The 288,358-nt window shown below is 42.4% G+C and overlaps 8 protein-coding genes, 3 long non-coding RNA genes and 1 pseudogene across 82 annotated transcripts in view; 8 read left to right on the plus strand and 4 right to left on the minus strand.

Annotated features, from left to right (window-relative positions):
- The window catches only part of Gipc2 (GIPC PDZ domain containing family, member 2), a 79,317-nt gene extending 58,740 nt beyond the window's left edge, over positions 1-20,577 (minus strand). The window contains exon 1 of the mRNA NM_001037210.1: positions 20,320-20,577. Coding sequence (NP_001032287.1) covers positions 20,320-20,559 — 240 coding nt within the window. The 5' untranslated portion in view covers positions 20,560-20,577. The remainder of the gene's footprint in view (positions 1-20,319) is intronic.
- Positions 20,578-39,639: 19,062 nt separating this feature from the next.
- On the minus strand, positions 39,640-69,417 carry Dnajb4 (DnaJ heat shock protein family (Hsp40) member B4). 2 transcript variants are annotated; one of them, NM_001013076.2, is given in 6 exon segments: positions 39,640-40,933; positions 42,155-42,723; positions 49,769-50,010; positions 50,758-50,817; positions 62,404-62,523; positions 69,145-69,417. In NM_001013076.2, coding segments are annotated over 3 exon segments (1,014 nt in total). In that variant the 5' UTR covers positions 49,980-50,010; positions 50,758-50,817; positions 62,404-62,523; positions 69,145-69,417; the 3' UTR covers positions 39,640-40,699.
- A 344-nt stretch (positions 69,418-69,761) lies between these two features.
- Positions 69,762-96,834, plus strand: Fubp1 (far upstream element binding protein 1). Of its 39 annotated transcripts, none has more exons than XR_015668580.1 (23): positions 69,762-69,982; positions 73,644-73,734; positions 74,484-74,546; positions 75,288-75,326; positions 76,472-76,511; positions 76,910-76,962; positions 77,055-77,126; positions 77,297-77,354; positions 78,957-79,119; positions 79,208-79,306; positions 79,418-79,519; positions 79,743-79,845; positions 79,949-80,049; positions 80,536-80,677; positions 81,381-81,541; positions 84,200-84,351; positions 84,632-84,711; positions 87,337-87,474; positions 89,110-89,184; positions 91,818-91,963; positions 94,473-94,519; positions 95,379-95,515; positions 96,616-96,834. XR_015668580.1 is itself a non-coding variant. In XM_087633023.1 (22 exons), the coding sequence occupies exons 1-22, from the start codon at positions 69,875-69,877 to the stop codon at positions 95,437-95,439; spliced, it is 2,094 nt and encodes a 697-aa protein (XP_087489149.1). In that variant the 5' UTR covers positions 69,762-69,874; the 3' UTR covers positions 95,440-96,834. The 39 variants fall into 39 exon arrangements, 31 of the variants coding, with proteins under 31 accessions (XP_087489149.1, XP_087489162.1, XP_087489155.1 ...); XR_015668582.1 differs by having other exon boundaries at positions 87,337-87,465; XR_015668581.1 differs by having other exon boundaries at positions 76,913-76,962.
- Positions 96,835-97,025: 191 nt separating this feature from the next.
- Nexn (nexilin (F actin binding protein)) lies at positions 97,026-128,523 on the minus strand. Of its 14 annotated transcripts, none has more exons than XM_087616140.1 (14): positions 128,468-128,523; positions 118,427-118,499; positions 116,915-117,106; positions 116,211-116,286; positions 115,821-115,969; positions 112,285-112,326; positions 110,838-111,026; positions 110,591-110,761; positions 108,655-108,843; positions 105,222-105,419; positions 104,013-104,234; positions 99,663-99,848; positions 97,732-98,089; positions 97,026-97,648 (listed from the first exon to the last, which is right to left on the minus strand). In XM_087616140.1, exons 2-14 carry the CDS (start codon positions 118,451-118,453, stop codon positions 97,635-97,637), a joined length of 2,013 nt encoding a protein of 670 aa, XP_087472266.1. In that variant the 5' UTR covers positions 118,454-118,499; positions 128,468-128,523; the 3' UTR covers positions 97,026-97,634. The 14 variants fall into 14 exon arrangements, with proteins under 14 accessions (XP_087472266.1, XP_087472270.1, XP_087472271.1 ...); XM_087616144.1 differs by having other exon boundaries at positions 128,099-128,523; XM_087616145.1 differs by lacking the exon at positions 128,468-128,523 and adding an exon at positions 127,620-127,766.
- On the plus strand, positions 106,083-106,620 carry Tmem256-ps2 (transmembrane protein 256, pseudogene 2; annotated as a pseudogene).
- On the plus strand, positions 112,555-117,083 carry LOC147996621 (uncharacterized). Its single transcript, XR_015677212.1, has 2 exons — positions 112,555-113,488; positions 116,559-117,083. It is a non-coding gene; the product is annotated as an uncharacterized LOC147996621 (long non-coding RNA).
- A 5,938-nt stretch (positions 128,524-134,461) lies between the features above and the next one.
- Positions 134,462-189,148, minus strand: Miga1 (mitoguardin 1; the record flags this gene model as incomplete). 6 transcript variants are annotated; one of them, NM_001433180.1, is given in 16 exon segments in its annotated part: positions 134,462-137,824; positions 139,279-139,395; positions 144,115-144,168; positions 145,442-145,576; positions 147,739-147,837; positions 149,279-149,365; positions 150,454-150,526; positions 150,803-150,921; positions 157,818-157,918; positions 178,201-178,324; positions 179,262-179,395; positions 180,993-181,119; positions 182,983-183,119; positions 184,865-185,042; positions 186,849-187,170; positions 189,061-189,148. In NM_001433180.1, coding segments are annotated over 15 exon segments (1,803 nt in total). In that variant the 5' UTR covers positions 186,948-187,170; positions 189,061-189,148.
- Positions 169,936-170,844, plus strand: LOC120100974 (uncharacterized). Its single transcript, XR_015677236.1, has 2 exons — positions 169,936-170,102; positions 170,506-170,844. It is a non-coding gene; the product is annotated as an uncharacterized LOC120100974 (long non-coding RNA).
- Positions 179,445-191,945, plus strand: LOC147996623 (uncharacterized). The gene is made up of 4 exons (XR_015677238.1): positions 179,445-179,588; positions 180,086-180,255; positions 190,423-190,558; positions 190,692-191,945. It is a non-coding gene; the product is annotated as an uncharacterized LOC147996623 (long non-coding RNA).
- Positions 191,946-193,274: 1,329 nt separating this feature from the next.
- On the plus strand, positions 193,275-238,546 carry Usp33 (ubiquitin specific peptidase 33). 4 transcript variants are annotated; one of them, XR_015664983.1, is made up of 25 exons: positions 193,275-193,434; positions 203,034-203,143; positions 204,540-204,676; positions 204,850-204,903; positions 205,351-205,410; positions 206,960-207,112; positions 208,565-208,667; positions 210,277-210,346; positions 212,731-212,844; positions 213,282-213,360; positions 214,639-215,056; positions 216,664-216,804; positions 220,140-220,252; positions 221,484-221,653; positions 221,752-221,846; positions 222,921-222,954; positions 225,652-225,697; positions 226,297-226,477; positions 227,395-227,521; positions 228,722-228,891; positions 229,615-229,696; positions 230,965-231,073; positions 231,942-235,190; positions 236,868-236,936; positions 237,446-238,546. XR_015664983.1 is itself a non-coding variant. In XM_087625182.1 (25 exons), the coding sequence occupies exons 3-25, from the start codon at positions 204,596-204,598 to the stop codon at positions 237,601-237,603; spliced, it is 2,706 nt and encodes a 901-aa protein (XP_087481308.1). In that variant the 5' UTR covers positions 193,275-193,434; positions 203,034-203,143; positions 204,540-204,595; the 3' UTR covers positions 237,604-238,546.
- A 1,876-nt stretch (positions 238,547-240,422) lies between these two features.
- The window catches only part of Zzz3 (zinc finger, ZZ-type containing 3), a 65,808-nt gene continuing 17,872 nt past the window's right edge, over positions 240,423-288,358 (plus strand). For 3 of the 12 annotated variants that reach the window (XR_015664980.1, XM_087625140.1, XM_087625143.1), the window contains exons 1-4: positions 240,423-240,566; positions 261,950-262,079; positions 264,484-264,636; positions 268,998-270,550. Coding sequence is in view for 11 of the 12 variants with exons in the window: in XM_087625140.1 (XP_087481266.1) it covers positions 269,028-270,550 (1,523 nt within the window). In the remaining variant the exon portion in view is untranslated. 12 annotated transcript variants of the gene reach the window in all.
- LOC147996624 (uncharacterized) lies at positions 240,783-244,577 on the plus strand. Its single transcript, XM_087643001.1, has 3 exons — positions 240,783-241,613; positions 242,767-242,860; positions 244,285-244,577. The coding sequence occupies exons 1-3, from the start codon at positions 241,014-241,016 to the stop codon at positions 244,542-244,544; spliced, it is 954 nt and encodes a 317-aa protein (XP_087499127.1). The 5' UTR covers positions 240,783-241,013; the 3' UTR covers positions 244,545-244,577.

Below are 288,358 nucleotides of genomic sequence, written 5' to 3' on the forward strand. Positions count from 1 at the left end.
GACAGGGACAAGAAGGGGAGATGGGGGAGTGGGGGGTGGGAGGGTTGAAGGATGGAGGGGAATCCTACTCCAGTGTAAAGGTATAACAAACTTTTTCATCTCCTATCTCCTTCTTTTCTGCCCCCAGGCAATCAGGTTATCATTAGGTTAACTATATCCCAGGTTACCCTTGGTCTCACAACTTCTTCTGCTCTCCGCTTTATTCGGGTGTGTGATAGAATTGTACAGTCTCCTATTTCTGCTCCATTTCTTCTTGAAAGGACCGATGGGCGTGGCCCTGTGTGAGTGTAGACAGAGGATCCTGGTGGGATGGCTCAGTGGGAAAAGCCCCTGCACCATGAGTCTGCAGACCTGAGTCTGGTCCCCAGAACCCTGGTGAAAAGCTAGATTTGATGGTGGGCGCCTGAAACCCGGTGCTCCAATACCAGAACAGGAGCCTCAGCCAGGACCAGAGAGCTTGCGGTAGCCACTGTGACAGAAAAAGCAGGAGAGACCTTCCTCACAAAAATGGGAGGACAGAGCATCTCCTGAACAATGCGCTCTGGCATCCACATGCCATGGCACTCAAGTGTCTGAAGACTGACAGACAGACAGACAGACAGACAGACAGACAGACAGACACACACACACACACACACACACACACACACACTAGCAACTTTTAATTAAAAATAAAGAAAGATCTTAAGACACTGGATCTGGGGAGAGACTGTACTTGAATTCTTCTTCTGGGTCTGCCCCTGACAACCGTCTCTAGACTCCCCAGTCTGGGCTTCTAGGGCCATAATATGAACATAATTACCCAGATTCTAGGAGTCTTAATCGGTATTGGGAGTGGTGAAAATTAGCTCTGACTGCTGAACGTGGATGCATGTTCAGCAGAACGATTAGTAGATTAGCAGACTTATGAGCTAAGAATAACCCCATCCTGGTATTTTTTTTTTTCCGGAGCTGGGGACCGAACCCAGGGCCTTGTGGTTGCTAGGCAAGCACTCTACCACTGAGCTAAATCCCCAACCCCCATCCTGGTATTTTCTACGCTTGGCAATAATACACAGAGGAATGCCTTCCCAAAGTCCACCTTCTCCCCTCCCCCAATCCGACCTCAATGTCTGTGCTTTTCTCTCTTTTTTTTTTTTTTTCTTTTTCTTTTTTCTTTTTTTTTGGAGCTGGGGACCGAACCCAGGGCCTTAGGGTTGCTAGGCAAGCGCTCTACCACTAAGCTAAATCCCCAACCCCCTAAAGATTTATTTTTATGTGTGTGGTTGTTTTGTTTTGTTTTGGTTTGGTTTTTTTTTTTTTTTTTTTTTTTTGGTTCTTTTTTTCGGAGCTGGTGAGCTGGGGACCGAACCCAGGGCCTTGCGCTTCCTAGGCAAGCACTCTACCACTGAGCTAAATCCCCAACCCCTGTGCTTTTCTTTTGCACCATGCTGACTCACAGCCTGTCAAGAACCTTGCAAACCTGGGCAGAACTGCAGTAACCTGTGACACTTTGAGACATTGCTACCACATGCTTTACTCTGAGTATTATAAACCTGTAGGAGCCAGGCCTGTGGCTCAGTGCTTGCCTGGGTTTCTGTTTCATCATCTAGAGAAGAACCAAAGCATTCCCTAAGATTGATCTGAAAGCCTAAACCGAGCAGAGATGTTCTCCTGTATGCCCTGTGTGAAGCATCGCCTGCAGTAGCCAAGAGTCAAGCAACCGTACTAGGGCAGGAGTGGGTGGTACCAACCTCTAAGGAAATAGCTGAGATCTGGGAGAGCTCTTGGTTACAATAATCACATGACACTGGCATTAGCAGGTTTGGAAGGGCTCAGAGATACCATGTGAACTGCCTGGCTTGGTGAAGAATTGGGAAACTTCCAAATAATTTTCAAGTGGCTTGTCAGATATTCATACTGACAAAGTGGGAAATAAAATTACTTAAGCCTACGCTCTAACTGTGTTACAAGCAAAGTAAGTATTCTTTGTTCTGAATTCTCCTATGCTGCAGTGACCATGCAAATCAAAGGCCCATTTGTTTTATACAAAAGCAAGAATCCTTCGTCTGAGACAGCGACATCACTAACCAGAGCACTGCCTGTGTTATTTGACCTTTAGCATGCATTCAGTCAGCTCCTGTGTTACTGTGTTGCAATAAATAATTTCAAGAGTTTACAAACGTTACTTGGTCGTTCTGTATTTTAAATTTCCATAGGAGGCTGGAGTAGTGGCTTAGAAGAGTACTGGCTGCTCTTCCAGAGCCTGGGTTCAATTCTCTGCACCCACATCTGTAACTCCAGTTCCAGGGCACTCAAGGCATTCTTCTGGCCTCTTTCAGTACCAGACACACACACAGTGCAAGGCATACATGCAGGCAAAACATAAACAAAACACAAAAAATAAAACAAGTTAGAAATGTCTTGGGCCAGCAAGATGGTTGAGCACATAAAAGCACTCACCATACAAGCCTGATGACCTGAGCTTCACTCCTGAAATCCACAAAATCAACTCATGAAAGTTGTCCTCTGACCTTCATATTTGTATACACACGTACATGCACATACATGCACACACATATATACATACACACAACATGCACATACACACAACCTCACATGCATGTGCATACTCACACACATGACACATGCACTCGTGCACACATACACACACATGCTTATACACACATGTACACACACATGCATACACACATATGCATACACACATGTACACACACATGTACACGCACGTGTTACAGTCCAGTAGTTAGGTTAAACATTTACAAAGTTTAAATATCACATATGAAGACAAAGTAAGCTGAGCGTGGTGTCCACACCTATAATCTCAGCGTTTGGGTGACCCACACTGAATCACCACAAGTTTAACTCAGCCTGGGGCACATATTAAGTTCCAGGGTGAGACCCTGTCCAAAAAAAAAAAGTGAGAAAAGAATGATATAGAATGTCATGGTTTATTCATGGTTTATGTATGCTCGGCATAGGGGTGACAGTGTTAGGAGGTGTGGCCCTGTTGGAGTAGGTGTGTCACTGTGAGCATGGGCTTTAAGACCCTCATCCTAGCTGCCTAGAAGTCAGTATTCTGCTAGTAGCCTTCAGATGAAGATGTAGAACTCTCAGCTCTTCCAGCACCATGCCTGCCTGGATGCTGCCATGTTCCCACTTTGATAATAATGGACTGAACCTCTGAATCTGTAAGCCAGTCCCAGTTGAATGTTGTCCTTGTAAGAGTTGCCGTGGTCATGGTGTCTGTTCACAGCAGTAAAACCCTAACTAAGACAGAGGATATATGAACATTCAGTGAGATATTATTCTATTTTTATTATGGTTAAATCCTTTTTTTTTTACTATCTGTAGGTACAAACACCTGATTGTTTCATGTGCCTTCTATTTTTCCCAAGTATCTGTATACTAAAAACTATATTTATCTCTAGTATTATGGTTAATTAATATATTATGTTTGAAATTGTGTGTGTAGATAGATGAGATTTAAAATATTATTATAGAGAGTTAAATATGTGTCACACATTTAGAAATTAGACAAATTTGAGTATAAAGTTAAGAATTATCTGTGGAGGCTGGCATAGTGGGACACACCTTTAATCCCAGCACTTCAGAGGCAGAGGCAAAGGCAGGTGGACATTTGTTCGTACAAGGCCAGCCTGGTTATAGGACAGCCAGAACTGCATATGTAATTCTGTGTAGACTCTGTGTTTAAAAAAAAATCGTTCTGCAGAGCAGTGAAGGAAGATGTGCAAGAGGAGGATGGTGATTCTGAGACCAGTTTGGGCTACGTAGAGATTCTAGGCAAGCCTCACTATAGAACAAGACCTTGTGTTGGTTGGGCAGAAAGAGGAGAGGAAACAACTTGGGATTTGGACAGACACTTGGGATCCCTGCACTTGAGTATTTCACCCATACTGTGAGCTCCAGCCGCCTCCACTGTCAATCAAGGTAATTTCTAGAGGTTCTGAAGGAATCCTTGCTTTAGATAAGATAGCTCATGTTAAAGGTACACTAAGAGGAATTCAGCAGTATTGTGCTCTTCCTCTTTTCTTGTGTCTACTTCCCTTCTCCCATCCGTGACAGGAATGGAGAACATCCTAACAGAAACCAGAAGGTGAGCTTGGGAGGCTGAATCAGAATTGACCCTGGGTCACCAAGGAAATGGTACTAACACCAAATACCCAGGCACCACTACATAAAAGTGACACTTGGATGTGTGAATCATTGCAACAAAGATGGGGAATCACCTTCTCCTTACCTCTGACACTGTGTATCCCTCCAAGGCCACCTTTACAACTATAACTTAGGAACTTGTGACTTTTACCAACTGACAAGTGGATCCTGAGTGTCAGTCACCAAATAAAAACAGTTGGACCTGTCTCTCCATGAGACTTTATCTCCAGGGAGATTTTTAGACACATAACAAAGATGCTTTCTCAATGCTTGTGTTCTTAACCCACTCAGCCACTGACAGAGGTCGGATACATTTCTGAAACATAAACAGCCTGTCGCTAGCAAACACTAAAGTCCCCTCCTGTTTTTCAGACATCCGGAAACCCTGCAGAACCTCTCTAGCATCAGCAAAGCCCCAGCTTTGACTTCCAGCTTTAACACTCCAAACACTCAGCCCACTACACAAGAGCTGCAGTTCCTAAGGTGGTGGCCAAGGTTTGTTTGCTACTCAGAGAAGCCACCTCTCCTCTCTAGCTCAGCAAACATCTAGCCCAGAGCTATTTGTTAATTAGTTACTTCTCTCTGAATAATATGTTTCAAGGAACACCCTTGGCTCACTCAGGGATTTATCCTCAGGAGACAGGAAAAACAACCAAAGAAACCCTTCCAGGAGACACACAGACTTTTAGGAATCATTCAATTTTGGCTCCTTCGTGATGACACAGTATCACTTCTCCTAGCACCTGGAAGACACCATGGGACACAGCTACGTTCACGATGCCTTCCCTTCCCAGGCCTCTGTCTCCTTCTCCTGCCACTACCAACCATATAAAAAAGGTATTCTGAATGCTTCTAACCAGGTTTATTTTTAAAGTACAGGGAAAGTGATAACCACGAAGTTATGTTACATAATCTTTACCAAGCATGTGTGAAGCCCTGATACCTGACACTAAGGTTCAACCCTTAACAGCACCTAATTAGTCTCTTGAAACTAATTATTATTTCTGGTTTTGGCGGCCATATAATCCCCCAAATTTAGGAAGGCAGGACAGGAGGTTCAGAAATTGAAAGTCAAAAGCCAACTAGAGGGGTAAAAAGTATCTGTCACCAAACTGATGACTGAAGTTAGGCTCCTGGGTCCACCTGGTGGAAGGAAAGCATCAACTCCCGCACACTATCATCCAACCCCACACCCACACCTTAGCTGTGCACTCCACATACAAATAAATAAAGGGAATATAAAAAATTTAAGGAGTTGAATGGCTTTCTTGTTTACAGATGGAGTTCGGTACCATTCAGGACATTGCCTCAATTTTAAAAGAGGTTGAGGGGGTATACAGAAGAGGTAAAATTATAAATATAAGGCTGGAGAGATGGCTCAGCAGTTAGGAGCACTTGCTGCTCTTGCAGAGGACATAGGTTCAATTCCCAGCACTCATATGACAACTCACAACCATCTGTCACTCCAGTTCCAAGAGATCCAATGTCCTCTTCCAGCTGTCTCAGCACCTGCATACATGTGACACACTTACTCTTAGCACCTGCATACATGTGACACACTTACTCTTAGCACCTGCATACATGTGTCACACTTACTCTTAGCACCTGCATACATGTGACACACATACTCACTCGTAAATAATTTTTAAACACTATAAAGATCTGTGTGAGATACATTACCATAAAAATCAAGACATGGTTACTCTTGTGGTAACTGAAGGTTTTTCCGGAAATGGTCTATTTCCTTATGCTCCTGGCTTCAAGGCTTTTAGTTGCTCCATTATACACAACATTTGCCTCATGTGTGTTCCTCTGCTTACGTTTGTCCAACAATAAAACTCTTTTAGTGAAGGATGACAGGAAGAAATGTTGGCAAATGTTTGATAGCTGCTGGCACTGGGCATGGGAATAAATTCTATTACCCTCTTGCTTTTGTATATAGTTTCCATAATAAAAGAACTTGGCTTTATAAAACTTTCACTGGGACTGAAAAGATAGCTCAGCGGTTAAGAGCACTGACTACTCTTCCAGAGGTCCTGGGTTCAATTCCCAGCAACCACAGGGTGGCTCACAAACCATCTGTAATGGGAATCTGATGCCCTCTTCTGGTGTGTCTGAAGACAGCTAGAGTGTACTCACATACATTAAATAAATAAATAAATAATAAGCAAACAAATGAATAAATAAACTTTAACTGTAGCCTAGTGCTGGTCCCTGCCCAGAGTAGCTTTCGAAATCGCAGAGGAGAGAGAACAGATCAACAGTCAGACAAGAGTTACTGCCACACAGGGGAGAGGCATGCTATTCAGTCCCAAGGTAGAGGGTAGATTTTGGGATGCTCTGCGTCCTCCAGCTAAAGAGCAGGTTAACAGGAAACACCAGAGGGGGAACTTCCAGACAGAAGAGAAGACAATGCCCAGAGGCCCTAGAGAACAGCTCACATCACGTTTCTGGTGGTCATGAGGTAACAGCATGGCTGATCTTTCCCTAATTCACATTGTCTCAGAATGCTCAGCACGGTCCGTTCCTGTACCTGCAGGACTCCTCAGTCTTCACCTCCCTACCCCACTTGACACTGCAGACAGCACAGAGCTGAATCAAGGAGCCAGAGGCGCGAGAGGGTCCTGACCTACCAATTCTGGACCCTGACACCCAGAGGCTCTAGCTGAGAAACATAATGTAGGGCCCAGAAAACTATACAGTCCTAAAAAAAATGGGGTGTGTGTGTATGTGTGCATGTGTGTCTGTATGTATGTGTGTGTATGTGTGTGTATGTGTGCATGTGTGTATATGTGTGTATGTGTGTATGTGTGTCTGTATGTATGTGTGTGTATGTGTGTATGTGTGTGTATGTGTGCATGTGTGTATATGTGTGTATGTGTGCATGTGTGTATATGTGTGTATGTGTGTATGTGTGCATGTGTGTATATGTGTGTATGTGTGTATGTGTGTGTGTGTATGTGTGTGTGTGCATGCGTGCGTGCGTGCGTGCGTGTGTCTGTGTGTGTGGCTGTGTGTGTATATGTGTGTGTATGTGTGTGTATGTATGTGTGTGTATGTGAGTGTATGTGTGTGTACATGTGTCTGTGTGTGTGCATGTGTGTGTATGTGTGTGTATGTGTGCATGTGAGTGTATGTGTATGTTCGTGTGCGTGTGCGTGTGCGTGTGCGTGTGTGTGTGTGTGTGTGTGTACACAGATATGAGCATGTACCATAGCAGGAACACGGAATGGAGAGGACAACTTGAAGCAGGCAATTCTGTCCTTCCAGTATGTGAGCCCTGGGTATGGAACTCAGGGTTCCATGCTTGGCCACGAGTGCCCTGACCCAAGGAGTCTCCTCACCAGCCCTCCCTTTTATGTCTCAAAAGGAGTCATTTTTCTTGATGTTTTTACTTGAAATGTTCAGGAGGGGTAAGTGTGTGTGTGTGTGTGTGTGTGTGTTGTATGTGTGTGTATGTGTGTGAAAATGTTCATAGGGGAATACTAAGCATACAAAGTGACTGTTAACACACTCATAAGTGGGCAGGCCAGCGAGCACAGACCCAGAGAACACCAGCAAACCCAACCTTGTTTATACAGCAAGCAGAGCAAATGCATGGCTGATTCAGTTCTGCCTTCAGATCAAGTCAGCCATTTCTGCACCTCCTAAGATCTGACTCACTCTCCGGGCCTGGAGAGTAAAGCTGCCTCTCCTCCCTCAACACCACACACACACTCTATAGTACAGCCCCTCCCCCCACACATACCCTATAGCCCTACACACACCCTAAAGCCCCTCCTCCCAAATACATGAAAGTCCCTCCACATGCACACACACCCTACAGTACAGCTGCCCTCCATACCCCTCCCTCACATACCCAAAAGCCCCTCCCCCACACTAAAGCCCCCCACCCTATAGCCCCTCCCACCAGTACACCAAAGCCCCTCCCCACACACCCTACAGGAGACGTCTACCCCACTACTGTCTATACGCTCAGCTTCATCCTGCTGTATCCGTTATGAACATTTATTTAACAAAGGTTTATGGAGCACCTGACCATCTGGTGACTTAAACAAGATTTTTAGCAGCCCAGCTCTCAGGGAGAGAGAGGGAGATGTCACTGAGTTAACTCAGGGTGCTGATGCTATGAGGTACAGTATGTGCTTGTCACTGTTGGGACGGGGAGGCCCACAGGGAAAGTTTCTTGGTGGAATTGCACTTTTAAGACTGGAATGTGAGTTTAAAAAAAATAGTTGAAACAAAAAAACATTAAAAAGGCACAGTGGTGCCGGCTCTCTCGTCCAGCTGAGCAACATGCCCAAAGAAAATAAGGCCAAGGGGAAGAACGTGACCCTGACCCTTGCCATCATGAAGAAACAGGAAGCCAAAAGGTGGTCAGTTCTTTGTTTGAGAAAAGACCCAAGAACTTCCGCATTGGACAGGACACCCAGCCTGCTGCAGTGGCAAAGAGCCATCTTCTGTAAGTGGCTCAAAGGACCCCTGGCCATTGACCAGTTCCCCCAGGCCCTAGACAGGCAGACAGCGACTCCCTACCTCCAGCTGCTTAAGCTTGCCCACAAGTGCAGGCCAGAGACAAAGCAGGAGAAGCAAAGGCTACTGGCCTGGCTGAGAAGAAAGCTGCAAAGGGGGTGTCCCAACTAAGAGACACCTGTGCCCCTAGCAGGGGTCAATACAGCCACCACCTTGGTGGAGAACAAGAAGGCTCAGCTGGAGGTGATTGCCCATGATGTAGACCCCATTGAGCCGGTGGTTTTCCTGCCTGCCCTGTGTCGAAAGATGGGGGTGCCCTACTGCATCATCAAGGGAAAGGCCAGGCTGGGGCACCTGGTCCACAGGAAGACATGCACCACTGTTGCCTTCACACAGGTCAACTCTGGAAGACAAGGGAGCTCTGGCTAAGCTCGTGGAAGCTGCTAGGACCAATTATAATGACAGATCCTCCACCACTGGGGAGGCAACGTCCTGGGTCCTAAGTCTGTGGCTCCCATTGCCAAGCTGGAACAGACAAAGGCTAAAGAACTCGCCACTAAACTGGGTTAAATGTACGATAAGTGTTCCGTACATAAATATCATTTAAAGATTTTATGCCACATTTCCCGCGCCGCAGCGAGCGGCAGGGATTCGGCGCTGGAAAAAAAAAAAAGATTTTAAAAAGACACAGTGGGGGGGTTGGGGACTTAGCTCAGTGGTAGAGCGCTTGCCTAGCAAGAGCAAGGCCCTGGGTTCTGTCCCCAGCTCTGAAAAAAAGAAAAGAAAAGAAAAAAAAAGACACAGTGGGTGCTGGGGATTTAGCTCAGTGGTAGAGTGCTTGCCTAGCAAGCTCAAGGCCCTGGGTTCGGTCCCCCGCTCCGGAAAAAAAGAGGGAAAAAAAAAAAAAGACACAGTGGAATGAAGTGTTTTAAAAGTATAAAACGTGGGGCTGGCGATGTGATTCAGCTGCTGAAGTGAGCACAAAACCCTGGGTTGGCACCACATAAGCTGGCCGTGGTGACACATGTGTAACCATAGTCCTTAGGAGACAGCCAGCCCTGGATACAGGGGACCCTAATCTGAAGTGTAAAGAGAAGATTCTCAAAAGATGTGATGAGCGTAGCAGCCACAGAGGAAGACTCGGGAGAGAGCAGGAAGATGAGAAACCTCTTGGCTGGTGGGGGATGTTTAGAAGTAACTAGGAAAGACTGAGAATATCATAGAACTGGAATACAATAGAACAGGAGACAGGTGGAGAGAGGGAGCTTCTGTCGCACGCACACATCAATAACCCAGCACTGACAGTCATCAGTGAAGCTGTCACCAGGATTTATACCCCAAAATTCAGTCCTCTAGTGAGAACACTGTTGAGACAGCATTCCCAGGGGAGCTTTGAGGTCTTGATGAGGTGCTAAAAAGATGGAGGTCTGGAGAGACAGCTCGGACAGTGAAGCCCTTGCCACGCGAGCATGAAGAACTGATTTCATTCCCTCATTTTGGGGACGGTGTCCTGGAGAGATGGCTCAGTGGTCCAGAACACTTGCTGCTCCTGAAGAGGACTCTGGTTACTGATGCCATTGGATGGCTGTGTCTCATGGGTAGAGCGTACACAAGGTCCTGAGTTCAATTCCCACTCCCCCACTCCCATCCTTGTGGGGTGGGAGTTCCCTGCAGGTTTGTGAATCCCAGGTCCCCCAGGCTTCCTGGAGTTCTCATGTATAAGCCAGGTTGACAGTAGTTCCACCCGTCATTATCTGGGTCGCTAGGAAATGGTAAAGACTGAAGAACACTTTCTGTTCTCCAGAACTGCCACAGAATCGCACAGTACTGATTGCCACAGGAGCTTGGCACTGGCACCAAGGAGTCAGGAGGGGAAAAGGCTTCTGAGAAACCTCACGAGGCAGCTGCCCATATGCTGTAACTCACCAGGAAGTGGCTTTGCTTGCAAGTAGCTACAAATGTCACCGTTTATAAGATGGGTATGCTAATTAGCCTGGCGGCAGTAATCACTTACATTTATATGTAATTGTAATATATACTGGTTTGTACCTTAAACACATACGGTTTTTTATGTTAAAGGAAGCTGTGCAACATGAAAGCTTGAATTTGAATCCCTATTTGGGCTTCTCTATGTCACTGGGGAGCAGAGCAGGCAGATCCTGGGAACTGGGTAGCCAGTTGGCCTAGCCAAAAAGGCAAGCTTCCAGTTCAGTGAGACACCATGTCTCAACACAAGAGGCAGAAAGCAGTAAAAGAAAACACCCAACATCTCCCTCCACCCCTGCACATGCACCGAAAGGTATGTGTGCACCCATAAGCTTATGTGCTTGTCTCACACACACACACATACACACACACACACACACACACACACACACACGAGAACACACATACTCATGCAAGCATGCATGCACGCACAAAACTGAATTAGATTGAAAATAAAGAGAAAACGTTAAAGATATGATGTTCCCCATTTTCCTTACTGAGAGCAGTCACTCCCCCTCCACACAATATAAAAAGTTAATATCTGCATTAAGCTAAAGATTTAATGCCGATGATGCAGAATTATAAATACTAAATTTGTGAGGACTCTTATTCAACCAATGCATTATTAATAATAAATATAAACCCATGTGGCTGGGGATATAGTTCAGTTGGTACAGTGCTTGTCCAGCACTCACAAAACCCTGGGTTCAGTCCCCAGGCCCCAGCATAACAGAAACTGGGTGTGGTGGGGCCCACGTGTAACCCCAGTCCTCACGAGACTGAGGAAAGAGGATTTCCTTAGCTTAGGCTGCATTAGCACCTGACTCAAAAGACACGTGAAGCAAAACAAAGTTCCCAAGGGTGTCCCAGGTCAGGCCCTTGGAGTTGTACCAGTAAACAGACAAGACACAAGTTGTATCCCTGGGGAGTTTTGCTCTATCAGGGACGCAGAACAGAAAGTAGAGTCCTATAGTCAGGACAGTAGAATGCAGTGGAGGAAAAGTAAGCATGGCAGTGATTAGGGGTGCTATACATTCCCAGGGCATGATCAGGGCAGCCTCGCCAAGAGGCCATTCGCCGGGGGAACAGCATGTTGTCAGAAGAAGACTGTCCAAGCCGACAGTCAGGGGCACTCAGGAAATAGCCACACAGCCAGACTGACTGGGGTAGAAAGAACAACGATCACAGGGCCTGGAGTGTTTTCTTCCACATGAGATGAGAAGCCATGGAGGGTTTGGAGCACAGAATAAAGAGACAGCAGCTCTGACAGAGTTGCGATATAAAGGAGAGAGTGGTGAGCTTAAGACATGGGACCAAGGGGTGGGGTATGGCTCAGTGAATAAAAGTCACCCAGACCTGGTGACCTGGTGACCTGGTGACCCGAGCCCTATCTCTGAAAGCCACGTAATCAGTCAGATGAGAGTTGAGACAGGGCAGTCAGCTGGACAACACCCATGGGCCTGTAGTACACAGTGCAGTGGTGGAAACCAGACAGATCCTTCTTCAACAAAGTGGGAGGTGGGAACAGGCTTCAGAGATGGGAAGCAAACGCCCTGAAAAGAACACTCGTTGTTTTCCCTTCGTAATATTATTATAATAATTAAATAATTAATAATAATTAAATATTTTGAAATTAAGAGCTTCAATTTTGTTTGTTTTTGTTTTTGTTTTCCGGGACAGGGTTTCTCTGTGGGCCCTATCTCTCCTGGAACTCACTCTGCAGACCAGGCTGTCCTCAAACTCAGAGGTCCACCTGCCTCTGCCTCCCGAGTGCTGGGATTTAAAGGCCTGTACCACTGCCTGGTACTGAGAGTCTGAAATTTTAAAATCACATGTTTAAATGTATTCTTTTTGCTACACATGATGACACACACATGATCCTAGCTACCCAAAAGGCCAGATTGTCTGAAGCCAAGAGTTAGAGGCAAGTCTGTGCAGCAGAGAGACCTCCGTCTCAGACGTTTGTGTGATACATTGAGAGGGAAGGAACTACCAAAGGTTCGCCCACTCATTTGATGAGCTGTTTGGTACCTAACTATACAAACTGATAAAGGTTGCATATCTCTAACCCAAAATGTTCCCAAATCTGACACTCTTTGAGCATCAACACGGCAGGCAGGCAGAATCTGGGCAGGCGCTCAAAGCGGTATATAAAGATCACATTCTGGCTGTGTATAAAGTGGATACAAAACATAAAATTAATTTTGCTTTGTGCATACAGTATATTAAAACAGAAATTAATTTTCTGTTTAGACTTAGGTCCCATCCCAGGACTTTTCACTGTGTGTTTGCAAATATTCCAAAGGATTTCTTAGATGTCTGAGACACCGAGGTCACAAGCACTTCTGGTGAGGGAAATCACTGGCCAGTCTAACCAAGACCCAGGAATGACTTCTGTTTTCTAAAGAAACAGAGGCTGAGTTTCTGGTGTCTGGTTATACCAGCTTCTAGCCACAGTTAAGTGTACGGCTTGCTCCTGCAGTCGCTCCTCGAAGTAAGGGTTTATAAACAGATCAAGCCGTCAGCTCCATGCTGAACAGTTAAGGTAGTTAAATATTCAAAACGCCTCCTCACCAAAACATATAACGATGCTCAAGAACTCACGAGCTACAGGCACAATGACTCAACTCTTTTATATAATCTGAATGTTTTTAAAAATAGTTTAAGGGTGAGTGAGTGGTTAAGGAGCTTTTATAAGGGGGAAGACCTGAGTTCAAAGACCAACACACATGTAAAACCCGGAGTCTGGCTCCGTACGCCTGTGAGCCCAATGTTGTGGGACAAAGACAGGCAGAGTCCAAGAGTCCACTGGCCAGTCGGCCTAGCTGCAATGAGAGGGTCAGATTAAGTGAGAGGCTCTGTCTCAAAGCAGTAAGGCAGAGAGAAGAGGAAGGCACACCACATTCTGCTCTGGCCTCTGTATTTAGGTATCATGTGCATATACACACACACTCATGTGTATGAATCAAACACATACACCATACACACATACATATCACACACACATACACACACACGCACCATCCCCACACAAATACCACACATACATAATGAAAAACATTGCTATTTAGCTTTCTAAAGAGATGTCTTTCATTTATGTGATGAGTTAGTCAAACTCTCCTCCCCACCCTCTCTCCTGAATTGCTCAGTTAGTTATTCGTGGGAGCATACAATAGAGGCTTTTTGCATAATCCATATGTTTCTATGATCACAATAGTCTGCACCCAGCCAACATCAGTAGCAAATGTGAAACAATTCACAGGCTTCGTTCACTTCCCCCTCCAGGGACCATGAAACCCACAGCAGTCATTCATTTCCCAGCAGCATCGCCTGTTTTTAATATGTACTTGTTGTGCATTGTGGTGGGTTTTATAGAGATATTTTCATCCAAACATATCATGTACTTTGACCATATTCATTCCTCATATAGTCCCCACCCTGTAAGGTCCCTTCCTGTTTCTCTTGTTTCTACTTTCCTTCTTTTTTAATATTTATTTATTTTATGTATGTGAGTACACTGTAGCCGTCTTCAGACACACCAGAAGAGGGCATCAGATCCCATTACAGATGGTTGTGAGGAACCATGTGGTTGCTGGGAATTGAACTCAGGACCTCTGGAAGAGCAGTCGGTGCTCTTAACCACTGAGTCATCTCTCCAATCCCTTGTTTCTACTTTCATCGCACACACACACACACATACACACACACACACACACACACACACGTATGTATGTATGTGTATGCGTATGTGTATATGTATATGTATGTTATTATTACATATGTACACACGTCCTTTACAATCTAGGATATATGATATATATGAGGAAATGTGGTCTGGCTTCTTCCACATAATATGATTAACTACAGTTGCATCCACTTTCCTTCAAACAACATAATTACATTCTTCTTTACAGTTGACTACAGCTCCATTGAGTGTGTCTGTGCATATATACATACATGTACACATACACATACACATACATACATATACATACAAATACATACATATACATACATATATACATATGTGTACACATGTACATATACATAGGTGTGTATATATACATATATATGTGCATATATAAAATGTTCTCTATCCTTCCATCAGTTGACAGACTCCTAAGCTGATCCCACAACTCAGCTTTGAACAGCGGAACAAGCGTGGCCCTGTAGGTCCCTCCACACCATGCAAATTGAAAGTCCTTTGCCCAGAAGCTGTCCAGTTTGACTCTATGGCTTTTTTTTTTTTTTTTTTTGGTTGTGGAACATTTATACTAACTTCGCAGTAGCTGCACTAACTTACATCCCCCTCAGCAGTACACGGGGTTCCTGTCCCCCCTCTGCCCCTGCCCAGCATGGCTGATGTTTGGTTGTCTATTATCGTAGTTGCTGTTTCTGCCTGTGCGTTTGATAAGGAAAGTTCAGGAATGCCAAGTAGCACATGTGTAGGTCAGAGGATAATTTGGGGAAGTCCATTCTCTCCTTCTCCCTTGATACGGTTCCAGGTCGCTAGGTTTGTAAGCCAAGGGCTTTACCACTGAGCCGTACAACCAGCCCTGCCTTTGGTTTTATTTAACGAGAGTGATTCTGAGTTTGGTAAATGGATCTCACTGTATTTTTGACTTGTATTTTTCTAATGACTAACACAACACCTTCTGGGGACAAAAGCAATACATATCTTTGTGTTTGGATTGAAAAGCTTTTGGCTACAAAGTTTTTCTTGGTGCGAGTTATTAATCCCAGCACTCAGGAAGCAGAGGCAAGAGGGTCTCTGAGTTCAAGGCCAGCCTAGTCTACATAGTGGGTTCCAGACCAGCCAGGGCTACATAACAAATGCCTGTCTTGAAAGAACAGTTTTTCTAAATTTGTATCTAGAATTTGCATGCAATTACTAAGAACCTTCTAGCTTCTGTGCAAACAATTAGAACCAGAAAACCCAAACCAAGTTTTGACTCCAACGAACCAACGGGAAAGTTAAGCCTGAAAAAGCCACTTAACTTCTCCGAGGCACACTTGGACCAGCTCTAAAATGCAACAGTGAGACAGACTGACCACACCCTACCCTGCGTGCCTAGAGGAGCAAGAGACACACAGTCACTGGAAGTTTGCCTGCACCTGCCTCACCTGACCTCAGACTCCTTCCTCTTGAGAGTAAAGCTCTTGGTATGTCTGTCCCAGCAGCCACTTCTCTAGAGTCAGAGGGCTTCTGAGTTCCCTGTCTGTGCCATTCTCTTTAGGGAGGAAAATTTTTTCTCTTTTTATTTTATACACTAACCTCTCAAAAAACAAGTGTGCATCACCATCACCAGAGAACAGGGGAGGGAACAGAATGCCCAGGGTGTGCTTTCTATGCTCTGTCTCTGTCTCTGTCTCTGTCTCTGTCTCTGTCTCTGTCTCTCTATCCCTCCTCTTCTCTTCTCCTCTCTCTCTCTCTCTCTCTCTCTCTCTCTCTCTCTCTCTCTCTCTCCCCGTCCCTCTCTCTCTCTCTCTCTCTCTCTCTCTCTCTCTCTCTCTCTCTCCCCCCCCCCCGTCCCTCCCTCTCTCCCTCCCTCTCTCTCTCCTCTCTCCCACCCCACCCTGACAGGCTCTTGCCATGTATATAGCTCAAGCTGGGTTCAGATTTGCTCTTAGCCTAGCCTGGCCTCAAAGTCGTGATCCTAGTGCCTCAGGTTCAGAGTGCAAGGGTAACAGGTATGGACCACCATCGTTAGCTTCCTAAGACATCTGAAGGCTTGGTTTTGTTTGTCCTTTCCTTAGTACCCTGTGGGGAGTGCACACAATGGGAGTGGTGGTTACAGAAGAACTGTGTGATGTGTCTTTGATTTCATTAAGCAACTTCAGCCTCAGGGTCCGCTCCTAAGAGGTTTACTCTCTGCAGTGGTGAGTACTGTGTTATCTGATGATTTCATACATGTGTATGCTGTAATCTGGTCAAACTCTCCTCCCATGCCCTTTTACTCTCCTCTAGCCCCTGCCAAGCCATGCCTCTGTAGGTACTGGATAGAACGAGGCCTGTCATTGGATGAGAAGGAAGGATGGGTGGGAGAAACGTTTTAGAAAGAAGAAAAGGAGCGGGAGTGAGGAAGAGGAGCTGGGAGAATATGGTGGCAGATGTTAAGTTCTTCTCCGCATAGATACAGGTTGTTATGGCTATTTTTAAGGGATGGGTGTGTGTATAGATGGGCAAATTATATCTTAGTAATTGGATCAGAGGTTATTGTGTGCTGGGTTCTTTCATGTGGTGACTTAATTGAGTCCACGGTAAGAGATAGACAGTCTCTGTATGAAACTGGCATGGCAGCGACCTGCCTTGGGAACTAGATGGGTCGAGAGATTGCTGCTGGGCTCAGAGAGCAGCCATCGGCAGTGTGAGATGGGATGGAGCTTAGCGGGTGAGACGCTTTGCTGACTGAGATGAAAATATCCCGCAGATGCCGAGTGGCCCAACGTCCAGTGCCGGTGCTAGCTCAGGATAAAAGAAACCATTTTTTTTTTTTTTTACCTGCAACACACCTCTTGCCAACGACTCTCCCTCACATTTCCATATTGGTTTTTTTGTGTTTACCTAGGGCTGCCTTCATGATCTTGGGTGTGGAGCTAATCTACTGGACTGTGGCACCTCCCCAGTGCCTACACCACTGAAGACATGGCGCTCTCTCTCTCTCTCTCTCTCTCTCTCTCTCTCTCTCTCTCTCTCTCTCTCTCAGCAGCCCTCGACAGTCAGTAACTTCCCTGGGAGGAGCAGGTGACCAGTACTTTGACCTGCGCATACAAGTGTAGTGGTCAGAGAAGAACTTCCAAGAGTCTCTTCTCCTTCCATCAAGTAGGCTCTGAGGCTAGAACTCACGTGGTCAGCTTTGGCAGCAAGCGCCTTTAACCACTGAGCCATCTCGCCCACTCTTAACGTTTCATAATCCATCCGGAAAACAGAGGTTGATCATCCACACAAGCATACCATCGCTACAAAAACTATCGTATGGACTTTTACACATCAAAACACCTTATGCTCATTAATATCTCAGAATTTTATCTGGTAAGCCAATGTGCTGGAAACCAAAAACACTCAACAGAGCTACCAAGCTATTATTAAAGAACTGGAAAAACGAGTTAGCAATGTAGCTTTGAGGAATTTGGAGTCAGGGGAAAAAGGGGCTTACACGGAGGCTCTGCCATTTACCACGTGTCCTAAATGTGAATTTAATTCTCTGCACTGCTTCTTAAGTAGCTTCCCCTTCCTCTCTCTTCCTATGGGAAGAGAGGTAGGCGTATCCTATTCTGTCAAATCTTTCTCTTATTTGTCACCTTGTCTGTCACTCAATTAGGTATCACTTTCAAACATGGCTGCTTCTTTCTACAAACTAACTTTACCTTCATTGTTTGGGATTGAAGGAGTGTACTCAGGGCCTGACTGTATTCCAGCCAGAGGGATTAAAAGTGTATGCTAAGGCTGAGCCCCACCACAGCTAGAAATAGGTTTTTTTTTTTCAGTTAAAACACAGTCTTGGGGTTCACAGTGTGATCAAATATCCTGCAACAATGTATGATTTTGAATCTGAACCTCAAAGCCCTGGTTCCGTCTGTGCGAAGCAAGAACACAGTAACACTTCTTAGGGGCTAAGTATATTGGATAAAATCATGTATCTTTAGCTCAGAATCCTTTATGCACACACAATAAGGAAAGCTGTCCATGAAAAAGACTAAGTCTGGAGTCAGTCCCCGGTTACAGAAGAGAGTTTAAAGCTCCCCAGTATTACACGAAGGCTCTTGCTAGCTTGGAAACCAGAGAATTTGAGTATAAACAGCAGCCTTGCTTTTCTTCCACCAAGCTACCTGACCTTGGTCAAGGTCCAGCCTTTTGCAGGTCAGCCATTTGTTTCCCTGGCCCATATCCGTGGTATTAATTACAGTTTTCAGAGTCCTGACCGTATCCAGTGTAACCTGTTGGGTTTACATACAGACGCCTCCAGTCTGAAGGACAGCCTTGTTGGGAGATAACCTTTATCTCTGCCCGATAGGTGGCTGATGCTGACAGAAGTCAACCTTAGCCAAGGCTACCCAGCTACTGCATGTTGGTGGCTCCACAGTCAACCACATCTGGTTAGCCTGCCACCTACCTCACCTGGAGACGGTGAAAGTCGAGTGTTACTCTAAAAGTTCCTCTTCAATTGAACACTCCTATACAAACACCGTGTTACGGCAATCCTACACTAAAAATAAATGATCCACAAAAAGACTTGTGATTTGTCCTTAGAGCCTGGGAACCCTGAAAGAACAAAGGCTAGCACTTTTAAAACTCCTTTCTTGGGGTTGGAAAGATGGGTCAATGGTTAGGAGTGCTGACCGATCTTCCAGACAGCTCTGGTGTGATTCCCAGCACCCACATGGCTGCTAACCACCCTCTGTAATCCCACTTCTAGGGGATGAGTCTGTACAGACACGTGTAAACAAAACACTCACCCACATAAGACAATGTTTTTAACCCTCAAAAAATTAATAAAAAACAGATGTACGTAGGCCCGCTCTGAGAAGAAGTTGCTATCTACAGTTCTGAAAGCCCACGGCAAAAGCCTGAGCTCCAAAAGAGACGGTGCGTATATCCATGCATTTGTGTGCACACACGCACATTTCGTGTGCCCTGGCAATAGCACGCACACTCACACAAAAATGAACAAAACGTTTTCATGTGTGCAACTGCTTGTAGAGGCCAGGGGGACACTGAGTAGGAATGCCAGAGTCCTGAACATTGCTTCTTAGACTCCGTGTTTGTTTGTTTGCTTGTTTGAGACAACTTCTCTCACAATCCTGAAACATACAGAGTAGACTAGGCTGGTTCAAGCCTGTCCCTAGGCTGGGGTTACCACCGTGTGTTTTTTCTGATGAGTTCAGGGATTTGAACTCCGGAGTCTTCGGCTTTTACTGCAGCTCTAAAACATTTACTTCACACCGGTGTAAGCGCCGAGGGCCCACAAAAATCCTCACAGACTAATGCGTCTAAGATAGGACCTATGGCAACTCCAGTTTCAGGCATCATATTATCAATCTACTTACATTTCTTGGTCTCTTTTCAAAGATACCTTGGGAAAATGTAGCTGAGCTCTTCCGTGAAAGCTGCGTTTGCTAGTCAGATAGTTTGCTATGATTTTCTGAGTTCCTTCCCTTGGAATAACAACCCATGTTTTAAATTTCTTATATATTATCACCAAAGCAGTTCTTCCTGGAGCCATCCAGGGGTGAGCAAAGTAGGCTTCAGGTTGCACCCACCAGGAAGTCCTTCCCCTTTACACTTTCCCCCTTCTCTTTAACTCTGGTTAGACTCCCAATGCAGCTCTCTGACAGAAAGCCTAAGAGTAAAGTCCAAGTCCTGTGGAAGGCATTCATTCGTCGCAACAGATCTGAGTCCCGGAAGGTGCTGGCGCACATCCTATCCTGAACGACCAGACCTGAGCACGTCTACAGCAGACTCCCTAACAAAAGAAAGCCTAGTCGCCTTGACCCCAATGACCCACAAGCCGGATCTGAGCGGATAGTTTCATCCGGTCCCGGGACTGGCCTTTCCACCACCACACACTCTTCCCTCCGATGCTCTGGGGACCGACTCCACCCAGCACCAGCAGGCTACTTGAGGCTCGGGAAGTGCTGCGCCGCAGGCTTGGGTGGCGAACAGACTGTGCCCCCTGCGCTTACCTCGGACGGCGCGATCTCAAACACCCCTGCGATCTTGGCGTAGAGCTCGCTGATGCTGGAGAAGTCCTCCACTCGGCCCGTGGCGCTGCCGTGCGCCAGCTGTGCGTGGAACACCAGCCTCCGTGCCGGAGCTGGGGGTCCGGGGACACCCTGGCTGCCACCGGACCTCTCGCCCTCCACCAGCCTCGCGGTCTCCTTGGACTTGGCAGCCTTCTTCTTCCCACGCAGCCCAAGCGGCATCTTGCAGATCCGAGGGTGTGGACCACCAGGCTCTCCCTGGCCTCGGACAGCGGACTTTGCGCTCGGGGGCCTGGCTCCGCGCAGGTGACAGTGGCTGCTTGGCCAATGGCAGCAGCGCTTCCGCCTAGCGGCGCGGGTTTCAGGTCCCCTCCCTGTGAAGGACAGGGCACCTGAGCCGGGCTGCTACCTGCTCAGGCAGAAGGAAAGCTGTGCACAATGGGTCAGCTCCCTTCTAGACTCAAGCTTACCGGGTCAACCCAAGCCTCCTCTGAGTGAAAGGAATTGATTTCCATGAAGGGACCGGGATGCTAACAAAGGTCTCTCACGTCAGCCTTGCTTTCCCTTTCACAATCTGGGCGCTCAACTGGGTGTGGTGGTTGAGGCCAGTGATTCCAGCACTGTTAAGGCTGGGACAGGATGCTTGCAAGGATTAGAAGACTCGCCTGGCCTACAGAGTGAGCCCACTTCACACACACCCACGATGAAAGGCCCTCAACTATAATATCTGCAGGGAAATGAAAAGATGGAAAGAGGACATTACTATGTTAAACAGAGTAGGCCGGGCTCAAAAAGAAGACTGTTGCCTGTTTTTCTTCTCATGTGTAGATTACATGTGTCGGGGAACATGCAAAAAAAAGAAAGGGAACTGTGGGAGGTTACAGAATCCATAAGACAGGAAAGTAGACAGGGGAAGGTGGTCCAGGGAGAACAGTGGGGGAGGAGACACAGAAACAGACGACAGTGACCTGTACGTGTGAAAATGCCATAACCAAACTCATAACTTTGTGTGCTAACCTAAAAACCATTGTAGTAGAGGCAGCATTCAGCCACATTTGGGTAACCCCAGCCAGAGACTTTGTCCATAGGAACCTATGTAGAAGCCATCCTTCCTCGAACTTGCCCTCTCTGCAATGAGCTCTCTCCCTCTGCAAGTGTCAAGTCAAGTACCTCAGCCATTCTCGCAGTACCTCTCTGTGACAGGCTCCTTTTGGGAGGCCCACTTTCTCCCCTAGGTTTTCAACACTCCTCAGTCCATTGTTTCACATCCTAAGAGAAACTCTGTCCTGTTCTTCAAAGAGCTGAAGACATTCACTGAGATGTGTGTGCCCTCTGTTCCCCATGCCGCATCAGAAACTCTAGCCACCTCACTTCTATAAGCTCTGAAGCAATCTTTCATCTGAAACCATCTAATTTCTCCACTCTAGGCTCTCTTTAAGAAAAGGTGGCGGGGGTAGTGTGTGTGTGTGTGTGTGTGTGTGTGTGTGTGTGTGTATGCATGCATGTGTGTATATGTATGTACATTACATGAGTATATATGTACATTCATGTAGTGTGTATATATGTGTGTATGTACATGTAGTATATATGTGCATGCATGTGTGTATATATGCATGTGTGTATATGTAGTATATATGTGCATGCATGTGTGTATATATGCATGTGTGTATATGTATGTGCATGTGTATGTAGTATATATACATGTATATGTGCATATGTGTATGTGTGTATGTGTGTGCACTCTCGAGTGCTGTATCTGGGTAGTGCGTATGTGGAGCTCAGAGAACAACCTTGGTCTAAGTCCTCCCTGTCACCCTGCTTGAGACAAGGTGTCATGGATGCTGCTGTGCTCGCCAGGGCATTTGGCCCAAGTGTTTCTGGGATTTCTCCTGTCTCCACCTCCCATTGCAGGGTAGACATGCTGTGATTGCAGACATGTGTGCTACTGTATCAGGTTTATAAGAGGTCAGCACCCACACTTGAGTGACCAGTCTTTACCCACAGAGCTATCTCCCTAGCCGAAGGCTGTCTACTTTTAAGTTACCTATTGATTTCTCCCTCAGTCCCTGGGGCCGCTGATGGACAGCACCATATCATTCCCAAGTCTCTCACCCTCGCTGTTTCCCGGGGGTCTGCATTTTTTACAAAGAAGCATTTGCTGTTAGCTTACATGTGAGAGGACTGCGCTCCACGTTCTGGGTACAGTCAGCCATGTGTCAATCACCTAATGCAATTAACTCTTTTCGGTCCATCACCTGGAGCTTTAAGTGGTCTGTGCTGGTCTTTTCAACTCTCTTACCTCTTGACCCTGCCCCACCTCCACTTCCTTGAGGTGCTGCTTTTCAGGTCTCTCCAGACTTATTCAGCCCTCCCCACCCCATCCCAGTGTTCTCCGAGAGACTGCACTAACCCTCCATTTCACAGATACTGTTAGCCAAAGTACGTGACCTGCAGTTCAGTCCCATGGGAAGGAAATGGATACTCTCAGATTGCCACACTGACCTCATTCTTCCTGGTGAATACGTCCTCTCTCTATTCTCAACTAAAGCAAATAGACCCAACATGACGGCGGTCCAAGTCAAGACATCCTTGAGTCATCAAAGGAAGTTTTTCATCACCCTTCACCTCTCCTGTAAAGCCAGTCCTGGGAAGTTCATGTTTCTCCAGGTACAGTTAGTAGATGTTCTGAGGGATGGGGTGAGGAGAGAGGAGTCTGTGATTTCCTTAGGATAATCTGAATTTTTTGCAGTTTCCTTAGGATAATTTGAATTTTTTGTGGTTGTTGTATGGTTTTTGTCACTTTAAAAAGTAACATGGGTACTGAAGAGCTAGCTGTTGGTAGTGCTTGCTGTATAATCATGAAGACCCATGTTCTAGTCCCAGCGGCCATGTAAAAGCAGGGGCAGAGAGGCAGAAGTTTGTAATACCGGTCCAAGGGAAGCAGAGAGTAGATGATTTCTGGGTTTGTTGTCACTCAGCTGAGACAAATTGGTAAGCTTCTGGTTCAGTGAGACACCCTGATTCAAAAAAGAAATAACGTGGAAAGACCCCCACCACACACACACACACACACACTATTTTGTGAACATATTGAACATTCTTTTTTAAAAACTTATTTATTTATGTATTTATTTTTTTAAGTGTAGGAGTCATGCCAGAAGATCCCGTCATAGAAGGTCATGAGCCACCATGTGGTTGCTGGGAATTGAACTCAGGACCTCTGGAAGAGCAACCATTGCTCTTAACCACTGAGCCATCTCTCCAGCCCATATTGAACATTCTTGTTCATCGGAATGACTGAACCCAAAATTCTGCCACGTGACCTCAGAGTTTGAATTTGCCTTTGTGACTCTGACTTATAGAGCACCAAATAGTATTACTTGGTCATGGTCTAAAGAGAAAAGAGCAAAGCCAGTCATACCATCTGTAAGCCTAGCACTAGGAAGGCTGAGGCACGATAAAGCTCAAGTCTGAGGCTAAACCAGGTGGGAAAAACAATGTCTCAAAAAATAAAAAGTAACAAACGTAGAAAAGTATAAATTAGTGGTGCAGTCTGGCGCAGTCCTTTCCTGTGAAAGTAGAGAACTGGTCTCTGAATTGTATGAAGACTGCAGAGAAGTCTGACTAAAAGCCGGATAAGACATCACAGGGATGTGGCAGGTTCGTCGTGGGGACTTGGGAACACGGGGTGTAAACCTTAGAAAATCTTTAAGGAGAAAACTGTGGGTATTTCATCCCCTTTGTTCCTCTAACTTACAATCCTCCTGCCTCAGCCTCTGCAGTGTTAGAGTTGCAGAGTTGGTAAAGTGCCTGCCACCATACACAAAATGGGCACACACACACACACACACACACACACACACACACACACACACACGGACACACGCACATTTTTAATTAGGTAGCTACAGCTGTGTGAGTTTGTTTCCAGCACACTGTTCTGCCCCATTAGCCTAGACACCAGTTTTGTGCCTGTCCCATGCTGTTTTGGTCACTGTGGCTCTGCAGTATAATTTGAGATTGTGTATTGTGTTAACCCCAACATTGCTCTTTCCTCTAAGGATTGCTTTGGGCACTCAGGGACTTTTCTGTTTCTATACAAATTATAGGGCCCTTTCTAATATTATAAAAACTTTTACTGACATTTTGGTGAGGATTGCATCGCTTCTAGACATTGTCTTCAGTCATACCGCCATTCTCACAGTATCAATGCTGCCAACCCGAGAGCAAGGGAGGTCTTTCTGTCTTTTAGTATCTCCATCAGTTTCTGCCTTCATTGTCTAATGTTTTCATTTCAGAAGTCTTTCCCTTCCTTGGTTTGGTTTGCCCTCACCCCCTTGTTCGAGGAGGGGTGTTGGTCTTGAAGCTATTGTAAATAGAAGCTTTTCCCTGACTTCTTTTTTCTGCAACTTCATCACGGCCAATAAGAAGGCTGCTGGGTTTTGCGGGTTGGTATCCTATCCTGCTACTTTGCTGAAAGTATTCACCAGGTCTGAGAGTTTTCTGGTGGAGTCTTTGGGTTTCTATATGTAAGTTTATAACTGACGCGGGTTGTAGGGTTATTGGGTCCCGCATCCGCTCTGCCATGGGGCTTGGCTGCTCAGGGAGGAAGGACATGGGAAGTTTGACCACGCTTACCGCTTACCGCACACTACTGCAAGGCAGGCGGGTGTTGGGCCATAGGGCAGCCCCAGGACATCGCTCCTCAGGTGGGGAAGCGCAGTCTGAGGCACAGGACAGGCAGAGCTGGCTTGGGAGTCCCGAGGCATGCAAGGAGGCCTGGGACGTCTGGTTCTCAGTCTCTTGGGCATTCAGGTGCCGCTGGGATGCTGGGGAAGAGCTGAGAACAGAATGGGGACCCACAGGCTGGATCTAGCCTGGGCTGAAGGGGAAAGAGGGGGAGAACTCCGGCAGGGGTGGGAGTTTTAGAGGGGGTGAGTGGTCCTTGGCTTGACCGCAGGGAGCTGCAAGCATGGTGATGGAGGTGGCTGGGAGCGCAGGGAGGCTTTCTTCCAGAGATTAGATGGCAGTTCTGTAGGCAAAGGGCTTCTCTGTGGCTCCCATAGCAGATCGCGATGAAGAGAGACAGTGGTTTTAAGGTGTTTTCGCAGAAAGTGGATGAGTAAAACCTGTGGTCATATCCTTTACCAGTAGAGGGGCTTGGGGCATTGCCCTTATGTGACGGATGGCCACAGATCTATGGAGGGCTGCAGCCAGTGACCAGCCTGGCTTCCTGGGAGTCAAGCGAGATGCCTACTGTCCCTTTCAGGGTCCCCGGAGTTTCAGACTTCCTCAACTGGGAACCAGGGTGTCTTTCACGGTCCCACAGCTATACCCTAACTTTTCCCATTGAATTGTTGGCTCTAACTACATAGTCCTCAATGGGAGGGAGCACTTCACATTTCTTCTTGGTGTCCTGTTTAATTTTTTATTGTATTGTTTGTGTAATAAATATTATTATCATTGAACAAGCCAGATTCCTCCTTGGTGGGGTCAAAGATGAACTAATAAAACACAATACAACAGAAAGTATCTAGCTACGTTTGTGGCTCAATAAGAGAGTTAACCTAAAATGTATGACTCAGCACGATTAAAAGGAGGATTTGAGGATTTAGGTTTTCATTTTGCATCTAGGATTAGAGTGCAGCCTGATTGCACTGTCTTTGTTTCTTCCATTCACTGGCAGCTGGCATTTCTAACAATATTCCAGTATCAATCGCAGGCCAAGTATAAGTGAGTTAAAAATTCTCAAATCAATATAATCTTTTTTCTGCCAAAAGATTTATTATCTTGTTGATAAGACAACATACACACCATTAAATGACTCATAAGATAAATTGACTAACCTATTTTTCTCAGAAAATATAGCCTCTGATTACATTAGTTTTGAATAAACACACAGGGTCCACCCCACCCCACATCCCCACCGTGGATGGATCCAGTAAGCAAACACTTAGGAGGAAATAAACACGGGGTTTGTTAAAGCCAACGCAGTTGTCCTTGGCATAAAGAGAGCGTGCTTTACAGTTGCATGGCAACCACGAGCCACCAAAGATGAGGGGAAAGGAAGAAATAACCCTGTTAAAATTCACATAAAATTTGCCAGGAATGATTGGAAATAGAGAATTGACACGTGGAGAAAAAGGGACAGAGAGGGACTGTGAAGTCCGCAGATCAATAAGAGTGAGCGGGTGCCTAGGAGTCTACTGGGCAATGGCTCTGTGTCTGGCTCAGGGCTCACCAGCTCACACGCATGCGTCGTCTCTGCCGTAACTTGGAGGAAGTGCCGCGTGGTGGAGTTCCAATTACTCCGCCTCTCCGAGGTTATGGTAAATAAAACATTACAGAGGAAAGAACAAATCTGAACGCTAAACAACTCTTTAAAAACGTTTGTTCATGGGGTTGGGGATTTAGCTCAGCGGTAGAGCGCTTGCCTAGCAAGCGCAAGGCCCTGGGTTCGGTCCCCAGCTCTGAAAAAGAGAAAAAACAAAAAAACAAAAACAAAAACAAAACAAAACAAAAAAAAGTTTGTTCTTGTGTGTGTGCACGTGTGTAGTGTGTATGTGTGTGGTGTGTGTGATGTGTATGTGTGTGGTGTGTATGGCGTGTGTGTATGTGTGTATGGTGTGTGTGTGTGTGTGTGTGTGTGTGTGTGCAGGTATCAGGGCATGCCTAGGGAAGTAAGAGGAAAACTTTCAAAGGCTGACTCTCTCCTTATGGAGTCAGAGGGTACAATTCTGGTCACTGTGTTTTTTTGTGTTTTGGTTTTTTTTTAGCACTGAGCCATCTCCCCAGCCCAAAGGGTAAGCTACTTTCATACAATGTGTGCTACCATAACAGACATAGGAAAAGACAGACGTGTTTGGGGGACATATATTCCAGCCATTCAGGATCAGACACAAAACTGAAAATAGAAACACTAACAAGTTGGTACACAAGCCTTCAGAGCCTCAGAGTCAGGCAAACAGTTTCCTTTATACAAGCCCCAAATAATAGACCAGGTTAAAAAAATAAAAAAGCATTTTCATCGAAGGGCTAAGGGGGTGGCTCAGAGAGTAAATTGCAGCGGGTAAGAGGTCACTGTGCAAACAGACTAGCACTGGAGAAGCCAGGAAACGTTAAACAAGAAAGGTTTATCTCTTCTCAGGAAGGAGGTGTTTACCTGTCCCCCCCGAATGCTGCCAAAGGATGCAGTTTGCACCTGGTGATCCTTTGCTATCTGTAGAGCTGGGTTTCACCCATATCCTCCAGAATTTGTTTTCTGCCTATTCCAGACTCTTTCCCCATAAATCTTGAGTATTGCTTCTAGGCCATAAAATCCACCCTTGTGAGAGATGCCACTTGTACTTTTCGACAGCCTAACATCTAAGTTCTCATCCAACAGCAGGCCAATCCTGACTTCCTCAGTCATTCTCCCTAGGCCCTAAATCTTGGGCGCTATCTCTGAATCAACAGTGCCTATTTTTGTGAAAGACGCCAGATGTATTTTTTAAAGAATTTCAATGTAACACGCATGTTTAAAACTTTGTTATACTCGTGGGACTAGTTAGTTGTTCTCAGAAAACCTTTTCCCCCAAATTGCACTGTGATTGTATATGGCTAAAATAAAACAACTGTTGTCAGGCTCTAGACGTTTGAAGGAGCACCAATAAACTCAGTCAAGTTTCATTCTTACCTCACCTGATCATTTCCCTGCTGGCCACAAAGCCCGCAGAGCCTCCCACAGCAGAGCACTGAGTGCACATGAAGACTTGAATTTGTGTGCCTAGTTCTCACACGCAATTGGATGAGGTAGCACATGGTATGATTCCAGCATCTCACAAGTAGGGAGGGGATGGCAGGAGAATCCAGGAAGCTCACAATGCAAACAGAAATCCTGTCTCGAGAAATGTGGAAGGTATGTCCAGCATCAGATGATGCCCTTTGACCTACGTGCGTGCGTGCACACACACAGAGGCTCACACACACACACACACACACACACACACACACACACATACACAGAGGCTCACACACATGCACATACAGGGAGACAAAAGTATTTTCAATGCTAAGAGCTAACTCTGAACATAACTTTTGCAGTCATTTTTAATTGTTTTGAGACAGTCTCACTATCTCAGGCTGGCCTCAGAGGGACTAGAGGACCAAGAATGACTTTGAAATTCTGATACTACTTGGTGCGTGATGAGGTGACGATCAACCCCTGGCTTTTTTTTTTTTTTTCCGGAGCTGGGGACCGAACTCAGGGCCTTGTGCTTGCTAGGCAAGCGCTCTACCACTGAGCTAAATCCCCAACCCCAACCCCTGGCTTCTTGAATGCCAGGCAAGCACTAAGCACGCATTTGACCCACCGAGCTACAATGCCGGCCCTGTGACAGTGGCTGTGAGGACAAGAGACAGCTAGGACGGAGAAGAGAATTGGAACATATTTAAAGAGAGATGAGCACACTGTGATAGAGTAGAGTTTTAGCCATTATATCGTAATTTTTACAGCAGGGAATCTGCGGGCAGTTACGGGCAGTGCAAACCTGTAACCCCAGCACTTGAGAAGCAAAGGCAGGAGGACTGCCATAAGCTGGAGGCCTCCCTGATTTACACAGCAAGTTCCAGGCCAGGCAGAATTACATAGTGAAGCCCTCCCTGTCTCTTAAAATTAGCAACACCCCAACATTTTCTAAACGAAATGTGACCAGCACACTCCCCCTTCACTAGACAAGGAGCAGAGACGGCCAGCGACTGGGAGGTGTTGGGAATGAGGTAGGGGGAGTTGTTTTTTTCTTCAATTGTTCTATTTTGAACCAAAAGTCAGTATAAATGGAAAAGTTCTCAAGCGTGGCTGAATGTCTCTCCCTTTACTTTCTGTTGGCGTTTTGTTTTCTTGTTGTTGGTTTCAGGGTCTTTACAGGTGGCCCACGTTGGCCTTGAACTTGATTCTCTGGCCTCCTCCTCCTCCCAAATGCAGGGGTTACAGGAGTACACCATCACCCCGACTCTTCCATAGTCGCACTGAAAGATCTGTACTAGGAACTATCATCCAAAATTACTTCTGCCATATTCGGTAATTGATTTTGTAACAGTGAACTTACTCAATAAGCTCTCTCTCTCTCTCTCTCTCTCTCTCTCTCTCTCTCTCTCTCTCTCTCTCTCTCTCTTGGTTTTTCAAGACAGGGTTTCTCTGTGTAGCCCTGGCTGTCCCGGAACTCACGCTGTAGCCCTGGCTGTCCCGGAACTCACGGGGATCTGCCTGGCTCTGCTTCCCAAATGCTGTATTCAAGGGCTCGAGTGCCACCACCCCGGCATCTCAGTCCACGTTTAAAATTAGACTGGGACGTGAAAATGAATCCTTGCAGCATCAGCGATTGGGTTTTGCTGTGATTTTGTCAGTGTCTGGGGCAAGCAGAGTAAGAACAGCGCTACCTTCCACGGGGTAGAGACAACTCAAAGTGGATTCCCAAGAGAAACCTCGCTTGCTGTTCCAAAGCTGGGAAGCAGAACAGATTGAAATAGTGAGTTTCTGGTTTTAATTGGTTCATTTTGTTTTTTTATGTGAGCGCTCACCTACACGTATGTCTTCGTACCACATGCCTGCCTGGTGTCTGTGGAGGCCAGAATAGGTTCTTACATGCATTAACAACCATCAGAACGAGAGTCACGCATACTTGTGAGCCATTTTATGTGGGTGCTGGGCACAAAGGACACCTCAGCCCTGTAAGAGCAGCAAATGCTCTTAAGTGCTGAGCTCTCTCTGCAGCCACCCAGCCCCTCTCTAAAACGGATTTTTAGAAGAAGAAAAAAAAATAATGAGGGATAAGAGAATGGCGTCTGCTTCCACCACCCCCTCACCCCCACCAACAACCCCACACCCCCATATCCCCTCACCCCACCTCCACCCAGTACACACGAGCAGAGCTGCTTGTTCTCAGCACTCTCCACAGTTGTTCTGAGGAAATCTCACTAAGGTACCAGAGAGGAGCAGGGTTCAGGCAAGCACAGTGGCACATGCCTGCAAGACTAGCTCTTAGAGTATCTCAGCCAGCCTAAAACACATAGGGAGACCCTGCCTCAAAACAGTCAAAGTAAGGGGGTAGAGAGTTGGCTCAGCCACTAAGAGTGCTTGCTGCTCTCCCAGATGATGGGATCCAGCACCACATTGAACAGCTCACAACCCTACTGTAACTCCAGCTCCTGGGGATCCAACATCCTCTGGCCCTTGCCACCTATGCACAGAGAGAGAGAGAGAGAGAGAGAGAGAGAGAGAGAGAGAGAGAGAGAGAGAGAGAGAGAGAGAGAGACTTTAAAAAAAATAAACCAAAACACCGGACAAATTCAGAAACTTGCCATGAACCATACATGATCTTGTAAGTTCTCCTCTCTGAGCTAATAGCTTCTGAGAGATGTTATACGAGAATTTGTAGATCTTATGACAGAGCCCTGAACACATGGAAAATGACTAAGAAATATCAGTGCTAGGCAAGGTGGCACACACCTGTAATCCCAGCACTTGAGAGGTGAAGACAGGAGGGTCGGGAGTTCGAAGCAAGCCTGGGCAGGCTACATGAGATCCCGTCTCAAGAACCAACATGAAAATACTAACATCGTTGCATAGGAACAGGCACACAGAAGCAGATGAACAGTGCTCTCCAGGACGGTATAATATTCCTGAAACAGACAGGGGTCCTGTTCACCCTGCATGTTTTACGGCACAATTCGTCGCACTTGGGCTTTTTGTCCATCTGAGTCAGGGTCTTAAGTAGCCTGGGCTAGCCTTCAATTCATTCCGTAGCCAAGGCTTACTCTGACCTCCCTGCCTCCACCTCTCAAAGTCCTGGGATTATAGGCGTGAGCCACTAGACTATACTCTGAAAATGGGTTATCTGAGCGTCCATATTTAAGTTTCTCTCCTGGCTGTGAGTAATAATAGTATTCCATTCCGAGGACTTTGGGTTAAGAAACCTTGGCTTTCAATTCTGGCCAGGCGTTAGTTGGCCATTCCCTCTGTCTCTGCGGGACACATTTTGGGTTGAAGGTTTTGTGGTTGACCTTATCCCTCCCCTGGGAGTCCTGCCTGGCTACAGGAAGTGGCCACTTCAGGATCTAGAACTGGAAGAGTCTCAGCTGGCGTTGTCCCCACAGCACTTCCTCCCCCACCTCACCACACCCCACAACCCCACTCCAGTCCCAGGTCTCTGCCAAGTCCTAAAGATGCAGCCCTCACCAATGATTTCTGTTCCCTCTCTCCCCTGTTCTTCCTGATCCCCCTCCCCCACAATGATCCATTTCTCTTCCCATCCCCTCTCCCACCCAATTTCCCCTCTCCATCCACCTCGTAGATCTATTTTATTTCCCCTTCTGAGTGAGAGTCAAGCATCCTCCCTTGGACCCTCCTTATTGGTTCTGTGGATTGCAGTGTGGGTATCCTGTACTTTTTGGTTAACATCCCTTATCAGTGAGCACACACCACACATGTCCTTTTGGGTCTGGGTTACCTCACTCAGGATGATATTTTCTAGTTCCATCCATTTGCTGGAAAATTCATGACGCCCTTGTTTCTAATAGCTGAGCCGTACTCCATTGTGTGCATGAACCACATTTTCTTTATCCATTCTTCAAGGTTGCTTCCAGTTTCTTCAAGGGGCTTCAAGGTTGCTTCCAGTTTCTGGCTATTGTGAATAAAGCTGCTATGAACATAGTTGAGCAAATGTCCTTGTGGGATGGTGGAGCATCTTTTGGGTATACGTCCAGGAGTGGTACACCAATCTCTGACACTATTAATGATATCCTATTAGGCCTGCAGACAGGAACCTACCACAACTGTCCTCTGAGAAGCCCCACCCAGCAAACCATGGAAACAGATAAAGAGACCCACAGCCAAGCATTAGATGGAGCTCCAGGGGTCTTGTGAAAGAGTTGGCAGAATGACTGAGGGACCCAAAGAGGACAGGGACTCCACAGAAAGATAAGTCAACTAACCTGGACCCTTGGGGGCACCGGCTGGATCTAGGCACTTCCCCACCCCCTTCACATATGGTCTTCATGCGGGTTCCCCAATAAATGGAGTGGGGCTGCCCCTGAATCTGTTGCCTGCCTGTGGGTCCGTTCCCTTAGCCTCAGTAGGAGAGAGTTTGACTAGCTGTGCAGAGACTTAATATGTTGAAGCGGAGGAAGACTAAGGGAGGCTCCCCCTTCTTAGAGGAGAAGGGGAGAGGAGAATGGGGGAGGATCTGTGTGAGGGGGACTGGGGGGAGCAGGGCTTGATATTGGGATGTAAAGCAAATAAATAAAATTAAATTTATAAAATTAATAAAAAAGAAACATTGGTTTAGGTGATAAACATTAGTTATATGAAAAATGTTACAAAAAAACACTTAGAATCCAAAAATTTTAAATTATATTAGGCAACTTCAGTAATTTAATACACTAAATACCACACTCTTAACGGTTAGCTGAATGCAGTTCTGAAGCACATTTACCTAAAATAAGCATTTCAGGTTATAAATTTGCCCGGAAAGTAATAGGTCTAACTTCATGATATAGTTTATATTTCCTAAATTCGTAATAATATTCTCCCAAATTGTTTTCAAAACATTCTTTTGCATGTTTCAAAAACATTTTGCATTATCTTCTTCCTTGGATATCTTTCTTAAATGTATCAACAAATTGTTTCATAAAACATTTACTAAACTATTCAGCATAAATTTAACCCAGCAATCATTAAGAAATTATTCTGTATAAGAACTAATGGGAGGGGGTGTGAGATGACTCCGCCCAGTAGTTCATCTGAGAAGTCAGGACAGGAACTAAACAGGGCAGGTACATGGAGGCAGGAGCTGACGCCGAGGCCACGGAAAAAAGCTCCTTACTGGCTTGCTCATCATGACGCCCTCAGTCTGCTTTCCTGTGGAACCCAGACTACCAGCCCAGGGGTGGCACCACCACAACGTACTGGGCCCTCTCTCATCAACCAGAAAATGCCTTACAGGCTTACCAACAGCCTGGTGTTATGGAGGCATTTTTCTCAATTGAGGCTCCCATCTCTCAAAGGACTCTAGTCTGTATCAAGTTAATGGAAGAGTAGCCAGCATTCATTCATTCTCTCTCCTCTCTCTCTCTCTCTCTCTCTCTCTCTCTCTCTCTCTCTCTCTCTCCCTCTCTCTCTCTTTCTCTCTCTCTCCCTCTCCCTCCCCTCCCCCTCCTGCTTCCGATCTCCCCTCCCCCTCCCTTTCCCCCTCCTAACCTCCCCTCCCTCTCCCCTCCCCCCCCACACACACACAGAGAGAGAGAGAGAGAGAGAGAGAGAGAGAGAGAGAGAGAGAGAGAGCTGAGATAGCAGGCATACACCATCAAGCCCAGCTCCATATTTTTACACTTTTCTGAGAACCGTTATCAGACATTTTCTTCACTGTTGCCTTAGAGACAGATGCATTTAGCCCATCTATTTAGATGCCAGAAGTACACTGTACTGAAATAGCATTGATAAAGAGGGCGCTTGCCTAATGATCTCTGAATTCAAACACATAAATACTAAACAAAACACTAAGATTTGGAGGAATGCTTACCACTGAATGTGTGCCTGCAGCTAGGCCTGACAACCTGAGTTTGATCCCCAGAACCCACATGGTGGAAAGAGAGAAGACTTCTGCACATCACCATGGCACACGCATGTACACACACACACACACATACACACACACACACACACACGCATGTCCACACACACACACAGATAAATACATGTAAAGGAAACCACGAAGGTAGCAGCTTCAAGAGACATAGCTTTTCCCCTCGCTTATGCTCACTTATAAGGACCATAAAATTAAGAATATTTGTCTGATTGTTTCCCAAGCACCGAAATTAAAGGCATGGTACTGCATGTTATGTTGTTATATTTTTATGTTGTGCAACAACTTTTCCAGGGAGCATGCGACCCACATCTACTTATCTGATAGATCCCACAACACACCAAAGCCCGACTTGGTGAACCAGTGACGTTTATTGGAGTTCCTTGCAGGAATATGGGTGAGGAGCAGCAGTGACTCACGTGCAGCTGCATCAACAAAGCCCAGGCAGCGGCTCACAAATCTGGGAACCTGGAACGTGCCCAACCAGCAGGCAGCTCAGCAGGTGGGAGAGGGTCTTTTCCAGGTTCCTCAATCGACTAAACCTCCTCCAGGCAGCCTGGCTGGTTTCTGCTTCTTCCAGGCGCCTGGTCTGATTCTAGAGTCCCTTGCAGCTTGGCTTTGCTCGCTATGAGAAAAACTCACGGTTTTTATTACTTTCTTTGGCAGGGAGGGACCTAGAGAATCTGATCCATCTCAGGCACTTGCTGGGGATACTTTGAGTTCTTTACTTCCTGTTTCAGGAGAAATATCACAAATATCACTCAATCGAAAATAATTTTCATGGGCTAAAACTCAGATACTGTGGGCATTGGATGTAGTTCATTCACACCATTTGCTCAGGATGGGAAAGACCCTGAGTTTTAATTCACAACACAGGGGGAAAAAAAGGTATCGGATAATTGCATATTGCCATTTGTATAGACAAGAAATTGTGTGTCCGCAACTCAACATTTAAACTAATACCCAAGTGTCATGAAGGCAATTAGACGTCAGCATGAAACTGCATTCTTACTACCAACCCCCTCAGAATGCCATGCTACACGCATATGTCTGTGTGCATGTGCGCACGTGTGTGATTTCTATGATGGTTTGAAAGAGAATGACTCCTACACACTCATATGTTTGGCTACTTGGTCCCCGGTTGCTAGAACTGTTTAGGGTGGATTAGGAGGTGTGGCCTTGTTGTTGGAGGTGTGGCCTTGTTGTTGGAGGTGTGGCCTTTTTGGAGGAGGTGTGGCCTTGTTGGAGGAGGTGTGGCCTTGTTGGAGGAGGTGTGGCCTTGTTGGAGGAGGTGTGTCACTGGGGTCAGGCTTTGAGGTTTCAAAGGAACAGCCATTCCCAGTTAGATCTCTGCCTCAAGCTTGTGGTTCAAGATGTGAACTTTCAGCTACTGCTCCAGTGCCATCCTCACCTGCCCCATTGCCAGGTTCCATCGCGATGGCCACGGACTCTGAGACTGTTAGCCCCAGATAATGCTCTTCTTTCTGCAAGTTACCTTCATCGTGGTATCTCGTCACAGTCATAGAAAAGTACCTAGGGCAGACGGGCACATTCTGCAATCTAAGGTACTGCTTCGACTCACCCCTGCAGAGCGTGTTACTGCACTGAAGACTGTAGGCAATTACAGCACAACAGTAAATGTGTCGCTAAATCTAGACAGGCCATACACCTGTTCTCCCAGCATATAGGAGGCTGAGGCAGAGGCTGGAGGATAAGTTCACAGCTAGCCCAGGCTACAGAGTAAGACCCTGTCTCAGAAAAGTAAATTCTAAAAAAATCGATGTCGGGGTTGGGGATTTAGCTCAGTGGTAGAGCGCAAGGCCCTGGGTTAGGTCCCCAGCTCCGAAAAAAAGAAAAGAAAAAATAATTGATGTCCAGCACTGTAGACCTAGTGGAAACTCAAGGCTGGGAAAGGCACAGGCCTAAGGAGAGAAGTTGCTACTTGTTTAGCTAAATTATTATGTTGTCAAACTGCCTTGTGAACATGTGACCCATAGTCGAATGCCTTTTTCGGAAAGGCCCCTCTTCACAGTGAACGCCACTGTGTAGTTGCCCAGGAAAGCTGACAACTGGAAAGTCAGTCCTAAATAGGACAATTATAGCATCCCTTTAAGGCTCGGTGAACATCACAGCAGGTGAAAGAACCTAAGAAGCCAGACAGGGAAAAGGGCACGGCACAGCCATTGCAGTCATGAACTCACAGCTACAGTGATTCATGCTGAGCCTGCCCAAGATTGGCCCGGTCCACAGTCAATCATGGACAGAGGTGGGGCTCCCAGCTGCTGAACCTTTGGCTGCGAACAGATTCTGGGAGATCCCGGAAGTCATTGTCTTTGGTTGTGTGCACACTGGGGTCTAACAGCTCCAAATCCATGCTCACACAAACAGCCCTGGTCAAATCGAATGGTTCACAAATGAAACATGCCATGTGGGAAAAGAGTCTGTCGTGGGGAGGAACCTTGACAGTAATAGGAGATAGGAGAAGATAGGGGTCAGACTAATCAGGAAGCATGATATACATGATATTGTCAAGGGACAAATTTAACTTTTAGAAAAAATTAGAAGGGTTTCAAGAAAGGTGAAAGGGTATTAGAAACACAGGCAAAGTAACCTTCTAGTTTTGTTCCCTGAACAATTGTACAAACCTTCATTATTAAGTATAAATAATAATCTGTTAGTATCCGATGGTTAGTTTTGTGTTGATATGTGCTTACCTGCACACATGTATATACACGTGCGCACGCGCGCGCGCGCGCACACACACACACACACACACACAGTTTGTGAAGATAGACAGCCATACTACATTATATATTATCAAGTGAAAACCATGTTGGCCTTGACTCTGTGAGACTGAGGAGACAGTTCCTGAAATGTGAGAAGAGTAGTCGAATCGAGGCCATTGACTGAGTCCATCTCTTGTACTAATTTCATGTCATCCATCATAAATACTCCAAGGACAGTTTCCTGAGAATAAACAAGAGGCTTGTCCAACTCCTCGCTTCCAAGGTGCACCAGTAACAGCCAGAGAGACGAACTAATGTGGATGTCAAAGCCCAAATGCTTTCAAGGCCACGGGTTACTGACGACCATGTGCAGGAGAGGGGAGGTGCGATGGAAGAGTGCATCTTGCTTGGAACCATCCTTAGAGAACTATTCCCGGAACACTGAGCCACAAAACACATGCGCTGGCAGGTTCTGAGCTCCTTGGATATGTGTTCTCTTTAACATAAGCAGCACATACTGTCCTTTTGTGGGAAAGGCAAACATCTTTAATAAGTGGCTCTCCTGGATTCATTATGCTGCAAATTTATTTGACCTATGCAAGGACTAGTAAGTTAAAGTTTGAAAAGATTTTTTTTTAAAAAACGGTCTTGCAAATCTTTTGCCTGCATGTGTGTAGGTGCACCACATGCATGCCTGGTGCCCACAAAGACCGCAGAGGTGTCCTCAGAACTGGGATTACAGATGGTTGTAAGCCACTGAGTGAGCGCTGGGAAATGAACCCAGGTCCACTGGTAAGAGAGCCAAGTGCTCTTCACCTCTGAGCCCTCTCCCTAGTCCCTAAAGGGACATCTTAAAAATCAAAAGTACTCTCATAATTTAAATCTGAAAAATTTTAATACTTCACTATCAACTCAATATTTAAAAAACAATGGGCATTTATTACACTCCAAAGCACGTTTCCTCTAGATTTATATACTTTTGTACATTCATTCTACTACTGTCACTGAACCATATCCTCAGCCCTAATAGTAGTGTGAACTTATTTTAGTTACAATAATATATTAACTGAAAGATTATTCGTGTTTATAAAGCCTTTATTTTGGATCAGAGAAAACGTTTATTCAGTAAGATTGTAATAGTAATTGCTGGTTTAAGGCAGGCGTGGTGTGAATGGTGACGCACTGTTTCCGCAGTTCGGTCTGGCCTCATCATCCGGAACTTCATCCCTTCGTGTGGTGATACAGCAATCATGAGGCAGGAAGAAAAACTCCCATAAGTTTAACATTAACCTGAGTCACATGGAGCAACAGACTGGCCAGGGCTACACAGTAAGACCCTACCTCAAAACAAGCAGACACACACACACACACACACCGCTCCCTACCCCTGCAAAAAAAACCCAAATAACCCAAAAGTTGAATACTGTGGGTTCCGAAAATGAACTGCAACAGCTACTCCAGGACTTTTTTAGCTCTTCATATTTGTGAGAGAATTCCCATGATGTCCAAGGAGATCACGGTGTGATTACCTCACCTCTCTGGCATTTTTAAATGTTCTATTTGCAACTCATGTATGTAGTTTTCCCCAACAATTCCACTCTCAAGTATGTACCTCAGAGAAAGCAGTCGGTCTGCCCACACAGGAATGTGTTTACAAGTGCTCCTAGCACCGTTACTCATCCAAGCCCCTGAGTAGCTATAACCCAGATGCCCACAGCACCAATGGAGAGGTGAACCAAGTGGCATTCTGCCCAAGTACATGATCTGCCACAACAAGGGATGAAGTTCCTGATCCTGAGGCCAGACTGGACCTTGAACCCAATGCTAGGTTAATGACATCAAATTAGGGAGCCACACGCTGACTGACTCCATGATATGAGAGACTGAGAGAGAACTCCATCATGAGAAGCGGGTCAGTGTTTGAGCGGCTGAAGGGGGAGAAGGGAGCACCACAGAGGCTCTTCATGGGACTGGGACAGAGGTGGCGACTGCGCAGGACCAAGAATACACTAAATCCAAAACTGTACACTACAAAGAGGAGAGAGCTGGGCACCACGCCGTGATCAGAGGCTCTTAGTGTCAGGCAACTCTGCTCCACTCAACACCACAAAGGGGGAGGGAGTTAGTGTGGATTTTATCTTATAGAATCCTTCCCGTCAAAACCACAAGGTATATGGTTACCACAACCTACACTGAATTTCTAAATCACTTGACATTCTATTAAAAAGCTTATAGGGCTCTTCCTGTAAGCAGCCAGAGGTGACCTGTGAAGATGGTTTGCTACTCCCTTGACCCAGAAAACCCCACAAAATCATGCAAATCAAGAGGCTCAAACCTTCGTGTTCACTTTAAGAACACCTGGGAAACTGCCCAGGCCATCAAGGGTATGCATACCCATCTGAAGGATGTCACTTTAAAGAAGCAGTGTGTGCCATTCCTGAGGTATAATGGTGGAGTCGGTAGGTGCGCCCAGGCCAAACAGTGGGCTGGACACAGTGGACAGTGCTGAATTTTTGCTGCACATGCTTAAAAATGCAGAGAGTAATGCTGAACTTAAGGGTTTGGATGTAGATTCTCTGGTCATTGAACACATCCAGGTGAACACAGCTCCTAAGATACGCAGATGAACCTACAGAGCTCATGGCGGGATTAACCCATACATGAGCTCCCCCTCCCACACCGAGATGATGCTCATTGAGAAGGAACAGATTGTTCCAAAGCCAGAAGAGGAGGTTGCACAGAAGAAAACGATATCCCAGAAGAAACTGAAGAAACAAAAACTCATGGCACGGGAATAATTCAGCATAAATAAATGTGGATAAAGTAAAAAAAAAAAAGCTTATAAGGCCCAGTATACCATATATATTTATGTATAGATATACATCAGTCTGAAAACTGTTTTATAGAAAAAGTTTTTATAACATCACTTTTGATAGACATAAAACAGAAGACAGTAATTTTTTAAATGTAAATATATTTAAAAAATTAAAACACCTAAGAAATGCAATCTATATACATGAAAAGGTAAGATATTTATACGGTAACAGCTAGTACAACATCGCCCACAAGCAGCGGTGCTGTCCATTGTGTTCAGATTTTGGTTTAATGTCGTAATGGTAGATCAGTGTCTTCAGGGAAATTATGTAAGGTATACAGCATGAGGGGCTCACAGAAGACTGCAAATGGGAAATTAATGCCAAGGAACAGTATTTTCTCTAAAAACAAATATTAGTAAACAAATATCTTAAACTAATGAACCACAAAATGAGCTTATTAAGTTCAAGATATATAGTCAACTTGCATAAAATTACATGTGGCCATTTCAAAACAATGTTTCTAAAATACCAGTAACTCTGACTATTGGGATGTCCACAGGAGACAAAATGTCATTCATTCTCTTCTTATGAGGAGGTCTGGTTTAGGAACATTACAACCATGTTCTTAGAAAATGCTACAGCATCCTTGAGAGGTCACAATAGTAAAGCATCAATGCATTCTGGTGCCAGCCCAACACAGCGGTTCTGGATGTGACCCAGACTGCATTTCTGATGACTTTGGCTTTTATTCTCCTCCACATATGTCACATACAGTTAAGGATTTTAATTTCTATTAAGACAGCCTATCACACTGATCATTTAAAGATACACACACACACACACACACACAGAGAAAGAGAGAGAGAGAGAGAGAGAGAGAGAGAGAGAGAGAGAGAGAGTGTACTTGGATGATCTAGTACTTTACTAGAAGTGTATCTATAGACCACAAAACCAACTTTTACTTATAAATGAAATACTGAAAATTTCTGATTTGGGAGAAATGAAATATAATACAGTGAATGACCTTCATCTCTACTGTAAAAATCCACTTTTGCCTATTTGAACCGTCTCTATTCATGCAATTTAATGAGCCCTCAGAAGAGTCTACACATCTTTATACAGAATTCACATCAGTCAAACTGCCAGTACTTTTATATTTTCAGTGTCTTATCAAAATATGGATAGCAAGGTTCTTCTCATTCTATGAGGCAGGGAGATGTTTCCTAAGGATCTCTTTGGATGCTGCAGAAATGACGTCTGGGAAGGACACATCAAATTCTATCAGTAGGTCGCCACGTTGGTCTGGGTTTTTTGGAAATGGCAGCCCATAGCCAATAATTCTCCTCCTCATCCCAGGCTTCACGATGTCAGTGACTGACATAGGTATGTTTCTTCCATCCATTGTTGGCACATTAATTGAGCAGCCACACAATGCCTAAAGTGGACCAAATAAAATGAAGTTATTAATAAACTTTCAAACTAAAAAATATAAGATTGTGCTAGGTAATAAAGGGTAATAACACGAAGGTAAAATTTTAACTTCAAAAGGATTACGATAGTTATTAAACCTTTTCTATTCTAAAAAATCTGTTCAAGAGGAGCATAATCCGAGATGTTACCAGAGACAGCCAAGAGAGGACAGAGGGAAAAAGGAGAAGTGAAGGGCATCTTCCACACTGGCCTAGGATGGGAATAGTCAGGGTGCAGAAAACTGAACAGGAGGAGCGGGAGGACTTTAGAACTGAACTGAACAAAGCAGGAGCAAAACCTATTCCAGAAGACCTTGGGCTATCTACTGGCTGCCATACAGTCCCAGCTGAACCACACAGGAACCATGAGCCAAGACTTCACGCTCAGAAATGCACAAGGAACTCAGAAATACAGAGATCAGCAGGAAGAGCAGGGCAAAGCAGAGCACGAAGGTGGACAGAGGTCGCTGTCACAGAAATGGCACAGATCATCTGCTTCGCCTGGGACTACAAAGTGCCTACACTAAACAAGGACCGCTCTGTAGCAGCACTGGGACAAAGGGAAAGCCAGGAGCCATCACACAGTGTGGCTGACACAAGAGGAAATAAACAAAGCAATGACAGCAAACTCAGGAATGGCAAATGTGTCTGGGGTAAGAGCCAGACTCTACCTTCACACAGTTTGGACTCTGTGGGAGGAGTATACTGAGACGGTTAAGAATGCACACAGGGGCATGACCCCTTTGAGAAGTGGTGCAGAGAGCTCAGGGACTTTACCAAGGGGTGGTAGTGTGCACCATGTCTAAGTCCATGCTTGCTATGGTTTAATGCCTGTTATATAAATTGGACTCCAAACCACTCACTTCAGAACCAATGTACTAGTGGACTTCAGTGGGGGATTGGCAATGCAGATCTCAGACCACAACCTAAAACTAGAGTTAACCCAACACTGGCCATGAAGTATCTACTCAAGCTTACACTGAAAAACTGGCATTTAAATGGTTAAGATCAGTAACTAAACCTCGAGCCTCTGATGGCATCCTTGAGAGTAATAGCAGCTCTTCCTAGGGAGTCATTATGAGGAAGAAGATGCAGAGCAGGACAGAAGGCAGCTCCTGCCCACAGCCCCCTAAGGTACTCAGCAGTGCTCATCTCTGGCCTTAGAGTCACAGATCTTACCGACTTACCTCCCGTAAACTAATTTTAGCAGTATAAACTATATTCGATCCATCTCTCTTAAATTTGGGATGTTCTTTGTCTTTAATAATAAAAACAATGTCTGCTGGGATGCTATTTGGTGTTTCATCACCTTCCCTTGGGAAAGTAATTTTGGTGCCTTCTTTCCACCCTTTCTTTATTTCAATGGTGAGAATTTTATCCTCAGATCTGTAACTCCTTCCATCAGGGTTTAATCTCTTTCGAGAAATCTTCATCCGTTTGGTGCAGCCACTGTATATTTCTTCAAGCGAGACTTTGAGTTCATGAATAATGGGAGGGTCTTGCTTGAGACGGGAGGGCCCCACGGAATTCCTGTCTCTTGGATATCCATTCATGCTAAAGCCAAAGGCACTGAAGGGGTCGCCATCTATCTCCATCTCTTCAGAGTCTCGGCCTCCACCCATCCGTCTCCCGAAGAAAATTTCAAAGGGGTTGGCACCTCCAAAGAAGGCTGCAAAGGTCGCATGCGGATCTCCGTGGAACGTGTACCTGAAGGTGCCTCCTTGTCCGTCAGTGCCGCCAGCTCCACCCTTCAGGCCTGGTGAAGAGACACGCGTGATTAGGAAAACAGTTACAACTCTAGACTGCTGACCACTCGAGACTGTGTTGCTAACAAACTGACTTATCACTCATGGTCTGACGCCTCACTAGAATTAAACAGAACAGCTTCTGAAGATCCATCCTAAGATAACGTTTTAGCCTTTAAATCATTCCTCCAAATTCTTGTTTTAATAATTTCTTCTTGAATCTTGTTTCACAATAAATATGAAAAATAAAAGGAAATTGAAACTCTCTTACCTCAAAAACCCCTGTCCTAGCACACTTAAGTATTATAAATTTAAGACTTTTAAAGATGTCGGTTGTAAAGGCTTTAGTAATCACCAACAACAGAAATGGAAATCCTAAGAACCACTGTAACAAGTGCAACAACAATTAATACAGCTCACTGTAGTGCCTTTATTGCATTCCTCTGCTGTTATTATAAAGATTTTTAATTTAATTCTGTGGAAGCATGTGTGCACACATGTGGGTGCCTGGGAGGCTCAGTAGCACCACTCCTCTGGAGTTAGTTACAGACGGTGGGAAGCCAAATGATGTGGGAGCTGCGAAGTGAGCTCGAGTGCTCGGAGAGAGCAGCAAGTGCACAGCCATCGCTCCAGCTCCTAGGCCTTTTACTGTTTAATGACTGAAATAGAATCTTCTTATAGCAGCAAGGAAAATATAATAAAAGGGACAGTTTGAAAATGCTTTTTCAAAGACTGACTTATTTATTGTATTTGAGCATTCTGTCATTGACACACCAGAAGGGGACATCGGATCCCATTACAGATGGTTATGAGCCACCATGTGGTTGCTGGGAACTAAACTTGGGACTTCTGAAGAGCAGCCAGTGCTCTTAACCACTGAGCCATCTCTCCAACCCGAAAAATGTTTTTGTAGACACTAGATTATTATCATCTTAGATAGCAAGACTTTTTTTCTTTTTTTTAATTGGATATTTTCTTTAGTTACAATTCAAATGTTATCCCCTTTCCCAATTTCACCTCTGGAGTCCCCCTATCTCATTCCCCCACCCCCTGCCTCTATGAGAATGATCCCCCAGCCACCCACCCACTTCCCCATCTCCCCGCCTGGCATCCCCTACACAGGGGCATTGAGCCTTCACAGGGCCAAGGGCCTCTCCTCTCATTGATGCCCGATAAGGCCATCCTCAATGGCAAGACTTTTTATGTCTTCATTATCACATCTTGGCACAAACACACTTGAAAACAGGACTGGAATAAAAAAAAATCAGGGTTTTTTTTTTTTAAAAAAACAAACAAACAAACAAAAAAAACCATGTAACGTGGACTAGTTATTTCTGACAACCTGCTTCATACAGCAGTTCTATGGCCTTTTACCCAGAGGTTCAGCAAAGTAACATGCGGCTGACAGATTATATATATTTAAAATAGCATTTTCTATCACATACCAAAAAAAAATTCAACTAAAGCCCATAAAACAATATACTGATGTTTTAAGAGGCCAATTATGGCAAAGATTTCTGTAATTCTATTGAAGCTTCTGGAGGAGCCTAGAAGGATCCTTAACCAAAAAAGTGAGGAGGAAAATTAAGATTTTAGAACTCTGGATAACTCGACTTTAAACGAGATTCTTATATCCCAATGTTCCTATTGCTCATAAATATGAGGTTGAAAATGACAGGTACTCCAGTCTATTGACTGAAGAAAACCTGCTAATTCTTAAAGCTGTCTTGAACTGAAACTAAAATAAGTGTTTTGAGAATCAGCCTAAAGACAAAGCAAACAAAATAACACACACTCGGGCTGCGATCACTGCAATGCCAAGGAGGCAAAATCATCATCTCTTACTGATGTAGTCGGCTTCTACTATTACAGGGTATAATATGTGTGTGTGTGTGTGTGTGTGTGTGTGTGTGTGTGTGTGTGTGTGTGTGGTGTGTGTGTGTGTGTGAGAGAGAGAGAGAGAGAGAGAGAGAGAGAGAGAGAGAGAGGAGCATGTGCACGCTATGTCATCCAACAGTCTCAACCAACATCTGAATTCTTACCATTTATCCATGAATAGAAATCTAAAGGACCAAGAGAGACCTAATCAGAGTCCTCCCTCATCAGAGGACTGCGCATGCACACACAGGCATGCACACTCACGTTGCACACGTGGAATGACAGCTCTGAGGATAAACAAGGTTCCTATGCAGCTCATCCAGTCTTCCTTTTATAACTTTGTCAGAATGACTGTAACTCCAAGTGTGAAAACCTAGTGACAGACTTTCTTACATGAGAGATTAAGTACAGACCTCAAAGTCATGACAAGGTAACTACGAGTACTTAAATCATTCCAGGAATTGTATCCCTCTTCCCACAGGTTTCATAAAATATAACAGTTTATCAGTTAATTAACTTGGGTAAGTGAGCTTGTCTATTCTTAGTTCTCTAAATGCTTTGGACACATAACAGAAAAGAAAGAATAACATTTCAGTATTACATCATAGGTTTGGCTTTTCCCTAAAACGTCTTCCCTTGCTCCCAAAAATGGTAATTCAGTCAGTATTATAGTCTGTGAGAAAATTTACACGCAGCCTGAAGTGACTTACTCATCAGAGCTAACAAAAAATGTGGCCTTGAGTTTCCCAGACACAAAATGGTCAACTGTGGAGCCAGACAAAGAAGGAAGCTACTGTAAACCTGAGGACGTCCTACCAAATGCTGCTGTGACAGGACATGAGCTGCTCGGTCTCCTGCACCCCTCACCCTTGAACGCTATCAAGCACGCCATCAGCCAGAGAGTTAGCTTCATCCTGTACACTGCAACTCCCAACAAAAACTGCAACATCCAGTGCATTCTCTCTGCTCTCAGCAGTGTTTTCTAGACACTGCCTAGTCAGGGAGTGGACTCTAGATTCCACATCTGCCTTGTCTTTAAATCAACTAGCCAATTTAATATGCAAAAGCAAATAGATCTTTGGGATACTACCCATAGCAATGACGTCTCTTAGTTAATCTGACAAAAGAAAAGATATGAAAAGGAGAAACTTTGGAGAAGAACTGGAATTGCAAAGGAAAAAGCCAAGGCCTTACCACCAACTCCTACTGAAGGAGGCCTAGGGTTGAACAGGTTTTGATTTGCAGCAAGACTTCAGAGTTATAGAACAAGGACTTTAAACTCACAAGTAACTTCTGTATCTTTAGGACCCAGAAAATAAAAAGGTGCAGCTGACTAAATGTACGAAAGAGAGCAGTGAACTACATGAAGGCTGGTACACTAAATATTTAGGCTGGAGCACATCAAACACTGTCAGCACCCAGGAAAGATTTCTGAGTAAGAAATAATTGAGGGAAATTTTTAATTTTTATATTTGAAAACTGTATTTACTTATGGTCAGTTAGTTGGGTCTGTCGATGGCATGTGTGCCATGATATGCATATGGAGGCCAGAGGACAACCTTCAGGACTAAGGTCCCTCTTTCCAACACCCATTGAGCCATCTCTCTGGCTCAATAGAGAAAAGTAATTTAATTGTTTAATACAAACTTCTGTTCACATCCACTTAAACCAAGCCTAAAAGTTTAGGGCAGAGAATAATTCAAAGTGCAATTACAGATTTTTGTAGTACCATGATTATTTTCAAATCTTTCAGCTATGGGGTAAACTGATTTGTTATTTAATATGTAGATTACATCACAGTTAATTTGTATACAGCTCAGCTGTAATAACTGTACCGCCAGCACCATCCATCTGTGAGATATTTCCGTCACTCTCAGGAGGTCTCTATTTCCTGTTTATTCCTGTATTCCTACCTCCAGCCATAGGCAAGGGAGTTCCACCATCCCTATAAAGTTGTCTTTTCCAGATATTTCACAAATTGAATTATATTACATATTGTCTTTTATATATAGAGTCTTCATTCAGCATATTTTTCCAGATTCACCTAATTGTGACATATTTCATTAAACGAGTCCTTCTATTGTTAAAAAGCACCCCGTTGGAGTATACACTCCTTGTTGACCATATGCTAAACATGTGACTTCTGGGTTGTTTGGACTCAGGGACCTTCGTGGTCCTACTGTGAACAATCCAGTATATGTCTGTGTATGATCAAACGTTTTGTCTTGTTTGTGTTTCCTTTTTATAGATTCCCAGGAATAAAACTACTAGATAATACAGTAACTTTAAAACATAGTTATCTTATTCACTTCTTAAGCATTTTAAATTTCATATATTAAAAGAATTTCACAACGTGAAATCATTTCATATTAATGGTTCTCTTTTTTTTCAGTTCATTTAACAAATATTTATTTGACATGTACAGATAGATACTGTATTTGTTTACATATGTTTCCCTCTTATTCACATGCATATAATACATATAAATTATACTGAATTAATAAATGCTCCTCTGTATATACCTGTATGTATATCTCTCCTTCCTGTTGTCTTTCGTTCAGCTCAGGATCTACATGTGAGGTTAGATATACAGTAGCATTGTCCCATAAAGTTCAATATAAACCTCATGTATAAAGAAAGTTATCTAACTACTTCAATAAGTAAATGCATAAGTTAAAAAAAAAAGGGAGGGTCACGATTTCTCTGTGTTGCCTTGGCTGTCCTGGAACTCTCTCTGTAGATCAGGCTATCCTCAACCTGAGAGAGATTCACCTTCCTCTGTCTCCCATGTGCTGAGATTAAAGCCACAGGCCACCACTGCCAGGCTAATAAGTAAAAATTGAAAAATATTATCCTTTACTTGGAGAAGCATGATAGAAATACACTAAATTGTTAAATATTTATGAGTTGGACCTGGTGGTACATACCTCTAATCTCAGCCCTTGGGAGTCAGAGAGAGCAAGTTTGAATTAATGGTTCTCTTAATTCCTAAATATGGACAGAATTTTGTTACTATTGGAGAGGCCTAAAGACCCAGGAATTTAAGCACAGACAATGAGAAAGAGAAAGGGAAAAGCTTCCACATATTCTCACACAGAGCACTGACAGGCGAGGGGGGGTGGGGGCGCTGAGGACTGAGAGCAGGGGTTTCCGCGTGCTTAGCCAGTGCTGTGACCTGAGTCTCAGGCCTCCTAACCCTAAAGAGCTTAACAGTCACCATGTGCTATTCTACCAAAGAGTAAAAACCAGACAGACAAACAAACAGACAGACAACCAGAAAAGCGCAACAGTCTTCACTCTCCTGCATTTTCAGGTAGCTAATAACTATCAACACTTTAAGGAACCAATCCTGTGTCATGCTTCTTTTATTGCTTAAAGCACTTCTCTGGACTAAGAACACCAAGAATAAAAAAAGACTCAGGATATACTGATAATTGTGATTTAGTTTTTGAAAATTTAAGTCACTGGTAATTTGAGGAGTGGGTGGAATCACTCAAGAAAAGCACCGCCAAGAGAAAAACTTAAAGAGTTAAGCGTGCCATCTGGTATACTTGAAAGCCTGAAGTCAGACACGCTTAATGAGCCTGAGTCCTGTGGCTTAACACAACAGAGGTGCACTTGAACAGTCCGTAAGATGGTGCCAAGTAACCTGCCTTCACACAAGTGGCTTTGTGGGAACTCACACACCACTCCGCCTTCTCAAGAGTGGCCAGAGTACTGGCAAGGTCTCAAGAGCCTGCTCGCCTCTGAGAGGTCACATCATGCATGGCATTCTCAACAGTGTGACCATGGGGAACACAGAACACAGAGACCCATGTCTTGCTTTTTGTAATTACTCACTTTGTAAGAACTTGACACTGTCGATTCACACTACAACCATGGGCAGCAGCATGAACGTTAATGCTTGGGACTGACCCAAAACTAGAGCAGGAGGAAAAGCGCCTACCATTGCACCGTGTAGTCAGGTTAGTTTGTTTAATGCAAAATGAGTAGTCCCAGCGTGGCCCTGTTTGAAGGACTTGTAATTAGGGAAATCTGATGTTTAAATGCTATAAACAAAGAGAAAACAACGTTTCCATAGCCAACACAACTTTAAGACACTAGGGAAGAGTAATGCAAAGGACTTCAGTCCCTGTTTCAACATTTGAAAACCCCAGAACTCGCGAACAGCAGCATGGTTGCTGCTGCGGCTGACTGACAACTTCAAAGTCTTACTTTATGGCCACATTTATGGAGACACTGGACAAACCTGGGTTCAGATTGGGAATGGTAAAAGGAGACTCTCAAAGGCTACTGAGCTCACTGAGTTCTGATCTCAGAAGGCAAGAAAAAAAAACAAAGACTGAGGGGAAAGGGGGGCTTTCTTGCTTCCTCTTCACCCAGATAGTAAAGTTTCCAAAAGAAATAGTTAACTAAAACAAAATCAGTCATTGTTCCTGCTAGGTGGCCATTTTAGGTTAGAGAGAGAGAGGGAGGGAGGGAAGGAGGGAGAGAGAGAGAGAGAGAGAGAGAGAGAGAGAGAGAGAGAGAGAGAGAGAGAGATCTTGTTCTCCTGGCACAATATTAACTGTTTACAATTAAGCTAAAAACTTGTTCTGGTATTTATGACATCAGGGAAATTCTTTCCTCTCTAGGCAGATTGCCAAAAACAACTAGAAGCTAAATGCCTGTGCCTTCCGCTTCTACGACACAGCACTCCGTCTTGTTCGGTTTCAACAGCGTCACTCTAAAGGGGCAAAAAACTTCTTGCTTTTCTAAATAAAATAAAAATGTCCCAGAATTTGAATTGCCAATCTTAAGATTTTAAATGACTTAAGATTCTATTAATACTGGCAGGAAAATCATTAAAAACAAAATAGGTTGCATAAGACTTTAAAACAATTCATTCACAGGCATGGGAATTCAAGGTTTCTTTTAAAATATAAAATGCTAAAACCATAAGTCTAACAGTAGAATATGAATAATACAATAATCTAAGAAAAAACCCACAAAGACAAATAAGACATTTCATTCATAGCTCATTCGAATAATCAAAGATTAGACCTTATTTTAACTGTTATTTTTCTTTGTATTTTAGTATGTCTGACGATCTACTTGAATGGTAACCAGAAGGCTGAGGTAAAGAAGAAAGAAAGGTAAGACTCGGAGAGAGCCAAAGGAACAGAATATGAAGCTTACCTTCTTCGCCAAACTGATCATATATTTCTCTCTTTTTAGGATCACTCAGTACTTCGTAAGCTTCTGCGACCTCTTTAAATTTTTCCTCTGCTTGAGGAGACTTGTTCTTGTCTGGATGAAATTTGAGGGCTTGTTTTCGGTAAGCCTTCTTAATATCTTCATCTGTAGCTCCTTTTTCAATTCCCAAAATGTGATAATAGTCTTTCCCCATTTCGAATGCCTTGAAATGAACTTAGATTTCCCTTTGTAAAAGAAAACAGCGTCCCCGGCTTAGCAACACAATGATTCTGAGGAAATAAAGCAAGCTGGGTATCTTACAAGTTAAGCGAATCAGCACTGGGCTCAGCTGTCCGAGGCAGCAGGCAGCGTCTCTATTTAATTCCTTCCCCAGCAGCTCACTTACAGATAAATATACACCAGCCAGCCTCAGCTAGACCCTCCCACTGCAACGACGTGTCTCTGTACTTTCTAGAACGCACTGCTGCAGGACGTCACTCTCCCAGCGGCCTCTAGCAGTGCTGAGCTCTGTCTCCTCCTCCATGTTTAACTGTCGCCTTCCCTTCCTTCTGGCTGTGCTCTTTTACTTCCTATGGACTCAGCACACCAGCACAGAAGGCATAACTACATATACATTTACTCCATTAAGGGCAGAAAGGGAACAGAAATAATTATAGCCATTAGGCATCCCATGTTAAACAGATTACCCAGAAGAAAAGCCCTGAACTTACTGCAGGCATTCTCAGTTCAAGTTAGCTAGCTGTAAAGTGTGCCTGACTGAATATGATGTATTTACATTTAAAAGTGTTAAATAATTTAGCTCATTTTCAAAATTCCTGGGGTCTATCAATCTGAAAAATGAGGGAGTCACTATATATAACGTCACATGGTAAAAAGGCTGTTATAACATTGAAAAGCAGTATTTTAACATAAACAGGTGACTTAAGAATGTTTTAAGTAGGATTTTTTGATAATATTTAATAATCCATTACCTAAAAGCTCACTGCGTGCGACAATGACATGGAAGAGCCCATCCTGAGGGTGTCTTCACACTGCAGGGAAAGTAGGGGAGACAGGGTCAGCCTTCAGCATGCTCACTTCAGTGTAAACATCACCCTGGACCAACCTAAGGTCTGGGAATACTATTAAAGAGAGAGAGCTGGGTAACAACTACTTTTAAAACACATTTCCCCTAATTATAAGTGTTTACTTACTGATAAAGACTTTCTTTAAACCATGGGGGAATTCTCCCTATCCTCTAGGATTCCCTTATACTATTAGTATCTTCCCTTTTAGTCCCTTAAAAACATTTGTTGCTATTTGTTGTAATTTTTAAATTAACAGTTTAAATCACTTTTGCATTTATATGCTACTTAGTGCTTTCTTTCTTATAAAATGTATCTTGAATAAATGAGAAATATTTTGAATGTAAAGAACTCATCTTTTATCTCTTATGTGGGTTTTCAATCTGTACTGGCTGGTTTTGTGTGTCAACTTGACACAAACTGGAGTTATCAGAGAAAAAGGAGCCTCAGTTGAGGAAATGCTTTCATGAAAACCACCCATTGTCGGTGGTGCTGTCCCTTGGCTGGTGGTCCCGGGTTCTATAAGAAAGCAAGCTGAGCAAGCCAGGGGAAGCAAGCCAGTAAGTAACATCCCTCCATGGCCTTTCCTTTGCATCAGCTCCTGCTTCCTGACTTGTTTGAGTTGCAGTCCTGACTTTCTTTGGTGATGAACAGCAATGTAGAAGTGTAAGCTGAATAAACCCTTTCCTCCCCAACTTGCTTCTTGGTCATGATGCTTGTGCAAGAATAGAAACCCTAAGATGAAATCTTATTTCAAAAATGTTCCCACTTCTAGGTGAGAATTGAAACTGAAGGTCTTGGACACAATTACTAGTCAAGTCCTCCACTACTTAAGTCCAGCCACCATTTTTGATATGATATTGCAAGAATGGATTACTAAGACTATGTCCAAAGAAATGTACTCCGTTCATATTGTATTTAAAAGTCTTCGGTGTCTGGAAACTTGGGGGTTGGGGGAGGGGGCAGTGCTACTAAAAGGTAAAGGCCATAGCCATACAAGCTAAGAATATATACTGAAAGTTTCATGGCCCCAAGGGATGGACCGCCCCTCTGCCTGCCAGCACTTGATGACAAGGCACTTCTGAAGGCTCCTCTCAAACTCCCGCCCATAACTGGTAATCTCTCTCACTTTGCCTTCTACAGTCACACAGCTTTTGAGCTAGCTTCATGTTCTTTAGACTATCAATAAATATCAGTATCAAAACATTTTTTTCAAATTCAATGTTCCAAAGAACATGGGAGAAGTTAACATCCAAAGTCATCATGAGACTGCTAGTTTGAAAGTGCATCCGCCATCACACTCACTCACAAATATCTACCTGCTGATACAGGTGTGTGAGTGTAGACAGGAGAGAGACTATGAAGAGAAGAGAAACTACCATTAGCAAATTCAATTGTATTTGAAATTATATTTTGCTATTAAGTGGCAAAATGCCATGAAGCTATAATTCTCCTCTTTTTATCACAAGTATCTAGCCTGCCGTAGCGTGCAGTTGCTCAGGATCTAGCCTGCTGTACCAGGCAGTCGCTTAGGATCTAGCCTGCTGTACCAGGCAGTCGCTCAGGATCTAGCCTGCCATAGCGTGCAGTCGCTCAGGTTCTAGCCTGCCGTAGCGTGCAGTCAGTCGCTCAGGATCTAGCCTGCTGTACCAGGCAGTCGCTCAGGATCTAGCCTGCTGTACCATGCAGTTGCTCAGGACTCAAAAGAGCATGAATTTATTTTTTCATGTATATCAAAAACCTTAAATATGATTATTTTAATCAGTGTTAACAGCAACAAAGTTTTCGTGCATCACAGTATGTTGACCTGAAATGCTACTTTATTTTAATGACACATGGGCCGGAGGTAATTCAAAATTTGAAAGTCACTTACTTTGTTCTTAGCACGTTAATCAAACTTCCTTACTTGGGAATTATGCTTTAATAACTATACAAAAATGATTTGTACAGAAGATAGCACTTAAACTCCACATCTAGAAGTAGAACACATCCATCGTTCAACTGACTCCATCTTTTTCTAATTTGGTTTTCACTTCTACATAACAAAAAAATTTAAGCTGTTGTGATGGTTCACACCAAAATCCCAGCACTCAAGGACCGAGGAAGATGAAGATCAGTGTAAGCCACATAGTGAGCTCAGGGCCAGACTGAGCTAGGTCAGAAAACCCTGTCCTTCATATACTGTGAGGAGCACAGAGACATGGGCTGACTTCGAGAACTACTCAGAAAAAAAACCTGTTTCAAAATTAGGTCACTAAAAAGGCTGAAACAATGGCAAGTTTTAGGCCAGCCTAGGCTACAGAGAGAGACCCTGTCTCCATTAATTATTAAGATGATTTCAAAAATACTTGAGAACAAATTAATATTTTACTGATATACTTATTAAAAAACTTTTCTACCAATATTTAATTTTTTAAGCAGGTCATGTTCAACCTCAGAGTTCCTTTCCTTTCTTTAAGAATTGTTTGTTTCATGTATATAAGTACACTGTAGCTGTCTTCAGACACACCAGAAGAGGGCAGCAGACCCATTACAGATGGTTGTGAGCCACCATGTGGTTGCTGGGACTTGAACTCAGGACCTCTGGAAGAGCAGTCAGTGCTCTTAACCTCTGAGCCATCTCTCCAGCCCCATGCTCTTGGTTTCTAATAACAGCTCTGCCACTTACACAGGTAAAACTGCTCTGAGTTAAACATAAAAGATTATTTAATCTAGGTGTGGTGGTATAAACATTTAATTCCAGCAGAGGCAGTCGAATCTCTATGAATTGGAGACCAGCCTGTTCTACACAGTGAATTCCAGTACATCCAGGGCTATGTGGATAGATCCTGTCTTCATGGCTCCCTCACAAAACAAACAAACAAACAAACAAACAAAAAACAAAACAAAAAAAAACAAAAAAAACCACTGAAATGTATGACATATACATAAAAGTTTTTACACTATTTTAAGCCTTACAAACTATTTTGCTATCAGTGACAGTCTGCTGATAAAAGTCTCCATTTACTCTGGATTTCAGTTTGCAAAAAAACACTTATCAAAACAAATAAGTAACTGTCAGACTGACCTCAAAGGACTCAGACATCCCTCCCCGTGTTATCATGCCATAAGCCAAGGTTCCTTCAGACTTTCATGTCTGAATACTGACTTTTCTTACACTAATAAGCTCTTCTAAGCCTTCCTAATAATTGCAATTATATAATAGCTGTTTGGAAAATGTTTTCATATGCTCTGATATGTATGCATATGTGTGCACACATTTGGTATTTGAGCAAAAGAAGTTTTCATAAAGCTTCTCTATAATTATGATCTAACAGTGAGCTATGATACTCTTTTGCAAGTTTTTTGTTTTATTTTTATTTTGAAACAAAGTCTTCACTCTATAATGCAAGTGGGCTCTCTGAACTCATAATTCACTGCTTCAGCCTCCTAAATGTTAGAATTACAGGCCAGTGCCAAGAGACCCAGCAGCTGTGGTAACATTGTTTAAATAAACATCATTCCAGTATTAGCATAAAAAGTAAATAGCGTTGGTCTGTGTCTGTTCTCCTACTTTCCCTATTTTGGGTGTATCTAGATTATTCTAATAAATCAGACTGGTCATCTATTACTGGCCGATCTTACTCGTCCGTATTACGTTTTCCTTCAAAGCGCATAAGCACTAAGAGCACTGTGAGTTTGGGGCTCAGACTGCAAACGTCTATCCCTATGGAAAGGCTTCAGACCTTCCTAACAGCTAAAATACCAATAACTCCTACCATGGCTTTAATTGCAGCTTTATTTTAAAGGGAAAAAATAAATTTTAAAGAGATTTTAAAATCAGTCAGCTTACACCAGCTTTAAGTATAGCATCAGGAGATCTGATATACTCTTCTAGCCTCTTCAGGAATGGGCATACATGTGCCCCCTCCCCCCACCCACACACACAAATAAATAAAACAAAAATTCTTTAAAGCGACTTTAAAGATGACCTGTGGGTACAAGCACTTGCTGCCAAGCCTGAAAACTTGCTTCAATCCCCAGGACCCACATTATAGAACTGAATCCTGTAAGCTGTTCTCTAACTCACAGAGGCACACACATACCCACATATGCACACAAAAACAAACTTTTTTTTTTTTTTAAAGAAATGTGGTATTCAAGCCAGAGGAGTCAAGGACACCTACAAAAGAACTATAGAGTCTGGGCCATGGAGGCTCACAGACTGAACCACCAACCAAAGAGCATGATGGGGCTGGACCCAGGTCCCCTACACATTTGAAGCAGATGTGCAGCTTGGTCTTCATGTGGGTCCCCTAACAATCAAAATGGGGGCCTGTCTCAGCCTCTGCTGCCCACCACTGGATCGTCCTCCCCCTAGCTGGACTGCCGGGAGGTCGGGCCTCAGTGGGAGAGGATGTGCTTAGTCCTGCTGTGACTTGATGTCCCAGGATAGGGCAGTACCCAAGGGGGAGGGAGTCGGTGATGGGAGGAGGGGTTTGTAAGAATGGGCCTGGGAGTGGAGGAAGGAGGGGCTGCCATAGGGATGCAAAGTGAATAAATTAGTGCTCCAAGTAGCTTGTGTAGCATACAAGAAGCTCTTCTCTTTGCTGAGAGAGAGGAAGCTAACCTCTTAAATTGTTTGGTCATTCAAATATTAAAGGACAATTTTAAAGCCTGTGAAATTTATTTTTAGTTTTCTTAGCAAAGTAAAGTGATAGAAAGTTTTATTAATGTTAATATTTTTAACTGTCTAAAAAATTTTTTTCTAAAACAAACCCAAAAAGGCAGACAGGAGATAGGAAGTTCCCAGACATAATTCTCCGGGGTTGGTAGAAGTTACTGTCTAGCTCGTCTAAGTGCTTTATCACCACAGGTCTGTAATTCCTAAAGCTTTCAATTTTTGATAATGGTATTGCTCAATTTTATAACATTTGCCCTAAAGTATAACAATATATTCACTTAAACTGATTGACTTAATTATCTTCAAAAAAGATACAAGGTAGAATTAAAAAATTTAAAGAACAAAAGTCTTTTTAAAATAAGGTAAAAATAAAATTGCTTTAAGCAGCTGGTTAAATACTAAAGTAGTCAGGTGTGGTGGCTCACACCTTTAATCCAAGCTCTGCGTCCAAGGCCAGCATCATCTGTACAGCAAGTTTTAGGACAGCCAGCACTATGTAGTTACAAACAAAATTTACTAGAATTATTGCAAAATACTCATCAGAAATATTTTGTGCTTCAAAACTTTCTTGAATGGGAATAAATTCATTTTTATTTTGGGAGAGCATAGAACTAATTTATTCATACTATTTAAATGTTTCCAAGTAACAATTAGGCCTTCTTTATTACTCTTTTATAGGAAGTCACCAAAAGTCTACTAGGAACTCCAAAATAAAAAGGGGCTGGGGAGAATCTTAGTGGGTAAAGAGTTGTGAAGATCCCCTGCCACCACAGAAAAGGCAAGTGGCTCCTGTGCACAGTAAGCCCCGTGCTGAGGAACGTGGGAGGGGCTTCAGAGATAGCAGATTCTGGGCTATTGATTGCTGGCTCGCTAGTCTGGCTGAAACAGCTAGCTCCTAGCCTAGAGGCACTGTCTCAAAAAAAATGAGGTTGAGTGTGATAGAGGAAGACATTCAACACTTAACTTCTGGCATACACACACAGACACACACACACAGACACACAGACACAGACACACACACACACACACACACACACACACACACACACACACACACACACACTTATTCTCAAGACCAACCTATGTGGCCAAAAGAGACTGGGATTTCTAGACTACTTTAAATGATGCCATTCACTGATATGTGCTTATAACACTATGTTAGAAAAAAGTCACTGGGACATGTAATCAGCATACAAATTACCAACAAGATGCTTTCCATGCTTTTGGGGGCTAACCCTTGGAAATCAGTGTGTACCCACACTCACACAGCAACTCTCCCACCACCCTCATGTGACTGCTGTGACAGACAGTGCAGGGCTGGTGAGTCCCAATAATCAGTTTTCAGACTCCTAGCCTATGAACTTAAATCTCTCTCTCTTACACACATCATCTCACATACATACTTGGGAAAGTCTCTCAGGAGACTATAAAGAATCCATTTTCAGTCATAAAAAGCATTTCATATCATTTGTTTAAAAAAAATAACAGGATCAAAGGTAGTGGCAATGGTTGTATTTACACATGCGCAAAGCTTGGGGATTTTAGCTCAGTGGATGAGCACTTGTTTAGCACAAACAATGTCCTGGGTTCAGTCAGTCTGGGGCAAGGTAGAGTTGGGGGTGGGGAGAGACAAAATTACAAGCAAGACAAAATAAAATAAAACAAGAAAACCAAAAAGAAACCAATATAACTGCACATGCTCAGACAAGAAACACACACATGATGTTCAAAGTAAATTAGCACTAAGAAACAAGTAAGTGTGGTTTTAACTTTCTTCAATTCTAGAGTTTTTTCTCCTCATAAGCAGGCAGAAAAAAAAATTAATAGGATGGAGTACACCTTTAATCTCAGCATTCTGGAGGCAGAGGCAGGTGAATCTTTGTGAGTTCAAGGCCAGCCTGGGATACATAGGGAAACCCTGGCTTAAAAAACTAGGTGGTGACAGGGGAGGTGGGGAGGGGGTACTGTAGCTTCTAAGACAAGTAGTATACAGGACAAGAAGAAACATTTCTCACATAAGGAGAGGCAGGCAGAGGGTGTGGGCTACCTACCGATGGGAGCATGAGGCTGTTGGCCAACGCTGTGACCAACTGACTACCCAGCAGGATGTTTAGCTCGCTAACTATTTACAGCTATAAAATGATTGCATTATATCAGTACCAAATTTCACTACAAATCACATTACATCCATGCAGACATAATCAAATTGGTGCTACTAAGGAGACTTAACCACTTGTTGCAGCTACCACACATATTATGATATTTATTAAAGTGAGCAAGCCTATAAACCGATAAACCAACTGGTATAAACTGGATGATCGACTGCATAATTCCAAATACAATGAGCTCAAACTACTGTTTTTGCCTACAGAGGGCACAGATTTTTAAAAATTAAGATACCAAAAGTAATTGAAATAGTAATGATTTCAATGTTTTTAAAATATAGTCTTTATTGGGCCAACAAGATGACTCAGTAGATAAAAGTGACTGCTACCAAGCCTGATGACCTGAGTTCAATTCCTGGCACTCACATGATGGAGGGAAAAAAGTACCCTCACAAAACTGTTCTGACCTCCAACATCATGCACGCACAATGCACATAATAAAAAAGTAAATATGAAGTCTTTTTGTTTACTGGACTAAGTCAGAATATCAACACAACACTTAGGATATCCTACTGGATTAGATCATTGCCTTGTGAAGGATAAAGAGACTAGAAGGCACACGGCCACTGGCTCGCAAGGTTTCCACTGCAAATACATACGGGACTTACTGTCTATCATTCCTCTCACCAGATAGTAGCAGAAAGTTCAATCCAGGGCTGATGGCCGATAATGCCTACAACATGTACTGACTGGACATTAATGGAAAATGTTTGCTGACTTCCACAATGTACAAGATTTCCTCATAAAAGAACTTTTAAAAAGCACTAAACAAAAAAAACCCCACCACTTTCTGCAAAATTCCTTTAAAATATACTTTATATTATGTGATGGTTTGCATATGCTCAGCCCAGGGAGTAGCACTATTAACAGGTGTGCCCTTGCTGGAGGAAGTGTGTCACTGTGGGAGTGGATTTAGAGACTCGTCTCCTAGCTGCCTGGGGATGCCCAGTCTGTTCCTGGCTTCCTTTAGATGAAGATAATAGAACTCTCAGCTCCTCCTGCACCATGCCTGCCTGGGTGCTGCCATGCTCCCACCATGATGGTAATGGACTGAACCTCTGAATCTGTAAGTCAGCCCTAATTAAACATTGTCATTTATAAGAGTTGCCTTGGTCATGGTTTCTGTTCACGGCAGTAATATCCTAACTAAGACAGAAGTTGGTACCAAGAGTGGGGTATTGCTCTGACAGGCCTGACCATGCTTTTGTCTGGAAGAATGTGGATTTGGGGATTTTGGATTTGGAAAGCAGTGGAATGCTTTAAGTGGGGCTTAATGGGCCATCCTAGTAGGAAAATGGAAGACTTTGTTGCTGGGAGTAATTTGAACTGTGCTGACCTGTCCCAAGAGGTTTCAGAGGAGAAGAATTTCAGAACGTGGTGTAAAGACTGTTTTTGTGGTATTTTGGTGAAGAATGTGGCTGCTTTTTCCCTTGTCTGAAGAGTCCACCTGAGGCTAAGATATTTTTATTAATTATATTGAAAAACGAAGTCTCAAAAAAGCCCAAGACTTCTTTCTCTGGTTAAATCTCATGAAGAGCATTTTGAACAAGCACTGCAAGATGAGAAAGAAAAAATATAAAATATATGGTTCGAGTATTAATAGGGCACCAGGAAGTGAAACAAATCCTATGTTCTAGGAGAAAACAGATTATGGGAGTGGAACTTTGGGGCAAGATCCTACCCAGCTAAATTTAGATCCAGGTATGGTGGCACAAACCTTTAATCCCAGGAGATAAAGCCAAGCAGATCTCTGAGTTCAAGGTCAGTCTATAGAGCAAGATTCAGGACAGCCAAGCTTAGGTAGTGAAGGAGTTGGAAAAGAAGAAGCTATTGATAATGTAATAGAACAAGGGGCCATATTCCAGCTCCTGCAAGCAGCAGAACTCAGCAGCTTCGGCCATGTGGCTCTGGCTCTATATTAAAGAGGAGAAGCAGAGGACTGGGACAATTGATGCTGGTTAGCTGGAGCTAAGAAATTGGCAGTGATTAAGAAGAGACCAGCATCACTGAGGTGAAATCTTCTGGGAAGTGTTTTCTGAGGGCAGAAAGAAGCTGTGTCCCAGAGATAGCCAAGGTTGTGCCTCCTGCAGCAGCTGTACTTGGTAATGTGTAAGAATCACCCAGGTGGTACTGGTTTTGAAGGCACGAAGGCATCATGAAGAGCAGCTGAGGCTTGGCACTGTGAGAGGCCATGGAAGGCCACTGGTGAAAAGTACAGCATCAATTGCAGTTGATGGGTCAGGACTGAAGGGGTCATGCAAAAGAGTTGAGTCTTGACGCCATGAAGAGAGCCTATGAGAAACTATTAGTGAAGTCTAGTTGCAGCAGGAAGACCCCAGTGCATTGGGGTACCATGGTTGATTACCAAGAATAGCAGTGGCAGTGGGGTGGATCAACCTGAGCTTAGAGTGCTACAGAGGGCAGAGCTGGAGAAATGATGCCAGTCCTTTGGAGGAGCCCAGAAGATCATGTGTGGATCCCAGACACTGAAACAAGAAGTTGTAATGCTGAAGTTGCCTTGGAGACCCCAAGATGTTTAAGATGCTATTGCTGTGAGATCTGCTGAGGAAAGCTGCTAACAGGGAGTGGAACCAGCCCAGGAGAAAGAAGTTTGTTGCAGTCAACAAAGATGAAAAAGGAGGTGGAGATCTGAAAACTGCTTTGACGTAAGACATGAAGATGCAGAGTTTGGAGTTTGCCTAGCTGATTGCCTGTCTTAATTTGGGGATGACAGTTATGTGACTGGATGGATCTCAGAAGAAGCCTTGGACTTTTAACATTGTTGATATTGCTATAGACTATAAGGACTTTGGAAGTTGGACTGAATGTATTTCTTATTATGCTATGTTTAGTTATGGCCCCCCATAGACTCATGTGCTTGAACAAGGCTATGAGAGCCAGGGAATAGAATGTGGTTTACATATGCTCAGCCCAGGGAGTGGCACTATTCACAGGTTTGGCCTCATTAGAGGAAGGGTGTCACTGTAGGGGTGAACTTGGGAGACCCTCCTGGCTGCCTGAGGATGCCCAGTGTGTTCCTGGCTTCCTTCAGATGAAGATGTAGAACTCTCAGCTCCTCCTGCACCATGCCTGCCTGGATGCTGCCATGCTCCCTGGCCTTGACGATAATGGACTGAACCTCTGAACCTATAAGCCAGTCCCAATTAAACATTGTCATTTATAAGAGTTGCCTTGGTCATGGTTTCTGTTCACAGTAGTAAAACCCTAAGACACATCATAAATCCTCATAAAGTAAAAGTCAACATCTTTTCTCTTGACTAATGGTAAAAATAAAATTCGTAGACTCTCAACGTGGCCATGCCTACTGAGGCATATATACTATATACAGGAATACTACTGTTCCTGAGAGGTAGTGTATGTGGTATAAATGGCTAAGACAGACTACTTCATAATCATACTTCTTTGGTCAGCTTGATCATTTATATCTAACTCATCAAGTCTGACCATAAATGACTGGCAAACTGACTGTGGCAGATGCTGAGTTAGGAATCATTATTCCTAAGGGAAAGACAGGTCCCTGCTAGCCTCTGGTCATATTTTCATCAACCACCCCAACACATAACTTCTTTTTTATATGTATTCCTACTGATTCGTATTTTATATTATTAATTTATTGACATTGACTCATACCCAAAAGCACTATAACTCATACCTGAATGAACTTACCTAACACATATTTTCTCTATTAGGTATATCATAGCTTCTTATACTTAGAAATATAAGTACTTCAGCATTGTGCTTGGTGAAACCGTTTAATGGTGAAACTGATTTTTTTTAAAAAATCAACAAAAATGCAAAAACAGTAACATGAACAGCATGCTAAGTAATCCTAAAAGGACTGACTTATAGTGAATCGCTAAAACAGAAAGACAAAAACCTGGGGCTGTAGAAATGGCTCAAGTGTTGTGCAAGTCTGAGAACCTGAGCCCAAATACTCAGCACTCACACAAAAGTGGCTGAAAGACCCCCTCCCAGAAAGGGAATTGTACAAGCCCAAGGCCCTCAACTATAGAAGTAAAAAGTAAGTTTTTAGATACACAGACTCAGAACTAAAATAAGCCTGGGAAAGTTCAGATGTGTCCAAGCTTTGTGGGACAAGCTGACCCATCATTTAGACGAAACAGACCATAAAAGAAAACAAAATACAGAAACCAGTCTAAATTATTGGTATTGCTTTATGGGCCACCTAACAAGAGATAAGCCCCTAGCCCCTGACATTTCGGACGCCCCAACCTGCACGTATTCTCTTGCTGTGTGGCAACCTCATTTGAATAGCCAATTAGGTGTAACCATACATCCGCGCCTCACTTGAATCCACCAACCATGCCTCTGCTTCTGTAAGCCTGCTTCTGCTCCCCAATACCCTATAAAAACCCATCCCTGGTTCTGCTAGGCGCGCCAGTCCTCTTGAGCTGACTGGAACGCCCGCAGGTACCTGTGTACCCCAAAATAAACCCTCTTGCAGATTGCAGCCTGTGGTCTCGGACTGGTCATCGGGCTTGAGGATCTCCCTCCTGAGAGGAAGATTCTCTCTGAGGGTCTTCCAGTGGCCAGGCTGTGTGCATCCACAATGGTAGGGCTACCAGAGCAGACACAGGCAGATCCTGCATGCTCACTGGCCAGGTAGTGAAGCTTCAAGCTCCAGGTTCAGTAGGAGGCCCTATCTCAAAATGAACAAGAAAAAGAAAAGAAGAGCATTTTCACCTCTGGCATGTGTGTGCAGACTCAGAAATGAATACTTTTTTTAAAGGATGCAAAGTCCTACTCCTTCAACTTGAAGCTGGTGTGCATCTTCAAATGACCCCAAATCAGCTTGAAAATTATCTGAAGATAAAAAAATAAAATTTGTGAAGTAGGCACATTCATAAATACAGAATTGGCAAGAAATGAGGACTAACTGTATTATGGTGTGCCACTAAAGAACCATGCTGACAAAAAGAAGGAAAAAGAGGCTTCAGAAACAGCATTATTGGAAAGAGCTGCACCAAGTGCTATGTACAGATATGCACAACATGCTCTGGCACACTTGTCACGTATAAAGCAAGTTATCTTTCACTCCAGAAACTCTACACAGCTTAATCTCTGCTTTGAGCCCCGGCCTCTGAGAGTTGTGCTGCTGTGGACCCTGGCTAAGGTTAGGCTCCTCTTACTCCACACTTGTCACTAGATATCAACTCTCACCCTACATAAATGTATGCATTTCCCACTACATTGTGATCAGTCTCCCAATGCGGTCTTCCTCCCTTTCTCGTCCTTCCTTTCCCCCTCCTGCCTTCCCTACCTAAACAAGACGTTTGCATAGCCCACTAATAAACATTTGCTGAATGAATGAACAGAAATGGTTAACTACAGTACTTAAATAAGACGTGGATGCTATGGAGACAGGGGGAATTTTAAACAGATTCTGCACAATTTCCCAACCAGCTAGATGTGCACACTAGGAAGAGCATCAGATGTTGGTTTCTGGGCTGAACGAAGGTGTGCACAACTGTTACTAATCAAGAGAACTTAAGAATTAGACGTTTGAAGGGAAAGTCGAGTTTATTACATGTATGCTGTGGTTCTGTTAATGAACGTCTACTGACAACAACACAAACAGCCCTAGGACTTCATACTCTGTAGAGAATGAGAGTAAACGAAGAGCTAGAGCTTTAGCATGCAGAGCTGGGGCTAGCACTAGACAGTGCACTCAGTGTTATCTGTCCTAAGCATGGAGACGACCACCATGAGCATTCTTGAATTCTCTAAGTACTGTAACGCAGGCTAGGAGTTAATGCTTGCTAGATGAAAGACCTCTCTGCTCACTAGGCTTTTCCTGCCACAGTCTTCCCACCCATTTTCTAATGAACTGCAGACCTGGACTACTAGACTACTGAAAATAACTGGATGAAAGGAAATGCAGGATGGACAGGGTAGCTCATGAGTTCAAGGGTATCTTTGCAAGGGTGGTATTTTTATTGTTTACTAGGCATGCCCAGACTCCAGCATCCAGCTTTTTTATGGGATTGAAAAATACTGTAAAAAACAAAAATTCTGCTAAATACAAAACTGTTATCTCAAGTGAGTCTTAAATCTCATATCCACCGATCTTTAAGGATTTCTCTGGTAAAGATCTCCAGCTTTCAAATGATCTTTTTCCAGGCAGAAATGTTATGAAGGAAAAGTAGAGGTCCTGATTACAAATACAAGACGGTTTGAGTTCTACACATTGAATATGTGAAACCACAGGTACCTAAATCGTAAGACATGAACCTCTGGAAAAATAGGCCTTTTTTAAAATTACAGTTTTATGACCATTTCAAAATCCTTTCAAACTACTTAACTGTTCATTTTAGGACTCAAATTTATAGCATTTTAAAAGATATTTTCTTATAAAGTTTAGGTAAGCAAAGATTTATTTATATTCTGCCTCCTTAGCAATACAGCTAGGACTCATTTTTAAGAACCAATGCTTGAATACTAGAAGTTGAATAAATATGTTAAACACCAAGCAAATGTGATCAAAATACATGTGTGAAAATGTCAAAGATAGAGGTTTTATTAATATTTTAAACATATTAGAAATGTGACTTTATAATTGTACTATGATTGTATTAAAATATTTTTGCAAGAAATACAGTTCTACCTTGAATTACAGACAATAGTTCTGGTAGACTATAAATTTTTGTTATCGGGATACAGCTCAATGATAAGACTACTTGCTTGTATAGGAGGCCCTGGTTTTGATTTATAACATGGCTGGGGGGAAATGCACTTTGGCACTTTTTTATTTAAGCAAATTAAAGTGAATCATGAATTAAGTAGCTTCACCTCAAAAATGGTTTGGTGAGGGGCTGGGGATTTAGCTCAGTGGTAGAGCGCTTACCTAGGAAGCGCAAGGCCCTGGGTTCGGTCCCCAGCTCCGAAAAAAAGAACCAAAAAAAAAAAAAAATGGTTTGGTGAGTCAGAGTTAATGGGGCAAGGAAAACGGCTTTCATAGAATGGATTCCTCTGAGTTCAGGCTAGCCTGGTCTACATATTGAATTCTAGGAAAAGCCAGGGCTACCACAGAAAGACCCTATCTCAAACACGGAGGAAAAAAAAAACCAAATTACCTTCTCTGCATGTATGCTGGGCTACCTCCAGTCTCAGAGACTACTTAAAATGCTGTTCTCTATCCTGTTCCAAAGCTCTATTTATGTTAACTTTTTTATTAAAAATGTAATGACGTGCACATGTGTATAAATGCACATAAGCAGAGGCCAGAAGACCTCAGGTACTGTGCTGTAGCTGCCTTACTCTCTTGAGACAGGCACTCAATCTACAGCTAGACTGAGTAGCCAGCAAGCCCTAGTGAGCTTGTCTCTGCCACCCACCAGACACAACATTAGGGGCCTAAGTGACTATGCCCAACTCTCCATCTGGATTCTGGGAATTTGAAGCTAAATCCCCAGACCAATGCATCAAGAGCCCTTACCTGATGAGCCATCTGTAATGATCCTGAGTTTTACCAAGACTATTTGAACATTTGATTTATGGTGTACTACAACCCATAGAATATCATTCCTGATCATGAGAATACCAGACGAATTAACATATTTTAGGGATACTAACTCCCATTTGCACAGCACTATGTGATTCCTGAAGAGTTCAGAAATGCCTCTTCTGAGAATGGCAAGGCAGGTATGAACACCATGTAGATGAGAAATCTGAGACACGGATAGCTCAAGATCAAAAACAAACAAACAAACAAAAAAACCAAAAAAAAAAAAACAAAACCCTAAAATGTAGTTTGGGTTTTTCAACATTTATTTACTAGATAACTAGACTGTCAACACAGTGTTAGGAACTGATAATGATGGGACAAAGTCATTGCTCTCCAGTTCTCACTCTAATTTAAGGGAACTAAGAAAATAAACACGAGACACAGATAAATGCTACTGAGCATGGTAATAAGTTAGTGGTTGCCAATGGCACAATGAGTCATCACAGTGGTCTTCATAGCAGCTAAGGTGAGGCCTGAATGAGGCAGTCAAATCATGCATCCCAAGGGCTTCCAAGTAGAGGAAAGAGCAAGAATACAGAAGTAGGGAAACCTTGGATAGCAAAGTGGACACAAATTGCTGTAGTGGAGGAAGAGAAAGAAACCTGATTACATGAAGCTTTTCTAGGGAAAAGGATATAAAGTGTAATTGGAAATGTACAGGTGAACCTGTTCCAAAGAAATCATGAAAAGATAAGACTGTAATACAGTCAGAAAGAAGATATACTTGAGCTATAAAAAGGTAGGTAAGGGTATGGTCCTTGGATGATATTTGTGATGGCTATTCCTGGTTGTCAACTTGACTATATCTGGAATGAACTACAGTCCAGAATTGGAGGGTTCACCTGTGATCCAGATCTTGAGGCTGGAAGACAAGTTTCTGACCTAGATCTTGGCATGGAGATCTTGAGGCATAGTGGCTATGAAAAGCTTAGGCCCAGGCAAGGTAGTACAAACCTTTAATCCCAGGAGACTAAGGCAAGGAGATCTCGGAGTTCAAAGTCAACCTGGGACAAAACAAGTCCCAGATCCAGTTGTGTTGGTACACATCTTTAATTTGGGTCACACCTTCTGCTGGAGACCTATATAAGGACATTGGAAGAAGGAAGATCCACTCTTCCTCACCTGCTTGCTTTTCTTGCCAGCTCATCTGTTGGAATCCACTTCTGCAGTAGACCAGCTGAAACTAGCCTCATGGGACTGGGTAGATTCTTGGACTTCCATTCACAGCTGCCCATTGTTGGGGAGTTAGATTGCAGACTAGTAAGTCGTCACAACAAATTCCCTTAGTATATTCTGTAAGTTCTGTGACTCTAAAGAGCCCTAATACAATATCCCTCTACATTGAGTATGTTACTTTCGAATCCTTATATATAGTTCTATACAAACTTCCTTAATCTTTTTTCAGACAGGGTTTCTGTGATGGTTTGCATATGCTTGACCCAGGGAGTGGCCCTATTAGAAGGTGTGGCCTCGTTGGAGGAAGTGTGTCACTGTGGGGATGGGCTTGGAGACCCTCCTCCTAGCTGCCTGAGGATGTCAGTCTGTTCCTGGTTTCCTTCTGGAGAAGATGTAGAACTCAGCTCCTCCTGCACCATGCCTGCCTGGATGCTGCTGTGCTTCTGCCCTGATAATGGACTGAACCTCTGAACCTGTAAGCCAGCCCCAATTAATGTTGTCCTTTATAATATAAACTTACATTGATCACGGTGTCTGTTCACAGCAATAAAACCCTAAGTTTTTTTCTTTTTTCAAGATTTATTATATATAAGTACACTGTAGTTGTCTTCAGACACACCAGAAGAGAGATTGAATCCCATTACAGATGCTTGTGAGCCACCATGTTGTTGCTGGGATCTGAACTCAGGACTTCTGCAAGAGCAGTCAGTACTCTCAACCGCTGAGCCATCTCTCCAGCCCCAGACAGGTTTCTGTGTAGCCCTGGCTGTCCTGGAACTCCGTCTGTAGAAGGACCTCAGAGATCCACCCACCTCTGCATCCCAAGTACAGGGATTAAAGGGCACAAACCACCATCACCTGACCAACTTTTTTAACTTTTGAAAGATTATTTTATTTTACATGTTCTAGTGTTTTGTTTGTATGTGTATGTAACTTGTGGGTGGTAGGAACTAAACCCTGGTCCTCTGGAAGAGCACCAGTGCTCTTAGCTGCTGAGCCATCTCACCATCTATCTCTACAAATTCTTTTTTTTTTTTTTTTTAAGTGAAGCATAAACAAAGAGGAGCAAAACTAAGGTGCTCCCTTTTGGTCTGGGACTACAGTGATGGTAACTTGGGCCAGGGCTGGAAGCAACAGGGTTAAAAATATTGGATCTTCCAGGGACTAAGCCACTACCCAAAGACTATACATGGACTGACCCTGGGCTCCAACTGCATAGCTAGCAATAAATAGCCTAGTAAGGGCACCAGTGGAAGGGGAAGCCCTTGGTCCTGCCAAGGCTGGACCCCCAGTGAACAGATTCTTGTGGGGAGGGCGGTAATGGGGGGAGGATGGGAGGGGAACACCCATATAGAATGGGATGGGGAGGGGTTAGGGGTATGTTGGCATGGAAACTGGGAAAGGGAATAACATTTGAAAAGTAACTAAGAAATACCCAATTTAATAAAGATGGGGGGAAAAATTGGATCTTAGAACATACATTGGCAACAGAGTCATAAGGTCTTCCTGATGGCCAAAGAAAAGGCAGGTTCAGGGATCAAGGAAGAGCTCAAGGTGTGAGCTCAATGCCTGAAGATATTTTCAGTTATCACAACTGGTGGTGCTTAGGAGAGATGGGATTGGCACTGAGGGCACGTAGCAACCAAAGATGCTGCAAAGTATTGCACCACACAAAGCATACAGCCAAGAATCATCTAGTCCAAGACTTCAATAGCATTGAGGATGAAAAACCTTGGTCTATGCAGATTCCAATGTACTCCATTCTAGAATACCCACCTTTCCAGGAGTATATACAGTTTTGTAAAAAAGTAGAAAGGAAGATCCTTTCAATATTTAGAAAAAAAAAACTAAATGATGATAATATGGTTAGAGGAGTAAATAAAACTGTAAATTATTTCAACCAGAACATCTAATTAGTATACAAATCTAAATAATGAAATAAAAACATCAACTACTGATGAGTACATGCTCTTTGCTGGGCAAACTTTCTCAAAATACGGCTGAAGTGTTCTCATTAGCTAGTTTTCCTATGTATTGCTGATTAAATCTGTAGCTCAATACCTTTACTGCTCTTCTAAATCCACGAACATTCTTAGATACCTGTGAACTGGTTAAAAAGGACAAGCAGAGCCATAAAATGGCTAAGACAGAGCTGGTTTTAAGAAAATCATGCTGTTTGTATCTGCAAGCACCTGACTTGGTAACCGATAGTGGGTCTCGAACAAGTGGACACATTAGCTATCAGAAAGCCAGAGGCAAATATTTCTCATTCTAAGATTGGTGATTAAAAAAAAAAATACTTCTTAGACTAATTCAGAGAGGGGGGAAATGTCATACGTTAGACAGTCCATTTTACTTTTCTTTCTTTCTTAGCTAAACTAGGGGCAGGGGTCATTGTAGCGTACCTAAGTATAAACAGAATACCCAAGAACCCTCATTCACCATAGTAATTCCTAACATTAGGCTAGCGTGGCTAAGACACGCTCACGAATAATCTGTAGAAATGTGGCTACTGGCATATGCAAATATTAGAAACTGCCTCCAAAACCATCTAGTCCAGAAATCAGAGTTCAGAACATCACAATTATCTGATTACCCGCAGGGGCGTAGGGGGTGGGGTGGACAAAACGAAGTCAAGCCAGTTTGTGTCAAGAACACGACATGTTGACTCGAAGGGGCACTCGGTAGGATTGGCCAAAGGCACACAACGCTAGGTGTCTAAAGACTGAATTTGCAACACTCACGTTTTTAAAGGACAAAGGGAGGTCATATTTTCACCATCCGCTCGCCCACATTATTTTACATATAGATTCGGTAGGTAATCAGCTCGAGAACTAAGGGCCCGGTGGTCTGAGTTCATCCCCGCTTGTGACGGGCCGGGCTGGAGGTCACAGGCGGCGGCAGCTTAGCGCCCCGCAGCATGCTGGGCTCCCGCCGGGCGGCAGACGGTTCCGCAGCCTCGCCGCGGACGCCCCGCGAGGCCCTCGGGCTCTGCGGCCTCGCGCTCGCGGGACACTGTTGCGTGACGTCCACGCCCGACGACGTCAAGCCCCTCCCTACGGAAACAGGGAAGGACACTAGCTCCCTACTCCGCGGCGGCCTTTAGTGTTCTACAACCGCGGGTGGCAAACGTCTCTGAGTGAGGCGGCAGGCTCACCCGCAGGTGAGGGAACAATAGCCCGCAAGCGCGCTGAGAGGAGGCGCCCAGTTATACCCTACTCTCGTAGGATCCTAGTCAAGTCTCGCGATGTTTTTCGCTGGGCGTCCCTTCTCAGCACCCGCTCCCCGCGGCCAACCACGCGTCGGCTCTGAAACATCGCGGGATTTCCGTCTCCTAGTCTCCGCCCCTTTACGGCACGATGGTCGTGCAAGAATGTGATACAGCCTCGACGGCCGCCATCTTATTTCTTTCTTAGCAGTTAGCCGAGAGGGGAACCTCCGCGAGGAAACAGCGGCGTCTTCTATAGCGTGGGTATGGCCGACTACTCAACAGTACCTCCGCCGTCTTCTGGCTCAGCTGGCGGCGGCGGCGGCGGAGGAGTTAATGATGCTTTCAAAGATGCCCTGCAGAGAGCGCGGCAGGTGAGCATGGACCGCGCGGCGGCTTCCATAGAGCCACTGGCGGGGTAGGTCTGGCCCTGCTCGCCCTCCGGACTGCGGCCTGAGGAGATGGCGTTTTCTCACGGGGGTCCCAGCTGCTCTTGGTCGAGCTGGTTGTGGTGGTCTGAAGCCCCCCCCCCCACGCGCTCTCCCCAAGCGTGGCCACAGGGCCTCCCTCACTTCCGCACGGCGGCCTCTCCACGGAGTGCACTTAGCCCCGTTTCCCTCGGGTCAGTTTCCGTTTGACACGGGAGCGTGGAAGGTTCTGGGAGCTTGGGTCACGACTGGGGCATAGCAGGGTTGTCCCGTTAGCGGTTTTCATCGCTTCCCGCCCCGCCGAGCTCTACACCCTCGCTGTAATTAGACTAACGTTCACCTTCCCGTTTACGAGGGAGACTTTTCCCGAGCGTCCTTCCTCGGGGCGGGATTTGTGCGACATTCCACCAATCCTTTCCACTACCCTCTCAAAATGGCCTCAGGCCCATTCTTACCAAGCTTTCAGTTTGAATCTGCCTCTCCCAAATCGGAAACCTACAACCTCTTTGTGTTACGTAGGGACGCACTGTTGCCCCGAAGGCACCGTTTTCCCACCTGAAAAGGGTTGGGGAAATAAAAGTGCTTGTGTTTTAACTCCCCCCCCCCCCGAATCTTTAGGGTAGCCCCTTGACTTCTTTGTAGCTTAAAAATGTGTGTATATAATGTTGTCCTGCCGGGCGTGGTGGTGCTCAACTTTAGTCCCAGCACTCGAGAGCCTGGGAGATCTCTTGAGTTTGAGACCAGTCGGGAAGACCAAGAGAGAGACCTGTCTCAAAAAAGTACGTCTCCGGATTTGTTTGTAAGCTAAAATAAACCTTGATGGCACTCTTGTAGTAGTTAGACATTTTGTACTAGTGTTGAACTAACAGGTTTTTAAAGCCAGTTTTGACTATAATACAAACTTATTTCCTAGGCCCCCGGTCAGGACCGAATCAAAGTTTATCAAATCTACCCTGATATAGCAAGCACACTTAACCATCTAGTGCATAGATTTTTATTTATCTCAGAAGAGGAATTCAGTGAGCAACACGTGTATATAAAAATCAGAGGACAACTTGTGAGAGTTGGTTCTCCTACCATGGAGGACCCTTTGGCCGGATGTAAATGGACAGACTCAGGGACAAGTGTGTCTACCTGGGCATCTGAGGAAAGTTTGTTTACCTAGAGCCCACGCAGGCCTGAGCTATAAGGCTTACTGCTGAATTGTCTCTGGTGCTTATTAGTAGGTGTGCTCCACCCGATCAGTCGTGAAAGATCTTTAAGTGTAATTTGTATTCTTGTGAGGTAAAAGAAATAATAGTGAACAGGTAGGCAATGCCTTGATTAGTAAAACAAAACACGACAATTATATATAGATATTTGTACCATGAGGTAGGCACTGTACAGAATGCTGGAAAAGGAGGCCTCACTGAATGGTGGGTGACGTTCATGGTAGTGGAATGAGGAGTGAGTGTCAGCCAGCATACAAGAAGCTGCTGCTTGCTGCACAAACCTGAACAATGACAACTCTAAGAGCCAAGTCAACCAAGCCTAGATAGCGGAGGAGGAGGGAAAGGGTGGGATGTGAGAAAACTTGAGATAGATTCCGTTGTTAGCAAGCGTTGACTGTGATCATACAAGTGTTTGTTGTAGATAATAGTGTTTGTTAGACCTCTGGACATTCTGGGTAAGATTCCGTCAGGACCTTGCCCTGTATAAGGCACACCATGTATATTAAATTGAATAAGCTTATGCTTTATGTGTAAAGGGACTAAGGTTTCACTATTTAGTTCTGACTGTCCTGGAACTCCCTGCAGACTAAGCCTGCTTCTGCCTTTATGATTAAGGCTGTGTGCCATTCATGCCCAGCTGAGATTTTGTTTTTAAGCCCTTTTGCCTTGCCCTCCTGAGTGCTGGAATTACAGGCCTGCCTGCACTGGTCCAGGCACACCTTTCTTTTTTAATTATTTATTTACATTCCTGCCCCCAGTTCCTCACCCCATTCCCTCTCCTCACTCCCCCATCCCCCTTCCCTGGGGCCTCAAGTCTCTCAAGGATTAGTTGGATCTTCTCCCACTGAGGCCAGACAAGACAATCTTTTGCTGTATATATGTTGGGGCTTGGACAGCTGGAGTATACTGCCGGACACACTATAAGTTAAGTACAACTGTGTCTGTGAGGATGAATAAACACATTGTTAAACTTTCCAAAAGAAAATTTTGGGGGGCTGGAGAGATGGCTCAATGGTTAAGAGCGCTGACTGTGCCTCCAGAGGTCCTGAGTTCAATTCCCAGCAACCACATGGTGGCTCACAACCATCTGTAATGGGATCTGATGCCCTCTTCTGGTGTGTCTGAAGACAGTGACAGTGTACTCATATATAATAAATAAATAAATCTTTAAAAAAAAAAAAGAAAGAAAGAAAATTTTGAATGTTGCTATGGACCCTGCCTAGGAAGTCCTAGAAGTAGATTTGCACCCCTACCCTTAAACTACTAAGGAAAGTGTGGGCTGAAGTGTAAAAAAATGTACATTTTTGGGTCATTATCTTCTGAAAATTATCTTTAACTCCAAAATTAGTAAGGATGGGTCAATGGAGAAGGTGGTAAATGCTGGTTTGGTTTGATTTTGTTTGAAGAAAGAAAGCACAGAAATACAGTAGAGCAAAAATCAAGTGGAGGGGCTGGAGAGATGGCTCAGCGGTTAAGAGCACTGACTGCTCTTCCAGAGGTCCTGAGTTCAATTCCCAGCAACCACATGGTGGCTCACATCCATCTATAATCAGGTCTGGTGCCCTCTTCTGGCCTGCAGGTGCATACATGCAGGCAGAAAGCTGTATGTTGTATACATAATAAATAAATAAATGTTTTAAAAAAAATCAAGTGGAAAACTTGAATTATTTCTGTGGATTAAAATCAAAGACACAGGGTTGGAGATTTAGCTCAGTGGTAGAGTGCTTGCCTAGAGCTTTCGGTCCCCAGCTCCGGGGGAAAAAAAAAGAAAGAAAAATCAAAGACATTATCCAAACTTAATGTGTGTTTAATAGAAATATTGGATTCATAATTCTTGCATATGAGAAATTAGTATTAACCTAACCTAGGCTGCAGAATAAGACTTTGTTTCCATCTACCCCACCCCCAGTGAGGGTGGAGTTGAAAGTTTTGCTTGCTCTTTTGAATGAACCAAGTACCAACTTTTTCTTTTGGATACTTGTAGATCTCTTGCATGAATAGAGTATGAAGAGTATACTTTCTTCATAGGGCTATTCCTTGGTTTTTAAGTAAATCTCTGGTACTTAACACTTCCCTTGTAATATCAGTACCTCGTAGTCCCAGACAGTGCTCTTAACTCCCTAAGATAGCGTTAGTTTATAAATGCTACAATCTGAAATCAAAGGGTGGAAAGGATTTTGTGTCCAGGTGTGTGTTTTTAATGGGGATGTATCATAAGTTTAGTCCTAGAGCATTACTGTTTGTTAGCTCCCCTGAAATAGTAATGATAGTTTATTCTTAATAAGTGAATCTAATGTTTTTTAAAAGAATATATATCTTTTGTTGTAGGAAATTTAGTGTTGAATAGTACATAAAGTATTAGTATCCTGATAAGTATTCTGATTTTTTTTTTTAAGATTGCAGCAAAAATTGGGGGTGATGCTGGTACATCATTGAATTCAAATGACTATGGTTATGGGGGACAAAAGAGACCCTTAGAAGATGGAGGTAAGTTATAGCCAGCAAGAATAATTATCTTCCACAGTATTCATTTGATAAGATTTTCAGTATTGTTTACTGAGATGATCTATCAAAATCCTACTATCTATTGATCTCAGAAGGATAGGGTTTTGAAAAAGACAGACCTAGAAAAGGTGGGTATAAGTTGAGTATCAGAAAGTATTATCGTAATAGAAAACAGTTCTTTTTTTGTCCTGTTTTTAGGATTATGCTTTGAGTTTGCACAGACTGTTAATGCTAGAAACAAAATAAAATTATAAGTTATTTGGGAACATTTTACTAGGTTTTCTCATTTATTGGATGAGTCTTGATATTTCCTTTCATTAATTTACTTTGAAATTCCCTTTAAAGTTTAAGGTCTGTTTGTTGCAGGCATCCCGTTTTTATATTGTTTAGTGCTTTGTTGTGTGTTTCATTTCTAACTTTAAGCATGGATTAAAAATAGTGGATTCATAGTGCTTTCTCTTTTAAAAAAAACTTTGACACTTCTGTACTTAGAAGTGTGTACTTTTTTGTTTTAGTTCTGATCTATGTATAAATTTTGATAGTCTTTGCCCTTTCATAAAAGATTCTGACAGCATATAGAACTGTATTTGTGGCCCTTTCTGGTAATACTTGGTTTCCTTTTGTTTAAGTATGTTTATATTTGCAAGTGAGGTTTTTAAAATGCAAGAAAAAAATGAGCTAATGATGCTTCAGATGTTGTGTGTAATGTACTCTTTTTATTTTATGTGTAGATGGCTCTTGGACAAATCCGAGCAGTACCACACACTGGGAGGGAATGCCCTCTCCTTTTAAAGGCAGGAATTTTTATTTATTACCTGTGTTTAGTATGTAAATGTGAAATAAACCAGTGGATTCTTAAATGGACACCATGGTCTCTCTTGGTTTATGTGTCTGAATTTTTGCTGTACAAAAGCCTTGAAGTTGGGAGAATAAAAAGTGTTTTGAGCTATAGGCTGTCTATTCTCTAATGTTGTATGCATTTTGTTTATCTGAGAAAGGCAATCATGTGGTTGCTTTGAAGTTTTGGTTTTTGTAGTGAAATGCTTCTTTTGAGAATAATAGAACAGTTTAGATTGAAATTGTCTTGTAATGTGAGCTTTCTTTTTTGGTATAGCTTTATGCACTGTCAGATACACTCACCTTTTGATATGTCTGATTTTTATGTAGTTCTCCCTAATTGTCAGTTCCTACAGTGGAAGAAGCATCATTAACCATTAGCATAAGGTATTCGCCAGCATTGGAGCTAAGTAGTGTGTGCTGTATTATTCTAAACTATCCAAAGTGTCTGTGCGTTGTTTAAACACAAGAGAATGAAAGAATTTAAGTTTTGTGGGTTGGTTTTTTTGTTTGTTTAGATTTTTGAGTTTAGGGGTTTTTATTTTTTTTAGATGTTAAGTCTAGGTTGAATTCTGGCAGTTTTGATTCAAGTGGTAAATCATTATATCAGCTGTTTTAATAAACATTGCTATTCTTGCTTGGTGGGGGGAGAGCTTTGTTTTTAATTGACAAAAAGTAAAAGACACTTAATTTTGCAGATCAACCAGATGCTAAGAAAGTACCTCCCCAAAATGATTGTAAGTACTTCAAGCTGAGGTTTTGCTGTTTCTTTTCAAATTATATCTCATCTGAGCCTTCTCTCCAGACTGTTGTTTCTACTTCTGTAGATGTGTTGTTCTGTTTGGGTTTGGGGAATTTGCTTTTGAGCCAAGGTCTCAACTATGTAACTCTGACTGGCCTTGACGTCACAGAGATCTTCTACCTGTGTAAAGTATTTTTTATTCTTCGCCTGATGTGATTTCTGAGACTTACTGCCTCAAACCTTCTGGTCCTTCCTCAGCTCTGGCTGGCTACATCAGCTCACCGTTCTGGCTCAAGCTCCTCTCCAATCAGATTCAGTCTACCTTCTCTCTCAACCTCCGACTGAATTGCTCAAACTAACCTTGTTTTCTGGTTCATTCTGGTTTTTTATGATCTGTGTCTAGTTTATTCCCTCTCTGCAATCTGAATCTACCTCTACAACTGTCCCAATAAGACCCCCCCCCTCGCCCCCCAGGGCTGTTCTCAAGTCCTTCCCTCTAGTCTCCTGAGAGTTGAACATAATCTAATTCTGTTGACTCTTTCTGATTGATCACTTTGGCATTCAATTAAACACTTTCAAACATGAGTGCTTCTACAGATTTACTTCATCGTCATTGGGATTAAAGGTGTGTGCTAAGGGCTAAGCCACACCACAGCTATAAACCATTTTTTCCCCCAGTAAATAACACGATCTTGGGGTTCACGGTGTGATCAAAATATTTTACAACAGATTGCTTGTTTCCTCCCATGCTGGGACTAAGGATGTGTGTGCTTTGGCATATCCAACAGGGTTGGTATTAATGTCTAGCTGGAATTTCCTTACAGATGTATGTATAGCCTTTTCTTTTTAAAATAATGATTCTCTTATGATCATTAAGGGGCCGTGTATGCATAAAATTGATCGATGAACTGAATATAAGTTAACTACTCTACTCTTAATTTGTGCATCCCTTTCCTGACTTTCTTGCTGCTATTGGTGATTCAAATATGAGTAGTCCTGGGTTTTTTTGTTTTTGTTTTGTTTGTTTGTTTGCTTTTTTAACCAATGTATACATCAAGGAAAGAGTTTAGAGTATATGGTATGTTTGTCTTAAATAAGTAAACATGAGCATAAGAGTTTTTTGTTTAAATTTTTTTACAGCTTTTGGAGCACAGTTACCTCCAATGCATCAGCAACAAAGGTATAGTCAAAGCTTTTAAAACTACTTTGCTATGTATATATAACCAACCAAGTTAGTTTATAGTGAAAATGTTTGCAGACAGTTTTGTATGTGTGCTTTACTTCTATCCTATTGGGAAAATGGTATAGAAACATCATTTTCTTTTAAATGAGAACTTGGTAATTTAGGGAAATAGGTTGAAATTGACACATTTTAGAAGGTAAAATAAATGTTAAAGTGGCATTCACTCTGGGGCCTTTGCTCAGTTCACTGTCTTGCTTGCTCACACATGCTGCCTCATTTAAGAAGCTAAGTTTGGGCTAATGGGGAGACATTAAGATTGGATTTATTTGATTAATTTTTATGTATATACTCATTATGTTTCTATGAAGAAATTGTTAGTTTCTGATTTTTCTTAGCAGATCTGTAATGACAGAAGAATACAAAGTTCCAGATGGAATGGTTGGATTTAGTAAGTAACATTAATTTTTGAGTTTTTAAGACAAGCCATACTTTAAAATTTAGAGTAAATAATAACTTCTCTCCTTTCTCTCCCTTAACTAGTAATTGGCAGAGGAGGTGAACAGATCTCACGCATACAGCAGGAATCTGGATGCAAAATACAGATAGCTCCTGGTAACATTTTTTTTTTTTAATGGGAATTTCTTGTTATTTTGTCAGGCCCTTGCTGGGATGTTTTGGGGGTGGGGGCTAGGAAATTTGAGTGTTTAAGTTTCAAAAGATCTGGTATTTTTAATCTTTTTGGGTTTTTTGTTTTCACCTAAACTTTTTTTATTTAATTGTAGATAGTGGTGGCCTTCCAGAAAGGTCTTGTATGCTAACGGGAACGCCTGAATCTGTTCAGTAAGTTTGAAAATGTTAAGTCTACTTACAATAATAAGTAAAGATTGTAAACTTTGTTTCCCTAACATCTGTGCCATTGTCTTTTGCTTGTTGCCTTGACATTTTCACTTTAAAAGTTAATACATTGTGCTTTTCTTAAATAGGGTTGTTCATTTGACAGGGAAAATTGTTAAAATCAGGGACTAAGGAGATAACTCAGGCATTCAGGTGCTTGCCTTTCAAAATTTAATCCAAAAACTAAAAAATCTGGCATGGTAATATGAGTTTGTAATCTTATCATGGCTCAGGAGTTGGAAACGGGTAGATTTTGGGGACTTGGTAGCCAGACAGCTCATGCTATCTAATGGGTTCAAAGTACCTATCACACACAAAAATGGCAGTGGTGGTTGTAATTTGGCTTACATACCTACCATGAATGTGGGCACAGACTCAGAAATTTATTAAAATCTGAATTGCCTTGCACACAAATTATGTCAGTGACATCACCTAAAACTTATAACCTATATAGACAGGAAGTTTTTCATATTCCTGTTTTTCTCTTCCATTCAACTCTTAAGGTAGTTGGATAAAACTACCCAATTTTACTACTAACTGTCTTATTCCCATTCCCATCCCCCATCCTCTCCAGACAGTTTCATTGTGTATCCATGGCTGGCTGTCGTGGGACTGGCTGTTGTAGGCCAGGGTCTGTCTCTGTCTCCCAAAGACATGCACCACCATTGCCCACCACCACTCACTGTCTTAAGTTACTTCTATTGCTGTGGCAAAACACCATGACCGAGGAAGGCTACTTAGAGAAAGTATTTTATTGGGCTCAAGGTTTCAAGTCACTAAAACCACCTTAAGCTTATCTACTGAAAACTTAGAAACTAAGAGATGATTGTATCATCCTACACTGAAATGTAACACCTTCCCTTCTATTCTTTTGTCTAGTATTCAGATGTTTTACGTTCATTTGCTGAAGACCATTCCTAACTAAACTGACCTTTTATTTTATGCCTAATATTTAGGAGTAATTTCTTAAGAGCATATAGACAGGTTTGGACATTTCATATCATAAAAGTATAAACCTTGTGTTCTAATTTTTAACATGGTGCTTTAAAAGGTTTGTACTTCCTACATCTGCTTGCATTTTTTTTTTTTTTTTTTTGGTTCTTTTTTTCGGAGCTGGGGATCGAACCCAGGGCCTTGCGCTTCCTAGGTAAGCGCTCTACCACTGAGCTAAATCCCCAGCCCCCTGCTTGCATTTTTTAACCTAAATGCCCATCAAGCTTTGCTTCTAACAGTTGCGTCGACAGTTCTTTCCAAGGGCACCAGCTGGTACTGCACTAGCCAGTTAGTATTGGACAATGGTAGATGGAGTATTTTTAAATTACTGTATTTATTTGGTTTATAAGTACTTGATAAATACTGCCCCTTTTACATTCCTTTGGTTTGGCTTCTTGTTGCCTCTGACAGTGAAATGCGTCCAAATTTGACTGTCTACTGACCCATTTAGAATATACTTGACACATGACTAGGATAAAACTGCTTTGTTATATTTTGGGGTAAGGTTGGTTGGTTATGCTACATGTTTTTATTTCAAGATTAATTTGTTAACAGATCAGCAAAAAGATTATTGGACCAGATCGTTGAAAAGGGAAGACCAGCCCCTGGCTTTCATCATGGTGATGGACCTGGCAATGCAGTTCAGGAAATCATGATTCCAGCCAGCAAAGCAGGACTAGTTATCGGAAAGGGAGGAGAGACTATCAAACAACTTCAGGTATTACTATATTGTAAAGAGTAGTAAGTGTTTTGAAGCCACTTTTTTTTTTTTAAACTAACTTGTATTATTTTTGTTACTTTAATAGGAAAGGGCTGGTGTTAAAATGGTTATGATTCAAGATGGGCCTCAAAACACTGGTGCTGATAAACCTCTTAGGATTACGGGTGACCCATACAAAGTTCAGGTAAGCTTCACTCACTTTGTCATTTACGTATAAAGGCTGAGGGGGTGGACAAAGTAAGCATTAAAATGTTTTGACAAATACCTTTCTGAATTGGATAACTTTCTATTATAGCAAGCCAAGGAAATGGTATTAGAATTAATTCGCGATCAAGGTGGTTTCAGAGAAGTGCGGAATGAGTATGGCTCCAGAATAGGAGGAAATGAAGGGATAGATGTAAGTAAGGAGTCTGGAGTGGGTGTGTCCTAATCCATGAGTGCAGTGGAGTTCTTCCTGTTTGAGTTAAATGGTCTTGTCTTAACATCATGTCCCTTTTCTTGATTTCTTCCTTGGAGTCTTCTTATCTTGTTTTTATGATCATTTAATATGTTTACTTTTATGACTATATGGAGATGATTTTTTGAGAAATGTCTTATAAAATATACTTTTACTTCCTAAGGTCCCAATTCCAAGATTTGCTGTTGGCATTGTAATAGGAAGAAATGGAGAAATGATTAAAAAAATACAAAATGATGCTGGTGTTCGAATTCAGTTTAAGCCAGGTAAGCTTAAGGTATATTTAATGTCTAAGGATTGATAGCTTTTCATTTGACACTCATAATTGGTTTGTCACAATTTATTGGGGTATTTTGTTATTTGTTTTAGATGATGGAACAACACCTGATAGAATAGCACAGATAACAGGACCTCCAGACAGATGTCAGCATGCTGCAGAAATTATCACAGACCTTCTACGAAGTGTTCAGGTTTGATGGGAAATTAATATTTTCAGTTTGCTTTCACTGGAAGTTTTTATCATACCTGAATAACAAATGCCCCTCCATGTTATCTTAGAATCTGTTGACAGTGTTAAAATAAGTAAACATTTTAAGCTAGAATGGCATAAATGTTCAGCCTTATTCACCTCAGTGCATCTGAAATTACATTACTATGGGTGTATGTACCTTGGCATTTGTGCCTGTGGAAACCAAAGGAAAACTTTCTGAAGTTGGTTCTCTATTATATGGGTCCTAGAAATCAAACCCAGGTTGTCATGCTTGTATGGGAAGTCCTTTCACTATTGAGCCATCTGTCTAGTCTCCCAATATATTTTAAAAGTAGAAGTTGTTACTTAGTTGAATTTTTTTTTGACAAGTAATGTTTGAAGTCATCTCTTAATAAAAATATGAGAGTTGGGGGAAATAAGCCAAATGGTTTTATTACAGAGTTTCTTCTGTTTCCTCCTTTCTCAGGCTGGCAATCCTGGTGGACCTGGACCTGGTGGTCGAGGACGAGGTCGAGGTCAAGGAAACTGGAATATGGGACCTCCTGGTGGACTTCAGGAATTTAATTTCATTGTGCCAACTGGGAAAACTGGATTGATAATTGGAAAAGGCAACGTATTTTAAACTTTTTGTTTTGACATTGGTTTTTTTTTTGTTTTTTTTGTTTTTTGTTTTTTGTTTTCAGGACACTTGTAAACAATACCATTTTTATTTCTTTTTGAATGCATTACAGGGGGCCTTACGCAACACCTAAAACAAGGATAATCTTTAGAGGACGTTAAAAGTGGGATTGTGTCTTGGCTGCTAGTAGGGAAAGGGAACCAAGAGTTTATCAGTTACAAGACTTGATCCTAATTCAAATGGGTTTGGCTAGCAGTTTTGTTTTGTTTTGTATTTAACTTTTTTGTTACTTACAAAAGCTGTTTATTTAGACATTTTCCTGTTCTTACCCATATTAGGCGTGTACATATTTTAGTAGACTCAGTGTGCTTTGCGTGAGTCTAGATGGAAGAACAGAATAAACAGAAAGTCTTAACGTTACTGTCCAACGGAGTGCTGCAAAACTACGTAGTGGGCAAAGTAAATAGGTGCATTTTTTTTTTTAACTAGTATTTCTGCCAGGCATGGTGACAGACACCTTTAATCCCAGCACTCAGGAGGCAGAGGCAGGCAGATCTCTGAGTTTGAGGTCAGCATGGTCTGCAGAGTGAGTTATAGGACAGCCAGGGCTGCACAGAAACCCTTGTCTGGGGTGGGAAAGGTATTTCTTGCTTTCTGTGAACTTTAAAGAACTTAGTGTCTTGTGGTTTTAGGAGGAGAAACAATAAAAAGCATAAGCCAGCAGTCCGGTGCAAGAATAGAACTTCAGAGAAACCCTCCACCTAATGCAGATCCCAATATGAAGTTATTTACAATTCGGGGCACTCCACAGCAAATAGACTATGCTCGACAACTCATAGAAGAGAAGATTGGGGTAAGTTAAGTTTAGACTTCTCATTTATAACATAGTTCCTAGTAACTTTAAATAGTACTAAATCAAATATACCATGGGAAAATACATAATTTCTAATACAAAATTGCAGGTTTTGTAGTATAGCCTGTATGCATATAGCAACATAGGAAAGATATCCAAAAAAAAGTACCATGATTAATTAAGTACCCACTTACAAGTCTGTGAAGAACCACCTTACATTTAAGTGTCTATAAATAAGACAATATTTGTTAGTTACAGGAATTCAGTATTCTGTCATGTCCACACTACCTATCCCTTAACAGTCAAAATAGTTAAGATGTAGATCTCCTCTTTTACTGAAGTAATTTATAATTTCTGGCTTTTGGACTGACTGTCAGCCATCAAAGGTTTGAAATTAGACTTAGTTAAATGGTTCTTACCGTTGGAGCTCCCTGGCCTCCTAACCCAATTAATGAGCTCCGTGTTCACATAGATGATAGAGGACCAGTTGCTGAGGACACTGCTGTAGCGCATGCAGCAGCACCACATTAAAAGTCACATGGAGACAACATCACTAAATAGATACGAATCTTACGTAGAAATAAAGGGCAAGTGAGTCGAGCCCAGTGTCTGTTTTAACAGAGATGATCTGCTCTGCAGTAGTGGTATAGGTCTTTAATCTTAGCACTTGAGAGGCAGATTCAGGTGGACAGCCATGGCTACACAGAGAAACCCTGTCTCAGGAATGGAAAAAGTCAAACATCAAGGATGTTTCATGTGATTTTGGTATGTATTCAATTTTGGAACTCTCTTCTGGTGGTGTAACATACAGAGTTGACTTGGTTTTTTATTTTTGTTTTCTTGAAGAAAACAGGGTTTATCTGTGTAGCTCTGGCTGGCTTCTATCTATTGGATTAAAGGTGTTTCCACCTCTGTTCAACATCAGTTTGGTTTTAGGATGAGGCATATTAACATAATGTTTCACTGGGCTTTTTCGTTCCAATGGGAAATTAATAAAAACCTGTGGATAAGGGTTGGGGATTTAGCTCAGTGGTAGAGCGCTTGCCTAGGAAGTGCAAGGCCCTGGGTTCGGTCCCCAGCTCTGAAAAAAAAAAAAAAACCTGTGGATAAGCAGCACAAGTCAGATTTGAGTAGTTTAAATATGACAAAAAGGACGCAAGACGGGTTGGACATAGTTAGGAATGAGAGATGGATATTTTAAAATGTTAGGAAATTCTCAAGGAATAAAATTACTTTAAAATTACTGATAACAATCAGACATTCTTTAGTATGATTCTCCTTTGATACTGTAAGCAAGCACAGAAGTTTAAGAAATAACATAAGGGGCTGGAGAGATGGCTCAGCAGTTAAGAGCACCCGACTGCTCTTCCAGAGGTCCTGAGTTCAAGTCCCAGCAACCGCATGGTGGCTCAACAACCATCTGTAAAGAGATCCAATGTCCTCTTCTGGTGTATCTGAAGATAGCTACAGTGTACTTATATATAATAAATGAATAAATCTTTTTTAAAAAAAAGAAAAATAACATGAATTTGGTAGTGTGCACAATTGTAAATGTCCACAAACTGAAGATGTTTTCTAAGTTAAATAATGCCAAAAGTTGTTATCAAAGCAGAAAGATGAGAGTAAACAAAGTACTTTGAGGAGCTGTAGAGATGTTACATTAGTTAAGACCACTTCCGCTCTTGTGGAGGACTCAAATTGAATTCCCCAAAAGATTGTAACTCCAGCCCCAGGGGATCTGGTGCTCTCTTCTCTCCTTGGGCCCCCGCATGCACATGTAAACTTAAGTGTTCAGGGTGTAGCTAGCATGTGTAGAGTAGTTGGCTAGCATATATGCTGAATTTAGGACCTAGTACTGAGAAAGAATGAAATGATTTTTTAAAAATTGTAAGCATTTTGTTTTAAATGTTAATGTTAGTTATTAACTGTAAAACATGTTTTAGGGCATTTATATCTAATGGTTCCTGAAGTTTTTGCAGGGTGGTTTGTTAAAAGGAAATGGTGCCAGGTATAGTAGAACATGCTTTTAATTTCATCACTTGGGAGTCAGAGACAGTTTAAGCCCAGCATAGTCTATATGGTGAGTTCAAGGCCAGCAAAAGCTACAGAGTGAGACCCTGTCTCCAAATAAGGAGAAAGATTAGTAAAAGTATTGATACCAGTATATAAAATGCCATAATGTGATATCAGCTTTTAAGGGAAAATTCCATGCTATTTAGAACATTATGATAGATGACATTTATCTAAATGGGATTTACAAGACATTACAGTTGAGATTGAGAATACCGCGTGTTAAGTGAAGTGTCCCTTGATGTGCATTTGCAGAATATATTATCAGTGATTGACAGAAGGAAGTAAAAGAACTAGGCAGTCCTGTGTTTAAAAAAAAACATAAAAACAAACACAGGGACTAAAAGTTGAAGAGAATTTGCTAGTGCTGAGGATGTCACTGTACTTTATACGTCAGAGTATGACATTTTATTTTTGCATCATAAAGAAGGTAAAGTTAGTTTGTTCCTCAAGAGTAGAAACAGAAAAGAGTAATTGGACTTTGCATTGCTCAGCCATTACACTCCGAGTGCATTTTGTATGATGTGTGTGTCTTTTGTCACCGTTTGCTTTGTTCTTTCCTTTTTTTTTTCTTTTCTTTTTTTACAGGGCCCAGTAAATCCTTTAGGGCCACCAGTACCCCATGGACCTCATGGGGTTCCAGGTCCTCATGGGCCTCCTGGACCTCCAGGGCCTGGAACTCCAATGGGGCCATACAACCCTGCACCTTATAATCCAGGACCTCCTGGCCCAGCTCCTCAGTAAGTACTACATTTGGGTGGTTCTGGGCTTTTCCTAAAGACCCTAGGTTTGGGGGCTGGAGAGATGGTTCAGCATAGGGACCTGGGTTCACTTCCCAGCACCACATGGTGGTTTGCATCGTTCTTAACGGGTTCTATGATGTCTTGATGCCAACACTAGGCATACGTAGCTGCGTGTATATATATGCAATACATGCAGAGGTAAAAATCTATACATAAAATAAGTAAAACTGGCATTTTTTTAAAAGGGTATTTGTGGTTTTGTTTCCCCATCCCACAGTGGTCCTCCAGCCCCATATGCTCCCCAGGGATGGGGAAATGCATATCCACATTGGCAGCAGCAGGCTCCTCCTGACCCAGGTAAAAGATAGTCTACTGTTAATGTGTTAGCTTCATCGTATACTACTTGTCACAGCCCTCAATTATCTATTTTGTGCACTTTTAGGTACTTCCCCTAAGATAACACAGATGTTTAGTATGTTGTGACTTTATTCATAATAGTCCATATTTATTTATTTGTAAAATAAAATGTGTCTAACGCTGCTATGCTCTCAAATACTAGGATGATAAGTATAAATTATTTTCTTTCTTATAGTATGTATTTTCTGCAGCATGGTGTTCTCATTATATCCAATATGGGAATTTACTCTACCATGATCAAGAGTCAACTTGGAAATAGGACTTTTGTTTTCAGTTTCTGTAGTTTAAGATTTGTTGGAAAGTTTCAAAGAACATGTTCTGAGTTACAGATTGATGCCTACATAGTGTGTTTTTGAAAATGCAAAGCAGTTGATTTAAATGTAATTGCTTTGTTGACTTGTTAGATGTCTTCATATTTTAATGTATGTTAAATTCTTAGGACCTTGCTCAGTCACCAAATAACCACAACTTCTACTCACTTACGACACAACTTGAGCCGGGACACAACTTGAGCCGGGCGGCAGTGGTGAACGCCTTTAGTCCCAGCACAAGGAGGCAGAAGCAGGCAGATACCTGAATTCAAGGACAGCCTGGTCTACAGAGCATGTTCAAGGATAGCCAGGGGCACAGAGAAAAAACCTGTCTCAAAGGGGAAAAAAAAGCACCTTAAGAAAGCAAAAGAAAAGAACTAACTTGAACTGTGGTGGCTTCGAATGTAAAAAATGAGTGTGTGTCCGTTAGCAGGAGTGTATGTGCATCCCAGGAGACGCAGGAATGCACTTGTAAGGGTGTAGAAAAAACATCAGGTTTATACGGGTTTCAAAGGTGAATATTTTCCTTTTAACAAGTATTTAGAAGTGGCATGATTAAATGGAGTAAAATGGACAGTTTTAGATGGGCGATCAGGTTTCATGGGACTGTGCAATGAGTGGGGGTTGATGTTAGCGCTGTGGTGTCTGGTCAGTGATGGTGGCTTTCATCATTGCCTTGACAGTTGAGGAACACATAAGCTAGCTGGAAAACTGAGCTCAGGTTTGTCCAAGGTACTGACTCAGGAGCATATGTTGCTTAAATTTGACTTAGAAGTATACAGTATTTTATTGTTTGCATTTTTTAAAAAATGCTGTTATGAGGTTGATATTTAAAAGTTATCAAGAATTTAGTCTTCAGAATTAGTTGGATCAGTTATAATTCTCATAACTAGTTAATTGTGCTTTTATGAGTTTTTACCTTTCTGAGGCTTTTTTTTTAAATCTTAAATGAATAATATGTGAATTAGTTATAATTGATTATTATAATCCCATGTTAAAAATAATTCTAGTTATAAGTCAAAAACAACTTTTTTTTTTTTTTGAGTTAAGGTGCACTTAGAGCAAAAGATGCTAATTATGGTGACTTGTGAATAGGGCAGCAGCAGCAGCAGCGGGAACTTGATGTTAGGAGATGCATGCTAAAGGAGAGAGATGGGGTTGATAGAAAGGATAAACCATAGACAGAGCTGGGGATGAGCCTCAGAACCTGGGTTTTGTCCCTCCCAACTGTGTAAAAAGCACATGCCTTTTAACTAAACAGGACCCTTAAAGTTTTGTGATCAGCTCTTGTAACCAGATCAGTGAGCTCTGGGTTCGGGGAGAAATCCTAGCTCAAAAAATTAGAAAGGGTGCCAGAGAGATAGCTTAGTACTGCCCTTGCAGAGGATGGACATTGAGTTCCAGTCACTCACATCAGACAGCTCGAAACTGCCTACAACTCTTTTCCAAGAGGACCAACAGCTTCTGGTCTCTTTAGTAACTCCCATATATGTAGATACACATAGGTACACATACATACTTAACTAAAGATGGAATATTAAATTATAGCCAAGGAGAAAATGATTTGGGAGAACATCCAGAATCAATCTCTGACCTCCATGCATTTGTACACACATGAGCAAACATGGTCCTACATGATGAATAAGCTAGGGGGCCCATATCATGAAAGACATTTACAACAGGCCCCGCTGGGAGTACACACGTGTAAACCCCCCCTCCCCCCAGCACTAGAAAAGTAAACCAGCCTATGTTATATGGGGCATGGTCTCAAAATATGTTCAGGAGATGTCAAATAATAAACTATGCTTGAACTGTACTGACAGTTATAGATAAGTGAACTACAGCAGTGACTTAAAGATTGTGACTGGTGAAATATGAAGTGCATGTCTCTAACCTGTTTCTTCTTGTACAAGTTAGTCCACACTGTCTTCTATACAGAACTGTTGCACTTGGCATCTAAATTTGTTTGGGGGGAGAAAAGCAGAGACACAGGATTGGGCTGAGACAAACCAGTGGATTGGAAGCCAAAGACCATCCATTTATATCCCAGTTCCACCAATCACTAGTAAATTACTTGATACCCAAGGCTGAAGTTTCTGAAGTAAAGTCAAGTGATGTCATACTAAAAAACATTTGAGAGTTTCCATTTGCTGTTGGTAACTTGAGCCTGTTTGTCAGGGATCACCAAAAAGGTAAGGATTGATTTCTGGAGTTTACATACTAACCTTGAAACACTTGTCTTTTTAAATCCTAGCTAAGGCAGGAACGGATCCAAACTCGGCAGCTTGGGCTGCCTATTATGCCCACTATTACCAGCAGCAGGCACAGCCCCCGCCTGCAGCTCCTGCTGGAGCACCAACCACAACCCAGACTAATGGACAAGGTAACTACGGTAATAAAGATTTTATTTTCTATTTTAAAGCTAGAGCTTGCGTTTGGATTGATGGATGAAGTCATAATAAAACTTTCAGTCCCAGGAATTGTTGGGCCTTGTGCAGCACGGTATTAGATTGGATCCTCAGGCCTAAGGTTTTGAAGATTCATTTGTGACTTTGAGTAAGCAAACTGAGTCACTTTGAAATAGAGACAAACTTTAATAATAGTTGGAAGAATAATGCACTAAATAGTGAGACTGTTAACTGGTTTGTGCCCCATTTACTCCAGTACCCTGATATATGTCTGTTACAATTAGTTCTAAAAAGAACTACCAGAAAATGTACTTGGAGACATGAGGTCATACTACCCTTGTTATGTACCTGTATACTCATTCCAAAATAAATTACCATCGTGGACTTTAAAGTCACTGCTCAACATTGATATACCACTGTTACACACAGCCCGTGCTTAGATTCACCAACTGACCCAGTGGTTTCATTAGGTCTTTTAAGTCTCATCCAGCTAGAGCAGTTGGATCTTCTCTATGTCTCTAATAAGAGTGTAACTAAGTACCTTGGAATGACTAACAGCCTGGTATGTACTGTAAAGAATTACCTGGTGTTTTTTGGTACATCTTACTGGAATAATGTCACTGTCATATTCATTGAACTTTTGCCTCAGCCTTAGTATAATAAACCTTGCCTTAGTAAACTATTAAATAACTGTTAACTTTTAGCTATATTCGTTGTAGCTGTTAGCTGTTAGCTATATTCATTGTGTATTCATTGCTGTTGTAGCTGTTAGCTGTTAGCTATATTCATTGTGTATTCGTTGCTGTTTTACTCCAAGGAATAGATTGCCCTTTTTTTTTAACTACTTTCATTATATTGTCCTAGATTTTGGGTGGTTGGGATTATCTTCAAGGTGGCTCTGGTGCCTTCTGACATTCTTCAGGTACTTCCTTAAGTACCTAACACAGTAAGATACTTTGTCTTCTGAGCTCCAATCAATAATTCATCCCTTTTCCCCCCCAGGATAGAATTTAGAAACCAGTCTAAACATACTCATTCCTCTTTAAAAGTCATGATTATAATCCTATCAGAATTAGACAGTATGTTTGGGGCTAGTAGTCATTTGTACTTTTTCATGCAGAAGACCCAGATTTGATTACTAGCACCCCAAGGTAGCTCAACACTGAAACTGATTCCAGGGGATCACCTTTGAAAGCACCAGTCACCTATGGTGCACAGATATACATATAGACAGAACGCTCATATGCAAAATTAAACAATCCGTATCTTTAACATGCAGGACCATACATGCCTATGAAAAATCACATGATTGCACACTGCTTTTTAATTAACATTTATTTCTGTTCTAGTGCTTCAAAGCTATTCATGATTTTTCTTAAAAAAAAAAAACTTTCTTGTACTTAAAAATGGACAGAAACCTCATGTTCTGTATTTCTTTCATGTACATTTATTTACTGTCCCCAGTTTCTATGTCCACCTCTTCTGTACTCACTATTATGTATTCTCAGCACTTGCACAGCTCCGGGTAGATAGTGCTGATTACACTGGTGTAGAAGCAAAAGTGCAAAATAGCCTTCAGATACTTAAATCTTGTTTTGCCTGTTTTGTTTTTTAAAAAGGAGATCAGCAGAATCCAGCTCCAGCTGGACAAGTTGATTATACAAAGGCTTGGGAAGAGTACTACAAGAAAATGGGTATGCTGCAAATTTTAAGTATCCTCTTTTTATTTGATTAATTAAGCTGAAATAAGTACACATTACAAAGTTAGCTTTTTGGTAATAAAACATTTGCTTGGTTTTTTTTAAAAATGCTTTAGATAACTCATCAATCTTTTTATAATGTTGAAATTAAGAATATTAAACAAGCTGGGCATGGTGATACATGACTTTAATCCCAGTGCTTGGGAGGTAAAGGCAGGAAGATCTCTGAGTTTGAGGCCTGCCTGGTCTACAAAGCAAGTTCCAGGACAGTTGGGACTGTTAGACAGAGAAGCCCTGTCTTGAGAAAAATAATAATAAACAGGAAGGATGCCATTCTAAAACTTGCTGGGAAGTTAAGCATATTTAGGACACTCGAAGCAATTGTTACAGGTGTGCTTATAGGACAAAGAAATGCAATTGCCAGCAAGTACATAATTAAAACCTGAAGTTTTCTTACTAGGAATTAATATATGGCTGTATTACTGTGCTTTTGTGTAGTCATCTAAATGGGATGAGATTAGTGTTAGACCAGCCAAGTAGTTTATCACTGATTTTACTGCAGAATAAGCAGGAAATTAACCAATGTCAGGAAGTGCATTGCTTTAATACTAAACATTTATTTGTGTGTGCATTGGAAAGGGAATATGAGTGACCTTCCTGTAAAAAGATTTAACAACTATTGAGCATAATTGTTAACATAACCAAAATGGTTGTGTATGGATTTCTTGCTGGTGATACAGCTTTCTACAAAACTGCTTTCAGACTAAAGAGGTTTTTATTTGAACAACTGTTTGGGGAAGTGATGTGATGACATGCTCCTGAGATGAACAGGTGGCCTAATAACTTTTCTTAACCTCACTAATCTCAGGCAGGTTATGGCACTAGAAACTTGAAACCTTAAAACAGTATTGTGTGAAATTACATAATGATTAGGTAATTTCTCAACTAGGATATTTTTGAGAATATATGGGAATGTACTGATCATTCCGTTATAGTCGGTGGCCACAATATAAACCATGCTGAAATAACGCTACTTGTTTATAAGAAATTGAGCATGTTGCGGCAAAAGTGCATTATCTCCATTGTTTATTTTTGCTGTGTGATGCACCAGATCTATTTGTTTTGAGTACAAACCTGGTAACAGAATTAGGTAATTAGGACAGTGTTGGCCTCTGTGCTCCATTATGTCCTATTGTTTGTTTACCTGACTTTAGCTGTTTTCATTCTGTGTTCTTAAGAGTGTGTTGGCCAGATCCTTCCGTACTTAACACAGTCAGGTCTGGAGTTTATGTTATCCGTCATTATACAGACCACACACACACACACACACGGCACAAAAGTCACTGTTCTAGGTATTTAATCATTGAGTATTTTTAATTGTATGGTAGTTATGAAAATTCTTTTTTCCCTGTAAAACATTTAACTACAGTATTTTCTAAAAGTATGTCCTTAGTCTTTTTAGAGACCTTAGGTTCAGTCTAGGACCTAAAAAGGTAGACAGGTAAGAAGTTTTAAGGACCTGGATTCAAATCCTAATTACTCAGCAGTGAGACTGCTCCATTGAGTAAAAACACTTGTGCAAAGATTATTGGCCCTGGTAATTGAGGAAGGCATGTACTTTGCAGATTTCTAACTCTACACACATACATGGCCTGTGTAACTGAGCACACATATCCCATACATAGCAATACAGTGCTAAGGACGAGTATGGTGGACTCTGAAGGCAACTAGTATTTACCTTAGAGCCCAGAGGAAGTAAAAGTTTTAGAAATTTTAAAACATTAAAAAAGTTAGAAAACTCTATATTGTTGACAAACTTGGCCAATGTGTTCAGCCAAATGCTTTTTGTTTATATTTTATGCCCTTATAAAGCAAGTTGCAGAGCAGTTTGTTTTAAATATATTGAATAATACCTCAGTTCTTAGCTATTGTAGTGTTCCTGTCAAGAAACTGTCATTTGCACTTAACTTGCTTGTTTACAAAATCTGTTCAATATTCCTAGAATTCAGTTTTTATTTTCTCATTTGATAACTCAAAATGATCACTCTGTCCAGAATGAAACAAAGCAAAATTACTCACAAAAGCTGAGTTTTACATCTTTCCTTTATCTTTATTTCAGATGCCAGGTTATTTTTAGTCAAGCTATACTGTGATACGAACACAGTGTGTCTTTTGTGTCCTGGGGTGGGTGAGTGTGTGTGTGTGTCTGTAGTTTAATACTAGTCGTATAACATGACGCAAATGGAGAAAAGAATAGTGGGCTAGGTGTAGTGGCACAATCAGGCGTTCAGTCCTAGCACTCAGGGGGCTGAAGCAGGTAAATCTCCAAGGATGAGGCCATCCCTGAATAGTCAGACCCTTTCTCAGTTACCAAAAAAGACAAGACAAAAAACATTTCTTGTCAAAGATTATGTCTGAATGTTCCCCTTTGTTTAAAGGTATGTATGTGAGTTTGAATCATTTTGTATTAAAGTTTAGGGGGGCGGTAGGTCATATGGGCGGCACAAAATTATTAAAAAGGTTGAAAGGAGTATTACAAGAAGCAAAATAGTGTCTTTACTAGAGAGGGGGATAACTATGAGATTTGTAATTATAGTTGCAGCAATGAGTCCTCTGTTTTCCTGAAGGTCAAGCAGTTCCTGCTCCTGCTGGGGCCCCACCAGGTGGTCAGCCAGATTACAGTGCAGCCTGGGCTGAATACTATAGACAGCAAGCAGCATACTATGCCCAGACCAGTCCCCAGGGAATGCCGCAGCATCCGCCAGCACCTCAGGTATAATACATTTGCTAATGTGTTTTTGGTTTTATTTTTTGTTGTTTTTTTTTTCCAATCCAGCCATGTTTTCTGCATGTTTGTCTATTTGGGAATGTTTTACTTTTTACTTGGTAAAGTATAACTACATGAGAATAGTGTGTTGTGTTCGGGGATTCAGTTTTTCTAATAATGCTTTCTGGCATCTGAGTGCTATTTTTTTATAATGCCTTTGATTTTAAAAATAAATTTTCTTCCCCCCAGGGATTTGCAAATCATGCAAGAAGCCACCATCATTTATATTAACCAGTTTTTCTTTCTTAAAGGATTCACTCCTGAATTAGCTCCATTTAAAGGATTTTCTTTAACTTTTTGTGTATCTCTTATGTATCTCTTCTGCACAGGGCCAATAATAAGAAGTGGACAATACAGTATTTGCTTCATTGTGTGGGGGAAAAAACCTTTGTTAAATATATGGATGCAGACGACTTGATGAAGATCTTAATTTTGTTTTTGGTTTAAAGTAGTGTTTTTTTCCCCCCTCTTTTTTTTATTTTGAAAATGTACAAAATATCTATCACTACTGATAGGAGGTTAATATTTCTGTGTAGAAATGAAAATTGGTTTGTTTCAGTCTTTAGTGTAGATGTACACATTCCAGCAAATGTATTTGCAACTATTATGTGGTCGATGCTTTGTGATATAAATGTACTTTTTCAATGTATACTTTCACTTTTCAATGCCTGTTTTGTGCTTTACAATAAATGATATGAAACCTCCTGTGTCGGTAAGTTGGATATGTGGGTAACGGATGCATAGCTACTTAGCAGTGATGAATTAAGATCCATGTACACAATATAAGCTTTTCCCCATGAATTACCGAGTTTTTAAACACTGGCATGTTTTTCCCCGTTGGAGTATAGTGGTAGATTGGAGGTTCTTTTCTGTTGTATTTGGCTATTTCAGCACAAGTAATCTTGATATCTTCATTTTTTTCCTTCTATTTGATTAAAAAGCTGCATGTGTATACGATGATCTTTAGTATCGTCCATTGCATTAACAGTGAAATTTCCTTTTATACATGAGCACTGTTTCAGACCTGTACTGCTGCTACAACAGCTAACCTTCCTGTTCTTCACTTACTGCCAAGACTGTTTCAGCATAACTAATTTTGAACAGTTTTCAGACAGTGATTTGAGGAGTTTATAAGAAACATTGTTTTTCCATGTAAAGCAACTCTTTCAATGTATATATCTATATAATAGTGTGTTTCTTTTTAAATTCAGGATAGAAAAGTAATAGAATGCGAAAGTATAGCTACATTGCACCTGCCATTGAAACATTTGGGGTATGAAAATGTTCAAGCTTTTTTTTTCTTTTTGCAGTATAGATAAGCTTTGTCTTGTAATTGCACAAGTCCAGTCATTGAATCAAATTAATTTTTTATGTACTTGAATCATTTTATTAATCTTTAACATTCATGCTGAAGTTGATATTTTGTTGAAAACCATTGTTTTACTCTGCATATTTGTTGGCTCTTTGCATATTAATATATTAGACTACATGCAAATACAGTCTGTCTTGCCATTGTCTGTTGAAGTGCAGGTTTGATCCAGCCAGTATAGAACTAGCTCTGTAGGGGTGAGGAGGACTGTGCTGTGTATCATCCTTGATTGTGTTCCTTCAAGGAGCATTGCACTGTAAGTACATCAGAATGACAAATTGATGAACTGCAACAGTATCTTTTTGTCGATGTTCCACATAATGCAATTGCTATATTTTGTGTGACTATTATGTTGGAATACAGTGCTGATACCATGGAAAACCATAACTGCTTCTTAACATAGAATAATACATAGTTCTGTATTTTTTTTTTAAGTGAGCTTAATGGGTAAGTATTTTTGATATGCTTTAGCTAATAGCTAAAGAAAAATGATCATTAACAAAGTTGAATAGTATTATCAGTGCTCCTAAAATGCTGTTTTTCAGTGTAAAATATGCATATCTTTTATAGTGATATGAAAAACTTGAAATGTTTAAGACAGAGTGGTTTTCAGTTTGCAAAATTTAAGCAATGTAGGACTTAACACCTTTTCCTAAATGTTCTATCATCTGTGGGGAGCACCATTCATATGAGGACAAAAATGTTGAGGTTATAGGGCAGAAAACAAACAGTACAGCTCATTGTGGATGTTTTGAAATGTTTTTGATTGTTTTATGTACCTCAGTGACTTCCCTTACCCTTATTTAGATCCGGATACATAGTTCCAGTATGAAGCTTAATAGTAATAGTTAAGGAGTTATCTGTTAAGATCTTAAGTGTAGGGTATTGACGTGAACAATTTCAGTATTTTGCATGATGTTGTTGCATAGATGACTAGGAAAGTGTTGTGGTGCATTTAGTAATTAAACTGAAGGAAATAGTTGGATTCAGTATCATAATTCACAAATTGGAGGCTGTTGATTTTGATTCGTTTAAAATTTAAAATCTTTATTAATTGCAAACAGTGCAATTATTTATACTTCACAGTGCCTTCCCAGACCTTCCACCTTAGGTTCTGCTGCAAAAAGCAACAGGTAAGCACAACCTAAGGACATATATAAATATATCAGTACATTAATGTTGTCCCTGTGAGGTTTTTGTGGTTGTGTACTCAAAAGCAATCTGCTGCTGCTTCCCCAAATGTACTTTGTCATCTATGGTACCATATTCTAGCGCACAGTCTGTAGGTCGTTCAAGCAACTGTTTACAGTTTTGGGTAATGTTTTTTTTTTCCATTAAAATAAAATCAGTAGATTGCTGCAATAACTGAAAAATCCAAATCTTTTTGTACACCCCAACCCCCAGTTATAGAAATGTTACAGTAAGAACTATTAAATAGTTGACACTTAGGAAATCATTTTGTCAGAAATTTCAACAGCCTTCACAGCCTGTCTGTATGAATAACAGGAAATTTTCTTTGCCCTCCAAATCTTTGACCTTTTCATCGTTTTTTTTCCCCCTGTATTATTACTGCTTTAAACTATAGTAATTCAGTAAGAACATTTTGATTAGTTTCATAGACAGTTCTATTTTCATGACTTGTATTTGCCGACAAGGAAGAATAAAGAATACTGGCAGTAAGTTTTGAAAAAAGGCATGTGCATCAGTGAAATGTTAATTGTGTAGCAAATAACCTTTCATAATCTGCATAGCCAATAGTTTCTGATTTATAATATTTTAATAACTGACGCTGCATTTATTTGTTGCCAGTTTAGAGTGTTTGTGTTTAGGAATGCTGTTGAACTAGTGCATAATTGAGTTAAATGACTATCTTAAAGCAGCACCTATCCGTTGTCTCTTCATTTTCTAAATGTGCTGATCCTATTAAAACTCCTGCTTATCTTGACAACAAAGAAAAATATTCAAAAATGCTGCCTTCATTTCCACACACAGTGCTGAAGATGCTGCAAGCACCAAAGCTAGCATAAGATCAGGCCCTGAGGTAGTTCCCTAAGAGGAAGGAAGGAGCCTTGAGTGTATGCCATTGGTGAGCCGATGAGCATGGACCGTAGAAGGGCTCAATGTAGAAGGTAAAACTGGCAAATCATAATCGAGAAATATGAACTGTATTCCCATACATAATATGGTATAGGGTGTAATGTTCCTGCTCTTGATCACTTTGCATTTTAAAGTGCTATTCACTTAAATGTTCCATGAACTGTTTAAGTTTATAGTTATTGCACCACAGTGTATGCGTGTGCGTGCGTGCGTGCGTGCGTGAGAGAGAGAGAGAGAGAGAGAGAGAGAGAGAGAGAGAGAGAGAGAGAGAGGGGTCAGGTCAGTATGTTGCAAGCAGATCTTTAGAGCCTATCAAGTTTTGGTTAGTTGTAGTTTCTGTTTGCAAATCTGGGATGAATGGTTGTAGATACTAGAGACTGTTTGTATCTTGTAAGAACTTTTAATTCATTACCATAAACCACTGGTACTGTAAGCATTTTAAATAGCACCAGTCTTAACCTTTATATGGAAAGCAGAAAAGGTGAGCCAATTGCTACGAATGGGGCAGATTTTAAAATTGGTAGAAAATTGAATGGTTTAGATTGAAAGTAAACTCAATTAAAAGTTTACAGATTATTTTAAATGCCATACATGTTAGTGTAGTGATATCTAGAATTCTTTGATGTATGTCTCAGAAATGCATATATTAGAGAATCATTTTAATATTAAAACTGGTGACTTGAGATTATTGTAAAATGTTTTCTTAAATATCTTGGTACTTAATGGCTTTAGATAGGAGTTAGCAAGTGCTCTCGGGGAAGTTTTTGTTCACTTGAATACTTTCCCATTACAAGTTCTTCCTGAAAATAGTTACATGTCTAGTGTACTGATGTAGAATTAACTCACTAAAGATAATCTCGTTTTAGTTCTGCAAATTTTGCTTGGCTTTAAAATGCATTTTTATAATACTTAGAAATAATTTTGGCTGAAAATAACTCGTTTAATCAGTCAACTTACTACAAATTTGAGGGATTTTTTTATTTAAACTGGTGCTTTAAAGAAGCAAATTGATCCCTGGGTTTTATTTTCTTCAGTGATAACCCTAAAGAAACTCTTTAATGTGTTTGCGAGTATATATATTTTCTTATGCATGCTCGATGCATTTTCGTCCTGAGAAAAGTGTTCTCTACAGAAACTACCCGTGTGTTAACAGAAGATTGGCTTAAATGGCTACTGTGATGGGAACAGTGTCTTAGGGAGATGCAGCTTGGACTTGAGGTAAATTGAATACTTTACAAACTGGCTTAGAGTTTTTGCTTTCATGACATTGTATGTAAAGGGTACATGACTGTTGTAATTTTGTATTCTTTATGGTTTCTTTAATTAAATAAATGTACAGTGATTACTATTATGAGTGCTTTTGTCTTTTTGTGTCTTTGATATATATTCTGAGTAAAAATTTTCCTGCTTTGTTCCTGTCATTAAAAATTTATTGTGAGAAAAGTAATTTTTTTATTTTGCCTTTTTAATTATAAGTGCATTAAACGTTTAAAAGAGCAGATAATTACACCAATTGCACAGTTTTTAAAATAAAAGAAAGACTTTTTAATGCACAGGTAACTTTATTATGGTTTCACAACACGTTTTCCAGAAAATTAAATATAAAACCACCCAATATTAGAACATAATAGGCTTTTATTTACAGACATGTGTTGTTATAGGAACCAGGGTAACAGGGTCTCAACTATGTAATTCTGGCTGCCCTGTAGACCTTGCTGCCTCCTGTGTGCTGGGATTAAGGCCTGCAACACAACACTTGACATTTACAAACTTATTTTTAAAGCTAGAAATTTAAATCAAAATCGCATTTTTCAAATCTACTAATCATTCCACTTTAATTGTCAATCAGTGGCTAGTTATAAAATCTATTCATGCAAACTATGCTATAAATAGGGAAAATATAAAGCTTTTGTTTTAGGTTATGGCAGAATGTGTACATTTATTTCCCTTTTCTGTCAGCTGCATTTTGACTTTGCACAGCATGGTAATAAAACTGATAGGCATTGGAAATGGTGTTCTTTAGATGAGCTATTTGGAAGATGTGGGAAAAGATTAAGTCAACAGAGTGGCGCCTCTGGTCTCCTTTTTGGCCCCTCCTCAGAGATGTATCAAGAGAGTTGGAGAGAGTGAGATCCAAGTAAAGAAGGAAGCCTAGTAGTCATCCACTAAAAAAAGAAGAAGAAGAATGATAATTTTTTCCTATTTATTTCATAATAAAACAAAGGATCAAAAGCCATTTAGTTCTTACTTTCAATGGTAAGAATACAGGTACTCGCTGCTGAGCCTTTACTGTTGACTGCTTTACACATATATTCTCCTCCATCTTCGGGGAAAGTTTCTGGTAAATACAGGCAGTAAGTTTCTCCTCTTTCGATGTACTGATAGTCTTCTCCATCCTGCAGTAGTTCTCCTTCAAACCACCACGTAACTTCTGGCTTGGGTTCTCCTGTCACTTTCACAGTGAATCTCACTGGCTCACTGTCTACAACTGAGGTATTTCTTAGTGGCTTTTTGAACCATGGGGCTCCTGATCTGGTTTGCTCTTCGTCTTCAGTAGTGGAGCCGTTAACAATGCTACCTTCTTCTTCCTCATCATCTTCTCTTTTCTGTATTAAAATAAGTGTATTATCAAGATGGCATTTATTTTAGTAATATAATTTTAAAGGTTAAATAAAAAGGAAGCTTGGGATATAACGAGTGTTGGCTGGCATGCATGATGCCCCAGGTTTCATTGACATAGAAAGGAGTTGGTTTACTACCTAAACCATTCCAGTGGCTTGAAAGCTGTTGTGGGGTGCTGTCTGTTTTATTTTATTTATTTTTTTTTTTTGGTTGTTTTTGGGGGTTTTTTGTTGGTTGGTTGGTTGGTTGGTTGTTTTTTGTTTCTCTCAAGGGGTGACCATACTCAGATGAAGTCAGGGCAGACTCCCACTTGGGGCTTACTCTGGTGATAGGGAGACTGCCTTTGCCAGTGCCTGGCTAGCCATAGCATAGGTTTATAAACTCCATGTCACAGATGACATCTGAGTGGCAGGCAAAATTCCATTAGGAATTCTTAGCCTAAGGGTGGGAGACTTAGTTCTTAGCCAGTGGAGAGGGGTCAAGGAGTCTAACACGGGTAGTCCCAGTTCAGCCACTGAATCCCCCCTGCTGTAAATAGAAACTATAAAAGTTAACTGCTTCCTATAAGCAGGTATTAATAAAAAGATTGGTTTAATTATGTTGAAAGTTCCCAAGTGTGCTGGGAACCCCTGCAGTACAAGGACAGGCTAACTAGCAGAAAAAGCAACAGCCTCCAAGGAGGAAAGATGGAAGGACTGAAGATCAAGTCTTAGAGGATCCACAAGAATTTTGGATTAAAAAACCTGGTTTCACAAATTACAAAAGCCTGCGTCATATGCTCTACTGTGTTTACTTGTTATGATTGCTATCAAGATTGGTGTGGTTGGTTTTGTAATTACTTTATTCATCTGGGAGAGAGATCAAGCTAAAAGTTTTCCTTGTTACTGGCTAAAGAACATACTAATTTGGGAGAAAGGCTTTGTGTTTTTAGAAAAGGGGATATAGACTCTGGACACCTTCCAGATACGATCAGATATATGGATCAGATATGACAGGGAGACCCTTCATGTGGCACAAATACTAAAGTTGACTCATAAAAAAGACTCACATGTTCAAACAGTTTTCATCTTGACTAGTCTGTACACCCTACACAGACTTAACACAATCCATACAGATACTTTGATGGTATTTAAATTCTGTTTTTGAGATTTGTATATTGTAGAATATGAAGCTTTGGTGAGATTTTGTCTTCAGACACGCTAAACTGACCTGCTTGTCATGGGTTTTCAGACGAATCAGTCAAAACAGACATCAGAGGCTATCAACAATCATTGGCATGGCCTTCTTAAAGCCTAACCAACCCCCCCACTTTCCCTACCCACCCCCTTCAAAGATACCTCAATGTCCATATTCACCAGGAAGAAGTTATAGTCCCCATTCCCTGGGTTGGGGGTCTGCAGGTGGTTATTCTAGGCTGCCTTTCTAGGGAATTTAGAAATGGTCAGAATTGAACAGAGAAGAAATAGCTAAAATGGATTGTATAATCTCACTTGGTAGAAATCACATTTCTTAATTGCTCACAGATGTGTCTAGAACACCAAATCCATTTATACGTACTTTCTGAAGTGCTGCATCGATTTCTTTCTGTTCAAACTGCATCCGCAGTAACTTCTGTTCTTCAATTCTCCTTTGCTCTTCTTCTTGTCTTGCCTTAGCCATTTGTTCAAATCTGGCTTTCATGTTCACTTTGTGAGTAAAGGGAGACTCACTCTTCTTTGCAGGTTTTACATCAACATCATCATCCTTTAAAAGGAATGGGTAAGAGTTGTGTGCCAAGAACTTGATGTTAGTGATTCAATAATTTATAGACATAATATTGAACATACTTGGTTTGCTTTGTATGATACTGTAACTATTGAGGTTTTTGGAGAAATGGATTAATCGTTTTGAAACAATTTATAATATTTTAGTCACACCTTAAAGGCCAGCATCTCATTGGAATCCTTGCCTGTTGTGCCTAAGGCAGTGCTTTGCTTAATTAATGCTAATATTAAGGCTCTTTTACATTTTTGCACATAAATACGTTCACAGAATATTGTACATAGTGACAACTTTAAACTCTTCCTGCTACCACATAAGGAGTGGATTATCCTTGTTGCTTCTGGAAATTTTAGAAATGTATGGATTATGTCAGATGCAAGGTAGAAACACAAGGAGATGGAGAGGCGTCTGGAATATGGGAAACTGTTGATGAAGGTGAGTCATGTATTTAAGGGTGATTTTTGGAAGCCAAGAAAATAAAAAGGCAGGATCACCTCTCAAAAGATACCTAGGAGAAGGCCAATTGAGTGATAAATTACCAATCTTTGGTACAGTGGTATAGACAGATTAAAAATGGTGTCAAAAAGTTAACTGGGCTGGAGAGATCAATCAGTGGTTAAGAGCAACTGGCTATTCCAGAGGTCCTGAGTTCAATTTCCAGCAACCACTACATGGTGGCTTACAACCATCTATAATGGAATCTGATGCCCTCTTCTGTCCTGTTAAGTAACAAAAACAGAAAAATTGACAAAACCAAAAAAAAAAAAAAAAAGTCATATTTAAAGTTTTCATGGAGGACTATTGTGCCTGTAATAGTGCGTATAGCCAGTGTCCGTGGAAACCAGAAAAAGGGTATGTCCTCTGGAACTAGAACTGCTCTGTGGATACCTGGCAGAGAACCTTAGTCCTCTACAAGAAAGCCAATTCATTTAGTATATGTGGGGTCTAGGGCTGAAAAACCAGGGCCTCCTGAATGCTAGGCATATATTGCCAACTAAGCTGTATTCTCTTGATCTCTAGAAAATCTTATTTATGTTTCCATAGTACTGTGGGGAACTTGGGGGGGGGGGTGTCTCTGTATGTAAAGTACACCAAGTAAATGGAAGTTGGAAACAAACTAGTACCTTTATAAGAAAATCTTGACTCATGAGCACATACGTGCTTTTATCACTTTGATGGTTTCTTGGTTTCCCAAATAACATTTTAGTTATATTTTCCTAAAACCCAGAGCATGAGGTAATAATTACATACATACCTGATGGGTGCTTACTTACTTACTGTCAAGTGATCACTAGTTGCCTATAATGCTGTGGTTTGTTCTGGAGCTGGAGATGTAGCTCAGCTGCTAGAGTGCCTGCCTAGTGTATACAGGACCCTAGGCATGATTCTAGCACCCCAGAAATGGAAGTGAGAGCCCCAGTCAAAGCCAAAAGCCAGCCTGTGCTGTGAGACCCAGTGGGTTAATGGTGGTTTGCTTTCATTACCAATAATCTTTCCAAATATGTGAGAGGATAGTTAAGCCAGTATAACTAATGTTAAAACTGAATAGTAATAGGACATATAATCTTCCTTCTAGAATTTAGCATAAACTTTGTACAAATTCATTACTTTGCATAGCTTCCTCTCAAAACCACAGTCTCAAAAAGAGAAGAAAAACGTTTCAGTAAGCAAAGCCTAACTGAAAGGAATGTCAACTGTTAAAACATTGATATTATCTTTTCTAGAACCTTTAGAAAACTAAGCTGATGTTATAAGGAAGTAAAACTTAAATGGAATGAGTGTCATAGAGAACTGATAATATTGGTACTAGGATATTAGAGCAACACAGTGACTCTTGAGACAGTAAATCATTCAAAAATTAAATTAGGCTGAGAGGGAAGCTCCATTGGTAGAATGAGAGTATAGCATGCATTAGATGCATTAGTCCTCAAATGTGACTCTTAGCATCACGCCTGCATGTGGTGGGCTAAGGCTTTCCGGGATGGGAAGGTGGTAGTTGATGCCAGCCTGGGATACAGAAGACTCAAGGTCAAACACTATGTCCCTGGTGGTGGTTAACCAAGTAGGTGAGAACAAAAATGCTGTGACAGTGAACATTGGATTTCTTAATCAGAGGTTACATGGGTGAATTAGACCTTAAAGTCTAGAATTTTAATTTTGAAGATACTTGATTCCCAACCCCCATTCCAAAACAAGATCTCACTATGTTACCCTGTCTGTCCTGGAACTCACTCTGTACAGCAGGCTTGCATTCAGACCATAAATCTGCCTCCTAAGTACCTGGATAAAGGAGTTCACCACCGTTTCCATATGAAGGTTTATTGGTATTTCTCAAAGGGGACGGACGATACGATTAGATTCTAAGGTTGAAGGGAAAGTTCATCCTTGGAGGTTAACAGTTTACCTACAGTTTTTTAAAGTTCTTAATGACATTTAATCCATGCTGGATAGATGAGATTTATATAGTTGACATCCTAATCTTACAACTATGCCAGAAGTAATACAGCAAACATACCAGTTTCATTATAGATTTTACAGTGACTGTGTACAAAAGAGCAACTGTATATTTGTTGGACTGTTTGCTTGATAGATGGAGGTTTTAAAACAGGCTCTCCTAGAGCCCAGACTGTCCTTGAACTCATCCTGCCATTCCCAGGTGCTGAGATTATAGCAATAAGTCATACCCAGCTTGAACGTTATGTTAACCTTGTACAACATAACCAGTCAAAACTCCCCTCATCACTAGACTGTTATTTTCCTGCTGCCAGCTGTTACTCATCAGACTTACAATGAGGTAAGTACATACTTTCATCTCACTAAGCTAGGAACTAGTGTCAGACTTCGTTTGCCTTGAACAACAGTTCACAGTACTTTACCAGACCTGGTTGCCCTAATGATGGTATAGTAATAGTAAGGTCCTGAGCAACCATCTAGAGGAAAAGTTACTTGGTTACATTAGGTCTTACACGGTGTTGGTGCCTGCACTCAGTTGGAGGCAGTTGGAGGCCAGTCTGCTCTACAGACAGTTCCAGAACAGCAGGAGCTGCACAGAGGAAACCCTGTTTTAAAAAGCCAAAATACAAAGGTATTGCCAAGCAGAGTGGTATGTGCCTATAAATCCAGTGCTCAGGAGGTGGAAGGAGGAGAATCAAGATTTCAGGGTTAATCTGTTATTTTGCCCTTGGCCCTGCCTTTATGCCTGTCTTCTACTTCATCTTGATTCAAGAGTTCTTTAGTAACTATTTCTCTGCCTTAAAATGTTTAGTATAACACCATTATGGCAGTTATGGTGTCTGTAGGGTAAAGTCCTTTCAACATTTAGCCACAATGTACTTTGACAATTTCACAACCCATTATTCAGTGAGTCATGCCATTATAGTCCTTGGAGTCTGTTTTCTAATCCCTCAAAATAGTAGTTTTTGTTAGTTCCTGTTGTCGCTTAGTCTGGAATGTTTGTCCTCCCGCAAAATTTTTTTAATGTGAGAATGCTTTACAAATGAGAAGGACCCTAAAAGTTGAATAATATTTCAGCAGGACAGTAGATAAGACGTTCACTGCAGAAGCCATTTCAAAAGCAAAGGCCTGGTTAAAGCCTGGAGTCTGGCATGGTGTGGAGAGGACACATGGCTTAGGGCGGAGGGAGCAAAGCATCCAAAGTCTACAATGCTAAGGTTGGGCCATTTGTGGCTTGGATTACAAGTCACCGTGGAAGGATTTTCTGCAAACAGCCTGGTAGACTAAAAGAGGTGATCCAGAGCTGTGCCTGTTACTTTGTGCTGAAATGCCGTAATCCTACAAACCTCCAGGTACACTATGTCCAGTATGACTTCATGGCAGTAGGCGAAACGTACAGCATAATTGGAGGTTGTCATTCATAGCCCTAGCTCACTCGTTTTCTTAGAACAACTTGCCTGACCAACTGTCACCCTGATTTAACTTATTTCTACCTTTTATTTACTGCCATTCCATTTTTTCCTCTCCTGTACCCTATCCATTACCCCATTCCCATCCTGTTTGACTCTGTGAGAGCTATATGAGCTTAATAGACTTTTGCTATTCAGTTTCCAGATTATTGGCATATATATCAAAATGAACTGTAAATACTAGAACAAGATCAATGTTATAATAAACACAACAGTAATATACCTCATGGAAGTTTTCTGCTTCTCGCTCTTTAATTTCAAGGTCAATTGCTCTCCTTTTTGCTCTCTCTTCTTCTATCTTTTTCTGTACTTCTTTTTCAGACAACTGTCCAATTTTTTCAAACTTGCTTTTTAGATTTTTGGCTTGAATTGAACCACTCCTTTTTAATTTAATTAATTCTTCATATTCTCTACTCAACCCAAAGCTTTCATTTTCTTCTTCTTCCTTCAAAAGAATAAGATTTCCATATGTTGAATATCAGCAGATTACAATGAATGCCCCTTCTTATCTCTGTGTGTGGGGAAGTAGAACCAAGCAGATGCCTGGAACTCATAGGACAAGTGGAGTCATATGTATATACTGTTTTAAGAGTTTTATTTCTGGGACTAGAAAGATGGCTTAGTGTTAAGAGCACTGGCTAATCTTTCAGAGAATTTGAGTTCAGTGCCCAGCATTCATATCAAGGCTTACCAACTTTAACTCTAGTTCCAGGGATCTGACATTCTCCTTTGACTTCCACTCCCACTGCTTGCTCATGGTGCCAGGCATATACACAGGCAGAAGATGAATACACAGAAAATAAGTCTAAATTTAAAAACATTACTTAAGAACTTCCAACCTTGCACATAAAGAAAGCCTTGTACAGCTTCTCTTTGGCATATTTAATTGCTACTATCAATACTATTGTGCTACCCACAATTAGATACAGTATTGGTTACTTAATTTTTTTTTAGATTTTCTATTTTTACACGTATAAATTCTTTGGCTGCATGATGTGTGTATGCCACATGCATGCCCTGTGCAGGTTAGAATAGGGCATCAGATCCCCTGGAACAGGAATTCATGGATAGTTGGGAGCCACGGGTGCTGGGAATTGAGTCTCCGTTCTTTGGAAGAACAGATCTACTCTCCTTTTGACATGTTAGGACACAGTTACTTACAAGGCTCACACAGGAGAAACAATTTAGTTATAGAAAATAAATCATGTAAAGGATCTTAATGTTTTAAATGCGTTTTCAGTATCACATCGGGCCACGTTCCTTGCCACACTCTACCAAGTCAGACATGGTAGCCTATACTAACTATACGTGTCATAAAAGTATGTCAGATATCCATATGTGATTAACAGTATGATTAACAGTACATAAAGGTCACACTAAAGCAATATAAGGAAGATACTCAGATCGCTAAGTGAATATTCTTACATTTTACCTTTCCCATTTCTTGTCTCAGTTGTTCAAATTCCTGTTTCTCCATTTCTAGTTTTTGCCTCCGTTCTTCCTCTGTTCGTCGTCTTTCTTCTTCCATTTTTTGTCTTAATAATTGTTCAAAATTAATTTCCAGTTTTCCAGGCGTTAGAGATTCTTGAGAGACTGCTTTATAAATCTCTGGGGAATCATCATCTAATACCTATTTAAAATAAATATTTACCTTTTTTCCCCAGAATTGTACATACTAAAAAGGTATTTCTTACAGAAACAGATTTATTGAATAAAAGTTTCATGCTAATCTAAAACTTCAGAGATCATAAACTTTCACAAATCAATGAATAAGGGAACATTATCAAAAATGTAAGGCTGTGTGGTATGAAGGATGGTAACCAGTACAATTCTCTATTGAAATGAGCAAAATATGCTCTACTGTTACACAATGAGCCACTGGAATTAGAAACTGATGTTCTTTAATGTTTAAAATATTTGGGGGGGGGGCGGAGGGATGGCTCAGCGGTTAAGAGCACTGACTGCTCTTCCGGAGGTCCTGAGTTCAAATCCCAGCAGCCACATGGTGGTTCACAACCATCTGTAATGAGATCTGATACCCTCCTTCTGGTGTGTCTGAGGACAGCTATACTGTACTCATAAATAATAAGTAATAAATATTTTTAAAAGGGTTTAAATATATATATACATACATATATATATATATATATTTGTTGGATTGAAGTGAATCTCCAATTCTGTTCACTAAAATAAAACATTTCAGTTAAATCATAGTCTTAATGAGTTACATGTGTACCATCTTAAGCTTTTATCGGAAAAAAAAAAGTACCTTAATGCCATAATTTTATGGTGCAGTTTTGCTGCCAAGATGTTTTAAAGACATAATAGTTCGTATATTCTTAAAATTACCAGTCCACCACCCACAGCTATGGCTGGGGTAGGCGCTGCTTTCCGCTGCCTAGGTGCCTTGTCCGGAGCTGGGGCCTTGAGTTTGGCCACCTACAGGACACACGGCGCACAGTTTCCGGATGCCTACGGGAAGGAGCTCTTTGACAAGGCCAACAAACACCACTTTTTGCACAGCCTGGCCCTGTTAGGGGTACCCTATTTGCAGAAAACCTGTCTGGGCAGGGTTGCTGCTAGCTTCTGGAACTACCTTATTCTGCACCAGCTTTTACTACCAGGCTCTGAGTGGAGACACTAGCATCTAGACTCTGGGGCCTGTTGGAGGGAGGCTGCTAATCTTGGGCTGGCTTGCCTTGACTTTTTAAGGTCTCTTGTTTAAGTGCCCAGTCCTGGCTTTTCTGGGTAACTGGGTGCAGAGGGAAAGGGGAATGTTGAAGCAGAAAAGAAATTAAAAGAAAAAGGCTTACATAAAAAAAAATTAAAAACCAGTCCAGTTATAAATACAACTAATCCAGTAACCTTATAAAACAGCTTAGAATTAATACCCTTGGTTTACACATGAGAAACTGGAGAAACTGACAGAAAAGTAACTTTTCAAGGTAGCAAAGCCAGAAGTCAAGCTTTAGAATATTTCCAATAAGATTATAAATAATGCTATACATGTGGGAAAGTGTCAAGAGTGAAATCTATTACTTTATATGGTACAAGAGATTAGAAATGTGAATAATTAACACTGCTTTTTGTAATTTTGTAAATTTATATGAATAATTAATTTGATTGTGACCATGGGCAAGCTCCTTACCTCTCTTGAGCCTCCCTTTGACAATTTTATTATTCTCACAGGATTAAATGAAGTTTGGAAACACTAAGTGCATTGTCTAATATTGAGGTAGGCTCCCAACTGTAGGGTTTAAACTTTAAAAAATGTTTATCTGTCTTATTGTGGGTGGGGTGGGGCAGGTTGGTGTCAGAAGAAATTTTTCAGGAGTCAGTTTGTTCTTCCTACCAGGTTGGTTTCCAGGAGTGAGCTTAGGCCATCAGGCTCAGTGGTGGTATCTTTAGCTAGCTGAGCCATCTTCCCAGTCTCCAATAACAGCTTTATTATTTGACTACCTCCTGAATACAAGCAATCTCAGAATTGCTTGGAAGCTGTTGTCTGATCCATTTTACCACGAAAAACAATTTAGTTCTGTTTTTCTGTGTCCTGGAGATAGATACTTCTGTTCAGATCTGACCTGTGGCCTGCAGACATGGACAGGGAGTGAGAGGATCTCTCCTGGGCTCACTGGCAAGACAGCAAGCAAGTTAGGACTTGGTCCCAGGCAAGGATTAGCAACAGACTACAGTAGTGAAGATGGGAGAATAAGTCAGGGGGAATCAAATAAATGGGAGTTTATAACCAGTTAGGCATGAATGAAAAGTTGAAGGAATATGTTTCAGGCTTCTGAGTTTCTGATTTGCGTGTATGGACGAGTGATTAAACCAAGTCCTTGGCAGAATACCCAGGACAGGCAGGAACAAATACTAGGCTATTTTATCAGAAGGCAATTAAAATGCAAAAAAAGGGATACAGTTTGCATATGTTAAATTACTTAAAATTGACTGTTCAAATACCTATTTTACAAACATTAACATGGTATGGAAAGTTTTAACTTTTTGACAAACTAGGTATCAATATGTAAGAGAATGATGGATATTTTGAAGTTAGATAATTATGAATAAATGACTTTGATGATCTAATATAGAGTGGGATTAAAATGGCAAGAATGAAGGCGAAAAGGACAGGAGAAGAGAATGGAATGATGGAGGGAAATGTTAGGGGAAATCCCATTTTGTTCTTGACACTCAGAGCTGGCCTAAAAGAAAGAAAATGTATCTTTCTAGAGAAGGATGATAACTTCCAACCTTTTATGCCAGGCATGGCATTGGTAATCAAATCTCTTTCAATACCAACTGAAGCAAATGCTGAAAGGACCTGATATTTGGCATTCATACTCTTTGCTACAGATTCCAGAGATGACAGGATGGCCGTCCTCCTCAGAGTCTAGTCATTTGATTCACATGTTTGAAAGACCGAATCTTCGGGCTAGGTTTGATAGCTTATTAAGTCTTTGTCTTGAAAGCATGAGGACCTGAGTTCAGTCCCCAAAGCCCAAGGAAAACTAGGTACACACCTGTAATCTCAGTACAGTGGAGGCAGAGACGGGAAGATTTCTCAGACTGCTAGCCAGTCCTGTCACAAAAAAGGACAGCATTCCTGAGAATGACACCCAAGATGTTGTCTGGCTTTTCATAGCTTGGGCAAGCGCACACACTGTACACTGCTGACTGCAGACTCCTGTTAGCCTCTGTCTTACCATGCTTCTCCTGGCTTACTGCTGACTGCAGACTCCTGTTATCCTCTGTCTTACCATGCTTCTCCTGGCTTACTGCTGACTGCAGACTCCTGTTATCCTCTGTCTTACCATGCTTCTCCTGGCTTACTGCTGACTGCAGACTCCTGTTAGCCTCTGTCTTACCATGCTTCTCCTGGCTTCAGCAAATGCCTTCTTCTCCTCCTCCATCCTCCTTCGCGCCTCCTCCTCGGCCTTTCGTTTTTCCTCTTCTCTCCTTTGCCTTTCTATTTCCTCAAAACTGAGTCGGAGTTTTCCTGGGCGGTACTCTTTAAAAACCGTTTCTGTGTCTTGGCTTTCATCCTCCTCGTTTACCTAATAAAGAAACTACTTATTACTAATCATTGAGATTCTTTGGCCCAGGAATGGATTACCAGTAGAAAGGCATGTGGTTAGCAACTGGACAGAATAGTATTTCAAAGCTCCCAGAATACTTACTCCAATTCCTTTTTACTTTTAATTTTTATCTTTGGTTTTTGAGGCAGAGTCTCTCTAAAATAATAGCCCTGGCTGTCTTGAAACTCACTGTGTAGACCTGGCTGGCCTTGAACTCAGAGATCTGACTGACTCTGCCTCCCATGCCTGGCCAAATCCTCTTTTTTAATATCCTATATATAAAATGACCATATGTAGAGAAGTTACAAATAAAAATGTACTCAAGATTAAATAAAATTTCTCAGTCTAGCTTTTAAACAAGTCAAATTTTAAAGGGCTCATGCTGACTGTTTATTCTCATAAACTAAATGGTTTGTACTTAGAGCTCAGGTGTACACACACAGTCTGGAGAGGGCGAGACGATGGTGATCTGTAAGCATTTTCCTGCCAGGTGTGGTAGTGTGCACCTGCAGAGGTAAGAGGAGCTGTGTAATTCAAGGCCAGTCTAGTTTACATAGGAAGTTCCAGCCCAGCCAAATCTATAGCAACACCTTGACTCAACTTTAAAAAAAAAATGTTTCTTCATTATGAACTAGGGTGATTTTCCTTATACTAATCAGATAAAAGCCTGCCTGCCATCTGATATTTATATAAAATTCATTTCGCAGTTTATTTGCTCACCTAAGTATGAATTGAAACCTTTTGCTAACATCTTACTGGGCTGCTTGCCCATTATAATAAAACGTGCAGGTGTTACTTAAAAGCGAATAACATTTCATTTGTTTCTGAGACAGTCTTCCCATACAGACCAGGCTGGCCTAGAACTCAGAGACCTGCCTGCCTCTACCTCTCAAATGCTGAGATTAAAGGCATGCACCACCATACCCAGCCAGAAGTAATAACATTTTAAATAATGTCTGGAGAATTCAAAATGTTAAGCTGCAATCTTCATAACATTATTAATGAAAGCTAATCAAGAAGGTCATGGTAACTTTGAAAATTATAGCTGTTCATTTTTAAATTTTCAAAATGAGACTGACATCTGTGCTTTTTTTTCTTTTTATAATAATAGGGATTAGTGGGGATTAAGCCTCGGGCCTTGTGGATGCTAGACAAGTGCTCTATCACGGAGTATAAGGGTATTGCCCAGGTTGGCCTTTTCCTCTGAGTCTGTAGTACAGGCTAGCCTTGAGTGTGTGTTCTTCCCTCCTCAGCCCCCTAAGGAGCTGAAACTGTAGACCTGTGCTCCTCAAGTGAAATTCATAATTTGACTTGAAAATGTCCCACAACATATCATTAAATATACTGTTTAACTTACACAAAAAGAAAAAACATGCATTGAGGAATATTTTTATATTAACATAGTATATAATAGTAAAGTAAAAAATTCAAAGCATATTGGACAACATGCCCCAAAGTTAAAACTCAAAAAAAAAAAATACAAGCGAATTGTAAATATATTGTATATAAATATATACAGTTTCAAAACATGCCTTCCGGGGCTTGAATGGTATCAGTGGTAGTGCACTTGTTTAGTATGTACTAGGTCCGATCCATAGTACTATGAAAATAAAACAATGAAATGAGGTTCCCCATTTAGAGAGCCCTCCTCCTCCATGGATCTGCAGGACGCCATGCAGAACTGGCTGCCTCTCCCATAAGGCAAGGGTAGCATGTATACACTTGCCATGTTCCGCCTTGCTTCCTCAAAGGCACGCCTCTCTTCTTCTAAGCGCCGTCTTGCTTCCTCTTCTGCTTGCTTCTTGCGGTTTTCTTGTCTTTGTCGTTCCAGTTCTTCAAAAGTTGATTTCAATTTTCCAGGAAAACGTGATTCTTTTTTGGCCTCTGTTTCATCATCCTATGAAAACAAACTTGTTATCCAAAGGGCAATTGTTGTTAAACTAACTTTTGATTTGTTCTTGTAAAAAAGTTACCATGACCAATGAAAGGCATTTTGCTTCTTTGAGAGCTCTGCACTCTTCTTCATGTCTTGTCTTTTCTTCTTCCTGACTAACCCTTCCATTCCTGTGTTCTCTGTCCAGGTCCTCAGGATCCTTCCTGTTTGCAGCTGCTCTGTATGATTTGGCAGGGACCACTGTTATAAGGAGTGAGTCATCTCCTTCCTATGTACAAGATACACAGTTAGCATCCATACCCTTAAGAAAATGTAGGTGGTAGGGTCCTTCCCCTCCGTAAGTGGTGGATTAGCATTGCTGTCAAGGCTATAAAGGACACAAAAAGAGCTTAATTTTTAAACTAGTTACTATTAAACGTGTTTCTCTAAACTCACTGTGCATTAATCAGTTTTACTGAGACCCATTGGTGGCAGCTTCAAGAAGCACTGCGTGATTTGAAAGATAGACTAGATAGACCTGCTAAGTAACAAGACTGTAGAACCATTGCCTGGCTTTAGACAGTCTACAGTAATTTCACAGTAGGGTGTGCATGTAAGCATACTTCAAACCAATTTGATGGTGGATAGCTTCATCTTAAACATACAACAAAGTTTTCTCCATCCAAGTTTTTCAGTACTTAATAAAGTTGTATTTAATGGGAAACCCACTGACTCTTCACCCAAGTGCCGCACTGACACGTTCACAACGTAAAGCTGTAACGCACTGAGCCTGCTGACGTCTAAAACAAGTCCTTGGGTTGCTTTGTTGAGACAGGGTTTCCCTGTATGGTTCTGACTCTCCTGGAACTCGCTCTCTGTAGACCAGGCTGGCCTTAAAGTCACAGAGATCCACCTGCCTCTGCGTCCTGAATGCTAGAATTAAAACCCTGCACTACTACACATGGTTAAAATGCATTCTCAAAATCAATTTTAATTGGTTTTACTACAAATTTATCATTATTTCTAACTTTTTTCAAAAATAAAAATTATAAAGCATAATACATGTCCTTAAATAAAAATGTTTCCAACTTTTGTACCATAATTTTAGGCACACCATCAAATTGGTTGGCTGGATTTTTAACTTGGCTAGTTATCTGAACTGTTCTTATGGTTATTGGCTATTCCTTCATGGTAATACGCCGTCCTCTCTACACTAGTATGTGAAAACCAGAATGTGAGCTCTTAGGGACTGTGAGGAAAGAGGATAATATATGGAATGTCAGCTTTAGAGGTTAGTTCAGAAACGTGTGTCCCTAAAAGACCCGAGGATGCTGACTTCATGCCCCAGCTGGGCAGGCAGAAGCATACTTTTCTTTAAATACACTGCAGTGTTTGTAAGAGTCAAAGTATACTCTTGCCTTTACAAAACATGTTTGACTTTTGTTATTGCCATACTTAAAGAGTGGTGAGGTGAAAATCTCTGCATGTCTGTCTTTGTGAACCAGGTAATTTTCAGTGAATGTTTCATTAAAGGAAACGTCTGTTACCTCTGATGCGGACTCGGTTCCCGTATTGTTTATGTCCTCAATCTATTGAATGAGAATTTCATATCGTTAAATTACATTGAATTTTTGCATCTAAACAGTAATTTATTCATGGCTTCCGGTAAAATTTCATCTTTTGACTGTGAGCTTACAAAGGAATGATTAACTTAGTAGCAATTTAAACTGAGAGCTCCAAAAACCCCTCAGATAGTAGACAAAGATTCATCACAAGCAATGAAACGGTGGCGACCCTAGTTCTTTTTTTTTTTTTTAAATCTATTATTTCTCTGTGTACCCCTGGCTATCCTAGAACTCTCCTTGTAGACCAGGCTGGCGCCTAACTTACAGAGCTATGCCTGCCTCTACCTCCTGAATGCTGGGATTAAAGACACGTGCGACCACGCCCAGCCCGTGACCCTATGTTTTAATCACAGCTATCTGGCAAGGGTGTAACTGATAAAATAATACAGTATGGTGGAAATATAACAGGTGGACTTTACAAGGAAGGACATAGTGTATTTGTAATATCTTCATACTGAATCAGGAAAAGGCCGTCATGTAAAGCACAGTTCTTTGAAGCTGAAGCAACACTGAGTTAGCTGGGTGAGCAGGCGACACACGAGCAAACTGGAGAGAAGGAGTTGACTCTAACAGTGCAGTGTCAGCTCTCGGGAGAAGGAGACACAAGCAACATGCAAGTATCATGACTTCTGTGAGTCTGACATCAGCCTCGCCTGTGTCACATTCCAGGCCAACCAGGACTGCACAGTGACAGCATGTCTCAAAACAAGAACAGCAGAATTCAAAGTACCTTATATTTTAATAATGAATACTTTAAAGTTTAATACTTTAAAGTTTATAAAGTTTATACTATAAAGTTTAATTTCTGGGGGCTAGAGAGATGGCTCAGTGGTTAAGAGCACTGACTGCATTTCCAAAGGTCCTGAGTTCAATTCCCAGCAACCACATGGTGGCTCACAACCATCTGTAATGGAATCTCATACCCTCTTCTGGTGTGTCTGAAGACAGTGACAGTGTATTCACATTAATTTTTGAGGATGTTTTAATACAAAATACTGGTTATACTGACTTGCTAGATAAATGGTAAAGGTTTTTTCAATGCTGTATTTCACTAAGTCAATTTTTAATGGCTCTATAATAAAATAATTACAAAATAAACTGTTTTAGGGATTGGGGATTTAGCTCAGTGGTAGAGCGCTTGCCTAGCAAGCGCAAGGCCCTGGGTTCGGTCCCCAGCTCCGAAAAAAAGAAAAAAGAAAAAAAAAACTGTTTTATAATGAACAATCAAATTAATTCAATAAAAAGATCCAGGAACTCTGAGAAGCCAGACAGTGAGAATACAGAAAAGAGAAAGAGTTATTTAATCCTAGGTTTCTATCTCCTACAGCTTTTCCAGGCCCTGGTCAGTGGATAGAACACCATGGGCCTTTTATTTTTTGCTGCTTACGTTTCTGTTGCTGTTGCTTTATTTCACTTTTGTTCATTTTAAACCACCAGAAGGCCACAAAGGATACAGTCCTGTATTTTTTTCAACAAACATGAAAAGTGATTAATTTCTTTCAAGGGAGCTATGCTACCAGTATAGTGAAGAACAGACATTCAGATTCAGTTGTTGACTTTCACAAGTTAACATTTAAGAACTGTTTCTCAACTTTCTTTTGCTTTATATAAAGCAGATTTGTTTCTTCCTCAGATTTCTTCCACTGTCTTTTCTTAAAATTCCATCTCCCAGCAATACTATGTCTGTGTCTAAATGGATGAACTTAATTTTGTCCATCAGGTATCTTAAGTTAATCAGATAATTCACCCATAGGGTTTTCCCACAAAATTGATTTTTTATTCTAATTTTTAAAACACAACATATATTCCTTTTTAAGTCTTTGTAAGACCCTGCAGTCTTAGGAGTAGCAGTTACCTTGGTGATCACTTTAACCGTTCTGGACTCAGGAATACCTTACATACTGGTTTGTACTAGTAAACTGTATTTTTGTTTTGTTTTGTTTTTTGTTTTTTTGTTTTTTTGTTTTTTTGTTTTTCTGGAGCTGGGGACCGAACCCAGGGCCTTGCGCTTACTAGGCAAGTACTCTACCACTGAGCCAAATCCCCAACCCCGGTAAACTGTAAACAAACATTACACTACAGTGCATTAAATCATATTAAATTTGAGTGCAAATGTACTTTATTTTAGAATCAGACTTTCCATATTTATAAGAAGAGGTTACTATTACTACGTTGTTGTGGTATCCTTAATTAATTTAGTAGGGCTAAAACATCGTTAGCTAGGGTTCTCCGGCACCTACAGACAGCAAGTGTTTGGTGTAAAGACCTTGACTTTTTTTCACGATCATAGTTTTTTTAATTTCTCTTTGAGCATCCAGTCTTTATTATAGGCAGGCTCGCTGACAGGTTTTCCTTTTGCTTTGTTTTGAGAAGCCACTGTCTAGCATTCCATTCTTGGATTTCAAGTCTAGAAAATGAGTACCTTGAAAGTATAGAAGACTGAAAGATACGTTACGTGTATACACAGTATACTGTGTTAGATGCCACATTTTATATACTTCAGTGCTGTTTATAACTTTAATATAACTAATCTTAACTCATATCTGCATACTTAAATTCTAAAGTAATTATATATAGCATAATTAAAATTCAATATTTCTCACTTTATAATTTTCACTCATTTTATAAACTTTCACTACAAAATGAATGTTCATCTTTAATCACTAGAGTCTGGAGGCAACACTGAGGTACATACAGATAGGGATACAAAACAGAGTATAGGAAACTCTCGTTCTGCTTAAGAGTGAGTCCAGTCATGTCATCATTTACCAGTCAACAAGTAGCCACTTGGGCCCCAGCAGAAGTCATTTGCAGGACTGACATTAGTGAAGGTTTGGGGCGTGCAAGAATGGGATGTGCTTTATTTGCATGATCACTTTTCTCTTTAGGAAAGAGCAGAAGATTAACAGGGCCCAGCACACCGACTTAAGAGAGCGGTCTCTGAGCCTCTGCTCTCGCAGAGGACCTGGCTTTGGTTCCTAGCACATGCGTGATGACTCAGAACTGTCTATAGCTCCAAGTCCAAGATTCACTGCTTCCTGACCTCTGTGGACACCGCACGCACATGGTGCACATGCACACAGGATAGCACTTTTAAACATTGCCATTAAAAAGGCATAACTGTGCTTTGTAATTATGAATAGTTTATGTGTGAAAATGTCATAAATCTTTATAAAATTCTCCAAGTACCAAGAAAAGTTGGGCATATAGTCAGGTTAAGCATGCAGAAACAATTAGTGAGATTCTACAGGATGAAAGTTGCATCGTCACTCCTAAGACAGGCCCGGCTGCTCACACCACTATGCATCCAGCATGGATATTTTCCTTTAAGATAATAATTTTAGGCTTTCCACTATTAATAGGTTTATCAAGTATTTCAATTCAGCAATGTCCTGATTAGTTCTCATTTTTTCCTGTTAGTTACAGAAACAAACCCCAATGTAGCATTTAGCACCTACCTGCTCAGCTCTTTTTGCTAATTCACGCTGCATTTTCCTCTTTTCTAACAGATCCTGCTCAATTCTGCGTTTTCTCTCCTCTTCTGTTCTCTTCCTTTGTTCTTCCTGTCTGTGTTTCTCCATTTCATCAAATTTGCCTTTAACTGTCCCTAAACACACACAAAACAACACACACAATACACACACAAAAACAAAACACACTTAGCTCAGTGGTAGAGCGCTTACCTAGGAAGCGCAAAGCCCTGGGTTCGGTCCCCAGCTCAAAAAAAAAAAAACAAAAAAAAAAACAAAAAAAAAAAAAACAAAACAAAACACACAAACCTTGGCAACTTTGCCATGTTCCTTTCCCTCACAGTCCCATTTACATTCAGCCCACAAGGGTCGCCTTACCTGTGAGCTTTGGGACATAAGCCTTTTCTACTTTAGACGGCTCTTCTTCCTCATCAGAAGCGAGCATGTCTTTAATCTAGGTGGTTAAAGAAATGCAAACACATGTCAAAATTAGACTCGATTATATTAGAATAGCCCCTCTGCCCCACACTGCCGAAGAACCCTCTAGGGTATCCAAGGGATTCCAGAAACCACAGACAATTCTCAGCTCTGTGCATGCTGTTTTCTCTTGTATGAAAATTATATTCACACAAGAAAAACATATATTAGGCACAGTAAGAAACTAAAAACGTAATTATAAAAGGATGATTATAAAATGCACTGTATGGGGTTGGGGATTTAGCTCAGTGGTAGAGCGCTTGCCTAGGAAGCGCAAGGCCCTGGGTTCGGTCCCCAGCTCCGGAAAAAAAAAAAAAAAAAGAACTAAAATGCACTGTAATGGAATGAATTTAAAGCTGTTTACTTGCAGGCTGGATGTTTTGGACCATGGCTGACTGTAGGCACTGTAAGCAGTGAAAGAACTGCAGAGAGGGATGGATGAGCCCAGGACCTAAGTCAGCTCACAGACAGACAGACAGACAGACAGACAGACAGACAGACAGACATAGAAAGCATTGCTAACCACGCTACATATGAAATGTTAGTGAGAATAGTACACTAAAGTGAAGAACATGAGATTTTTCACAAGAATAAAATAAAATGACCTCCTGCTTTCTCCTGTTCCATTCTCTTTCTCTAATATATTGTTCTTTTCTTCTTTGCTTTTCGTCTCTAGATCGCCTTTGATTTCTTTCTTCCCTGGCCCTCTGCATGGCTTCAAATTTATCCTTTACATCTCCCTTGCCGAGTTTTGGCACATAGGATTTGGGGACAGGTTTAGATGAAGAAAGCAGAATCTTTGTTAGAAGAAAATAAAGAGAAGAAAGTTTAAAAAGAAGAAATTAGACAAAGATAACAACAAGATACATTATAATATCAAAACAGATAGAAATGAATTTCAAACCTTTATTTGGATCATCGCAGCCTGATTAGATGTTCTCTAAAACTTGTTAAGTTGAACTTACAGAAAATATGAGAGCAGAAATTTTATTAAGTCAAAGATTTTCAGAAGTGAAACCCCAACCAGTTGGTAGCCTTTTACTGAGGGTGAAGGCCAGTAAAATATAAAAATATTGAACTCTAATTTAATTAAAGAATTTTTATTTCTCCATCCTATTATTAAGGATTCAAATTAACATCACTCCCTTACTAATTAAAAAGGTCAATCTTAGTACAGTATATGAATTTGGAAACAAAGCAAAGATTGGGCTTTTGAGGTAAAGTGTGTACAGATGGCACTGTTGCCGTTATGCTATACAGTACAGGCAAAGCTGATGGCCAGTTTAACCCCACAAGACGTGATTCGTGCCTCCTAGCACATTGCCCATGTGTAACTCCACAAACCCCATGAAAATGTGCAGGGAAGCTACAACATCTGCGTGGACTCGGCTCTAAAAGGGAAACCCTGAAGGAAGGAAATCTGATAGGAGACTAGAGAAACAGTTTTCCTATTCTAAAACTAAGGATGTAGATTCTTCTCATCGTTTTCAGAAGTTTGTTTCCGAAAGAAGCTTTTATAAATAAAATCGAGTGTCAGAATGCCAAACTCTCTCCTCATAATCTGCCACAGATCATGTGGCAGACCTGGCCCCTCATGGCTGTTTTGTCACTTTTGAGTGTCAGCATCTGGGAGCTCTCAATTCTCAGCAACTACAGCCAAGAAACTGAAAGGGAAAAAATTTAAAGGATGTTTACTGCAGTCCTCTAAAGATGCTGAGAGTCCTCCTCCTAAGACTGAACTGTCACTGCCAAAGGTCCAAGCCTCATCAAGACAACACTGAGGGTCGTTTCTAAGACCACTCTACTTAACTCAGTATGCTTGTTTCCCAGAACCCAGATAAAGTAGTGACCCAAAACAGTGCACAACGGAACCTTCTCTCTTTGTACATCCTGAGATTAGCAATTACAAACTGTGACCTTCCCCACAATCCTTCAGTCAACCATGTATTATTGTTCAGCTCCTCCTCCCTTTCTTTCTCCCTCCTTTCCAAGTCTTCCCTGCCTCTCCCAACCCCACCTACACACATGCGCGTGCGAACACACACGCACACACACACACGCACGCACGCACATGCACACGCACATGCACACACACACACATGTTGAGATTTACTTACCTCTGCCTTCTGTGACACGTCATTCATGTTTGCTATGTGTGGTTTCAGACTGAAGCCTTGTATATTCTTGTACCTGCAAATGATAATGATGATGACGACGACAACGATGACGATGATGATGATAATGCTAGGTGTGGTAGCACACACCACCTTTAATTCTAGCACTTGGGAGGCAGAGACAGGTAGATCCCGTTGAATTTAATGCCAGCCTGCTCTATATGGAAAGCTCCAAGTCAGCCACATAGTGAAACCTTGTCTCAAACAAAAACAAATGACAATATTGTATATGAATTTTAATGACCTTCCCTTTGATATATTTTATCAATATAAAACTATTAAATATACAATTTGTATACTGATATAGAAATACATAATATATATTTTAAATTTTAATATATTTATGTAGAAATATATACATTTTATATTTCATTTCAAAAGTTCACATAAGTAGTTGTGATAATCTTCAGCTCCTTTAAGACTCATGATATAGAAAGTAAAAGGTGCATGGTTTAAAAAGCCCAGGAAAGTGTGTAGTCCTGAGAGCATGAGGAACCCTCGAAGGCGCTGACAAGCATGTACTGTGCACTTAGGGGACTATTCTCCTCCACTGCTGTAAGCACTAGATGGCTTGAGATAGTTTGGCCACACCTCCTTTAAATCCTCCCTTTTTGTTTCTTGTAATCTGACTCTTCGATATGAGCACACTTGGATCATAATAGAGGCTTTTAAAATGTCCCTTTCAGGCCAGTGGTAGTTATGGAGTGATGGTATGCATCTTTGATCTCCCTTAATAATACAGCCCATGGTGTGTAAATCTATTCACCTAGTGAAAAACATTTTTATTACATTTCTTTTGGCAATTTTAAGTAACACTGATGTTAAACATCCACATGCAAGCCTTTAAATAGCGAAACTTTTCAAATCCCTCAGAATAAATACCAAGTCATGATTGCTGGATCACATTGTAAGAATGTGTTTAGCAGCTGGGTGGAGGTGAACACCTTTAATCCTAGCATTTGGGAGGCAGAAACAGGCAGATTTCTGAGTTTGAGGCCAGCCTAATCTACAGAGTGAGTCCCAGGACAGCTAGGGCTACACAGAGAAACCATGTCTCAAAAAATAAAAATTCAGCAAGAGCCAGAAGAATGTGTTTAGCATAGTCAAAGAACAAACTGACTCTCAAAGCGGTGCAAGTTGTTGCATCCCCACTAGCAATGGAGGAGAATTTGGGTTATTCTGCTCTTGCCCCTCACTTGATGCCCCCGTTCTGGGTTATGGAACTCAAGGGACCCACCTGCTTCTCTCCCCAGTGCTGGGATTGCAGATGTCTGTGCGCTCAACTTCTATGTGGGCTAGGGATCTAAGCTCAAGCCTTCACATGTGCAGCAAAGGCTTCACTGCTTCAGTCATCTCTAGAGCCCTCTGTTTCCATTCTCACTATAACCTACCTGGGCAGGACTCTTAAGTCAGTCTCTTGGAGACCTCAAATTCCAAATATCATGCGTCAATCGTGGACATTTTGGTACAATATTGACATGTCAGCAGTGAGGTAATTGTGCAGTCTTTGACTCATCTTACTACTCATCTTCCACTGAGCTTCTGCATATTACCAGCCAACTACTAAGTCCACAGGCACGGACTTGCTGTTTTCTACTAAAGGGGAGCTTTTTCCAACCCAACCATGCTTACAGCTCACATGCTTTCCAGCTCACAGCATTCATACCGCCTATGACACTGACAGTCTCCATTCAACAGTTCACTTTCCGTGCTTACCGGAAACACAGCATCCAAGTACAGCCTATGACACTGACAGTCTCCGTTCCAACAGTTCACTTTCCTCCAGAATCTTGGCAACTATTATCAAATTATCAACTTTTTTTCAATAGGTGCCAAGGTTCAATGAAAACAGTGTTGCTGTCACTGCTATAGGGCAAATCTTCTAATATAGTTTCTATGAAATGTTTAATGAATTACCAGAATAATAACTTTAAATATACATCTTGGTAAGGGTAGAGTTAAAATTCTACAGTAATGATAAGCAACGTTTCTTTTCATCTGAGTCTCTAGAGTCAAGAGTCTGTTCTACTCTCCTTGAAGTTCTAATGCAGCCCCTTCTCTCTGTCCTTTTTTCCTCAGGTCTGTCCCTCAGGATAGTGGCAGCACACTGTCCCATGGGAAAGAGACCTAACACCAGAAAGCCATCTTCTGACCGTCTCACACACGCTAGAGCACACCCACTCCCACTAGGAATGACTTTTAAAAATAAGATAAAATAGATAAACATGGACCCCAGAGAGCTGGCTCAGTCCTTAAACACACTGTCTGTGGCTGCAGAGGACCTGACTTTCCCTCCCAGCACCCACGTGGCTGATCTCGAACCACCTGTTACCTCTAGTTTCAGAGGCCCCAACACCTTTTCCTAATTCCTGCCAACACCAAGCATGCATGTGGTACACTGACATACATGTATAGGCAAAATGCCCATCCACATGAAACAAATAAACCTTTTAAAATGAAATTATGTGTAAATTCAGAGATGTTTGCTGAGCATCTTTCTATGGTCTGTTAGGGTATTTCCATGGTCCCATCATACGGTGACAAACAGGGTAAGCTCTCAGAGAACTGAAAGTCTCAGTAAGATACAGTAGAACTGTAAAAACATAAGGCTCTCACCAAACGAATTTATTCATTTATCTGTGTATGAGTGTGGGCGTCTGTGCCACAGGACACAGGTGGCGGTTAAAGAACAACTTTCAGCAGTCACCACTTTCCTTCTACCACGTGGGGCTCAGGGATGGGGCTCAGGCACTGGGTCTGGCAGCGAATGCCTTTATGTGAGGAGTCATCTCTCTAGCCAGAGCTGCCGTCCTCAGAGCAGAAAGAGCACTAATAGTATAAGGATGTCAACAATGGAGCTTCGCACAAAGGGGGAGCTTTGAACACTTGGGGCAGGAGTCAGTACAGGCCAGCTTTTGAAGATATTGATATATTTATTTATATAAAATTGAACCATCACCCTCATCTGAAAACAACTGTTTCCCAAAATAAAATATGGAGAGCGGTGATGTTTTATAGGATTGAAAATCTCTTTTATATCTTGCCTAACCAGAAGTAGTTTGCTTCTACTCGCAAACTACTATGACATGTTATCAATTGAAATCTATAGAGAAAACATGACCTCACACAGCATAACTGCATAACTGCACAAGGGCGGTAGATGTCCTTAGTCTTACAGGACACGCTCTGAGACCACCTTTTTAGACTCACTGAACTTACAGAAAAAGAGCGTTCTATCAAGTTGATTCCCATTCTAGAAAGTAAAAATTTAGGTTGAGATCTCACTATATTTAGAATGCTAAATGAACATTTGTTTAAACTCATTTTTATACCAAGTAACTGAATAGCGAAGGATTTTTATATCTAGGAGCATACAAGTTTTTCTGACTAGTGTTAAAGTGACTTTTGCTGTCTGAACAGGCAGATGCAGTATCTTTAGCTGCCATGCGGGGGCAGCAGCAGCACAACAACGCCATCCTGTGTGCTTCTAAATGTAAGCCCAGGCAAACAAACCCCTTGAGCTGCTCTGGACAAATGGCTCAGCTGCTCCTCCAGAGGGCCCAGGTTCAGTTCCCTGCAGGCGTGTGGCAGGTCACAGGCGTGTCTATAACTCCTGTTCCTAGATGTTATAGAACATGCTTGTCTGGCCTTTGCTGGCATTTCCGCTCACACACATACATTCATACACACAAACAAAATAAATCTTCAAACAAGGACTGGTCAGAACACTAGGCGTAACAAACACTTCAGATATCTCTTTTTTTTTTTTTTTTTTTTTTTTCTTTTTGGTTCTTTTTTTTCGGAGCTGGGGACCGAACCCAGGGCCTTGCACTTCCTAGGCAAGCGCTCTAACCACTGAGCTAAATCCCCAACCCCCACTTCAGATATCTCATTCTGCGTGTGTAATATCTGTGTCTCTGAATTCAATGGCACGTGTGCCAGAGGACAGCGTCGCGGGCAGCCCTCCCCTTCTCTGTTGAGATGGCTTTTCTGGTTGGCTGCTGCAGGTGCGACCTGGCTCATGAGCTTCAGGCATGGGCTTGTCTCGTCTGCTTCCTATCTCCCTTGGGAATGTTGGGAGCAATGATAGAAAGATCCCATAGCTTTATTTGGGCTCTGGAGATTTGAACGCAGGTCTTCATGCTTGCATGGCAAGTGTTTCACTAGCTGAACCATCTTCCCAGCTCCCAGCTCATGGTTTCCTAGGCCGTGTGACCTCAGGGCTTCACATGTATGAAGTCAGCCACCCAGCTTCCCTCTTCCCCTCCCTGGACTCACGCGCTGTCAGACCTGTGGCTAATCTCTCCTTCTCCCCTATTTTCCTTCACGCTGTAGATATGCAACTCAAGCATTTCAGCAGCAAATAACTCGCAGAACAAATTCAAAGTCACAGCTGTCCTTCAAATATGGTGATAACAGTGTTAAATAATTTCAGAGAGCACAACTGTCCAGAGAGCGGCAGCTCGAGCTTCCCTTCGCTGAATTTGAGCAAATTCTTTGTCTTAAGCCCCAGCCTCCCGGCCTCCCTTCTGTGCACAGATCAGGGATTCTGGGGTTTTACTATGTAACCCAGGGCTGGCCTCTGACTTATCTCCCCACCCCCCAACCCCACCCTACTTTTTATTTTTTAAGCCTCACTGGCCCTGGCTTGCCTAGAATTCTCTCTGTAGATCAGGCCTGGCCTGGTTTGTAATTTACAGGCCTGCTTCATCTTCCCAGGTTGACATCCCAAGTGTCTACTGCCATGAATGGCTTTGTTAGAACTTTTAAATGAAAAATTTTAAGTATGTAAATAAATGTTAAAATAAAAAGCATTACATGTTAAAACCTAGGTCTTCGAAAGAAACAAAGAATTTGTTTTGAACTAAATAAAGTTTAAGACAAATGTTTATCACCTTTCACTTATATAAAAACACGCTCAGCTAAACATAGCACAAAGCTTGTAGCACTCGGGATGCTGAGGCAGAAGACTTGCTGTGAGCTCCAGGCTACACACAACAAGACCCTGGATTAAACTAAAGGAAAAGGAGAAAAAACTTGCATATAACCTCCAAATTAATTCATGATAATTGCTGATGGTACAGGCCTCGATCAGCACTCAGAAGCCTGAGGCAGGAACCAGGGGTTCGAGGCCACTTGGGACTATACAGCTAAGGCTGTATTTTGGTAAAAGAAAAAGTAAAACAAAACTACTATAAAACCTGTCAGATACCTCACCACAGCTCAAAGGCAGGGGGCTGGATCTTACCTCTCTGGTGTCCTTTTGTTGCTGCAATAAAACATAAAAAACAATGTGGGCAGGGAACGCCTGAGAACCACTGCTGGCTGCTTACCTCTGGCCCGCACTTGCTCGTAGCTGGCTCCTTCTACAGCCCAGGGCCACCTGGGGCCTCCCAGGCCAATCAATTAAGACAATCTCGAACAGACAGCCACAGACCAACCTGATAAAGAGCCATCCGAAACCCTTCCCAGGTGGTTCCAGGCCATTGAGTTTACAGCTAAAGAAAACTGGGGCATATTGTGAAACGGGGCATTTGTTGATGTCCAAACCCTACGAACTTAAGTTGCAGCCTGCTTTGCTATTCCATAATAACTGTTCTAACACCATTCCTTTACATGACTGTAAGTCTTTCCAAAGAATATTTATCACCCTGGAGCCTTGGTAAGTAGACCTGCTGTGCTCGTCAATGCTGTTAGGGTCTCACACAGGAGCCAGGACACAGGGCAAGTTCATGGCTGACCTGGGGGGTGGGGCAGAGGCAGAGGAAACAGGACATCAGCCTAAATGAAAAATGGGGGGGGCTGGAGAGATGGCTCAGCGGTTAAGAGCACCCGACTGCTCTTCCAGAGGTCATGAGTTCAATTCCCAGCAACCACATGGTGGCTCACAACCATCTGTAAAGAGATACGATGCCCTCTTCTGATGTCTGAAGACAGCTACAGTGTACTCATATATAATAAATAAATAAATCTTAAAAAAAAAGAAAAAAGACAACATTTAAAAAAAAAAAAAGAAAAATGGGGACGATTTTGACAGCACCTTATGAAAACTACTCCCCTGACACTGATACTGAAGTAAAGTGGGAGGGCTATACTCCACACACCATCACAAAGGAAAGCCAGGACTTGGGGAAATTTGGGAGCTGTGGGAACCGTGGGAGAGGTCTGGACTCCCTCGCCTATCTAAAATGGAAGACAGTCTTCACTGAGGACCACAATTGGGATGGGGCAACCTGGAATTTTAGCTAACAAGCCAGCAGGGGTATAGGGAGGGAGGATAAGAACTAACTCCTTTGTGGCTATTCTAGTTTCATTCTTTGCTGTGCTGAAACAGCCTGACTAGAAGCACCTTGGGAAGGAAGGGTTCTTTGCACTTACCCACCCAGGTCATCTGGCTTTCTTACAAAGCCCAGGACCATCAGCCTAGGGCTGGTGCTGCCTACAATGGGCTGGGCTCTCCTCTCCTGCAGCAGTAAAGTAATTACCATAGACATTGCCACAGGCCAACCTAATCTAGGCTTTCCCTTCAGATGGCTCTAGACTATGTCAAGTTCACAAAACTGAGAATGGGCAAGCTCTAGAGACCACAAGAAACACTCCTAAAAATAAATGGGACAAGGATGAGAGATTCTAGAAGTGCTTTCTTAAAAAAAAAAACAACAAAAAAACCAAAAAACAAAAAACAAAAACAAAAAACAGAGGGAGAGCCAAAGATAGGACTTGCCAAACCAGCTATCAGCCCCAAGGACATTGACCATCTGTAGCCACCCCCTCCCCTTCCTTCACCCCCCTGAGTGAGATGAGCCACCCTACCTGCCTGCCGAGCTGCTAGAGAGCACGTACTCCTTGCTGATGTAATTTCGTGCGGAAAGTAACTGTGCACCATTTGAAATGACCATGTGTAACCTCGAGAATGCCCCTAACCTCCCCTATATAAGCCCCCGAGTTTGGAAGCTCGGGGTCGATTCCTCTGTCTCCTGTGTGGGATACGTATCGACCCGGGATTCCGCTAATAGGGATCTCGTTAATAAAAGCTACCTCCTGCTGTTACATCAAAAAACAAAACAAAACAAAACAAAACAAAAACAAAACCCATGCTTTCTAAGTTTTCAGTTAAAATCATTCCATTTCCATTTTAGTTATCTTCCTTCTCTGGGCAACAAACTGACACATGTAAATCTACTAATGGTAACTTCTGCTTCTCACTCCATATCACTACTTAAGAGGGATTTTTGGTTGTTTGTTTTGTTTTTGAGGCAATATCTATTATGTCTCTCTGGCTATCCTGGCATTACTATGTAGACCAGGCTGGCCTTGAACTCACAGAGATCCTGCTTTAGCCTGAGTGCTGGGATCAAAGGCATGCACCACTACACCCAGCTTCCCCCATTGTTTTCAACTGTGTGTGTGTATGTCTGTGAATTTTATAATACAAATTATGATGGATAATGAACATTTCTCAGTTTAAAGCCACCCATTCTAGAGTGTAGAAAGCACACTTTCATAGGCAACAACCAGATAAACCCATGGATGTACAAGCACTGATTTCCATACCTACAATAACACCATTACCAAAATGCATACTGGAGGGGCTAAGGCGAGGCTTCAGCAGTCACTGATTTTGTAGAGGATCAGTTCCAGGGCTTCTGACTCCCTCTCCTGGCCTGTGTGTACACTGTAGGCACACAGTGCACACACATACATGGAATCAAACCGTATACACACACACACACACACACACACACACACACACGCACCACTACGGTAAAATAAGCCACACTACACAGTGAATATTTAAATTAAAAAGTAACAATTTCAAATGTAATTAATTTTAAAAACAGAAGAAAGACCAGGACAGGAAGAACACAAGTGATGTGGACCAGATTGGTTAAATAAGAACAGAAACATGCAATGGTCAGTGGGTGACTGGTCATTTTCCTCTGAGTGAGGAAGGAAGCCATCATGAAAAGACAGCTGAGAGACTTCTGTCAGCGCGTTTTTATCCCACGTGCCCATGGCTTGACAGTCCCTGGCTCCATTCCTTAGGCTCATATAACTACACGTATAACTCTCAGTTGAGAGAGTTTTGAAATACTTTATTCTTTTGAGGTTTTCAAGATAATAGAGCTTTCTCCCCTCAAATGGAGCCTGTCAGTTCAGGCATTTGTGTTCTAAGCAAACTAAATCTATTATGTCTGTATTATGTACACTGGCTATCCTGGAACTAGCTATGTAGAGCAGGCTGGCCTCGAACTCTCTCTGCATGTAGTGAATCTCTACAATGTACACACACAGTCGCTATGCTTTTCACAAATGACACCCCAATCTAGAGCTTCAAGTGAGGTTTCAGGGCGAAGCACTCTTCCAAACCCAGATAATACATTCCTTAGCTGATGCTAAATATAGTCTTCTCACGATGACATACATTCTGACAATGATCAGCTTACATGTCAAAGTTTCTAAAATAGCACAGATTCCATTTTAAGGTAAGCAGGAAAGATTGCTCCTTTGTATCTCTGGAAATCTATTAAAACTGATTTGCATCAAAAGCTGCAAGAAGGAAAACTAGATTTAAAACCTTTTTGTCGCGGTTTTTGCATTGTGCTCTCCAAGTCAAGTGTTGCAGGTAAAACACAAAACTCTACACGGTTCTCTTTAAATGGTTCCTCAGAAGCAGCAGGCGAAAGACAGAATACTGAGCTGGGTCTGAGGGTGCCGGCCTGCAATTCGACTGCTCTGGAGGCAAGGACAGAAGGTTCACAGTCCTTCCTGTCTGTACTATGGAGTGAGTTCAAGGCTAGCCTGGAAAACCTAGCAAAATGAATATGAAACAACCCAGTGGCAAGAGAGCTTGCCTAGCAGGCACCAACTACACAAAATGCGATGTTTATACTACAACCGGCCCCACACACAAAAAAGAGGCGCTCCTTCCGTTAACTGTGCACTTTCCCATACAAACACACCTGAACTCAAAACAAAACAAAAAAACAGAGACATGCATTTTCTTACAGCAGCAGTTCAGCATATAAATGAATAATATTGGGTGAAATTTTATGTAATTTTGCAATATCGTGTGACCAAGATGCTCTAAAAACTTGTTTTGTTTTGTTTTTTCCCCACAATACCCGGAACACACTTCTGCTGAGACTCGTGCTACGGGGGCCGCTGCTCCTTAACAAAATCTGGCCGATGAATGACGCTCTGGTCTGTTTGGTCAGAAAGTGATTTCCTCGTAGGGCTTCTTTTCTCTGCCTGTCTGTCTTCTTCCAAGGGCAGTCACTTTGCGAGGGCATACCGTATGCTATTTTTACCACGTTATCTACGCTCAACTCCTTGTCCACACTGTGGCCTTAAAAATAAATGCTTATCTCAAGCCACTGAATAATCACCTAATCTCTCAATTTGCTCGTTCTTCATTCAGACACACACACACACACACACACACACACACACACACACACACAAACACACACACAGAGAGAGAGAAAGAGAGAGAGACGCGTGTATGTATGTATATGTGTATATAAACATGCATATGTTGCATTTGAACATCTCACAATTTATTTACTCCGACACCTAGAGCTAGCTGCTCAACCTCCAAGCATATTCCCTTACCGTTGGAGAGCAGTTTGGAGACCGAGCTTGGCAGGCTAATAAATCCCTTATTTTCCACCTTCCACGGGGACCCATCCGCAATTTCTTTAAAATCCCAGCCACTGCCGGCGGAGCCCGCAGTGGGGCACATGTTGGATGCCACGGTGAACTCGCCCGCTCGGACCCTAGGGGTCCCGGCGGAGAGTGTACACTCATACGGCGACCTGGAAACACTCTCCCCCAAATTCAGCGCCCAGATGCCGGTGGAACAGAAGCGCCGGGCCTGGCGAGGGACCCCCGCCACCCCCGCAGCTCAGGCCGGTCCCGCCGAGCGCAGGCTACCCCGCGGGCCCGAAGCCCCGCCGCGTCCGCCCAGCCCAGCCCTCCTACCCGCCTGCCGCCGCCGGGGCGCCGCTCCTCCCGCTCCGCGCTGCGTGTCCGGCTCTGCGCGCTGCCCCCGCCGCTCCCGCCGCCCGAGCCCGCTGGCCGCCGCGCGCCAGCAGCAAGTTTCCATAAAAGTCCTGGTGCGCAGCGGCTCCCGCATTCCAGACGGGCCCAGCGCCCGCTGCAGCTGTTCCCGGCCCAGGCCAGCCCCGCCCCCACCGCCGCGCTGCTCGGGAGGGTGGAGAGTCACCCGGAGAGAAGAGGGGCGCTGGCTGCCACCCGGGCTGCCTCCTGGCAACCTGCCGGGCCGTCCCTCAGTTTCTCTACCTGCCCTAGTAGCCCATAAAACTTGTGGCTAGCTTCCCCCTTTCCGTGGAAGGAATGGGGCAGTGTGAAAACGCTGTCTGTCTGTCTGTCTGTCTGTCTGTCTGTCTGTCTGTCTGTCTGTCGCTCCTCTTTAACCGCTCCTCTTTAACCTCGAGGAGAGATAACTGAAAAAGACGCTTAAGGAAGCGAGACGAGGTTCTGTACTGAACTGTTCACCTCTCCTTAGCGGAAGGCAATACAACCCCGCTCTCCCACACCATCTAAAAAAGCACCCCGTGAGTGTTAGGCACAAGCCGGCCATGAAAACTACACGTGAGTGTGAAAGGCCGAACTGAGGAGCATGTAGCTCTATGAGTAGCATGTTTGTGTCATAAAACAAGGCCCCACGGTCACCTCCCAGTACCACACAACAAAACCAACATTAGGGAAACAAGTTAGTCAGGGCAGGGCCCATCCCAGCACCTAGGAGGCAAAGGCAAGAGCAGAGCTAGCCTTCGCCATGGAGACTTTGAGGACAGCCTGGCTTCAATAGGACCTCTTTCGGAAATCCCTAAGGGTTTGCCATCCGGTCCTTCACCATCCATCACCAGGAGGGGAAACTCAACAGGAGGCCAGATTGTCCCTTTCACCCTTCAATACCATCACCTGTTCCGTTCACGGGAATGTCTACAGCCTCATACAATCGCCCTGTAAGACCCCTTCCCTATGTTGCCCTCCTTCAGCCTCTCCTGGAAGCTCCTCCAAGCAGTCTCCGTGTCTACTGCCATGCTCTTGGTGTCTTTCCCTCGATGGGCACTTAACTTATAATTGTATCCTTGTTATGATTTTTTTAAAAACTGACGGAAAACCCACGAGAGCTAAATTAATCCCTTCTGAGGGCAGCTCCTCACTAGGCCCGCTTTTTTTTTTTTTTTTTTTTTTTTTTTAGATTTTTGAGTACACTGTAGCACACCAGAAAAGGGCATCAGATCCCATTACAGATGGTTGTGAGCCACCATGTGGTTGCTGAGATTTAAACTCAGGACCTCTGGAAAAGCAATTCGTGCTCTTAACCACTGAGCCATCTCCCCAGCCCTTTATTCTGATTTTTAAAGGATGAGATTTTGTATTTCTATCCAATAGCCTCATCAGATTATTAAAAGCTGTCCATTCTCTCCATAAACACCGAGAGTATCCTGCTGCCACGGGTAGTGTGTGTCAGCAGAGCACGTTAGAACATTCTCAAAACCCTTTGGGGTCACATAAGACCATCAGAAAACACGGACATTTACATTATGATTCATAACAGTAGTAAAATCACAGTTATGAGATTGCAACAAAAACAGTCTTATATTGCAACATGAGGAACCGTATTAAAGGGTCACAGCATTAGGAAGGTTGAGAGGTGGGAGGAGTCTCAGTGAGGGACTGTGTAGCCTCAGTTCACCTGTTCCTTCCTTAGGTTACTGCAGGTGTCAGAAACTCCGTGAGGGGGGCTGTATTCTGTTCTGGCTCCGAGTCCCGGGCTGTGGAAGAGCTGTGAGTAAACACTCGTGCATTCACTCGCTCTGCCTCTTCCTTAAAGACAGGGTCTCGCTATGGCGCTTAGCTGGCCTGGAACTGGCTATGTAGCCCAGGCTGGCCTTTGTCAAGATTAAAGCTGAGTCACCACACCTGGACCCCTACCTTTCTCTGCTTTTGACGTGAATGTGACTGTGACTAACCCCAAATGACAGACTGTGACCTGGAACTGAGTTCAGTAAAGCCCTTGTCCCTTCCACTGTGGGAGTCCTCCAGTGGTGACAACACGGAGCTTGGACAGGCTGCCGGTCCCCAGCAGTAGTCCATCTTCCATTCAACTCGACCAGCTGCAGACATCCGGCAGCGGTGATACACTCCTGCTCTCAAGGAACACAGACTCAGCGGAAGGAGGACGGAAGCACACAAGGGAATTACGACCGCACTTCGTGATGCCCAGCACGGAAAGTCTCCTGTGAGAGTCCTGTGAGGAATGTGAGGCAGCGTATTTATTGGTGCTTCTCTTACGTCAACAAATCACCCGAGGCTTCATAGCTATTGGTGGTTTACTTAGTTCATAATTCTAGGGATCGGCTTGGTTCCGATGTGGACATTGGGTCAGGTGGCACACGCTGGCACAGAATTGCCAGGAGGGGCCCATAATGACCACTGTAGCTCTTCTTTGTTTTGCACACGTGATGTGCATGCATACACGTGTTGATACGTGTGCTGATGCACGTGTGTTCCGGTGCATGTGTGTGTGTGTGTGTGTGTGTGTGTGTGTGTGTGTGTGTGTGTGTTTGCACATGGAGGTTAGAAAACTCTTCAGGTGTTGTTTGCTTAGGAGACCATCCTACCTCCTTGAGTCTCCGACTGACCTGGAGCTCACCAATCATGTTAGACTGGCTGGGCAGCCGGCTGCAGGGATGTCCTGTTTCCGCCTCCCCAAGTGAGTACCGCCATGCATTACACTGTACCTGTAGGCAATTCGGACTGATCTTGGGTCCTCACGACTGCAAGGCAACGGCTTTTCTGACTAGAACTCTCTAGCAGCCCTTCCCTGAAAGACCTTAAGGGTTCTACTGCGGTTTGTCACCACAGAGGACCCAGGGCCCACACAGTTTACATGAATGAAGAGAGCCACATCTCCACCACAGGAGCAGAGAGCATGTCAAGAATCTAAGATGGGAACATCGGGGAAGGAACTGGTGCACAGAAGGATCCTATCTGACAAGTGCTAGGAAAAAAGGAAGCTTATCTGGGTGCCACGTTCGACATGACTGGTGAAATACTGGCAGCCAAGGTGGGCAGGGGCTGACAGACAGACAGAAGCTTCTATGGGCACTGTTTGGATGTTGATTTCCCTCGATGAAGGCAAATCCCGTAAAACACTTAACTGTCTTTACAATTAAGTACATTTGCTCATGAGTACAATTGTAAAATGCCAGGTACAAACATGAAGCCAGCAAAGTCTCCAGTCATTGCTCTTTGTATTTCTAGGCGGTTTTCACCTTTAAAAGTAGGGGTTGCTAGGACTGGAGAGATGGCTCAGCGGGTAAGAGCACTGACTGCTCTTCCAGAGGTCCTGAGTTCAATTCCCAGCAACCACATGGTGGCTCACAACCATCTGTAATGGGATTTGATGCCCTCTTCTGGTGTGTCTGGAAAGCAACAGTGTGCTGTTAACCCTGAAGACATACATAGAAGTAACATATGGACTCAACATTTTTAGGAACAAACACATATATGCTGCAGTAACAATTGATGAACTAAGCGGCCATAAATCTGAAGGACTGGGGAAGGGCACAGGGACAGGTGTTTGTTGGAGAGAATGTTACAATTAAAATATGATTTCAAAAACATCATCAAACAAACACTAAGGGATACTGGGTATGGAGTTAGGGACTCGGCAGGGTGCACACTGGCGTAGCTCAGCATGTGTGAGACCTGCCCTTAACTTTGCTTTAAACTTCTGGAGCTCCAGATGAGGACTGGAAGGAAGTGCGGCTTGAGCAGCAAACGTTCCTGGGAAGAGCGTGGACCATTGCTCAACTCGTAGCCTTCAAACCATAACAAGACGGACCAGAGAGTGCACATTTACTCACTGAAAATCTAAGTTCTCCCACACCATGTCATGGTTGGTGTCCACCTGATCAGCACAGCATGGAGAAGCAGTAGCACTCCAAATCTAGGCATTGCCGAGGCTGGGAAGATGCTCTGTGGCTAAAGAACTCTCCCACCGGCCTGACCACCTGCCTTCCAGTCCCCGGAACCTGGAAAGGCAGACTCTTTAGGGTCCGGTATCCCAGGTGCACTCCCACTGGACGATAAGGATTTCTGGAAGCTATGGGCCAGCTAGCCTGTAAGACGTCCCAAGCAAGGTGAAAGCTGAAGACTAGCACACTACGTTGTCCTCTGACCATGGGGCTCATGAGCAGGTGTACACCCCACCCCAAACACTGCCTTCTGCACCGACACTGCCCCTCAGCTTGCTTTCCTTCTAGTACACTAGGTAAGGAGTCACTTGGATGTTCTAAACATAGGAAGCTGCCCAGGCTGTAAGGAACTACAGGCTCCTGCTATAGCCAGCAATGGACAAGAGGCCTGGCGACAACAGGAGTGCGTGAGCAGATCTTAGAAGCAAATCCCCTTACCATTTCACGCTGCTGTCACAGACGCTTGATACAGGGTGACAGTATTTTAAAGATTTACCTGTATCATAATTCTGAAAGCTGGGATGGCACGGGCATGCAGGTAAGGATCCCTGCTGCATCACAGGTTGGTTTGCAGAACAGGGATCTGCGTGTGCTCCCTTAGAACACCCTGCCTTGGGGGACCATGCCAGCAGGCAGTACTAAACCGTCTAGAAGGCAGAGCCACAAAACCTAATTGCTTTCCATGAGGCCCCACCATCTGAAGGTTCCATCGATAACCTCAGGGTACCACAGGAGAAAAGTTTCCAGCACATGGACCTTGGGGGCTCAGCAGCAAAAATGGGGACGTGCACTTCCCTGGTGCTACACAAGGCAAAGTGGCTCTCAGAGTCCAGGTACTGTGGTGTTATCTCAAATGGCAAGCTCCAAGCTCTGAAGCCTCCTATATATAAATGCGCTGGGAGAGCTGACGGACGGTCAGGATCTGAGCAATGTCTGACGCGGCAGTGGCTTTGCCATGGCTTTTAAGTAAAGGATAAAAAGTGCCACTAGGAAGGTGTGCTCGTCCTTGACCAAGCGATGAGTTTCCTGTAGGCTTTGCCTGTTTTCATGTACCGAAAGCCAAATAACCTAAGACTCAGTCTGCAGAGTAGATCAAAGATAGCAGAGCAGAGGCCAAATGGGAAAAAATACAGAAAGTATAAAAAAAAATGACGTCGGAGGGAGGCTGTGTCAGAGCCACAGGGAGGATGGCACAGAGGCAAGTGTTTATGAAGCGTGGGATTAGAGCATCCGGGAGTGAACATCAGAGACAACGGCAGACAAAAGTGCTCACAGGCTGCAGCCAAGCATGGAGCCCAAAGTGTGATGACAGACATTAGCTGTGGAGGGGCTTCTTAAACACGACAGAATTCCGAGATGTGCACACCTTTATTCCAGCACTCAGGAGGCAGAGAGCTGGAACTCTGAGTTGGAGGCCAGCCTGGTCCATAGTGTGTCAGGACAGCCAGAGCTACACAGAGAAACCCTGTGCTGAATTAAAAAAAAAAAGTGTGTGATATTTAAAGGGGAGAACCATAGGGGACACAGAGATGTCAGAGTAAGCCAGATCATAGCATTTGGATCTGAATGCTAACACAGGGCTTCACTGCTCTTCCCCTGCATCCCTGACAACAGTCACCTCCTGTCTGTGACCTTATCATAGGTCGGTACTTACACTTAACAAGTTCAAAAGTCAAAGGACTGGTACTCTGTGCCCGTAATCCTGGCAGTCGGGAAGTAGAGGCAGGAGAATCCAGGGTTGGATCACTTTCTTATACATACACGTGCACACATGCACACACCAAAAAAACCCAAAGTGAATTTAAGAAACAGGAGCGGGCGAGCAGCTCAGTGCTAGCGCCCTTGCGTAGCGGGCACTGGGCACTAAGTCCCGGGTTGGAGGTCACTGATGATGTGGGAAGCGGGCATGCTATCACTTCATCAATCACCGAAATACTTCAATCAAACAAGAAGACTGAAACTTTATTCATCACAATGCTATCTTTATTCCACGGTAGCACAGATATTTGGTAGTATTCTACACTTGATTTCAGCCTTCCTAGGGGTGTTTGCTTTCTCTCTGCCTCCGTCTGCTGTGGCCTCACGTGGGAAACAGGCCTTCCGAGGCACCTGTGTCGCACATTATGGAAAGCGTCACTGATGCAGCCAGCACAGCACTAGGACACCAGCACTGGTTTACTTGGCGGGAACAGAACACATGCTCACTCCAGTGCATGTGAGGGACAGTGCTGTTGTCTGCCGCTGTGGTGATTTACTTTTCCACAGATTAATGAGTTCCGTCCTTACAGTGAAGTAACAGATATGCTGAGGCCAGTCAAGGAGACCGTGACACGACACAGTCATTAAGGACAAACTAGTTCACAGTTCCATTATCACACTTCTTTTACATACATGTTTCTTAACTTAAAATTCACAGATTTTAATCCAGCCTAATTCTCATAGTTTAAAATTACAGCCCAATTCATTATGTTAACTATTAATAAATGTTCATATTAAAAATAAAAACCAGCGTTATAAACACAGCCCCCAGTCTGGTCACAGCAGGCTGTGTGTGGAGTAGTTCACCATTTTTAGCCCTCCCTCTGGCCGTCCTCATTCCTAGGCTAGCTGCTGGGAAGTGAGTAGGAAAGGCTACATCTTACAGCAGAGAAACATTTGTAAATACTTTGAATAGTCAGTTAACTCTCAAATCAATAGAATCATGGTGACAACAATTCAGGAGACAGATAAAGCTCTTTGGAGCTGACCTTCACAGAACAGAAAATTTGGCATATTGGAAAAAAAGACAATTTTGTTTTGCCATTCCATGAACATATTGTTGACTTTTGGGAAGAAACAATTCCCTTTTTAATTGAACAAGAACATAAGAGAAACAAACAAATAAAGGGAAATAATCAACTGAATTTGTCTCTGTTCTTCCAGAAAAGAGGAGCCAGCTACGTTCTCAGGATCAACCCTACGCCCTCGAACATCTTGCACATGCGCCTGTCTTCAGTGACACCGTGAGCCCACTAGGCTGCCCTTCCTTTTCTCCCTAACAGGGCCGAGCCTCATTTGAGTTTTATCTGTTAAAGCATTGCTTCTGTGTCTACTTTTAAGGCAAATAACTTGTCTCTCCTAAGTATTTTCAACAATCAGAGCCAGAGATGTTCTTTTTAAAAAGACATTTTCCTTTAAAAAGTTAAGCTTTCCTGACTCCCCCCCCCCCCAATCAAAGATTTTTCTTCTACATTTATTGCTCCCAAATTTTATTTGGTCATTCTTAATCTCTCTCGTCAAAGGCCACAAACTATCTTGTTACTATTCTAGTTAATTAGCACTGAGCCTGACAAACCAACCCTTCCTTGAAGATGGACAGCTTGTTTACTAACTGAAATGTAAAGACAGAGATCGGACACCTTTTGGAAGGTCACCCCCAAGGTCACCTCATGTTGCTGCAGCACTGTTTCAGTGCAATTCTTCCACACTATCTCAGGGAGGATCCCCCAAAGACAGTTCACTTACATCTCTGTTTACAAAACCACAGGACACACACTTAGATCTCCAATGAGTAAATGAATATAATCCACAACTGTCTTGCTTATGTGGTAACAGGAAGGCACGCACATGTGTGTCACATTCGGTGACATCTCATAGGTGAAAACAGCTGATGTGAAAGTAGGAAGGGAAGTGGGGCACAGTGCACTTTGTCCTCAGGCAGAGCTGGGCCTGAGGGGAAATGAAGGGTGAAGGGGAGAAGGCAAGGCCCTGTGCACCGAGGGCACAGGCGTACGGCCTAAGAGCCTGACACACTAATGGCACGGGTCTCAATCCGACTCTTGTATTAATTTACATAACTGTGATGTACGTACACAGCTAAAATCTTAAAAAATTAAACTTTTTACCTTTTATTTTCTCATCATTAACCTTAATCTAGGCACTTTAATCTAAAAATGAATTATTTAAAAACTCATTTCACATCCTTCTGTATAATTCACTCTTAAAATCAATGCAGCCCACTTTAGGATAACAAGTCAGTGAATCTAATCCACTAGTGAAAACATGGCACATGACCTTAAAGCCAAAGTAATGAGACCTTGAAAATATATAATACACTTTGGAGGTTACTTATAACAGCCTGTTGTTCATATATTTATCATAAGGACATAAAATACACCCCCATAGCATTTAAAATATTTGTTCAACATCTAAGAGAAAAATCCCTTTAAAACATAAGCTCAAAGTATGAGTACTTTTAAAATTTATGCATAACACGACCAACTTCTAATGTGATACTCACTGCGTGAGGCATTAACAGCTTGTTTTGTGAAAGGAAAGAGGAAATTATCTTATTCTATAAAGTTTAATACTTTAAGCCAGCCTCACAGTTACATTTAAAAGAGGATACATTTTTAATTATTTTTCTTGGTAAATAAATTATATTTTCAAATTTAATATTCATTTGAGGGGAAATGAGATAAAAGTACCTCAGTGTGTTATGACTTACAGGGCAACAGTAAGTACTCTGGAACCCACCAGTTTCCTCCCCAAGGCGTGCTCATTACACTCTTCCTCTCAGTGCACCAGTCCTTTGTGATAACTTCTTGGTTCAAATACATTAGCAAATATACAAGCTATAGGTACACAGCACAGTTAAATACCTCTATTGTCTAAATTCTATTAAACATAGAAGTAACTAAGGTTAGGAATACATTTCAGGCAAAGGTAAGTATGTTGACACCAGAAGTCAGAGATTACACAAACACAATCGCCTTGGGCCAGTGTTTTCAAGGAGCAAAGCATCAAGACACGTTTTGAGGACGGTACTGGACATTACAGATTGTGTGAAGACAATGAACTCCTATAGCATTGGCTTTAACTCAAGCAACAGTCACAACTTATGCAGCACTTCACAACTTAAATTACCTAAAGATTATTAAAAAGTCGCTCTGGATACTTTCCATGGGTTCAATGCAAACTTTCTGCTAAGTGCAGGACAGTCGCCCGTTCGTGGAGACTTTCTTCCTCCCTGAGTCCATGTCATCGGTCCTGTAGATTCCGAGGCACCGCTGCAGTCGGTGATTACCCTGAAGCACTGGCGGCATTCTCAAAGCTCTCCCGGTACTTACTGTACTCTGGCTTCTAACAGCGCAGTGGGCACGGCATGGGAGTGTCCACTGGTACAAGTAGTGGCCTGCCTCAGGGCATCTGCACCAAGACAGGTGACCAGCAGTTCCGTGCGGCGGATGAGTAAGTGTGTGAGGTCCTCCGCCAGCGTGTCTATGCTCGAATAGCGCACCTTCTCAAAGTCAAAGATGTCTTTGAGAAAGAAAAGAACTTGATTCTGGAAAAGGAACACACAAGACATTGTCATTTACTAGGCTACAATTTATTAAAGCTGTGAACTGGTAATACTGGGTATCAGACATCTTAGTTCTGAGGCTGGTTTCACATCTCATGGGCAAAGGACTTTGAGCAAGTGGTTTAACCCTTGGATTGTTGTAAAATCTGTGCAGAGACTGCTCGCCCTGTGTGCGTGCCTGTGTTCTTTGAGCATTGGTTTCTGTGCAGCCCTGCTATCCTGGAATTTGTTCTTTAGACCAGGCTAGCCTTAAACCCACAGAGTCTGTTTGCCTCTACCTCCCGAGTGCTGGGATTAAAGGCGTGCGGCACCATGCTTGGCTCAGTCGTCGAGGAGAAGTACCGAAAGCGTGACCTAACTGTGAGCTGTTTACTGCCTTTCTTCTCAGGTCTCCTGAGTACGTCCATGAAGAACACACAGAAAAACGAGCAACCTTCAGGAATCGTATTACTCTTACTAAATGTATACTTTTCTGTTAAAAAAAAGACATGAATGGAAATGATAGTTTCAGGTCACAGTGAGTGGCAGGTCTGGAGGAGTGTCACTTCAGTGACTCAACACACTGAAGCAGACATCTACAGCAAGTAAACCTCAGCGACAACGACGCCATGATGGAAGAGAAAGAGAACCAGCAACAACAAATTCAGAGTCGGTATGTTAGCAAGTGCTAGCAAGGCCACCACAGAGTCCCTGGAGCTGGCACTGGCTAGTGGGTGAGGAAGGTGGGAGTTGGAGAGCTCAGGACAGGCTGGCCACCAGCTCTACTCCACGGAAGCACACAATTTACAACTGGAAGGTTAAAGAGACCAGCAACAGATTAATGAGTTCTAAATGACAGTAAAATGAAAAGTCCTAAATCATTTATAAAAACATTGTGTTAATAAAGCAAACAGACTTAAAAACTTCACAGTCCAGCAGGCGCCCATCCAAGCATTCAGATGTGTACTCCTCTGGACTGTTGGTCTCCTGAGATTCATTCCCCCAGTACTGCAAACACAGGTTTTCCTTGCTACTTTGCCAGACAGAACATTCTGCAGTGAGCTCTAACAAACACTTTGGCAAGCAAACTTCAGACATGAGGACACGACTTTAAATTCTCGTGTGAATCCTTACAGCTTGGATTTCAACACTCATATCACCTTGTACAGAGCTTAGTTCTGTATCACAATGCCACACAGGTCATTTCTGTAGTGGCTCTCCCATGCCACTGTGATACGGTGACACCCAAGACCCTAACAGAAAGACTGGACACAGACCTGGGGAGTCCACTCTAACTGCAGGGCACTGGTTCTCTAAGGCACTGGTCTGTTATATTCACACTGGGATTACTGTCAACTTTAAATATAGAATTATGTGACGTTTATAACTTTATATGCTATACAAAAGTGAACATCTTTATTTTATTCTTTAAAACAACGATCCATGGCTGAACATACCTTAAAGAAGCAACATAAGTCATAGAGAGAATTTCTAGGACCCAAGAAGCCCCAGGCTAAGACAGGGCTTATATGCTCACAAATGGCGTAAAAATGGGCGAAGAATCCATCTGAGATCTGCTGGGAAACAAAAGGCAGTCAGTTTATTTGTATCTCCTTAAATTTACTTTCTCTAGTAAGGAACACAAACTGCTAGCTATTATGAGGTCAGAAGCCTCTGGCAGGCCAAGGCCCCATCATGACACAGCCTACTGGGAACATTAACAAACTTGAGAGTCAGAGGGCTTTATATAGCTTCCATACTCCAGCCAGCAGTTTCAGATGAGAAGCAAATTTACCTCATAAAATACGAGTTATGCCTTCCTTATCCAAGAGCTCCAGCCAGAAAAATTCAGATTTTTTTAAAACTCTGGAATACCTCTTCCAACAAGGGCAATGTGCTCCAACAAGCCACATCTCCTAATCCTTCCCAAACAGTTCATCAGCTGGGGACTGAGCATGCAAATATATGAGCCTACAGGTGCCATCCTCAGTCAAACCACCACAGAACAGCTTGGGTTTTGCACTTAATTTCTACTTCCTAAAAGCAATTCACATGTTGTACCAAGTTCTAACAACGATACAGTATTCTGTGTGCGTTTCAGGGACATTTTGTTAGTTTTCATGATTTCATAGTTTCACTTATCTGTAGTGACCCAAGACCCCTCTCAGATGGGTTTTGAAGGCTTATGCACTAAGTGACTAGACACTAAGACTTGAGATGGAACGCAGAGGCCGTCTGCTCACCTACCACACGCAGCACCCTGGGCTTGACACCCGGCCCGCTATGCACCAGGCATGGGGGATGGTTTTAGCACATGGGCAGGAGAAGCAGCAGGATTAGGGTTGCAAGGTCATTTCTGGTAACACAGAAGTCCCAGGCCAGCCTGTGATAGGAGAGCCTGCCTATAAACAAACTCGGAAACACATAAATAAAGCATTGACTTATTCTTACTAGAATTCCAGCCGCTAGTTAAGAAAGTGTTATTAAACTTCGTCATGTGACTGACTCTTCTTATGAAATACTGGCACATATATTTGTATTTGGAGAAAATCTCTAAGGTAACTGAGTTTCTAGTTTAGTAGATTATAGATTTTGAAGCTGCATTCTTAGGAGTCTCTGAATTGCCTCAGTAACTACTGTAGTATTTGTTTCCCTTTTGATCTCTAATTTTTATTCATTTGGGTCTTACCTTTCTTTTGGTTAATTAGTCTAAAGGTTTGATAGTTAAAAGACAACTTCTGAGTTGGTTTTATTTCTATTTTATTTTGATCATCTTTCCCCATCTAGTGATATTGGGCATTGTCTGCCCTATTTTTCAGAAGCCTTTAGATACATCATTAAGTAATTACTAAGATTATGCGCTCTCTCTCTCTCTCTCTCTCTCTCTCTCTCTCTCTCAGTGCTACTTAGATTTCTGATATATTGTATTTTCATTTTTATTCAATTCTAGGAACTTAAGATTTTCCTTCTCAGTCTGGAGAGATGGCTCAGCAGTTAAGAGCACTGGTTGGTTTTGCAGGGGGGTCTGAGTCCAATTCTTAGCACCCAAATGGCAGTTCATGACCATCTCTAACTCCAGTTTCAGAGACCTGATGCCTCTTCTGTGGGCACCAAGCACACACTAGTGCCCAGACACATACAGAGGCAAAACACTCAAATAATATAAAGACCTTTTTAGTTAAAAAATATTTTCCTTCTCAATTATCTTCCTTGACCTATTTGCTATTCAACAGCTCAATGTTCAGTTTCCATGAATTTGTGTACTGTCTATTGATCTTGGCATTCAGTTTTGTTCCACTGTAGTCAGACAAAACATAGAATGTTACTTCAATTTTCCTACATTTGTTGATACTTGCTTTGTGTCCTACTATGTTGTCCACTTTGGAGAAAGTTCCAAGGGCTATTGAGAAAGTGTCTTCTTTAATGTCTAGGTGTCTGTTATGACCATTTGGATGATGTAATTTCACCCCAGTGTACTCTGTTTAGCTTTTGTCTGGACAACCTGTCTACTGGTGAGACTGGTGAATCTAAGTCATTCACCATCATAGTGTTGAGGCAAATCTATGGTTTTCATATCAAAAAGTATTTATTTTTAATGATTTATTTTAAACAAATGTGTATGTGTATATCTCTGCGCAGATACATATATGTGATCTCAGAGGCCAGAGGGCTTCTGATCACCTACAATTGGTTACAGATGGTTGTGAGCTCTCTGACTTGGTACTATGAACTGAACCTGGGTTCTCTGGAGGAACGGTTGTACCCTTAGCTGCTGAGCCATCTCTTCAGTCCAAACAGTTCCTTACAAGTGTAGTGCCTCCTGGAAGACTCTTTTTAGTGTGATGTGTCCTTATCTGATAGCTATGGTTTAAAGTCAATTTTATCAGACATTAGAATAGATACTTTGTCTCTTAGACAATACCTTAGGATAAAAGGATATAAATAGAACTAAGATGATAAGGCATATTTTTTTGGAAGCAGCAAAAAAACGGGGGCGGGGGAACTATGTTTTCTAATCGAACTTGTTAGTCTGTGTCTCTTTATTGGGTAATTACAACTATTAATATTATGAGTTACTGCTTAACAGTATATATTACTTCCTGTCCCTGTCCTTTTGGGTTTTTGTGATGTTTTCTTAATGTTCTTTTGCTTGATTAGTTGTTCTGAAAATGTTTATCTTCTTAAGTAGGTTCATTCCTAAGACCAGTATCCTCCATAGAGCTGGCTTGGTGTCATAAATTCCTCTAGTCTGTTTGTGCCATATATATTTTTTCTTTTTCCTTTGAGTGTGACTGATAGTTTTTGAGCACAGTAGCCTTGGATGTCATCTGTAGTCTTTCAGAATTTATAGAACATCCATTCAAGCCATTGTGGCTTCTTAAATCTCCACTAGAGAAGTGGATGTAGCTTTTACTCTGGTGGGCCTGCCTTTAGATGTGACTTGGCCTCTTCTTTCTTGTAGCTCAGCATCACTCTTTGCCTGCACACTTAGTGTTGTGACTATTCCTCGACACAGGCAGTGCCTTTTTTGGTCCCATCCACTTGATGTTCACTGCGTGCCTCTTATGTCTTGATAGGCATCTCTTGGTTAAATTCGGAAAACTTTCTCCTATGATTTTGTTGAACATATTTTCTGTGACTTTAACCTGGGTTTCTTTTCTTTCTTCCATGTTTCAAAAGTTTAGTCTTTTATAGTATCTCAGAATTCTTCTCTTCTTTAATGTTCTGGTTGGCTCTCTGTCAACCTGACACAAGCTGGAGTCCTTTGGGAAGAGGACTGCCTCCATCGGATGGCTTGTAGGTAAATCTGAGGGGCTTTCTCTTGATTAATGACGGCTGTGAGAAGGCCCAGGCCACTGTGGGTGGGGCATCTTTGGGCAGGTGGTCCTGGATGATATAAGCAAGCAAGCTGAGAAAGCCATGAACAATAAGCCAGTGAACGACAGTCCACCGTCTGCCTCAGTCCCTTCTTCTAAGTCCCTGCCTTGAATTTCCTTGATGGTACACTGTAATGTGTAAGCTAGAGAAACCCTTCCTCCTGTAAGTTGATTTTGGTCTTTATTTTGGTCCAGTTCCTCTATCTTGCCTTGACATTCTCCTCCTTGATCCTGATATATTCCAGTGGCAAAGCTGGGGGATTTTTTGTTTTGTTTTGTTTTGCTCATGGGTCAAGAGTTTGTCATGCAAGACTTGACAACCTGACTGTAGATCTTTAGAACCACACAAAAGTCAACACATGGACAAGTATCTGTGATGCCAGCATATTCCTATGGGGAGATGGGAGGAAGGGACAGGAAAATTTTTAGCTAGCCTGACTTACGTAGCAAGAAAAAGACCCTGTCTCAAACAAGACGCAAAGGTGTGGAAGGATACTCAAATGTTGTCTTCTAATGTTGCCTACGGTGGTGTCCCCAACCACTACATGAAGAAGCACACATGCACTCAGTCATCTACACACTCATTTCTTCATACGCACAAACGCATACCTACTCCTAGGGAGAGAAAGAGCAAAGACAGAAAGACGCAGAGAGGGAAAGACAAATATAGTATGGTTTCTGGAATAATTTTAAACCAGAATTATTGAAATAGAATTCCTAGAGTTCTCTCTAACAGCACCTATGGAAGGTGCTGGAAGAACTACGCTGCAGAAACACCTAGGGTTGGCCTTACAGGCTCAGTGTCTCAAATGTTAGACCAACAAATATGGGTATGGAAAACAACTCAGGTCAGATAACATAAGTCAGTAGATGCACAGTATGCTATGCTAACCACTTCCCATTGCACATACTGTGCTGGCTGTTTAAAGCTTTTTGTAGCTGGAATTGAACTGACCACTGAGTTACATTTGAGACCTTAGCACTTTATACTAAATCTTTAAAAACTGTATAAAGTAAACACTGTCATCACCTTTCTCAAAGGTGAAAACATTAAGGCATGGGAAGGTTGAGCAACTCCCAAGGTGACACTGTTAGTAAGCGGCATTCCCCTGGTGCATTCTCATGTCTGAGCCCACACCTGGGAAGCCATGTCCATCATAGAATAGAAGCCCCGTGGGTTTCCCAGGGCCCTTCCTGCCCGAGCAGGCAGTCACTCTGGCCTGTGAGGACGCAGTGCTGGAAAGCAAGGCTGCCACCCTCCACACACACAGCCTTCTTAGACTCTGTAGACTTTGGGTCACAGTTTTCTCTATGTGGACTGAACCAGCCTTTTTCCTTATAAATTACCCAGTCTTAGCTGGTTTTAAAGCCACAGAGAATGAACTGAGGAGGAGTCTGGGGCATAATGAGTCTAACCTTCATCTGTTGCCTTTTCTGTTTCAGCACTGACCAACAACTTGAAGCCACAGCCTAAATATAGACAGAGGAAAAAAGCAAGGTTTAAATTCATCAGCATTATCAATATTTCTACTTAAAAACAGTTATTATAATTCATAGTTTCTTGGTTTAAAAATCCCAATAGCAACAATAAGGACAATCCCCAGGTTTGTGTTATTGACAAACATCAGGGGAGAATCTGCATTTAATGAAATTAAAATTTATATACAAAAGCTGGGCAGTGGTGGGACACCCATTTTAATCCCAACTCTTGGAAGGTAGACCTCTGAGTTCAAGGCCAGCCTGGCTTACAAACCGAGTTCCAGGATAGCCAAGGCTATACAGAGAAACCCTGTCTTGAAAAACCAAACCAACCAACCAACCAACCAACCAACCAATCAACCAACCAACCAACCAACCAACCAACCAACCAACCAAACAGCCCATAAGAGAAAGGGGCTGAACTCTTGTGAACCAAGGCACACAAGCAATTATAACACAATTCTCAAGGCTCATAAACTCTCTAACTGTACACAGAACTCACACCCATGATCTGGTACATAAGAGGCTGAAGCAGCAGATCCCCAGAGTGCTAGCCAGCTTGGGCTGCAGAGTGAGACCTTGTCTCACAAATGAACAAAAGCAGAGGTCCTAAGTTCTACTCCTATAGAAATGCACTGAAAAGAATTTGTTGATATATACACACAAATAAATGTTCTCTATCGGATAATGAAGATAGATTATCGTCTTTCCTTCAAGGACAGTGTTGCTGGAATATCTGAAGGTAAAAACCTAAGTTTTATTCAAGAACCGAGAAACTGTAACCATGAGAAGGCAAAAGAAATGCCTTAGTGGACCCTAGAGAGGCCTCTATTCTGGCTGACCAACTTTACCAAGTCAGCCATGCTGAAATGAAGACAATGCATTTTCTGTGGGTATAGCACATAGTGAGGGAAGTTGTAACAGAACTGTCAAACTGCCAAGGGGACGTTAAAGCATTTCCAGCATTCAGACTTTACCATGAAACACGCTACCCCATGCCAGCTGCTGCTACCCAGGCTTCCGAAGGAGAAGTTCATCAGACGTGTTACATACTTACTGCACACGTGACCCCAATGACGAAGGATGAGCTTCGTCTCTCTATGTGGTTCTGACTGGCCTTGAACTCAGAGTTCTGTTTCTGCTTCCTGGATGCTAGGATTCAGGGAATGTGGCACCATTGCTGACCTCTGTAATCTTTAGTCAGTGTCCATCTCTGTTCATTTCCCATCAAACTTGAGTAGCAAACAACGTGAACACCACTCACGGTTTCTTTGAAGGAGGCACTGAGCCAGTGGTTGGTCACTACACTCTGTATGGATGTTGGCGGGTTTTCTAAATCTTCAAAGGAGTCCATCAATATAAAATCCAGAACCACGTCATAGAAATTTAGGTTTTTCACCTGTAGTAAATTGCAAGATAGCAATGAGTCCTACAGAGTTCTGGGTAAAGTGTGCTTTGCAATGCCGGGCTTGCGAGCTGTTCAGAGTGTGTCTCTCTACAGCTCGGAGGAGGGGCACCAGACTGCAGCTCTAGCACGTTTGCTCCTCCTCACTATTCTTTCATTTGGGCTCACTCACAGGTCTGCCTGTCTGAGCCATGAGAGCATCTATCTTACTCGGTCACTAACACACTACGCTGTACTTTGTGCTGTACCAGATACTCAGGTACCCACGGTAAGCAACTCAGAAATCTGGAGTCTACTGGGGAAAACAGCAGGGAGATAATCCCACAGATAAATACAATACAGCTCATAGAGATAGCTTTCCTTAGGGAGTGAATCTTCCCAGTTACTGGGAATTCCTGTCAGAGACTTAGGGTCAGAAGAAACACAATGGTGTTGAGTGGAAAGACCCTGGAAGTGTGCTATGGCAAAGCAGGGAAAAATCAGTCGGGAAACAAGGATGAGATCCTGTCAGGACTTACGTCCATGTGAGGACTTTTACTCTAGTCTCATAGGAGGGTGGGGATGCTGACGAGGAGGTCATCACAGGACATATTTAAAGATGGTTCTGGTGAGTCAGGGATTGTGGGATGTAACTGTAATGTCAGCACCTGCCGGGGGAGGCAGAAGCAATGTGGACCAGCACCAGCTCCATAGAGTCCATCACTGGGTTACAAAGAGACTCTATCCCAAAACAAGATAATTTAGCAGACTTGTAGGTGAACAGGGCAGAGGAGAGTAATATAAGGGAGAAATGCAGTGGGCAGTGAGTCACAGACTGCAGAGATGGAGGAGATTAGGAGTGCAGTGGGCAGTGAGTCAGACTGCAGAGATGGAGGAGATTAGGAGTGCAGTGAGCAGTGAGTCACAGACTGCAGAGATGGAGGAGATTAGGAGTGCAGTGGGCAGTGAGTCACAGACTGCAGAGATGGAGGAGATTAGGAGTGCAGTGGGCAGTGAGTCACGGACTGCAGAGATGGAGGAGATTAGGAGTGCAGTGAGCAGTGAGTCAGACTGCAGAGATGGAGGAGATTAGGAGTGCAGTGGGCAGTGAGTCACAGACTGTAGAGATGGAGGAAATTAGGAGTGCAGTGGGCAGTGAGTCAGACTGCAGAGATGGAGGAGATTAGGAGTGAAGTGGGCAGTGAGTCAGACTGCAGAGATGGAGGAGATTAGGAGTGCAGTGGGCAGTGAGTCACAGACTGCAGAGATGGAGGAGATTAGGAGTGCAGTGAGCAGTGAGTCAGACTGCAGAGATGGAGGAGATTAGGCAAAAGGCAACAGAGATGTAGGCCAAGATAAAGACAACAGGAATAGAGAAAAGCTGAGAAAACTAAAATAGGCCGGGGTTCAGATTTACCCACTTTAGAGGTGATTATGGAAGAGTTCTGTGTCTGGACCTACCCTGTCCCCTGCTCCAACGTCCCCAGCTCCTTGGAGCTGCATTCTGTGGTGTCGACTACAGCGAGCTGCTCTGAGCTCAGCATGGACGCCACTGCAGGATTCCTATCATGCTTTAGTGGATGCTGGTGAGGAGCCAAGCACTGTGTGCTGGAAATAATGTCTTTGCACTGCTGCTGCTCCTAGATGCCAGCGTAACCAGAACTAAGAAGTGGGTACAGGGTCCTGTCTGTGTCAGGTTCTACTGCCCTGTAGATGCTATAACTGGACTCACATGTAGAACTGCAGTCAAGTTCTAATCTCATGCCTCCTGCAGGTAAGGCCGTCTCTGCTCTTCCTGGTACGTTTACTTCTCCAGTCATGGAGTCTACTTCCCTGGGGCTCTGTTCCCTGTCCCTATTCATCTCACACCACTCCTGCACCACTCCTGCACCACGCTGTAACTGCCTTGTAACAAGGCCTACCTTATAGGAATGAAGACAAAAGGCTTTGAGAAAGCCATTTCCTCATAACCAATCAATGTATAAAGAAGACAGTTTCCACTGTTTATGAATGTCAGAAAAAAGACAGTATCCAGCTGGATACCACAGGACCCTAACACTAAGCACAAGGCTGGGTACGACGGTCCCCACCACACAGGGATGGATTTTCTGTGAGTTAACAGAGTGACTAAGAGCCATATGCGCAGAAAGCAGGAGTAAGGATTACAATGTGTTTACCCCTCTGGCAGCAAGTTCCATCTCGGTACTATCCCAGTGATCAGTCTGCTCTAAAAAATAGATCATTTCATCAAAAACATCTTGAAATTTCTTTGGATTCTGCAAAGAAAACATAGTGTAGTCCAAATATAACTTTATAACAAGACTTAAGCCTATGAAATAAGTTATTTTTCAAGAAAGTTGAATCTTAATTATTCTAGAAAATATTTTCAAGCATGACAAGTCGTTTCCTTTTTTAGGCATCTCTAGCCCCCACCTGGCCTCAAGTGACCACAATAGTGGAGGTGACCTCAAGTTCCTGCCCTCCTTACAAGTATGGGTTACACATGTGGTTCTATGGCGCAGAGGTTTAACTGGGGCCTTTTTCCACCACAGGGTAGGCAAGTGGTCTAACTCTCAGCCCTTCATTACCAGCTGTGTCCTAGTTCACAGAAGCCAGGAACGGGGACGCCAGTAAAGCATCAGCAAACTGCTGCCCAGACAGACTGTAAGAGGAAACAGGGCTGCAGCAGAAGCCTGGCTGGGGTCCTTTTGTTGCAGATGGGCTCCTCCTGCTGCACTGGTCTTCAATGGGAAAGCCAAGAAAGCAACCCAGGATTTATCCTGTGAACTCCAAGGACATAGTGTCACCTGAGAGTCACTTAGTACTGTATGCTTAGGTGACTTCTCCCTTACCATTTATCTGCTCAGAAGAGTCTTCTGAAATAGGGTAGAATACAGTTTCTCTGTGCAGAGAGGGACTTGAGAGTAAATGAACTAGAGCTGAATACCTGGTGGGCAAAAGGCTAAGGGCAGGCCTGCTCCTCTGGACAAGCCTGCATGAAGTGAAGTGGTTCCTTACAGTCTGAAGGGGTTCTCATCAAAGGCTCCGCCTCACTCGGCCCACCGAAGATGAGCGCCAGACAGTAGTCTGTGCTCCAGGTTCCTCGGGGCTCATCCCTCCACCTTCTTCCTGAATAGGCTTGAGGAGGTATTACCCACACCTGGCTGAAGCAGCGGATCTACCACAGGTCTCACCAGACATCACCAGAGGCCACGGGCAGTTCTAAGTCATCACAAACAACCCAGCCATGAGCTTTGTACACAGAAGTCAGAGCTCTTTGCGCTAGCCAGGGTCGTGCACATCTGGGGTTCCAACATCCATGAGGCAGAGGTAAAAGAATCAACACACATTCGAGTCTAGCCTGATCTACAAAGTGAATTCCAGACCAACTAGAGGAGCATCCAGGCTCTGTCTCAGTAACAGTGACATCAACAGGGTTGGGTGGACCTTTCTGATTACTTACAAAGGCTTCATGCACTATTAAAACTCAACACACATTTTACTCTAAAACTTGCTAGACTCTTTCTTCATCTGGCAGGACTCGTGGCACAAGCCTCTGTGTGAGGTGACAGAAGAACTGTTGGCCCTGGGGTCCGGCTCAGGTTGTCAGGTCTGGTGCCAAGGCCTTTGCCTGCTCAACTCTCCCACCAGCCCCTGTATTTAATCTTCAGTTAGAGAAACTAGTAAGAACAAAACTCGCTTAGAGAATGTATTTACCTTCCGGGCTTTCACAATTAAAGCAGACAAAATTTTCCTTCCACTTTCAGCAAGGAACGACCTGTTGTCTGCTTCTGCAAGGATTAGCTGAAAGACACCATAGCAGGGTGAAAATGAGTGATGTCCCATGACACATGGGGAACTGAGTGGTCAGGGTACTAATGTGATGCTAAGTCACTACTGCTCTGAAGACAGAGGAAGTCTAAACTCACAGAAATGGAGACTTAAGCCCACTGATCAAAGATTCAGGGTGGGTAAATTTGAACTTAATTCTGTTTCAGACAATCAAATATCTGCGGTGAAGAGCCGGAGAACGACTTAGTGATTAAGAGCACGAACTGTACTTGCAGAGGACCGAGTTTGGTTCCCAGCACCCATGTTGATGGCTCACAACCCAGCTCCATAGGATCTCATGATATCCTCTTCTGGGCTCGTGGACACGTGAACTCACGTGTGTATACATACATACACACACACATACACACATACATACATACACACATACATACACATATACACACACACATACATACACACATATACACACACATACATACACACACATACATACATACACATACTTATACACATACATACATACACATATACACATACACACATACATACATACATATATACACATACATACATACATACATACATACACACACTAATAAACATAGATCTTGAAAAAAACATTAAAAATCTAAGGTCAATCTTATGTAGCTTTCAAACATAAGAAAGTAATTATTTTCTATTTTCGTTATTATTTTGCTTTTTTTTTTGCGACAGGGTTCCACCGAGTACCTCTGGCTGGCCTGGGGCTCACAGAGCAGGCTGAACTGAAGGCGTGTGCCAGCGCTTCTGGCTTTACCATTAGCAGCCTTATTCCATTTTAGGGAATCAGTACTCTTCACCACTGACTCAAATCTAAATCCTAATGATGGAGACTAATTTTAACAGCTCTGTCCACACCCTTGCAGCATCACAATGTTCGTTTAGACAGAGTGTGGTAGGCCGGGAAAGGTGTGGGAGGACAGCATTAGAAGGAGAGCAAGCTCAGTTGACTGCCTCTGTGCCTTCAGCATGCAGAGTAATGAGAAGCCCTGTGCACAAGCAGGGCCTACACCAGAAAGGCTATGCGTGCAGGACATCCCTCAGTGAGTAAGAAATACCTGAAAAGCTTGCCGAATACAGTGAAGCTTGGCGAGAAAATCACTGTCTCCCAGGCACTCCAGCATTTCGGTTCTATATCATAAAGAGCAGAGAGCAAGTGTTAGGCCTCATCCAAGAGCAAACCTTCCACACACCTGGCCTTAAGCAGGCCCTTGATGGGAAGCACACGTCCTCTGCATACTGGGAAACACTGCAGGAATTTACTTGGACCAAAATGTTCTTTCCCATGTTCACAGCATGATTTACTAACTGCCACACAAAAGAGCAACAGTATCTTACTACATTATTATAAAATAATACATTAGCCACTACAATAAACACTAGTGGTAAGCTAAGCTGCAGCGATACCTCAGTACTCTGGAGTGAATTTTCCCTTCTTCCACCAGATGCATAGCTTCTTCGTAAAAAGGGCAGCGACAAAAAGACTCCAGGCTGAGGGCTTGCTGTGCTTCTCTGTGCTCTGCAAGCTAAGAATACACAAAGTGAATTATACTGAGGTAAGAAGAACTATAAAAACCTAGGATTCAGTATTATCAAAATATGCTCCATGTGACTAACCCACAGAAATCACTGACATTTTATGTAACAAAAGCCTAAATCACTTCACTTCAACATTCACTTGTTAAAGGTTAAGAGCAGCTTGAGTAAACATGGGCACGGCCCTGTCTCAGTGAAGAACACAAACAAACAAACAAACGAGCAAACGAGCCAGGTGCTAGGCTGGAGAGTGAGCGGGCTGGCGGCAGATGTTCAGTCTCCAGCGGGGAATCAGGTAGTTCTAGCCTCCTGGGCACTCACACTCATATGTGCTTTCCTACTCAGAGATGATGCACATGATTAAAAATAACATCTTTTGCAAAACATTCAGTTGTTAAAAAGAGTAAAGTTAGTTGGGCACAGTGGCACACGCCTTTAGTCCCGGCAAGGAGGCTGACCTTGCCACTTTAGCAAGTTCTGGGACAGCTATGTAGTGAGACTTTGTCTCAAAGAATCCGAAGGAATCCCAAAGGGTAAAAGCCAGTAAGCTCAGTTCATTTCAAAGCCAACCACTTAAATCTATCAGGTGAGCAAAAGGCAGAGATTTTTACCATCCACAGGACACTTCACACTCACAGTGAGGCAGACTGTAAAACATGGAAACAAATACGACTTGCTGTCCTAGGAAGGCTGTCCTCTCGGTGGCTCTGGTTAGCTTTTATGTAACTGAAAGATAATCCTCTTTGACTCTATGACTAGAGTCTAACAACTCTTCAAATATAATTCCAGTCTGACAGCTCATTAAAAGACAACGGCAAATACTATTGGGTGGCAAGCTACAAAGAAGCCATTTCATTTTCAATACCAAATAATCCACTTACTGGAACACGGTATTGTCTTTTGTAAGGTGCTTTGGGGAGAAAATCTAGTGTCTGTGCAGGGTGAGCGAGCGTTCCACCTCTTCAGTTATATCCCCAGCTCAAAACTTTAAAAACAGTTTTACCAAGATTTATTTCACATATCATAAACCAACCCTGAAAAGCATACAACTTGTTGGCTTTTGGGACACTCCAGTCATGCACACAGCAGTCCTTCTGACACACACTGCCAGCCCAACTAGAGGCTCCTTTCCATTAGCAGTCTTCTAACATGTCCTGGCTTCTGGGAACAGTTACTTGGAAACCACAGTTCACTACTGAGAAGGCAACATATTCATGGAATTGACTAGTATGTGGCCATTGGTGCTTGACTGCTGGTGAACCATGATATACCCCACATCAGCAGTTCACTCATTGTTATGGAAAGATAAAATACATGTGCATGGGAGCTGGGAAGAAGCCTCAGTGGTTAAGAGTACTTGCTGCTCTAATAGAGGACCTGGGTTTGGGTCTCAGTTCCCACAACAGGCTGAACACAAACCCCTGTGCTTCCAAGTCCAGGGAGTCCATTGCCTCTGGCCTCCCTGTGCACCACGCAGTGTTAGATACATATGGGCATGGGCGCGCGCGCGCGCGCACACACACACACACACACACACACACACACACACACACACACACACACACACACAGAGGTTACTCACACATGCTTATAACATAAAAGTATGTAGGTAAATTTAAAAGCACAAATCTCCAGAGCATAGATATACCACACTATTTTTATCCATTTCTCAGTGATGGACACCCATTTTTCTACTCTTATCCACCATGAATAGGCTGCTCTGGATACTTGTGTTCAGGTTTTTGTATAGATACATGTTTTTGTATAGATACATGTTTTTGACTTTACTGGCATAAAGAAATAGAAGGGTCAGATGGTAACTCTGTGTTTACTGTCCAGGAAAGGCCAGACTTTTTTTCTGCAGAATGGCTGCACCTTCCAGTGCCATTAGCAATGTTCACACACCCTCTCGCACAGCTGCTGTTTCTACCTTTTCTATAGCACTGTAGCAGACACCTTTACTACAGCACTGTGGCAGACACCTTTACTATAGCACTGTGGCAGACACCTTTACTACAGCACTGTGGCAGACACCTTTACTATAGCATTTCGGCAGACACCTTTACTATAGCATTGCGGCAGACACCTTGACTGTATCACTGTGGCAGACACCTTTACTATAGCACTGTGGCAGACACCTTTACTACAGCACTGTGGCAGACACCTTTACTACAGCACTGTGGCAGACACCTTTACTACAGCACTGTGGCAGACACCTTTACTACAGCACTGTGGCAGACACCTTTACTACAGCACTGTGGCAGACACCTTTACTGTAGCACTGTGGCAGACACCTTTACTATAGCACGGTGGCAGATGGGAAGTGATTTGCACTCCAAGATGACTGATGAGATTAAGCAACTTTTCATCTTTTAGCCCATTGCATATTCTATTTGGAGAAATGTCTACTCAATTTCTTGGCTCATTTTACAGTAGGCTACTATTTACCTATTTAGTATTTAATTGTATGTTGTAAGCCTTTTAAAATTCAGATACAGAATCTGTAAACATTTTTTCCTGTTTTACTATTTTAATGTCTCTGGTGTCTTTGAATATAGCAGTTCTTGGTGAGTTCAGGACTAGCATGGTCTACGTACGGAGTTCCAGGCCAGCCAGAGCTATATAATGAGGGCCTCCCCCAACCCCAAAATCAAACCAAATGAACCAAATATAAAGACAAATGTCGAGAACTCAGCTTTGACAGCTACCCCGCAGGTCACATTTTGACAGTTCTTGAGGGACAGGGCTGGCACCACTACGTTCTTTCCTGTGACGGCCACGAGACGCTGCAGCGGCTGCATTGGGTGACTTGGCTTTCCGACCTCTGTAGACACAGAGCTGAACCATGAAAACCACAGCTCAGGGCTCTTTGGGGGCTCTGCTATCATCTGAATAAATGCAAAATCCTCTCAAGAGCTCTTGAGTTTTTGTCTTTGACCATTTATGCCAAAATATTCTCATTGTTTTCTGGAGTAGCGCTGCAGTCTTCACGCTTGGGGTCAATCCTGGGTCTTGTGCAGAAGAGAAGAGTGCGACACTAAGGAGACACAGTGCTAGCCCACAACTCCAGATGGAGGCTGGAGGCTGGTGTTTGCACTGTACACATCCCTGGCGCTGTGTTAAACGCCTTAAAGTAAATAATCTCATTTATCCCTTGAGTTAGACTGTAAGTTCATAAGACTACTATTGGCAACACTCAGGCAAAGGAGCAGAGATGAATGTGATCAGAAAATGTGCCTTAGGTTCTCTAAGTAAATCCGTAAATTTAAATCCAGACATAACATTCCAGAGCGTAGGCTTCTCTCACTGTGTTTGAATGTGGCAGCTGAAGGCTGATATCTGGTGTCACCCTTGGTCATTTCCCCTTATTTTTTTTTAAGACAGGGTCTTTTACTAAATGTGCAATTGCTGACACAGCAAAGCTGGCTGACCAGCAAGCCCCAGAAATCCTCTGGTTTCCAATACCGAAATTCTGGGATTTCAAGTGCTAGCCCACGCAACTGGCTTATGACATAGGTGCTGGGGCTCAAATTCAGATCTTGCTTGTGCAAAGCTTAACTGAGTCACTGCTCTAAACTAAGACCTTCTGCTCTCAATTGGACTATCCTAGCTCTCTGCCTTATCTAACATGCAAAACAAAAATATCATTTTGGCTAATATAAACAGATGGAGCTAGAGAGATGGCTTGTACACACAGGTCTGATAACCTGAGGTCAAGCCCAGGACCCCACGGGAGAGAACCAACTTCCTCAAGGCATCCTGGGAAATCACTTCTGCATGTAGTTCAAAACAGTGAGTTTTCTTAAGGTGCTGGAGACTGTGGAGTTTAAGTCTCTCAACAGTTTATGGTAGAACTAAAAGAAAAGATGGATACCAAGGGTCACCTGCAGCTGTGACAAACCCAGAGACAAAAAGGAGAAAGAAGGAGAGGTCACTGCTCTGGCCAATCTGCCACAAGCTGTCTGGAAGTAAGGGTAAACTCAAATGCTGGGGAACGGTGGCACGGGGCACGTGGCTGCTGTGCTACAAAGCGGCACGTGGCTGCTGCGCTGCACGGGGGCACGTGGCTGCTGTGCTGCGCGGGGGCACGTGGCTGCTGCGCTGCGCGGGGGCACGTGGCTGCTGCGCTGCACGGGGGCACGTGGCTGCTGCGCTGCACGGGGGCACGTGGCTGCTGCGCTACAGAGGAGCACGTGGCTGCTGCACTGTACAGGGGCACGTGGCTGCTGCGCTACAAAGGGGCACGTGGCTGCTGCACTGCACGGGGGCACGTGGCTGCTGCACTGCACGGGGGCACGTGGCTGCTGCACTGCACGGGAGCACGTGGCTGCTGTACTGCAAGGGGGCACGTGGCTGCTGCGCTGCACGGGGGCACGTGGCTGCTGCGCTGCACGGGGGCACGTGGCTGCTGCGCTGCACGGGGGCACGTGGCTGCTGCGCTGCACGGGGGCACGTGGCTGCTGCGCTGCACGGGGGCACGTGGCTGCTGCACTGCACAGGAGCACGTGGCTGCTGTACTGCAAGGGGGCACGTGGCTGCTGTGCTACAGAGGGGCACATGGCTGCTGCGCGGCACAGGGGCACGTGGCTGCTGCACTGCACAGGAGCACGTGGCTGCTGCACTGCACGGGGGCACGTGGCTGCTGTACTGCATGGGGCATGTGGCTGCTGTGCTGCAGAACTTAGCCCTCATCTTGGGGTCCTCAACACAGGTTGTGCAATCCTGGAAACTGGCCAAGATGCTTAACGCAAGAGAGAAAGAGCAAAGGAAGAAACAAAATGTCTAATATTACAAACTGTGAAGGACTGAGAGATAGGGGAAGGAGACCAGCTCTGTAAGCAGAGGAAACCCTTTGGGAACTGCAGCTTCGCAAAGGCTGACTAGGGTTTCATGGTAACAGCGTTTAGGACACTAAATCTGACCACAGAGAAAAACCAGGTTAGTTTTGAACTCAATACTATAGCACTTGCAGGCAAGGAAACTGCGGCTTGTTAGTGTCTCTGCCACAGACAAAGCTTAGCGTTTGTTTTTCAGGGAGAGCATCTTCAGCTGACCATCTCCCCGGAATGATAAGTCATGTGACACCTATGTCCAGATGTGTTATCTCAAGTGCAGAATCCCACACCTTACCTTGGATGGGTGGTGCCCAAAATACAAGATAATAAATATAACCTGAAATTATCTTCAGGCTATAAAAAATGAAATTTATTTATTTTACATATATTGTTTTGTCTACCCTTGTGTGTGTGCACCACATGTGCCTATGAATGGTTGTGAACTACCATGTGGGCTCTAGAAAGCAAACTCGGATTTTCTATAAGAACAACTAGTGCTGGGCCATCTTTCCTGCTCTTGTAAATAAATGGATTTTGTGTCTAGCCTTGTACTCTATTCCCAGAGGTGTCATTTTCATGCAAATACTCCAAATATGTACGTATATACAAGAACACACAGACACAGAGACACACACACACACACACACTCTCACACACAGTCTAAAACATTACTGGTCTCAATCACTTACAGCAGGGATGCTGAGCCTTTACACTGGGCACTAGAGCAATGTTGTAAGTGAATGTGACAGCCACTGCCGTCTCAACCACAGGAAGTATGGGCTGCAGACATGCTAGCAGTTCAGAGCACTCACTGCTCTCCCAAGACTCGGGTTCAATCCCCAGCACCCGCATAGTAGCTCACAACTGTCTGTTCCTCCAGTTCCAGGGGATCAGACGCCTTCACACAGATACACATGAAGGCAAAACACCAATACACATAAAATAAAAATAAATTATTTTTATAAAGAAAAGGAAAGTAACTAGGGATGTTATGACCGCAAACCACGGATTCTCAGCACCATCAGACCTGTTGATGCTCCCTCAAAGGAAGGCTGAAGGACCCTCCTGGGAGACGCCAGGCACCCCTCCCTGGATTCTTCTCCCTCCTGTGCGTTAAGTCTGCATCAGCTATATGTGGTCTCAGGAGGTCAACCAAAGAGGGATCTCCATCTGTCAGGTATAAGGAAGTCATCGTCCTTGCTGAGGGAGTGAGGATCTCAGTGACACAGCTGTTTGGAGTCCCTCACACAGATCCTGAGAGCATGCCCAATAAGCTTCTGGTTTGATACCTAGCGATGGAAAACAAAGCGTGCTGTGGAAGCTGTAGGGTGGACATGCCTACAAGCCCATACTATTAGCACTTCAGAGACTGAGATGGGAAGACTCTCTCTCAGTTTGAGGCCAGCCTAGACTACACAGTGAAGCCCAACTATGGAAATACTAGAAAACACCACACTGCACATGTTCATGAGTATATTTTATAGTATCTGCATAAAGATATATCTATTTAGTTGTTGGGACAGAATTTCACTACCCCATGCTGACCTCAACTCACCAGGGATGTGGGTCCACATGAGTGCTGGGAGTAGAACCTAAGTCTCCAGGGAGAGCAGCCAGTGCTCCTAACTGCTGAGCAATCTTTCTGGATGCTAGAAAGAAAGTGCTGTGAGGTTATATGCCTGTCATTCCAGCCTAGGGGAGGGAAGGTCAGAGAACTTGAGTTTGAGGCCAGCATGGGCCATAGAGCGAAACCCTGTCTCAAGCAAAGGTGAAAAATAAAATTACACAGGCGGGGTCAGAAAGATGCTCAGTTTCTGAGCACTGGTTATTCATGCACAGGGCCTGGGGTGAATTCCAAGGACCCATAGGGTGGCAGGACAACCACTGTCACTTCAGTCCAGGACATCTGATGTCCTCATCTGGACTCTGCGGGCACCAGAATGCACACCTTCATGCAGGCAGCACACAGACAGACAGACACACAGAGACCCACGCATGGCAACTGTAGTGCAATGGCAGAACTTCCTCAGCACGAACACAACTTGTCTTACCTCTGTTGCTGAAGCAAAGAGATCTGCCGAGTCAATGTTCGCTGTGTCTGGCAGGCCAAACTCGTCCACAGTCTCCCTCACGCTCAGATCTGTGTCTTTGTCTTAAAGTAACAAGGGTGAAAGTCAGACTGTTATGCTTTGTCTCAGCCACGTGCACTTGTACAGTGAGTTCATCTCTGCTCTTTATCCTGACAGCCAGGGCCTAAGGGAGTGCAGTAACAACTGCAGTGGGCTGCAGTCTAACGAAACTCTTGCAATGCTCCCCTGCTAACACTGCCGTGACACGGAAGGAAGGGCTACAGAAAACAGCACATCAGCCTGACCCAGGTTTGCTGGGACCAGAGTTTACATTTCAATGGTTTACCTTCAAACGTTTAAGTTATAATTGTCTCCTATTAGGCTGGTAATAATCCTTTGAAAGCACCTAACTTTTCAGCTTAAAATCTGACCAGGTGTGGTAGCACATGGTTCTAATCCCAGAAGTCAGGAGACAGAAAGCTAGTTTAACTCAGCAGTTCAAAGCTAACATTTTCAACAAAGCCAGATCCCACCTCAAATAAATAAATAAATAAATAAATAAATAAATAAATAAACAAATAAATAAAAAATTCTTCTACTAAATGACCATTATAAACCAAGATTAAAATACCCTATTCAAAAAATATTAGTCTAGAGATGTAGCTGAGCGGTAAAATACTTGTGAAGCACTCACAGGGCCCAGAGCCCCGGGTTCTCTGCCTAGCACACCCAATAAACAAACCACCCCAAAAGGAAACAACAAAGCCTCAGAAGTGTACAGTATTCTACCAAACTAGAAAATAAAACAATTGTCCTACACTTAAAATTTTATGTTATTACTTTCATTTTTGTGTATGCCTGAATAAATTTATTGAACAATATACGTGTAGATGCTCATAAAGGTTAGAAGATGATGCATATTTCCAGGAAATGAAGCTACCAGTGGTCTGAGCCGCCGAGTGTGTACTGAGAAACCCAAGTTCTCTGGAGAGCAGTGAGCACTTCTAGCTGCTGAGCCAGCTCAGCTGTTTACAGACAGTTTCACAACTGGCAAACGTATCTTTGGACACTCAATTATGGGGAAAATTTCCATAATTTTCATTTTAGTACATATAACACATTTAAACACACACGTGTACACACACATGCATGCACACACATACAAGCACATACACATGTACACCACAACTGCACATGCACATAAACGTGAAAGCAGTCTTAGAAATGAATACCCGGGGAGGGCGGCAATGGGGGGAGGGTTGGGAGGGGAACACCCATAAGGAAGGGGAGGGGGGAGGGGGATGTTTGCCCGGAAACCGGGAAAGGGAATAACACTCGAAATGTATATAAGAAATACTCAAGTTAATAAAAAAAAAAAAAGAAATGAATACCCATGACAGCCCCCCTTGAGGGACACATAGACTCACACACACCCCATGACTGACTCACAAGTCAGTGTTTGGACAGGCACAGGGCAGAAGACAGGAGAAAAGTAGAGGAAGAGAGGATTCAGGTCTTGGTTTGCTCTTGGTTAACCGATATCAAAGGGAAATGCTTGATTTCTTTCCTTCGTGCAATACCAGAAAGTCAGGGGTGACTCTGTTAATCACAAAGGGCTTCTACACAGCGGAAAAGCACAGACCATGCCTCTTGTTTCAGTAACTGTTATAATTCCTGAATGGCAGTTTAATGATGGTGAGGAGAAATAGCACATCTGCTTCTCGAGTGAGCCAATAAAAAGCATCCAGCAGAAAGCCTGGGCAGCCCCGGACTCACTGCTCTCACAGCCCATTAACATCCACAACGCTCTCCAGAAGAGCTCCACGTCTTGCTTGCACTGCACACACAAGGGCAGCTCCAGTTTGGAAGCTAAAGCTTTCATCTCAGGGGTTTCAGAAGCCACTTATTACATTTTCTGTAGTAGATGTCTTAGGGCTTTTATTGCTATGATGAAAATCAAAGGAACTTGGGAAGGAGAGGGAGGGTCTATATGGCTTCCACATCATAATCTATTACCGAAGGAAGTCAGGACAGAACTGGAACAGAACAGGAACCTAGGAGGCAGGAGCTGATGCTGAGGCCATGGAGGGTGCTACTTACTGGCTTGCTCTCTATGGCTTGCTCAGCCTGCTTTCTTCTAGCACCCATAATGGGCTGGACCCTTCCCCATCAATCACTAATTAAGAAAATATCCTACAGGCTTGCCTTACAGCTGATTTTATAGAGACATTTTTGTAGTTGAAGTTCCCTCCTTTCAGATGACTTTAGCTTGTGTTAAGTTAGTATAAGACTGTCCAGCACAAGATCTCACGCCCTCTTCTGGCCTCTGACGGTACTGCACACACGTGGTACACAGACATGCATGCAGCACCAATACACATAAAATTAAAATAAATATATTAAGAAAAAGTTTATGCTGAAGTGGTGGTGCACTCCTTTGATCCCAGCACTTAGGAGGCAGAGGCAAGTAGAGCTCTGTGACTTTAAGCCCAGCCTGGTCTACAGAACAAGTTTCAGACAGCCAGAGCTACACAGAGAAACTCTCTCTGGAAAAACCAAACAACAAAAGAAAAAAAAGTTGAAAACTGCCTCTTCTGTGACCTAGTTCTACAGCAGATGTGTTTTATATAAATGCATGTTTCTAGGCATAAGGATGTTTATAGTAATACTGTTCCTAAAAGAAACTGAGAGAAAAACTGTCTATCAAGAATATAGCAATTAGTATATTTACACGATGAAATGTTATACAACAAATGTGAATTGTTGCTTTATGCAGGAATCAGATAAATATCACAATATGTTAGGGGAAGAATTAAATGCACAACTTCATTCATACAAAGCACAAAACTTCTGGAGATGACAGTGCACTGGGAGGCAGAGGCACCAGGTGATCCTCAGCCACACAGAACACTTGCAGCCAGACTGACCTACACAAAAATCTGTCTTAACACCACCACCAAACAATAGGAAAAAAGGTTAAAACTAGACAAAGGCTGGTTGTTCCTCAGTCTCTGCTCCATTCCCTGACCCTGCATTTCTTGTAGACAAGACAAATTTTGGGTTGAAAATTTTATGGGTAGGTTGGTGTCCCTATTGCTTCATTGAGGTTCCCGCCTGGCTATAGGAGGTGGCCTCTTCAGGTTCTGTGTTCCCAATGCTGTGAGCCACAGCTAAGGACACTCCCACTATTCTTGGGTGCCTCCCTTATCCTAGGTCTCTGTCTCTTCCTGGAGATGCCCCCTATCTTCTTACCCCCCTCAGTTGCAGATTCCTTTCATTCCCATGGCAATCTAGTCAGCCCTCCTGTGCTTTCCCCACTCCCTCTCCCACCCAGGTCCCTCCCTCCATCTGCCTCTTGTGACTGACCCACCCCACAGACAAGCACCAATCCCTGACACTGTTAATGATACTCTGATGCTTGCTGACAGGAGTCTAGCCTGGCCGTCCTCTGAGAGGCTCCACCCAGCTGCTGACTCAGGCAGGTGCAGATACCCCCCGGCCAAATAGTGGATGGAGCTTGGGGAAGAACAGGAGGAAGGATTGTGGGCCCCAAAAGGGATAGGGACTTCACAGGAAAACCAACAAAGTCAACTAACCTGGACCCTTGGGCTCTCAAAGACTGAACCACCAACCAACAAAGAGTGTACGTGGTCTGGACCTAAGCCTCCTGGCATGTATGTAGCTGATGTGCACCTCACTCTTCATGTGGGCCCAAACAACTGGAGCAGGGGCCATTCCAAAAGCTGTTGCCTGTCTGTGGGGTATGTTCTTCTAGCTGGGCTGCCTTGCTGTCCTCAGTGGGAGAGGATGAGCCTAGCCTCACAGAGACTGGATGACCAGGGTGTCTGTGGCGGTGGGTGGGGATACACTTTCATTGGACAGAGACGTGACTATATTTCTCTTTGTATTTCTCCCTTTATCCCTTCCTTCCTACTTCTGAGTCAGAGTATACGCTGCAGCTCAGGAGACAAGGCTGGCTTTACACCTGCAGCCAACTCCCGCCTCAGTCTTTGAAGTACTGGGGTTAAAGGTGAGGGTCGCCGAGCCACACCCACATCTGTTTCATTTTATTGTCTTTTTGACACTGTAAAGAGACTGCAAGTTCTTTAAAGAATTCTGATTGAACTCCTATGTTCCAATATGCCCAAGTATTATGCTAAGACTTACCATTTATTGTGACACAGGTAACTATTATAGAACTGGCCTATTAATGCCTAACAAATCCTCTCGTCTTGTGACTAGAACAAATAAAATTTCTATTCTGGCTTCCAAAATATTCCGTATTCACTCTTTCCCCTGCCTATAGGGTGTTATTTTCCACTAATTACTAAAAGCAAACAAAACGCCATCAGCAGAAGCTGACACGGCTCTGGCGTTGTCCCCTCGGGTCCCAGGGGGGAAGCCTAAGCGGCCCAGTCCTCAGGTTGCTACTGCACAACGCAGACGCTGGTTAAGGGTTTATCAAATACCTTGTTGGTTTTCTTAGAGAACCAACTCCTGGTTTTCTTGATTCTTTGTGTAGTTCTTTTTGTTTCTACTTGGTTGGTTTCAGCTCTGAGTTTGACTATTTCCTGCCGTGTGCTCCTCTTGGGTGAATTTGCTTCTTTTTGTTCTAGAGCTTTCAGATGTGCTGTTGAGCTGCTAGTGCATGCTCTCTCCAGTTTCTTTTTGCAGGCACTCCGAGCTATGAGTTTTCCTCCTAAATGGCACCCTGCACAATAGCCACAAATAATATAAAATACCTTGCTTTGACTCTAACCAAGCATGTGAAAGATCTGTATGCCAAGAACTTCAAGTCTCTGAAGGAAGAAAGATCTCAGAAGATGGAAAGACCTCCCATGCTCGTGTTTGACAGGAATAATATTGTAAAAATGGCCATCTTGCCCAAAGCAATCTACAGATTCAATGCAATCCCCTCAAAATTCCAACTCAATTCCTCATATAATTAGAAAGAGCAATTTGCAAATTCATTTGGAAAAGCAAAAAACCCAGGATAGCAAAAGCTGTTCTTAATAATAAAATAACTTCTGGGGGAATCGCCATCCCTGAACTCAAGCTGTATTATAGAGCAATAGTGATAAAAACTGCATGGTATTGGTACAGAGATAGGTAAATAGATGGGATAGAACTGAGGATCCAGAAATGAACCCACACACCAATGGTCACTTGATCTTTGACAAAGGAGCTAAAACCATCCAGTGAACAAAAGACTGCATTTTCAACAAATGGTACTGGTTCAACTGGAGGTCAGCATGTAGAAGAATGCAAATCAATCCATTCTTATTACCTTGTACAAAGCTCAAATTCAAGTGGATCAAAGACCTCCACGTAAAACCAGATATACTCAAACTAATAAAAGAGAAAGTGGGGAAGAGCCTCAAATACATGGGCACAGGGGAAAATTGCCTGAACAGAATACCAAAGGCTTATGCTCTAAAAACAACAATCAATAAATGGGCCCTCATAAAATTGCAAAGCTTCTGTAAGGCAATAGGACAAAACAGTAACAAACTGATTGGGAAAAGGTCTTTACCAATCCAATAGAGGCCTAATATCTAATATATACAAAGAACTCAAGAAGTTAGACTTCAGAGAATCAAATAATCCTTTAAAAAAATGGAGTGCAGAGCTAAACAAAGAATTCTCAGCTGAGGAATATCGAATGGCTGAGAAGCACCTAAAGAAATGTTCAACATCCTTAGTCATCAGGGAAATGCAAATCAAAACAACCCTGAGATTCCACCTCACATTAGTCAAAATGGCTAGGACCAAAAACTCAGGTGACAACAGATGCTGGCGAGGATGTGGAGAAAGAGGAACACTCCTCCATTGTTGGTGGGATTGTAAGCTGGTACAACCATTCTGGAAATCAGTCTGGCAGTTCATCTGAAAATTGCACATAGTACTACCTGAGGACCCAGCTATACCTCTCCTGGGCATATACCCAAAAGATGCCCCAACATATAAAAAAGACACATGCTCCACTATGTTCATAGCAACCTTATTTATAATAGCCAGAAGCTGGAAAGAACCCAGATGCCCTTCAACAGAGGAATGGATACAGAAAATGTGGTACATCTACACAATGGAATATTACTCAGCTATCAAAAACAATAACTTCATGAAATTCTTAGGCAAATGGATGGAACTAAAAAACGTCATCCTGAGTGAGATAACACAGTCACAAAAGAACACACATAGTATGCACTCACTGATAAGTGGATATTAGCCGAAAAGCTTGGAATACCTAAGAAAAAATTCACATGATCATATGAAGCTCAAGAAGAAGGAAGACCAAAATGTGGATGCTTCAGTCCTTCTTAGAAGGGAGAATAAAATACTCATGGGATGAGATACAGGAAGACAAAGAATGGAGCAGAGACTGAAGGAAAGACCATCCAGAGACTGCCCCACCAGGGAATCTATCCCATATGCAGCCACTAAACCCAGTCACTATTGCTGATGTCAAGAAATGCTTGCTGACAGGGGCCAGATATGGTTCTCCCCTGAGAGGCTCAGGCAGAGCCCTACTGACACAGATAAGGATGCTTGCAGCTAACCATTGGACTGAACAAGGAGACCCCAATAGAAGAGTTAAATACATAAAATATCAACAACAACAACAAAAAAAAAGGAAAAGAAAAAGAATGCAGACAGAGTGAGAGCAGTTGCCCTGCCATTAGTGTCACAGTCAGGATGAAGGAGATTTGAAAAGGTGCAGTGGGTAGTGTTCATGAACACAGAATGCACTGCTATCACTGCCCTCCACACGGGCAAATGCATTCCTTACAGGCCTTGGGCTTCTTCCACAGTGGTTCTACATCCACACTGTTCTCAGGCTCCCGTTAACATCTAAAAGCCACATTCTTATTGATCCACTCAAGCCTCATCCCCTCCAAATCAAGTGATCCCTGAGGTAGTGTTGATGGTTAAAATCGTGAGCTCAAAGCCAGAAAGTTTGCATTGAAGTCGGGACTCCATGACTTACTAGCTGTGTAACCTTGGAAGAGTTCATCTTCTCCATTTCCTGGTGAGCTCATGTAAACACAGGAATACCATCCGCCTGCCTCTAAGAATTAAATGTTAATGTATATAAACATCCAAAGTTAGCAGTGTAAAACTGCATACCATTAGGTAAGCTATTTCTTTCTGCTGCCAAAGCATAAAAATAAGAATAAACACAGAAGAACAAACCAATCCTTGGGCCAGAAGAATGAACTCCCATAGGGAGTGCTTTCTTTGGTTCCCCCAATAATTTATCTGCATCTTGAGAGAACCAAGGACATTAAAAGCATTAAATGTCGGTTCATGTAAACTAGTGTTTGTTACTCGTTGTTATAAGCTGGTGGTTCCCATGAGAACCACAGCTAAAGGGCCTAACATTAATTTCCTTAAGGTCATTTTGTCTACCATGAGACTTTAACATGTTTTCAGAGTCCTTTTAAAATTTTGCTGTTTCTAATACTGAGCCCTAAGTTAACCATGAGAAATTAATTTATGAACCTGAAATACGGTTTTACCCTTTAATGAATGAAAACAACCTTAGAAGTCCTTAAAGCTTCCCACAAATGATGATTACATGTTAATGAAGTTCTACAAATCTTCAGCTGCTACCCTGGCTCTCAGTGGAGTAGCTTTTTTGTTGGGTTAGTTGATTGGAAATCTTTTAAAATAATAAGCAAATCTAAACATTTCTTAACTGTCTCTGCCTTTCTTTGACACCTGGAAGTTTACACGATTCTTGCAGAGACCCTGACAACGCTCTTCTTTGCAAGACCACTGGGACTTGGAGGGTTAACTTCAGCTCAGTTACGCAGCAGCCCCGGTCTGACTGCACTCCAGCCTCTCCCCTTCTCAGCCTTGTTATTCCTGTTACTTCATTTTTTCCCAAAAAAGGATCTGCCTTTTTTTTTTTTTTTAACGGAAGGAAAAGGAAAGAAAGCCAGAAGCCCTTTCAGCCGTGACTCTGGCCCTTGGGCCTGGCTTTACTTCCTCAGATCAAGCCAAGTGAGCTTTCTGTGTCCCAGCTCTGCAGTCCCTGGGCACATTCTATTTCTGTTATTGAGAAGGCACTGGGTCTATTTTAGTCTCTACAGACGCTAGTGGAGATTCCAGGGATGCCTGTCTTCTTTTATAACCCCACACTGTCCACGTAGGCTTTAGGATACCAGTTTGAAAAGGGAGCCTGCACACTGTCTCACTGTCACCTGACTGAGGCTGGCACGTCTCCACGAGAGTTTTCACACCTCAGCTACAACCTGAAACCGTGCTCTCTCTGCATCTTTACTGAGATGAGTAAGTTCCAGCACCCAATAAGTGTGCTGTAGTCTTAAGTTGTTCAAATCATCCACAGTCTACAAAACTTTCTACTGTGGCTCTTTTTTGGGGCAGTTTTGTGTGTGTTCGAGGGTTTGTTGTTTGTTTTGAGACAGGATCTTAGTATGTATCCCTGGCTGTCATAGAACTCACGCTGTAGACCAGGCCAGTCTCTGCCATGACACTCATCCCCTTTTGTGTGACAATCTGCTACTCATATTGTAACCCTGCACCACTACCACCCAGGTTTTAAGATGCTAAAATAGTTTGAAAGAAAGAACAAAGTTAAACTTATAAGTCAAAAACAATCTCAGAAGGGAAAGACTACATTTTGAAATACTTTTTTGATTAAACCCTTCAATGGCCTCTGTCCTGCTAAGGGAAGCACTGAGATCCAATGGTCCAAAAGGCTGGTGAGTTCTGGATATGTTCTGAGTGCTGAAGCTTTACTTAGAGACGATGACGCATGTGCGGAAACATCTTGGCATGGTGGCACAGTATAAAACAGACTGCCGGAACAGTTGTGTCCGCTCTTCCCTATTTATCAAAACACTCACACATCACGACAGCAGAACAGGACAACTGTGACTCCCAACTGTGAAACAGGGCTGCCAGTACAAACTGGGTGACTCGGGAAAGGGGGAGGGGCACCCACACTTAGGTAGTAGCGTTACCTCTCTCTTTCATAAAATGACTGAAGTAAGATAAAACTAAGAATGAGTTTGCAATTAGAGTTACAGCCTTAATAGAACCAATAGGTACAACTGCTCTGTATACTACAGAGGCTTGGTCAGAGGACAAATGAGCACAGAAAACTAGTCCAAATGCCTTCTTCCTGGAGGAAGGCATTGAGGGCCTTTCTCTAATACTACTAAGGCCTTACATGGCCAAGTGAAGCCCTCCACAGATAAATCACAGCTATGGAAATATGATTTGGATTAAGAGGCAGAGGTAAACACTGGGTACCCTTTGTTTCTGGAGCCCACAGCACGGTGACTGTATTGGCCACCACTGAATGTGTCCTGATCTGCAGAAATGACAGGAGCTCAGCTATATTTTGTGGTATTAGTAAACCGTCTGAAATTAAAATGATGGGGCTGGGGATTTAGCTCAGTGGTAGAGCGCTTACCTAGGAAGCGCAAGGCCCTGGGTTCGGTCCCCAGCTCCGAAAAAAAGAACCAAAAAAAAAAAAAATGATAAGGCTTAATACTGGAATTACTAACCACATTTCTCAACTGCAGTGTAATTTGAACTCTGTCTATTTAGAGAACTGAGTATATAACTTAAGTCTGGAGTTCAGGTCACTCCCTAAAAATACAGCCTCAGGAGGTTACTCTCCTGTGACAGTGATTCTGCAGGAAAAGAAGATTCCAGTCTCACCCGTCACCTCTGGGCTGTTTGATGAGGAGAGCTGAGGTATTTCTGATTGCAGTCAAGATGGCTCAGGGTCTCTGGATGCTCTCTCTGGTTACTTACCCAACCTGAGAACTGCCTCTGCCCTGGGTAGGAGGTGCTGTTTTACAGTTTCTCTTGTTCTCTGCCAGACGCTCCCCTTAGGGGACCTCTCATTGACTCAAACAAAATACAAAGCCCCAAGAGACACAAGCACTTCTACAAAACATGAGTTCCAAGAAAGGATTAGACACTGAAATTATACCAACCCCCCTTCCACAATCTCCTTCAGCAAGCACATGGCTTGACTTGACATCTAGATAATTCTCTGTGGCTCACTTTTGCTTCTCTGGCCCACCCTTGTAGGTTTCCTGCCATGTGTACTGTTGTGCTGTGTGGCTCTTCTGTAGCTTGATTCTGTGGCTTGCTTCCTTCCTGGCAGGCCTGCTGTCTGTTTTCAGGTCATTCCTTCCATGAAGCCTTCTTATAAGAGTCCAAAGAAGACTCACATGCCTCTCCTTCAGTGTTTCCGCAGCCCTATACACCAGCTAGGCTTACTCCACTGCACTGTTTAATCTGTGATGGCTGCTAGACTCCAGACTCTAGCTGACTAAAACTGTAGTGAGACCTTCACCTTTTCCTGGCACCTCTTGCCCTGCTTTCTATATACAAAGAAATAATGACGCTTGGGCTATGTGTGCTGGTGTGCTCCTGTATGCCAACATGCAGAACACATGGCATTTCAACCTACTGTGTGTGTGTATGTGTGTGTGTGTGTATGTATGTATGCATGCATGCATACACACATACAGGCACATACAGGCACATACACCACGGCCCATGAGTGAATATCAGAGGACAAACTTGTGGGATTCAGTTACATCCACCATGTGGGCTCCAGGGACCCCAAGTGGACAGACAGACAGCCTTGCGCTTATATCTACTGAGCCATCTGGCCCGCTTAGAAGCTGACTTTGAGGCCAATCTACGCTATGCAGTGAGGTGTCCATCTAAAAACAAACAAAAATAACAAAACCACAAAAGAAAACAAATTTTTCTGAATACATATTCCGGGTCTAAGACCCTCAGTTTATTCTGCTCAAACCGTGGATCGTGTGGCGGCCAAATACCTAGAGGATTCAGACATCGCAGCAGGACCTTTGACCTGTAAACATTCCCGGTTTGTTTTAAGGCCTAAACCAACGTATCTATCCCTATACAGCAATGTAAAAGAATCTCACCATCAGAAAAAAAAAAAACAAACCCACAAACAAAACCCCACATCCAACACTGATCTAGATCTCCAGAGTGTCTTCTAATACTGGCATTGCAATATAAATTTCTATAAGAAAATAAGCATATAAAATATAAAGCCTAATTAGTTTTAAAGGAAATTATAAGTTAATAAGCTAGAACTTCATTCTTGTAGGCCCTGTTAAACAATGTCTACAAAGCAAGCTCCATACGTTATAAATCGCTTTTTTAGAATGCCATTAAATTCAGCAATTCGGCCCTACACGAACACCCTAACCAGTGAAGGCCAAGAACATATTGGGCTGGAGTGGCTCAAGGTTAGAGCACTTTTCTAGCATACAAGGCACTACAATTGATTCCTAGAACCACAGATTAAAAGAAAGGGGGTTGGGGATTTAGCTCAGTGGTAGAGCGCTTGCCTAGCAAGCACAAGGCCCTGGGTTCGGTCCCCAGCTCCGAAAAAAAGAAAAAAAAAAAAAAAAAAGAAAGACCGATGCTAATTCCTGAATATTTTATGATTCTCAGCCATGATTCCGTCTCCACTAACATAGACAACCTTTGGATCTGCTGCTCTAAAACACACAGTGCACTACGCAAGCTGGAGCTGACACACACCAGTGTCAGATGCATGATACTGGCTTCCCTGCACGACCTACCAAAAGGCCCTTTCTAAGGTGATGTCATTCCTCGGTGTCAGGCTTTAGATTCCGTACTCTACCAATCACAGTATCTGTGAACAGCTAAAAAGAATCTTCTATCAAAATACATGAAAGGCAACAAAATAATGAAGATAAAAATTTCTATTTATTGTAAGATATAAAAACTATTGTGTATCTCATATATATGAAAACTGTCATACTTAGCATATATACAGAGAATAAAGTAGTATTTCTGAATCTACCATCTATTTTTACCACTTTTTAAAAGCTTACATGATTATTTACTTGTTAAAGAAAAAATAATTATGTGGAACACTACTACTGCATATCTACCACTTGATAGCCATGGTATCTGGTCTGCAAATGAACTCCACAAATCCTCAGGAACAGCAGCAGATAAGCCAAGAGCTGACTTGCGTCCCAAACGTCCTAAAGCAGACCTGTTCACTCTCAAGTTCTTAATCTTAGACAGGTTCCAGATACAGAGAGAACAGGCAGGGGTGAGGAGCGAGGGCCGGCTGGAGTCGGTACACAATACACTGCAGGACTGAGCTGTCTGACATGGGGAAGACTCACCTGGCTACTCAGGTTACATGCAACTGGACGGCCCTTACTTCCTTTGAATCACGTAACACAAAAGGTGCAGGTAAACAGTTCAATCCACACTTGAAAGGTTTGTTTGTATGCTTTTCTTATAGTTATTTATGGGTTGTGCATTTGTGTACTTGGGGTCAGAAGAAACTTGTGGGAGTCCAATTTTCTCTTTACAGTAAATATGTGGGTTCCAGGGACTGAATTCAGGGATCAGGCTTGGCAGGAAGCCATCCTGGTAGTCTGCAAATTTGCCTTTTTTTTTTTTTTTTTTTTTTTGAGACAGGTTTACTTTAGCCCTCACTGGCCCAGAACTCAGCTATGTAGACCAACGAGGCTGGTCTCAAACTCAGGAATCTACCTCCCTCTGCCTCCCAACTGCTGTATTCAAAGCATGTGTCACCATGTGCAGCACAGATCAGAAAATCTTAAAGCCACCTTCTTATCTATCCATCCAGGCGCACGTAGAAATCACCTGCACTAAAAACCATCTGCTGAACTCTGAAGTGCACGGTTCAGTCTCAACCCAAAGCTTCCTGCTAGCAGGTCCAACTCAAGATCAGGAGTCCATATTGGGTGGAGGCAGCAAGCAGGCTTCTTCGGCTGTTTCTTTTGACACAGTCTCCCTAAACAGTCCAGGTGGCCTTTGGCTCTTGGCCTTCCTACCTATGCTGGCGCCATCGAGCAGAGAAGAACCAAACGTGAACGAATGCCGCTGAGGAAAGCACCCCACACCTCCCTTACTCGACAACCGCAAAGCCACTTCTTATCACAGGATTAAAAAGGAGTCAGAATAACTTCGGCTGCACTTCCTTTGTAAGCACGGGGGTGGGGAGGAGTGTAAGTGTGTACATGTGAGTGTGTGTTTGCACGTGTGCATGCATATGCAGCCGCTTACATGTGGAGGCTGGAGGTTGGGTCAGGTATCTTTGGAAGTTACTCTCTGCTTATTTTTAAATTATTATCCATTCCCTCTGTTCTTTGATAATGTCATGTACATATCTACTGCATCTGACTGCTCTTGTCTCCCTCCTCCCACAGTCCCCGTCCCACACGCATGCCCCACCCCCGTTTTTTAGTTTTATGATCCACTGATTTTTAACCAGGACTATCTGTGTGGGAATCCATTGGAGCCTGTGAATTCACCATTTGGCATACAGTAGAACACAAAACTGTCCCTTACCCAGAATCAATCAGTTGCTAACAGTTCAGCAGAGTAAAAGGTCCCCCGAGCACCTGCCACCCTCTCCCATCCATGATTGGTGACTGAGTGGTCCAGCTTCCCACTGCAAGCAAGCACGGCTGCTGTGAGAGAGTGTTTGTGGCGGATCTGTCATGCCCTTACGCAGGATTTAATATCTCTCCCCTCTCATGTATTTCTCCTCTCTCTGCTGTAATGCTCCATGAGCCTTACAGGGAGCGGTCCACGTATCCTGCTTAGGGCAGCTTATTTTTTGAGTCAGGGTCTCTCACTGGATCTGTAATTCTGAAATTCAGGTAGCAAGGCTAGCCAACCAGCTTCAAGGGGTCTGCTTGTCTCCACCATTCCAGAGCTGAGATTATGGGCCCATGTCAACCCTCTGGCTTCTACATGGGTGCTAGGGATCCAAACTGAAGTTTGTTTTACAAAGCGCTCTCTGCTTGGATTTTAAGTTGCTTCTCTCTGTGAGAAATGCATAGTAGCTAACACTGAGAACTGGATCCTCACTAACAGCTAGGAAACACACATAACTTTAACTAGTCACAGGTCTAGCTGTGCTCCTGGACTTGTAGCAAGTCTGGGCCTGCAAGCTCATCACTTCTGTGCAGAACCTGAGCTTATTCTACTGGTCTAGACTAGGAGTCAGGGCCTCAATAGTTACATACACAGTTAGGAGAAATTTTCTCTCTTCCGACCTTCTCTCCAGGAGGAAGTTATAGGAAGCCTCACCACATTGTCCAATCAGTCCAGCTTGTAAGAAAAGGGGTTTATAAACATTAATACCATTCAAGAGCCAAGGAAATGAATCAGGTTAAAATTGTGAGTCACTAAATTCTTTAAAAAACAAAGAAAGAAAAGGACAATTTTGCTAGTTTGAGAGAACAGCAAGGTAGGCAAGCTGGAATGACCCATAGCGGGGAGAGAAATACAAGGAGAACAGGCATATGTCGTAAGTTGGAAGTCTGTGTCAGGAGACGGAATGTGAGGGAGGGAGAGAGGGAGAAAGGGAGGGAGAGAGGGAGGGAGGGAATATGTCCAGAGTACATATAGATTTAGTATTTTAGCCAATATCTAAAAGAGGGAAAGAAATAGCAATAGTTCCTGAGTTAGGAAATGGACAGTTTAACAGAGAGAGAGAGAGAGAGAGAGAGAGAGACAGAGACAGAGACAGAGAGAGAGAGAGAGAGACCCTCATTAAGAGATACATGTTCCCCTCACATCCTTAAGTTGTCTTTGTATATATCATGTTATGTCCAATCTCTTCCATTTCATGTGATATTTCAAATCTAAAGGAAAGGCAAAATTGTAATGATTCCTCCCCTCATTGTACAGTCAAAAGCTGGGATATTTTCTGATTCCTAAAATGCATATATTAATAGGGAAACAGGAGGTGGGCCCAAGGCTAATTCTGAGGGACGGTCCATCTCCACCCCTAGTGAGGGGGTTTGCATAGGCTCAGCCCAGGGAGTGGCACTATTAGGAGGTGTGGACTTGTTGGAGTAGGTGTGTCACTGTGGACATGGGCTTTAAGACTCTACTCCTAGCTGCCTGGAAGTCAGTATTCTGCTAGCAGCCTTCAGATGGAAATGTAGAACTCTAAGCTCTGCCTGCCTAGATGTTGCCATGTTCCTGCCTTGATGATTGTGGACTGAACCTCTGAACCTGTAAGTCAGCCCCAATTAAAATGCATTTATAAGACCTGCCTTGGTCATGGGGTCTGTTCACAGCAGTGAAACCCTAAGACACTTAGGTAGCGATCAAAACACTAACAAGACATGTGATATAGGAAGCCATAGGGAGGATTAAATGTAAGAGACAGAGCATATTTGAGCAAGCCCAGGCTTCGAAAGCAACCTCCCAGTCTCCACCACGGCAGGAACCCCTCATGTCTTTCTCTAGCGCCTGCTGCTGTCCATCCCACTTCCTCCCTGCTGGTGCACTCTCACTTGTCCTACACTGTTCTCTGTAAGTTTTAGGATGCCCTGTCCATCCTCTGTTCCTCGTCCTGGGACACAGGAACCTGGAACCTCTCTGGAGGTTCCCACCAAACCCCAGGACAGAAACGAATTAATAAAAAGAATAAAGTGTGAGCTCATAAGGTGCTTGTTATGTAAGCACGAGGACCTTAGTTTGGATCTCTGGTACCCATGTATGCCACATGCAGCAACATGTATGTATGTACAACTGCCATGTGTGAAGGGTGGAGGCAGGAGAGTTACTGGTCAGAGACTTACTGGTCAGTCAGCCTAGCTAAGATAACAAACTCCAGAGCCAGAGAGACCCGTCTATACGCCGGCATGCACAAGCACCCTACATCACCACGGTATGCACACCAGTGTACAACGCCCCCTGTATAAACACATGTACCTAACACGCGAAGAGCAAGGTAGAGACTGATTGCACAGTCACTCACATTGATCTCTGGCTTCCGCATGCACACACCCACATAAACACATACATACACACGCCACACGCCCTACCTAAATGATCCTACTGTATAATTTTTAAAATTAAACAGAAATGTTTAAATCTTTTGTGTTATCGATTTATTCAGTGTAGGAATGAATGAACCTCTGCAGGGTGCCTTGAAGACCACAGACATTACCTGCAAGTGCAGACCCAGGCACCGGGTCTCTACCCGGAAGCAAGCTTTGTGCTCCACGTGCACCTAGAAGAAGGGAAAGGTTCTGCAAGCGTGCGCTGGTGTGCGCAGTAACAGTATTGTCAGCCAGAGAATCGAAAAACAGATCAGGGAAATAAACGCAGATTCAGAGTTGATTTTAAAAATAAAATCTTAGTCAGAGTTTTCAGATGTGCAGCCTGTTATTATAGCTCATACCTAACTCCCCCAAGAAGGACAATAAAACAAAACCGCACTACAGTAGAGACGGCAACAGCACAGGCTGGAAAAGCAGACTCACCCTGGGAGCTGAGGCAGCGAGAGCCTTGCGTACGGAGCAAGGTGTAGACATGACAGGAGGCCTAGGCCCCCATGTGACTGCAGAGGACAGACTGCAGGCCTGTGTGGTGGAAGCAGGACAGACAGTCTAGGTGACTGGATGTCTAAGAAAGAGGAGCAGAGCAGATAACTGCATTATCTGATCTCCTCCTATGTCTGTCATGGTCAGAATCACAGAAAGCTGACAACTTCAGCTATACCAAGAGTAATGACTTTTGCAAGTCCTTTAGGTGAAAGAGTAGATGAACTGTCACCGTCCTAACAGTGACTGTAAAGTGGAATAAGGTATCTTGTTTCTGGGGCTACACTGTGTGAAGTCCTTGCTATGTAACCATGAGGACCTGAGTTCAATCCTAGACTATGTAACAGCTGGGTGAGGAGTGCCCATGACTGTGGCACCAGGACCCAGAGGGGACGGTCCCAGGGGCTTAGCTGGCAGCCAGATAAGTGAGAAAATCCAGTTTCACATTCAGTGGTGGATCCTGTCTCCAAAAGTAAGGTACACATGCACGCATGCACACGCACACACAGAAATGTCTGCCTTCAGAAAATGCAAACATTATTATGAAAAAAATAAAATTGATTCACAGAAAAAGATGCTATTGTCTAAAAATATATGATCGAATAGTATTGTGGTAAAGCAAGTTATCATGACATTACATCCATCTACCCATACCCACACAGATTATTAAACACGTGGCAACATTTGCCAATGTCACCATGGCATGAATCCTTCCATGAAGCTAATAGAATCTGAATCTCACGCTTGCCTTAGCACGGCAGGCTGATGGCGCTGGCTCCTGCAGGCTAAGCTGGCTGTGAGCCGCAGCCCAGCCTGCCCTTCACTTTCTGACCAGTCAGCTCTTGGACTTACTCTGGAAGCCTGGGCAGGCCTGGGCAGTGTGGTCTTCCTGCCTTGGCTGCCCACACCGGCACTGCAGGCTGACAAAGCCATTCCTGGCCAGTCCTACCTCCTACAGATAAACTGAGGGACAGCCTCCTGGCAAGGAGCTGGGTGGAGGCGGGGTGTCAGCACGTGCTCGCCCATCCTCGACGCTCCTGCTCATAACTAACCACTCAACTAAACTTGCTATGCTTCCCAGACTAAAACTGCACTAACAGAACATTTGGAAACACATTTTTGCAATATTTTCTATAAAAAAGTTTAAAAACTATGTAACAGGGATGGAGAAATGTCTTAGCAGTTAAATGCTCCTGCTCTCATCCAGAGGATTAAATCCAGTTCCCAACTCTACAGTCAGGTACCTCACAACTGCCTGTCACTCAGCTCTGGATCTGATGCCTCTTCTGCCCTACAAACACATTCGCACACACATGTACACCCGCAACATATATACACACATATGTGACTAAAAGTATTTTTTAAAAATGTAATGGCTAATGCCTTTAATCCTAGCACTTGAGAGGCAGAGGCTGGCAGATCAAGGCCAGTCTGGTCTACAGAGTGAGCTCCAGGACAGCCAGAGCTACACAGAGAGAGCCTTTCTTGAACAAACAAACACACACCATACCAGACTGAGTTAAAGAATGAGTTCAAAGCTAGCACTTGATGCACAGGGAGACCCTAGCTCAAAAATTTCCTTTTTACAATCACAAAATTACGATGGTTAGTAATCTGAAAAACAGAAACTATAAATAAACACTGTCCCAAATACCTAGACACCAGGAAGTGGAAGACCTTACACAGTAAAGGAAAGTTTCATTATTACTCAGTGTTTTGTGAGTAACTTTCCAAGATCTCTTTCCCTCCGAGTGACTGCAGGTGGGTGAAATGCGCCATGAGATAAACTCCCAGGCCAGCCAGCAGTACGGGGGTGGGGGGGGTGGGGGTGTGTGAGGTGGGGGTGGGGGGGGCACCGGGTGAGCACAGGGTAAGCACTGAGTGAGCACAGGGTGAGCACAGGATGGCACTGAGTGAGCACTGAGTGAGCACAGGGTGAGCACAGTGAGCACTGAGTAAGCACAGGGTGGCCACCGCTCTCTAACTGGGGAGGAGGCTGCTGCCCTCTAGTGATTTCAGAAAGACACTGCTAGAAAGGGACTAATCCAAACCTTTACTTCATTTATGAAATCACATAACTTCCATTTATGAAACTGACATTCTAACTAACATTTGTAACGAAAAGGGGAGAGCACGTACCTCCTGGTACGTCAAGGGTAAGATGTCGGTAGAGAAGTGTTTAGAAATATGGGGGGCTCAGCATCTAAGAACACCTGATGCTCTTCCAGGGGACGCAGGTTCAAGGACCCCAGCACCTGCACAGTGGCTTACCACACATATGAAGGAAGAAAATCTTTATTAAGAAAATGGGGGGGTTGGGGATTTAGCTCAGTGGTAGAGCGCTTGCCCAGCAAGCGCAAGGCCCTGGGTTCTGTCCCCAGCTCCGAAAAAAAGAAAAGAAAAAAAAAAAGAAAAAGAAAAAGAAAATGGGGATGGTGGTGCTAGAGAGATGGCTCAGGGGTTAAGAGCACTGCTCTTCCAGCGGTCCTGAGTTCAATCCCCAGCACTTGAATTGTGGTGGTGGCTCATAACCGTCTGTAATGGGATCTGATGCCCTCTTCCGGTGTGTCTGAAGACAGCTACAGTGTACTCACATACATGAAGTAAATAAATCTTTAAAAAAGAAGAGAAAACAGGGGGGTCTGGGAAGACAGCTCGGAGTCCAGCGCTCGCTGTGGGACATGGGTTAGATCCCAGCACCCACGTAAAAGCCAGCTGTGGTGACCTGTGCCTATCACCCCAGGACAAGGGGTAAGGGTCAGGCAGATCTCTAGAGCTCACTGGCCAAGCAGCATGTACAAACCCTGTGTTAGATCCCAGCTTGGAAACAGAAAAAAATCAACCAACAAAACAACAAACCCAGAAAGTGACATCCTCACAAGGTATTATGGCGCTCAGAGCTAACTCTTACTTCTGCAGCATGTGGCCTCCAGGGTAGCTTACACTGCTGTGGTAGCTGTTCCTCTGCAGACGTACGCAGCCCTCAAAGAGTTCACAGTTAACCTCCTATTCAAAGATAATGCTTGATCTTGTAAGTGGTTAGGAAACACATACTGATACGAATGCCGACTCTTGGACACCAGAGCCAGAGGCACAGGCAGGTGGATCTCTGAGTTTGAGGCTAATCTGTCTATAGAGTGAGTTCCAGGACAGCCAGGGCTACAGAGAAAAACCCTGTCTCAAAAAAAGGAAAAAAAAAAAAGAAAAGAAAAGAAAGGAAAAGAAAAAGGGCAGAGACAGCTGTCAGCTGTCAGATCCCTGTGACAGGACTTGTCAGGTGCTCCATGGGTCCTCAGAGTGAAACCTGAGTTCTCTGCAAGAGCACCAAGTACTCATAACCACGGAGCCTGTCTCCAGCCCTCTCATCCCTTCATTTCAATCTTACAGGATTTATAGGAAGAAACAATGTTAAGTCATTCCTTCCTTCCAAATCTCATCCAAGAAATCGAGTGCCTTTATAGTGTAGATTATTTTTTCTATTTTTTTTTTCCGGAGCTGGGGACCAAACCCAGGGCCTTGCACTTGCTAGGCAAGCGCTCTACCACTGAGCCAAATCCCCAACCCCTTCGCGTGCCTTTAATCCCAGTGTTTGAGAGGCTGAGGCAGGCACACCCCTGAGTTCTAGGCCATCCTGGTCTGCACAGTGAGCCCAGGCTAGTCAGACGTACAGCACTTTTCCCCTTGAATATTAAGACACTTAAGAAAAATAAATAGGGCTGGAGAGATGACTCAGAGGTAAAGAGCACTGACTGCTCTTCCAGAGGCCCTGAGTTCTAGTCCAGAGACAGGATGGCTCAGAATCATCTGTAATGGGATCCAATGCCCTCTTCTGGTGCACATGAAGACAGCTACAGTATATTCACATACATAAAAAAAATAAAATCTTAAGAAAATATGTTAAAAAAGAAAAATAAATATATATGAAAGAAAGAACATGCATTTCAGAAAACCGCGCAAAACACCTGCCTTACCAGTGTCATTCGCAAGGGAATCCGGGTCGGACCCCCCGAGGGCAGCTTCAAACTCCTCTTGGAGCCGGTATGCTCTCTGCAGCAGAGCTTCCAGTTTGTGGATGAACTCCGTGCTAATGATGTCCTACGGAAGAAACATCACGAACACACTGCAATTCTGACACTCACCACTAGCACTCCAAACACACAAGCGGTGACCTCCACGGAAAGCCCGCCTGCGGACAGGGCTGGGGAGGGGATACAGGTGGGGATGGCTACTCCTAATCCTCAGAGCTCAGCCACCCCCACTGCTCTGTGAGAAAGAACCGGCCCTGACTGATCTTCAAGGGGACTGAGAGTTTCCAAACTTGGGCGTGTGTAAGAATCGCCTAGAGGGTTTTGTAAATGAGCTTTGGGGCTCCTTGTTCAGGCCTCGGACTCAGCAGCGCTCCCCAATTTTGAAGTGACCGGTAAGAACCAAGCCACTTCTGCATTACAAAGACAATGGAATTAATTGCACCTGCTCCTCTTCAGAAGATGTGAAGGCTGGGAGCTGGAGAGTTGGCTCTACAGCTAAGAGCACTCCTTGCTTTGGCAGAGGACCAGGGTTCGAATCCCAGCACCTGTGTGGCAGCTCAAACCTGATTGCAAGCCTAGCCCCAAAGGACCCAACACTCTCTTCTGATCTTAGCAGGCAGCCAGCACACTCATAATACACACACACACGCAGGCAAAACACTTACCATATAAAATAATTTTATATATACATATATATAATGTATGTATGTATGTATATATACTTTTAATGCCTAAGACCTTGAATAGGAAATGCCCAGAAAGAAGTACCTCATGCTGGGCAGGATCCAGGAAGCAGAGGCAGCCAATCTCTGAAATTTTCAGACCAGCTGGGGCTACACAGTGACCCAAATCACCCTCACAGCTCTCTCAGATCAAAACAATGAAAGCTCAAGCATCTCACGTAGCCCCCGTAGCCCCGCACTGGGGAAACAGGCAACTGCATGACTGCCACAGCAAAGGAGGCTCCTCCGTACTGAGGCCTGCTCTTCAGCAGACGTCCTTACATCCACACTTTCTTCCGCAATGGCATCTCCGGCTCCCAGTTTAACAGAGCTGCAGGCTTCGTCTTCCGCCTGCCTACTTCGAAAAGTCAGCGCTTGCTCCCATCGATGTAACGCCTCTTCAAATAGTTCCATGCCTACGAACGAAGAGCAGGTGACCGGGCCTGAGCCAACCACACACGCTCCCTCAACAGCACGAACGGGACGCACGCACACAAGCAGGAGGAGAGCTCCACAGAGGAGCTGTGGCTGTAAGAAACATGTCACCTACGGGCATGCAGGAGGAATGCGCTCATAGCTACAGCTGAAAGACGCCCGAGAGAGAAGGCGGTAAGCAGAGCGTACAGGCCCCCTGGAGGAGGTAAGGAAGAGCAGCGGGCAGAGCTCAGAAGGGAGCAGGGACAGTGCAAAGCAGAGGGACGGTGCAAAGGGCCATTGGGTTTGCATTCTGACAAGAATTCCCGTTGCTCTCTAGTAATGTAATGAGAATGTCATGAGGCCGAATTAAGAGGTAATTAACCAGTAGGGTGCAGTGGGGCATGGCTTTAATTCCAGCTCTTGGGAGGCAGAGACAGGCGGATCTGAGTTCAAGGCCAGCCTTGTCTGAAGAGTGAGTTCCAGGACAGCCAGAGCTACATAGTGAGACTTTGTCTCAAACAACAACAACAACAGTGTAGTGAGGCAGGGATTAGTGGTGGCTCTGTGACCCGAGTTCAGGTCTGCTTCCCAGGAGTCACTGTGATACGAACAGGGGAGACGATGCAGTCTGCGTGTCCCCAAGCCCAGGAGAATACTCAGAAGCAAACAGCTCTCTGTCTGCTGCCCAGGCCACATCTGGATTTTTGGGTGCATTTTCTACCCAATATGACTTCTGCTGAAGGAATGCAGTTTAACATGAGGAGAGAAGCTGGATGCGAGATTCACACCAGGGGCAGCTGATCCCCAACACTCCAGTCAGCCCCACGTCATCCATGCTCGTGACACCAAGAACACTCAGGTATGAATACAGACTTTCCTCCATCTGATGACTTTATGGATATAGAACAGAAACGATATCTAGACAAAAGGGACCAAGGCAATGAGACTCTGATAATTTCACCAGCCAAGAATCAACAGGTTAGTGCTTAGTGCTGGTCTGCATGCTAGGCTGAGTGAAGGGCACCCAATGTCAGGTCTCAGTGTCTGGAGCCTGAATTCCTTTATTAGGAAGGGGGCCTCTGAAGAAGTGACTGAGGTCAGGATGCTCTCAGAAGCTGTTTCACAAGTACAATGGGGTGGTGTGGGCAGATGGGACACACAAAAGAACACTGGAGAAGAAGAGTTTACTCAGAGGCTCAGAGTGACACAGCCACCCCAGGGAATGCTGGGAGGAAGAAAGGAATGTGGCTCAATTCACACCTTGACTCCAGCGCAGGGATGACTTGGATTCTGGCTCCAGCGCTGAGTGAACAGAGGCTTTTTCCTTAAGCTTCTCTGTCCATGCTAACACCTCATCTCACCCTCGAGAAACTAATACAGCTCGTGATGTTATACAGGACAGACTCAACGGACACAGGCCATTTTAAAACTACAGTTGATTCTCTGGAAGAAGTCACTCATTTTGTTTTTTTTAACCTCCACAATGCTGCGGCTCAAACCCAGGGCACTAAGCACACCAGCAAGCTTTGCCACTGAGCCTCCCCATCACCAACGTAGTCCCTTTCCCATCACGAGACCTCTGCATGCCACACCTACCCATCAAGTACAAGTTCTCAGGAGTGGTCACAGGAATGTTAACAAGTCTGACGTCATCATCATCTGCTTTGTCCCAGGAATTAGAATTTCCACAAGCACAACTATGACAGGAGTTAACACTCTGGACCTGAAACAAAGACCGATGGAAAGTAGTTAAAAATCTCTTATACAGACAGACAGACAGAAAGACACACAGACACACACACAGACACACAGACACACACACACAGACACACACACACAGATACACACACACAGACACACACACACAGATACACACACACAGACACACACACACACACACACACACACACACAGTGTCCTAAAAGCCAAGGATAATCTTGGATTTCTCATCTTTCTGCCTCTGTCCCAAGGACTGGTATCACAGGTGTGTACCACCACACCTTGTTTTTATGCAGTGCTACAGATGGAACCCAGAGTTTCAAACATGTTAGGTAGATATTTCTCCTGAGCTGTACGCCAAACCTGCTATTATAGTGTATATTTACCAATTATTTACATTCCTACACTTATAGTCCCAGTAAATTCTTCCTGAAGGAATAATTCTAATATTCAAATTCAGTACTCATGTGATTTTTAACTATTTTGGCCCTGTTGTTTAAAAATATACAAGTAGCACAGTATTTTGAACATAAATTAGATGGTTATTATATAAATCTTTCCGGTGTTAGCACATACAAACTCTGCCCTCACCAACCGTGGGACAGCTGGGCCCCCTGCCTTTGGGACTCTGGATGTTGTCAACAACATGCAGAGCGGCGTCACTACTGCTCACACGGCCTCCAGTAAAAGCGACCCTGATCCCTAACTCTCTGTTCTCTGGAGAGATCTGCGCTCTAATCTTTGTGTGCTTTTCTGCTGGCATCAGAAACTGAGTGCGTCATGAGTTTAGCATCGTTCTCATCAACACAGCTCATCAATACTTCTGTAATTTCTCATCAACACAGCTCATCAATACTTCTGTAATTTCTCAAAACAAAAAAAAAAGTCATTTTAAAACATCTCTTGCTACACCTCTAGACTTCATTTTTTGAAATTGATTTTTATCTGTCTTTACGTATGTGCGTGTATATGCGTATGCGTGTGTCTGTGTGTGTGTGTGTGCGCGAGTGTCTGGGTGTTTGCACATAAGTACAGTCTCCCATGGAGGCCAGGGTGGGTCGGATCCTCTAGGGCTGGTGGTTATGCGTTGCTAAACATGGGTGCTGAGATCCAAACTCAGGACCTCTCAAGAGCAGTGCTAGTCTTCACCACTGAGCTGTGCTGTTAGCTCCCTTGACTCCATTTATCTTTTTGGGGACCTGGGTCCCCACTGTCTCCTGTGTCCTGATGCTAGTTTAAGTACTCAACACCTGCCTCACAGCCTTAGTGGACAGTGGCAAGAGCAAAGACGTGACTAGGAAGAGCAGCGCTAACACTCCTGGGGACAATGTACCTGAAGCTGAGGGCGCCAGGGTTACAGAAGGTGTAGTCTTTGGTTCTCTCCAGCTTCCCAGAGCTGCAGGTCTGCAAGCCTCCACACCAGGTGCTCCTACTCTGTCAGAAGTCTCTAAAATGTAACATCTTGTCACTGGGCAGAGTGACGTTCTGTGACTCAGCTGTCCTAGCTACTCAGGAGCCTAAAGCAACAGAGTGACTTGAGCCCAAAGAGTACCAAGAATATAAGGAGTCTCACTTTCCCGAGTGTTGGAATCACAGGCTCAGGCTATCACCTCCAGCCCAGGAAAACATGTCTGCATCGACTTCTCCATCAGGGCACCACATACAGGCTGTTCTCACAGGACCAAATGGACCATAGCACGTGACAGCACAACTGGGAGCCAACAGCGGAAGGAAGGACTTAACTAGACTGTCTCCTAAGCTTTTTTCTATATTAAGAGCAGCACATATGTGATACTTAAGCCAATAAGAGGTATGTAAGCAAACACAACAACGATAACAACAAAACAACAATGTATGCTTTTCTTACAGAGCCCAAGCTCTGGGCAGAACCCGAGTATCTGCTGAGAAGTCCTCCATTCGGGTAGTTGCAAGACTGAGACCCTTTGTCTTTGGTGGAACTTAATGACAAGGTCAAGTTCTGCCTGCTACTGGAACAGCTCGAACCTGTTAGAGACACACAAAAAATGAAAGCATCAGCACTCCTAACAGGAACCTTCAGGCAAAACTCCAAGTTATAACCATTCAGAATGCACCTGATTTTTAAACACAATTCAATATAAATTATTAAATGTGTAACATTAATAAAATACACATTCCTGATACTTGCAGTGATACTACAACCAAATTTTATAACAGAGTAAAGCATTCAGCTAACTAATCAGTAGTTTTGGATGCTGCGGTAATTAGTGTAAAAATACTGGCAACTACCTCACAGATGTAAGGTAGTGTAAGACATAAGCACTCTTTCCCTGAATTGCAACTGCACCTTCCCCGCCCTGAATGGCGTGGTTTTCTGTACGCCAAGCCAGCTTATGCACTTATGGTAGAGCAGTGTGCGGTCTAGCTTCTCTCTGAGAGACAGCTCAGACCCTTATGGTTTCCAATCTCAGCACACATAAGACACATGACCTTGGTAGTTTCTTCATACCATGACATTGGGTAATTTATTCATGTTACTATTTTAATACTTAAATGAAAAGAACATAGAACTGTAGTTGTCAATCATAAGGCAGAAAAAATAAATGCTGAAAGTCGTGCTTGTCTGAGACCTAATAAAATCTCAGTAAATAACAAACAGTGAGTGAGTGACTATAGATGTGGGATGACTAAACCACAAAACCAAGAACTCAAGCTTGGTCAAGGAACTGTCATGGTTATTACTATGTTTTTAACCATTTTGCATGGCTTTGTGCCCCTGGGCTAGGGGGAGTCTGAGGGGTCAGAGGGCACTTCTGAGCGTGGTTCTTCTCTTCCTACCCCGAGTCCTGAGGACAAACCGCTGTCTGCCAGGCTGAGGCGGTGCTCAACCCGCTGAGTCTTCTCGTCTTCCCCGGGGATTGTTTTTGTTGCTACAATTTAGCATATCTCTTATAAAGAATACAGATCCTTTAAAGACTAGCAAGGCTCCTAGAAGTTTTGATAACAGAGAAATAGACAAATGTATGAGAAACAGGCTGTGCATGGTATTGCACACCTGTAATCAGGAGTGTAGGATGAGGATCAAAAGTTCAAAGCCAGACTCAGTGCACAGGAAATCTGAGGCCAGCTTAGCTATATAAGGCTGCTTACAGAAAAAATCCATATATGGGAAAATCACAAACACCGTAAAGGCAACACATAGAAATTAATTAATTTTAGCATACTTGTACAAGTTTAATAATTACTATGTTTTAAAAATGATAGCACAGAACACGCACTATTGATTTAGAATGCTATTAGTATACATTATCAAGTACTTCAAAAGTAGGTTATGAATGTATTGCCATGGTTTTGTGTTTTTGGTTTGTTTTTTTTTTTTAAATCATGTGTATCTTTGTGTGGGTATGTGCTTGTGAGTGAGGTGCTCAGAGGTCAGGAGTGTCTGATCTCTTGGTGTTGCCAGAAACGATGCTGAGAATGGAACTTGGTTCCTCTGCAAGAGCAGGTCTCAACAGTGGCTGGGCCATCTGTCCAGCTTCCACAATTTGACACATCAATTTTAAGACGGTATACTTAAATGTAGATGAACTTGGACAGACGTGTGACGAAGACTTGTCAGTAATTACTTCTGTGCCCCAGGACTTGAAGTGGCTTTCCTGTGTTTGTCTTGTCCCTTCTCTATTTTCTGTTCTTGAAGGCCGCTGGCTGCCCCAGCTATGATATGCAGCATCTTGAATACTGACAGCAGGTTTAACCTGGAGCTTGAGTACCTTTGTCTGACGCTGCTCTCCTAGTGTGCTCAAGGAGCAGGTGCTCTGGCTCCCAGGGCAGCACCTTTCCTTTCTGTTTTCCCCGTCGTCTTTTGAAGTGGTGAGCCAGAAAAATCACAGACACAGCACTTACTGCGGTTACCATAAACAACTTCTTAGCTGCTGGGGGAAACTTGATCTGGAAAAGAGAAGTTTAAAACAAACAAACAAACAAACAACCCTCGCATCAGTTCACAAAAGGCCAGAGTAGAGGCAGGACTCGATCTTCCTCCTCTGTGAGCTGACCAAGAGACTGCTTGGCCAGCACCAGCCAGGTGGCCTGGATTAGCCCTCACTTCTCTCAAATTATCTTGAGTTTGAGATAAACTATTATTTTGAAAGTTAATAGATATGTAAAATAATTTGACCTTGTGAATGTTTCTTGACCGAGTGAAGATCAATCCCTGCAACAGTGTCTTTTAACTACAGAAATAATTAAGCCGGACTTTAAAGCTGAACTCATTTTTAACATATACGCCTGGAATTTTAATCAACTGCATGTTAACTTATTTCTCAACACTACAGGAATAAGTTATTTTATTCATCCATTAATCAAAAACTGTTTTGAGATCTACTATCTGGATAATCAGAGAAGTTGGGAGTCAATACCCTCTTCTGGTCTCCACAGACCAAGGCAGGCACATGGTGCCCAGATATATGCACAGGCAAAATAAAGATATTTTAAAACTAGAATAAAAGATACTAATAACAGAGCACACAGCAACCCAGGGAACGAGGGAAGACCTGGAGAGCATGTAGGGCGGCCTCCACAGTGGGATAAAGCTAAGCCCTGGCTATGGGAACCATCACAGCAACCCCGAAAACATGAAAAGAGCTAACATGATTCAAACATCCTACTTCTGAAGAATCACTCTAGAGAGACCCGAAAGCAGGGCATTTCCTCTTCCCCTTGGCGTTTCTGGCACTCAGGGACAGGGGTCAACACCAGCTGTCGTCCCCAGCACTGTCCACCTGAACCCAGAGCTCACTAATCTGGCGGGACTAGCTGGTCACAAGCCAGGGTTTATGGGCACACACCAAGGCGCTTCCTATCTTTGCCCCCCAACTGGTCGCCACTGTGCCTGCTGTCTTGGATTTTCTTTTTTTTAGTGTGGATTCTGGAGGTCAAACCTGGTCTAGTGTGAACTAGAACATCTCCCCAGTCCCATTCCCCTCCCCCTTTTTTCTTTTAGAACAGGAGTTCCCTTTATAGCCCAGGCTGTCCTTAAATTCATGGTCTTCCAGCCTTTGCCTCTGGAGTGCTGCAATTACCTGGATGTGGCTCCATGATGTCTAAAGGCACAAACCTGAAAACATTATGTAGACCTCCATGCTTAGAGAAGATTGCTCAAGACGGCTAAAACACAGAAACAACCCAAGCACCTCCCAGGTGGATGGAAATATATAGCATCCCGTACAATGGGATGTTAATTCCATATAGAAAAGCAAATTCCAGGGCTGGAGAGATGGCTCAGCGGTTAAGAACACTGACTGTTCTTTCAGAGGTCCTGAGTTCAAATCCCAGCAACTACACGGTGGCTCACAACCATCTGTAATAGGATCTGATGTCCTCTTCTGGTGTGTCTTGAGGACAGCTGCAGTGTATTTATATAGAATAAATCTTTAAAAAAAATAAAAAAAGAGAAGCAAATTCCAGTGCGTGCTACAATAAACCTTGAAGATTATTATGCACAGTTGAGTAGAGCAGATATAAAGATGTAAGGAACAGGACTGAACGTGTATGTCACCACACCTACTGAAGAAAGGGAGCTATCTGAAGTAGTACAGTCCCCTGTGCTGTGTGAAAACCTCAGGGGCTTAGACCGTAGCTCCGTAGCAGTAAGCCTGCTAGGCAAACTCTGGGTTTAAATCCCTAGAACCACAAAACACAACAGCCTCGACTGAACGACATGAAGGTATTATTCAAATTCCACTCCATGTTTACCTGGGAGAGAGAATAGTACCAAGACACAGGGAGGGCAAACACTCTAATTGCACATGTCTTCAAGGAGAACTGTGATCTGCTGACTGTCTCTCCGGACATGTCGTCTCTGTCTAATCTTAATTCAGTGAAACAGAAATTGATCAGCCACAGGGATTTCTAGCTGCCTTATCCATGAGACATGCGAAGTGAAATTCTTGCTGGTATGGCGGGCGCTGTATGCCTTTGCTTCCAGTTCTTGGGAGGCAGATCTCTGTGAGTTTGCGGTCAGTGTGGCCTACATGGCAAGTTCCGGGCCAGACAGAGATACGTACTGAGACCCTGTCTGAAAGAAAAAAAAAAGTTAAACTCTGATAAAATTAGAGAACTGATTTTTGCAAGAGAACTGATCCCTCTGGTGTCCACGAAAGCACCCGATACACAGATATAATAACTAACTGGCTATCTTCAGATTCAAGTCATACATTTTCCTAGTCATAAATTAGAAAACCACAGGTTCTGCCAGTGAGCAGAATGAACAAAAACACACTATAAAAACACATGTGTATGAGGATTCAATGAGGAAAACTGTTGCTTTGTATGCTAACCTAAAAAGACTTATAGCAGGGAGGAGGCATGAGGAAAACTAATGCTCTAAAGTGACCTTCCTAACACTGTGACCCTTCAATACAGTCCCTCATGTTGTGGTGAGCCCAACCAAAATTATTTTCTTTGCTACTTCATAACTCTAATGTTGCTGTTACAAATCATCATGTAAGTAAGTATCTGTGTGTTCCAATGGTCTTAGGGGACCCCTGTGAAAGGGTCAGTCAACCCTACGAGGGGTCACCACCCACACGTTTGGAACTACTGGTTTAGAGTCCAGGCATCTATAGAATTACAAGTTCTCTGTCGTTAGTGCACCCAGCTGCTCTCAGCACCAACATGGTGGTTCGAAACCATTTCAACTCCAGTTCCAGGGAATTCCATGCCCTCTTCTGGACCATGGACTGATGTACCTGGTGCATGGTCATACATGCAAGCAAAACACCCATATATTTAAGGGAATAAAATAAAAAACACCGATGACAAAAAATGCTTACTTGAACTTGGCACAGGTCTTTGCTCAAGGAATCTTGACAAATCTTTATTTTCAAATTCTAGATACCTCATTTAGTTTTTACTGAAAGTCACTAAGGAAGCTGAATCTAAACATGATCATCACTAGCTGACAAACTTCCAAAGAAGGCATTCCAGTTCCTTACAGAAGTGTAAGGAAAAGAAACAATAAAGCAGTTTTATGGCTATTCAAATTTGTAAAACCAATCATAAAACACCACGGAAAACTTCATTCTTTTCATTCCAAGCACTCATCTGTTAAAAGTGTCATCAACGGCGTTTTCATTTTTAACATCCTGAAATTCTATTCTACGACTCTGACTCTTAAGAGCAAGAAGTAAATCTGAGCTACTGAGCCAATCTGACACGAAGCATGAATCTACACAACTTAAGTCTGAGGATGTACACACACACACAGGCACTCGAGAGGTTCCATGCAGGACAGGCAGGCCTAGAATTCATTAGGTAACCGAGAACGACCTTGAATCTCTGATCCTCCTGCCTCCACCTCCCCAGTGTGCAACAACAACTCCTCTTGTTATTTGAGGCGATATTTCAGTGCAATAAAAGTGGTTACTGGCCATAACCTGGTAACAATAATCGTCTGTGAGCTCTGTGTAAAAACAAGATGGCCAGTGGTCACGCCTATAATCCCATCACTTGGGAGGCTGAGGCAGGAGGATTACCACCAATTGGGAGTCCCTGCGTGGTCTCTGTAGTGAGTTCCAGACCAGTCATTTGGGTTGCAGCGGGAGACGCTGTCTGAATAAAAACAATCATATAAAACCTAGATGTCTGGGCGTCTCCCAATAGAGCAGGTGCTCGGAGATTTTGGTCAGCCGGCCCTGGCTTCTCCGTAGACGCCGCGCGACGGGCGTCACCTTGCACCCAGGCAGCAGCTAAAGGTCCCCGCCGCCCGCGCTGTCCCCATCCCATCTCTCCTCACCCCGGTCCTCTCCGCGCCGCGGGCCCCGCGCTCCGATCAGTGTTTTCCCCGGCCAGCTCCCGCCCGCTTGTCCCATGCGGGTCAACCCGCACACCGCCCGCCCGCACCTGAACCTCTTCCGCCGCCCCCGCCCGCCGCCCGCCGCCCGCTCTGCCGCGCGCCTGCCCGCACCTGCTCCTTCTCCTCTTCCAAGCCGCAGCCCGCACCGAGCAGCCTCTGGCTGTGGGAGGCGGAGTCCTTCCGGGGTCACGACGCAAAGGTAGGAAAAGTGGAGGGGCCGCGGGCGGACTGCGTGAGGGGCTACGTGCGAGGCCGCTCCCGCCATATTTGCTCAGGGCAGTGGGCTCTGACTTAGCTGGCTGCTCAGTCTAGAATTGTAGCCCTTTCTGTACACCTTGTCAATGGAGTTTGCTAACCTTTTAGGAGTATAGGACCGTTCAACGAATCTGACTAAAACTATGGAATTTTTCTCTATAAAATTGACTAGAGCTATACATTATTAAAGTAAGTATAACAAACACACACAGCACATGGGTGCACAGACACACGTGTACAACTTTTCGAGCCCCAGAAACCCATCGCAGATTCCAAGTTAAGAATTTCTGGGTTGGAATGTAGGACCATAGTAGAGTTTGTGCTGGGCATGTTTGAAACTCTTCAATTAATTTTCTCACCAAGCAACCAAGCGACTTCTATCACAGACCCTCGGTCCTCAGTTAAGTGAGGTTAACAGGCAGGACGAATGGATCTACATAAGTAGTGCATTCATTATTATTTCATTTTTTTATTTTTTAATCCCCCACTAAATTAGGCAACCTGAGACTAGCAACGAAGTTAAGAATTAAGTATTCTAGATTGAGGGTTAAAAAGCAAACATTAGAGCTGTGTGGTGGGGGTGCACACCTTCAGCACTTGGGGAGGCAGAGGCAGGTGGATCTCTGTGAGTTCGAGGCCAAGCCTGATCTGCAAAGTGAGTTTCAGGACAGCCAAGGCTACACATAAAACCCTATCTCAAAAAGCACCAAACAAAAAAAGGAAGGAAGAAAGAAAGTGTCAAACATCAGAGGTCTGGCTCAGTGGTTAAGAGCATTTGTCTCTCTTGTATAGGACTCAGGTTTGATTCCCACTTCCACAACAGGCAGCTCACAACAGCCTTAACTCTGTTTTCATGAGGATAATGTTCCTTCTGGCTTCGATTGGGTACTTGCACGCACATGGCGCACGTACAAACAGATAAACTACATTGTCTCTCATCAAAGTAGCAGTCACACCTGTCTGAACAGCTGCATCAGTTGCTTGTCTGTGCTCACAGTGTCCTGGAATCGCCTCCCCAGCAAAGGCCGACCTTGGTTACCGAATGAGGTGGTGAGGTGACTTCGAGCTTGGTGGGCTATGCTTAGAACACTAAAATAATCTCAAGGCAAGAATTTCTGAAGATGAGATTTTGCCCTGGTGTCCTCATGCCTCTTATAAGTTTTATATATTTCTATATATTTGTATGTGTTTCAAATATTTTCTTATCTTTCTTTCTAGGAAAGAAAGTGGAGAGACCACGTGGAGAGACCAGGAGGATTTGCCAGGAGGTCTGAGTAAGAGAGCAGACACGAGGACACAAATGGAGCAGATCAAGCCCGGGAAGGCCTCAAACTGAAGGACCTGTGGCTGGGAGGTACATACCTTCGGTAGACTAGCTCAGATTCTGGCCAGCCTAGGCTTACGAACTTAATGAACTTAATAGGCCATTGTGTCAATTATTTGGGAGTTCGAACAGAAACAGATAAGGCATCATCCTTAAATTACAGCCAATGCCCAGAGAAGAAACCGTGATTTCATGTCCTACCCTGCCCCTAGGACTAGAGGTAGACTCTCGGCATACCAGGTAAGTTCTTTACAACTGGGTTACATCCCCTGCTCATTTGTTAAGTTTCTGTTTCATTTTTTAAAATTTATATGTGTATTAGCTATATCTTCTATTGTCTTGATGAAAGACCGAGGATTTAGAGAAGAAAGGGTTTGTTTGGGCCTTGTGGTTCTAGTGCGTGATGGCAGGACAGGTGTGGAGGCATCGGAACCGTAGCTCAAGCTCACATCCTGAAAGCACACAGCGGCGGCCCAATGCTGAGGGCGGGTGGCTTTTGGGACCTCAACCCGTTCCAGAGGCCTTCACCTTCTCAGTCTCCCCAAACAGCCACCAACAGGGCATCAGGTATTCAAATGCCGAAGACTTACGGGGTATATCTTACTCAAACAACAACAATGTATATGTATTTGTGTGCCCATGTGCATGCGCCTGCTTGAATTTCTGTGCACCGCATGTTTGCAGGTACCAGGAGGCCAGACAAGGGCACCAGATCTCTTAGAACTGCAATTCAGGTGTTTGTGAGCTGCCGTTTGGCTGCTAGGAAACTGATTCAGGTCCTCGGTGGATTCTGGGAAACAGACTGAGGTTCTCTTCAATAGCATCAGTGCTCTTAATTGTTGAGGCATTTCTCCAGCCCTTCCCTAGCTTATTTAAAAATTATTATTAAAACATTATTAAAATTGTGTGCACAGACGCACATGTGTGCGCATGAGTGGTGTGTGTGTGTGTTGTGTGTGTGTGTGTGTGTAGTGGGTTATATGCATGTAAAAGTGCAAGTACCCTTGGAGGCTTGCCCAAGGGTGATCAGCTCCCCTAGTCTGGAGTTAAAGGGGTTTGTAGGCTGCTCAACATGGGAATTAAACTTGGGCTTCCTACAAGAGTAATGTGCTTACACACACACAGACACACACACAGACACACACACAGAGTGTACATATGCTGTGGGTTCGTGGGTTGCGTGTCTGTTCCAGCACAGAGCTCGGCTGCTCGGGGGCAGGCGGGTCCTGGGGAGTAGAACACACTTATCCCACACCTTTTCCATGGAAGGAGGAGAGAACATCAGGCTCATGCAACTCCTCCTGTCTCTGTATATATAGACATAGTTACCAATGCTGGAGACATAAGAGAGACTCATTGTTGATATAGCTGCTCTTAAATGGTCTATGCTTGAGCGACCCCAATTAAAAATATTTATTTAGTCTGTTGTCTTTTTATCTGGGTAAGTAAAAATGGATTTCCTGGGAAAAACCATTCAATAAAAATTGAAAATAATATCCAAATATTATTGATTTGGATATTGGTGAAAGCAAACGAACAATATTTGAATAGGCAGAAAGTAGAGTAGTGATAACCATGGGGCCTCCCAAACCGGAAGCTTCCATTCCCGTGTCAAGCCCCACACAGCACGGTACCATAGTTGATGTCCTCTGCTTCCACCAGCAGAATAATTAGAAGCCCTCATATTAGTCACCTGCTTCTGACAGAGACTGGCATCTTGCACAATATTTAGATATGTGCTCCCACCCAACTTTGGGGGTAATCAGATAGGTATGTCTTACTCTGTAATCCAGGATAGCCTTGAACTCACAATCCTGCCACAATTTTCTGGGCGCTGGCTTTACAGGGGTACACCCCTAGCAGACAAACTTCTTAGCTTCACATATTATAAAAATCCCTAGGAAGCACAAGGCCCTGGGTTCGGTCCCCAGCTCCGAAAAAAAAGAACCAAAAAAAAAAAAAAAAAAAAATCAAACAGCGAGGGGCAAGAGAGATATGGCTCCTGGTTAGGACCACTGGCTGCTCTTCTAGAGGACCCTGGTTCAATTCTCAGCACCCAGAAGGCAGTTCACAACTGTTTGTAACTCCAGATCCAGTGGGTCGGACAGACTCACCCAGATATACATGCAGACAAAACACCAATGGACATAAAAGAAACAATTGGGTAAAAAAGAAGCAGTGAATGTAACAGTCATACAATTAGAAGGTTTTTTTCCTAGTACTTTAAGCACCAAGACTTCAAGGTTTCAATAACTATCTCATTTGATCTTGATTTAACCTAGTAGAAAATGGTAGACATTGATTTCTTCTTGTATATGTGAAAAACGAAACGCAATTGCTTCCAGAAAATGTAGGTCTTAAAGAAATTGTGAGAAAAGCAAGTGTTAGGATTAGCCTCACACTGTAGCCTGGGCTGGCTTCCAAGTCAAAAAGCAATCCTGCCCCAGCCTTTCAAGTGCAGAATTTATGGGAGCTAGCCACCTCAGATTGCAAACGTCAGACCTTTCTGAAGCTTTCCCTACTGCGGAGTTTGCAATGCACCGCGACAAGACCTTGGGAAGTTGTCTTGTGACTGCAGAGGGTGGGAGAATACGAATACAACCGAGAAATGCAGCCGAAGTAGTGTACACATCAGCTGCGGTTCCCGGTCAAGCACAGGCTTAGGAGTGAACCAAGGCCAGGCTCGAGGCCCCGCCCCGGGGCGTGTTTCCCTAAGGTCCCGCCCCCAGACGCCCGCAGCGGCCGCGGAGACACCGGAAGGAGCGGCGGCTGCTAAGGGAAGCGTCGGGCAGCGGCCGGGATTCTGCGGGCCGCGCTGCGGAACCGTTTTTGCGGCCCTGTGAATCCGAGCGCTCAGGCTGCGAGGAGGAGCGCGGCGGGCGGCGGGCGGCGGGCGGCGGGCTGAGGTGAGCGCGACAGGAGGGCGGGCGGCGGCAAGCTGAGGGGAGCGCGGCGGGCGGGGGGGCGGGCGCGGCCCGGCTGAGGCCAGTCCCGGCGCGCGGCCGGGGCAGCTGGGTGGACAGGGATCTGTGCCTCGCGGTGGAGGGAGGGCGCGACCCGTGCGCGCCGCCCCGTTATTCTTTGCTACGAACGGGAAAACTGAGGTGTCATCGTCCCAGTGGCGTGTCTTCGGCCGACGCTGCGTTTGGGTCGAGTCCAGACCTAGCGTCTGTCGGTCTCAGCTTTTGTTCGGGTCACATTTCCACGGTGTCTGTGCTTTCCTCAAGCGCTCAAGTATTTCTCAAATACAAAATGCTCTTCGTTGGAAAATTAGTAATGTTGACCTGTTAGGCAACGGGATTGATTGCCTTAGGGGCTTTGCACTCAACCTGAAGACTGTTAGGGTTTACATTCTCTGGGAATCAGTTATTAGGCCTGCAAAATGGAGCCAGAGGCTGACATCCTGGCTGGAGCAGAGTCTAAACTGAGGACACATTTTACCAAAGGTCTCTAGACTTAGTGCTTAATGTAGGATTCTAGAATGTTCTACCCCCCCACCTCACCCCCAATACAGTCCTATGTCTGGCTTCCAAGTCCTGGTCCTCCTGCCTCCACCTCCCAAGTTTCTGGGATTCCAAATGTATTGCCACCATGTCATGCCAGATACTTTTGTTTGATCTGATAATTTTTACTTTACGAAAAGCCTGTTACCAACGATAATGAGAGTCAGGGTAAACAGCTCAAGCCTAGAGGTGCCTTTGACATTAGATAGCATTTGAAGGTGGAGGAAGGGAGAGAAGGGGTACAAGACCAGCCTAGGCTACAGGAGCCCTCATTTCAAAGCAAGCAAGCAAGCAAACAAACAAACAAACAAAACCGGGGGTGGGGGTGGGGGTGGGGGCGGAGAAGGAGAAGGAGACCATTTCTCCTAGTGCCTTCGGTGTTTGAGGGCATAGTTGTATCTTATGGAAAGGTCAGAACAAATCTGATGATTGCAGCAAGATGTTTGATGTTAAGATCTTACGGATGCTGGCGGTGAATTCATACATACTATTAATATAAGTAGGGAAAATGAAAATTTTATTGAGAGGTGGTGTTAACTATTTTTAGTAATTTATACTATGCTGATAAGTTTTGTTATTTCACTTTGGCAAGATGGGGAAAACTACAAAAACACAGAACAAGGGATACTGTATTTATGATTGCATTTTTTAAATCTACTGTATTGCTGGTTAACGTTCTTTTTTAGTTCATGTAACATATGAATAAGCAAATCTTTTAGCATAGTTGCAGTAATAGGTGATTTGCTGTTTTCATGAACCTTTCACTTACAAAATTTTATTTGATTCTCTTCCTATCCTCTGAAGAATGCCAAATAGCCTTTCCCCAAGTCAGAAACAGTTTCAGCGTTGTGTAAGGATCAGCCTTATTCTGAAATTCTGAAATAATATTGCCAAACCAGCCTGTGCTAAAAATTAGAATTCAGGTAGATTAGGATTGAGCCAGGTGGCGGTGTTGCACACCCCTTCAATCTCAGCACTTGGGAGGCGGAGGCAGTCGGATTTCTTTAAGCTCCAGGCCAGCCTGTCTACAGAGAGAGTTCAGGACAGCCGAAGGTATACAGAGAAACCGTGTGTTGAAAAACAAAAACAAAACAACAATATTAATAACAACAACAAAACCAACAAAAAAAAATTGAGCTGGCCACGGTGACACAATCTAATCCCACCCCTGGGGACAAAGAGGCAGATGGATCTCTGAGTTTGAGGGCAGCCTGTTTTCACAGAGGGAGGTCCAGGATTACCAGAGCTACACAGAGAAAGAAACTCTGTCTCAATAAATGAATAAATAAACAAGCAAACAAATAAATAAGTGAAATAAAGATTATAAAATTGTGACTTACTACATAACTGCCTTGTTTTAAAAACTTGAGTAGTTTTTTGTTTTTTGTTTTTTTGTTTTGTTTTGTTTTGTTTTGTTTTTTTTTTTTTTGAGGCAGGCTAGCCTTGAAATTTCTTGTAGCTCAGGATGACCTTGAATCCTTCTGATCTTGCACCATCTCCTGTGCTGGGACTATAGTGCTTACCAACCTGCTGGTGCAAGACTATGTGCTGCAAGAAAATGACGTAAAAATGCTGAATGATGTTTAAGAGAGGAAATGTGAATTATTTAAAAAAGATTCATGGGGTTGGAGAGATGGTGCAGTGGTTAAGAAGGCTGAAGTCCTGAATTAAATTCAAGCACAAATAGGTAACTTGAATACCTTCTTCTGATTTCCATGGACATCAGCAAACACACATATACATAAAATAATGAAAATAAATCACGCATAGAGCACATGAGTTTTGTGCCATGTGGTGTCTGTATATGTAATGAGAACACATATTTAAGTAACAGTGCATGTATTAAAAGAAATACTGCATTTGTGTTACTTCAGAGGATTAGGTGGGTCAGTAATCTGCGTCTGTTGGAGGCAGGGTTCTCCTAATAACAAGAGAGAACCTGTGGCTGTAGCTCTGTGGGAGAGCGATTAGTAAGCACAAGGCTCTGGACTCTGTTCCTAGAACTACTGAGTAGGACAGGAAAAGGATTTGTCACATTCCCTAAAAGCTTGCATTGAGTAGGGTCTTTGCTGTGGATTAAACCCAGGGCCTGTACATGCCAGGCCAGCCCCCGTCATCCCCTAGCTGCTTATTTGCTTTTGATTCTGAAACTGGTCTCACTAAGGTACCTTTACCTCCAGGGGCAGAGGCCTAGGTGATCTTACTTTATAGCCTTGGACTTTTTTCTTTTTGGTTATTTTGATGGAGTCTCATAAAGGCAAGGCAGAAACTTGCTCTGTAGCCTAGGCTAGATCCTCCTCTCTTCACTTCCGAATAGCTGGGATTATTGGCTTGGACCACCAGTTCTGGCAAATGGAGTCTTTTGTTTGTTTGTTTTTTAACAGAAGTACGTATGGTAAGAACCTTATGGGTGTTATAAAATCCCTCAGGCCTAATTGTCTTGAGAAGCCTATACTCATTCTAGGATATATACTTTTTTTTTTTTTTTTTTTTTTTTTTTTTTTTTTTTTTAAGATAAGCTTCTTACTGTGTAGCCCTAACTGTCCAGAATTCACAATGAAGACCAGGGATCTGCTTGCCTCTGCCTCTGAGGTAAAGATATGTGCCACCACTCCCTGACTTGCTTCTTCCTTTTTTATTGCTTGTACTTAGAGTGCATTAAAACCCTTTCCTAAAAACTCCAACCTTGATTTCTAATAAATAAATAATAGGAAAGGTCTTTTGGAGTTTAGTTGAGGGAGACATTTCATATTACTCTCCCTGCCCTCCTGTACTGAGCGATTTCCTAGGGAGGTGACAGAGACTGAAAGATTAACTTGGGTAGCTTTAGGTTAAACTGAATTTTGACAGCTTAAACCTCTTTAAGTGAACATGGATTGATTGTACGTACATATTAGAAGGGCTCTGGTGATGTCAATGTGTACATACAGGCACCAGCATCGTTTCTGAGGCTTCTCTGTAGTGTCTCTTGAACTCAGACCTTGTGGTAACCATGTGGGTGTGGATGCTATTCCAGAAGCTAAGGAAGTGAGAGTAGTCTGTAAGGGATGATCAACCAAGGGCTATGCTATAGAGACTGTAGAGAAATGTCCCTGAGTACAGCTGGGACATGGTGTTTCCTACTTACCCTGTCCTTGCTGACTGTGACTGCTTCAGAAATGTTCCCTTGTTAGGAACAGGCAAGTTCCTGACGTGCTAGGGAGCCTAGGAGAGAGGCACGGTGCTAAAGTCCCGGAAGCTGTACTACAGCTACCAGTAAGATCCCGGGGAGGTTCAAAGGGTACTGTGACTCCGGAGCAGGATTGTTAGCCCGAGTTCTCGCTCAGTAACCCTGGTGTGACTGAGATGTGGTAAAAAGACATAGCTTGGCAGTAGAAGGTAAGGAGAGGGTCTGAGGGCAATGAGAGGTTGGACAGCCTCCCCCCGGCTTCCAAGTTATTTCAGGAGAGTAAAGGAATAGCAGGCAATGTGGGTCAGGGTGGGGAGGTGATGGTTGGTGTTTGGACTTCATTAACAGTCAGTCTGCTTTCAGGGCTTATAACAACCCTGAAATAGTGAGGTGGTGAAGCTGTGGTATTCATGTGACATAAACAAGACTGAATGGTTTCAGTTGATGATGAAATCCCAAAGAAGGAACTTTTAATATGTTTGGTGGAAACATTATTCAGATGACTTAAAAGTTTTATTTGTTCTTTCATTCATTTTGAGACGAGGTCTCCCTGCATGGCCCAGAGTGGCCTTACATTGACAGTCTTTGACATTCACCTCCAGGGCAGGGATTACAGATCTGTGCCAACACTCTTGGCAGTGTTTATTCCTTTATGATCGCTGATGTTATCTTCAGCAAATGAACAGAAAGGCTCAACCATTTTCTTTGTAGTGGCTGTCATTGGATATGGTGGTTGCATTTGCTTTTCTGTTTGTACCTGTCTGAATAACTTGCTTATTTGTGGTGATACTGGGAAGACACAGGACCACTGAGCTGCACTCTCTAGATTTAATGGCTATCCTTTTTGTTAATGTCTGTGTACTCACTGTGTGAACCAGACTGTTCTCAAAATGGGGCACTTGCCTCTGCCTCTCTAGTGGAATTACAGGCATGGGCTGCTGGGTTAGTCCAGTGGCTGTCCTTGTCCTTGATCTTGTTTGATATAAGACTTAAGGCTAAGATTACTTGAGGCTTGTATTAGACTTTTGTCAAATTTGTTAAACCTTTCATGTTCTCTCTCCCATATTTGTCACAATTAGTTAAATTGGATAAACCAAAATTGACTATGTCTTACCACTTATTGGGCAGATTTTTTAAAAATTTCTTTTTATTTTTAAGAGTATCATAAATTATATCATTTCCCCTTTCCCACCAAACCTTCCTATATAGCCTTCTTTGATCTCTTAAATTTACAACCAGGTCAGTCTGGCCCATCTCTCTCCTGCCTCCCTCCCTCCCTTCCTTCTTCCGTCCCTCCTTCCCTCCATCCCTCCCTCCACCCTTCCCTCCCTCCATCCTTCCCTTCCTCCATCCCTCCCTCCATTTCTTGGGCGTCCTAGAACTCCTCTGTAGGCCTGGCTGGCCTCAAACTCACAGAGATTCACTAGCTTCTGCCTCTGCAGGGATTAAAGGTGAGTACCGCCATACCTGGCTTCATGGACAGGGTTTTCACTAGTTGTTTTTACATGCATGTACACACACATGCGCGCGCGCGCGCACACACACACACACACACACACACACACACATCTATTCCTAGATATAACCTGCCAAATCGATACAGGGTTATTCCTATGAATGTTTTCAGAGCTCCCCATTTGGTATTGGTCAGCTTTCCCCTGGGGAAGATTATTTCTCTGGCTCCGAGCTTACCTTAGCCTTCTCTTTGCAGTGTCCAGGACTTGTGGGCTTTCCGGAGTCTGCTTTAGGACATCTATAGTTGTTCTTTAGCTCGTGCTTAGGCAGTTGTGCTGGTGAGACATTATGAGGCCAGCTTCTGGTGTTACTAGGATACACAATCTCAACAGTAAACTCTGATCCTCTGGTTCTAACAATCTTCCCATCTTCTGCAGTGCTCCCTGAGTTGTTTTGTAGATGTGTCTGTCCACTGGGACCAGGATTCGTAACTCTGCATTTGGCGTCTGTGGTTTCTGTAATGGTCTCTGTCTATTGCAGAGAGACGTTTCCTTGATAAAGGGTGAGGATGGCTATATACAACACAGTTAGGGATTAGGCTGCTTTAATAACATGGTGGTTATAGGTCCAAACTTCAGTAGGCTGAGGTTTCAGTCAAAGTTAAGGATGATTTGGAGACTTTCGGACTACTACTGTGATCTGTAGGTCTTTGTACAGGTATGAAGGATTTGTTCTGTAGGACATTTGTATAATGTTCCTGGTGCCTTAGGAGTCCAGAAGAGGGTGTCAGATCTCCTGAAACTGGAGTTAGAGGTAGTTTTGAGTTGCTACCTAGGTTCTTGGAACCAAATGCAGGTCCTTTGCAAGACTACCAAGTGCTCCTAACATCTCAGCCATCTTTCTAGCCCTATATTTTAAGTTTGTATTGTATCAGAGTCAGGCCCTGCTGTCTAAGCTGGCTTTCACATCCTGGGCTCAGGAATCATTCTGCCTCGGTCCCTTTCGTAGCTGCTATTACAGGATTATGCAAAAATGAGGAAAATTGACCCACAAACTAAAAAATTGAAAGTTTTAGTTATCTTGAAAAGACTGAAAAGTTGATCAAGAATTTGTCTGTGGGACTGTGCATGGTGATGTATGCCTTGAAACTCAGCTCTTGGTAGGCAGAGTCCTTTGGATATCTGAGTATAGGGCCAGCCTTATCTACATAGTGAGTTCAGCAAAGACAACATAGTGAGATCCTGTCTCTAAAACCAAACCAAACCAAAACCAAACCAAAGCCATCAATGATAAAAAAGAATTTGTCTTTGAAAAAAGTAGCATAACAGGTGGTTTTAAGAATGCCGCATCATGAGGCAAGCCTCCACTCCACCACTAAAGAATCTCCTTGAATCTGTCTAACATGTTCTTTTATCTCAGAAAAATGGTAACACATGAAGTGTAGAATTTTTAAGTGCAGTTTTATCCAATAGGTACAAATATGAAGCAATAGATTAGCAGCATTGTCTGTCCAAGGAGAATATGTTGTCCCAACATAAGGAGCATTACTTACCAAATTTTATAATAGACTATATCAACAAGTGAAGCAAGAAATATGATAAGCTCTTAGTATCCTGAAGGTATTTGATAAAGTTCATGAAGACCAGCTTTTAAAAATCTAACGCATTGGAGAGATGACTTGGGGGTTCAGTTCCCAGTGTCTCAGTCTAGTATAACCCCAACTCTATGAAAACTGACACCCATTTTGATCTCTATCAGCACCTGTACACACTGGTATATGTTTACACACACATTCATTAAAAAATAAAATAGCCCTAAATTAGGATAGAGGGAAATGACAGCAAGTAAACGTCTAAAGCGTGTCTAGTAGGGACTTGAGGAGTGAAGAGATAGGACGACAGAATGAGAGAAAGTCTGTTGTCAGCTGTGCATCTGAAGATTAGCTCTAGAGTTTACAAAGGACCCAGAATTCACCCCCCCCCCCCAATCATCCAACTGTGGGCAAATGAGCAGGCAGCTCTTGAAAGAAGAACTGCAGCGGGCTGATGAGTATTTGAAGGAAATGTTCAAAGTGGACATTCTGAGCTACCAGGGAAGTGGCAGTTAAAACTGCCTTTAGCTTGCTAACTATCAGAACGCCTGTCATTAGTAGAACAAGGAGTCCCTGCTGGGAAGAATGTGGAGAGGGACACTGCCAGTGGGATATAAACTGGTGTAGCCTCTGGGGCTGTTCTTCCCCAGTCTATCACTAGAATGCACAGCACTCCTGGGTCTGCACCCAAAGGAACCTAAGTCACGCAGGGACTGGCTCTCCGTGACTACTGACGTCCTAGTCACAGGCGTCAGTGTGGAGCCAGCCCTGTGCCCAGCAACAAATGAGTGCACATATATGCAATGGAGTGTAGAAAAGTGGATGGGACTAGAAATCATGTTAAATAAAATAAGCCAGATTCAGAAAGGCAAATACCACATTTTCTTTTTTTTAAAGATTTACTTTTAAATATTTGAATACACTGTCATTGATTCAGACACATCAGAAGAGGATACCAGTTCCATTATAGATGGTTGTGAACCACCATGTGGTTGCTGGGAATTGAACTCAGGACCTCTGGAAGAGCAGCTATTGTTCTTAATTGTTGAGCCATCTCTCCAGCCCCTATATTTTCTGTCTTGTGTAGAATCTAGGTTTTTATATTATATGTAAAACTTAAAATAGGTTTCAGTTAAAGCCACATTTACCAAGTTCCTGTTATGTACTTACACTGGGAAGATAAAAGAAGTTAGCAGGATTTTAAATTGTGTAGGTAAGTACAGGAGAAGGCTGAGCTGGCCCTGTTCTCTTCCTCAGTAATTCTTTGTGTGTAGAGAAAATTGTTTTGTGGTACAGAAAGAGTTCTTTCCTTACTTGTTAGTGAGGTAGACATTGTTACAGCCCCTTTGGAAAAGAATCTTGCAAAATCTATTTAAGAACCAGCTCTTACAGACCAGGGTTCCTGCTCACGGGTAGAGTGCTAGGATAGCACGTGCAAGGCCCTGGGTTTCAGTCTCTGTAAACACAAACCAACAAACAAAAACTCAGCCCTTATAAAGTGTGATTACAGTGTGCGTACATGTGGAGATCAGACTTCCATGGTAAATTGCTTCTGCTTTACTTACTTATTTTGTCAAGATTGAGCTGGCTGGGGTGACGTACTGGAGACATGTGCGTACCATATGTATTCCTGGTTCATGGAGTGATTCCCTGAAAAGTGGACAGTTAGGTACAGCCTGTGGATGCAGGGAACTGAACTTGGGTCCTCTGGAAGAGCAGCCAGTGTCTTACATGTTGAGCAGTCTTTCTCTCCCTTTGTTTGTTTTGAAGACTATCCTTTGAGATTTAGAACCGTTAGTATGTAGTTAGTACAGGGAGATCGTCATTCCTCGTTGCTGAGGCACTGCCATCTGAATGCTTCGTTATCTCTGCTTGTCAGTCTCTGAGCTGTGGCTGGTGGCAACACAGGCATGGTAGGCTTGGAGAATGAGTGGTTTCTCCCTCCTCTAGCCTCTGGGTCTTGCTTGTTCTTGTTGTAGTCCCAGCTGTTGCGCTCGTTGGAGCAGGGAGTGAATGTGTAGTGGCATAGGATGTCCCTGCCACTTTCCAGAGATTGGCTACTGTCTCTGTTCTTTTTTCTAGGAGACTGTACCTCATGAGCTCTGATCACTGTGAGCTTCCTGAATTGTTTGTTGTCCCCCAGCTCTGAGACTGCCCAGGCCTGTTTGTGTTTCACTTCGCTGCTCTGAAGCCGCGGGGGCCAGCCACAGTGCCTTATCTCATTTTAATTTGGTTGGAGTCACTGTACTATACTGTATATTGTCTGGTACCTAAAGCCATTGCTTTATATGCTCTGTTGGTTTAAATTTTCAGTTACTTAAGGTGATGGGGTAATTGAAACCAACTCTTCCCTCTTGACTGACAGACAGTGCATGTACTTGGGTACAAAAAGGAGAGGAGAGATGAGAAATGGGTGAAAAAGATTGCTAAACATTTTCTTAGAAACATGAATAAGAACATTAACAAGTGTTTAAATTGAACTTCATGCCCTGAAGTCCACAGTGTGATTTACTTAATACTTTTCAAATGTTAAGGATTACTATGATTTGAAAAAGTCTGCTTATTGTCTGGGTGTATGTGAGTATGGGCACACATGTACCCACAGTGAATGTGTGGAAGTCAGAGGGTAACATGTTGAGCCCTCCCCTTCCTCCTCATCGAGACAGGTTCTCCCTGGTTGGTAAGACCCTACCACTGTAGACAGCATATAAAATTGAGCCACAGAATAAGGAGGTGTAAAGCTAGTTCTCACATGGATGCTTCATCCTTATTGGTTTTCTGCCATAGTTCTGGAAGTTTCTATGTGTGCTGGTGAAGGAGAACCATGATCATCGTTCTTAGCCAGCTGTGAACTGTGCAAGCTACCACAGCAGCTGTCTTGGCAGACACACCCACTGGTGAGTGAGTAGTGTGAGCACTTTGGGCGAACAACTATTTTCTGATTTGATTTAAGGCTCTTCCCACAAGATGAACTCATATTTGGTACCATTACTGGGACAAATAACCTCTTGCTAGATAGGTCATGGGCCCCGGAGGGAGAACCTACCATGTGCTAATAGACACAGTATTGAACTGACTCCTAATAACTTAGTGTTACACCATAGATTGATGTACCTCTTCTTTTGTTTTGATTTTTGTTTGGTTGGTTTTGGTTTTGAGACAGGGATTCTTTGTGTATTCCTGGCTCTCCTTTAACTCACTCTGTAGACTCACAGAGTTCTGCTCTTGAGTGCTGGGATTAAAGGTATCACCCCTGCCAGGCCGATTAGTACATCTCTTAATCCTCGTCAGAGAGGTGTTTATTTCTAGAATACCCACATTGTTGAAGGGGCAGAGGATGAGACTTCGAGGACTCAGCCCAACCGGGTCTGTGTCATACCCCGCTTTCCAGGGCGCTGCGATCATGTGGGTGAGGCAGTGGTGGATGATGAAAAGCAAAGCCCTGGAGACCGCAGAGCACTGGCCATGATATCATGCACAGAACATAAGCTTAAGTCAGACCAGGTCCCAGCTCAGAGAGGGAGGTGAGCACGGCGTCCCCTCCCAGCTGAGGAGCCATTGCAGTTCATAACTGCTCGTGGAGGCTGAGTCAAGCTTATTTTTTTGAGTGTAGTCCCTGGTTAAGTCAACCATGGGACACATGGATCACATGTGTGGAAGTCACACATCCAAGAAAATATAGGCAGCACAAATTGCATTTGATTGGTATTAAAATAAAAGACACAAATATCGGTGGGTAGGAAAGGAGAGGTGGATTTGGGAAGAGTTGAGGAAGGGAGGAAAATATGGTTAAAGATGTATGGAATTCTCAAAGAGCTACTAAGCCAGGTGTGGTGGAACATACTTTTAATCCCAGCACTTGTAAGGCAAAGGCAGATGGATCTTGTTAAGTTTGAGGCCAATCTCATGTACATAACGAGTTTCAGGACAGCTAGAACTCCCTGGTAAGACCCTGTCTCAAAAACAGACAAACAAAACAAGCCTGGTGTAGTGGGCATCTTCATTTTCAGCACTTGGGAGGCAGAGGCCAAAAGAGAGGGTCTTTATGAGTTCAGGCCAGTCTGGTCTACGCAGACTGGGGTAGTCAAGACTACATAGTGAAACTTTGTCTCAAATCAATTTATCAATCAATCAGTCAGTCAGTCAATGCCGACTTATTTATTATACCAGCTGCAGGCACATCTGAACAGTTTTTGCATGGAAAGCATGTATATTCCTTATTTTATCTTTTGCTTTAACCATTTTTGGCTTGCTAAGAATTTGTAATTAAGTTTTGGGTCACCTTTCCTGTAGGTTTTGCCTGATTGGAAAAGCCTTGAGAAAGAGAAAAAAAAAAAAAAACTAAGAAAATGACGACTTTTCGAAATCATTGTCCACATTTGGATTCAGTTGGTGAAATAACAAAAGAGGATTTGATACAAAAATCTCATGTAAGTCCTATAGTAGTCATCCCTTAAATTGCTGCACTCACTTTCCTCTTAAATACATTTAAGTAAATTAGTAGAATACTCTGTATCATGTTTAAAGATATATGTCGTTATGGTGAATTGTGTATGTTTGACTGCACTGGCACAGCAAATGTCTCTTGTGTTTGCTTTCCTAGGGTGCTTGTCAGGACTGTAAAGTCAGAGGACCAAACCTGTGGGCATGCCTAGAGGTATGTGTGCGTGTGTGTGTGTGTGTGTGTGTGTGTGTGTGTGTGTGTGTGTGTGTTTTCCTGAAAGTTTGCAGTCGCAAATTTATTAATAATAATTTTTGGATGTATAAAATAATTTTATATGAGTATACTTTTAAAACACAACTAATAACAAAAAAAAAATGGAAGTTCAGACTGTGGATGGAGTTTTACTGAAGCATGCTTTTTGAGCTCTTAGTAAACCACTCAGGATTGTCTACGCTTACCCTCTACCGGAGGGGAGATAATGTGCCATTTTGAAATACTTAATCTGGTCTTAATGCTTAATACCTTTTAATTTCGTTATCTAACTATGCAAAGTAATTCAATCATTGGCTTAAACATAAAATCAAGACTTAATGTTATTTAGTGCTGTTTGTAGACAATGTGCCTGTGCTAAAATACTTTCCTCTTACATACTTATTATAGAATAGGTGTTCCTATGTTGGCTGCGGGGAGTCACAAGATCATAGCACCATACACTCGAAGGTAAGTATGGAATTACTGGATGCATGGCAATGGTTGGTGCTGGGACTGGATCCAGGGCTGGGCATATGCCAAGCATGTACTGCATCACTGAGATACAGGTTTGAAGGAAAAGAGAATCAAGTAACAGGAATTCAAGTTGTGACTGGAGTTTGTGATCTGCTCTAGCTGTGTAGCCTGGCCTAGAACCTGGGGTCCTCCTCCCTGTGTCTCTCATGTGTTACCTTACAGACGTGTGGCACCACACCAAGCTAGAATTTATGCCTTTTAGAAAATATATAAGATAAAACTTTGCTTATTCTCAGTGAAAGGTAGGAAGGGAATACTAAGAAAATCCATATTAATACATGATTATAATTGAGTAGTGATAAAGGAAGTCCACATACATGCATGTAGAGGTTATAGGTATAGTATCAGATTATGGAAGCTGGAGTTAGTGTTGATGCTTAGATTTTTGTTTTTAAGTTTTAATTAATTTTTCTTTTAAGTTTGTGTGTGGGAGTCATGTGTGTACCACAGCATGCTCACGGAGGTCAGAGGACAGTTTTGGGAGTTGGTTCTGTGCCTGCACTGTGGGTTGTAGGTTTGAGCTCAGGTTGTCAGGCTTGTACCAAGTGCTTTTTCCTGTTGAGCCACCCTAATGGCCAGGTGCTGCCTGGATGACTTCCAACTCTTAATCCTATTCTTGGCTGTTCACGTCAGTCTGACTGGAGTGCTGGCCTACATCGATCGCTCCACTTGTATGGTGCTTCCCACATGACTGGCATGAATCACGTAGACCTTCCGTTCTAAACAGTGTTTCTCAAATGGTATTTTAAAGTACCCTTTGATAATCTTTAGCAACTAGTTAGGCAACGGCCAAGTTTCCTCATGAGAATGAAGCCCAAATCTTTGAAGCCCTAAGGCAGCCTTGTACACAGTCACTTCCCTGTGCGTCTGAAATGATACTTTCCATGGCCGTCCTTCAGAAAACTGAGAAACCAGTCAGATGTAGAGTTGTGCATTCTGTAGGGCTCGGCCCTCGTGCAGAGCAGAAGGCTAGCTGTTATTGAGAGCTTAGTTTGAGTTGCTTGAGTTGTAATTTGCTTCAATTTAAATAATGTGCGTTCTTCTGCAGTTCTGTTTTCCTAGAGTTAAATACCCTGAAAAAAGTTGCCTGTGGTGTGACTGGGCTTGGATTTTCTATGAGGTAGAAGGTGATCTTGAACACATGATCCTTTGGTCTGCTAGGATTACAGGACTGCCATGTCCTGGTTTCTTGTATTCTTGTTTGCTAACTGCAGAGCTGAGGAGCCTTACACTGCTGTAGTCACTGTCCTGTGATGACAGGAACAGACACTGGGATAGCTTGTAGACTAGCTAGGTGTTGTTACTATACAAGGTTTTATAGTTCATCTAAAGAGTTTTCGATTGTTTGCGTGTGTGCTCCACAGTAGTTCTTCTGAATAAATTACTATTTGCCAAAGGCTGCAGTTCATTATGAGGTCCTCTGCAGACATGTTTTCAAGACTATCTAATGGCGGCTCCCTTTTCCTCCTCTGAAACTCTGCAGAAGACAAAGCATTATCTAACTGTGAACCTCACCACCCTTCGAGTATGGTGTTATGCTTGCAGCAAAGAAGTATTCTTGGATAGAAAATTAGGAACTCCTCCTTCATTACCTCATGTAAGACAGCCTCAACAAACACAAGAAAACAGTGTCCAGGTAATATCATTTAGATTATAAATGTTCAGAAAACAATTTTAAGAGTTTGTCATGTGGTTGGAATTTACAACCTTAAAGTACCTTACCTTACATGTACTTTAGAAAGCTTGTCTGTGTGCCAAATGCAGCACTCGAGTCTTGTTTTGTTCTTGCATAGCACAGAATGAATGGGAGGCGAGTGTGGGACTGAAGGTAGAAAACACCTGTGCCTTGCAACAGCTCTGTAAAGAAAGGTTGGAAGGGACATGTCATACCAGACACAGAGATTTTTGTCGATAACCCTTATCTTCTGGGTGAGACTTATCTATCCAGGCAGCATGCCTAGGTTCAAGTTCCTTTTTAAAGAGACACTGTAAAACTTAGCTTACAACATAATGGGTTTCTGTAGGCTTTTGTGAAAGTCTCTGTGAATCTAAGTCTTGAAGGCGGAAGGCCTCCATGGCCTGTGTGAATACAGCCCCTTTCCTGTTCTCTCCTCAAACATAGCTAACTCAGGGCTAACCTAGTCCTGTGGATTAGGAGACGTAAACACGTTTGCAAAGGTGGCCGATTCTCATCTACAGAAGAGGCCTTTGGCTGTGAGTGCATGTATAAAACTCATACAGAGAAGCGGTGAGAGTCTGTGGATTAGCTTATCTGTCACACCCTGTGTTGCTATAGAAATTAAGAGATTGTAAAAGACAAGGCATATCATAATTTAGATAAAGTTAGTTCTTGGGCTGAAATGCAGAAATGTTACTTTTTGAAGGGACTTTTTTTTGGAAAGTTTTTTGGGGACTGGAAAGGTAACTCAGGTTAAGAGTACCTGCTGCTCTTGGAGAAGACCTGAGTTTGGTTCCCAGCACCTATACGGGGTGAGTCAGCACTGCCTGTGGCTCCAGCTCTGGGCCTGCTGCTTTGGCCTTCTGCAGCTGTGCACATGTGTGCTCTCACATAGGTCCACACACACAGAAATAAAGCCCATTTTCTACAAAACATAAATGCCAATTTTGTAATGATTACCATTATTTCTATCTTTACTGCTGTTACATTTTACTTTTTAAAATTTTGGGAGTGTGGGTGTGTACATGTAAGTGTACTTAGGAATCCAGGAAAGCCATCAGATCCACATGAGCCAGATGGCAGCAGTTAGAACCACCTGACGTAGGTGTTGAAATAGAATCAGGGTCCTCTCATGCTCTTAGCACTAAGCCAGCTTCCTAGCCCTGCTGTTGTGGTTGTTTTCTGTAGCTCAGGCTGCCCTCTAACTTTTTACTAGCCATGACTGGCCTGAACTCGTCTTTTCGCCTGTGCCTCCTGAGTGTTGGGGTTACAAGCATGTGCCACCATGCTGGCAAATCTCTGCTGTTATGGTAATATCTTTTAATAGTTGTGTGATATAGATGTTATGTAAGTTAAAGTATGTTTTGATTAAGGATTTATTCAGGTTTGTTATGTCTTTTTTTTATTAAGGATTTTAAAATACCCAGTAATACAGCATTGAAAACCCCTCTGGTTGCTGTATTTGAAGATCTGGATATAGAAGTGGAAGAGGAAGATGAGCTGAAGGCTAGAGGTAAAGGCTCGCTCCTGTCAGCACCACTCCACTCTGTACGGCACTGCCCATTCATTAAGAACTGCATAATGAGAAGCTCAAAGTACAAAGCTTTATTAGTAGAGCTTAGAGGTGATAACTAAGAACAGAACTGAGAAGTTGGACCTTGTGGGCCAGTGTTTGAAGGTAATGCAAACCTGATTTGTCACACTTGGACTGCGCCCTGTCGTTTAGGAGCCTTTAGCTGCCAATGTTATTTTGAGTTCTCACCTGCCAGGGAAGGGTTGCTAGGGGGATGTGAAGTCGCTTCCTTGGCAGACTGTATGCCTGTGGCCCAGCGCTCAGGAGGCTGAGGGCAGAGGTTAGCTTCCGCTGCTCTTATTTTACCCTCATCTACAAAAAGAAAAAAAAAATAAATGAAAAGAAAAAAAGGAAGACAAGAATTTGCCAGGGGCAGCATTATTTGGAAAAAGAATCAGGTGGTTCTAGAGGTCCTTTTGCCCTGTTCACAAAACTGTTAACTCCTACACTGGGAGACAGTGTATCAGGATTTCCCACGGTTTTGAGGCTCACAGTATTTAATGTGAGTAAGCATTGGATGTTCTGTGAGTTCTTGGAACACAGGACCTGTGTGCATATCAGACAAGCATCCTTCCATGAGCTATATCCTTAGCCCTAGGATTTTTTAAATTTGTGTTCTTTGAAACAGAATTTCTCCATTACGTACTTATAGCTGTCCTGGAACTTGCTATATAGACCAGATTGACCTTAAACTGACAGAGATCTGCTTGCCTCTGTTTCCTGAGTGCCAGGATTAAAAGTGTACACCACCACACCTGGCTTATAATTCTAGATTTGGAATATTTGTCATTGTTTCTTTTTTGTTGTGTTGTGATGTCAGCCTCTATTTTCTCTCTTAATGATGGAGTGAACTGAGAAAAATAGAGTGCGTTGGACAAAGTAAATACAGCCTATGGAAGGCACTGGCACTCCACGCCAATCACAGGGTCAGGCCGACTTCTCACTTGGGCTTTGGGAGGAATGAGAATTGTAATCTTAAATCAGATTATTTAAAATATAGTCTATATTCTTAAGCTGGTAGTGTCTCAGTACTTGGGAGGCAGAGGCAGGCAGATGTCTGTGAGCTCAAGGTCAGCTGGTCTGCAGAGTGAGTTCCAGGGCAGTAGTGATAATAATGAGACCCTGGTCATTGTGAGCCCCGCCCCCCTGCCCTGCCCCTATGCATTTGTCATTACATAACAGTAGAAAAAGTTTTTTTAAGTGCAAACTTCTAGGTTAAATTAACAAATCCTTGAATTTATCTAAAGCTTAAAAGATTGGAGAGTGAGAGATTTCCAACAGTGTGGCCTCTGAGTTGTTCAGGCTGCTTCCCTGTGTCTCCATGTTTCTGTGTTTTAAAAGTTGTTCCTGTACTGTATGTGGTGAATGTGTGTGTGTTTGCTCACTAGGCATTTAACTCAGGGCTCTATGCACAGTATACATATGCTCTGCTAGTCAACTATCAGCCCATTTTCATAGCTTTAACTTTTGAAATTGTTCTTAATAAACACCAAGAAAATTCAGTGATTCATGTTTTATTGAATGATGACTTAATATTTCTTCTGCACAGGCCTGACAGGTTTGAAAAACATTGGAAATACTTGCTATATGAATGCCGCTCTGCAAGCTCTCTCTAACTGGTAAGCAGTGAGACCAATATTGGGTTCTCTCCTTTTCTCCTCCTGCTCCACCAACTCCCCTGGTTGTCCAGGAACTTGCTGTGTAGACCAGATTGGTCTTGAGCTCAGAGATCCAACGGGATATGCTTCTCGAGTACTGGAACTAAACATGTACCCCACCATACTCAGGTCTAGTATAAGGTTAGCTAAGATAACTTGTTACTACAGTAGGTGACTAACTCCCAGAGCAGAGAGGCAAGAACCTGGGTGAAGACATCGTTGTCCCAGTGGGATTGCTGTGTGTGCATCTACGTTTATTATTTTGTTTTTCTCTTGGCAGTGTCTTATTTTCACCCAGGCTGGCCTCCAACTGTGTAGTTGAGGATGGCCTTGAACCTGGTCCTTATGCTACCACATTTCAAGTCCTGGACTGCAAGCATCTATAGCGTGCACAGTTAATACCTGTAGTTTTCTAAGACCGAGGATCCCAGCTCAGGCTTCCAGTAGTATGTCCTTGGTTTTAGTTTTTGCAATGCTGGGCCTCAACCCTGGGCCCTTAAGCACACTGCTGTACTGAACAATATCTCTAGCAAGTGTATTTATGGACGAAAACCAAAGAACTTAAATTTGTCACATTCTCAGATAATTTTTAGGTGAAAAATCATATGAAAGTATGTTTCTACTGGTAGAATCCCTTGAATAGAGAGCATTCACCCCCACCCCACCCCCATTTGCAGCATATAAATAGGGTGATTATTACTTTGTCAGAACATGACTTGAGTTTGAAAATAGCTTTGGGAAAGAGTTTGACACTGAGAACCTGGAAGAAAATCTGGGTGGCAGACATAGTAATTGTGGAGTAATTGCATAGGGCCATGTGCAATCCACATTAAAACTGAGGTCTCAGGTGTGGTAAGGGACTACCAAAGTCCTTTTACAGCAGGGGAATAGAGGAATCTGTCTTGCAGCCCTGGTTGCCATGTGGATAGTGGGTTGTAGGAAAAAGTATAATTTGGAAAAACAGAAGATGTATAATAATCTAAGTAAGAAGTAAGAGTACCTTACACAATTTTGGAGTAGATGAATTGGAGAAAGACATTTTTTTTTTCTTTTTTCTTTTTTTCGGAGCTGGGGACCGAACCCAGGGCCTTGCGCTTGCTAGGCAAGCGCTCTACCACTGAGCTAAATCCCCAACCCCGAGAAAGACATTTTTTACAGTTGGTGGTTGCTAGGATATGGTTAGAGTACTGGGAAAGGGAGGAGATTTGAAGTTTAATAGTAGAATCATTTGATGAAGGAGTCATTTGGAAGGGCAGCAAGGTTTCTTAGTCTCTGAGTCTTACTATCTCTGTCTTTCTCATATGCATACATAATGTTGGTAATAAGAATGGAGAAGATTGGGCTGGAGAGATGGCTCAGTGGTTAAGAGCCCTGACTGCTCTTCCTGAGGTCCTGAGTTCAATTCCCAGCAACCACATGGTGGCTTGCAACCATCTGTAAAGAGATCTAATGCCCTCTTCTGGTGTATCTGAAGACAGCTACAATGTACTTATATATAATAAATGAATAAATCTTTAAAGAAAAAAAAAAGAACGGAGAAGATTATTGGAAGATCAGGTTCACTTGCAAGTAAAATTCTGAGTGTGTTAGATTAAAATATCAAGACAGTGGTCAGTTTGAGCATTTGATAAGAATTCAGTTGATGAAAGGTGTCTGAAGGCTAACATGAATGTGGCCGACACTGGTGTATTTGTGGGAATTGAAGATGGCCCAGGAAAGAGTAAAGTCCCGAGTCAGAGTCCTGGGCACCCGAACAGAAAGAACACTAGGGGTGGAGGCTGCACGAGGAGGACAGTAGCAGTGTTTACTGGGATCTGCTTAGTTCTGTGCTTTACGTAAGCAGGAAGAGGCTGAGGCCAGCCTCAGCAGCACAGCAGTCCCTCCTCCCTCCTGCCCTGTCTTTCCTCTTCACCCTCTTTTAGTCCTTTTCTGCCTTTTTCCATACCTCCTTCCTTCCTTGTTTACTTCAGACAGGTCTCTGTGTAGCCCAGGTTAGCCTTGAGCTCAGTGTGTTCCTCTTGGCCCTGTCTGCTTAGTGCTGAAATTACAGGTATGTGCCTCCCTGCTCAGATTCTTAATAAAGAACAAAAACAAAAACCAATTTAGAAAGAGATTGGGTCAAGGCTCAAGCCTCTTATCCCAGCACTCAGAAACAGAGGACCCTGACGTGGTGAGTCCAAGAATGATTTGTTAAACTTATTAGTGATATAAAGGAGTGACTGTCAGACCATAAAGGGGCAAAGACCTAACAGAGAGGTTGATGTGTGCTGTCAATCATTGTGTAATTAGAAAGTAATGAGAACTCAGCCTTAATTCCACTCTGCTATTGCTCTCTTTTCAATTAGCCCACCTTTGACACAGTTCTTTCTTGATTGTGGAGGACTGGCTAGAACAGATAAGAAACCAGCCATTTGTAAAAGTTATCTCAAACTAATGACAGAATTGTGGCACAAGAGCAGGTATGTACTTAATATAATTATGTCTTAAATCAGTATTATAAGTATGGAATGAAAGCAGAAATGTTTGGAGGGTTGAAAAAAAAAACGCAGGAAGGAGATTTGAGTTGGGTCATTTGAAGCGGAAATGCAGATGGAGCAGAGGCCATCGTCAACATCAGCTGGTTATGTGGAGGCTATGGAGCCTCACTGCCGAGGTGCAGAGCAGCAGAGCCTTCCCAGACTGGGCAGGGTAGGCCAGGCCAGCTGCCTGCTCTGCCAGTGACCGTGCCCCACCCATATCTTAGCATATTGGTCATTAGTTGCGTATTAGGTTAGTTTTGCTTTACAACTGTTTATGAAGTTGCATTTTTGAAAAATATTGTGCAGTGCGAGAGTAATAAAATTCTTTAAAAAAAATTAAAACTACAAAAGTATCTGTTTAAAACTTTATTTTTCAGGCCAGGATCTGTTGTGCCTGCTAATCTGTTCCAAGGAATTAAAACTGTAAATCCAACTTTTCGAGGCTATTCTCAGCAGGTTAGTTATCCATATAAAAATCCTTAAACTTTTTAACAAATGTGTTTAATTTCTTTGTATGACTTTGTTTGCCTGTGTTTATGTATGTGCACCATGCGTGCCTGATACCTGGTGAGGTCAGAAGAAGGCATCAGGTTGCCTGGAACTGGAGTTCCGGGGCCCGTGAGCCATAGCACATGGGTGCTGCAGACTGAGCCGGGTCGTTGACGAGCAAGTGCTCTTCACTGCTGAGCTGCGCTGTGTCCACTGCGGTCACCCTCAGTGAGAGAGAGAGTTATTACACTCCATTTCCCAGTTGTCCTTTTTCATCATTGCGCCTTTGTCTTTGGTGTTTGGACTTGTGAGACTGGGTCTTTTGTACCCTGACTGGTCTTGGCCTCTCTGTGTGTGACAGCCTTAAGTTTCTGATCGTTCTTTCTCTGCCTCTCATGTGCCGGACGACAGAGGGGCCTCCAGCACACCTGGCTGTTTGTTTGTCTTTGCATTTCTGTGGCTCCAGTGAGTGAACAGTGTTCTCCCCCTGCACCAACCCTTGTGATTTCTCACTGTGCTGTCTCACTGTCATAGGGCAGCTTCCGTTACTTTAGTGGTCTGCAGTCCCTGGACAATTTATAGCTGGTCCTCACACATTTCTCTTTTCTCAAACCATTACTTATTCACTATTAACCTTTAACATATAAAGTTCTGGATCTCCAGACATTATAATTTAGAGCTGTAGGTTGGAGCTCAGGAATTTAAATTTTTTTATTTAATGTTACTTGTGTGCATGAGGAAGGGCAGTGTACACATGCCACACTACATGTCTAAAGGTCAGAAAAGAACTTTGTGGAGTGGGTTGTTTTTCCACAGCAGGCTTAAGAGATTGAACTTGGTGGTCAGGCTTGCATGGTAATCACTTTTACTGAAACTTCTTTGCAGCTCAGGAAATATATCATCAAAAAAGTTCTTGTTGATCTATGGACAATTTTTCTTTGAGATACAGTCCATGGATGAGAAAAACTTACTTAAAACCAATTTCCATAATAACTTATTTTAGGGCATATTTCCAAATTCTGATTATCATATGAGGAAAATCCTTATTTTCTGTTGCATCCAGTTTCATTACAAAGCATAGTTTTTGTTTGCGTAGCTGTTGGAATCTGTTGTTGTAGGTCTGCTGCAGTATGGGCTGTAGACTAGTCAGTGTGACGTGATATGTCCACAGTTCACTCACTCACGCCTCTTAGGTTCCGACAAGCACTCGCGTTAGAAGGTAATGTGGTTTTGTTGATGTGCTAGGATGCCCAGGAATTCCTTCGCTGTTTAATGGATCTGCTTCATGAAGAGTTGAAGGAGCAGGTCATGGAAATAGAGGAAGAGCCTCAAGCACTAACTTCTGAGGAGACAGTGGAGGAAGAGAAGAGCCAGTCAGATGTGGATTTTCAGTCCTGTGAGTCATGTAGCAGCAGCAGTGAGAAAGGGGAAAATGAGAGTGTCTCTAAGGGCGGCCCTGAAGACAGCACTGAGACCACCATGCTCATTCAGGATGAGGAGGACCTAGAGATGGCCAAAGACTGGCAAAAAGAGAAGATGTGCAACAAGAGCAACAAAGCAGATTCTGACGGAGAACCGGATAAAGACAGAGACACGGTGTGTGAAACAGTTGACCTAAACAGCCAGGAGACCGTCAAGGTGCAGATACACGGCAGAGCCTCAGGTGACGATTAACACTCGGACTGTGCAGTGCTCGTGTGGCATGCGCAGACTGTCACTTTGGAACAAGTCATTTGTTTGTTTGTTTATTTGTTTACTTACTAGGCAGGGCCTTAATGTATGCCCCTGGCTGTCCTGGAATGTGCTGTGTAGACAAGGCTATCCTCAAACACTTCTGGCTGCCTCTGCCTCTTGAATGTTGGGATTAAAGGTATTTGCTACCACACCTGGCTTTTGGGAGTTTTAATAGACTTGCAGTTTAACACTGTCTGCTTGCAGTGTTCAGTGAAATCATCAAGTTAGGAAATTAAAAGTAAGATAATTTTGTGGATCATTTACTTAGGACTTCATTTTTTTTCTATTTTATTTATTTTATTTTATTTTGGTATAGCAGAGCTCATTAGGATTCCTTTATGGTTACATAGTAGTCTAGAAAATTAGTCTCTTTGGAATTTCCCCTTTTATTTCAAGCAAATTCTGTTGAGATCCTGAGGATTTGAAACACAGCCCATGATCTCCTATCATCGTGCTATGGCACCCAGTGGTTTGCACTGTAGACGGAGCTGATGTGTGCATGAGCTTTGTTAAGGCTCACTGTATTGGACAGTGTTCCTTTCAAGAAGGAAAATACCCAAATGAAAGATATGAGTTGGACTATGTTACACACCATATTTTTCTCCTTAGGAGCTACCCTATCTTGATGTGCTATTGACTACTCTAAATTCTATAAAATTAGATGACTAGAAAGTCAGATTGTGCAACTTAGTGGCCAGGAAATGACAGAAAGTTAATCTCTGGACTATTGAAGGGAATCCTGGCAGTGAAGTGTCTGAGTGCATCACAGTTCTGCCTTGAACAGTATTTCTTTAGCTTAGGAAAATGGAGGCTTACTTGTGCTTGCCAGGGACATAAAGTCAGGAGTGCTTAGGCTCTGCACAGACTCACTGTGGACATACGGTCTTTAGCCAGTGAGGGCCTGAATGTCAGTTCCTGTGAAAAGCCAAGGGAAGCATGATTCAGGGACACACTGGTCCTTTATTACTTGCTTGTGGGGTTTGTTCTTAACATATAGTAACTAGGGGTTGGGGATTTAGCTCAGTGGTAGAGCGCTTGCCTAGCAAGCGCAAGGCCCTGGGTTTGATCCCCAGCTCCGGAAAAAAGAAAAAAAAAAAAAAGAAGAAAAAAAGAACATATAGTAACTAGCTACTAAAGTAAAGTAGGTCTCAGAGTTTTGTGTTTCAAGTCTGGATGAAAAACTATGACTAAGACCATGGAGTACACAAAACCTAAAGTCCTTACTGTCCCCAGCAGGAAGGATGAGCCAGCCTGTGAAGCCTTGGGCTGCAAGGTAATGGAGGCTCTCAGCAGCAGGGCTCGGCTGGCCTCTTTACTTATGCTTGAGAGCTTTCTCCTGTCGTCTTAATTAAATTGGTATTTATTATGAGTATGAGTGTTTTGGCTTCATGTACGTATATGTATTGTATGTGTATTGTACTTGTGCCTGGAATCGTTATGTTAATTAACATTATTGTGCACGTGGGGTATAACTTTACTGAGTAGTTTCATTTATAATTTTAATTGAAGGTAATAATAAAAATTTAAATATTACAGAATATATCACTGATGTCCATTTGAATGACCTATCTACACCACAGATCCTTCCATCAAATGAAAGTGTTAATCCACGTTTATCAGCAAGTCCTCCTAAGTCAGGCAATCTGTGGCCAGGATTGACACCTCCACACAAGAAAGGTAAAAGTACCCATAATTCAGTTCCTAACTCTGAAGTGTTTACCCAGTTTGAGCTACTGATGCTGATGAAGTGGTAGGGACTATGTGTTCTCGTACAGTTGATAGAACTATGTGACCGTGATTAGGACATTTGTCTGTGGTTCTGTACTTTAAACTTTGGTTTTTTTATAATTTAAGATAATGATTTTGTATTTGAGTATCTTACCCGCATGTATGTATGTGCATCCCATGTGCACACAGAAGTTAAAAGAGGACATGAGATCACATGGAACTGAAGCATGGTTATGAACCATTACCTGGCTACTGGGAGCGAACCCTGTGAGAGCAGCAAGAATGCCTAACTGCAGAACCTTTCTAGTCCGCCCTCTCTTTTACTCACCTTTTAAACCTCCTGTGCCCTTCAGCCCATTCTGTCCTGCAGTTCCATGGTCAGATTGTCATCCTACCCCTCAGGCCTGCCACACTGATACTCTGGTCCTAATGTGTCTGTAAGGCCGGAGACTCCTGATGGCTTCCCTTTCTCTAGAGTGCCCTGTAAATGATGCCACACAGTACCATGCTAAAAAGCAGCCTTTTTTCATGTAGCACAATGTAGTTAAGAATTGGCTGCATTGGGCTGGAGAGATGGCTCAGTGGTTAGGAGCACTGGCTGATCTTCCAGAGGTCCTGAGTTCAAATCCCAGCAACCATATGGTGACTTACAACCATCTGTAATGAGATCTGATGCCCTCTTCTGGTGTGTCTGAAGACAACTACAGTGTACTTGTATATGATAATAGTAATAATTAAAAAAAAAGAGTTGGCTGCATTGTTGTACGTCTTGCTACTTTCTTTTCCTTACCAAGTTGAATTTAATTTCTGTCACCAAATCACTGTTTATTCACTCATCAAGGGATTTTTGAATTGTTTTAAGTTTTTGGCAGTTATAAATAATACTGTTAGAAACATATACAGTTTTTGTATGATGTTAAGTTTTTCTTTGATCAGAGATAAGGTCTTAGAATTATATTTCCTGGGTTTTGAAGATTATTTATTTATTTTTAATTTCATGTACATTATTGCTTTGTCTTCATGTATGTCTGCATAAGGGTGTTGGAACTGGAACTCCCTTGAACTGGAGTTACAGACAGTTGTGAGCTGCCATGTGGGTGCTGGGAATTGAACCTAGGTCCTCTGGAAGAGCAACTAGTACTCTTAACCACTGAACCATCTCTGCAGCCTCTATCTCTTAGGTTTTATGTTCATTTATGCTCACCACTGTACAAACCTGCCTCTTTCAGAATGTCTGTACCATTCTGCATTGCTGCCAGCTTTGTATCAAAATGCTAGCACTATAAAATATAAAACTATAAAACTCACAGAGGACACCATGTGGTAGTGCGTGCCTTTAATCCCAGTGCTCATAGGAAAGTTGATCTGTGTGGAGTTCAGTCCAAGGACTGTATGGTTTATCGGGATTATAGGCCAGTCAGAATTGCATAATGAGAACCTGTCTCACACAAGCAGTGAACAGAGAAACAGCTGGAGGCCTTAAAGGGTTTCTCCCAGTGGATAGCAGACATGAAAACATGGTAGAGAGGTGGGTCAGGGGATAGCAGTGCTTGCTGTATAAGCTGGACAGCCGAGTTCGATCCCCAGAACCCACAACAGAAATAAAAGGAAAGAACTAACTTCAGGTTGTCTTCTGACCTCCATACTTCATGTACATACAATCCCATGTACAAAATAAGGATACCATCTGTAAAAGAACCAGTGAGTCTTGGCAAAGGACTTTATTGAGATTTAAGAAAGGGTAGGATTGGGAAGAAGTATTTGTAGGTGGACAAGCCAGAGGAGCATATCCAGTACTGCTCACTAACAGGAAGTGTAGTCGGAATGTTGTTCTGAAGGATAATATGCAGGCCGGGCCTGCTGCTCTGTCCTCATGACTTCACCTGCCTCTCCCAGTTGCACCTTTTTTGCTTTGTGGTCCATAAATACTCCAGTGATGGGGCCAGCACATCCTGTGCACATGGGACACAAATGACTAGTGTGTTGTGCTGTTAACTATTATTATTAATTAATTTCAGATGGTTTTCGTATTTCCCTATGTACATTTTATGTGACTAAAAATCATAAGTAATTTAAAGCCAGCTGAAGCCTTATTTGATTTTTGATTGGCTTTTCTATCTGTTTAAAGTAACAGTTTTTTCTTGGTTTTGGTTTTTGAGACAGGTTTTACTGTGCACCCTTGGGTGTCATGGAGCTCACTAGGCTTGATCTTGAGCTCAGAGCTCCACCTATGTCTGTCTTTCAAGTGTTAGAATTCAAGGCATGCACCAACACTCAGCACTAATTTTTTCTTTAAGAATTTCTTTTTAACGGGGCTGGGGATTTAGCTCAGTGGTAGAGCGCTTGCCTAGGAAGCGCAAGGCCCTGGGTTCGGTCCCCAGCTCCGGAAAAAAAGAACCAAAAAAAAAAAAAAAAAAAAGAATTTCTTTTTAAATTTTTATTCATGTATAAGTGTGTTTCTCTATGTATATGCCCCATGTGCTTGGGTGCCCATGGAAGCCAGAAGATGTAGGACCCCTTGATGCTAGAATTACACACAGTTGTGGGATGGGTGGGTGCCTTATGTAGGTGTTAGGAACCAAAGCCTGGTTCTCTGGAAGAGCAGCAAGTGAGCCATCTCTCTAGCCCTAAAGCAGTAATCTTGGGTGGTTTTCTGAATTCCTTTTATAGTACAGTAATTATTTTTTATGTTTATTGACCTGTGTGTTTGTGTCCATGTGTATGTGTGGGTGCACATGCCACAGCATACTTGTAGAGGTCAGCAGAGAACCTGTTGGTTTTCTCCCTCCATTATATGGGTCTTGGGAATCAAACAAGTCTGAGATGGACAGGAAGTGCTTCTACCTACTGAGCATCTTGTAGGCGGAGTATAGCATGGCTCAGTGGGTAAGACCGTGTGTAGAGTTTAGTGCTTGGCATTTATATTGGGTAGCTTTAGATTGCCCCTAACTCTAGCTCCAGGGAATCCAGTACCTCTTCTGGCTCTCATGGGCACCGTATGTACATGCAACAGACACATACACATACATAGTAATAGATAAGTACAACTGAAAAAGGAAAATATTCTAGGGAAAGCCGGCACATGCGCTGCTCTTCTAATCTAGTGTCATATGAGATGGAAGGAAGAGGACCAGGAATTCAGAGTCAGTCTCAGAATCATTGTGAACCTGAGGCCAGTCTGAGCTACACGAGATCCTACCTCAAAAAACAAAAATCCCAAAACAATTAAAAAATATTCAAGGAACGAACTTGATTCTTTCTAATGTTCTGTCTTTTAATTCTAGCTCAGTCTTCATCTCCAAAGAGGAAAAAGCAGCATAAGAAGTACAGAAGTGTCATCTCTGACATATTTGATGGGACAATCATTAGTTCAGTACAGTGTCTGACGTGTGATAGGGTGAGTATGGAGAACCGTAACAGGATGTTTCTGTCCAGTGTTATTTGTAAAAACCTAAGGATGGGAAGAGTTAAATAGATCATTGCTGTTGCAGCCCACACATTTCTTGTGTGTCTGTTAGTTATACATTGAGTTGAGATGTAGAGTAACAGTACAGCCCACATCCTTTGTGCAGGACCACGGGCTCTTTGTCTGTTTTGGTTACATATAAAGGTGAGAAGTTACTTGGCAACAAGAATTGTTAACAGTGCTTCTTCTCCCACGGCTGATGAAATTAGGTATGCCCAGAAACACTTGCATTCACAAGCAAATGGCAGTTGAGTGTATTCTTACATTTGCCTTTGCAGGTGGCTTGTAAATGATACATGTGTTTCAGTGATGATACCAAAGTCACAAACACGGTTTTGTCTCAAACAAATTTCATGAGGGTTGACTAACACCCAATCCTTCAGAAAGAAAGAAATCCTTCAGAAAAGAAAAAATTAAGATTTCTTAATTTTTTCATTTTAGTGAAATACAGTAATTAGTATGCTTAGTGAATGAGAACTCATGTCTAAGAAACGAGAAAATCAACTTTCAATTATTGTGTTATAATGTTAAGTCAGATGTAAGGCACTCAGTAGGGTCATTTTCATACTGATGGTGTATTATCCCGAAACGTTTTATCTAGTGTATGTGTATTGCTGTAGTTAAGGACAGACTGCATGTGACTGTCATGGAAGATTCTGTTAGCAGAGTATTGTAATCATCTTAGTGTGGTATTTACTCCATGGTTGCCTGAAGCAGCGTATCTCCCATGATGCATCCCTGTTGTTAAGTGCTGGTTGATGCCAGATCTGGTTTTCTCCTTACCACTCTACCACAGCCTGCAGTTTCATGTACTTTGGAGGCTGAGGGGAGAGGATGCCTTGAGAACAGTTTGGATGGTACAGCGTATAATAAGACCTAGTCCCTCAACACTCCTAGAAAGGAGCGTGAATGTCAGTCTCCATTGCCCGTAGCTGGGTTTGTTGTGCTTCTCTGAGCCATAGAAATACTCATGACTCGTAGGAAGATTATATTTGGAACAGTACCTGGTACAAAGTGGACTCATTTCTATGTGTAGTATTCTAAAGCTGTTGGTATTTATATTTGCTTATAGTAATAGCTTGCTTTCATATGTGGAAGAAATCTAACCCTGTAAATAACTGTCCTGGATTCTTTCCATCCTGTTAAAACCAAACACTTGCAGGTGTCTGTAACCCTCGAGACCTTTCAGGATCTGTCCTTGCCGATTCCTGGCAAGGAAGACCTGGCTAAGCTGCACTCCTCCAGTCACCCAACTATAGTCAAAGCAGGGTCGTGTGGCGAAGCCTACGCTCCACAGGGGTGGATAGCTTTCTTCATGGAGTACGTGAAGAGGTGCGTGTTTATTTCCTTTGCTTGGATTGATGGTTGGTGCTGCTGCTTCTGCTGTACTAGCAGAACACTTCCTTTCTCTCCTGTCAATGATGTTTCAGGTTTGTTGTCTCATGTGTCCCTAGCTGGTTTTGGGGTCCAGTAGTAACCTTGCAAGATTGTCTTGCTGCCTTCTTCGCCAGAGATGAACTTAAAGGTAAGAAATACGATCGCATTTATGACTGACTTTGGTAGGTGAACCAATGCTTCATTTCGGACAGTTAAATAGTATTTGTTCATATTTGCATGGTGGAGGAATCTTCAGTGGCAGTTGAAATATGATTAGAAAAGTCCTGCCCTGAAGGAATTTATATAGATTTCTATAATACAAAACAAGACATCTTCACGTTCTGTGATTCTGAGAAGGTGGATTCTGTGAAGATGATGGGTGCAGATGCGCCTTGAACTGTTCACAGCTGCACCTGCAGTGACGGTCCTATGCAGCTGCGCTTGCCTACTCTGTGGCTTCTGCCTTCTACTCTTCTCTACCGTTTTTCTTCCCTTTCAAACCAGCCCTAACACTAGAGAAGAGAGAAAACAGAGTAGAGAGGAAAGGAAAGAGATCCCTGAATAAGGTCCGGGGTCAGAAAGGGGGTGGGCTGTTACTTCTGCTTCCTGCTGATTAGGATGTTCAGTTCCTTGGAACAAGTGTGATCTTTGCTGTCAGGACATCTAATTTCTTTTTCTCATTTCTTCTTTGCATGACCAACAGTAATGAACAACCAAACAACTTACCAACAGACCTCCCACCTCTAGGGGCCTAGCGATTTTATATCCTCTGAAAAGTCTCGGGATTCCAAATGTTACACACTTGCAGAAATACGTGCAGCTGACAGTCATGCCCCCTCCAGAGCAAGAGGCCACTTACAGTCAGCTGCTGTGGACGGTCTGAAACAGCATGTCCAGTACTTGGGATTCAAATGAAAACATTTTTATAATATCTTTTTTTTTTTTTTTTTAAAGAAATCAGAATCCGAGAATTGACACTACAGTTCTGCACTTTTCTCGATGCCCAGCACCATGCTTGGGCACGTAACAGGATATAGTAAATTCTGTTCAGGACTAGATGAAGTGACTGCTTCTTCAATTAGTCCATCAAATGAAAGGAGAGGAGGAGTGGGTGGTGACTGTAGGGAAGTAAATGTCACCAGCTGGTCACTGTGGTACATCTGGGAATTGCAGAACAGTTTGCTGGTGATAGGCTGAATGACTAGATCTTTTCTGTCTGCAGGTGATAATATGTACAGTTGTGAAAAATGCAAAAAGTGAGTAACAACGACATTATTTTCACTTTCGTATTTTGTATTTTTCTTGGATATCTGAACTGAGCACATGGACTTGATGCTTTGGAAAATTCAGATTGGTTATTTTGTAAAACATGTTTAAAGTAAATTTTTAATAGCCTCATCTAATATATTAATAAATGTGAGGGTTTTAAGGAATGAAGGATGTGAGTTTGCAGAAACAAAGTGACTTTTTCAGGTTGCTATGGTAACGCACCATAGCAAGGAAGTGAAAGGTACAGATGTGTAGAACATTCAGAGAGGTTGCCCTATGTTCACAGTGCTTGCTGATATGGGCGCAGAACAGAATAGTTAGGCCTTGTTTTCTTTATATCTACTTCCAGCCCCCCTTTCTATCTTGTAATAATTTTGACTTTTCAAAACCTCTTTTGGGTGTGGTTAGAGCCCGCCTTTTAATCCCAGCACAGAAAGCTGCCAACTTGATCTAGATAGTGGGTTCCAGGCAGCTAGAAGTCAACAACTACAGGAAATAAACAATAAAACACTTGTTTGTGATATCAGAAAAATGGAGTAGAGATTTGATAAAAGCAAGTATTTTTGATGTAGAGGAAATTGAAAAAAATTTCAGAATCTCTGTAATACAAAAATAATGAGCTCCTAAGAAAAGCTTGAATCTTTAAATATTTTGAAAGATTTAATTTTTATTTGATGTGTATGAATATTTTGCCTGCATGTGTGTATGTACAGCATGTAAGTGTCCAGTGCCCATGGATGTTAGAAGAGAGGGCAACACCTACTCTTGAAACTGGAATTAGAGATGGTTCTGAGCCATCTATATGTGGATGCTGGGCACTGATCCCAGGTCCTGTCTGCAAGAGCAGTAAGTGCTCTTAATGGCTGAGCATTCTCTCTAGTCCATAAAGCTGGAGTATTAATACAGTAACAACCGGGAAATCTTTTTTTTTTTTTTTCCTTTTTTTCGGAGCTGGGGATCGAACCCAGGGCCTTGCGCAAGCACTCTACCACTGAGCTAAATCCCCAACCTCACAACCGGGAAATCTTAAACTTCAATTGTTGGTCCTTCTTATGATAGAACAGAATTGAGGCAATAAATGCAAAAATAAATAAACACCTCTCACGTGGAAAGATGTTTTCTCAGTCTATCTGGAAGTCCTGGCTGACAGTTAAAAGGAGACTTGAGTCTGAAGAGGCATCTTACTCTGCAGCTGGACACGCCAGGTAGAAGAAAACAGACATGGAGGGAGACAGCCAGTGCTCATCCCTGAGGCCAAGTGCAGATCTGTCCAGTGTGCACTAATTATTTGATGATTGCATTTATATTTAAATTTTCTATGTGCATTGGTGTTTTGCCTGCATGTATGTCTCTTTGAGGGTATCAGTTCCTCTGGAACTGGAGTAACAGACAGTTGTGAGCTGACATGGGAATTGAACCAGGGTCCTCTGAAAGAGCAGCCAGCATTTTTAAGCTCTGAACCATCTCTTTAGTGATTATTTGAAATAGTCACTCTTCAGCCCTCCAGGTCTTCCCAACATTAAGAGTAAGGGTTTCCAGGGTTGGCGATTTAGCTCAGTGGTAGAGCGCTTGCCAGCAAGCTCAAGGCCTTGGGTTCGGTCCTCAGCTCTGAAAAAAAAGAGTAAGGGTTTCTAGGCGGGGGCGGGATGCTTATGTGCTATGTCATGGCCCAGGTGTGGTGGCTCATGCTTTTAAGTCCAGCTCTTAGGAACCAGAGGATCTCTGTGAGTTAGAGGCCAGCCCGGTCTACACAGTGAGTTACAGGAAGGCCAGAGCTATGTAGAGATACCCTGTCTCAAAAACTGAAACAAAATTATAAACAAACAAACGAGCGAGCAGAGAGACAAAATAATGGTTTTAAAGCCAAGTACAGTGGTAAGCAGTACATGCTGATATTATCAGCAATCAGGTGGGAGGATTATAAATTTGAGCCTAGCCTGGGTTTCATAATAAGACATTATTGTCTTCAAAACAAAATAAACAAAAAGAATAAATATGTGAACCTGAACTACTCATCTTGAAGAAGAGTTGGATTTTGTACTACGCAGTTTTACTTAATATCTGCATATTGTAAAATTGAGATAATGGTACACTACTTAATGCTAATTTTATTTATTTTTTGTTTGTTTGGTTTTCAAGATAGGGTTTTTCTGTTTAGCCCTGGCTGTCCTGGAACTCACTCTGTAGATTAGACTAGATTCAAACTCCTAGAGATCCGCCTGCCTCTGTCTCCTGAGTGCAGGAATTAGGGTGTGAACCACCACTACCCACTAATACTAATTTTTAAAAAGCAGGATCGAATGTATCTCAGGCTGGCCTTGAGCTTGTGTAGCTGAGGGAGACCTTGCTTCTACTGCTGAGCACCGAGTGCAGATGTGCGCTGCCGTGCTTTACCTGCAGTGCAGGGATGGAGCCCGAGGCTTTGTGATTGCTGGGCCAGTGCTTTACCACACAGCTAGTCCCTCATTCTTCTTTAATCAAAGTATTGTTCAGTGATGTCTTGTATAAGTTAATTTTTTATATTAAGGGCTATTTTGTTGTTAGGTTATTTAGTATATAAATATGTAACATAACTCAGGAATATTATACGCAGATACTTGATATTTCCTGAAAGATTCTTTTGTGATCCATTTAAATATAATAAATGCTTTGTAGATTCATTAGCTTTTCTTTTTTATCCTTAGGTTGAGGAATGGAGTAAAGTTTTGTAAAGTACAAAAGTTTCCTGAGGTATGACTTCATTGTCGCTCATTTATAAACTGTGGTAATGTGTTAATGTCACATGCTGTAGCAAACTCAGAATGGCTAAAACATGGACTTACCGTGTATCCCTTTAGTATTCATGGTAGGAGGTTGGGTTGAATATGGAACACCATCTGACAGTGTGCTGCTGAGCATGTCACCAGACAGGGCAGGACCCTGCGAGTCTGAGGTTGACAGCTGGACACCAGTGGCAGTGAGCTTTGGAAGAGCTGTGCTCACTCTGCCACACTGCAGATGTGTCTGGAATCAGGCTAGAACTCAGGGGGATGGATATTTAACAAATTCATAGACTCTTACTGAGAAAATGAGCCAGGCATGTGCAAATCTCTGTGAATTCCAGGCAGCCAGGTCTACACAGTGAGATCTTGTCTCATAAAAATGGGGGAAAAAGCTCCCATTCTCCCAAATTCAAATAACTCTTTTAAAACAAACACTTAAGTTAATATAATTTTATATAATAATGCCACACTTTCTTGTTTTTACAATAAAGCTTTAGAGTACTTTGTTTTAACCACTTACAATCTTTTCTAATGATTAATTTGGATGTTGAATTGTACTTTTTTTAGATTTTGTGTATCCACCTTAAAAGATTTCGACATGAACTGATGTTTTCCACCAAAATTAGCACCCATGTTTCCTTCCCCCTGGAAGGCCTGGACCTTCAGCCATTTCTTGCAAAGGATAGCCCAGCTCAGATCGTGACATATGATCTCCTGTCAGTCATCTGTCATCATGGGACTGCAAGTAGTAAGTACAACCAATGGCTTGGTATTTGCAATTAAAAAACACGGATCCAAGTTGATTGATTAAAACTTGTAAGTTGATTGCTTAAATAAGTCCCACTCGAGAAAAATTTAAAAACAGATTTTAGTGCTTATTATGAGAAAAATGGCAGACAACACAAAGTAATAATACACATTTTAGGAAAATAGTGGGTGTGGTAGCACATGCTTGTTGTTCCAGTACTCAGGGACCTGAGGCAGGAGGATTAGGAATTTAAGACTCAAAAATGCCAGCTAGTTGAAACAAGTACCAGAAATACAGATTAGTAATCTAGTTTAATCTTATTGGCAAACACTGACTGCCTATCAAGTTCAAGGAGCCTGGGTAGCAGAGACTGTGAAATAGAAATCTCTCCAAGTTTAAGATAATAAAGATGTTATAATTTTATCTGTATTATTTGTGCATATGTGTAATTATGATCTAACTCATAAATTGTATAATTATTAAGTGTTAGAGGAAGCATTTCAGATGGTAAATTTTAAGACACTAAATATTTTTCTCTAGACTATTTGGAATACTTGACCTTAAAGTTAGAAGGACATATGGTAACAACTGTAACAAGGCAGGGTTTGTAAGGTTTTTCAGAGCTGCATGGTCTAAGGTGGGTGTGTGGATACATATATTCTGGAAGCTGAGGTGAAAGGATTGTCAGTTCAAAACCAACCTGGGCTACTACAATAGTGAGACCTTATTTCAAAAACAAAGCAGAAAAGAAAAGAAAAGAAAAGAAAAGAAAAGAAAACTTGTTCTTCCTGTCTTATAGTGGTAGTGCTGGGAGTGCAGTGCAGACTCAAGCAGTGAGACCACAGACACTGTGGTGGATGGGTTTCAGCTGTCTGTAGGTCTGCCATGTAGCCGTAACACGTTTTTCCGCCTTACAGGTGGGCACTACATTGCCTACTGCAGAAACAATTTAAATAACCTGTGGTATGAGTTTGATGACCAGAGCGTCACTGAAGTTTCAGAGTCCACCGTACAGAATGCCGAAGCCTACGTCCTTTTCTACAGGTGAGGGGAACTGTCAGGACCATGTGAAGAACATGTCTTCACAGGGATTTGTGCTTCTGAGACTCTTGGAGTTTATAGGTGAAGACTAGAAATTCTGTGTACTCTCATGAGTGAGATCAAGAACGTGTTTACAGAACGATACTTTGTTTAGAAAATGAAGACTTCATAGCTAGGCAAAGGGATATATTATTGTGCTTTAAATAGTTCTTTGTAAGTAAAGTTTTTAGTTTATTGTATGTGTATGGGTATTTTGCATGTCTGTGTGTCTGTGTACCACACTTGCTTGGTGGCTGACGAGGTCAGAAGAGGGCCTCAGATCTGCTGTACCTGGAGTTACGGCTAGGTGTGAGCTGCCATGTATGTTCTAGGATCTAACCGAGGTCCTCCAAAGAATAACAAGTATTCTGAACTGCCAAGTTGTCTCTCCAGCCCCTCACTTCTTTCTTTAACATGTATGTATGTATGTATGTATGTATGTATGTATGTATGTATGTGTATATGGATGTATATGCCTGTCTTCATGCACCAAAGGTCATCTGTTCAAACAACAACTTCTGGGAATTTGTTCTCTCTTCTACCAAGTGGGTTCTGGGAATCGAACTCAGAATTCTCAGAACTCAAACTCTTCAACTTGATGGTAAGCACCCTTCATAATGATCATCTCACTGGCCCAGGATTAGTTTTTACTGAAAAAGAAAACGAAGTAGACAAAGTTGGAATTAATTACCAAATTTCTTCCCTAAAATATCCAATAGTATGGAAGGTATTCTATAAAAATCTTTGATACCTTTCAGATTTTATAAAAGAAAATGCTAGATACTGAAACAGGAGCCAAGAGTGCAACCTAGCCACGGTCTTACCAACTCTGACTGCTGCGCAGTTCCCGTGCTTACATGGATGCTCAGGGCTAAGTCAGTATAACCTCCAGGCCAACGTATAATGTACTGAGCAGTGGACGGAGTATTCTCTTGAAATTTCTTAGGGCTGATGAGATCCACAGTTACAGTATGTGTGTTAAAACTAACAGTGAGGGGGTTGGGGATTTAGCTCAGTGGTAGAGCACAAGGCCCTGGGTTCGGTCCCCAGCTCTGAAAAAAAAAAAAAAAAAAAAAAAAACTAACAGTGAAGAGAAGGGTCATGCTGCTGTTAGTCTGCTGTAGTGAAACGTGTATCACATTAATGAGTCCTTGTCCTCAACAGGAAGAGCAGTGAAGAGGCACAAAGGGAGAGGCGAAGGATATCCAATTTGTTGAACATAATGGAGCCAAGCCTCCTTCAGTTCTATATATCTCGACAGTGGTTGAATAAATTTAAGACCTTTGCTGAACCTGGCCCTATTTCAAATAATGACTTTCTCTGTATTCATGGAGGTAAGGAAGAGCCATGTAAAATAGTGATAGAAGGCTGCTGTTTAATTTGCAATTACAAAGTGTCAAGAATTTCCTCTCCTGCTTATTGCCCATCCCCATCTAGAGCAAAGTATATTTGATTCTTTATGATTTCAGAAACTGGCCTATGTGAAACCCAGTTCTATAGCTTAAGAATACCAAAGACGATTTCAGTGTTGGGAAACCATTAATTTCATGCTAGAGTCAGATACATGGGTGGCTGAGTACAGTTGGGCAAGCTTTCTGTGTACAGACTTCTTGGTGAGGGTCATTCCTGAGTGGTAGGTTTAGCTGACACCTGTATCTATCTGTAGTTCTTACCTCTCTGTTGCTCATGAATAGCTGACTTTTAAAAGTATGAAAGCATATTTAGGATTTGTGAAATGTACCTTGGACTGACCTTTATGGTTGGTGACTTGCTAGTATTATTATGTAGTGAAACTACTAGGTGTGGGAATACCCTGTTTTGTATATAGGGGAATAGGGGAAGGGGGAAGGGGGAAGGGAGGGGGGAGGGAGGGAGGGAGGGAGGGAGGGAGAGAGAGAGAGAGAGAGAGAGAGAGAGAAGATTGGCCTTTTACCATTAATGAGAGAATGCTTGCCTACTTTGAGTAAGCTTTTGGTTTAATTTTTAGGACTGCCTTTGAAAATCATATAAAGAAATTAAGGAATGAAAAATAAAGTAGACTGTTAAATATTTTTTAGGTATTCCTCCACGAAAAGCAAGTTATATTGAAGACTTAGTTTTGATGCTGCCTCAGAACATTTGGGATAACCTCTACAGCAGGTTTGTTTTTTAAATCCAAAAATAAAATCATAAAACAAAATAAATCATAAAATAAAAAATAATACAATATTAAAAAATCCTAAAACAAATTGAAAGTAGTTACAGAAGTGTTGGTTTATGTCATAAATACCCAGTGTGTTATTTGATACATATGATGAATATTCTTTTTTCTTTTATTCATTCTAAAGTACGGCCTAGTATAAATAATGGGAAATTTTATGATTAACTGTAGGATACACTCTGGTATATAACTTCATATACCTTATTTAAATGATCTTATATCTCCCCAATACTAAAAGTTTACGTAGTTGTATACTACTAAAATTGGAAAGTCCTTTTTCTTTTTTTTTTAAAGAATTACTTATATTCTGTGTATGAGTACACTGTCGTTGTCTTCAGACACACCAGAAAAGGACATCAGATCCCATTACAGATGGTTGTGAGCCACCATCTGTGGTTACTGGAAATTGAACTCAGGACCTCTGGAAGAGCAGTCTTAACTCTTAACCATCTTTTCAGCTCAAAATTTGATATTCTTACTCCCAAATTTATATAATTTTGCAATGTTATTTTGTTACTAAGCATTTTAAATGTTAAAAATGCACTCACTGTGTTCCTTTTATTTGAGCATGGCAAGTCTTCATTTGATTGGACTGTGCTTGTGTAACTAAGAGACATTTTATGTTAATTTTCAAGCCCCTTTCACTTTATAGTCATTCTAATGCTGTAGTGGAAGGGAAAGTTGTAGCTATAAGGGATCACTGAAATGTACATAAAGCAGGCTAGGGGCTCAGATATAGTGCTGTTGGCCTGGGAAACATAAAATTGAGTTCTTTTTGTTTTTTATATATATTTTGACTTTTTTCATATTACTTTGAGAATTTTCCTATAGGATTTATTAAGTAATTTTTTTTTCCTTTTCTTTTTTTCGGAGCTAGGGACCGAACCCAGGGCCTTGCGCTTGCTAGGCAAGCGCTCTACCACTGAGCTAAATCCCCAACCCCTTCTTTAAGTAATTTTTAAAGAATTATTTGGTGTGTGCTTTTGTGCTACAGAGCATGGGTGGCGGACGGAGGACAACTTGAGGGAGAGACTTCTTTGATTCTATCATGTGGGTCCTGAGGAGACCAAGACCCACTGAGCCATCTTGTCAAACTCAGGATTTATTTGTAACTGGGGATTTAAACATTGATTAAAAAGCTAGAAAGAGTTTCCTAGACCACAGGCCTTATCTGAGGTTGTGACGTTGTTCTTACCTTCATGCTTAGGTATGGAGGAGGGCCTGCTGTCAACCACCTCTACATTTGTCACACTTGCCAAATTGAGGCAGAGAAGATTGAAAAACGAAGAAAAACTGAATTGGAAATTTTTATTCGGGTAAAAGAAGTAGCACTTTCAAATTGTACATGATGTAAGCTAAAGATGTTGACCTGATAGTTAGCGGAGAGATGGCCGGGTGAGAGAGCTGTAGTAGATGGCAGGGGCCTGCTTGCATAGCCATGATCAACCCTGCTCAGTTCACCACAGTTCTAGCTCTCCCGTGCGTGCGTGCTTTTCTGTTTTCTGTGGATTTGTTTTCTATGGCAAGAGGTCTTAACTCCCCAATTGTATGTTTTCTCCCTAGAGTTGTCTGTTCAGGCTGTAACTGGTGTGGCTGTTAAAGGAACTAGACTTTCATTCTTAAAGGGTCTGAGCCCTCAGCAGCCTTAACTGTTAGATCTCTGTAAGGTTAAGTTTTAATCTCTGGCTGAATGTTATAGAAATAGTGAGTAGTGTCTATAGTCAATTGACTGTTGGATCCTAAAAGGATGTCTCAGGTTGTGTCTTCTGTGAATTGACCTTAATGACAAATGTGACCTTGAGTAGAAACTTTACATAGGATTTTGAGGTGAGATCATGTAGGGTTGTTAATACAAAACCCAAATCCAGTCTGTGTCCCTTTCAAGAGACATTGAGAAGATTCAGAAGGAAGAGAAGCTGTGGGAAGAAAAACGGAGGTGGCCCAGACACAGGTCGCCCTTTGAAGGATTCAGACATGGGATCTCTCTAGATCTCCAGGGTGTAGTTCCCTCAGTACTTTGATTTTGGATTTGTGTCTCCAAAACAGTGAGATTTCCTTTTCAGTTACCAAGTTTGTGGTCACTTATCATGGTACATGCCATGAAGAATGCAAGATGTACTCTTTCTCTTTCCTATTTTTTTAAGGCAGTTTTTGTTTGTTTGTTTGTTTGTTTGTTTTTTTCAGAAAGAGGGTTTCTCTGTGTAACCTTGGGTGTCCTGGAACTCACTGTGTAGACCAGGCTTGCCTGGTTTTGTGCTACAGAGCATGGGTGGCGGACGGAGGACAACTTGAGGGAGAGACTTCTTTGATTCTATCATGTGGGTCCTGAGGAGACCAAGACCCACTGAGCCATCTTGTCAAACTCAGGATTTATTTGTAACTGGGGATTTAAACATTGATTAAAAAGCTAGAAAGAGTTTCCTAGACCACAGGCCTTATCTGAGGTTGTGACGTTGTTCTTACCTTCATGCTTCAAACTCAAAGATACACCTGCCTCTGCCTCCTGAGTGCTGGGGTTAAACGTTTGCACCACCACCATCTAGCATTAAGGACTTTATTTTTAAGTAATGTCTGCACAGCTGTGGTTCAGGGTTGTTTCTTGGGTGGTGTGAGGTAGGATGTGGGTCTTGGGATTTGACCTTAGGGCCCTACACATGCTAAGTCCAGGTCTTGTCATTGAACGTTATCATTAGTCCCTTTGTTATTTTGAGATAGGATTTCAGCATTTTACATCCACATCCTAAGTGGCTGGTCAGAAGTAGGTGACCTCAGTGGCCTGGAAACTAAGACGAGTTTCTGAAACGTCAGGAAAGCAGGTAGGATCAGTTTGAAGAAATGTTGGAGGAAATGGAGTGATCACAGGACCTGGGGTTCAAATGATGGACACCAACGGTGGGTGACTTGGGGGCTGGCTGTCCCCTCCTCCTGTTTGGATCATAGGGATCCCGTCTGCCGCCATGCTTGCTGGAACTTCTGATTCATTGGCAGTCTTGCTGGCCTGCTTTAACTTCTGTTTATTGCGTCAGGGTCTCTGCACCCCAGGCTGGCCTTGGACTTCTGATCTTCTTGCATGTCTTACACCACAGTCAAAGCAGCTCTTACAATAGACAGCAGTTAACACTGGGGCTGGCTTACAGGTTGAAAAGGTCAGTCCATTACTGTCATGGCAGGAATGAATAGGTAGACACCGTGCTGGACAAGGAGCCACGAGTTGTACATCTTGGTCTGAAGGCAGTCAGGAGAAGACTATCTTCCAGGCATCTAGGAAGAGGGTCTCCAAGCCAGCCCCAGAAGTGACACACATACTCCTCCAACAAGGCCACACCTCCTAATGGTGCCACTGCCTAGGTCAAGCATATTCACCCACCACACTGCATTCACTACCCAAAGAGCTGAAATGGTACATCAGTATGCCCAGTTCTTGACTTTTTTAGTACCTTCATACATAGACCCAGAATTTTTCATACCATTTTATTCCTATGTAAGTAGCTTCTGAGTGTCAAAGTGCTTACCTTTAGTAAATAAAGCATGATGAGCAGCTGGGCATGATGGCACATGTCTGTAACCTTAGCCTTTGGGAAGTAAAAGCAGGAGTGTCTGTAATTTGAGGTCATTGGGCTACATGATACACTGTCTTAACCCCTCCCTTTAAAAACGCCATAGAGAAGGAAAATGTTGAACAAGGGCTAAAGAGCTCAAGAGTAGTGTGGGGAATTGAAATGGTCACCATAGGTCTGTTGTGGTGTTAAGAAAGGCTTGTCATAACCAGGCTCTCAGAAAATGCAGGGACAAAAAAACTGAGCAGAGACTGAAGGAAAGGTCATTCAGAAACTGCCCCCACCTTGGGATCCATCCCATTCGCAGATAGCAAACACTATTGCTGATGCTAAGATGTGCTTGCAGACAGGAGACTGGCATGGCTGTCCTGAAAGGCTCTGGCAGCATCTGACTAAGACAGATGCAGAGACTCACAGCCAACCATTGGACTGAGCCTGGGAAGCCCCAGTGGAAGAGTTGGAGGAAGGACTGAAGGAGCTGAAGGGGGGGGGGGATTGAAATATAAATAAATAAAACAATTAATTAAAAAAGACTTGTAGGATGTGTTGGAGGACAGTCACATAAATAGAGAGAGAGAGAAAGAGACAGAGGAGAGGAGAGGAGAGGAGAGAGAGAATGAATCAAGAATGTATTAGGGTGGTTTTCAGGGAATAACTAAAAGTCACTGTGGTCACAATTATGGATAAAAGGAAATCAGATTCTTGGGTACTTTTGAACCAACAGTGAGAACCTTTGGGGCTAGTATATAGCTCAGACAGTGGAGTGCATAGTTATGCACGAAGCCCTGGGTTCAGTCTCTAAGTACTACATGACACTTGGCCTGGTGATACATGTAAGTATTCCTAGCACTTGGGAGGCAGGAAGATCAGAACTTTAAGGTCATCCTTGGCTACCATTTGAGGCCAGTCTGAGATACATCAAACTGTCTTTTTGAAAAAAAAAAAAAAGTCTTTGTTACTGGGGATAGAGCTCAATGGTAAAGTACTTACGTAGAAAACAGAAAGCAGTCAGGGGAGAGTAAAGCAAATCTGTGGATGATCACTTTTTTTTTTAATAATCTATGAATACAATTTTAGATTTTACATACCCTTTCCCACCATCTCTCCAATTCCATCTGGATTTCCCCCAAGGCTATAGGGTTTTGATTAGATTTAGTTAAAGAAATGGGGCTGTTTAGATGGTTTTGTGAGTAAAGGCATTCAGGGCCAAGAAGGCTCATCTAAGTTCAATCCCATGATTTCATAGTGAAAGGACAGAACTGACTTTACAAGTTGTCTCTCCCCCTATACACACACAATTTAAAAGTTTTAAAGAAATGTCTATCTGAAGTTAGGTACCTCTGTCCTTATCTTGTGTGTGTATCTATCATGGGCATTTTGTTGCCCAACAGGAAATACTACTGTAATTAGACAATACCCTTTGTTCTTTTGAGGCCTAGTTATGGCATCTCTTTTGCATAAGTATTTCTGTTTAATCTTTACTTTTTTTTAAAGTAGGCTGTGGTACATTTTTAATAAACATACTTTGAGGCTTATTAAAAATTTCCTCTTAACCTGTTCCTTTATGATCCTCTTCTTCTGTATGTGCATCTTATATTTTGAGACAATCTAGGATCATTTATTGATAGACAACACTGTGTATCTCAGAAATAAGATAAGCTAGTGTGTCAGTCTTAGTGCTGCCTCACATATGTATGAGAAAGTTCTTGTTGGATACTGAAGAAGAGGGCTGTGAGTTCCAGATATTAGGTGCCTGACTTTTTCTCTCTGTAGCTCAACAGAGCATTTCAAGAGGAAGACTCTCCAGCTACTTTTTACTGTATCAGCATGCAGTGGTTTAGAGAATGGGAGAGTTTTGTAAAGGGTAAGGATGGAGGTAAGTGGCTAACTGAAAGCTTATTAGCCAGTTCTTTCATTAATTTTATGAAACTTGGAGATTACACCATTGAACATTAAAAGACCCATGCTGTCCGGGAACCTATATTCTAGTTTATAGCTTTATTGCTAGAAACTGTATCATTATTAATCACGGTAAGAATAAAAGGACAAATTTTAACTTTAACTTTAAATGTAGGTTATAGAGAGATGGAATGGCTTAGCAGTTAAGAGCACTTGTTGCTCTTCTTAGGGACCTAAGTCCCTAAGTCAGTAGCCACACCAGGCAATTGTAACCCCAGCTCCAGGAGGATCAGATACTCTCTCCAGTCTCCACTGGCACTGGCACATTTATCCCATGCACACAGATACATAATAAAAATTAATTAAATCTTAATGCTGAAAAACTTTGGAGGCAGGTGGAACAAAGGCCAGCCTGGTCTATAACATAATAGAGATATTGTCTCAAGAGAAAACAACAACCCCCACTCCCCCCACAAAAAAAACAAAAAACAAAACAAAACCCAGAATGGAAGGTAAAATTATGCTTTATCCAATACAGTGGAATACAATGTGGACTTTTAAAAATAATTGTGCATGATAATAACTTGAATTAAAGGCATGATGGTACATGCCTTTAATCCTGGTATTAGGGAGGCAGAGACAGGTAGATCTCTGTGAGGTCAAGGTCAGCCTCTTCTACAGACCCACTTTTAGGCCAGCCAGGACTAGTTAGAATCTATTTTAATACTACTATTGCTATTAATAATAATGATAAAAAATAAGGTGTTCTTGATATGGTGTTATTTGCAAAAAAGTATATTGTTTAAATTAAATCCCTTGGGTTTGTTTTTACTTTTTAAGTCAGCATACAAAGTGATTTTCAAATATATATGGTATACTTTATTCTTATTCTTCCCCTACTGACCTCAACTATTCCATTTCAACAATGTATTATGCAAAACAAAACACCACAGATATTAAAACCATATGCCTATTCTTCTGTAAGATTAGTAATTTTTCTTCTTCATGCCTGTTGGGAGCTTTTGAGAATGGATTAAGTACTATACTTTCATGTGAAAATAAATGGCTTAGTATTTCATTTTATAATGATTTTGGATAAAAAACAAATTTGGAACTGATAGATAATTCTATGATTTTTTTAACTTATTAAAGGGTTATTGTTCATTAAAGGGATGTAGCATTAAACATTTTTTTTTTTTTGATTTGGAATTCCCAAATGAGCTGTTTTCTAGGGGAGTGGAGAGTTGGCTCAGTGGTTAAGAGCACTGGCTGCTCTTCCAAAGGACCTGGGTTCAATTCCCAGTACCCACATGGCAGTTCACAGCTGTCTGAAACTCATGTTTCAGAGAATCTGAAACATCACATTCACATACAAGCCATCAGAACACCAATGTACATAAAATAAAAATGAATGTCATTAAAAAATAGTTTGTTATACTTTAGTGCTGAGTAACACCTCACCTTTCTTGGTTGTTTTGGATCAAATGAAATCTCCAAAGTTGAGAACATACTAAGAACCGATGATATTTTGTTAAAAAATGACTAACTTTATTATGTTTATAGTTCTCAATTATTCAGGTATAAAATTAAGTAGTTCTTTGCTGCATTTCTTTGGAATTGGACATCTTATAATTTCTTTATCCTTTTGACTTAGATCCTCCAGGTCCAATAGACAACACTAAAATTGCAGTCACTAAGTGTGGTAATGTGATGCTCAAGCAAGGTAAGTTTAATAAACATACATACATAATTTCTTTGTTTTCTGAGACAAGGTATCATGTCCTCTAGGCTGTCCTTGAATGTAGCTGAGAATGGCTTTAACTTGTGATCCTCTCTGTTTCTACCTCCCAAGTGCTGGTATTATAGGAGTGTAGCATCATGCTTTAATATTGAAACTTACTTGTTAATGAGTTCTCATTGATAAAAAAGAATAACCAGCCATTGTGTAATTTATTTACCTTGTTCAGAAATGGTCAGACTTACAGTAAAACAAAGGGTAGAAATTTCTTATTTATAGGAAGATTTTAGGGCTGTTGGTAGAAGCTTGGACAGTGGATCTCTAGAAATTTGGAAACAGACTCCATTATTGTTTCTTATAGGCACACAAGCTGATAAGTGAAGGTTTCAGAAGTTCTCAGTCATCCCTAGCGTATTTACTCTATTAGGTATACTGTGAAAGCTATGTAAAGATTTGTGTTTGTAAACATTCTTTTTGCATACACACAATTTTAGGAGCAGATTCTGGTCAAATTTCAGAAGAAACATGGAATTTCCTGCAATCTATATATGGTGGGGGACCTGAAGTTATCCTCCGACCTCCAGTTGTTCATGTTGACCCTGATGCACTACAAGCAGAGGAAAAGATTGAAGTAGAAACTCGCTCTTTGTAGTTGTGAGGGCAGAGCTCTAATGGAGTCATCCTCACTTGATGCGCACACATTCAAAACATTCCTCAAAGCATGTTGACTCTCTTGATTTCCATCTTTTTCCTCATTTATTCCTTTGTACTGGGCATTATGGAAGGGTATGTTAAATATGTTATATAAGTTGGTATATTTAATGTTAAGTAACTTACCGGATTATCTTTCAGTGTACTATTTTGAAAGGAAAGGGACAGTTGGTAATTAGGTTCTACAGGCAGATTCAGCATACCCTTTGTAGCAGTGTAAATACTTTGGCTTTGAAACATTTTTATTACTCTAATCCGTCATAAGTGGCTAAGCTTTCATTTCTTCAAAAAACAAGTTAAATTGTCTACTTTTGACATGGTTTTGCATAGTAAGGAGCCTATTTTAAATCTAAAGTAGTGGTCAGAACACTGTTAATTTCCTAAAGCTCAGGAAACATTAGGATGTTACTTCTTTTGCACTGCAGCGTATAAAATTGCATATTAAAATTTACAAAATGTCTTTTTTGAATGTAACAGGATGTATTCAGTTTCAGTGGAATTTGTTACCAGATATCAGTAAATTATTGCCACTTATAATGTAAAATGTTAAACTTTAGTTATATAGACCTGAATGGTATTCATTAATGTTAGTAACAAAAAACCCCCTTAGTTTTAGGCCACTTTTATTTTGAGAGCATGAAGTATGGAATGTGTCAAATGAGACTGTTGATAAAGCTGAAACCACTTGCAACATGATTTTTTAATGAAATGCATAATGTCTTTTTGAATAAGAGTATTCACTGCTGTTTGGTGATCATGTGACATCAAAAGCTCAGTTATATCCAAGTACAAACATGCAGGTGACAAAGTATGGAACAGCATTCATGGTGACTTTGCAATGTTGTTAAAACTCATTCAATAAAAATAATTCTAAAATATGTAAACTGAATGTTGGATTTATTTGATAGACTTTTAAAAATGGCATAAAGTATGTCACTATTAATGCCTTTCGTTATATCTTGAAAGCATACAGCTAGGAAGTCTTCGCTATAATCGAGTTTATTAATTATTTCAGAATGAGCATGGTGGTTGGCATCTATCTCCCAGCACCCAGCAGGCTCAGGCTGGAGTGGAACAAGACTGTCTCAAAACAACAGCTAACTACACATGAAACCATATCAATTGTGGGTTAAAAAATTGTGATTTTTCTACCCACCCATCTTGATATAGGATGTCACGCATGCTGGACACTATCTTGTTTTAGTTTGGATGTGAAATACGTCTTGTGTTGAAGCACCACATAACAGGGAGTGTTGTGAGATAACTGTATCCTAAGGATGTCAACATCATCCATGGGCTAACATTAATATTCTGAAAAGCTGAGGGGTGAGATCCACTGGGAGAGAAGAGGGTCATGGGTTGGGTTTCTCTCAGCAGATGTTTACATATTAGTGCAGTGACTTACAAGGGAATGTTCTTGGTATCGTTCCCATGGAAGAGAAATAAGGAGTGCTTTGTCTAGTCCATGTGGTTATGCAGATGGGATGCTGGCTGGACAGTGCTCCCAGCAGCAGGTACATTCTGACCATCTCAATAGTAGCTAGCCTATGCAGATAGCATATTGTCTAGCAGGGAAACGGTGTTATTTTTATATCTGTCTATTGCAAATCCAACAGAGAGTCTAATAAAGACTATAGGAGGTGTGCTGTGGTGAGATCCTATATGCCCGCTACCAGGAAAACAAGGCAGTGGAGAGCAGTGTCTCTGAAATACAAAAAAGATGGCAGGTGTGATTATCAGTATAACTATAATCCGTATTCTTTATTTGGGGTCAGATATTACTCTGAGATGAATTGGAGACAACCGAATACAGGCCCACTTCAATGATTTAATAATTTACCAGCAATTGTAAAGAAACCACACATACCCACTACCTTGGAAAAACAAAACTGCTCCAGCTAAGGAAAACAAAGGCAGTGAAGCCATACCTCTTCCCACTTGTGAAGAGCCCCAGTTAATGGATTCTACCAGTGAACTTGGTATTTTTGGACACAATCTAATAGCCAGAAGGCTGCATCAGCGTTCTCACGATCAGAAGTGGTGACCTATGGTGCTATCAACCCAGAGGAAATGCTTATCTCTATTACTGAAGGCAGGCATTACGTTGCTACACTCCCAATTCTGTATGTTTGAAGGCAGGGGTTATGGATTGAACTCAGCTTCATGTAGGGTAAGCACATGCTGAGCTACATAAATACACCTTCCCAGCTCCACTAACCATTTTTCAATACCGGTTGAGCCATACTTGGTGCTGGACACAACTGTGGGCAAAAGGCGAGAGATGTCTGCCTTGCCTTTAAAGAGACTGCATTCTCGGTGGCGAGAGCGCTTAGAGGTAATGGGTAGAAGTGCTGTTTAAAGGTATGGAGATAAGAGCAGTGGAGGTATACTCTGATGGGACTTCTGCGATGAAACCTGAAATGCAGGTCGAGCAGGAAAGGTGTTCTGCCCTAGGGAAGGAGGGGAGGGTGAGCAAAGGTTGGAGAGGTGAGCGCCTGCCTCCCGAGCAGCTGGCGAGGTAGACCGCAGCGTCTTGCGGAAACCGGAGCCACTCAAGGTCCGGACGCAGGAGAGCAGCCTCTCCTGGGAGTTAGAGCAGGTCACACCACACAGTAGGCTGGTCTGGCCCTCCCTCCACCCCGGGCGGGATCGCTGCACCGGCCGCGGCCACCGGCAGGTGGCGTGGTGAGCGCCCGGTTCCCAACTTCTCAAAGCCGAGGAAGGAGGGGACCGGAAGGAGCCGCTGCTGCTGCGGGAAGTGGAGGAGCGGGAGGCGGGGACCCACCTGGAAGCGCCGCGGCGCCGCTGTGGAGCTTCCTGCGGCGGAGGGCGCTGGAGCCAGTGCGGGGGCCGACGGCGGCCACGCGGGCGGCGCCTCCCCGAGTGGCCGGCCCCGCACGAGAGGTGAGCGGGATCCCGGGGCGCGTGGCGGGGCCGGTGCAGGGGTTGGAGCAGAGCACAGGGAAACGCGCGGGGCCGGAGACCCCGGACCGAGCTCCGGGAGGGGGTGGCTGAGGCGGCGGCGCCCCCACGTGGGCCGGGCGCGCGCGTGCGCGATTGAGGAGGCGGGGGAGGCCTACGGAAACGCGGGGCGCGCTCTCGGCGGCTCACGTGACGGACACGTGACCCGCGGCGAGGCCGGCTGAGGTCGAGCGCGGTTCTCTGTGGCGTCCCGCGGGTGGCAGAGGGCGGCTCAGTTTGGCTTCCGCCCCTCCTTCTCTCTCTGGGGACTCAGAGGAAGCGTACAGGGCGGAAAGGCTTGCCCCTCCTTCTGTTTGCCCGCGGCTCCCCAGTGCGAGGACGGAGCATACTTTCAAAGTTCCGAAGTAGTGATTATCTCCCCTCGCCGCCATGTTTGTCCCAGAGCACGCCCGCGAGATGCCAGTGGGTCGGTATCGCGAGATCTCCGGCCTCTCGCGGGACCTTGTTGGCAGAGCGGTTGTGCTGGATGGCGGAGCCCCGGTTTCCGGGGCCCTGGGACCAGTAACTCTTTTCCAGAAGGCAAGTTGTCAGGGAGGGGCCGGGGCGCGTGCCCGGGCGCCGGGAGACTTTGTGCGCGCGCCTCCCTGTCGCCAGCGGCCGTGCAGCCGGGCTGTCCGGCGCCGCGCTCTTCCCGCCCCCGGGCGCCCGCCACCTGCCGAGAGCTACCCGGGCTGCTGCCCCTCGCTCGCCCGCCCGCCCGCGGCTAGCACGCCCCGCCCGCCGCCGCCCCCCTCTGCGGAGGTTCCAGACAGTTTTTGCCCAGTTACCCTTTCTCCAGACAGCTTCACTTTTCAGCCGCCTGTGGCTGCAGTATCTTTCCCCAGTCTCCGAACAGAACGCCTAGCATCTCTTGTGTCTGGGCGTCATTTAACCACCCACTTGTCTGTTGAGAAGTTCCTCGACACCCTGGCTGTTGACAGTAACTTTTGGCAGTGTATGGCAGTCCCCTCACCCCTGACAGTACCTGAGGTCAGAATAAAATCCCTGTTATGTACATCTTATTAACTCACATTGGCGTTTTAGTGTTCTTGAGGTTACCATTTTCGTATTTTAGGGTGCTGGTTTTGCTGTGCAGAAAATAGTAGATTGCTTTTACTAAAATCCTGCTAAAGTTTGAAGTCATAAGTGTCTTCATAAGGGAATCATGTTTTTCTACTTATAATAGCCACTGAGAAGTCAGTTCATATTCGTTTTTATTTCTTTATATTCAGAAGTATGGAAGTTACAACATTGGGAAACCAGATAATTCATAATAGTTATTTTCTTCTCTCTCTCTGTCTCTGTTTCTTTCTGAGGTAGGCATACTATCTGTATCACAAAATACTCAAGAACTGACTACGTAGGCCAGATTAATGGCATCTGCCATCACAGCCAGCACATAGGATTTAAATTTTTTTTTATCATTGTGCGCCTGTGTAACTTTATTATTGTATATGTATGTGCTGTCTGGGGAGGCCAGAAGAGGGTAGGATCTGGTGTTTCTGGAGCCTGTAAGCAGCTCAAAGCATGGGGATCTGAACTTTGGACCTCAAGATAGAGCAGCAAGCATTCTTTTAACCACTAAGCCATCTGTCTCTTTAAAACTACAAAAGCGTAGTTGCTACATACAGAAAGATAGAGTAAAATGCTCTTTGTTCTGTCTGTTTTCTACCCTGAACCTGATCATTCTGTGGTCCATGCTTTGTCCTAGGTTGTCAGGGCTCAGTTGGAGGGCCGATGATAGTCTATCACAGCATTGCAAACAGCAAATTATCTGCTGGGTAAGATGACAGTTGTGAAGTCTGTTCTCAGGTAGCATCTGTCTCAAGTGTAGATAGCGTGGTGGTCTGCACTGAAAGCACCTAATATCTCCAATAGTAGAGATTTGGTTGGTGGTCTGGCTGGCTGACTGCTTGGTTTTTTTTGCAGTGGAGAGGCTCTAAGGTGCTGGTAGCTTTGCACATACAGAGTTCTTTTCAAACAAATATTTAAGGAAACTTATCACTTGAGTTTTATAATTTTTAATACTTATGTAATTATATATTATGTATTCTAAACTAAAAACATGTTTATGGATGTTAGTTCTTTTGTATTTTTTTCCTAAGTTTTAAAAAGATGCTTCTTTTGTGTGTATGTGCCCCAGTGTGTGGTCAAGGAGGCCTTGAGGGTCAGAAAAAGATTGTCAACCTACCCTGGAGTTAAAGGTGGTTGGAACCAAAGAATCCTCTGGAAGAGCAGTAAGTGCTTTTAACTGCTGAGCCATCTTTAGCCCTCAAAGTAATGCAGTTTAATTAAGTCACTAGGATGATGGACTTCAGTAGTTAATACAAACATCTGCTTAAATTAGAGCACTAAATATCTGTCACTTTTGTCAGTACTCTTCTGAAAAAACTAGCAGTGATAGAGTTCTATTTTAAAAATCTTAAAACTAGGTACTGTAGTTCATGCTCTACTGGCTGAACCTAGAATTGAGAGAGTGCAAGCATTCGCTACTTCCATATTTAATAGATGGGTGCAGTAAAAGGTAATTGTACATGACTCAAGTGGTCTTGGTTGCTTTTAAATAGTCTGGTGTATAGGAATATTAAGGAACAGACTTGTTGAAAGTTACAGTATGGAACAGATGAAAGAAATATAGGCTGACGGTGAGATGGAGCTGTGCATGTAGAGAAAGGGATGTAGACAGAGCAGAGTAGGAAGCCTTGAATTGGCAGGTTGTTTTGGGACAGGTTCTTACTGTATAGCCCAAGCTGGCTTGGCATCAGTGTGCAGACTGTGCTGGCTTTGAACTCCTGTCATGGATACAGAGTGCACCGCTATTCCCAGCTCTTAAATGTCTCTTAGACACTGTGGAAGGAGAATTACTGAATTTGAGACCAGCTTGAATTGGTTACACAGTGAGTTCAAAGCCATCCCGGAAACCCAATCTCACATACCTAGAGAAGAAAAAGAAGTCAGCAGTACATTTGGAAGTCACACTTTTGCAATTGTTTTTGCAAAGCTATCCACCTAAATTTAGCACAATAATGATTGGTCTATTGTGTGGGTTAGAAAGTAAATCTACGGGCTGGGGATTTAGCTCAGTGGTAGAGCGCTTACCTAGGAAGCGCAAGGCCCTGGGTTCGGTCCCCAGCTCCGAAAAAAAGAACCAAAAAAAAAAAAAAAAGTAAATCTACATACATGGTGGTGCCAGACTTTAAACCCAGCACTTGGGAGACAAGAGAGGTGAATCTACATTTGAGGCCAACCTGGTCTACAGAGTAAATCCAAGGTCAGCTACACAGAGAAACTAGTCCTCAACAACAACAACAAAAGAACTTTTGTTGTACAAACTATGTTTGGTGGTGAGTTTTGTAAATTACCATTTTTTTTTACATGTAAGGTTTATTTTGAGGTTGAGAAAAATTCAAGAAAAAGGAAAAAATATTTTGCATAGAATCCATTCATACAGACTATAGTAAGATACATGGCCAGAAATGAAAATGTGTTATAGGTGCTTTAAAAAGAAAACTAATTTCAATTAAAAGTTCATTCAGTTTGATTTTAAACTATAAGTAACAATTGAGTGTTATGATGATGTTTTGGGCAGCATTTAGTATAATTGTGATACATTTTTATATAATTTTCTTTAATTAAAACTTTGGTAACTGTTTGGTTTCAGACCCCTGGACTGAGGTGCATATTTTACATACCAAAGCCAAGCTGGCCTCCAGGTTCTCCCAGCTTCCCTTGGTCCCTACCTGGCATACCCTGCCTTCAACCTTGAATTTTGGCTCTTCTCTATATAATCCAGACATTTTGGTGTCTCTCCTTTTCTCCCCTATGTGGATACACCCTTCCTCTATTTATGTCCCATTTTCCCTATGGCCATTTCCCTGGCCTCAGTCCTTGGGGCCAATGAACTCCTCTGCCCCAGAGTAGCTTCCCAATAAACTTGCCTTTACTACAATCTAATCTGGCTTGAATTGGCTCATTTCACTGGCTGAGAAATAACCTATCAATAACCACTGTCATAGAAAAAAATTGTATGCGTGTCTCAATCTACATTGCAAAGTCCCAAAGGTGTATGTGGGTTTTAACTGGCTGTCTGGACTTGGCATTTTTGTTTGACACTGCACTTCTTACCTTTCTGTTGTTTTCTATGTTCTTCCTATATAATAATTTCTGTCTTGTCAGATAAGTGATTCTGTAACTTTCCCTGAGGACCGTATTGTTGTATGACAGGTCAAGCTAGTTATGTAGTCCCACTCCTCCCCCTTGTGCAGCATTGGGAATTTAGGGCCTCAGGCATACTAGGAAAGCACTACACTATTGGACTACATATAATTCCAGTTTTCTCCTCTTCCCACCCTCCTGTGTTTTGAGGCAGGGCCTCCACAGGAGGCTGACCTAGAGCTCTTTTTCCTCCACTGCCCAAAAGATGAGTCAGTTGGTGTGTCCCACTACATCTTATTTTATTTTGGCCTTTTGAGATAAGGTTTCTCTGTGGCCCCGTGTCTTATTTTTTTAAGCTTGGTGTTTTCAAACACTACAGTTCTTCATCTAACATTTACTGAACAACAGTGAACTCAATCATTTGTACATAGTAGAGATTCTGGGTCTTCAAAATCCTTGATAGCTCTAGTTTCATACATCATGAGAGAGAGGCCTTGTATGTACTAGGTAGATTGAATTCACATCGTCAGACTTGATGGTTCAACTAATTGTCCTCTAGTTGATTAGAAGTTCAATGAGACCCCGTATACTCCTCTTTCTTTTTCCCTCCTCCCCTTCCTTTTCTTTTTGTACTGGAGATCAATTTCTGTACCTTGTACACACTAGTGTTGAACCTACCATTCAGCTAAATTCTCTAGCCTCCTTTTGTTTTTCTTCTAACTTATTAACAGTTAGAAATCAAGTTTATTTCTAAATGAAGTGAAATAATGCTTTGGGTTCATTTGTATGACTATAGTTGTCAAGATTATTTTCTTAGAAAAGATCTGTTTTGTGAAATTACCTTATTAATATTTCTTTTTTTTTTTTTTTTTTGTTCTTTTTTTCGGAGCTGGGGACTGAACCCAGGGCCTTGCGCTTCCTAGGCAAGCGCTCTACCACTGAGCTAAATCCCCAACCCCTTAATATTTCTTTAAGAACTTTGTGATTACCTCCCTGTTAGGTCCAGAAACCCAGGACAAATGGCAAGCTGAACTGCCTACTTAACTCATCTAAGCGGACCTCGTCCTCTATGTTCTTCCGGCATCCTTCTGTCCCTACCTTGGTAGAGAATGTGGCCGTCATACCCTGCCCCATACCCTAAACTTCTTCTGCCCTTCCCCCAGCTGCCCTTCCTGATAGAATCTAGTCATTTTGGTTACCCATCCTTTGTCTACCCTTTACCCTCCTAGTCTCCTGACTTTTCCTACCCTCCCCCAACTCCTCACTGGCCTAGCTCAGGGTCGTGTTTAGATGTTCAGGAACTCTCCCAGATGTCTCTGCCTCTGACTATGCTCTTCCTTTTATATATAATAAATTTTCTTCTTCACCATACCTAGGAGCAGTCATGTCATTTCTCTTTTTATTCAGCCCATCTCCAACACATTCATGCACACCGTCCGTCTCTCACTCTTTCCAGACAGTGTCTCATGTACTCCACACTGGCCTTGAACTTGCTACATACCCTACAATTCTTGCTACAAGAATTTAAGGTTGGTCTTAAATTCTTGAACCTTCTGTGTCCTCTCCCTGTGTGCTAGCATTAGGAGCCTGTGCTTTCACACCTAGAGCTGTAACACCTTTCTGTACTGACCTTTACTCTAACCTGTACTCCAGACCCACCCACCAGACCTCCCCCATACACCTAATACACTGAGAATTTCTTACTGAACTATTCCCACCTAATATAAACTTGTGTTGTTTTTACAATAATGCAATAGTGTAATAAGCATAGAAAGTTTTCACAAATGCCCAGCTGAGTGGATTTGTGTAGAATGAGCGCACTGGTAGATCTCACTGAGAAACCATTCTCCTCCTAGCTACCATTCTCATCCTTGCTTTGTCCCAGGACATGTGACGTCTTATTTGCTTCTTAGCATAGAACCTTGTAACATGTACTTTATCGTGTTTGGCTTTTTTACTCAACTTTGTTAGTGAGACTCACCTGTTTTACTTTCTCTTCAGTTTGTAGCCTGAGAAAGTGCAGGGATCTCAACACTATCTCAGTTGTTTTTCTCACAAAGATCACTGTTTTCAGGAAGTATGAGGGCTGCCAAAGAAAAGCTGCACTTGAGTTCGTATATTTGTTTTATTGTAATTTAAGTAAGCTGTGTCTATTTAGTTTTGGTCATTAGCACCTTACAGCAGTATCTCAGCTATTCTCCCAACTTAATTTTGTCCTGAAGGTTTGAGTCCAGCATTCCTGACTGGTTAGTGCCTCTTCATTAGTTGGTAGCTTGCTTTACATTCTTGGAATTCCTCAGGTACTAGTGATTCATGTGCCAGTTTGGGGGTTGTCTTCAGTTATTATAAAGTCTGTTTAGAGATTCTACTAAGAAAAGTCCTAATTTAAATTAAAGTTCTTCTGCATTCAAAATGTTTATGTGCCTAGTAGTGTGCAGATCATAAAGTCACATTGTAAACTGCTATACAAATGTGAATTACTTGAGATCCTTACCCAGTTGGTATCTGTTTCTGGCTGCATGATATAAATGCAACTTTCTTAGCAAAAATTATTCCTGTATATTCTCCTACCACTTTGCTTTTTTAATTTTAATGTTATCGTGAAAGTTTTTTTTTTTCCTGTGCTTTTGCACTTAATTTTAAGCATTCTTTAATTACTGGGCTCTCCAGCTCTGTCTGGCTTTGATGGAACATTTAGGAGAACATTATGATGTGGGCAGTGGAAGACAGAGTGACTCGTGCTTGCCAGTTATTTATCAGTCTCGGTAAATGTATGTGTGTGTGTCTGTGTTGCTAGTGCTGAAACCCTGGGCCTTGATCGGATATTCTTCTGTTTAGCTATACTCAGTCAATAAATGCCTTTGCAGGGGTCTGTCTGTTTGCCTGTCTTGTCTGTTTGTGTCTTATGTAGTCCAGGATGGCATAAACTCATTATGTAGCTGTGGATAACTTTGAACTCCTCATCCTTCTGCCTCTACCTCCCAAATGTTGAGATTCCAAAAGATACTTGGCCCACAAATGGCTAGTGTTGTTGAACTAGTCAGAGCATTTTCCAGTTTGACCTTAGCTACTTGGATAATTTTCTGTTAGCTAGCTGTCTTTGACCAAAAAAATCTTGATTAATTTGTAACTATAAGGCACAGGTTCCCATGGTTTGCTATGCTTCATAAATCAGTTAAAGGTTGTTTTGTTTTACCTTGTTTTTGAGGCAGGATTTCATTAGATAATCCCAGATGGTTCTGAACAGAAAATCTTTCTGCCTCAAATGACCAAATGCTGGATCATGGTGTGCACCACTGCACCATGCTTGGTTTGAATATTGTGGTTTCGATTTTTGAGACAAGGTATCTCTAGGCACTCAGACTAACCGCAAGGTCAGGATGTTCTCTGCCAGCTAGCCGTATACCATGCTGAGGTGACAGAACTGTGCGATGGACCCCTGCCATACCTCACTTTTTCCATCTTTTAACTCCTGTGTTTTTATGGCTGTGCTGTCAGTGTTGAGGGGTAGAGATACAGGCACACGTCCCCATTATTGTCTTTAGCAACCTGAGGAGCTCCCCTAGAACTGAACCATGATTTGTGGCTATGACACTGAAAATAGTTTCAGGATTAGCTATCTAATGAACCAGTTGTAAATTTGATAAAAGATATTTTAATACAGGCATCAGCATGAGAAATAGGCCAAAAAGAGATACCCAGAAGAAAGCAAGGTACATTGGAGTGTGGAGTACATGGGTGTAGGCTTCTAGATGAGTCACTGGTTTTTGTAGGATTTTGGTTGAATTGAAAAGTTGCTATCTTATCACTAGTTTGCCCTTGAAGGCACCTAATAGGATTATAATTGTTAAACTAGAAGTCTAGTCCCATGGGGTAATGGGAAAGTAGGATATCTTTTACTGTTAATAGTTTCTTAATTAGCTTTATTTTTTGTGTACGAATACCTGGTGCCCTTGGAAGCCAAAGAAGGTATCAAGATTCCCTGTAACTGGAATTAAAGGGGTGCTGGGAATTGAACCCAGGTCCTCTAGAAGAGCAGTCAGTACCCTTAACTACTAATCTGTCTCTCCAGCCCCTATTGTAAGTTCTTCTTTTTGAGAGTCTCTGGCCCTGTCTAGGGAAAGGAGTGAGGCCTTGCCCATGGTCCTGTATGTTCAGTGGTCAAGCTTAGGTCATTTCCATGTCAACATAGAATATTTGTATATGAAAGATGTGCTCACAGGCCTGTGTAGCAAATGTTAACTGTGCTGGAGTTGCTTCCTTAGTTATTGAGAGACTCTAGTCAGAATTTGGGATCATGGACTCCTCTTTTTCCTGTGCCCCCATAGTTTCCCAGTTTTTAGCCATGCTTCAGTGCAAGAGGCTCCTTAACACTGAAGTATTTGAAGAATATGTTTGGCATAATTTTAAGATTTAGTTTGTGGATTAAATAAACAACAATATACTACTAATAAAAATTCTCACAGCTTTAGCTACATTTTTGTTCTTGCTGGTGATTTAAAAGTTGAAAGAAATGGAAACTGGAGGATCACTCATAGGTGCTGCTCTTGCTGCAACAGTGTTGAACACCCAGATTCAATCCATATGGTAGCTCACAATCATCCTTAACCACAGTTCCAAGGGGCCTGGTACCCACCCTCTTCTGACCGGTGCAGGCATCAGGCCAAACACTCATGCACAGAATAAGCTTTTGAAAAATTATTTTCCCTTTATTCGTGTGTGTGTGTGTGTGTGTGTGTGTGTGTGTGTGTGTGTGTGTGTGTGTTTTGCCTACATGTTTGTCTGTGCATCACTTGCATGTAATGCTTGCAGAGGCCAGAAGAAGGTACCTTCTGATCTGAATTCACAGATGGTTATGAGCTGCCATGTGGGTGTTCTGGAAGAACAGCTAGTGCTCTTTTGCTGCAGTGACATCTCTTCAGCCCCAAATAAAGGGTTGTCTGTCTGTGTAAGTTTAAGAGAGTTGCTGATAGAGCATGGATTTTACCACTGAAGAGTTTGGAATTGGCCATGGTTGAACAGTCGGCCCTTTTTATGGTCATGGTTTTGGGTGGTATAGTGTAAAGAACATGGGTTGAAACCTGAATTTAAATTCTGACTCTAGCCCTTATTAGCTTTGTACGTATAGCAAATTCCTATATCTCAAAGCTGTAGTTTCCTTATAAAGAAGCTGCATTCTAGTTGGAATCTGCAACAAAGACAAACTTGTGAGTACTGATGGTTCTTCTTACTGATGTAGACGACGGGTGTTTGGAGTTGTCACACAGTGATGTGTCACTCCAAAGCTGGTGCGTGTTTTTCCAAAACCACGAGTAGCTATAAACGGAATGTTTTGGTGAATACGTAGTGGCTGTATCAACTTTTTATTACAAGTTCATATTCCTGGGTCAACTTTTTTTTACAAGTTGTAGTACTTAGAAAACTGGATTTCAGAAGGTTGAGGGAAAACATAGACAGTGACTGAATAGTATTAAGCCATCTGTACTGACCGCTAACCTCAGCCTTGCAGTGTACTGAACTGACAACAAATTCTTATGAGCTCAGGAAAATGTGTGAGTGACCTAAGAATATTGTAACTTCATTAAGTGGGGTGGGGTGCTGCATGCCTTTGGTTTGCTCTCAGCTCTTGGGAGGCAGAGGCAGAGGCAGAGGCAGGGACAGGCAGATCTAGTTGGAGGCCAGCCTCATCTAATACGTAAGGAAATAGTTCCAGGCAAGCCAGGGTTACAAAGTGACCTACAAAACCAGACAAAATGACGAAGCAGCACCTTACTACCTAAACAGATGAAGTACTAGGCTGGACCAATAGGATTCCGCGTTGGCTGGTATACATTTGCAGTGTTGGCCTTGCTTTTAAAAGCTATTTTAGGAAGGTGAATTGAGGGAAGAACTAGAGAGGCGACTTGTACTTCCTGCCTCCTCAGAGGATCCCAGTTTGATTTTTAGTACCAATATCAGGCAGTTCACAGCCACAGATAATGCCATGTCTAATCACAGACACACATAGGATTAAGAACTTGATATAATAATAACACATTTTTTTGTTATTTTTATTTTATATTTTATTAGCTTTTTTGTTCATATTTTATCAAGAGGGAATTTTTGATGTATCAGAAGCAGAGTCTGAGAACTATTGAGGAACCTGAGTGCTTAGTGGGGAGAAGGGAAGGTAAAACCTGGTAAAACCTAATAAAGAATTCCAGAAACAATGTTTGCATGGAGCAGATCGTTCCAGAACACTGCTGTTTTCCCTAAACAGTAACGCTCTTTAAAGTCATTAAAATAAAATCAAGGGGCTGGAGAGGGCATAGTGGTTAAGAGCATCTAATTTTGCAGAGTACAAGTGATTCACAACTGTCTAGAAGTATAACACCAGGGCATAGGATACCTTTGAGCTCTCCAGGCACCTGGATTCATGTACACATATCAATACAGACATGATCTGTCTTTGAGATAGGGTCTCTCAATAGCCCTGGCTATCCTGGAATTTGTGTCATTTGTGCAATACTGGTTATGCTACAGGCCAGACCAGTTAAAACAATTCCTTACTGGGCCAGTTGATAAAACCAACCTCACATACGTATTCAAAGACACTTGGAGGGGCTACTCAGAGTTGTCTTTGTTCCTTTTCTTTTCCCCATCTACTACTCCAGCCTAGAAGCTTAAAAAAACAAAAATGGAAAAATAATTAATTCCCTTACTAGAGACACCTTCTACATGATGGCCTCTCCATCCCTGAAACGGACAGCAATCAGATTAGATCTTTTCTTTGCTGTGAACTTACTTTTAAAGTCTGCTTTTAAAATGCAGTCTTCCTGAGTAGGTGTGGACGGGGAAATGGGATGACAGCAGGTGCACAAACATCTGTTGAGTCTTCCATCAGCTGTAGTAGGAACTGGTAATGGATGCTCCTTGTCACTGAGTTCTGGGAGGGGTGGGGAAAGGGCAAGACCTGGTGACAGTAGTGCCTACTTTGGCTTTTTTGTTTCGTGTACTTAATGCAGACATTTTGTCTAGAAAACCTTTTTACAGTTGCTAAGAATTGGACTTAACGTTTGATACAGTCCAGTAACTTCCTTAGTGCTGGGCTGCACCCCAGCCCACACAGGAGACTTTTGTTTCTATGCTCTTGTTTCTTACTGAAACATGAAACACATGACTCATTTTTGCTTCTTTAAAATTTTTAAATTTAATATAAATTTTCTATATTTAAGGTCTGTTTTAGAGGCAATACCATCTTCTATTTAATTGTCATAACTTTGTCCCATTTTTGTTGTTTTCCCAACCATATTCCAAAATTTTTGAAGGTAGAGGTTATCATGGTTGCAATACTAGCCAGAATTCAACCTCTTATCCCGTCCTGCTGCACATAACACTGGGTGGGATTTTAGAAGGCTTCTAGGCAACTCAATTAAATCTCACTAAGCCCAATCTAACTTGTCTATCCACCTGTCTATTACAGCGACAAGCTTTCCTGGGCTCACATTTCTGTAATACCAACTGGCACTGAGATTTATTACACAAATTACTTCAGCTTTCTAACCACTAAAATGAAAATACTCAAAAGAGACGACATGGAGGGCAGTGTGTCTAGTGCATGAGGTGATGTATAGTCTTAGGAAGTGCAGACTACAAGTGTTCCCTTTCTAAAAGAACTATTTAAATTGTGTGTGCACGCACATATACATGTATATGCAAGTGGACATACACCATATGTTCCATGGTATGTGTTCTTTCTTTTCACCATTTATGTACCAGGAATCAAGCCCAGGTTGTCAGGCTTGTTGGCAAGCACCTTTACTCACTGAGCCACCTCACCAGTCTTTACTGGTTTTAAAACAGGATCTCTCTCACACTAGACTAGGCGCCTTCAAACTCTTAGCAGTTATCCTGCTGTTCCAGCTCCAGGAATGCTAGGACGACAGCTCTCTCCCAATTCCCATCAAACATGTTAAGCTGCTGCAGTTCATGTGTTGATTGGTTCGGGGATATTCAGGTGATGGGAGACCCTCTATCTTCTTTCATAGAGTTTTTCATAATTCCTTCTGAGGAGGAGAGGAGGTATCATAGCATGACCTCAGAGAAAGCAGCATCATGGTAAGGGAGGAAACCTAACCCATAAGAAAGCTTCTAGAGAAAGTGATATGGGTATGATTGAAGGCTAGGATATCATCTGGAGAGGGAAGCCTGTAGGTAAGTGGTAAGTTAACTCAATGTGACTCAGCAGTAAGCTAGGAATTCTCATAGTAATTGTGATCAATATTAAGTGAGATCTAGGATACATGTGTAATAAAGAATTACTTAAATTTTTTTGTGGGAGAGTGGTAGGTGAGACAGTTTGTGTGTGGAAGTCACAGGACAACTAGTTTCCCTCCTGCCAGTAGGTGGGATGCAGGCAAACACCTTTTTCTGCTGAGGCTTCTCAACTGGCAGGGAACAGTAATATTTGTTATTACAAAATAGAAAAAGTAGAATGAGATTTGCTTGCATTGAGGCGTTTTATGTAGCGAAAACTACAGAAATAACTCATCCAGGATAAATGGGAGTGAGAAGTATTAAAAGCCTGGAGAGCTGAGGATAGTTTGCTTGAGATTAGAGATGTTGGCTGGTAAATTGGTAGTGGTGAGCTGGAAAGGTTACATAGGACCCTTAGAACAGGCTTTGCCTCAGCTCCCAAGAGCTCAAAGTGCTTAGTGGTTAGATACACAGACTTTACCATTGCGGGGAAGAGATCTGAAGCTGTTGTACCAGTGTAGGCTTACATGAATGTTGGTAGAAACAGCCACAAGTCCTTTTAATAAAATTAAAAGAATATGAAAGATTCTTCACATTCTCACTAATAGTCTAAGTGTGTTTAAATGTAAACCTCTCCCCAAGGACCTGAAGACACATGAGAAATACAAAAAAAAAGATGGTGGTGACAAAGTCATTGATAGCCTGAAGAAGGTTTATCTCAGGAGAACTGACCTTAAAGAAAGCATGTTTGATTGTTCTTAGAAGCTGGGTGTGCTGGAGCATGCCTGTAGCCCTGCTGTTCAGGAGGCCAGCAAAGAAGAGTGAGCTTGAATACGGCCTAGGTTACCTAGGGAGACCCCGTAGTTCACCTTGTGACAGGTGTCGTAAGGAAGTGCAGTGCACATCACCTCACAAGTAGAAAGTTAGCGTGTGTGTGTGTGTGTGTGTGTGTGTGTGTGTGTGTGTGTGTGTGTGTGTGTGTGGCGTTGAGTAGGTTGGGTGGCAGGAAAAAGAGTTAAGAAGTTACTTTGGGCTGGTGAGATAAGTTAGCCAGAAAAGGCATCTGTTTCCAAGTTTGACATTTTAGTTGGTTTAATCCCTGGAACCTGTGTGGAAGCAGACATTGTGGCAGGTTAGTACCCACACATGTACAGGAAGCCATTCTTCTCCCAAAGGGTTGTTACTTCCTAGGGTCTTAGTTTGAATTAGAGGGTGTTTTGTAATGCCAAACATTCACACACTTTGAAAGTAGGACCAAATTGGTATTAGAATGGAAAGGAAGGTGGTACTTGGAGTTTTAATACAATTTGGAGTTTGTGTTGAGACTGCAGACAGTTTGCTATATGGACCTAAAGCTCAAGAGGGAAATGCAAAGCTGTCATTTAGTTTTAGGGAAACCTTCAGTAATGAAACCGTGGTCTAGTTGTGAGAGCAGGCCCTGACAGAGCACTCACAGCTCAGGCAGGATAGTCAGTGCAATCTTGGATTTGTTCTTGACATGCCTAGCGCCTTAGTTCTCTTAGGATTACCTTTGAAATCTAAATTGAAGTGTGTAATTTCTTGCCTCTCTTACTGAAAACTTGGCCATTATTTTTCCTTTTGCAGTAATGACCTTCTGAAGTCACCTTCAACCTTTTTCTACTCTTTGATGTGTGCAGTTGGTTTTCAGATGACAGTCTGCATGGTCACTTTAAAATGTTGAACCCTGTTACTGTTCTCTTGTCATTTCTTGCTATATTGTTGATATTTGTAGAGATCCTGTCTCAAACCAGAACAACACATTTTCATTCAGTTTATGACATTATGACATACACAGTATCTATCGCAAGAATCTGATAATACATAACTTGTTTGCTTATGTGATATATAAGCATTGTGAAAGCATGAGATGTTTTGCCTTTACATTCACAAAGCCCAAAACACTACTGAGAATACAGTTGGTCCCAGTTAATATTTGTTGAATGGATATAAGTGAGTGATAGATTGAATCATGACCAAAAAATATATTGAATCATGCCAGTTTTTTTTCTAAACTTGCTATTACTTCATGTTCCTTTCCTGTTAAGCATGAGTTCCAATTCATACAGCAGTTGGTATAATCTTTGAAAAGTATTTATTAGGTTGTGTTCTTTAAAATTCTGTAATAGAATAAATAAACCTTCAAAATAACATTTGAGAAGTAAAACATGTCAGATATAGAATAGAGTTCCACCATAGTGTAGAAAGCCTTTCCTGGTGTGGTGCCTGCCTGCCCTGAAACCTTATTTTATGATGTTTTACTCTTTGCCCACTAGATTTCAGCTTCATTGGTATCATTCTTAAACTCCTTTTCCTATTTCACGGTTTGTTCCTACTGCCCTAAACAACTGCTCAGTGTGTAACCTAGACCTAAACTCCTTATCATTCTGCCTCAGACTCCTGAGGACCAGGGTTATAGGCATGTGCTACCTTACATGACTTTGTGCACTTTTCTTTATACATACCTGTAATTCATATAAATATAGGAATTATAAAATTACAAAAATACATTACATTTAGAATAAATTCCATACATGTGGAACCACAAACTTCACTCTTTTTTTTTCTTCATTGGATGATTCTGATACTTAGCAATGTTTGAAAACCTGGTTTGCGTTTTTAATGCAGATTTAGTTAGTGATTGGTTAGCTTTAATTTTCAACTTGGTACAATCTAGAGTCACCTAGAAGAGATTGTCCATGAGAGATAGTCTTGATCAGATTGTTTTATGGATATGACTGTTGAGGGGGGGGGTTTCTTGTAAGAAAATCTGTTCAATGAATGGCCTTTGTTCCTTCCCCAGGTAGGGAACCCTGAGCTGTATGAGTAGAGAACTTGAGTTGATATAAGCAAGCATCCATGTATTCATTCTCTCTCTGTGTGGTGGCTCTGACTAGCTATTTCAAGTTCTTAGTACTCCGACTTCTGTCCCTGTGATGGACTGTAACCTGTCACTGTGATGCACTGTGACCTGTCCCTGTGATGCACTGTGACCTGGAAATAGGAAAGCAAACCCTCTGCTCCCCCCACCTCCACCTCCCAGTTGGTTTTGCTAGGATATTTTATAACAGTAACAGAAGCAAACTGACAGTTAACTACTGAGCGATTTAGACCGGAATTGGGTAGAGATGGAAAAGCTAGGTACAATTTGTATCTATTAAAATATGGTTGGTATTTGTGATACATAACCTTGTATAAAATTCAAAATTTTACAAAAACCAATTTGATGTTGAATGTCTAGTGGTTACCTCTAGGGAGTAGAAATGGCAGAGAATGGGATGGGTTTAAGAGGGAACAACAATATTCGTGGTCTGATTTGTTCATTTTCTTAGTATATTTTATAAGTATGTTTAAAAAAAACTATAATCTTTATTCCAAAGGTGAAAAAATATAGGGCTTCCAGAAGCTTAAAAATAAGGTTAAAGTATTACAAGTCGAGAATATTGCTGTCTCTCACTGCCTGCACAACTCTCTGGTATTTTATTTTCCTCTTGGCAGTCCAAGTTAGTTGGTCGATGGATGACATGGAGCATTTTCTGCCAAAGGGACAGAATAGGAGTGACTGCCATTTGTGGTCCAGCTGTAAAGATCATAATTGGGCCTATGACTTTCATGTTCAATTCTTCATGTATGGAGTGGAATTTGGGAGAAGGGTCTGGACTTAATGCATAGATGAGGCTTCAGTTTCTCCCATCCTCTCCCTTCCCTGTCTAGCCTTTGATGTGGCATGGGAAAGTGTTCATTCTGTGTGCATACCTTGCCCCAAGAAGAACTTTTAATAGATGAGGACTTCAACAGCGAAGTTTCTGATTAGTGCTAATCTCAGCCTAAGGTGGAAGAAATACTTTGGTAGGTTTTCTACAGTCTTGTTCCCCATTTTGTATTGCTCTCTGCTCTGGTGCTATATTTTTGGGCTCCAGCTACCACAACCTCCCCAAACTCTTATTGATGATCCTGGAAGTCATTGTACTTGCTGAAACTTCCTGCTCTGTAGGGTAAGATACCCTTCAGCAGGGGACCAGGGCACATGCAGGCATTGTTTTGTTTACTGATCACTGTTCTGTAGTGTCTATCTTGTTTGTAAAGTGTAGAATAATTTTCATACTTCTTTTAAAATCACATTTTTAGTTTATTTAATCAATTTAAATAGAAAATTTAGTTTCAGGTAGCAGCCAACTTTATTCTATTTACTCTGTGACCAAGGTGAGTAAGAATCCTTGGAAGAGACAAGACTCAGAAGTTTGGTTTTTGTTTGTTTGTTTTTTGTTTTGTTTTGTTTTGCTTTGCTTTGTTTGAGAGGATAACTCTAGTGTTATAGGACTCTCACACTTCTGGTCTATATGAGCACCTGAAATCACAAGCTCATATCCATACTGACACATACACATATACATAATAAAATAATATTGCAAGCAGTTTTAGGAGAGTGAAGTAGTCAGATATGTATTTCATGAGGACTGTGTTTTTTGTTTTATTTCTTTTTGTAGACTACGTTTAACGGGACAAGATTTAAAGCTTTAAAAGTCTTAATTTTCCTGTTGCTGTTATAAAAGGCTCTGACTAAAGCAACTTTAGGGAGCGATGGTTTATTTTAGCTCACAATTCTAGATTAGAAACCTATCATAGTGGGGGAGTTAAGGCATCAGGAGTTTGAAGCAGTTGGTGATGTGTCTCCAGTCACACAGAGCAGTGAATGAATGAATGATGTTGCTCAGCTTGCTTTCTCTACTCTGATACAGCCTGAGCCCAAGCTGTGTTCCCATCTGCAGAGGCTAGTCTTCCCACTTCCTTTAACACTTAGAGACCTCCACAGATATCTCAGCCCCGTCTCCCAGGTGATTCTAGAAGTGACCAAATTCACAGTTCACACTGGCCATCCACATGGTTGATGGTGAAGGCCTGTAGATGAAAATGGTCATGGGTGTTATAGAAGTGGAAGACCATTTGAGAACTAAATAGGAAGATGGTAGTGCAGAGTTTTTAAAAGGATGGATTGTGGCTTTTTATGTCTTGAATCCCCTAAGTATTTGATTAAGTGAAGATTTGTGTCGTCCCCTCTCTCTCATGAGTTTGTGTGGATGTGGTTTAGAACAGTCTGTACAGCACTTGCATGCTTATGCACACTGGACATTCTACACGAGGCCGGGGCGAAGCATGGCTGTCATTCCAGTAGCACACCTGTGTTGAGATGTCCTGAAGTAGGATGAAGCTTCTTATACTGATGTCTGGACAGACGGAATCTGTGTTTCCTGATGGACTGGGTCTGGAATAGAAGCAGATACACAAAAGTACTCCACAGATACAATCTATCTGGACTTCACAGTAGTTCCCTAAGGTAGAGGCAAATAGTATGTCCAACTTTACAGATGAAAATTAATGAGGGCAGAATAACTGTCAGGGACAGAAAATCAAACATCCATTTGCTACCAAACCTGATATTTCTCTCTCTGTCTTAACCTCTGACTTTGAACCTTCCAGGGAACTGGGAGAATAGGATTTTTTGGGTTCTTTCGGTTTTTGTTTGTTTATGTTTTTGGTTCTTGTGATACTTTATTTATACCAAATATTAATTTTATTTGTTTTAAATAGGAAGTAGCTATGAAAGAATGCCTAGGAAAGGTACTTAAAACTTTGATCATTATTTTAATGCTTTCTACAATTGTTTAAAAAACATGTTATGCAGTACATACTTAGTATTTTTACTTAGAACAGAGAATCATGTATTAAAAATGAGTCTATTGTATGGCATTTTATTTGATTCCCCCCCCCCCCCCCAAGCCTTTAACAATACAAAATATTGCAGGATCTTGCACCTGAAGTTAGTTTAGGCTGGATTTTGTAACTTGTTTTTAATAGTATTCATGCTTATCCTTGCTTTATGGCCAGAACTTATTATTTTGTAGGGAAAGTTGCTGTAGTCTTTTTGAAGGGCTCTCATGTATCATGAATCTGAGGTCCTATAATCCAGTGAGCACAGTAGTCTAGTGTTTCTTGGCAAGTAGCAGAGAAGAGAATTCTTTGCAGTGAAAATTAGTTTTTAGATTTGCTGTTAATTTAGCTTGAGTAGCCCATGAATTTTCTTAGTACAGAAAAACAACCAAAGCTTTGTAGCAAGGGTTGAATGAAATAAGGCTTTAAGAACAGGGCTTACATAGCTTGTTTCTATTTTGTGAGTTTAAAAAACAAATAGCTGTTTTTAAGCACCTAGAAATTGTAGTTACTAAAATAGAAGAATTCAAATGAAAATGTTGTAATTTGTTGTAACTCAAAAGTATTTTATCTGCTTCAGAAGGTAATACAGCATTTTTATTTCTTTTTTTCTTTTTGCAAAATGCCTCACTTTGAGATGCATGTGAACAAACAAAGAGCATCTAGAAGATGAGATGAGCATGTGCATCAGCTGACTGACCTTACCTTTCTGCTTGCTTACATTAATTTTTCTCTTGTTGTAAAGACACGATCTCATGCAGCCCAGGCTACAGCTGAGGACGGCCTTGCCCTTCTCACCTCCTCCTATCTTTGCCTCTCAAATGCTAAGATTACAGGTGTGTGCCACCACACTTGGTTTGACAGTTTTTATATCCACCAAATAGGTATATGGTCACCTACATTTTTCAGTATAGCTTTTTACTTTACTACTATTGTGTAGGAATTGTACAGGCATTGTGGCATCTTTCTCTGATATATATGAAACAAGCATTAAGTCACTTACTAAAGTGGGTGGAATGACCCAAGACTTTGCTTTTTTTTTCATTTCTTATTGGATATTTTATGTATTTACATAACATTTCAAATGTTATCCCCTTTCCCAGTTCCCTTCTCTCCCATACCCCCTCCCCCTGCTTCTATGAGGATACTCCCCCTCCCACCTCACTACCCTGGCATTCCCCTGCACTGGGGAATCGAGCCTCCACATGACTTTACTTTGAGACACAGCATTTGCCAGGATTCAAGCAGTCGTTCTTCTGCCTTAGGTGCTCACAACTGAGCCTGGAGACTAGTTTGTATTTTTTTGCCATCCTTCTGATCACCTGAATGTAACTCTTAGTTATGTGATCAGCAAACAAACTATAGTTTTAAAATTTTGTTTGTTTGTTTCTCGAGACAGTTTTCTCAGTGTAGCCGTGGCTGTCCTGGAACTCAATCTATAGACCAGACTGGTCTCAAACTCAGAGATATACCTGCCCTCTGCCTCCTAAGTGCTGGGATTAAAAGCATACACCAGCACTGCTCAGCATTAAGGACTTTATTTTAAGTAATGTTTGCACAACTGTGTTTGAGAGGTGTTTTTTAGGTTTGGGGTGTTGGGGTTTGACCTCAGGGCCCCTCACATGCTAAGTGTCCATGTCTTGTCATTGATATATATATATATATCCTCAGCCCTCTTGTTATTTTGAGATAAGATTTCACTGTGTCCAGAATGACAAGATTTATGTATGTGGTTAGCGTTGGGGTTGTATTCAGGAGCTAATATACACTGAGCTTCACTTTATTTTGAGTCATTAATTTTCTGCTTATTCTGATAGATTAGTCCTGTAGAGTATAGTCTATAGTAAGATTACTATAAGAGAATTTGTTCAGACATGTATGCTTGCTTTGTGTGCGTATGTGTATAATGCTAGAAATCAGACCTAGGATCTTATGCATGGTAGACAAACGCTTACTATTGCCCTGAACAATAACAAAACTGAATAGGCCCTGTACATCCCCTGTCAAGAAGTTTAAGGTTATATTTAAGAACTCATGATATGTCACCCCCTCCCTATTTCTGCAGTAGGTGTTTTCAGTTGTTTTTCAACCTCATTTTTGAGGTAGAGTCGGTCACTGAACCTGGAGCCTTGCCAATTTGTTACGCTTGCAGGCCATGTTCAATCTCCCTGTCTCTTCCCAGCTTTAGGATTATAGGCATGTACCCCAGGGGATCAGTGTATGTCTCCTTTTTTGGTATAGTTTATTGGGTTCTTGTGCTTCTACCTCTTTTGACCTTTATTCCACCCTAATCCCTTCCACCCCTCTCCCCCAATACTAGGTAGGAGAGAAGGAAGGTTAGAGGGGAAAGGGGGCATAGTCTTCCTTAAGCTATTTCCTGCTAATTAAGGGTATTAAGTTCCTTGGGGCAAGTCCAAATTCTTGTCCAGCAGTAGAGGGAGCAGCAGTCTCTCCTGGCCCTCTCAGGTCTCTGCCATTTTAAAGACCCCAGAATTAAACTATTTGCAGCTGGCAAAAATCATGCCCCTGCTAGTGCACGAGGCAAATCATAATCACCTGTGAAACAGCCTTGTCTCCCACACCTGGGATTAAAACACACACACACACTCTCTCTCTCTCTCTCTCTCTCTCTCTCTCTCTCTCTCTCTCTCTCTCTCTCTCTCTCATTTACATAATATGATTGGGTTTTTAAAGAAACCAAAATTCTCAGAATGGATCTGAACTAAGTCCTCTGTGTAGTAAACATTTTACCAATAGAGCCATTTTCCGGGCCCCATCCCTTCACTTTTTATTTATTTATTTTTTTACTTGCTCAGCCATATTGCTAGACCCTGTCAAGTTCTAAGAATCATATTGATCCTTAATAGTATCATGAAATACCGAAAATTGCTTTATTTCTTGTTAGTGTCTGATTGATTGTAGACTTAGTAAATGAGATACTTCTCCAATCTGAGGCTCTCTGCTTTGCAGAAATTTTAAATTGAGAATATGTTTTCATGGGTAGTGTCTGTTATACATGTAAGAATGTTAACAAATCACCTCGTTCTGTTGAAGATAACTTGTATCATGGCTACATGTTATGTCATAAAATTAGTTATGAAACTTAGTAGAATGAAGTGTGCTTATATGTATCTTAAGGTATTTTGTTATCCACAAATTTGTAAACAGTAACATAGTCATAGTGATCATATTGTGATTTTCCTTCACAGATAACAAGTTGTGCTTATTAGTACACCATTTAAATAACTCCTGGAGTCTCACCGTGACACAGACATTAGCAGTGATGACAGATAAAGACAGATGCTTGGAAACTAACGACTAGGTCAGACTCCTCAAAAGGTAAGAAAAGAGTATGATATTCTCTAAGGCCAAGTGTGGTAGAAGTAATTGGCTAGTTTTTTGTTTGTTTGTTTTTTTCTCCCTCAATGTATCAGGCTTTAAAAAAAGCTAGTAGAACTCAGCTTTAAGTGTCAGTTCTTCTGTGAAATTAACAGTAACATATTCTTATTTGGTGAATATAGTGGAGATGCTCTCCTCCTGAGAATAAACCCTTCTCTTGAGAAATGTCTAGCACAGTGGCCAGAATTTTAGAGTGCTATCCTTCCATATATTCACAGAGCCTCTGCTTCTGATGGTAGCCACCACTTTTTAGAACGTGTCCTGCTTTGCTTTGTGATGGACTTCTGGGGAGGGCAGAGAAGTTATTGGTTGGGAGTCTTCAGTATGAGGCTGAACTTTCAAGTCAGCTTACTTTCTGTAGGATCATGTTTCCCTGTGTTCCCCTTCTCCATGTTAGTTTAGAGCTTTAAACAAACAGGGAAATAACTGAGTTTCGGCAGGTTTTCTGCTTTGTATACAGTGAAAGGACTTAAAGAGGAGGTTGCATTTGTAGTTGGTAGATCATAAACCTGATCTCTGAGAAGCAATTTCTTCCTATTTTTTATTAACGTAAATAGGAAAATTAATAGGGACTTTCAGAGGTAAATATGTATACTAGAGTACAGTTCTATAGGGCATTAGAATGAGGATGTAAATTTCAGAAGAAAAAATAAAATGTACTCTAACTATTACAGAAGCACTGCGCGTGGTGGACAATGCTTTTAATTCCAGCACAGGGAAGGCAGAATGAGGTGAAGCTTTGTGAATTAGGGGCCAGCCAGGTCTACATAGTGAATTCCAGGATAAACGGGACTATGTAGAGAGACCCTGTTGGAAAACCACCACCACCACCACCACCAGGCATGATTAGTTGTGTACACCTGTAACCCCAGTGCTTGGGACCCCAGTCAGGTTCAGGAACATAGGGAGATTTGAGGTCTGTTTGAGCTGTTGGAAACCCTATCTCAAAATTGGATATGCTGGTTCACACCATTACTCCCACCCTCAGGAGTCACAGGCAGGTGGACTTCTCTGAGTTTGGCTAGCCTGGGCTATGTGAGATGATGTCATTCCTCCCCATTCTCCTCCTTCCCCCCAAAAAACCAGACTAGCATAAACTAAGAAAATATAGCATTTACAGTAGTAATGAAGAGCTTACTGTGATGTACAGGATTTGATAACAGTATCAGTCCTTAATACTTCACTTAAAATACTATCCATTTAAAAGTACCTAGTTTAATAGTTAAAGTGGCAAGTTTAATCATAAACATCTGCTTGTCTTTTTTCTAGTACTGTTATTTGCAGATGGGTACTTGTAATAACCCAATTAGCAAGAGTATATAGTCTCTGCAAAAGATACCATAACGTACTAGTAAAACTGCATTAGATACATGCCAAGAATTGCAGTACTGTTGAGTTAATTTAAAATATCAGTATTCAACTCAGAAAACTCTTGCTTTTTTCTTCTTGTTGATAATCTGTATGGCCAGGGGTGGTGGCACATACCTATAATTCCAGTACTTGGGAGGCAGAGGTAGAGAGGTCTCTGAGTTTGAGGCCAGTTTGGTATAACAGTTCATTCCAGGACAGTTAGTGCTATCTAGGGAGACCTTGACAAAACAAAACAAAAAACCCCCAACAACAAAAAAATATATATGGCAAAAAGTAACAGACGCTTCCTTTAGTAGCTGAATCTTGGAGCATGTTAGTGAATATTACGTGTGCAGTGTATGATACAGGAGACTACATGCTGTGCACTTAGCCTAATGGTTTTGGTTGTCTTTGAGTAGTTTTCAACCTTTGGGTCTTGACCCCTTTAGGGGTTGGATGACCCTTTCATAAGGGTTGCATATCATATATATTTATATTATGATTCATAACAATAGCAAAATTACAGTTATAAAATAGTGGTGAAAATAATTTTGTGTTTTGGGGTCACCATAATGTGAGGAACTATATTAAAGGGTCACAGAATTAGGAAAGTCGAGAACCACTGGCTTAGGTCCTGGTTCTTGTACTGAATCCTATAACTAGGAAAGCCTCTAGAAACCCTTTAGGTCATCTTTAAGAGGAGGGGAAAAGGAAAAAAAAGCCTTAGAGAAATTGTAGGGAAGGTCTGAGTTGAGTTGAGTACTTTACTCAGGTAACTAATCGAGTTGTCTGGGAGGATTCGTTACACAGTTTTACTTGGTTCTGCAAGTTCTGCCTAGTTCCTTAGTGTCTCCTGGGGTTGCTTACCAGGAAGCACCAAGTCATTACTGAAAATACTACAGCCTCTGTGTAATTTATAGTCAGAGCAAATTGTTAGCTTATGTTAATTTCCTTATTTAATACCTTTTTTTTTTTTTATCATTTTATTTTAAAGAGAGGCGTTTAAGAGGTTCTGGTATTCTCCGAGGCTGAAGCTGAGAGTCTGAAAGCCTGAAACTTACGGTCTATTGTAGATCATAGCTCCATCTTCTTCAGGATATAAGGGAAGAAGTGACATTTCCACAATGATAGATCTTTGGTTGTGCAGGTAAGTTATTTAGTTTTGCATAGAGAAGACAACTGTAGTTTGATTTTATTTTGGTGGGAGGAGATACATTATTTTCCATCAACCTTTCTTTAGGGAAAGGACTGAAGATTAAGTATTTTCCTTTTTTTATTTCCCAACAAAGAGGTAAATGAAATGACTGTTGGACTCATGAGAGACCATTAAGTCTGCCTTTGAAATGTCCATATTTAAGGAGCAATGTGAAATACTTTTTGACTTCTCAGTTATCTCTCTATATATTCATTCATATCTATTCTCTGCCTATATATCTATCTGTCCTGTGAGCAATCTGTTGTTTCTGTCTTGATGACAAAGGACATCAGTTATATGTGTAACCTGTGTAATAGGATTTCCAGACTTGAAAGCAGTCACTGTTAGCCTTCTGCTACACTAGAGTGAGCACGGTACAGCTGAAACCCTCGTCTTTTAAAAGGGTTGTGAGACTAGGGATTTAGGAGAGTTGTTAGCGTCTAAGGCCGCTCTGGGCAATACAGAATGTTCCAGGTCCAGGGCCGAATAGCAGGATCCTGTCTCAGAAATCGCAACAGACCTGTGTGATAAGCAGCCTGTCTGTAGTCAGGCAGGGAGTCAGATTGGCAACACTTCTCACTCACTCTTCCTCGTTGTTTTTCTTTGACTTTGGCTTTTATAACTGAAAATACACAGGTATTGTGACCAGTTTTCTATAATTTGTTCACTTAATATAATAAATAATTTGTTGTTCATTGTGTATGGTGGCATATGCCTTCCAGCTCTTGGGGGAGGCAGAGGCAGGCAGATCTCTCTGAGCATGAGGCCAGCCTGGTCAATGTAGTGAGTTTCAGGACAGCCAGAGCTACATAGTGAGGCCTTGTCTTAAAAAAACCCAAGATGATGATGATGGAGATCTTGTTTAGTCTTCCTGTTTCTTTTGGCTCTGATCCAGTTATGTGGGTATAGTCAAGGGGACTAGAGGTTTATGATCTGAAAGAGCTAATGATGTTTTAGAATTTAATAGTTTTTATAAAAGTAGGTTCAATTTTGGGGGACGGTGGTTCAGTGGAAGTCAGAGAGAAGGATGTGTGAATTTAAGAGAGGTTTGGGACTCAGTGTGGACAGGCTAAAAGAATTTGGTTGGCTGGACCTTTTTAGTCTCTTCAGTAGTGGAGGACTTAGAAGGACCGCGGACTACAGGACAAAGTGCTGTATTCCAGTGAAGAATCCTGCTCTTCCTGTTCTCTGCAAAATGCTGCAGTTCATTAGTTGGGGGTAACAGGATAGATTTTGGTCTTATTACTAGTTGGGTTTTGCCCACATGAAAAGTGTTAACTCATGGTTTCCCTTAATTCTAAAGCTATAGTAATACAATTTCTATTACCAAGTATGTGTGGTTAAGGCTTCTACCAACTGTCTCTTTACTTTAGTTTATTAGTCAGAGGTTTCCTGAGCTGGTTGGCAAATGAGTTCACTTTTAGTTCCTTAACTATTTCATATTTGACTAGAATATAATTATATACTCAAACCTCCTCACCGGATTCTTTAGTGACTGTATTTAGCTAGAATAAAGAAAATTACAGCTTTAGTCTGTACTACTTTGCTAAATAACAAGCTTGGCAAAATAAAATGAAATTTGGTTGGAAAAATGTAGACATACTTAGGTAAAGTATATATACAATCCAGATAATCTTACGATCTCTTGTTTGTCGCTTCTTTAGCCAAAGTGATCATGGCTTTAGTTTTTCATGTTTTGTTAAATCATTGCAATCTAATAAAATATTAAAGAGAATTTTGTGTCGAAGTAGACTTGCAATCTTTATGTTAGAATACTGCCTGAAGGCTTTGATCTCAGTGTCTCTCATATGCAACTTGAATGAGTTGGCTGGAGAGGGTTTGACATTCTGCAGGTCTTTCTTTTTTCTTGCCTTTACCCCTTTCTGTTCTAAGTATCAAACCCAGAACATACTTCTAATGTGGACTCTCAACTATACTTGAGTTACAACAGTTGAAAGTACCAGGTAATACTTGCTGTTAAATGAGCTCTTCTTGTTGGTCTCCAAAATGTTTGTTTATTTATTCTAGCATTTTTACAGTTTATTGGTCCTCTTCCAAGACAGCTTCTTGATAATCACAGGCCAATAGATGGGCTTTATTGTAATTGTTGGAAAGAACCAAAACTTTTTCAGGGAACAAAGACATGGAAAGGGCTTGATCTTTGACACTAATCAGTGTTTTAATTTTATAACTGAAATCATGAAAAGTGTAGTAGGTATTCATAGGTGGTATTTGACAGAGATTTGCATTGATGTTTGTGTGTACATATATATGTGTGTATATGCATATATATTATATATAATATATATTATATACACATTTAATTCTCAGTATTGATGACAGATATCTGACTTAATAGTCTCTTTTCTGGAAGTTGGATTGCAGAGAAAGAGGATTTTGCTCCTTGTTCAGAGTTCCACATAGATCAATGTGGAAAGAAAAGAATGATTAAGGAAAGCCTGTTTACTGAAGTCATGTAAGAGGTCTTTGTGCCTTTAATTGGCATCACTTATTAAAAAACAAAATTCCATGAGTTTCCAGTATTTTTCAACCACAAATTATGAAGATCATTAAATTTATATTTTATTTTATAATTTGTTTATAAAATTAATTTAATTTTATTTTAGATTCATATTTACATAGATATTTAATATATAACCTTCAACTTTGAGAGCTCTAGATTTTGATACATTTAAATAAATAAATTACTTTTTAACATTTTTCAGTTTGTGTTCTTTTAACACATTTGAAGTTTAATTTACATTTATTGTAACTGAAGTGGAACTTGTTAGGACTATCAGTGTATATATATTATCTGTGAGTAAAGTCGGACTGTCCTGTTGATGACAGGATGTTAGAAAGATGAATTAGTCCTGTTCCCGCTGTGAGTGTTCAGACAGGTGACGTTCTTACGAGGCACTCTGGTTCCTGATGGTGTGATGTCCCATACTCACTGCTAACGTGATTTCCATGAGATTCTCTAGAACAAGGAACTGTGCTGGAGTTACAGATTTTAGAGGATGCCCTGCTTTGAAATGAAGCTAAATCCAACCCACTTACCACATCTCACAGAGTCCTTTCCTTCCTTAGTGCATGGTCAGCAGGCCAGCAGCAGGGACAGGGAAGTGCTTCTCCTTGGTGGCTCCTTGTATGACATGCTGCTGTGCTCATCTGTAGCTCCCCCTTCTCCAGTAGTAGGGCACTGCAGTTGAGGCCTGGAATGGATGGACTTGATTTGCATGAGGAGACCAAACGGCATTAAAAGGATTCTATGTGAGGGGCAAGGGAAGTTACATTAGAGCCATTCTTCGTATTTAACCATTCTGTACCCCGTTTGAAAGTAAGCAGTGAAGTGGCAAAATATCTAAGAAAACCATATAGGTGAGAGATAGAGACTTGGAATATTAATGGTGCCTTTGTTCTTGATAACATGGAAGGCCTGGAAAAAACCATTAGCTCTTTCAGGGTTTACACAGGTGGATCAATGAGGACCTATTCCAACAGTCCTCAAACTTCTCTCTCTTAGAAAGTTAAGCATCCTTACTAGAAAACCCATTTATCTCCCAAACAATGAGGGAAAGCTGTCATGCACTACACACAGACATTTAAAGAAAGGGCTCATGCACGTGTTTGTAAAAGTGCACACAAATGTTAAACATGTGAAACAATACTCCCTACTTCTGAATGACTATTTACTTTAGAGGACAGTAACATGCCTTTCTTTAGGGACGGAGGCTTTGCTGTGTGCAAGCTACTGTTGTGACTTCTATCCACTATATAATTATAAAACTTCCATAGCAATATTCCAGAAGTCCCCTTATTATCTATCGTCTTATTACCAAGACAATTAACCTGAAAGAAACCATTTTAGTAGAAACAGACTGATTGGAATGGCTTCTGTGAGGTAGTTGGTCTGTAACTTGAAGAGCACTACTTTAATAGCTACAGTGAAACAGCTGTGTTTCATTTGATTGCTTTTGGTAGAGAAACAGTGAACATGGTCTTCAGAGTTCTGACGGAGTTGACTCTGTGTCTGTCATAGACAGCCTCGGTCTCCTTAATTGTAATTTAAGTACAGTAGACCTGAGTTGTGAGGCTTCAGGGAGTAAAGGTATGTTAAACACACACACGGAATCCCAGAACATATTAAATGGTATTTGTTAGCTGTTACGTCATTTTTGGAAACTTAATAACCTTTGTTCCGTTATTTATTGATAATGGCTATACTTGGATAAGAAGTTACAACTTTATGCTTTTGTTTTAGATATATTAACTATTACCTTTTTCTCATTATTTTGTTTACATTTTTGAAGGTTTCCCAATGAGTGGATCATGATGACCGTATGGTAGGGACTTGCCATAGTATGGCTGCTTCCCGATCTACTCGTGTTACAAGATCAACAGTGGGGTTAAACGGCTTGGATGAATCTTTTTGTGGTAGAACTTTAAGGAATCGTAGCATTGCTCACCCAGAAGAAATCTCTTCTCATTCTCAAGTGCGATCAAGATCACCAAAGAAGAGACCAGAGCCTGTGCCAATTCTGAAAGGAAATAATAACGGAAGAACTTCTGATGTAAAACAGCAGAGTGCTCGAGAATGGGTAAGCCCTAGGAAAAGAAGACTTTCTTCTTCGGAAAAGGATGACCTAGAAAGGCAGGCCCTAGAGAGTTGTGAGAGAAGGCAGGCAGAGCCAGCACTGCCAGTCTTAAAGAACATTAAACGCTGTCTTAGAGCTGAAGCCACAAACAGTTCAGAAGAAGATTCGCCTGTAAAACCAGACAAGGAGCCAGTAGAAATCAGGCGGACAGTAGTGGACCATGATGCAGAGTTTCAAGGGGCTAAACGAGCTTGTCGATGTCTTATATTGGATGATTGTGAGAAAAGGGAAGTTAAAAAGGTGAATGTCAGTGAGGAAGGGCCACTTAATGCTGCAGTATTAGAAGAAATCACAGGCTATCTGACTGTCAATGGTGTTGACGACAGTGACTCAGCTGTTATAAACTGTGATGACTGTCAGCCTGACAGGAACACTAAACAAAATAGCCCTGGTTCCTGTGTGCTGCAGGAAGAATCAGTAGCTGGAGATGGGGATTCGGAAACCCAGACTTCAGTGTTCTGTGGTAGTGGGAAGGAGGACAGTTGTATAGACCATTTCGTGCCTTGCACAAAGTCAGATGTGCAGGTCAAGTTGGAGGACCACAAACTAGTAACTGCCTGCCTGCCTGTGGAACGTCGGAGTCAGCTGACTGCCGAGTCAGCTTCAGGCCCTGTTTCTGAAGTTCAGTCATCCTTAAGAGATTCTGAGGAAGAAGTAGATGTGGTGGGAGATAGCAGTGCCTCCAAAGAGCAGTGTAATGAGAACAGCAGTGACCCTCTGGACACGGGGTCTGAGTGCTTGCCAGCCTCTGGAGAGCCTGAACTGTCCTCTATGCTAGACTGTGTTTCAGCTCAAATGACATCTTTGTCAGAACCTCAAGAACATCGATACACCCTGAGAACTTCACCTCGAAGGGCGGCCCAAACCAGAGGTAGTCCCACTAAAAACACATCTCCTTACAGAGAAAATGGACAATTTGAGGAGAATAATCTCAGTCCCAATGAGACAAACACAACTGCTAGTGATAATGTAAGTGAGTCTCCCACAAATCCTGTTGAGATCTCTCAAGATGAAAAGGTTCTATGTTGTGACTCTGAAAACTATGGAAGTGAAGGACTAAGTAAGCCATCTTCAGAGGCCAGAATGAATATCGGACATTTGCCATCTGCCAAAGAGAGTGCCAGTCAGCACACTGCGGAAGAGGAAGATGATGACCCTGATGTTTATTACTTTGAATCAGATCATGTGGCACTGAAACACAACAAAGAGTATGTGTAAATATGGTAACCATGAGTTCTGCTTTGCCTATCACTCCCGGGTTTCAGGATTGGTTACTAGATGTCTGTCCGTAATGCTCTTGTTACAGATGAAGTTGACACTGTAGCAGTAAGTTTAGGTCTAACATACATTTTAAACTCAAACTAAGAGCCTGGTGTCGTGACATTGACCTTCGTTACTCCTCTCTGTAGTTCTAGTGTCCCACGTGTCTAAATAAGAAAGGACCATGAAAGCATGGGTGGTGTGTGAGAAAAGAAAAGACCAGTGTAAAGTGTTAACACGAGTGCTGTCAATGCTGCATCCATCCAGCTCACTCTGGCTTAGACTTGTAGAGATTTGTAATGTCTGCCTTTCCTCTCTGGGTGAAATAAATAATGAGCATGGAGCTGCAGACTAGAAATTATTTACACTTCATTCCCCATTAAAATGTTTGATTTAAGAATGTGCTTGATCCATCTTTACAGTTTAGAGAAATAGTGCTATTAACATTATGATAGTAACATTTGACACAACCCTAATTAGTACTGTTGTTTCCCAAGCCCTTATTGCAGAGGTTTGTTTTTTTTTTTTGTTTTTTTTTGTTTTGGCAAATAATTCTGTGTCCAAAATTGTCCACAATTTTGCTCACCTACTTTAAAGTATTCTGGAGAGTAATACAAATGGATCAGAGCTAACTGTCTAAATAATTCATGAAGGAACTATAAAGTGTTCATCAAAACTCTTTGTTTTGTTTTTTCAAGACAGGGTTTATCTGTGTATCCTTGGCTGTTCTGGAACTCACTCTATAGTCCCGGCTGGCCTTGAACTCAGAGCTCTACATACCTCTACCTCCCGAGTGCCTGGCTCATTAAAATGATTTTAATGAATAACAATGACAAAAGAAAATTAATTTCTCTTGTAGGTCAGCTTTTCAACTATTATCACAAACTCAGATTATATTGGTTGTACAAAAATATTTGGATTTGAGGATTTTTTTTTTTTTTTTTGACAGATGCCTGATCCGTATCCTAGGATCACAGTATCATATCAGGGCTGTGGGACATGATCTTTTTGCCACAGTTATTAGATTGATCAGGACTTTAATCTGGCAGTTCTGTGCCTTTTATCATATGTATCCTTTCTGGGAAAAAAAATTTCTGTTTTCTTTTAAAATTGTATTTTCTTAATACCGTGATTTAAGAAAATTTTCCCTGAATGTTTTATGGTTTTTTAGGTTATGAGTCTAATATACCTGGGATCAGTTTGAGGCAGAAAAACATAATTGCATCAAGGAAGAATTTCAGGTAGAAGTAAGATGATCTGGTGCACGGTGCCGCACCAACAGTGTCCCAGCAGGAGTGGCCAAGGCAGGAGCGTAGCCTGGGTCATATAAAGGAAGCCCTGTCTTGAAAACACAATAAACCCAAGTGAATCAACAAATGTTCATTTATACGTAATCTTTTTTTAAAAGGTTTTTATTTGCAGGAACAAGGAGGATGTATGTTTTAGAGGAATAATTAAAACCTCAATAAGTATGATATCTTGCTTTCTTAGTTGTGGAATGGGTGTGCCTGTGTCGTCCAGGTTGGTGTTGAATTGGATACAAGTGATTCTACTGCCTTAGCTTCCTCAAGCTTGTGTGACCATGGCCAGTGCCAGTTTAAACAGATGTGAATTACGTTAGAACTTATTTCTTCTGAACTGAGAGGCTGGCAGTGCGAGGCACACATTCAGCCTCTAAGCCACACCGGTCTAGGAAATGATGTCTCAGTAGGCTTATTTCCCTTTGATTATGTTGACTTTGCTATGGGATAATTCTCCTAAGTTTCACTGGTTATTGATTCTAGAAAACAGTAATTTACACTCTCATTTTGAAAAATGAACTTTCATGGTGACTAAGAAAGACAGTGCTCCCATAAAATAATTATCCAGGGAGTGACCATAACTGTCAGAAAGGTGGCCTTCTGTGCCATCAGTGGATGACAGACAGCAGGAGTACTTTGGAGTTTGGGATGCAGTTTGTGGTTGGGACAGTGCTCAGTTTGGATGCATATGGAGCACTGGGTGAGAGAAATCACTAGTTTTGCTTCCCTTACCTTTTGCTCTGTCCTGCATCTTTGCAGATGACACTTACTGTTAGGTTTTGCTGACTGCTGGCATTCCTAGGGAGCAACACAGACTGCGCACGTTAGGCAGGCGCTTTTCTGAGATGGGAAGTGGTTATTATACTTATTAGCATCTTGGCTCCGAAGTAATTTCAAGAAAACAGTACTTGATCATGTTTGATGTAAATTTTTTAATAAAGTCCCTTTTTCTCCATGTTTCTACTTTAATGTTTTTTATCCATGTCAGAGATGATTGGCATTTACAAAAACAAAACTAAAAAATAAATCAAGTGATTGTTTAAAATAGCATCATTACAGCTGTCTAGTGCGTTCAAGGGTTATAGAATGTAAAATACTTTGAAAGTGGTTTGGTGGATTGTACATAGTACCCTGTGTGCTAGCAAAGATCTCTTTGAAACTGGAAATTTAGCATTGTCTACAGTATTTAGGAATACTCTTCCAGAAGGAAGAAGTCGTATTTCCTGATGCCAGTTAAAATAGGTTATTATAGTTGGGCGTTATGGTACACAGATAAAAGAATCTACCCATTCCACCTCAGTTTTAATAGAAGATGCTGTGGTTGCCATAAGTAGGAGGCTTTGACTCTGGCTAAAACTTTAAGCTAACTAATGGTTTAATTAGCAGCCTTCATCTTGTCCTTCTAATGGATTCATCTGTTTAAAAGACTATCACATGTAAGTCTCAGGACTCTCAGGAGTCATCACTCACAGGTGTTTGACAGGTGCTTTAGAGTCCTCGCTTTAGACCTGGATCACAATCAGGTGATGACGGCACAGGGAATTCGTCTAAGTGTTGGGGTGCTTAGCTATGGCTCACATTGTCTTCATTCCCCCACTTGCTCACTGAGTAAGGGGCTAGAAAGTCTTTTTCTGGTGAGATTCTTGTTCATGGTTATCAATAGGTACTCTCAGAGTCAGAAGAGGATTTTAAGTCCTGGGTCTTAATATTTAGTACTGCTTTTCTAATTCAAGAGGTAATCACACAAAGGAAACTTTGAAGTGTATATGTCCAAGACTGTTATTACGTAGGCTGCGGAGCAGAGTCTCATCACCAGGGTCAGAGGACTAACTTGGTGAGAGCACGCTTTGGAAGTGTGTCTGAAACCATAGGTTTCATTCTTTGTACTATATAGACTGGTGCAAACATAGAAGGAAGGCATCATGAGTTAATGGTAGAAATGGCGTTGCACCTTGGCCTTTTTAAAAAGTAGGGAGTTATTGTTTTGTTTTTACTTTCTTGAGACAGGGTCTCTTGTAGCCCAGGCTGGCCTCCAGCTTATGATGTTGCTGAAGGTAAGTTGAACTTCTGACTTTCCTCCCTTTTCCTCTCTGGGATTACAAGAGTGTCGTCTACTACTGGACTCAATCTTCTGTCTTCTAGTTGGTAATCTGAGCCTAGTTATTTCATGCAATGATGACTTAGGTTTTTAGGTTGAACACCTTACAGAGCAGACCTTTGAGTGTTGGTTTTAATCTGACTGTAGTGGTAGACCGTGTGTATCTGTCAGGAGCGTCATCTTAGATAGCCCACGGCAGTGCTCATCCCTTTCGTGCTCTTGCTCTAGCAGTTTAAAGACTATAGGCGTAGTGTGTCTGTGAAGAGCAAAGGGCTTCAAGCGGGGTTTGGTTGATTTGAGGAGAATATTCTGAGGGTTTAAGATGCAGTGGGAAGAGTGTGCTTGCTGCCTGCCAGCTTGTGGGAAGAGCCATAGAACCAGCCAAGCTTGCCCCAGGCATTGGGCGAATAGGTTAGTGAGAGGAGCAAAAGCTGTCCTAAGTGTAACTGTGGTCAGGGCCATTGATTAATCAAAACATGGAGTGAATTGTTGCCAAATTAAAAATACTATTTTATTATTGAATGGGTGTTTTGCCTACGCATATGTGGGTGCACCCCATGGTGCCTGAGGAGCCCTTTGTCCTGGAGTTTCATTTCAGTTGCTTGTGAGCCACCACATAGGTGCCGAGAACCCTGCTCCCCAGAGTACCAAATACTCTGAAAGAAGCAGCTGGTGTTCTTAACTACTTAGCCAGCTCCAGCCCTGTTGCCAGAAATTTGAAGTTTTCAAATAATGTAGATGATTTTAAATGATTCTTTGCTCTCATCTTAAGCACATGAATATAGTCTTACATTGTCGATTTATACTTCTCCCTTGTAGAGGTGGTGGAGTGATATCAGTGTTGTGATAGGTTGAGTTTTTCATGTTGGATGACCCTGATCTTTAGCCCAGTTTCACTTCTTTCTGTGTTCTTTGAGCAGTGCTGTGACTTAGTATTTTCTTTCATTTTTGTTGAGTTTCCCTTCTAATTGGTCAGTACAGATAAAGGATCTACACATAGGTCCTTTTTTAGTACACATTGGTAAAGAATTCTTTGCAGAAGGCAGGGCTTGGAGAAACAATCCTTGACTCTAATGCTGTTCTACCCATCGAATACCTGTTGGGTCCTAAAAAGGATCCAAATGAGTGGCCATGTAAACACGTATATACACGTGACAAGATTAGGGAAGGCTGAGGCACTGACATTTGGGTAGAATGCCATTAGGCATGGATTGTTTCTCCAAGCCCTGCCTCCTGTAGAAAGAATTCTTTACTCTGGCTAGTTGGAACATGTGTAATTTTTGCTGTGTAAACATTTAATTGTTTTGTGTATAGCTCCATGGTGGTCGTTTGCTTGATCTGTATAATCTCCTGCTAGGTTTGTGTAGCTTTGTATGCAGCTTGAGACTCCATGTACATTTAGGGCCTTTTTCTATTATTTATTCCTCTTTGGTGTTGTGTCCTCCATATTCTCACTCCTCAGCTTCCCCAAGCTGTTTTCTGAGTCTTTGTTCAGAAGAACACTTTGTTGCTTAATATACTGATGGCTCTTCCTAGTAGGGGCTTTCCTCATTGGCTTGTCCTCTCGCACACATCTCGGTTTTGCATGGTCTGTTACCTGGAGTCTGAGAAAGGTAGTTACTACTTTGTCATCACAGGAGTCAGCCAATGTCATTTATTCTGCCGTGGCTATAAATGGATGCGTCTGACTCTGAAGAAGTTACCAGCTGTGTGAGCCTGAATGAGTTTATGTTCTTAAGCAGCTGTACGATTGCTTCTGTGGGTGCTAGAAACCGAACGTGGGTCTTCTCCAAGAGCAGTGAGTGCTCTTAATTGCTGAGGATCTATCCAGCCCTTCATTTGGCTTAATTTTATTTTTAAAGTTTATTTTAGATACTCAATTTAATTAGTAGAAGAGTGTTTTGCCTGCATGTTTGTTTGTGAGCCCCGTTGTGGTTCCTTTGCAAGAGCATCAAGTGCTTTTAGCTGCAGAGCCATCTCTTTAGCCTTGTGCTGTAGTATGACTGCTTTATCTCGCCCTCCTTCCCCCTTTCTTAATTTGATCTTTTTCTTTCTTTTCTCCTTCTTTCCTCTTTTTTTTTTCTTCCTGAGACAGGGTTTCTTTGTGTATGTAGACTTTAGAGAGACCCACCTGCCTCTGCCACCCAAGTTGTGGGATTAAAGGCATAAGCCACTATCCTCTCCCATCCCCTCTCCTCTCCTCTTCTTTATTTCTAAGACACGGTCACTATGCCTCTGCTGAGATTAAAGGCATGTACTGTCACGCCCAGCTTAGTTTTAATGTACACTTGGGGGTATTTCCTCTTTAATGACACCCCTTTTCCTGCCTGATGGTTGACTATTTGGAAATATTAATTACTACTATTTCAGATACTGAGGGTTGAACTGGGGGCTCTGCTATTAAACTTTTACCTCTAGCCCTGGAAATTATTTTTAATCGGTATTCTTTGACATTTAAAATAAAATAAAAAAGCTAAATTGAAAAATTAGAGTAATAGAAGTTATAGTTGAAGAATGAACCTAGCTGTTTGAAATATGTTATGCTGTTAGATACTGCAGTGATTAGAGCAGAAGTTAAAATTGGATCACTGGTTGAGATAAAGTTTACAAGGAACAGCAAGAGAAAGTGGCATACAAGAAGACATAAAACTGTACTAGGTTTGAAAAAGTAATGCCAAGAGAGATTAAGTGGTGTAATACCTCTGGACTTTTGCTCCTTTTTCTTACTGCTTAGGACTTTGACTGGACTGTGTCTGCTGTTATCCTACGTAGAAAGGCATGGGAATATGCTCCTATACAATGTCAGTACCTGATTACCCGAATTCCTAATAGATGGCCTTTAATTCTTTTATTTTTGATGTATATGGATACTTTGTATACATGTATATTTGTATCATGTGTATCTTATGCTGCTGGAGATAATAAGAGGCTATCAGATCCTCCTGAAACCAGAGTTAGAGACAGTTTTGAGTTACCACATAGGAGCTAGGAACCAAGCTTCGATCCACTAAAAGAGCTGATTGTGCTCATTCTAACCCATTTCTCTAGCTCTAGTTTTGTATTTTAATACGATTAACTACTGTAGTGTAGTGGTGTTTGCTATTGACTTGGGAGGCAGAGGCAGGCAGATCTCTTGAGTTTGTGTCCAACCTGCATAGTTCCAAAACAGCCAGAGCTGCATAGTGAATCCTTGTGATGGGAAATAAAACTTTAAAATATTAACTGGAATGTCTCCCAGTTGTTTTCTCTAAGACAACTCTAATTTCTCTAATAAAATAATTTAAGTTAGAATTATTTTTTAAAATTTATTTTATGAATATGAGTACACTGTAGCTGTCTTCAGACACACCAGAAGAGGGCATCGGATCCCATTACAGATGGTTGTGAGCTACCATGTGGTTGCTGGGAATTGAACTCAGGACCTTTGGAAGAGCAGTCAGTGCTCTAACCACTGAGCCATCTCTCCAGCCCAAGTTAGAATTTTTTTGATTCACCTTTTATTTTGTTAACTTTTACATTCCCTACATTATTGTTTCCCTTCAGTTCTGTAGTATACTACCAGATTCTCAAATACACAGCACATATTCTTAGAAGGAGTTTCATGGTCACAGTTTCCTGGTAATCAAACATTATAGTTAAAATGAAGTGTCTCTTTCCTTCTGATTAACACATGATTGTGCATTTTACAAATTTAGTGTGATACTCAAAAATGCATACATTATATAAGGGTCAGATTAAGAAAATTGTTATGTCCATCAACTCTCAGTGTTGGGGATATTATGCCTCTTGGTTTGAAGTACATGCTGATTTGGTCAACAACAGTTAACTGTGCTGTTCTGGAGATCACAAACTGTTCCTTCACTGGGTTCATTCCTCAGACCGTGTTCCCAGCCTCTCCTGGAGTAACTGAGCAAACTCTAGAGCAGGCACAGTTATGTGAGGAGCCAAGGTAGCAAGTATAGCATACATGTCATAGAGCCTTATGAAGTTACAAGTAGAAAAGATTTCCATTTTTTAAGTGGTATCTCATTTAAGTGTAGACTCAAATGAAGTTCCTTACAAAGGCAGTGTGGTTGATTGTACCAGCCACGCCTTTCTCCGTCCTGCTGTGAGGCCAAGCAGATACCGTAAGAGCTGATACATCACTTGTATAATTGTAGCCGGTACACAGTACTCTGAATGTACTTTTCTCTTTGCATTTCACCTTGGCTTTGGTACTACTCAGTCTCAATTACTATTTTCTTTGCATCCTTCTCGTTAGCTACTGTTGCTTAAAAAGGTTACCTATTTAGTAGTAGATTTCAGTGAGAAGCTTGAGCTCAGACTGTTCTGTTTCTCAAAACTATTTCCATTTTTGCACAGAAAACAGCAGACCATGCATGGGAATGAGTTTATTACTGCTTCTGAGTCATTTTCAGCAGCTTTCAGTTAACTTGGCAGTGTCTAGAAGAAAGGCGGCTGCTTTCAACTCATCTCCCGGCTTTGGGTCAAGCTCTGTGAGCATCAGTCAGTGTCAGTTCTTCTCTGGGTCATCTGAAAAGGTTTCTTGCTTTCTGTGGTCCAAGTCCCCAGCTAACCTTTTCTCTGATGAAGTGCATGCTTTAGGTAATATCTGCTCATTTAAAACATTTTCCTTTACTACCTGTCCCTTATTACTCTACATGCTAGCCCAATTAACAGGAATTTACTGTTTGTTTGTTTTTTTTCCTGTTAATGTTTTATTTAGTGGGAGAGGGACAGCAGTCTGTAGAGGTCAGAAGACAGCTTAGAGGTGTTTGTTCTCCCACAGTGTCAGGTTTGGTGGCAAATGCCTTAACTTCAAAATTATCTCTCCAGCCCAATTTCCAAAATTTGTTTTTGGGGTGGGGTGGGGATTATGGTTTCAGAGACTGGGTTTCTCTCTGTGTGTGGTCCCGGCTCTCCTGGAACTCACTTTGTAGCCCAAGCTGGCCTTAGACTCAGAGAGATCTACCTGCCTCGGCCCGGAGTGCTGGGGTTAGAGGTGTGTGTGGCACACCTTTACTAAGTATGCCCCCATTCAGCCAAGTGTGTGTGACTCACACCCCATGGTGTCATGTGTGCAAGGACAGCTGTCAGTGCAGCACTTGGTGTTCTGTCCCTCTGTGAGTTGTTTGTGATTTCCTCATTTCTCCAGCTGAGCTCTGTGATGTGACTTTGGGTTACAATGTGGAAATGATGGGCATGCCTGAAGGGCGCCTTCTCATGCCTTACTGCCTGCTCTGGTCTGCCTGACTATGCTGATTTCCCTGCTGATTTTCCTCTGTCAGTAAGGAGGAGCCCTCTTACTTAATACCATGTTCTCTGAGAAGTCTTTGTCTTCTCAAGACTGACCCTACACTCTGCATTGTAGTGAATGATAACTGCCGTAATTGTTATAATAGATCACAGAGTTTTTGAGAACCATGTCCTTTGGCATAGGAGAATTTCCAAACCCTTAACCTGTTTTGAAAAATGTTAGAAAAATTAGCTTACTTCTGGTAATAAAGTTTTTATTTTTTCAGTGCTGAAAATTGACCCTAGGTTTTTATGCATGCTTGGCAAGGCTCTACCACTGGGCTGGATTCTCAGCTACCAGACTTCACTGAAAACGATCTTGATTTTAAGTTTTAAAAGAAAGTGAATAAGCTGCATAGTCATTCACAGCTCATTAAACTTACATATGGGAAGAAGTTGGTGGAGTTGTGTATTTAAGATTAGGTTGTCAAACTAATATTTTTATAATTGGAGTATAAATGGGAGAATAAAAACCACTCAGTGTGTTTTGAGATAAAAATTTTATTGTCAAAATGTTATGCATAATTTTTAAATGTATTTTTTACAGTCTTGAGTTTTGGTGTAGGCTTTAGAAATAGTACAGAATGGTATGCATCTGGTTCAGGGCTGAAAGACTTGGAAATGAGAAATGTTTTGTCTCCGTAACCCTGGCTCTGAAGGGTAGATCTCAGGAGTTGACTATCCATCTGTTGTATCCAATCAGTGATCCTTCAGTGAGAAACATTGTCTCAAAAAATAAGGTGGAGGGAGATGGACCTCTGGCTCCCACGGGTGCAGACCTGCACCCCACACCCTAAACATAACCTTGTTTCTGTTACCTGAAACCTTGCAGCTACAATACCAGCATAGAAGATAACGTTACAGTGAATGTGCATAGAGTGGGTGAGCTAAAAGTGCGGAATGAGGAAAAGAGAACATATGATCCAACTCAGATAGAATGGACTCTGCAGAATACGGTCAGTGAGACTTGGCTTCCTCCTTTTAAAGAAAAGTTGGGCTTGTGGTTTTTGTTTTCTTTTGGGTTTATTTTTTGTTTTTTTTATTCCATTTCTTGCACATTTAGAAAAGGAGTAAAAACAGTTTGAAAGGCTCTTTAAGTTTTGTCTCCACAAGAACCCCAGGTTTTAGGGTGCTGGTAGCTCTGTAAATGTGATTAGAAGTACAGATTCAAATTCTTTTATGAAGTTTATTTAATTCAGTGATGGCTCCAGGTATGGTGCTGTGCACCTGTCATTGTGCACTTGGAAGTGAGTTCTAGGTCTGACCTCCTCGATAGTAAGACCCTATTTTGAAAGAACACCCCTCTACCCATCTCCATACATACTCTCTCCCCTCGGTAAGCAATGCCTTCAAACTTAAAAAACAGCAAGGAAAATGAAATTAAGGCAGCTGAAGCATTATTGTTAGTGGTAGGAACTAGAAAGCCACTCAAAGCTATCTTCAGACAAGGAGTTTGAAAGGCTCAGGGAAGACAGCAGTGTTCGTTTGAGTGCATATTGCTGTTGATAAGGACCCAAGTTCAGTTCTCAGCATCCACATTGGGTGGAACATATCTGTAGTTCTCATTCCAGAGTATTCTGATATCTTTGATCTCATCAGGCACTTGTCCTCACGTGTACAGACACACTTAAGACAAAGGCTTGAGCTGGAGCAGCATATAGCGCCAGCTGCTTTTGCAGAGGACCCAGCTTTGGTTCCCAGCACCCACGTCAGGTTTAAGTCCAGTTCCAGGGGATTCTTGGCTCTCCTCTAGTTTCCATGGGTACTTGGAATGCATGTAGAGTACATACATACTTTTTTTTATTAACATGTTTAAAAACAGGTTGACTTGTAATTCTTTTCATTGTATATGACAATTGAATACTTAATGAGAATTAAGAAATGATATTTCAATACAGGTATATAGCTTACATAAGTCAGAAGGTTAAGTAAAGAACAGTGGGCAGTCTTTGACTAGCTGAGCACAGGAAATACTGTCCAGGTGTGCCTCACCTTTCGGGATTGGAGACTATATGTGCCCTTATACCTCTCTCTCTTTTCTCCTTGTACTCAAGTTTCTTCATTCTTCTCAATTTCCACTGTCCTAGGGTTTCATCTGCATACACTGCTGACTTGTGTTGTGTTTGTCATGGTGACAGCACTGCACCATTAGCAGCAGTAGGGACCTTAGCCCTATGTCTGTTTACAGTGTCGAGTGCTGCACTTAGTGATGAGGTAGTAGATTGGATCCCCCGGGTCAGGTGTCCTGCTGTCTGTAGGGAAAAAAGAAATAAATAACTAAGTGTAATACGCTAAACCTGTCCTTGGGGGTTGGAGAGATGGCTCAGAAGATAAAGCACTTGTGTAAGCAGGAGGCTAGAATTGGGATCCCATGAGGTCACAGGCACTGCCTATAATCCCAATGCTTGGAGCCAAGAAGGGACTCCCTAAAGCAAGTTGGCAGCTAGAGTAGCCCAGTCTGCAAGCTCTGGTTTCAAGCGAGGTCCTATTTTGATATATAAGGCAGGAAGTATTGAAGGAAGACACCCTGAGTCAGCTTCTGGCCTCCATATGTTTGCTTGACTGTATACTATAATATACCACATGCATAAAAGTAATGCCCTCATAGGCCAAAATCTCCTTTCAAATACCCCAGAGAATTAAAGATTGATGTTCAAACAAGAACTTAAATGCAGATGTTCACAATAGCACAAATCATGATAGCCAAAAGGTAGAAACAACCCAGACAGACAGAAGTCGTTGAATGTTATTACAATGGAATATTACATGGCCATAAAGAAAGGAGGAATAGCTGGAGAAATGACACAGCAATTGAGGGCACTTGCTGCTTTTGCAGACCCAGAATTGAATCCCAGCACCTACATGGCGCTCTAGTTCCAGGCCATCTGACACCCTCTTCTGGTCTCTGAGCACCAGTCACACACCATAAGGTGCACAGACACACATGCAAGCAAAACACTTGTATGTTCAACACCTCACCCCCCCCCCCCAAAAAAAAAACCTTTAAAAACAACTTTAAACATTCAAAAAGAGAGAGAAAAGTACAGTACTATGAATCTTGAAAGTAGTAAGCAGGACACAGCAGTTCATACAACTTAATTTATGGGTATTAGCTAGCACAGGCAAATTTAATGAGATTAAAGCAGATTGTTTGAAGGACAGGGCAGCAGGGCAGTGAGAGCTGAGTGTTGAAGTGTTTGGGAACCCGGGCCATGAGGGGTTAGTGTAAAGTCATGATGGAGTTGTGTAGTTAATTACCTGGTAAAGGGTAACTCATTTATATGTGTTCCTGTAAAAATGCCCAAGACGGTGTAGAAGATTGTGATCATATTTGAGATACTCTCCTGGGAAACAAGAAGAAAGAATTGTATTTTACTTATTTTGTGTGTGGAGTTTTACTCTGCTTATAAGTACAGTAGAATGGTTTACAGTAGGACATGTTGGGAGCATATCTCTTGTGATGGCAGTGCTTAGAGCAAAAATACAGACTTATTTTTAACAAAAGCCAATCATTGGTGAATTTTTTCCCTAAATAGGGGAAATTTTTAAAGATAATTTGTTGAGATAGGCTTTATATATGTGTTGAAATAGCCAACTAACAGGAGGATTCCATGAGCTGGTGTCCCGCAGTCTTGAAAGCAACTTAGGTTGTCTTTAGCCGAATCAGGTGATATACTAAAATATCTGAAATATGATTTTTATTCTTTTAGGTAGGACACCAAAATGGTCTTAGGAATTACAGACTGGGGAGTGTTCTTTATTGTAAAGGTGTTATAATTTTAGTAATGTTAAAAAACAAACACAGGATGTTTAGAAGAAAAATGAGTATTTGGGAGAGTGAAAACCAATCTATGACTTCTGCAAGGGTAGTGAGGGAACTGTGACCAGTTCATGCGAATTTCCACCCTGGAGAGAGCCCTGCCCCTCAGTGAAACCCCCAGAATCCTTAGGTGTTATGTTAGTAGCTTAAAAGGGACTTTTGCAAGCATAGTTTTCAGTTTGCAGATTAGTTAGGAATGCACTGTCGAGTTCCCGAATGCCCTGCATCTCTGTTTAAGATGTTAGAATGGACCATTTGTTACAATTTTGAACTGATGATACATTGTTAGTGATGTGTATTCTTTTTTAGGAGTGCCCTAATTTTTGGGCCCAATTTTTATTCCCAGATATATGGGAATACTAAAGAATAGTGTTGGTAATCTCTAAAGCACAAATTTATTTAGCAGAAATTTTTATTACTCTGTATTTTGAATAAAACCTATTATATAGCTTTGTAAAAATTAATTTAGCATTTTATTTATTCCCCTATATTTTATAAAAACTTACATATTTTTCTCCCTAGATTAAAATATGACAACTTTTATTTCATGATGTTGGAATCATAAGGATTTTCCTTTCATGTTTCACACTTAGGCTCCGAGTTGTATCTTATTATTAGAAAACGTTTTAACAATGTAACAAATCTATACCCATTTGCGGTGATGGGGATGAACCAAGGGTCATCTGAGTGGCTCCCAGCTTAGTGCTTATCCTTAAAGTGGCAACTTCTGTGTGGCTCTAACGGTCCATGATTGTTTGGGAGTGGCGGCTGTTACTTTGTTCCATTTGCCTAACAGTTTTCTCTTAGCGTGCAGTGTGCAGTTCCTTTCACAACATTGTATGTGGCCTAGCAAATTCATTCCAGAAATTGCAGTGGATAAATGGAGGTATGATTAAGCCTTATTTGATGACCACAGGTTTGAAAACAGTCTGCCTCCCTCCAGAGATGCTGATCTATCACCAGACCAGCCTTGAATTTGCCCTGTAGCCTGGGCTATCCTCAGACTTGGACCTTCCTTCTGCAGAGTACTGTTACCTACTGGTGTCATTTATAACTAGGTGGAAGGGCTTAGTTAGAGGCGTACAAGACATAATTTGCTGTTAGAGCATCTTGTAGAACTGCGCTAGAAAATGTGTCATAGAGTTGATAGTCAGTTACCCTTAGGAACTTCAGAACTGTTTTATATTTTGACATTCTGACTGAGGGTCTTTGAAAATTTCAAGGTAATTAAGTGGATCCTAAGGTCTACTGGAAAAGATCCTAGTTGTTTTGTTTTCCTCTATTTCCTTTTGCCTTTTGAGGCAGGATCTTACCCTGTGGCCCAGGTTGGCCTCCAAATCATGGTCTCTGCCTTCCAACTGCTACAGTGTCTTTAAACACGCTTGCTGCTTAACAGTGTTTTTATTACCTTTATTTATTTGCATGTGTCTGCACGTTTGTGGCCGTATTGACCTTGAGGTATGTCGGAAGTCGACCTGTGGAGTTAGCTTCTCCCCGTCTACCATGTGGGCCCAGGGGAAAGTGTGGTGTCAGGCAACTTTCCCGAATCATTCCTTCAACCCCCGCCATTGCAGTGTGGAGGGCGGTGAGCTTTAGCTCTTCTGGTTCTAATACACTCAAGGTACCTACTGTGTTCTGTGAGACCAAGTGTTGGCAAGCCTGTTGTGTGGTTAGGATTTGAAAGTACAGTTGAGCAAGTCAAAACAGCCTTCTTTTTCCAAGACCAGTCAGCTTTCTGGGAATGAAAGAGTTATCGTGTGTTTAATGGTCACAAAGTAGCTAACTGTCTTAATAATTTACTGTAGGCAAAACGTGTTAACGGTGACTCATGGAGCTGATGAGATCTTCAGGGCTTTAGGTAATTGGTAGAGGAGCACACTAGCAACGGTTGTTGAGAGATTTGTTTATTTTTGTTTTGTCTTTTAGCATATATAAAGTAAGAGGAAAAGGAAACAATGTCTTCTTTAAGATATTATCTTGTATTTTATGTATATTGGGTGTTTTGCCCACATCTCTGGTGCTTGCAGAGGCCACAAGAGAGGGTCAGATTCCTTGGAGCTTAGTTACAGATAGTTGTGAGCCACCATGTATTTGGTCCTGGGAGTCCAACCCAGGTCCACTGCAAGAGGAACAAGTGCTCTAAACTGCTGATCCCATCTCTCCAGCCTCTCAAACTTAGCTGTAATTATAATATACATACATACATTACATACATACATACATACATACATACATATGCATGTATATGCTGTCTTGCAGTCTTTAATTGCAATATGACAGAGAGAAGTTCTTTTCTCTGTTGGGTTCTAAGTGCTGCTTGCATGTAGTTGGATGTACGTTTCTCTTTCTAAATTAGAGGGGTTAAACGATAATTTTTTTTTAATAAGTCGTATGTATCTTTAGCCTGCATTTTGATTCTCTTCAGCTTCAGCACAGATTCATAGCCCCTTGAATTTCAGCATCTTGAATTTTGTGGTTGTGATTGGTTTTCAAGTGACCACCTTGGTGTATGCGAGCGACTCTTCTGCCTTCAGATGCTTTCTACTGAGTTTGGTTTACTGAGCTTTTCACCTACCAGATCTTCTCCCTGCTAGTCTCTCATTTCCTGGATTTCTCATTCTTTTATCATTTATAAGTCATTTATCTCATATTAAATTTTGCAGTTGACATTTTAGCATCCTTTTAATTCAGTTATTGAATAGTTGTGGATTTGGAAGAAGAATAATTTTGCTTTGTTTTTCCATATTTCTTGTGGTTTTAAGTAGGAAGTATGCCCCTGCATACTTTTCCTGAGGATTTAGTCAGTACCTGTGGATGCTTAGGAAGGAAAAAACCAAAACCCCAAAACAAAATAGCAACAGCAGCAGCAGCACAAGCCAGGCATAGCTACAGTGAAAATCAGTTACAAACAGTGCTGACACTTAAATAATTATAGAAAAGCAAGGGCAAGCATAATGTAGATACTCAAGTGTAAACTTTATGGAAGGAAAAATGATGGAATAAAGAAGGAAACAGAGAAAGGGAAGAAAAAGTAGAGGGAAGAAAAATGGTGAATTTCCAGGAGGAAAAAATTGGTCGAAATCCAGTTAGAAAATCAAATGTAAACAAATGTAGATAAAACAGGAATTTTAAAAACAATCTTTACTGAAGGCAGTGGTCAGAATACGGATCTCACTGTGGTGAGCACATCTGCAGTCATAGAGCGGGAGGAGCAGCTTCCTCTGGACTCCCTGATGTCCCTGCCTTTACTGCAGCTGTGCTCCTCACCTGCACTCACCCTCCTCCACCACACCTGGGAGGGAGCACAGAGACCAGGATTGACCCAGGACTTTCCTCCTGACAATTACTATTTTGAAGAATTAGACCAGCATTCTTGGCAGAATGTCTTAAAGCTAGATTTTTTTAAAAAAGGTTTCCACATTTTTATTTTTTTAAGATTAAAAAATGTCCAAGTGAGCTCTTAAGACTTTTCTTCACTATAGAAATGGAAACCTGGCCCCTGGCAAAAGATGGATGTGCACTGAAAAGTAAAAATTTCCTCCTCCCGTTTCTCTTTCTCCCTCCTCTGCTGACGGCTGTACATGCAAGTACTGCCTAGAAGATGGACGAGAGAGTCTGTTAGACACAGTAAATGTCCGTGTTCATAAAATCAGTAAAACTTGACCAAGAATGTAGTGAAAATAACGTAGGTGTTGGTGCTGTGTCAAATGCCATCTCCTAGCCTGAATGCTAAATGTTTGCACACCAAGGTCATAAGTAAAGGGGATGGGAGAGCTCTATGGATACGCTCACTGCTCGCTGCATCGTCGGGGCCAGGCAGACAGCTCTTACGAGCTCAGTGCTCACACCAGTGTCCTGTTGGAAAGTTACCACTTCACATCACACAGAAAGCACGGCTAGCTTCCCAAGCATTATTACTGGATTTGGATTTTTTTTTTCTTTTTTTCTTTTCTTTCTTTTTTTTTTTTCTTTTTCTTTTTTTCAGAGCTGGAAACCGAACCCAGGGCCTTGTGCTTGCTAGGCAAGCACTCTACCACTGAGCTAAATCCCCAACCTCTGGATTTGGATTTTTAAAAAATACTTGGATGAACATCTGTGGAGAGTTGATACTATTCTAACATCTATTTGAGACAGAGGGGTTTTTTTGTTGTTGTTTGTTTTTTTGTAGTATGCCTTGAATAATGAAAGACACCTATTTTAAGTTTATGAAATTTAAAATATACAAAACAAATGTTAGGCCTTTTGTTGTGCTATTTTCAGACACAGTGCTCTTAGATTTCTCCTTCTGTTTTAGCCCCTGAATTATACTTAGGTACAATCTATCAGAAGTGGCCTTTTTTGCTGCCTCTTACATGGTTGTCTCTCAGTTGTTGGACTTAAGATATATGCTACAGAACTCAGCTTTCTTTCCTTTAAGAAATTTGGAGAATTTCAAACAAAAGAGTAGGTGACCACTGTGACAGATCCTCAGCTACAAGCCTTCTTTCATCTTCAGGACGATGGCCAGTGCTCATGACTGTTTCTTTCTCCCATTATTTTAACTCCTGTGTTAATCCTAATTTCCACACCTATTGTATTTTGACAATTTCTAGAGCTTTCGAGAGTGCCTTGTTTTCTTAGCAGTCAGTGGTTGTATTAATGAACAACTGAGTCTTACCTTGGATTCATTGGTGAACCCTTCTTGTTCAGTTTGTTTCTTAATGTGGAGCATGTGTCCAGTTTTTAACAGTTCTTTTCATTATCTACCCAGGGATAGACTGTCAGAATCTCTGACTAATCTGGGAAATAACTTAAGTTGGGGTAGAGACTTGGAACTCACTGTTCTTGTACAGATTTTCCTTACTTCATTATAGACCTCACGTGTTTACCTTGTGCCTTATGTCATTTTGCCAGAGTTAAGCAAACTTAGAGTTGAAAAGTTATGCTTTCAGTGCTTTCCACTCCAGACAGCATCTCTTGTGTCCTACATGGGCCTCAAATTGACTATGTACATAACCCATACAGTTTTATATTAATATTCAACATGTCATCAACTTTAGTTTACAAAGACTTGAAAAATAATAAGATGGTTAAGCACCACCGTGGAGGTGAGTCTTGTAGGAACATTGTTTTACCTTAGATATTTCTGCTGCTTTTCTGGCTTCTAACTTACAAGACTTACTTTACTTCTGATTGGGCAAAACATCAGACAGTTATTTAGTCAATAAATTGATTGAGAATCTATATGCTAGGAAGTGTGATA

This window comes from Rattus norvegicus, chromosome 2 (assembly GCF_021556685.1).
Source record: "Rattus norvegicus strain SHRSP/BbbUtx chromosome 2, alternate assembly SHRSP_T2T, whole genome shotgun sequence".
In the NCBI taxonomy this organism is placed as follows: domain Eukaryota; kingdom Metazoa; phylum Chordata; class Mammalia; order Rodentia; family Muridae; genus Rattus; species Rattus norvegicus.

Bases quoted from the DNA above. Each gene is read 5' to 3' on its own strand.
- Nexn (XM_087616140.1), bottom strand. From the start codon at position 118,453: ATGAATGACGTGTCACAGAAGGCAGAG. The intron at 111,027-112,284 runs GTAACAGACGTT...TCTTGTACATAG, and splicing joins GAACCGAGTCCGCATCAGAG to GAAGGAGATGACTCACTCCT. The intron at 99,849-104,012 runs GTATATTACTGT...TTCCTTTTAAAG, and splicing joins AAGCAGAAAACTTCCATGAG to GATGATGATGTTGATGTAAA.
- LOC147996624 (XM_087643001.1), top strand. From the start codon at position 241,014: ATGTTTGTCCCAGAGCACGCCCGCGAGATGCCAGTGGGTCGGTATCGC. The intron at 241,614-242,766 runs GTCAGAATAAAA...TATGTGCCCCAG, and splicing joins CACCCCTGACAGTACCTGAG to TGTGTGGTCAAGGAGGCCTT. The intron at 242,861-244,284 runs GTAAGTGCTTTT...GTTTGGTTTCAG, and splicing joins AAGAATCCTCTGGAAGAGCA to ACCCCTGGACTGAGGTGCAT.
- Fubp1 (XM_087633023.1), top strand. From the start codon at position 69,875: ATGGCCGACTACTCAACAGTACCTCCGCCGTCTTCTGGCTCAGCTGGC. The intron at 84,352-84,631 runs GTAAGTACTACA...CCCATCCCACAG, and splicing joins CCTCCTGGCCCAGCTCCTCA to TGGTCCTCCAGCCCCATATG. The intron at 91,964-94,472 runs GTATAATACATT...TATACTTCACAG, and splicing joins AGCATCCGCCAGCACCTCAG to TGCCTTCCCAGACCTTCCAC.
- Usp33 (XM_087625182.1), top strand. From the start codon at position 204,596: ATGACGACTTTTCGAAATCATTGTCCACATTTGGATTCAGTTGGTGAA. The intron at 225,698-226,296 runs GTATGACTTCAT...TACTTTTTTTAG, and splicing joins AAGTACAAAAGTTTCCTGAG to ATTTTGTGTATCCACCTTAA. The intron at 229,697-230,964 runs GTTTGTTTTTTA...CTTCATGCTTAG, and splicing joins TGGGATAACCTCTACAGCAG to GTATGGAGGAGGGCCTGCTG.